The sequence below is a fragment of the Microchirus variegatus genome, assembly GCF_963457635.1.
Source record: "Microchirus variegatus genome assembly, chromosome: 18".
Classification (NCBI taxonomy): Eukaryota; Metazoa; Chordata; class Actinopteri; order Pleuronectiformes; family Soleidae; genus Microchirus; species Microchirus variegatus.
In genome coordinates, this window is record NC_139819.1 from 4091138 (window position 1) to 4362604 (window position 271467).

At 40.7% G+C, this 271467-nt stretch overlaps 11 protein-coding genes across 12 annotated transcripts; 8 read left to right on the plus strand and 3 right to left on the minus strand.

Moving 5' to 3' along the window:
• Positions 1-7334: 7334 nt before the first annotated feature.
• Positions 7335-32350, minus strand: bco2l (beta-carotene 15, 15-dioxygenase 2, like; the record flags this gene model as incomplete). The annotated part of the gene is made up of 12 exons (XM_083904493.1): positions 32315-32350; positions 19596-19773; positions 18339-18550; positions 16253-16368; positions 16068-16170; positions 15843-15986; positions 12183-12343; positions 10574-10744; positions 8949-9086; positions 8536-8718; positions 8276-8386; positions 7335-7451 (listed from the first exon to the last, which is right to left on the minus strand). The coding sequence occupies exons 1-12, from the start codon at positions 32340-32342 to the stop codon at positions 7335-7337; spliced, it is 1662 nt and encodes a 553-aa protein (XP_083760619.1). The 5' UTR covers positions 32343-32350.
• An 8163-nt stretch (positions 32351-40513) lies between these two features.
• On the plus strand, positions 40514-46487 carry ela3l (elastase 3 like; the record flags this gene model as incomplete). The annotated part of the gene is made up of 8 exons (XM_083904829.1): positions 40514-40553; positions 40790-40878; positions 42114-42211; positions 43439-43567; positions 44633-44769; positions 45110-45255; positions 46223-46375; positions 46470-46487. The coding sequence occupies 8 exons, from the start codon at positions 40514-40516 to the stop codon at positions 46485-46487; spliced, it is 810 nt and encodes a 269-aa protein (XP_083760955.1).
• A 23917-nt stretch (positions 46488-70404) lies between these two features.
• LOC310939678 (AP2-associated protein kinase 1-like) lies at positions 70405-86313 on the plus strand (the record flags this gene model as incomplete). The annotated part of the gene is made up of 21 exons (XM_083904489.1): positions 70405-70564; positions 74673-74791; positions 75604-75712; positions 76038-76180; positions 76305-76426; positions 76981-77062; positions 77170-77302; positions 77431-77534; positions 78580-78659; positions 78749-78912; positions 79245-79426; positions 80010-80231; positions 81021-81208; positions 81522-81715; positions 81811-81879; positions 82126-82215; positions 83894-83998; positions 84196-84288; positions 84738-84920; positions 85250-85339; positions 86219-86313. The coding sequence occupies 21 exons, from the start codon at positions 70405-70407 to the stop codon at positions 86311-86313; spliced, it is 2727 nt and encodes a 908-aa protein (XP_083760615.1).
• Positions 86314-87032: 719 nt separating this feature from the next.
• LOC310940181 (uncharacterized protein FLJ45252-like) lies at positions 87033-92305 on the plus strand (the record flags this gene model as incomplete). Its single annotated transcript, XM_083905112.1, has 2 exons — positions 87033-87084; positions 91217-92305. 2 exons carry the CDS (start codon positions 87033-87035, stop codon positions 92044-92046), a joined length of 882 nt encoding a protein of 293 aa, XP_083761238.1. The 3' UTR covers positions 92047-92305.
• Positions 92306-95346: 3041 nt separating this feature from the next.
• Positions 95347-98395, plus strand: med22 (mediator complex subunit 22). The gene is made up of 4 exons (XM_083905470.1): positions 95347-95436; positions 95824-95976; positions 96592-96672; positions 96888-98395. Exons 2-4 carry the CDS (start codon positions 95854-95856, stop codon positions 97104-97106), a joined length of 423 nt encoding a protein of 140 aa, XP_083761596.1. The 5' UTR covers positions 95347-95436; positions 95824-95853; the 3' UTR covers positions 97107-98395.
• Positions 98396-99755: 1360 nt separating this feature from the next.
• cUnh9orf78 (chromosome Un C9orf78 homolog) lies at positions 99756-102420 on the minus strand. The gene is made up of 9 exons (XM_083904934.1): positions 102278-102420; positions 102055-102114; positions 101884-101935; positions 101645-101715; positions 101428-101505; positions 100853-101050; positions 100629-100765; positions 100437-100541; positions 99756-100132 (listed from the first exon to the last, which is right to left on the minus strand). Exons 1-9 carry the CDS (start codon positions 102352-102354, stop codon positions 100035-100037), a joined length of 876 nt encoding a protein of 291 aa, XP_083761060.1. The 5' UTR covers positions 102355-102420; the 3' UTR covers positions 99756-100034.
• A 95-nt stretch (positions 102421-102515) lies between these two features.
• On the plus strand, positions 102516-106103 carry nfu1 (NFU1 iron-sulfur cluster scaffold homolog). The gene is made up of 8 exons (XM_083905416.1): positions 102516-102586; positions 103906-104006; positions 104129-104264; positions 104966-105032; positions 105125-105242; positions 105316-105379; positions 105453-105627; positions 105959-106103. The coding sequence occupies exons 1-8, from the start codon at positions 102528-102530 to the stop codon at positions 105995-105997; spliced, it is 759 nt and encodes a 252-aa protein (XP_083761542.1). The 5' UTR covers positions 102516-102527; the 3' UTR covers positions 105998-106103.
• A 713-nt stretch (positions 106104-106816) lies between these two features.
• Positions 106817-121982, plus strand: gfpt1 (glutamine--fructose-6-phosphate transaminase 1). Its single transcript, XM_083905363.1, has 19 exons — positions 106817-106880; positions 109923-110030; positions 110394-110501; positions 110613-110738; positions 111281-111339; positions 111426-111560; positions 111648-111709; positions 111802-111881; positions 111982-112090; positions 112202-112365; positions 114008-114103; positions 114750-114847; positions 115070-115190; positions 115545-115702; positions 117861-117975; positions 118398-118525; positions 119650-119817; positions 120281-120442; positions 121703-121982. The coding sequence occupies exons 1-19, from the start codon at positions 106874-106876 to the stop codon at positions 121745-121747; spliced, it is 2049 nt and encodes a 682-aa protein (XP_083761489.1). The 5' UTR covers positions 106817-106873; the 3' UTR covers positions 121748-121982.
• An 8587-nt stretch (positions 121983-130569) lies between these two features.
• On the minus strand, positions 130570-165409 carry antxr1a (ANTXR cell adhesion molecule 1a). The gene is made up of 18 exons (XM_083904900.1): positions 165160-165409; positions 160307-160378; positions 160133-160204; positions 156330-156411; positions 156163-156196; positions 154987-155066; positions 154340-154408; positions 153287-153367; positions 152014-152074; positions 150640-150738; positions 148016-148085; positions 147841-147919; positions 146846-146941; positions 143997-144038; positions 142692-142787; positions 142439-142606; positions 140500-140580; positions 130570-131437 (listed from the first exon to the last, which is right to left on the minus strand). The coding sequence occupies exons 1-18, from the start codon at positions 165318-165320 to the stop codon at positions 130991-130993; spliced, it is 1890 nt and encodes a 629-aa protein (XP_083761026.1). The 5' UTR covers positions 165321-165409; the 3' UTR covers positions 130570-130990.
• A 6964-nt stretch (positions 165410-172373) lies between these two features.
• Positions 172374-186476, plus strand: kansl3 (KAT8 regulatory NSL complex subunit 3). 2 transcript variants are annotated; one of them, XM_083905405.1, is made up of 20 exons: positions 172374-172513; positions 173369-173643; positions 174331-174501; positions 174608-174698; positions 175056-175241; positions 175333-175461; positions 175569-175685; positions 175777-175875; positions 176510-176581; positions 176665-176739; positions 177121-177278; positions 177368-177431; positions 178942-179130; positions 180501-180657; positions 180987-181064; positions 181937-182116; positions 182724-182811; positions 183038-183165; positions 184008-184105; positions 185298-186476. In XM_083905405.1, the coding sequence occupies exons 2-20, from the start codon at positions 173432-173434 to the stop codon at positions 185532-185534; spliced, it is 2529 nt and encodes an 842-aa protein (XP_083761531.1). In that variant the 5' UTR covers positions 172374-172513; positions 173369-173431; the 3' UTR covers positions 185535-186476. The 2 variants fall into 2 exon arrangements, with proteins under 2 accessions (XP_083761531.1, XP_083761532.1); XM_083905406.1 differs by lacking the exon at positions 183038-183165 and having other exon boundaries at positions 185298-185432.
• Positions 186477-191637: 5161 nt separating this feature from the next.
• On the plus strand, positions 191638-251881 carry bmp1a (bone morphogenetic protein 1a; the record flags this gene model as incomplete). The annotated part of the gene is made up of 20 exons (XM_083904896.1): positions 191638-191794; positions 207231-207344; positions 214945-215070; positions 218270-218387; positions 221998-222176; positions 223282-223387; positions 232088-232212; positions 238583-238698; positions 238811-238913; positions 239702-239818; positions 241543-241688; positions 242314-242509; positions 242753-242878; positions 244224-244384; positions 244557-244737; positions 245747-245872; positions 245989-246116; positions 246931-247144; positions 247515-247765; positions 251589-251881. The coding sequence occupies 20 exons, from the start codon at positions 191638-191640 to the stop codon at positions 251721-251723; spliced, it is 2925 nt and encodes a 974-aa protein (XP_083761022.1). The 3' UTR covers positions 251724-251881.
• Positions 251882-271467: the final 19586 nt, after the last annotated feature.

Sequence of the window (271467 nt, forward strand, 5' to 3'; positions counted from 1 at the left end):
AATTATGTGCAGAATTCTCTGGCCTGAACTCATCTGAGATGGACTGAAAAGCAGAGGAAAAGTGTTCTGCCAGCAACGGACGTTTAGATTGTACGTGTTCGCCAAAGATGAAACGACATCAAACGAAAGCTGCACGGATCAACATGACCACCTGTGTTGGCTTCCAACCCTTGTTTCCTCACCTTAAGCCCATGTCCACTTAGCACCCACTTAGTACGCGAGCAGTCTGGAAAAGGTAGTAAGTGGACGTGGGCTTGAAGTGAGCAAACACAGATGGGGCAACGATGGACTAACCCACTTAGGACCTATATTGGTAACTTGAATATAAGCCTAATGGGGGCTCGTATGGTTTCTTTTGGCTTCTCCCACTCTAGGGGTCGCCACATATTAGTATTGGATTTGGCACAGTTTCTTTTATTATCACGCCAGATGCTATTCCTGGCACTAGGAGTACAGTGGATGTGTCCCCCATGGCCTGGTGGCCAGTTTAGAGTGTCCAATTAACAATAAGCGATACGGGGATTGGGTACCTTGCCCAGGGGGTATCCCATGCGGCCCTTGACCTGGTGGGGATTTGAAACCGGAAACCCTGCAGATAAAAGCCCAATTAACCTACCACGCAGACATGGTTTTGCCCATGTGAGCCCAACAATGGGGTTTGTACAGAGTCCCAGACATGACATGGGGACATTAGGTAAATTGGGGCCAATACCAACCCTCAATCTTAACCCTCAAGCTCAACCCTTAATCTTAACTGGCCCTCAAAACCAAGTGTTGAGGGTTATGTTGTCACTTAGAAATGGGACACCCCTTAAATGCAGATACGTCTTCAGACTGTAGGGGGCAGAATAACGGGAAAGCTGCGTCCAGTCTGTCAACTCCAAAAAAAGAAGAAGAAGAAGAAGAACACATTTACGTCAGGATTATTTATTACGATCCGTTTGTCAGTCAAGTTAATAGGTTGTCAGTTAGTTATAAGTGGATACAAATACCACAACCACGGACAAAAGATCGTAAAATAAAAAATAAATGTTACGCAAACAATGACGTCAGTAATCCATAATATGGGCCTAAACTAAGATAATACAATGGTTTTCATCATTTTTATATCTCTATTAACAAAGAAAATACTACATTTGTAACGTACTTGTTTCGCTGCCTTCGGCGCCATCTTTGTTATGTCAAAACACGCAATGCATTCTGGGTAGCCCTCGCTCCCAAGGGTGGTCTCGGAAAATCTCAATATTGAGGGCGATACAGCCCTTAAACTTGCCCCTCAACTTAATTTTTCTGAGAATCAGGACAGCACTTGCACTAGAGGGAGCGCACATTTTTGAGATTGAGGGTTAAGCAAGGAATTGGAATTCACCCTTGGACACCCTAAAATGACCCTAAATGATTGTCTCTATGTCGCCCTGTGATGAACTGGTGACCTGTCCAGGGTGTACTACACCTTTCGCCCTATATATCAACTGGAATTGGCACCAGCAACCCTCAGGATCCAATGTCATATCCGTACAAACTCTATCATCTTTTATCATTTTGTGGCCACAAAATTGTCGTTTTTATCCCCTTTTATCTCACGTCTGGAGCTCCGTAGTTTTGTTATATTCTGACACAAGACTGGAACCATTTCTGTCTTTACACCAACTCCCTTCTTTTATTATGGCGGATAACAAAGAAGGCATTAAGCAATTCAAACACTGCTGAAGAGCAGCTGCATAAATTAGATGATTTTTTTTTTTTTTTTCTTTTTTTTTACCACTGCCTGAGCAGTCGTCGTCTCAGGAGGAAGGAGGAGGGAGACGATTGTAATAATACTGAAAATGAAGAAACAGAAGCTTTTAAATACAATTTTTTTTTCTGAACACCACCTCCAACCACAATAATAATAATAATAGTAATGGGATTTGCTTTTTGTCTTCTCGGGCCAGCCTGTGAGGTCCAGGGTGAGAGTTAATTGTTGTTGAAGTAGAAGCGTTTTTCGCCGTCTCCGAGGAGCTTTAATTGCTCGGCTCTGACTTCACACAGCGTTTGCAGTCGTTCTCGCATGAACAATTAGAACGAGCCCACACAGAAACACAGAAACACACACAAACGAACATATACACCTTTGTGCACAAAATGCTGGCAGACACACACTCACACACACACTCAGACACACATATATAATCTGTGGCGTCAGATAACCATCATCGTCGTCGTCATCCTCTCAAGACCGTGAAGATGGGGAATGACAAATCTGGATGTTGTTCCAGCCGCTGAGGGGAAGTGTGTCTAATACGGTGAATATAGATGATAATCTTTATGAATTCATGGGATATGAAATAAAGATATCACAGTCAAAGGAAGTGTAATGACTCACTCTCACGAGTCAAACGAGAGAGAAAAGAGTCACTTTGGAAAACTTTGTCTTTTATGTCACTGTGTCTGGTTTAGTGTGTGTCCTCTTTTATTTTGAAAGTCCTCACTTCCTGCCCTCTCCTGTGTTTTCCCGCCTCTTTGATTAGCTGCACCTGTCCTGATGTGACCCACCTGTTTCTAATCGCCTCACACTATAAAAGTCAGCGTGTTCCTTTGCCTTTCACGGCCGGTTTGTCTCGGTCTCTTGTCAGAATCTTGTTATTGATCGATTTTTAAAGGGGGGTTTTTTTTTGTACATTTTTGAATTTCTCCAGACTTTTATTCAGCTTCAAACTCAAAGACTTTCTGTGGCTCAGGGTGATCGACACAAAGGGGAAATAATAATAAATGGTGTTCTGGAACTTTACTTATGCTCTTGTCTTTCCATTCTCCGTGTTGTGTCTGCATTGCAGTGCACTTATAAATATATATATATATATATATATATATATATATATATATAATTAAATAAAACCGCAAACACATTAAATGAATTAGAAAAATAATAATGTTTAAGTGCACTTAGCAGCGTTTGTTTCCGAGAGAGAGAAAAGAAAAAAAAGTGTGTGAACTTACATGAAAAGCAACAATACAGCAGATCAATGGTTTTGGGGGAAGAGTGAGTCAGCGTTTCTGACGGTTTATTTCCTGTTTACTTTATTAGTTGGCGACGGTGAGTCAGCATTTCCAATTCTCCTGTCCCTCTTTTCTTTATTGATCAGGAATGCTGAATTAGAATTTCTACATATCATTTTCCTGTTTTCTTCAGTTGGGAATGCTGAGTCAGCCTTTGGAACTATAGTTTCCCTTTTTCCTTTAGTTGGGATTTCCGAGTCAGCCTTTCAAACTACTATATCCCAGTTTTCTTTAGTTGGGAATGCAGAGTCAGACTTTCAAACTACTATATCCCAGTTTTCTTTAGTTGGGAATGCCTAGTCAGCCTTTATATCTATAATTTCCCTGTTTTCTTTAGTTGGGAATGCCTAGTCAGCCTTTATATCTATAATTTCCCTGTTTTCTTTAGTTGGGAATGCCGAGTCAGCCTTTCAAACTACCATTTCCCTGTTTTCTTTAGTTGGGAATGCCGAGTCAGCCTTTCAAACTACCATTTCCCTGTTTTCTTTAGTTGGGAATTCCGAGTCAGCCTTTCAAACTACTATATCCCAGTTTTCTTTAGTTGGGAATGCCGAGTCAGCCTTTCCAACTATCATTTCCCTGTTTTCTTTAGTTGGGAATGCCTAGTCAGCCTTTCAAACCACTATATCCCAGTTTTCTTTAGTTGGGAATGCCGAGTCAGCCTTTCAAACCACTATATCCCAGTTTTCTTTAGTTGGGAATTCAAAGTCAGTCTTTCAAACTATCATTTCCCTGTTTTCTTTAGTTGGGAATTCCGAGTCAGACTTTCAAACTACTATATCCCAGTTTTCTTTAGTTGGGAATGCAGAGTCAGCCTTTCAAACTATGATTTCCCTGTTTTCCTTAGTTGGGAATGCCGAGTCAGACTTTCCAACTATAATTCCCCTGTTTTCTTTAGTTGGGAATGCCAAGTCAGACTTTCCAACTATAATTCCCCTGTTTTCTTTAGTTGGGAATTCCGAGTCAGACTTTCAAACTACTATATCCCAGTTTTCTTTAGTTGGGAATGCAGAGTCAGCCTTTCAAACTATGATTTCCCTGTTTTCCTTAGTTGGGAATGCCGAGTCAGCCTTTCCAACTATAATTTCCCTGTTTTCCTTTGTTGTGAATGCCGAGTCAGACTTTCCATCTATCATTTCTGTGATTTCTTTCGCTGGGATTGGTGAGTCAGCCTTTCCATCTATCAAATCCATGTTTTCTTTAGTTGGGAATGCTGAGGTACCATTTCCAACTATTGTTCTCCTGTTTTCTTCATAAAGGGGAATGCTGAGTCAGCATTTCCAACAACTGTTTGAAAATTCACTGTTTTCTTAATGAAAAACATCTTTCCTCCCAGAGCCACAAATGCAACATGAACAGAGTGAACTCACGTTTGTGGAATATTGAAAAAATCTATCCATATCTATCTGATTAAATGTTCTTGTTTTCTTGCTCGTTTGCACCCACAGCCACCAAATTCCATACATTTTATCAAAGGGGGAACTATCTGGTCAAAAACCCCCCCATCCTCTATTTTAATGGCTCATTCCATTGTTCTTTTAAAACGTAAAAAAAAGTGCGTGCGTTGACGCTGATAAGGGTTTGCTCCGCCTCACCGCGCCGTAAACAAAACTTTATCTCGAGAGAGGGCAAAGGTCGCCGTGTCTTTTTTCCGTATCTGTTGGTCATGCCTGTTGGAGAAAGTAATGAAAGTGTCATGAATGCTCACACGCTCATACGTGCACACACACACACACACACACACACACACACACACTGATTAGATCAGGAATTATGAGCTAATTAATGTGTATCTTGGGAGACCTGGGCCGCATGTTTATGAGGAGACGGCGCCAGAAAAACAGGACAAAAAAAACACAAGCGATGTTAATTCCCGGTATCAAATGTATTAAAACATATGCTAGAATAGCTTTATTGCTTCCATTTAATGCGCTTCAGTGTAATAATAAATGGAGCGGTGAACCCTCTGCCTGGATGCGTCGTCATAAATTATAGACAGTCGGGACTCGCTGTTGCAAAATAACTCTCTCCCGCTGTTGAATTTTTGACAAAAATTCAATGTTGAAACGCTGATAAAGGGGAGGGAAATGCATTAAACATGGCATATTTGAAACATCTCAGCTTTTTAACGCAGTCACACGGTTTAATATATTTGACATTAAGAGTGAATTTCTGGCTTCAAGTTGAATTACTTTCACCTCAAATGTGTGTATTCACAGTATAGCACCATGTCTTAGCTGTTTCACACAGGGTTACTGTAATGTTATAGTAGATTGACAGCTGTGGGTGCAAGGTCAAAGTTATGCCATATATTACTGTCATTCGCCAATATTTTCATATGTAAATATAGTATTTTACTGTACTTTACAGCGGTAATGGCATATATTACTGTGATTTAGCAGTATTTTCTTGCATTTGACAGTAACTTCACAATGATAATGCCATATATTATGGTATTTCTGCAGTATTTTCATGTATAAATACAGTTTTTACTGTATTATCATCACAGTGGTAATGCCATATTACTGTGATTTTGCAGTATTCTCTTGTATAAATACTATATTTAACAGTAACCTCACGGTGGTAATGCCATATAATATGGTATTTTTGCAGTATTTTCACATATAAATACTGTTTTTACTGTATTATCACAATGTTAACGCCATTATACTGTGATTTAGCAGTATTTTCATGTATAAATACTGTATTTGACAGTAAATTCACGATGGTAGTGCATATTTTATTGCATTTTTGCAGTATTTCCACATAAATACTGTTTTTACTGTATTATCACAGTGGTAATGCCATATATTATAATATTTCTGCAGTATTTTCATGTATAAATACAGTTTTTACTGTATTATCACAGTCATAATGCAATATTTCTGTGATTTAGCTAGTGTTCTCTTGTATAAATACTGTATTTTACAGTCACTTCACGATGGCAATGCCGTATATTATGGTATTTTTGCAGTATTTCCACGTAGAAATACTGTTTTTACTGTATTATCACAATGCTAATGCCATATATTATAGTATTTCTGCAGTATTTTCATGTTTAAATACAGTTTTTACTGTATTATCACAGTGGTAATGCCATATATGATTGCATTTCTGCAGTATTTTCATGTATAAATACAGTTTTTACTGTATTATCACAGTGGTAATGCCATATATGATGGTATTTCCGCAGATTTATCACATAAATACTGTTTTTACTGTATTATCACAGTGGTAATGCCATATTACTGTGATTAAGTAGTATTTTCTTGTATAAATACTTTGTTTGACACAACGATGATGTGTCAAAGTAATGTGTTAAATACTTTGACCGAGTTTCCTCAAACAGTCACACAGTCTGTCGATTTCACAATAAAACACAAAAAAAGGGATATGACTGTATATTGTGAAATAATAGAGTCGAAGCCTGTGGAATGATAATAAATGTCATTTATTGTGAAATTCACACTTTAAGCCAGTGAAATCCTGGGAATTATTTACAGTGCACAGTTATTATTATTTTGGTCCATGAAAATGACCTTTGTAATAAGCATCTGTCAACGGTTATTTCACACATTCTGCACGAGACCTGTGTGTCACATTCTGCACTTTTCACTTTAACTTACATTTTATTACAGCAAAAGGTCTGAAGTGCCATCGCTGATGAATAACAGTGAAATTAGTTTTCGGTGGTTTTCACCGTATAAAAAAGCACAGACATTCGCGACGGTGACCTCTGCCAGACTTTCTGGTGGCTATTTACCATTTAGCTTCCATTTGTTTTCCAGGCATTACAGACATTGTCCATTTCTATCACATTACTTTGACAGAAATTGAATTTCCTCTGATGCATTTTTATGTATCCTAAGTGCTGTTGCGTCCTCACTGGGAGTATAGCGTTTCCAGTGGCACAAAGATGCTAAAACACCTCAGGTTTTTAACAGTGGGGGCGGGAAAATTGATTTTATTTTTAATGTCTGTATTGATTTCCATGTTCTTTTCTAAATGTTTTCCACATCAAGTGTTGGTCCTTCGTCTGAAGATCGTACACATTGAGGACAAAGTTTTGCTAACAGCCACACTGGGCTCTCTGTCTTGTTAGTGTTAGTGTTGCTGCACACAGTGAGGACACATACACATGTCTCTATCAAGGAGGTACAAATACATAGCATAAATCTGGAGGTTGTTCACAGTTCAGGGCTTTTTTTTTACTCGGACACATATTCTTTTTTTCTGCGAGATAAAGTGGCCGCTAGCAGGTTGGGTTTCAGCAGTTTGCCCCAGAGTTGCGAACCCTAGCCCCTCTCATTAAACACGCCATGGGTCCCGTATGGGATATTGACGGGGACCTCAGCTCTGGCCAGTTCAGTGAAGGTCTTGGCGTCCAGGACAAGTAGGAATGTACTTTTCTCCTAGAAGCAGAAACAGAGAAGTATAAATTAAAGTTATTTGCAGTTAAAACTGTCATATGGAGGTGTTATTATTAGGGCCTGAGCACAAAATTGGAGGTAGTAAATACTGGCGGAAAATGGGGGAAAATTGGTACACTAATCAGAACTGCGGAAATGTGGTAGAAAAAAATGGAAATGTGTAAAAGTGGTGCAAAATGGGTCAGTAGTGCCCCCCAAAGGTGCAACCCGGTAGGACAAATCCAAAACAAAAGTGCGCCAAATGTCACGTAACTTGGTGGAAACGTGTCACAGACCCAAGAAGAACAAAAAAGTCTATGGGGACCATGACCTCAACTCAACAGGAAGTTGGCCATTTTGAATTTGGCGTCCTCTTGGCAACTTTTCTCGGGCATTTCTTTGTCTTTTCAGTCAAACTCCAATTTCTTTGGAGCTGTATATTAGTGACATTTAGTGGATATTGTTTTTATGTCTTTAAATAAATGTGTCTAAAATATGCCGTCTGCTCTGATTAATATTGCACAATTGTGAATATTGCCAACCCCTTCCTCGCAACTCCAATCCTTCAAGTCAAGCTAACTTACTGACGTGGCATTGTGATTAATCAGCTAAATGGTGCTGTTCTTTGAATTAATGGTTCATAGAGAACCGTTTGTTCTCTTCTGATTGAAAGGAGTGGTGTTTGACTCAATTTCATAACCAATCACGTCGGTTCCCCCCCAACAATAGTCGACGTACTAAACCACCGACCTGTGCCCCCAAACTACTGAAGGAGTGAATAATGTTTGCACATTGTTATGAAAGGTCGGTTCTCGTTGCTAACTTACCTTTCTGGGCGTGATGACGACTGACATAACCACGCCGTCATCTTCCTCGGTAGCGTTGGGCGAAGCAACAAAGACAGGCTCAGACGGGAACAAGCCGGGATACCGCCACGCCTACAAAGGGAAGATTAGACAAAAACCTGCTGTCACTCTGTGAGCTCCTAACCCTAACTGCCCCCCGCACTCAACGACAGAGAAGCAGCTTTGATGTGTCGATAACACAATAAGCTAACAAGTCTAATCGTCTTTGATCGATCAGCGACCTTAAGCTCTTTGGTGTGAACATCCATCTTGAGCAGAGAGTCGCTGAAGACGTGTCCAAAGCCGCACGAGTAGAAGTAGCGGTACGGTCGGCCGTTGTGCTGCGCGTAGTTGATCTGCGGGAACTCGAGGCCGCCGTACTGCAGCAGCTCGTCGTCGTGGAGCTCTTCGTGCGTCATGAAAACCTGTAGGGTCACAGGAACGGTTGCTCAGCCACACAGTGAGCTCTCATTTTTACCAGTTGTATCTGCTGAAAGTGGTGAAATTATCATCTTGCACAAAGTATACCTTTAGTTTCTCTTCATGCTGGATAATTACAGTGTGGTTATAAAAGCCTTGATGTGTGCTTGATTCCAAGAATACCACATCGCATTATAATGCGCAGTTTCTTTTATATTTAATCGTTGCTTCCTACCTCTCCTGCTTTGGTCTTCTTCGCTGTGGCTCTGCAGAAGGGCAGCGTGACCAGGTTTTGGTCCGCCGGAGTTTTTTCGTCCACAGTCAGCGGCAGGATGTATCTCCTCGGAAGGTTTCTACACATCGCGTTGTAAAACTGCCAAAAGAAATCAGAGAGGTATGAAAATTTTATAGACTCACAACCTCAGGGCAGGGCAATCAGACAAAACACAGAGTAGCAGCGGCGGCGGCGGCGGGGGCAGTGCTGTTGTGAGGTTGTTTTGGAAAAAGTGTGCTTCGACTAAAGTCAGAGAGAGATTTCAAAAGCTTGTTCCATCAGGAACTAATTCACATGTTCATCTGACAGCGAGGACTGTCTCCAGACTGTCTATAGATGGATGTAAGAACATCTACATCTACAGCACATGGTCAAAGGAGGTCAACACAAGTGGATTAGGGCGTATGGTGAGGTTCAAAAGAGGTTCTATTTAGAATCGGGAACTGTTCATAGGCGTATTTTTGGTGTAACATTAATCAAGCCAATCAGAGTTTCCACTTTGTAACTCCCTTTAAACGCCAGATGGCCCTGTGTCTGAGGCATTTGGAATTTAAATGGTGAATGCAGGAAACCGGTGAAGTAAACAGTTCTCTGCTGAGAAGACGGATCTGGTCCACGGTCCTTGGTCTTTGGTACTCCGTATATGATACCGTATCTATGTTCCCCGGGTCCTATGTTCCCCGCTTTGTATGTGACCGGGGAACATAGGACCCTTTTTTAGAGAAAGGGTCCTATGTTCCCCGCTGTTCACCCAAAGGGTCCTATGTTCAGCCCTTTGTATGAGACCGGGGAACATAGAACCCTTTCTCTAAAAAAGGGTTCTATGTTCCCCGCTGTTCACCCAAAAGGACCCGGGGAACATAGGACCCTACTCCTTACTCTAACCCTAACCCCAACCCCAACCCTTACCCTAACCCTAACCTACCCTACCCTACCCTACCCTAACCCTAACCCCTTTACCCTGGAGCTCCACACCCAGGCTTCCACAAAGTGGGGAACATAGGACCCTTTTTTTGAAAAAAGGTCCGATGCTCCCCGATCGGGGAACATAGGACCCGGGGAACCCGCCAAAACTGCCCCAAAGGCAAGGAGATGATTCTTCTCAGTATCTCTTCTACTCGTCCAGAGTCGGGATTCTTACACATCGTGTTTCTCCTTCTCACTGCTCTGGAACAATCCTTTTTCCACCAAGGAACAATAAAACTATCCTTGAGGGAACGTTATGCATGGAATAGCTGATGCGTCAAAGTCTCAAGATCATTGGAATTGATCAATCATCGGCATTGATCATCTACCGATCCTTTGTACCATCAACAACTGCGTTACACTGCGCAGGACGAGGAACTGCACCGATAATTAACCTGCATTTAACTGATGAGGAAGAGGAGGACGACGCTGAAGCTCTGAGGGTGTCAGAAGCACAGGACACATGTATTTTGAGTCCACCTATGTGTGAATAAGCATCATCACCATATCTGTGCTTTGCAAGATAGGGTCCGTTCACATCGGGCCTTCGAAGGTGCCTGAATCTTTGCTGGTTTTACTATCAAAACAGGAACACGTCAGTGTGTCTTTTGCGTGTTTACCTTGTCCATCTCCTCCCCCGACTCCCTGCGGAGGTTCTCCAGCGTGAAGTCGGCGATGACTTGTCCCTCGTCGCCGCAGCACATGTCCATCACCAAGAAGCCGTTCTCCTCGTACGCGTTGATCTGATGCAGCGTGAACATCGGCGCCGCGGTGTACTTCACTTTGCTCCGCTGTTGGACACAAGTCACACGGAAAAACAGTCAAGATTCAGAACATATTTATTTATGTTAAAAAAAGTATTGTGGTCAGAGAGAGCGTGGAAAATGACACTTGGCGCGGCTGCTTACAGTGTTATACCTTCACACTCTGCCCAGAGTGTGTTATAATGGCTTCTCTGTGTAATGAGGTGAGGAAATTGAGAATAAAAAATGTATCGGGAACACTTTATTATTTTGAGCGTGACTCAGTGTGTGAATAGTTTATCCTGCTGCGTCTTTTCTTTTTTTGTTTCTCTAACAGCTGGACGCGTCTGTTTCAAGACGATGACGACATTTGTGCCAGTAGGTAGATTTGTTTTGCAGTTTTAAATCTAAAGCATCCTTAGGGCGGTAACTTTTCACTGGGCGCGCTACAGCCACGGCACGTTAGTGGCGCGGTCGCCGTTACTGATCGCTTACATTCCCATTAAGGGGTCGTACCTTTGTTCCCCGGGTCCTATGTTCCCCGGGTCCTATGTTCCCCGGGTCCTATGTTCCCCGGGTCCTATGTTCCCCGATCAGGGAGCATCGGACCTTTTTTTAAAAAAAAGTGTCCTATGTTCCCCACTTTGTGGAAGCCTGGGTGTGGAGCTCCAGGGTAAAGGGTTAGGGTTAGGGTTAGGTTTGAGGTTAGGGTTAGGGTTAGGTTTGAGGTCAGGGTTAGGGTAAGGGGTAGGGTCCTATGTTCCCCAGGTCCTTTTGGGTGAACAGCGGGGAACGTAGAAGCCTTTTTTAGAGAAAGGGTCCTATGTTCCCCGGTCTCATACAAAGCGGGGAACGTAGGACCCTTTGGGTGAACAGCGGGGAACATAGGACCCTTTCTCTAAAAAAGGGTCCTATGTTCCCCGGTCACATACAAAGCGGGGAACATAGGACCCACTAGGTAGCAGTTCTGTTTTTGCCGCTGCTGAGTAGCGCCAAGCTCAACAGAGCAGATCGCACCAGCAAGCAAGTCCGACACAGAATCAAAGTAAAACACTTCCGCCCCCCCCCCCCGCCCCCCCCTTTCAAAATAAAACACAATACGCAACTTCACGTCAACATTACGCCGTGAGCGGTGCTACCAGATCAACAGTCAAGTAATCAGACACCAGATCAACGGTTCTTCAACGTTGGAGAATGAAAGAAGCGTTGTGTTGTTGTTGTTGTTGTTGTTTCCTTCATACAAACAGTCTGTCGCGTCCGTTCAGGATTATCGCGTGATCTTCCGTGAACACCGCTGGCTCCCAAGGCACCGATGCGCTGCCGCAACGCGCCTGGTGGGGATTGACGCCGGGCAGAGGACGAAGCAAAAGCCAAATGAATGGCTAATGTGCAGTATTATTTGTTGAAATGTGCAATGGCTGCAGGAACAAAGCTGCTTTTTTATCGCCTAGTTGTTTATGATCCGTGTGTGTGTAGTTGAACGCACCTCGCCCGTGTGTCTGTTGACCAGGTGGAAGATGGTTTGATACTGAGGCTCCCAGGTCATGACTTTGTGAAAACTCTTGCCCTGGATTCTGTACAGCATGAACTTCAGCAGGTCCATCTTGATCGGCTGCTCGACGAACACGATGTAGTTCTCCGACATGACTGCAGAAGAGGAGACAGGGAAAACTTGCGTTGACTCATCACATTCGACGTATTTTGTTTCTCCTCTACCAAAGGGAGGTTATGTTTCTGGCTCTATTCGTCTGCTTGTCTGCAGCATCACTCCGAAAATATAAAGGACGGATTTGGAAGAAAATTCCCCCCCCGGGGATGTAGGTTATTGCCCAGGGAAGGAATTATTACATTTTAGTGATGATTCACGAGTCGTCTCAGTGGATGTTTGCACTCTCTGAGTGCTTTTTTTTTCCTCCCCCCCTTCATCATACATCATTGATCATATTGTAGCTTTGCAGTGTCATGGAAGGTGGGGGGGAGGGGGAGGATACATTTAAATTAGATGAGTGTATAAAGTCATCAGCGCAATTTGCCGATCACATGATGCCTTGTATAGCTGTAAGATGTTGCGTCACTCGTGTAATTCCTCGGTGCCAGGCTGTCTGGATGGTGAACGGTGGTCTGCTGGAAATATTATAGACTGTAGAGTTGTAATCAGGGAACTGGTGCGTTGTGTTTCTAGAGGTCGACCGTTTTGTCGGGGTTTGTCTATGGCCGTTGTTTTTTGAATCGAGAAATAAGTGATTCACAACCTATATAAAGAAATGAAGTGTACTAATATAGTTTACTATTGGGTGAAAGGGCTTTTGTCCATTCTGCACCTTTTGCATGGAATAATATGTTGCAGAAAGACTGGAGTTAATTTCATTGAGCGTGTTCAAATCCAAACTGGGAATTCTTGAGGCTGATGATATGCACATGTTTTTCCATAATGTGCTTGTAAATTTAATCTGGATTCTTTTATTGTTTTGTTCTCTGTTTGTGGAAATGTGTAACTGTCGAGTGTTTTGTATTTGCTCCCTTGAAAAAGAGGTTCTTAAGGTGCCATATGTAAGAATGTGGCCAAAAACGGTTACTACATTCAAATTCAAAATACCGAGGTCTTTTAGTTTTCATTTTCTGACGTAACTGGCAACCCGTGGTTACTCGGCAGCTGAGACTCTACTGACTGCAGTGATTGGTAGACGGCGGTAGGTGGCGCCACATGCCAAAAACATGATTTCAAAACATAAACATGATTTGCAGTCTGCAAAATATTCTCTTTAATGCAAATATTTTGTCTGTACTGTTGTTGTTGGTGAGTTCAGTTTGTTATATGAACATTATTCCTGAGTCTCTGTGACATATTAGGAGGATTTTATGGCCAGTTGATTTAGATTTATTACATAATGCACCTTTAAATAAAACAAACAAGCAAAATTAAGAGTTACTGTATGCAATACTTAATAAATTATACAACCAACAGTTACAGAAAAGCCTATAAAAGTAAGTGACGTTAAATAAGTGTATCAGATTTAATAGACTATACATAATTTAGCATATAAATAATAGTAATGATCCGTCTCTGCACTGCACTGTAATGATATACAGTATTTTCAATCCAAATATTGTATAAATACATGAAATCGGTCATCAAAAACCTATAGCAATATACAGTTTACATATATATGGTAGGTTTTAGAGTGGGACTGTAAAAAAAAAAAAAAAATGAGAAAAGAAGCAATTAACCAACAGGGGTCGACTCCACTGGTTTCAAAAAGAGCTCCATTTTCCATGTGAAAATGACCCGTCAGTAAACATCCTCCAGAGGAGTTAATGGTTTCAATTGCTAGTTGCTCCCTTTTTTCTTCTTCAAAAGAACAAGATGTCAATGTTGTGAATGATTTTTTAATGACGCCTGTTTGCAGGTGACTTCTGTAAATTAGCGGGTTTCGCGGCGCTGGTCAAACTGTGAATACGAGGCTTTAAAAACGCGCGGGGGGGGGGGGGGGGGGGGGTTTATTTGCGACTGCGTGCAAACACGTCCCTGATTGAATAACGTACAGACGAAAGCAAAACATGTTGTTATGACAGCAGAAACACTGTTACACAAGCTCACGCGTACAGTGGCAACAGTGCTCTGACAAAGCAGTGGAAAAAGCACTCGTCTCTGTGTGTGTGTGTGTGTGTGTGTGTGTGTGTGTGTGTGTGTGTGTGTGTGTGTGTGTGTGTGTGTGTGTGAGTCAGAGGCAGATCTGTAGACCGAGAAAGACAGTGAGACAAAGGAGCTGTGATTGACAAAGGGAATCAGCACAAGACTGGAATTCAAATTAGCAATTAATAATGAGATGTTCTCCTTCAGTGAAGTAGACTTGTCCTGACAGTGGAGACAAAGAAAGAAACTCGTTTAAGGAGTTCCTTAATTCCTCTACAGAATATGTCCAGACTATTTAAGTTTTAAAAAAAAGGTCCCAATGCATCTTATTAAGACTGTGGTAACAGAGCCTCAGGTGTTTGTTTGCACTGCCATGTTGGCACGGAGATGTTCTGCAAATTTGAACTCATTACGAACTTTAATCCACAGAGATTGAGCAGTATATCACAAAAACATCCATCCATCCATCCATTATCTACCGCTTTATCCTCCACCAGAGGGTCGCGGGGGGGGCTGTGCCTATCTCAGCTGACATTGCGCGATAGGCGGGGTCACACCCTGGACAGTTCGCCAGTCCATCACAGGGCCACATACAGAGACAAATAACCATTCACACTCACACTCTCACACCTACGATTAATTTAGAGTTCACCTAATTCCCATATCGCATGTTTTTGGACTGTGGGAGGAAGCCGGAGAACCCACGCTTCACACGGGGAGATCATGCAAACTCCTTGCAGAAAGGCCCTTGTTCCCGAAGTTGTCCCGAATGGGGCTAGAACCCGGGAACCCAGGTCTTCTTGCTGCAAAGGCAAGAGTGCTAACCACTACACCAGCCGTGGTCCCCTCACAAAAACTTGACGGACTGAATTCGACCCTTTCAGTTTTCTGACATCTTCAACTTTCTGAGCAAGTTGCCCCTCATCCTTGTTGCGAGAACGCCTCAAAATCACAATGAAAGCATGGAAAATAAACAAGATATTATGTTTTACGAGAGTTGGATTTGGTAAATGTGTACATGTGTAACTGGGTGGTTGGTGTAGTGGTTTGCACTCTTTTGCTTTTGCAGCAAGAAGACGCGGGTGTCCCACAGTGTCCAAAAACATCCAATATGGGCACTAGGCAAATTGGACACTCTAAATTGTCACTATTGTCCCTATATGTGGCCCTGCAATGGACTGGCCAACTGTCCAGGGTGTACCCCGTCAGCACATCACCCTCCGCGACCCTCCTGTGGAGGATAAAGCGGTAGAAAATGGATGGATGGATGGATGGTTGGGTAACCTTCGTCTACATTTGCTTTTCGTTTTTTATGGCAGTGATCCAACTCTACCATCTCCCAAGATCTTTGATGACCCGGTGAAATGTTCTGCTTGCTTGTCCGATCTCTTTTGGTATCCCAGGGTCACAGCAACTATCCACCCCACTTCCCTTTTTATGAATACAGTCCGGCAACGAGCAAGTTGCCCAAAATATAGCGTGGATCTTTGAACGTGGAGGGTTTCCTCTTACCAAAGCTGTGATAGTAGGAGGGTTTCCTGGGTTCGGCTGCAGGGATGGAGCAGACCACTTTGGATCCAGTCAGATCTGCCGAGTCACCAGTTGCTGCCGCGTTGCCGTCAGGAGGCGGCACACGGATGATGGTGTAGAAGAAACCTGTAGGACGCCCAAAAGTAAACATGATATGTGCTGTACATTGAGTGGAAAGCAAGTGAATGAGTAGCAAATGAAAGTTACCGTTTTTGCCGTACGAGTTGCCCATGTTGTACGTGGCCCCTTCGCGGTCGTAATGCGGGTGAGCTGTAGCTGCATTGACCGCCACGAATTTACTCCAGTCCACCTTTAACAGACAGCGCCATTAGCTTCGTTACCTTCATCGGCATCTTTATCATCTTCCTCCTACGGCTGATGGATTCACTGACCTTATCCTTTGTCTCCAGACTCTGCGGATCTATTCGCCGCATGAAGTTGGTCTCCGTGCTGACGTAATAGTCTCCCTTGTACTTGACAAAGTTCACGCTGGCGTTATCCGTGGTCTCTGTTCATACGTGCAGATGCAAGAGAGACACAAGAAATACATAAATAACTTTAGCAAAGCGCCAGAAGTCCAGGTGCAAGCTCTCAGAGGCCCAGACAGTGGTTCCACCAGGAAGAACTGAGATAAACTTACGTCACTGTCCCTCAAAGATGATTTCCTCCATACATTTTCTACAGTGGTACTGACCAGTATTCTGTTAAATGCACTTTGAGAACAAATATTGAGGCTAATATTATGCAAATTTTTGATTTTATGCACTTCGAGGTGAGGTGAATGAACATGGCTGTGGAAAATGTCTGCACCAGCGTAATTTTTTGGTTTTAAAATGTATTTTTTTCCACACAATAATGGACTGATTTGTACTACAGTCAAGCTCCAGCAACCAGCAGAAAAAGGGGGAAAGGAGTTTTTTTTATCCCAAGATAACGCATTAATCTATCTCATCGCAGAAAAAGAGCCTTGTTATGTCATGATAACAGGCTGTTATCCCCCTGATAACAAGATTACTTTTCCATGATCTTGAGATAACACAATGAAAATACATAACAGCGACCTTAGCCCCTCTGGGCTTCCGTACATTACTTCACATTATGTGACGACAGTGACGACAGCTCCTGCCTGTGGGAACTCGTGGATCTCTGGGGTCTTGGCCTCTGAATAACGCCTGCACTATCTTCTGTCTTATCTGTTAACCAATAACCAATTCCCTTTCATTATCTCATATCTCACCCATAATGGAGATTGTAAAAAATAGAAATTAGTTATATTCAATCCAATCCATCCTTTTCCTATGTGTCCAAGATTATTTAGTTGGTACACCGTCTTACAACCTGTGTCACAGCCTGAGCTGATCTGCATCGTCTGTATTGGCACAATGGAACCTCTGGATTCGGGTCAATGCCAGAAAAATAGCTACACAATTCTACTCTCCAGAGTTACACCGGTGGATGTCAGGGCAGAGGCAGTAACAAAAATGAAGAGGGTTATGTTATAGAGTGTTATAAAATATTGGTCAGGCTTTCAGGCGCTTGGTGTTTACTTAACCGAGGGCGACCTGGTCATGTTCCTGTTGGACTAGTGAGTGTAAATTATTTGCTTGCTGTGCTACAGAGGTCACCCCTCGTCCTCTCAAATAAATCAAAAATGAAGTGATTCAAACAGTGACCGATATGAAGCTGGGTTGAAAACGCGAGCTAGGCCGAACTAAAGCACAGTCAATATTTCATGTAAGTAATATTTGAATACAATTCTATAATATATAGCTACTGTACCCTGGGACTGATTAAGAGCCTGTGGGCCCCTGGGTACTGATGGAAAAAGGGTCCTGTCAAGACCCCATTTGGCTGAGGGGCCTCTTTAAGATAAACAATAAACCCCGATGATTGAGGGGGGCCTATAAAGATATATCACATAACATAGCATAGTGTTATGTAGCTTTACCGCCCCATTGAAATGTTGGGATGAATAACATAGTCACGGAAATATCAGGATAGTGGGGGGGGGAGGGGGCCCTTAAAGTCCTGGGCCCCAGTAGGTAATCCATCCTTGACTGCACACTGGTCTGAAGACAGTTGTTTTTACATTAGAAAAGAGTTCAGTTATCGGTGTATATTTTTTTTCAAACAAACGTAATACCGTTTAACAACTGTAGGGGGCCCAGAGAGCAATGTTACTTTAATTAACCAAATAATGCCCAAGTTTAACCTTAACCTAGCCCCAAAAATCAGATCTTAGCCCTACACTGAACCTGTTCCTCATAAATGTGGTCTGCCTCATCAGGACCAGGCTTCGGTCCCCACGAGGACATCTGGTCCTCACAGTAAAGGTCCGAACTGCACACACACACATTATACTGTATGATAATGAAACATCGGCTGTCATTAGACTGCAGACAGCTGCAGCAGCACATAATATACAGTCGGCACAAGAAACAGAATATGTATGGCGCGAGGAGAAGAGCGAAGACGTACTGGGAATCTGAAATCGCGAGAAGAAGCGGGCAAAGATGTTCTTGCAGGGATCGGGCATGGCCAGCGTTCCGAACTCCGACACCACGATGCGATTCTTCTCCGAGTTCTGGACGAACGAGTCGCTGCGCAGGAAGCGGCCGCAGTACGTGACGCTGCCGTCGCAGATGTGGAACCGGTGCATCATGGCCATGCCGTCGAACCAGTGGGTGTACCTGAGAACATTCAAATAAAACACACACACAGGAATTACAACTTTAGGGAATTCTTTGTCAAACATCAGGATTGGGGGGGGTTGAAAAAAATCTTCTTTTTTAATCATCATTTTGAAGAATAATATCATTTGTCATGGCTGAAGGCCTCAAAGGCCCAGTGTGTAACATTTAAATGGTAAAATAATACAATAAAGTGTCAATTCAACACCAAAATAGCGAGAAATTTGAGGACTTTGTCTTTCCAGTCAGTGATCGTGACGATCATTTTCAGACCTGTTTTCGGAATCAGTCGCCATTCTACTGTATTATCTCTCCTCTAAATGTTAAAGGTGACATAGAGTGGTCCTGTTGCACATAAATGTTAGTTATAGAGGTCTACTTACATATATTAACTTGTTTTTATGGTCAAAAACCTCCTAGTTGCTGCAAACTAGCCGATAGAAATCCTCTTTTCTGACAGTGTTTTTCTGCTGCGAGATTTCAGAGTGAACTTTCACCCCCAGAAGACAGAGTCTTGTGATTGGCCAGTACTATCCAGCACATCCGTTCTCAGAAGCGCAGCGCCCCCCTCTGGAACGGCGGATGCACTGCTCCTCATTATCAAAACATTGTTTTAACAGTGTTTAAAAATAGCTTCGTCACGACTCCCCGCCGCAGTCCCTTTGATGACCTTTGACCCGGAGTCAGACCCAGAGTCAGAAGACACTGTTGCTCGTGAAACACCTCCACAACGGACGTTATTCTTCTTCTGCGGTTCAATGTACGTAACCGGATGTGCCCGGAGCAGGACGTTCGGTTGTTCAGGAGAACCGCTGCTTACGTAACTATTACGGGATTTTCAGTGATCTCGTTGAGCCCCGAGATTACAATAAAACACAACGTTCTCAGCAATGGCTGAACTGTTTGTTTCGAACCGTCAGGCTTCATAAACAAGGTAATGACGCAGATACACACCAAAAAAACAGCGATAATAGGAACTTCCGGTCTAGTTCCGCTTTAAAGGATTTCTATAAGAGTATTTTCCTCATCGTTGTTCCTGAAGTACCTGTCGTTCCCAAACTCAAATTTCCCAGGACCGTTTCTCAGGAAGCTCCCGTTGATCCATGTCGGAATGGTTCCCGTGACTGTGGTGGGAATGGGATCGGGGGTTTCTTCTCCGGTGCGCACCAGAGGGGCCACGCTCTCCAGGCCCTTGGCCTGTGGACATCGCTCTCTGCTGGACACTGAGGAGAGAGAAGAGGAGGGTCATGAAAATCTATTCTCGAAACCAGACGTTCATTCTCTTCTAATATCTCGACCACGTGTGTGATGATGATTCTGGAGCCAATGTTATACTATTGACGTCTGGAAAACTTTCTTTCCACTTAGATGTTGCCCAAATAAGGGGACTCTGTGATGGGTCACGTGATCTGCAGTTTTAGCTCAGCTGTAAAACATTATATTTGTCCGGTTGAGCTCAGTTGAACCCGATGGAACGCCGCGGGTGCAGCATGAGTTTGTTCACTCATGAATAAAACCTTCAGTTTCACTTTTGATGCTCGCATTGTAATTTACATTTTAATCAAAGACGGCTGCGAAAAAAGTGCGACGATCATTCTTAGAGAGGAAATCTTCATCGTGTGGTTCCTCGTTCTTAAGCAGTTGCCGAACTTTTGACCCCACAACTCTACACGACTCTCTCCTTTTAAGGACATGCATTAAAAATCAACTAATCACAATTCAAATCTTAGCTCAGGCTCCTCAGAGATACGGTTCTGCTTCTTTAGGAACAGGTTTTGGTCCTTAAGAGGTAACAAATTCAAGCACACACACACACACACACACACACACACACACACACACACACACACACACACACAGACTGGGCGTGTGAGCTAATTTGCATAACATATTGAACTTTGTGCGTGAACGAGCATGTGACATATCTTTATTGTGATGAATCAAACGAATACCGTCTAATTATGAGATATTTGTAATGTAAACAAACGGCTGAATAAACCACACCTTTCACACGGATTCACGCCTGTATGAAACCGTGTGGATGTAGTCGTTCATACACTTTTAGACTGAAATATGCCTTAAAATTAGGAAAAACAGGCCAGGCTAAGTTGTGGCCTACTGGCCCCATGTGGCCCTCCAATTGATTTCATATGGTGCAAGTAATAATGGCGTTATTTTTTTTGCATCATAAATAACTTTTTTATTAATTCCATGTCAACATAGATCCTTTTATTTTGAAATTCTGCAAAACATCTATCATAATAAGAATTTTATTGCAATATCATGTTAGAATTTCAAGCTCATATTGTCCACCCCTGCTGAATAGTTTACTTTTTTTTCACTTGACTGGCCCCCTACTGGCCAGATTAGGTGCTCCATGGCCCCGCAGTCATTTGAGTTTGAGGCCCCTGGCTTCAAGAAGATGATTTTTATTTTTTAGACTAAAACCACTCTTAGAAATAAGGGTTCCAAAAGGGTCCTTCTCAAAGGGATGAGGTTCTACCTGGAACCATTTGCTTCGGAAAAACCCTTTCTTGAAGAAAGGGTTTTTTTCCCAGAAGAAAGGGGCTCTCAAGGGTTCTTGGTGACACTAATGGTTCCAGTAAGAACCATTTTGATCCAGAGAACCCTTTAAAACCCCTTTCCTGAATAAAGGTTTCTTGGTGGAACCTTTATAAAAAGGTTCTACCTGTAGCCAAAAAGGGTTCTCCTATGAGGACAAGCCAAAGAACCTTATATGGTTCTACTTCATTTCGAAGAGTGTACACTCTTAGAAATAAGGGTTCCAAAAGGTTTATTCTACAAGGGCTGAGGTTCTACCTGGAACCATTTGCTTCTGAAAAACCCTTTCCTGAAGAAAGGGGTTTTCAAGGGTTCTTGGTGACACTAATGGTTCCAGTAAGAACCCTTTTGATCCAGAGAACCCTTTAAAACCCCTTTCCTGAATAAAGGTTTTTAAAAGGTTTCTTGGTGGAACCTTTATAAAAAGGTTCTACCTGGAGCCAAAATGGGGTTCTCCTATGAGGACAAGCCGAAGAACCTTATATAGTTCTACTTTATTTCTAAGAGTGTACTCTTAGAAATCAGGGTTCCAAAAGGGTCCTTCTCCAAGGGATGAGGTTCTACCTGGAACCATTTGAAGAATTGGTTTTTCAAGGGTTCTTGGTAACACTAATTGTTCCAGTAAGAACCATTTTTACCCAGAGAACCCTGTAAAACCCCTTTCCTGAATAAAGGTTTATAAAAGGTTTCTTGGTGGAACCTTTATAAAAAGGTTCTACCTGGAGCCAAAAAGGGTTCTCCTATGAGGACAAGCCGAAGAACCTTATATGGTTCTACTTTATTTCTAAGAGTGTACTCTTAGAAATAAGGGATTCAAAAGGGTCCTTCGACAAGGGTTGAGGTTCTACCTGGAACCATTTGCTTCGGAAAAACCCTTTCCCGAAGAAAGGGTTTTTTCCTGGAAGAAAGTTTTTTTTTTCAGAAGAAATGGTTTTTCAAGGGTTCTTGGTAACACTAATGGTTCCAGTAAGAACCATTTTGATCCAGAGAACCCTTTAAAAACCCCTTTCCTGAATAAAGGGTTTAAACAAGCCGAAGAACCTTATATGGTTCTACTGAGCACTTTTGTTTCTAAGAGTGTATGAGGCCTTTTGTTTATTCATATCAATTTTCCACATGCTCAGGAGCAACGCTGCCAAAGGATACATCAGCATACAGACTAGAGGAGCTGAGAATCAAACCCACAACCCCTTCAAGTTGAAAGGGTTAGACTCCGCACTACCGCTGAGCTCCCATTCGTGGCAGAATTACGCTCGATCCAAACGGCCAAATTGTGGAACGCGAGTGACCTAAAATGGCTCTGTTGCGATCGCGTTACGCTCCATTACGTTACAGCTTTAACAACAGCTCCTGCCTGTGTGAACCCGTGCACTATGAATGACACCTGCAGTATCTACTGTCTTATCTGTTATCCAATAACCAATTCCCCTTCATTACCTCGTATCTCACACATAATGGAGGCCGTAAAATATATATGAGCGTTGCGTGATTAGCGAACGCAAATCAATGCGGGTCAATGCGAAGCCGCCGCCGCCGCCGTCGTGCTGAGCCCTGAGTCCCCCCCCCCCCCTCCCCTCCCCCGACTATATGTGAACTGTTATTGCGGCCAATCAGCAGAGGGGCGGAATTTTTTTGTCCATTCGCCGCGACGAGAGCGGCCCGGCGGACAATAAAAAGCAAGAATGTGCAGCGGCGAGATAACCACCGTAGGGGTTTAACTGTCTCGTACGTACGGTGTTGTTGACTTTGTGAGTTTTGATTGTGATTACTACAGCGTCGCCAAATGAAGCTTGAACGTGTGCTGTCATTTTTTTTTAGGTGTGTGTGTGTGTGTGTGTGTGTGTGTGTGTGTGTGTGTGTGTGTGTGTGTGTGTGTGTGTGTGTGTGTGTGTTCTTGTACTTGCGGCATACTGAGGACCAGTGAGGGTTTTTAAACAACAAAGTGAGGTCATTTTTACGGAGTGAGGACATTTTGGCCGGTCCTCACTTTTTTGTCAAATTTTGGACCAAATTTTTTTTTTTCTAAATCTTTTTCAACTTTTGGATGACATAGTATAAATATGAGGTTTTTGTCAAATTTTGGACCAAAAATTTTTGGTAAATTTTTTTTTAAAATGTTGGTCGACATTGTATTGTATGACGTTTTTGTCAAATTTTGGACCAACTTTTTTGGTAAAAAATTTTTTTAAATTTTGGTCAACATTGTATTCTAGGACGTTTTTCTCAAATTTTGGACCAAAAATGTAAAATAAAAAACGGAAAAGTTTTTCAGCCCTTTTTGCTCTGGGGCTCCACCTTCAGACATTTTATGGTACTGCAACCAGTAGTTCTATATAGAGGTCATTCATGAAGTAGATATTTGTAATTGTGTTGATTTATAAAGTGGAAATGCTGGTCCTCACTTTGTCAGCAACTTGGTCCTCAGTTTGCAGCAAGTACAAGAATGTGTGTGTGTGTGTGTGGGATGGGGTTGATTTTGTGTGGTTTCCTTCTGCTGCGTTCAGATTTGAGTCTCTTGATAACAAAGCAGTGATGAGCTCGGAGCTGTTGTGGATAATGGCTTCAGGTATTGCTTTTTTATCTGTCTTTTCTTTTTTTTTTTTCTGCAACAGTAGTATATTTATAGCAACTCGTGCTTTAATGACTTGTTTTCTTGGAGGCACCGACATCATGTCTTTATACGGAGACAGCAAATGACCTTGTTGGAATTAGCCCTTATTTTCCTGCAAGTCTTTTTAAATTCACTGCTCATTTTCTTTTCAATCCGTGAAAAGGAACTGTCAACCAGTATTCTCCTTTTAGTTAGCAGCTGAGAATGACTAAACGCCGCTAATGAGACATTGTGCGTATTCCCTCGCCAGCTCTAATTCAACGCGAGACCTTAAAGCAGTAGGACAATAGGAAAATGCCACCGTGCCTTTTTGTCTGTAACTGCAGCAGCTCTGATTTTCTTTAAATGAAACAAACGCCATTAGGACTAAAACAAGCTCTGTGTGTGTTTGTTTTTTTTCTCTGATTGGTCCATTTTATTTCAAGTACAAATTGACATTATAAGAGGTATTCACAAAAATCATGCCTTTCCTCCAAAATAACTAATAACACACACACACACACACACAAAAAATAAAAGAAGGAAATCCAGAAGTGGTGTCTACTCACTGCTGTGCGTCTGTGGCTCTGTGGTCGTCGTTTCCCACACATTTGATCAGACCAAAGCAGAGGATTTTATACAAGCCCCGAGGAAAACCTTTGAACCCTTGGAGCGACGCCAAGTCGGGGAAGTAATAACACACAGTAAACACATGCGGAAACATTGTTGACGATGAACCAATCCCAGGCGCGGCCCCCACGGCAGCCGCCGCCGCCGCGGTGTCACTCAAACCAAGTTACACTACACTCACAGCTGAGGGCTTTTCTGACACACACACACAGAGAGAGGTGGTTTATAAATAGACCACAAAATCCATTCATCACAAAATGCAGCCCCTGGTTCATTATCTGCAGACGAGGACCACATCAAAACAAAAGGACGGATGCATAAGTGTTCAATCATTCACTCGATTATGAAAAAGCCGATCGGTTGCTGTGACGAAATAACATAACATATTTAAAAGATGCAAAAACGTGGCTGTTTGTACATCAGAAGAGAAACGAGTTCACCGCTATCGGTGTGTATATATAACAACAAATACTGTTCCCTAACTGTAGGGGGAACCAGAGAGCAAAAAGCCTACCTTGTGTTACTTAATTAATCATGACCAATTAATGCGTCACCTTAATCTGAACTTACGCCAAAAATCAAATCTCACCAGTTCTTCAGAAATGTGGTCTGTCAGGTTTTGGTCCTCATGAGGACGACTGGTCCTCACAGAAAAGGTCCAAAAGCGATAACAGAGTTTGTGCCTTTTTGTGCCTTTTCCCTTGAATACTGGATCAACAACCCACGTTGTGATGTGAGCCCAAAATAGACGAGGGGGCGCTAGAGAGCTAGTATGCCGGGTCCGGTCCTGAGTGTACCTGAAACTTAAGGACTTGTTTCAAATCTGTGTGTCCAGTTTTCTGAGAATCTGACTTTCCTAAAGGCCTTAAACACGTGTTCATAAATAGAAGTTATTAGGGGGCGCTATGGTGCTGGATAAATTCAGTATAATAAAACTAAATGTCTGTGTTGCATACATTTAGAGGAAGAATGATTTATGATTTTTGTGCAACCTTTCATACGGTTCTCGGTTTTGTAAATGCCTCAAATATGATTGTAAAAATCCAAAATGGTGCAAAAAGAGATGCAAAAACGGCCAACTTTTTTGCATCACTTCAAACATTTGGAGGTTAGATCTTTGCGTAACCATGACCCTTCTTTTTGGGGGCGCTATAGAGTCGAACACTACGGCACATTTTTCACAACACCTGAGCTCCTTGCCCAGTTTTAACGCCCTCAAAAAAGCATGCAATGGACATGGAAAGACGATATTTTTGATGTTTCTTGAATGCATCTTGAAGCTGCTCCTCATAACTCAACACGATGCAGATTAGAACCTGCAGACGCGATAAAAAATTTTTTTTACCAGGGTCTTTGAATGCATCTCGTTGGCGGCTTCAACATGCTCTCTGAAACTGACATTACTTTCATGGACACTAAAGCAACTGGATTTAAGTGTATTTCAATATTTCAGTCAATAAAACCATTGAATATTTGAATAATACATAATAGTAGAATATTTTTTTGACATAAAACAATTCACTTCCTGCGTGCGTCAGTCATGTGGAACCATGTGCACGGACTTAAACAACGTTGCATGAACAGATTGATTTTTTACCAAACATGTATTAAATACTGAAAATAGATGTATAGATGCAGGTGGACCTTGTTTAAGACACAAGGAGTTATTGAGGGGAGTTTCTTTTTTAATGTTCCCTGCTGGTGAAGGTGCAAATTACTGCACAAATTATGCTACAGGTCATGTAGCTTTCTTTGATAAAAGCATGCTAAGCAGATAAGTCGAAGGCAAAGTCAAGGCCAGGGCAACTCAGCCCGATGTTACATGAAGCTAGGTCAGCTGGAAGGTACAGAGGATAATAAGCCTGTAAAAAAAAAAAAAAAAAAAAAAATGGGGGGCAAAAGTACTTGCACTGCTACATTCATTCCATCCTAATGTTATTATAATTACAAAGAGGAAGAGTTCCTGCAGACAAAAATTACTATTGCAATTTCACATTTGGATCACACAGATTATAATAATTGCACGCAGATATGAATTATTCCCCCGACTCCCGTTTAGAAAAAAGGTGTTTTCAACCACAGTTAGACTTTTAAACACTTCAGTGTCAGTGTGAATGTTTGGAGATGATATCCCGGAATGATTGTTTTATCGAATATAAAAATCATTTGAATCAGCTTTCAGATCGATCACAGACTTGAAACGTGCTAATTTGTACATAAAAGGACACACACAGCAAATTTATAATTATAGCCCCCATGAAAAGCAAGATAAAGAGGCTAATGGGCGCAGACGTGCTAAATGCTGTGGTTCATATGATGCAGGTTATGGGTTGGTTAATGTGCATAGAATGACATTTGTATCACAGTAGTGCAGATTTATTACTGTTGCAAATAAAAATAACAATAAATGTATAGAAGTGGTAAGAAAAAAAAACATACAAGATCATAGTATTTTTCTGATTTTAAATGGTGGTACATTCTTAGAAATAAAAGTGCTAAGTAGAACCATATAAGGTTCTTCGGCTTGTCCTCATAGGAGAACCCTTTTTAAAGCCTTTATTCCAGAAAGGGGTTTTAAAGGGTTCTCTGGATCAAAATGGTTCTTACTGGAACCATTAGTGTTACCAAGAACCCTTTCTTCGGGAAAGGGTTTTTTCCGAAGCAAATGGTTCCAGGTAGAACCTCAGCCCTTGTAGAAGAACCCTTTTGGAATAACATGGAACTCATTGTCATATGACCCTCAAACATGCAAGATCGTAGTATTGTTCTGATTTTAAATGGTGGTACACTCTTAGAAATAAAAGTGCCAAGTAGAACCATATAAGGTTCTTCGGCTTGTCCTTGCAGGAGAACCCTTTTTGGCTCCAGGTAGAACCTTTTTCCACCTGGAACCCTTTTGAAACCCTTTATTCAGGAAAGGGGTTTTAAAGGGTTCTCTGGATCAAAATGGTTCTTACTGGAACCAATAGTGTCACCAAGAACCCTTGAGAGCCCCTTTCTTCTGGGAAAAAGAACCCCTTTCTTCAAGAAGGGGTTTTTCCGAAGCAAACGGTTCCAGGTAGAACCTCATCCCTTGGAGAAGGACCCTTTTGGAACCCTTATTTCTAAGAGTGGTTTTAGTCTAAAAAATAAAAATCATCTGCTTACTGGAACTCTTGAAAAACCCTTTCTTCGGCAAATGGTTCCAGGTAGAACCTCAGCCCTTGTAGAAGGCGGTTTTTGGAACAGTGTCGTAGAACAATTATACAATGATGTTGCTGCAAATGACCTTTAGTTTTACACATCGTCGTGTAGCAGATAGACTGATTTTATCTAATCTCACTCGTTACTGTCTGGCTCCTGCAATTTGTGGGTCACGCCACTCGTCAGTTGGGCTGAATTGTTTTACATAAATTTGAACATTTCTGCAGCTCCTGCAGCTGAAAAATTCACCATCAGGCTCCGTGGGTAATCGATATCTTCAATATTTATAAAAAAAAAAAAAAAAACACATAAAAAGAGGTAATGGTTGTTATTTTTCACGCGTGTTAAATACGATATTCCGTTGAATAATAACGTCAAGTTCTGATGAGCGCGTCGCAATTATTGCCACGTAAGCCTGCGCAGAGAAAACAAGCGGTGCAAATCTGAAACAGATGTGGTGACTCCACAAGCAAAATAAACCCACGTAGACAAGGAGATTTGTGTTTAACTATGACAAATGTTGCCAGAGCAATAGAACAATAGTCAAAGACTGAGAGTAAAAATAGACTCATAAATTTAAAAGTAACAGAGGGGAACAGACAAATGTGGACAAGATGATAATGAAATGCTCGTCTCTGATATTTTATTGAGTTTCATACCTGCCGGGGGGCCAGACCACACACTATTTTGGAGGCAGCCTCCGTTTAATTCCTCACAGAAAAGCGCATAAAACAAACCAAAAACAGCAGTTAGACACATGTGCAGCCCCCAAATAATGAAAATAATATGATTAGGTATGACAAGAAAATATATAATATAATAAAAAAATGAAGGGATGTAAAAAGTCAGGGACCTCTTTCCTGGTGTATCACAACGCTGGAGACACAGGTGCACCCACAAAACCGGACAACGGGGAAAACAAAGGTTCCACATGTCTGTTCTGTTCATTTACATTTGAGATGTTTGTAAGAAATGAATTATATTGATATAAAATGGCATCATGGTCAAGTGAAATACTGGCGATACCGATATATCACTGATGGCGCTGCTAATTATCTGAAATAGTGGACTTTATACTGGACTTAAAAAGCCTCGGTATCCCTCTCAAAAACCTATCAACCAGAGGAGAAAGAGAAACAATGGTCTGCTGTGGAGATGTGTCAAAATATAGTGGTGTGTATTCTTTTCTCCGAGTCAGGTAGATATATAGCAACTACAAAAACTAAATAACTTAAGCTCAACACTATATAGATATCTAAATATATCTGAAGATATCTAGATTTCTTTAAAGTCCACTTTTGCATTGGGTTGCTCTCTGGTGGTGACCACACACCTGCGATGTTTATAGAGTGTCCAATTTACCTGATCCCCAAATCTGCACGTTTTTAAGACTGTGTGAGGAAACCGGAGAACCTGGAGAAAACACCCACACGCGGGGATAAATGATGCCTTATCCTCCGTCTTCTTGCTGCAAAGGGAAGAGCGCTAACCGCTACGGCAACCGTGTGGCCCCGACCTTGAGTCATCTGGTTTTATTTCTCTGGAGTTGCTCACTTTGTGCACATTTGCACATCTGTTGAGTTTTAAAAAAGTTTTAATTCAAGTTCAGTAATTCAGCAATTTCGTTGCCCTCTAAGGTTGCTGCGGCACCGTAAGCTCTGTTAGCCGCGTTAGCTACTTTAGCGCCATTAGCGCACCTAGAGTGGAACTGGAGCAGTCTGTTTATTAAATGAAAAGAGCAGCGCTACAAATAACTACAAGTATGTGAGCCTCTGTTTTTAAAGGTTAGCGTTACTTTAGAGACTAATTTCAACAATCGGGAGTCACGCGCGTCTTTTTCCGGTCAGTCGCCATGGAAACGTGCTAAAACGTAAAAAAACAAGAGTTAAACTGGTTTGGAGTAAATAACACAACTATAATTAAAGTGTTAACAATAGTCGAGTACTGGCTATTTCTAGGTGGTGGGCCCAAAATCAAATTCTGCTCAAGGCCCCATAAAGGCTTGGACCAGCCCTGCAAGAACACCCACAGATAGATGTAAGTTGTTAAAGCAGGAATCACTTTTTAGCACGGCTTCTCTATGTGACGTGACAGGCTGCACTCAGTCCCCACTTATCCCCCGAAAAAAGAAAATGGAAACTTTGACAAGTGCACACAAGACCTGCAGACGAACCAGTCGGGTCATGATCTGCTCACAGGATTTAATTAAAGTCATTATAATTTCCGACCTGGGAGTGTCTTACGGGATGACTGTCGAGAAAGTGGCGGATTGAAGCCGCGCTCTAAGCAGAGACGTCAAAATGAAATAAACATATGCCGTAACAACTGGGAAGCGGCGGCGGCGGCGGCAGGGGGATGTTAACGTCAGCCGGAAAAGGACGAGGATAAAAGCAAATCAAAATCAGGCAGCCAGTGTTTGGATTTACACCAACCTGCAAAACAAAGCAGCACTTTTAAAGGCCAGCAAGCTTAATATTATGGATGTTAGTGGCCGTGAATGTGCGAAATTAGACTTTTGTTGCAAATAATAATAAAAAAAAGAAGCTCACTATAGCAGCACTCCAGCGGTGCAATTCAAAAACCGACACAGCCGACTGCAGCCGTCGGGCTCCAAGGCTGCCACAATAATATTTACACGTTATTGCAAAATCTTTTGCCTTTGCTCCACATGGAGAATAGCAATGACCGGTGCAGTGTTTACTGCCGCAAAGTGATATAAAGCGATGCATAAACTTCACACACGGTGTCACTCAGAGTTCAGCATCTGCTCTGATAGGCAGAGCGAGTTAAAGTGTGTGTGTGTGCATGTGTGTATGTTACCAAACTCCCCGAGGGCTTTCGCTCGTTCTCAGTCTGCCGTGAAACCAGTAAACTTCACTCCCAGAACATAACAGACTGGATCTAAGCGTATGTAAACATATTTATGTGGTGAAAGGGGAGCAGATTTAGGAGAGCAGGGCTTTCAAATAGACTTCTTTTTTTTTTTTGGATTTCTTTCTCTTTTTTCCTCCCCTGTCATTGTTTCCTTCATAGCGAGCCACAATATCACCAATCACATTTAAAAATGAATAAATAAGACTAATGTATTCAACACTCCATGTGTGCAGCTCTGCCATTTCCCACCACTTATAATAGTTTAGCATCTCATAATAATGACATAACATCTCAAAATTACCTCTTTTCTACCTTTATTTATATAGTTAATCCTATTGTGACATGGGGTTTTATTGACTTACTATCTCATGATAATGACTGAGTATCTCATGACTTAGTATCTCATAGAAATGACTTAGTATCTCATAACATTGACTTAGTACCTCATGACTTAGTATCTCATAATGAGTATCTCATAATAATGACTTAGTATCTCAGAATGAGTATCTCATAATAATGACTTAGTATCTCAGAATGAGTATCTCATAATAATGACTAAGTATCTCATAACATTGACTTAGTATCTCATGACTTACTATCTCATAATGAGTATCTCATGATAATGACTTAGTATCTCATAATAATGACTTAGTATCTCATAATATTGATTTAGTATCTCATAATAACTTAGTATCTCAGAATGAGTATCTCATGACAATGACTTAGTATCTCATAATAATGACTTAGTATCTCATGACAGTATCTCATAATAATGACTTAGTATCTCATAATGACTTAGTACCTCATGACAGTATCTCATAATAATGACTTAGTATCTCATGACAGTATCTCATAATAATGACTTAGTATCTCATAATATTGATTTAGTATCTCATAATAATGACTTAGTATCTCATGACCTATTATCTCATAATGAGTATCTCATAATAATGCCTTAGTATCTCATAATATTGACTTAGTATCTCATAATAATGACTTAGTATCTCATAATAATGCCTTAGTATCTCATAATATTGACTTAGTTTCTCATAATAATGACTTAGTATCTCATAATATTGACTTAGTATCTCATAATAATGACTTAGTATCTCATAATGGATATCTCATAATAATGACTTAGTATCTCATAATGAATATCTCATAATAATGACTTAATACCTCATAATAATGACTTAGTATCTCATAATAATGACTTAATATCTCATAATAATGACTTTTCACAACTTCGCAGCTAAGACTGTTTGATTGTATTTTGATTCTTTACAAATCGACACAATATACACAATAACAATGCTAACTGCAAATCACAACCGAAATACATCAACCAAACGAAACAAGTTAATGCTGTAGTTTGTAACTTTTAAAGTCCCTTTAAATTGATAAAAAAAAAAAAAAGTAATAACAAGATTGTCGGGCCTGAGGGTGTGTCACACACACGCTCACATTTGTGTGCTTTTAGTGGGGACCAAGGTCCGTGAATGTGGCTGTCGGTCGGCGTTTGTACGTGACACAAAGAAGGTAAATGCAGCGACATCAAACCTCCTGTTCGACAAACATGTAGAGAAGCCGTTTTTAAGAGACATCTTGTTGCGGAGGAAATAACGGACGATGAAGACAGATGTGAAGGCCCAGCTTTTATTTTTACAAGTCAGAAACCCAGTGTGCACAGAAAAGAAAATCAGCTCCGCTCGACACTCTCTCCGTGTTTCTGGGCAACAGAAAGCGTTGTGTTTGTGTGTCCCCTGACAACATTCCTGTAGCCGCACAGAGAACGGTACGTCTCATGTTTCAGCCGACAGAGCGAAAAGGCGGAAACTACAACTGTACAACACGAGCAAAGCCAGCTTGTTGGAATAAGGACTTTTTTTTAGAGTCAGCCCTTTGAGAAGGTTCTGCATGCTCACCTGTGGAGTCTGACGTCACCGTCTGCATCCTGGTCTGAAAACGCCAGAAAGTGCCCGAGAAAAGGTTCCTCCTGATCCTCCACAGAGTCATGAGTAATGCAGTCAGCGTCGCTCTCACTCTCTCTCACTCTCTCTGTGCCATATAATCTACACCAGGAAACACTGTGTCCGTCCTCCGCCTGTTTATCGCTGCACAAACACTTTTCATGCCTGTGTTTTTTTTGTTTTTTTATTTCCAGCCGCTTGTTTTTTGAGCTTTTAGATTGTGACTGCTGAGCAGATAAGATGAAATAACAACTTCAGAGTCGAGCACGTGTTAAACAAACCGGGTTTCAACCCAATCTGGGTTTCGTGTGGATTTTGAATTTATTCTTTTTTATGACAATGTATTATTTTATTTCATTCAAGTGCTTCAGTGAAAATAAAATGAAATAATCTAACTCCTTTTGAAATCTGGAGCAATAAAAAAAAAAAAATGAGATCAGACTCACCAAACTTTCTGTATTTTACTCCTCTTAATTTATAATTAATCACAACTTCCACATTCTGATTCACTTGCATCAAACTGTATTTATTGACTTTATCTCTTGTGCATATTAATGTCTCTCATTTAATTAGAACATTCCTTTTCAAAGTAACGTCTTTAGATTGTTGTAATGTAAATGTGTGAATAAATAAGACAAACGTATTCAACACATGAGATAAAGAGCTTTATGAAGCCCTTTACCGTCACTTAATAGCTTAACATCTCATAATAATGACTTAGTATCTCATAATAATGACTTAGTATCTCATAATCATGACTTAGTATCTCATAATCATGACTTAGTATCTCATAACAATGACTAAGTATCTCATAATGAATATCTCATAATAATGACTTAATATCTCATAATATTAGCTTTGTATCTCATAATGAATATATCATAATAATGACTTAGTATCTCATAATCATGACTTAGTATCTCATAATCATGACTTAGTATCTCATAATAATGACTTAGTATCTCACAACAATGACTTTGTATCTCATAATAATGACTTAGTATCACATAATAACAAGTTAGTATATCACAATAATGACTTAATATCTCATAATAATGACTAAGTATCTCATAATCATGACTTATCTCATAATAATGACTTAATAGCTCATTATAATGACTTAGTATCTCATAATAATGACTTAGTATCTCAGAATAATGACTTAGTATCTCATAATAATGACTTAGTATCTCAGAATAATGACTTAGTATCTCATAATAATGACTTAATATCACATAATAATGACTTAGTATCTCATAATAATGACTTAGTATCTCATAATAATGACTTAGTTTCTCAGAATAATGACTTAGTATCTCATAATAATGACTTATCTCATAATAATGACTTATCTCATACTAATGACTTAGTATCTCAGAATAACTACTTAGTATCTCAGAATAACGACTTAGTATCTCATAATAATGACTTAGTATCTCATAATAACGACTTAGTATCTCAGAATAATGACTTAGTATCTCATAATAATGACTTATCTCATAATAATGACTTAGAATCTTATAATAATGACTTAGTAACTCATAATAATGACTTGTATCTCACAATAACCACTTAGTATGTTACAATCAGGTTTTATTTGTTCTTTTCAGTTTCTGTTGTTATTATCTTCAAACGACCATGCATTTATATATATTTTCCAAGTGAAACAGTGAAAATAAAATGAAATAATTTAACTCCTTTTGATTTAAAAATATTTTTTGGCCAAGATCAAATACGTGTAATAACCAGTGCTCTCCATATAAGAGACCAAACGTTCTGTATTTTACTCCCTTTATTTATAATCATAACAAATTCACTTGCATCATATTTACTGACTTTATCTCCTGTGCAGCAGGTTCTGTGCATACGTTTATTTTAAATCAACTGCAGTTTTCGTTGTTGTTGTTGTTGTTGATGACTGTAATGTCTCTCGTTTAATTAGAAACATTTCCTTTCATTTTAAATAAATATCTCCTCTCTTTAGATCTTTGTACTACAAATGTGAAGGGTTTGGCGGCATTCAGGTCAGGATAATGTTTTATGCACTTATATCATTTCAGTGTGTGTGTGTGTGTGTGTGTGCTTGAGTTCATCACGTTGGTGTCATCTTCAGCCCACTACAGATTAATGAACACATGGGTTTTTAATCCAAAAACTGGAGAGTGTCTGTTCTGGACACGTGCCTTAACAACATGCCTTGTGCAGATTTCGAGATTTCAGTTTTCAATTATTTGGGAAAAATAATTGAAACACACACATATGCACACACAACGCATCCCTTAAATCCCCTTAACCCTTAACCCTAAAACCCCTTTAAAGTAGCAGGGCACAGACACAATGATAGGTTTGTACATGTTTGGTCCTCACAAATATATGAATACACACACACGCACACACACACACACAATCAGGCTGAACATGTCTCGCTTGTCGTCGTTGTTTTTGTTGCTTTTTCAAGTGTTTTTCATTATTTATTCTGTTTCCGTCGTTTGTTTTTGTGTTTTTGAATCCTATAATTTTCCACCGCGTGAGTCGCTCTCGCCAAACTTTTTATATACGTTTATTCAGCTGTTACAAGTTGTGAAGTACTCCCTCTCTCTCTCATATATATATATATATATATATATATATATATATATATATATATACATATAGATGTCAGACTCTGACTATTATTTTAGATGTCATTGTTTTGTTCCCAGTTCAGACACAGGATTGATTTCCTGAGTGGCTCACTTCACTGAGCGTTGACGCTTGTTTTCCTTTGCATCAAACATAAAAATAAAGCAACAGAATGTGTCTCTATCTCTCTGTCTGTCTCTCTTTTTTTAAAACCAGATCACTTTGGTGTCTGAACAGATAAATTGTCCCATCTAGTGGTGAACTGGGAGATTAATTGATTCATGAGCAGAAAGTCCAGTCTGTCATTTGCCTGATGAAAATGTGATTTATTTATTTTTTTATATATGTCTGAAATATTGCTTTTATTACAACATAATGCTTATTTAAAGATGTCACGGCTCAAGGATGAGGCGATTATTTATGTTTCTTTCATGGAGCTCTTTTCATTCACAAAGACTGTGATTCAGTGTGTGCTGTTACATCAGCACTTAGAAAACAACACAGACTCTAAGAGGATTAAACGTCTGGTGAAGAGCTGAAAGGTGTAGAAATGAATTAAAAAGATGAAATATTTGAACGTGTAAAAGAAGAAGTTGGTGAGTCAGTAAATGAATGTTTGAAAAATGTTATGATAAAAATGATTATGGAAATTATGGAAGAATATTAGAGCCATGTAAACATTATTTTACATAAACATAAAAGTTAACCTAAAAGTAAGAAAAAATAAATACAAATTGTGAGAAAAAAAAGTTAGAATTCTGGGATTAAATTCAGAATTCAGACTTTTTTGTCAGAATTAGAATTAGAATTTTAAAGTCAGACTTTTGGGATTAAAGTTAGAATTCTGAGGGGAAAAAAATCTGAATACTGAGATTAAAATCTGAATTCTGACCCCCCCCCCCCAAAAAAAAAGTCTGAATGCTGGGATTAAAGTCAGAGGTCTGAGAAAAAAAAAATGATGGGATTAAATCCAGAATTCTGAGATTACAGTCAGAATTTTGGGATTAAAGTTAGAATTCTGAGGGGAAAAAAATCTGAATAGTGAGATTAAAATCTGAATTCTGACCAAAAAAAAAAAAGTGAATGCTGGGATTAAATTCAGAGGTCTGAGAAAAAAAATAATTATGGGATTAAATTCAGAATTCTGAGATTAAAATCAGAATTTTGGGATTAAAGTAAGAATTCCGAGTGGAAAAAAAACTGAATACTGAGATTAAAATCTGAATTCTGACCAAAAAAAAAAAGTGAATGCTGGGATTAAATTCAGAGGTCTGAGAAAGAAAATAATTCTGGAATCAAATTCAGAATTCTGAGATTAAAGTCAGAATTTTGGGATTAAAGTTGGAATTCTGTGGGGGGAAAAATCTGAATACTCAGATTAAAATCTGAATTCTGACCAAAAAAAAAAGTCTGAATGCTGGGATTAAAGTCAGAGGTCTGAGGAAAAAATATATTGGATTAAATTCAGAATTCTGAGATTAAACTCAGAATTTTGGGATTAAAGTTAGAATTCCGAGTGGAAAAAAAATCTGAAAACTGAGATTAAAATCTGAATTCTGACCAAAAAAAAAAAAGTGAATGCTGGGATTAAATTCATAGGTCTGAGAGAAAAAATCATTCTGGGATTAAATTCAGAATTCTGAGAAAAAAGTCTAAATTCTGACTTGTGGCCCCAACACTCTTCTGTGGAAAATAAATATTAATGAACTTTTTTTTTTCACTTCTCTCATTAGAGACAATCATGATCAACAAATCCTGACTTTTCCCGCACACACATTTTTTCTATTGACCCGACACGGCTACTGCACCTTTACTGCACCACTGAATGTTACTCAAGCAGCTTTTGGCAGATTTACAGAGCCTGTGTGCTGAGTCACCGCAGGCCTGCACACTCTGACACTTTCATACCTCAGGAGTTGTGTCGGTGTCCTCCAAGTCTCGTAACTTATTAAACATCCGTTCAGTCGAGTTGTTATTGATACATGATTTGGTGTTCTGTACCTGTGGCCTCATGGGAGCGGCGGCGAATACAGCGCACAGAGAAACACCAAGAATGTGCTGTCAGGCAGGGACTATAGGGCAGTGGTGTCCTGACCAGCGTCAGTGTCTGGTCCAGCAGATGATTTAACAAATCTGGTCTTAAATTGTTTGCTTAACTATGTAAAAAATTAATAATAATAAAAAAAAAATATAAAGTTCAGAGCTTTTATTCTATTCAAATAGATTCTGTTGCTGGAATTTGAGTTTAGTTTGAAAAATAAAATAAAAACACTGTTTAATGTTTGTAAAATAACTACTATTATACGTTATTCTCTAGTAATTCTTAAAGGCGCCATATGTAAGAATGTGGCCAAAAACGGTTACTACATTCAAATTCAAAAATACCGAGGTCTTTTAGGTTTCGTTTTCTGACTGTAACTGGCAACCCGTGGTTGCTCGGCAGCTGAGACTCTACTGACTGCAACGATTGGTAGACGGCGGTAGGTGGCGCCACATGCCAAAACCGTGATTTCAAAACATAAACATGATTTGCAGTCTGCAAAATATATTTTTTTTTAATTGCAAATATTTTGTCTGTACTGTTGTTGTTGGTGAGTTCAGTTTGTTATATGAACATTATTCCTGAGTCTCTGTGACATATTAGGAGGATTTTATGGCCAGTTGCTTGAGATTTATTACATAGTGCACCTTTAAAATTGAAATAATAAATATGTTGTTAAAAGCTGCTGATTAAAGACAACGTCCACATTTTTGTTGGTTTAAGGCAGAAAACAAGGGTTTTTGTTTCTGTTTAAGACACTTTGCCTGATAAAGATAAGAAGGTATGGGCCGCAAATATTAAAATACTTAGAAAGAAATTGGCCCTTGACCACATTTGCTAGCTGATCCCTGCTATAGGGGCATCCATAGGTGATGAAAACTCGGCGAAAACTCAAATAGCGTGCGGTGTTCCTCAGGTCTCTATCCTGGGATCCATCAGAAAAGATTTCATCACTACGCCGATGATACGCAACTATACATCTCCTACCGACAAATGACACACAATCTTTTACACATAAATAAAGACAAAATATAGTATTTCATTACAGGTGCAAAAGTCCAGGGAGAGAGAGCGATGGAGCAAGAATCTAAAATCCTTATCGAAATCTTTCTGCACGCATCAATTCGCTCGCTTAAACTGCTTTTTACCATCTAAGAAATATCAAAACTCAACTATTTTTTATTCCAAACAGACACTGAAAGACTTATACATGCTTTCATCACGCTGCTTTTGCCCCGGTAAGGCAATAAATAACCTACAGATTGCACAAAATGCAGCAGCGCAGGTTTTTTGATTGATGGATTGACTGATTGCCTTTTTCTATATGACTCAGCCACTGTGGGGGCCACATCCAGCCAGCGGACTCACGTGATGTCTGGATAAACGGGGGGAGGGCTGTGTCAGGGAGGGCATACGACGTAAAAAAAAATTGCAATATGTGGATCACTGAACTGGGCCAAGACGGAGGGAGATGATGATGTGCTGCGATGCCGCACATGCTGTGACGAACCCCTGAAGGGAGAAGCCGAAAGAAGAAGAGGAAGAAGATTGATCGAGTTACGATATAAACCAAAAGGAACAATAGGGAAAAACTAGAATAGAAATCTGGAATATGAATATATCCTCAAACATCCAGTACAGTACATCCAGTCGACCTTGTACTCTTTTTTTTTTAACTGGCTGTGTCAACAAGTGCATGGGAATTACAGCACAGATGCACACATTGCTACAGCTAATACTCAAATATTTATGGTTTGTTCCATTTACATGGGAGGTCGGGGAGGTGGGAGTGACCTCACCTTTTGAATTGAGTATTGAGTTCCAGTTGAGGAGCCGGAGAGGGGAATAAACATGGACAGAAACATGTCTCACATTAGCCATTGTTAGCCATTGTTAGCCATTGTTAGCCGTACCAGCTTAGCCAACAACTTTATTACGTATGTATTTATCTAAAAAAAAGGGACAATGCACATTCAAGTTGAAGTATTGTTCAAGCATATAATGCAATTATGTAGAAGTGCCGGAGTTAGCAGATTAGCATTTGTGGTCCCTTTGGCAGATGCTAGAAGACAAACAAAACAACAATAACAGCAGTGCAGATGATTACAGTGTTTGTTTGAAGCACGTTTATGAGGTGGATTTTGAAGGTCTATCTATCTATCTATCTATCTATCTATCTATCTATCTATCTATCTATCTATCTATCTATCTATCTATCTATCTATCTATTGCTAGCTAGCTAGCTAACAGATTAGCTTATTAGCTAATTTACACCCACACCTGACAACAGCTGAAGTAATCTATCTATCTAACCCTAACCCTAACCCTAATGTAAAACAAATAAGACATTACTGCAATTAAAAGTAAAATTAGCAGTGTGTGTACATTTGGCAGCCATTTTGGAATCCTATAGCAGGGTTTGAGAGGCTGCTTCGACTTCACCGGTGGGAAATCCAACTCGGAAATTCCCACTTCTGACCGCAACTGGAACGTACCATTATGTGGCCCTGGTGTGTGGCAACTGGTAGCCATCTTGGAATCCTATGTTGGGCGTTTGAGGTTTTTCCAATTTGTCAGACTTTCCAACTTGAGGGGGCGTTCCAGTTGAAACTTTCAACAAGGAGCTCAGAAATTCCGACGCCACTTGAACATCGCCGTTACTCACCTTCATTCAGGAGAGAAACACAAACATAAAGGAATCTATTAACTGCTTTTCAAAAACACAGTTTCTGTCTTGAAATGCCCTTGTAGGCAGATGCATTTGAGTCAGACAAAATGAAATATTCAACTATAAGAGTTGCTGAGCATAAGGCTGCCATTAGAAATCAAAATATGGATTACACCGTCCGCCTGCACCACATAATCAGCAACCCTCACCTCCACCACCACCATAAAATCTTTATATATATCAAAAACTCGCAGCCCAATCTGGTGCGGTCATCATCATCGTACCATCTGCTTCTGCACTGTCCAGTTTATTTATCAGACTAATGTGCCTTTACATTTAGGAGAAAACAGGTCAGTGCCAGTTAGCCCAGATGTTGGCTTCCCATGCCGTTATGCAAGCAGTGAAAACCACTGTGTTTGTTTTCCTCGTGAAAACAGGTAAAGCTTAAAGTTAACATGCACAAAGCCTATATATGATTTGCCCTCTGTGTTCTGCAAACACATACATGTATAATGTGCAAATGTACACCTGAAAGCTGGTGAATTCTAACCCAGTACGTGTCAGCGGAGGCTGCATTGTAGGCGCGACGCGAAGGTCACGGGAAATGTTCCAAGAAACGCACCTGTCGTGCGATCTGTCAACCGCCCGATGATTCCGCTGACCCTCGCTGCCGTCGGTGCACCTCGGTCCCTCAGAGGCAGCGATTGGACCAATGGGATTGTTTTAGCAAACATTAAGAGCGGGGGGTGTTGCCTGGTGGTGGAAAAAGTTTAAAAGCGAGCGTTTGTGTCCTGCCGTCCCTCAGCAGAAGCATCAATCAACAATGTTCCCCATCGTGCTGGCCTCGGTGCTCATTGCTGGCGGTAAGAACATCTGGCATCCTTGCGTACGCGTCTATGTATAATTGTTTCTCCCTGTTTTTTTTTTGAAGTTTTGAAGCGAGAGAGCGAGCTCACATCTCGCCACACGCGGGGAGCTCGCACTCATTTTGGACCAATTTACCAAAAAATGAAAAGAAAAAATGATGGAGTGTAAAGTCAATGTATTTGTTCTCCTTCTCTGGTGTCCATCACACTTACTGTATCTCGTCCGCGTCCAGCCCTCGGGTGCGGCAAACCAGCCATTGAACCCCTGTCTAACCGCGTCGTCAACGGAGTAGATGCCAAACCCCACAGCTGGCCCTGGCAGGTATGCTAATATGCACACATCTGTCAGTGTTTTTTATTTTCTTAATTCACTGGCAGACAAAATTGGTCCAACATCTGGTTATTACATGTAAGACCCAGTGGCGATTGAAATATTCTGTGCTAGAATTGTTTTTTTGAATTAAAGCTGCAGTAAAAGTGTGCAACCGTTTTTTTTGTTATTATTTTTGCCTTTGTTTGGTCTTTATGAACAAGCAATAGTGTCCGACAGGTGAAAATCTGACCTAACCTGTTTGTGCTTTGGACAGCAAAATAATAAAAAACTGTTTATTTCACACATAAATACAGAAAATGGCAAGAAAATTGAATAGTAAAGTAAAGCAGGGGTGTCAAACTCATTTTCACTGAGGGCCACATCAGCATAATGGTTACTCTCAAAGGGCCAGATGTAACTGTATATATAAATATAATGTAAAATAAAGGTACATATTGCTAAATAACTTTCTGTATTTATTACTATTTATTACTTATTTATTACTATTACTTATAATTAAATTTCAGACGTCGCATGATGCATATACCATGATACACTGCGATCTAGTGGCAGGATGCCGTCACTTTGCGGGTCACGCAAATCGCCATGCATTGTGGGAAATGTAGTTTATGGTCAACGCACGCCTTAAAGCAGCATAGACTTCTTTTAACACAGATTTTTAAGACCGATTAATCACTCGCAGGCCACATAAAATGACGTGGCGGGCCACTTCTGGCCCCCCGGGCCTTAAGTTTGACACGTGCTATAGGGGCATTATGACCAGTCAAAATATACAAAAGAATAATAAGGAAATGATTGTTTGAATTAATCAATTTTCCACAGAATCAGAATTTTTACACGCCAGAGCATTTCTTTTGTTCCCCCTAGTTAATGACACCAACAACAACAACAAAAAACATTACATTAAATGCATGTTTTTATGCCACAAGATCACTCATGGAGTAAGTGATCCTGCTGTTGCCTCCGTCTGTCTCCATACGAAACAAATCACCTTCCGTGTGCAGATATGAGATCTAAACGCTCGCAACTCAGAGAGAGAGCGAGAGAGTCATGTGGAGCCGATGGGCTTAAATCAGCATTTTGTGAACTCATTTGGAAGTGACAGATGTTTGTTTACGTTTAAAAGTTACGGCTTTAAATCTGCCCCGTCAAAGCGTCCGTCTTTATATGCATCGACCACTTCACCGTCTTTTTTGCGTTTGTCGTTTCTCGACGCCCTCTAGGTCTCTCTGCAGTACGAGAGGGACGGCGAGTGGAGGCACACTTGTGGAGGATCGCTGATCGCTGCCAACTGGGTCATGACTGCCGCTCACTGCGTCAAGTACGAGAAGTCGAGGGTGGTGGTCGTAAACTCGCGAGCGGGAACAGCCAAGCAGACACGGCCGCAAATCACACACGAGCATATACAGTAGATCTTATCGAGTGTTATCGGCACTTATTCTGGACCCTGAACCCCCCATGCTTATCCAAGAGTAATTAGGACTGGACAGGAAGACCCAAGGTTTAAATGTCGCACTCATATTAGGACAGGGCAGGATAGGGTAGGCCTAGACTTTGAGCAACTGCTTAATCTTCTGGGCACAACCAGCTCCAGATATTACAGAGGAATCATAAAATATCCAGTGAGCGGTAGCTGTTTAAAGCCAGAGGTAATAGGTGACTGGCTAGACTGGTTGGAAATGATAGAAAGGCAATAGTAACTCAGACGACCTCTGAATGAAGATCTCTGAATGCACAACACATTGAATTCACAACTCAGCCGGTGTGATGGAGACGTTTTTCAAGAAATTTCATTCAGTTCTCCTAGTTGCAAGTGTTCGCTGGTGCTATGGCTAGTGCAAGTCAATGGCACCAGCTAGCATGGCATTAGAAACACTCATACCGACTCCACAGTGCACCCAAGGGCAAATCAATTGTAACGGCAGACTATCGATGTACATATCTGTGTTGATAGAATAATATTTGAAACAAAACTAACCTCGCATCGCATTGAATTTTTGAGGGACTACTTTCTCAGCAGCGGCGGAATCAGTCCGCCGCTGCCATAGCCTAACAGGAAGTATGACGCGCTGCTGAGACATAAATCCTTCAAATCGATAGTCTGCCGTTACAATTGATTTGCCTCGGGTGCACTGTGGAGTCGGTATGAGTGTTTTTAATGCGATGCTAGCTTGTACCATTGACTTGCACTAGCCATAGCACCAGCGAACTCGGCATCTAGAAGAACTGAATGAAATTTCTCAAAAACGTCGCCCAGACGTCTGCATCACACCGGCTAAAATAGGTCTTATGTCCAAAATTCCAAACTATCCCTCTAATAAGTGGAATCATCTGCTTGATGGATGTTGTTGATTGAATCTACATTGCTGTCTATATTTTGGACTTTTGGCCGTTGATCTGTCAGGTTCACAAACCATGCAGAGATCCTATAGGACTTAAGCGCTGAAGTGGGAAAGTCTCGCGTGACCTCAACAAATCTTTTACCTCGCAACAAAAGTCTCTCTGTGTAGTTTATCTTCAACGTCAACCGTTCCGCTTTGTCCCATAGCTCCAAGCTCTCCTACAGGGTGTTTGTGGGCAAACACAACCTGGTGGAGGAGGAAGCCAGCGCCCAGGCCATCGTGCCCGAGAAGATGATCGTGCATGAGAAATGGAATCCCATCTTTGTGGCCTTCGGGTAAGACAAGCGCCGGGGGGGCGTGCGAGTACAGAGTACAGAGAGTAGGCCAAGCCTCTTACTGTGACAGTCCATCATAAACGAAAAGGCTCAGGTTCTATTTATTCACCTCCCTCCAGCTTGCGTCTATGACACAGCTTCTCCGTCTTCATTCGTCAACAGAGGTATCGGCAAAAAGTGGCCCCTGTTTCGGACATGCTGTGATGTTGTTTACCCCCAAATAAGCGGCTATATTTTTTTCTCATCAGATAAGACGGGTAAAGGGATTAGCCATTAAAGCAGTAGTTTGTGACTATAAGGCTTAAACAAAATGCATACAAGTACATTTCCTTTGTCGAATGAGTTCAAACAATGACCGTTAAGCCTACGAGCTCCTAATGACTCTCTCTGTGTTTCTTCTTAGTACAGATACGTGTTTATCTCAAGACAGATGTAGGCGTTGATAGTCGGGGTGAACTCGGCCGATTAACGCGATGACGACAGAGAAGCTACGTCTAGCAGCTTTTGTGTTCGCCCAACATTGAAGTTGCAGCAATCTTTCGATTTGACCGTTGCTTCCCCCCAAACAAAAGTCACTAGACGCCATTGCTAGATAGCCAACGCTCCTGGTTAGATTAACCCTAACCCTAACCCTAGGTTAACCCTAACCCTAACCCACAACAAGCACATTTGTGGCCGTGTTTTCCGTCACTCTGATTGGTTGTAGGTCTATCCAATTGTGCACAGAGGCATTTCGATTCTACGTATGTTGGAGGTGGCAAGTGACTACACCCTTTATGACTAAAAACACACAGAAAGGAGTGCCCACGAGAACGTTATACTGCTTAAAAATCTTGTTATTCAGCCGTTCAACCATTCTTACCAATGCTCTCGAGGCTACGTCTGATAGTTTTGCTTGACAGAGGCTTTTTTGTAAGTAGTACGACCAAAGAGCAGCTGAATAATAAGACAAAACGAACGACAAAAGAGATGAACAAAAACGACGCCTTGCCGCTTTCGGGTAGATTGGTCTGTGAGTGCACGTCTGAGACTGTTTCTTCTCTCTGTTTTGTCTTTTTCCTTCAGTAATGACATTGCCATGATCAAGCTGTCAGAGCCTGTGACTTTGAGCAGCCACGTGCAGCTTGCATGTATCCCCCCTGCTGGCACTCTGATGGCCAACCTCAACCCCTGCTACATCACCGGATGGGGAAGGCTGTACAGTAAGTCTCTGTTTGTTATTATATTGTTGTTTTTTTTCAGCATCTCTTGATGAGAGTGTCCTCATGGGTGGTAAAATTGGACGCAAGTGTGATTTTTGAAATTCATAACCAGTCATGTGTGTGTGTGTGTGATCAGAGCTACCCAGAGATGCCTCCCCAAAGTTGGGATGGAAATCGCACGCATGTCACTTTAGCTGAAACTTCCTGCCTGGAGGAGCCGGGGGTGGGGGATTACTTCTAAATTGAAAATACGGGGCTTGTGGGGAAATGCTGTAAAGCAGATTTGACAGACAGCTAGTGTATGAGGATGACGGTAATAGACTCTGCCTGTGTGTTTTAGCTGGAGGCCCCATCGCTGATAAGCTGCAGCAGGCTTTGATGCCTGTGGCTGATCACGCCACCTGCTCCAAGCCCGACTGGTGGGGCATTGCTCTCAGGACTTCCATGGTGTGCGCCGGTGGGGACGGAATCGTGGGCGGATGCAACGTAAGCCGACGCTTAGTGTGCTTTTGTGTGACTGGGAAATTTGAAAAAAACTAAATGAGTCATTCAGACAAACAAAAATCAACAACAAAAGGATTATGAGAATAACATAAATAATGTTATTTATATAGCACTATAGAAACTTGTTCAAAGGGACTAAACAAATTGCTGCAAAACCACTATTCTTTATCAGATTCAGACGAAACTTAGTCTGATGGTAGAGAGTCTGATCCTGCATACACATACCAAGTTTCGTCCAAATTCAATGGGTTTTACAGTTTTATCCATTATAAGAGATAGGGATTTCTTTAAAATGTTGATAGTTCTTTGTGACGTCATCAATGAGAAGATTCTTACCTAAATTTAAAGGTGCATTATGTAATAAATCTAAAGCAACTGGCCATAATATGTCACAGAGACTCAGGAATAATGTTAATATTTTTGCAGACTGCAAATCATGTTTATGTCATGTGGCATGTGGCGCCACCTACCACCGTCTACCAATCGTTGCGGTCAGTAGAGTCTCAGCTGCCGAGCAACCACGGGTTGCCACTTACGTCAAAAAAAACGAAACCTAAAAGACCTCGGTATTTTGAATTTGAATGTAGTAACCGTTTTTGACCACATTCTTACATATGGCGCCTTTAATGGGAACATACTTGGGGCGATCACCTAGCGAGGGTTAGGTTCTTCTGATTGATCGGCCAAAATAGACGAGAAGTTGCTAAAAGGAGGACAAACTTACAGATAAACCCGCGCCAATGAAAACATGGATAACAAGGAATAAAGAATATATAAATGCAGCAAGTGTGTTCTAAAGAAGGCACATCCAAAGAATTTAAGGGATCACTGTCATGTCTTTCGATAGCTGCCAAAAAAGTGTATTACTTGCGTGTCCATTCTACCATCCTGCCAGTCGCTCCCCAATACATCCGTCAAATGACTACTCTATGTCACTTTCTGGCTCCAGGGCGACTCCGGTGGACCTCTGAACTGTAAAAACCCCGAAGGCGCGTGGGAGGTCCACGGCATCGCCAGCTTCGTCTCTGGCCTCGGCTGCAACTTTGTGAAGAAGCCCACCGTCTTCACCCGCGTCTCTGCTTTCAACGGCTGGATCGACCAGGTGAGACCCCCCCAAACGACGTAACACAGCATGGAGCTCTGTTTTTTTGAGTGTTTTGGTTTAAATCACGACTGAATGTTTTTGTCTATCTCAGGTAATGATGAACAACTGAAGAAGGAAGAGGTGTCAATAAAAGAAAAGTCAAGAAACGCAATGTGTCTTGAGTGTTTTAATAACAACTGCAAATTACTGCAACACAACCTCTATTCTTCTCTGGAAATGGAAAACAACAGTGTCACCAAATGCCCAGCAGGTGTCCTCATACACTCATGATCTGGAATTAGCTCTGACAGCTCTCCAAACGACAACACTGATCAGACTGGGTCGTGATTCTGTCTGCAAAGAAAACACCGACTAATACATGTCGCTCATTACAGCCCACACACAGCTGGAAGGTGATTCCATATGTGTGTGTGTGTGTGAGTGTGTGTTCTTGTATATGTGTGTGAGGTCCCAAAAAAAAATGTAAAAACCTACAATACTTATGGGGACATTTTGACCTTGTGGGGACATTTTGTCTGGGGACCACAACTTTGAAGGGCTTTTTCAGGGTTAACACCTGGTTTTAGGGTTAGGGTTAGAATTGGGTTTAGATTACAGGGTTAGGGTTAGTTTGGGTTTGGTACTGAGTTGTGATGGATGATGTGTCCTCACTAAGATATGAAAACATGCAGAGTGGGGAACATTTTTTTTCTGGTCCTTACAACTTTGAAGGGCTTTTGGGGGATTACGACCTGGTTTTATGATTAGGGTTAGAATTAGGGTTAAGGTTTAGGATTATAGGCATTCATTTGTGATGGCTAGGGTTGGGTTAAGCTGCTAAGGAATGCATGTTGTCTCCGAGTGTCCTCAGGGTAAGGGTGTGAACTTATACTTATGGGGACATTTGGACCTTGTGGGGACATTTTGTCTGGGGCCCACAACTTTTTTCAGGGTTAACACCTGGTTTTAGGGTTAGGGTTAGAATTGGGTTAAGATTACAGTTTGGTACTGAGTTGTGATGGGTGATGTGTCCTCACTAAGATATGAAAACATGCAGAGTGGGGACATTTTTTTTTCTGGGCCTTACAACTTTGAAGGGCTTTTGGGGGATTACGACCTGCTTTTATGATTAGGGTTAGAATTAGGGTTAAGGTTTAAGATTATAGGCATTTATTTGTGATGGCTGGGGTTGGGTTAAGCTGCTACGGAATGCATGTCGTCTCCGAGTGTCCTCAGGGTAAGGGTGTGAACTTATACTTATGGGGACATTTGGACCTTGTGGGGACATTTTGTCTGGGGCCCACAACTTTGAAGGACTTTTTCGGGGTTAACACCTGGTTTTAGGGTTAGGGTGAGAATTGGGTATAAATTACAGTTTGGTACTGAGTTGTGATGGGTGATGTGTCCTCACTAAGATATGAAAACATGCAGTGGGGACATTTATTTTCTGGGCCTTACAACTTTGAAGGGCTTTTGGGGGATTACGACCTGCTTTTATGATTAGGGTTAGAATTAGGGTTAAGGTTTAGGATTATAGGCATTCGTTTGTGATGGGTTAGGGTTGGGTTAAGCTGCTACGGAATGCATGTTGTCTCCGAGTGTCCTCGGGGTAAGGGTGTGAACTTATACTTATGGGGACATTTGGACCTTGTGGGGACATTTTGTCTGGGGCCCACAACTTTGAAGGACTTTTTCAGGGTTAACACCTGGTTTTAGGGTTAGGGTTAGAATTGGGTATAGATTACAGTTTGGTACTGAGTTGTGATGGGTGATGTGTCCTCACTAAGATATAAAAACATGCAGTGGGGAAATTTCTTTTCTGGGCCTTACAACTTTGAAGGGCTTTTGGGGGATTACGACCTGGTTTTATGATTAGGGTTAGAATTAGGGTTGAGGTTTAGGATTATAGGCATTCATTTGTGATGGCTAGGGTTGGGTTAAGCTGCTACGGAATGCATGTTGTCACCGACTGTCCTCAGGGTAAGGGTGTGAACTTATACTTATGGGGACATTTGGACCTTGTGGGGACATTTTGTCTGGGGCCCACAACTTTGAAGGACTTTTTCAGGGTTAACACCTGGTTTTAGGGTTAGGGTTAGAATTGGGTATAGATTACAGTTTGTTACTGAGTTGTGACTGGTGATGTGTCCTCACTAAGATATAAAAACATGCAGAGTGGTGTCATTTTTTTTCTGGGCCTTACAATTTAGGATTATAGGCATTTATTTGTGATGGCTAGGGTTGGGTTAAGCTGCTACGGAATGCATGTTGTCTCCGAGTGTCCTCGGGGTAAGGGTGTGAACTTGTATTTGTTCGGACGGTTCCTGGCATAAACACTGACCTTGTCAGGACCAGTAGCCCTCATGGAGACCAAAACCTGGTCCTAATGAGGCAGAACCTCATATTACCTGGCTATGGTTAGTGCTAGGGATTTTTTTGGGATGTCCAAATTAATTGAAGATCATGCAAAGATAAGCTGTTAAGCTGTGAGGACACATTTTTATTCAAACCTATCTTTGTCAGAACATTCACATCTTTCTTGAGGGTTAAGACTTGATTTCAGGGTTAGGGTTAGAGTAGGGGTTTGGTTGTAATGGTTAAGGTTAGGGTAAGGAGCTCGGGAATGGATTATGTTGACTATTGTCCTCACTGAGAATGTCGGACAATTATAGTCTAACATGACCCCCACGATAGCGACACACAGACGAGGGCAAAAGAGGACAGATTCACTCTTCTGTCAGTTTCTGTTCACATTGTGATGAGGAACAGAAAGAAGAGAGTACGTAGAAAAGAAAAAGGAACCAAGAGTGGATTTCAAATACCTCGAACTTTTCTCATTTAAATCTCGTTCTTTCCTCTTTTGTCTGCGTCACATTTGCATTCTGATCGTTTTTGACAGAGTAATGAAGGTGTGCGGTGTCCGTCTCCACTGATCAGACGTGCACGGTATATGTGTGCATGGGTTTCTTCTGCCTGACTACATTTGAGAGCATTGTGTCTCACTTGTGCAGAAGTGTTCTCAGGGAGCCTCAGCCTGTGATACTCTGATAACTATCTCATCTAAAAAAAAAAGAAAAAGGAAGCCCACGAGTCTTATTGGATGTGATGCAGGGATTCATGAGTATTGACCGTCTCCACTGAACTGCTGTATGTAAAAAAAAGAAACCAAAGAGCAGCTCACGTTAACACACTCAGTGAATATTGAACACTCAAACTGTGGTGCGTGTAACACCAGTGGTACGCAAGCTTCATCTAGTGGTACTGTTCTACTGTATATACCAGGGAATTTGGCGCTTTTCCACGACACAGTTCCGATACGGCTCGACTCTTTTTTTTTCGCTTTTCCACGAGTCGCAAGAGAGCTGAGCCGATACTAAAATGTGACGTCGACAGATTGTCGGCCACCGGTTGGTCAGACACGAGACTCAAACCTAAACAATGCTGCAGCTAAAAAAGACTTAAAAACCCTGAAGACGTGCGTTAATCGCTAAACATTAAGCTGGTAAATGCCGAGAAGCGGTGATCGTGAGACCCCTTCCACCGTGTGATTCATTTCAGCGACCGCGTCAGATGGGAAGTTCCTAACGATTCTGTGAATAAATCTTTTTAATTAACCGATTCTAATGATTCGGTAACACCGACAACAACTGCTTTACAAGTCCCTAGTCACTAGTTTCATGCCGCCCGTGCTAAGATGACTCCACTCACGTTGAGGAGGTACTATAGTCATGGAAAAGCATACCAAACATGTGCAAAGTAGAACCATACAGTATAAGGTTCTTTGGCTTGTCCTCATAGGAGAACCCACCTGTAACCCTTTTGGAGGGTTCCACCAAGAACCCTTTTAAAACTCTTTATTCGGGAACGGGGGTTTTAAAGGGTTCTCTGGATCAAAATGGTTCTTACTGGAACCATTAGTGTTACCGAGAACCCTTGAAAAACCCCTTTCTTTTTCAGAAGCAAATGGTTCCAGGCAGGTAGAACCTCAGCCTTCTCCAAGCTTCCCCTCTAGATGTCACTAGAAATTGTACGCTTTAAATTTTAATGTATTTGCACAATACAGGCACTTTTAACTGTAACATAAAGGCCCGAGTTATTCAACTAATTGCATTTTTAGAAAGTTTCCCAACTTGGGTATATGACCTTTTCCGACATGACAGTGACTTGACATCAGTCTTTGAAAGAAATTTGCTGCTCGTCTTATTTACATTTATAAGGTTAGCGCATTGTTTCACTTTATTACAGAGTCGGCCCGCTGCAAATCATGTTAAATCTAAATAATTCAGCGCGTTTATTTGAATAATTCAGTCGGCGAATCTTCATTTATTAAAGCGCTCGCGCTGCCAAACATTTTTTTTGTCCCAAGCCGGCAGCGAGGGTGTGTGAGAGAGAGAGCGAGAGCCTTGAAAGAATGCTTTGTCTCTGCGTGAACTCTGTGGGTCAACGTAAACCCCATCACACACACACACACACACACACAGAGAGAGAGTGAGACAGAGTGAGAGCAGAGACTCACTTGGGGAACACCCCTGCTGTTGCTCTGCATACCAATGAGCAAAAAATAAGTGGCAACAAGTGGGGAAATTTGTGCAGCTGCTTCTCGGCTCCGTGCAACATGTTCTCCTCTTACAGGAGCTAAAGTGTGTGGAATTTCGCTACAACTTGAAGACAAAAATATGTTTAAGGCCGTGCAGCGTTGTTGTTTTTTGCTGCACCTATACTGTTTTTAAAGGTACAATGTGTAGTATTTATGGGTTTATATAACCCAAAATCCACTTTTTTATACATATTATGTGCTCCTGCATGGTCTAGTCGCTGTATAATAGTTTTTGTTTCATTTTCGTTGTGTTTCAAAAAGTCATGTAAAATAACATGGTCGCGGACCGCGGTTGCATAGCCACTGTTAGCAGCGAGACGCCATGTTTCTACCGGAGCCTGTAAGGACAAACGCGAGAGAACAAAACAAGCGTCTCTTTACTTGTAGCAGGAAGTCCCGCCTCCTCTCTCTCCGCTTCGTCTGCTACGGCCGCGGTAGCTCCGCCCTCTCCCTCACCTCACGGACCTCATCTGCTGACACGGAGAAAGACGACGAGGACGACATTTGACCAGCTGAGGATACCGTAGCGCTCAGGGAAGGGAGGGGGTGAGCAGAGCAGCAGGTCTTTGTTGTAAATTTCAGCCTCTCCTCTAGATGGCACTATAAACTACTTATTTCCCCTTTAAGTGAATGAATGTAAGGGACATTGTGGTCAGGGTGAGGCTGATCAACCCTGCAATCTGACCTCGTAATTTCGTTCCTCGCGTGAGAATAAACATCCTTTCCACAGCGGTTTTTTCTATTTCCTGTGACCTGCCAACATATCTGATGGGCAAAGGGCCATTTTGGACTCTTGGAAAATCATACATTGGACCTTCTTATTATCAGAATAAACAATTGTCTCTCAAGTCTTTATGCTGAGGAGCAGCAGGAACCTTTTTTTCCAGTTGGAAGTCAAAATTCCCCAGAGTTTTGCTTTAACAGGAACCGTTGGACACACATTTTACCACGAGTTTGTGGAAAAACCTCAAAAAAATACAGACTTATTTTCTTCTACTTTCACAATAAACTCAGTTCTGAGAAAAGGTGTATCAAAGTCTTTGATATATTCACATTTGCTGGAATCAGAACCCCATATTTATATTTAAAAAACGGGTTATTGTTGTTGACATTTTATGGACAGTGTCAGGGCCGGCCCAAGGCATAAGCGAACTAAGCCGCTGCGTAGGGCCCCGTGACCACTAGAGGGCCCCCAAGAGAAATTAACTCAACAAAAAAAGAGAGAAAAGTTTGGATTTGGATCGTTGTGAGACATCAGATGTGATTATTTAACTTTATAAACCATTTTCATGACCTTGTTCCGGGTGCCTCTGTTGATTTACATTATTATTATTGAAGTATTTGTTTATTTTATTTAATGCTGTGTTTTTTACATATAAAAGTCAAATCCGTCCCCCAAAGATTGTGCACATTTTTGGATTTTCAGACCTTAATATCTCAATATTTTATTTATAAACCGTTTTTATGTATTGATTCTCTGTGTCGCCAGTAGGGGGAGTTGCTGATTTTTGCCAAATATTAATCTGTAATCTGGTGAATCTGTAGATTTGCAAATGTAGTGTCGAACAAAAAGTTTTCACATTCAGAGTAGAATAAGTAGAATACCTTTAGTATAGTAGGTGTGTGAATGATCAATAATCAATATTATTGGCAGGGCCCCAAAATCAAATTTTGCTTAGGGCCCCATAGGGGCTTGGGCCGGCCCTGGACAGTGCAAAATAGCATGATGTGCTTTACACTGAACTGTTCCCAGTTCATTTTTGGGGTTTTATGACTTATTTATATGAATGATTTTAACATCTTCATTATTGTTTGTTTGAAGTGTTGCTGGGTCACTTTGTGCGCAATTTTTCCAAAAGTCCTAACTGTGGATCGTCTTCACAGAGGTGAGAGGGGGGGAAAAGCCTCTGATGGTATGATCCAGAACCAAGAGCGTCTTTGCATAAATAGCTCAGTAGTAATACAATTGGGGACGTAGAGGAAGGAGGGAGAGAGGGTGGAGGGAGGGAGGGAGGGAGGGAGGGAAGGATGAGCAGCCGACACTAATAGCTGCATCTCCGCCTTGTCCTCCTGCGTGCGCCGGTCAGCGGACACTCTGCACCGGCGTGGACTCCTCCTCCTCCTGCTGCTGCCTCTGTCTCCAGCCTCACCGATCAGAGTTTTGTGACCTATTTCGAGGCAAAAAAAAAAAAAGTTCTCCGCGTCTGAAGTTGCTGAGTTGAGAGATTTTTTTTTTATTATTATTATCGGAGGAGGATAAAAAAAAAAAAAAGCTGCAGCTCCGGACGCATGGACACGCACAGAACACCTGGGTAAGACGCTGACTGTGCTGTGAAGGCAGAAAATATATTTATATACAATATAGATTAAAGAATGAAAGGATTTGGGTGTTTATGTGCTTGGATTACAAGTGTGGAAAAAAAAAAAAAAGTCAGCATAAATGTAGGGCAAAGTTCAGGGCCGGTGCTAGACATTTTAGTGCCCCCGCCCCCCCCCCCCCCCCCCTTTGGGTCCAGCCCCAGTTATCTTTATATAAATGCAAAGAAGTGTTAATAATGACACAATTGTCTAAGGATTTGCTCGACGGGCTTGAAATCTGGCGGCTGAGACTTTGACGTTGTTTGGAAAAAGAACTGACAGAGATATTCTGTTTATTTTGTGGAGCTTCACGCCACATAAACGCTAAGAAAAACCCACAAAAACGTATATAAACAGTTGAGAATACAGAAGTGCACTACAGTGCAGATGCAAAATACAGATTATAGAGATGGATTATAAAATGTATATAAAATGCTTTGTTTAACAATGTTTTTAATGTATGTTTACAACATATTAACAGCTATAGTATCTTTATTGGGTCCATATCTCCATTTCCCCCATTTTTACAATCAGATATATGAAATTATTATTATAACTCTATTTTACAGTGAGATAGTAGAGGTCGGGCCGAGATTTCCCCCCCACAAATATAACTTCTGATACAACGTGCTGCGACAACAATCACATACAGAGAGTATAGAGTGCGTCTGCAGTCAGGATTGTGATTCTCCGGCTCGGTGTTTGTGTTCGTGCAGCCAAATGAGCCCGAAAGGAGGAAGCGAGGCAAACGAACAGGCGGAATAAAAGAGGCTGTTGTGATAGTTGTGCACTGCGAGGTGATGCATTATGCACAAGTATTTCGCCTGTTTTCCATGTGGTCAGTGCAGGCTCTGTGTGTGTGAGTGCGTGGCAGTGCCCCCATATGCCTTTCCCCCTTTAAAAGAGGACATTGTTTGGCACAGCCTAAATTTGCATACATTCGCTGTAGCTTATTTGCATGTTTTGTGCACACAAACTTCCCTTTATTGACCGTGTGTGTGTGTGTGTGTGTGTGTGTGTGTGTGTGTGTGTGGGTTCTTGTACTTGCGGCATACTGAGGACCAGTGAAGGTTTTTGACCAACAAAGTGAGGTCATTTTTACAAAGTGAGGACATTTTGGCCGGTCCTCACTTTGTTTTCAATTAATTCACTTCCTGAGGTTGCTGCTATAACATGCTATACTCAATTTGTCAGAAAATTTTGGACGACACAGTATAGTATGACGTTTTTGTCAAATTTTGGACCAACATCTTTTGGTCAAATTTTGGACCAAAAATTTTGGGTAATTTTTTTTTTTCAAATTTTGGACAACATAGTATATTATGACGTTTTTGTCAAATTTTGGCCGAAATATTTTTTTTCAAATTTTGGATGAAAAATTTTGGGTCAAATTTTGGATGAAATATTTTGGGTCAAATTTTTTTATTTATTTTGGAAGACAGTATACTATGACGTTTTTGTCAAATTTTGGACGAAAAATGTTGGGTCAAATTTTGGACGAAAAATGTTGGGTCAAATTTTGGACGAAAAATGTTGGGTCAAATTTTGGATGAAATATTTTGGGTCAAAGTTTTTTTTTCAAATGTTGGATGACATTTTTGTCAATTTTTGGGCCAAAAAGTAGATATTTGTAATTATGTTGTTGATTTATAAAGTAGAAATGCTGGTCCTCACAGCAACCCAGTCCTCAGTATGCAGCAAGTACAAGAATGTGTGTGTGTGTGTGTGTGTGTGTGTGTGTGTGTGTGTGTGTGTGTGTGTGTGTGTGTGTGTGTGCGTTTGTGTGTGCGTTTGTGTGTGTGTGTGTGTGTGTGTGTGTGCGTTTGTGTGTGCGTTTGTGTGTGTGTGTGTGTGTGTGTGTGCGTGAGCCAAAGACAGAAACTCAATCTTCTCGTGCTGCAGTTTCGGACCCTAAGCTGAACTATTTCTCGTGATAGCAACAGAGTTGTTGCGTAACAGAACACACACACAGCAGCTTTCATTGACTGTCAGTCAGTGTGTGTGTGTGTGCGTGTGTTTGCGCAAACATCTGTGTGGTGGTGGTGGGTCAGTCATGTGCTGTTTACGAACCTTTGAACCACTGAATCTTCTAAAAAACACATGATTCAGCCATTGCAACCTATTTGGCAGTGATGCATTGTCAAATTTGCCCCGAATTCAAATGCATAACGGATAATTATCCATATGTAGGGCTGCTTTATATGGCCAAAAACTAGGGGTCAAAAGAGTTGCAATTTTAGCAGATTTTAGCAAAACAAACACAGTTATTGATTGTCCATGAAAAATTGTCCAATTTCACTTAATAAGTCCGACAAAAATATGATTTAGTTACTATCAGCAATGCAGTGACTGGTAGAGTAATATTCTTCCTTGTCAGTAGGTGGCAGTAGAGAGCGTAGTAGTCTATAGCATTGTGTTGCGACATTTTGGTTTGTGGTGTGCCGTGGGATTTGTCTTAGTTTTAAAAATGTGCCTTGCGTAAAAAAACCGGTTGAAAATGTAATTTTTTTTTAGACGAGGTGCATTCAGTGACCCTCAAAAATGTCTGCACATCCGTTAACACACAATCTGGTCACTGACCAAACGTCTGCTGATGATGATGATGATGATGCATTCAAAGAACACTTCTGCGACTACACATGCCGTCCACTGAATACGGTAATCATTAGCGCTATGGCAGTGGTACGCTAGCTTCCGCTAGCTGGTGGTACTTGGAGGAAAATCAGAAATGCTCTTCCTCTGTATGAGATCAGTATTGAAGTGGTAAATGTTTTTTAATGAGCTATTTATTCCATAATCGTTCAGCCCTAATCTAATATAATGTATATTGTTATTGAATTACAGCCCCATGTTTGTACTCGTTTGACCCTCAAACACGCGCGTGAACAGATTCCGGTCGAAAACCTCCGTTCCCGTTTTACGCTCGGCGTGAATTGCGTGGACAGCGTTAGTTTTTCCGGGAAGGAAATGGCTTTGTATTTTTTTTTACGAAACGAGAGCAAATTGCCTTCATGGTTAATAAGACATGAAGCAACATCATCTCATTTGGTTAAGTGTACGTTATGAGAATGTTTTATAATTAGCGATAATGAATAGCTGGTGTGTGTGTGTGTGTGTGTGTGTGTGTGTGTGTGTGTGTGTGTGTGTGTGTGTGTGTGTGTGTGTGTGTGTGTGTGTGTGTGTGTGTGTGTTTCTTGTTATATGCACCACTGATTACGTGAAATCAATATACGCTCGCAAAAAAAAACAGTCTTTTCCAGTACATTGCTCTCACTCATTTGATTTCTGTCACTCCCCAACACACACACACACACACACACACACACACACACACACACACACACACACATTTCGCTGTCATCTAATAGCTGACACATTCTCGCTTGCACTCTAATTGAAATTGTCAACTGGCTACGCTACATTTACCAGTCACCTGACTTCCGCGGCAACGCATAAAAAATGGAAACGGTTGCGGAAATATTCGGCGAAACTGCGCGATCGCTTGTTGTTTTTATTGACAGTAATCCCAGTCAGTGATTATGAGGATAATTTTTTACCACACAGTGATGCCGACAGCATCCTGAGAGGGGACCCATCTGGCGCAGACGGCGACTGCATTAGTCGGAGAGGCAGATGAAATGCATCACTGCCACCGACTCTGACTCGGAGCGATCCATCTTTATTTTTGCTTGGTCATAAAATGCCTATAAAGGGAAAGGATAACTTTTGAAATGAGTTCTCAACTGCAGGTTTGGACTGTTGCAGTGTATAGTGTATCCCTGGGTTGGAGGAGAGGCGAGAGAGAGAGAGAAGGAAATATGTGGTTTCATTAGAAATGCATTAGAGAGGAGGGAGAGCGGTGTGTAGAAGTGAGCTCAAGTTTTTATCTGTTATACTTCGAGTGGGAAATATTCACACTCTGTCTCATGCTTGAGTTGACTGTGTCTCTCTCACACACACACACACAGCAGCAGCAGCAGCAGCATCACACCTCAGTGACCCATTTAGTATCCGCCGCAAAACTGTCAGCCGAAATTCCCACATGTTCCTCCTGAAAAACACATTACCGCTGAAGAAACTCATTCACAATAATTCAGTTAGAAAAAAAAAGTGCTCGCCGGCACCTTCTTTTTATCTGTTTAATAACGTCATCGCTCTCTGCCGGTATATAAGAGACCCAAGATTTTTTTAAATGAGAGGAGCCTTGACTCGTAACCGCAGCCGTAACGCACTTTTTTTTTTTTTTGTCATGTAATACTTTCCTATATCAGCCACAGATTGTTACAGCGAACAAAGTGCAATGAATTCCCCCCTTCTGCGTCTACGACACTGCGTTAGTTTGCAGTGAAATACTGCGGTCGTGCTTTATTGTGTGACTTTATTGGAGAACCTTATAAAGCTCTCCATTTGACACTGGAACAGCACTTTGCTTCGACAAACACAGCCTTGAGAGTAAAACCGACTAATACTGGTGGATTTAATACGCACACAGCAGCGTTTTCCCAAACTTTCAATACGGGGGGGGGCCCATTTGTAAGAAGATGGCAAAAATATATTGTGGCCCAAAATCACAATATCAGTCATATTTGGGAGTCATTTAATCTCATTATGAATTGGCATGTTTGGTAAATTAGATATACATATACACGTAAAACTTAAAGGTGCATTATGTTATAAATCTAAAGCCATAAAATCCTCTTAATATGTCACAGAGACTCAGGAATAATGTTCATATAACAAACTGAACTCACCAACAATAACAGTACAGACAAAATATTAGCATTAAAAAAAAAATTTTGCAGACTGCAAATCATGTTTATGTTTTGAAATCATGTTTCGGCATGTGGCGCCACCTACCGCCGTCTACCAATCACTGCAGTCAGTAGAGTCTCAGCTGCCGAGCAACCACGGGGTTGCCAGTTACGTCAGAAAACGAAACCTAAAAGACCTTGGTATTTTGAATTTGAGTGTAGTAACCGTTTTTGGCCACATTCTTACATATGGCACCTTTAACTCAAAGTTTGGGAAAATTCTGTGGGGAACCAAAAGAAAATCTCCCACAAACCATCTATGGGTCCCGACCCAGTGTTTGGGATTAGGCTATAGTATTAGGCTGTCAATCTCACTGGTGTCCACTCATATGTTCTGTACTTTATTGTTCATTGGCATCTAATTTGTCACATAATTCACAAAGTCAACATTATGTTTCATTGAAGAAGACCCAAAACCAGTGATTGAGACCATCACCAACTTCTCAAATTAATGATTTCTAGTTTTCCCATCGTCTTCCATTCAAATTGTGTTGTTTTTGCAACCAGGAGAGTTGCCCCCTATTGGCTGTTCAAAATATACTTATTTCCTGGTTGGCTTCAGGGGGAAAGCAGAAGGCTATATATGCTGGTCGGAATCCTAGCAAGCTCAGGGGCTGGGTTACCCCTGAGCATCCTTACATCCACTGTACTTCTATTGCTGATAAATGGTAGGGTTGCGTCAAGAAGAGCATCCGACATTAAAAAAAAAAGTATGTCAAATCAAATGTGCGGATCCACTTTGGTGCCCCCTAGGTAGGGAGAAGCTGAGATAAATAAATCAGGTGTTAGAGAAACGGCTGTAAAAGTACAGTTTATATTGTTCGCGATGGTTTGTCATCTTTACAAAGTGGGTTGCCATAACAAAACTTTGGGAAACACTGCACTACACTGTGTTGGTTACTGTACAGCGATGGAGCTGCCTTGGCCCAGTAACTAGCTTGTCACAGGGAAAGTAATCACTGCTGAGCTGACCTCACTTGTAGACTCAGAGGGCCCCCGTGTGATGGGCAGGTTAATCGTTGTCAAGTGTGACAAAGTATATGTGTGTGTGTGTGTGTGTGTGGAAACTCTATGTTCCATTGACACCATTCCATCTCTTTCAGGGATAAAAGGAGGAACCGGAGTGACCAGCGCGGAACCGACGACAGAACCTTTGACCTCCGTTCTGAAGTCTGAGGAGGCAGCAGCTGAGCATGGAGCAGGATCTAAGGACGGGTCTGTCAGTGTGGGCCATCATCGCCATTGTTTGTAACTCTGTGGTGGGCGTCCTCATCCTCGTCCTCTTCGTCATCCTCTACAAGGCCTGTCAGGTGCCCTCACACCCGGACAAAGTGCCAGGTTTCACAGCAGCGGTGCACCGGAGGAAAGAACAGAAGTACCTGCTGACCGCGGCCTAGTCATGACGAGGAAATTCACATTTGTGGATCTGCAGAACGTCAGCCAGAGCTGGACTTGATTCCTCTTCATCATCATCATCATCATCATCATTGTTTTTTTTGGCCCAGTGTCTTCTCCAGACCGTTCACATATCTCCGCCATCGGCAGCGTCTCATCTACTGCGCGGAAGTTAGCGGGGGCTCAGCTGAGGGCGAGATAACCGCGCTAAGAGTTGTGGCGTCGACAACAAGAGGCGAGTCCAATCCTCTTATCTCTGCTGTGCGTCACCGGGACTGTCCATCTGTCAGTCTCTATCCTCTGCTCTGATGCACAGGCGGACCATGATCTCCTCCTCCTCCTCCTCCTCCTCCTCTTCTCTCTTCTCCTTCATCCAAAATAAACACCGCGAAATAAGAGAAAGCACTCGGAGAGCACAAACCGCTGCCTTCAGTTATGCTTTGTGCGTTTTTAACGGTTCAAATCCAGATTTTTTATTCCGATTTAGTCAGGATTACTATATCAAAATCAAATTATTACTTCTTTGGACTAAAACCTACACCCCCAGAGAGTCAAAAGCTGATGTTAAAGGTGCCATATGTAAGAATGTGGCCAAAAACGGTTACTGCGTTCAAATTCAAAATATCAAGGTGTTTTAGGTTACGTTTTTTTGACATAACTGGCAACCCGTGGTTGCTCGGCAGCTGAGACTCTACTGACTGCAATGATTGGTAGGCGGCGGTAGGTGGCGCCACATGCCAAAACATGATTTCAAAACATAAACATGATTTGCAGTCTGCAAAATATTTTTTTTCAATGCAAATATTTTGTCTGTACTGTTGTTGTTGGTGAGTTCAGTTTGTTATATGAACATTATTCCTGAGTCTCTGTGACATATTAGGAGGGTTTTAGGGCCTGTTGATTTAGATTTATTACATAATGCACCTTTAACTTTTTGAGTTATGGTGCTCACCCTAAACCCTTAAAACAAGCGAAAAGTTTAAGGGTTGACAGGAGATAAAAATGTACCGATCATGTAGCAGCAGGAAGAAGTCAGGAAGGAGAGTGATGCTGCTGGAGGAAGTATGTGTGAGTGATAAAGGGCAGGGATGATAAAGTGCAGAGGAAGAGTGGCTTTGATGTGTTGTTTACAGAGAAGGCAGCTCGCGGCTTCTATTTGACAGTCTTCCCATCTGACACACGTCTCTGCCTCCGCCGATCTGACTCCCAGAGGATTAAAAAGTAACCGTATAAATGTTACTCGCGTCCCGGCGTGCCTCTCTTTCATCCTGTGAACTCCACTAAAGACTGAACAAGCACTTTTATTGACAGGAATGACAGACTGACTCAACACTCGCTGTCTAACAAGTGAATATTGTGTTGTTGTTTTTGCCGTGAATGTACAGCAGCAACTAACTGTGACATATCATGATTGTTTTGAGAGCCGCTAATAATAAAAGTCATCTTCAATTATCATTCATCATCGTTAACAGAAGGCTACATATTCTTGTGTCTGGTGTACACGGTTACATTTAAAGGGCTTTAAAAAAAATATTTCTTATTCTGTGATGGAAAAAAATTTAATGTGAAATCTGATCTCAGGTATTTGTTTATAACATTGTTTTTAGCCAAGGAAAATAAGAACATGCCATTTTACATGCAATTACTTTGTGTTCTGCTTCATGTGATGTCTGAGGCAAAAAACAACTACTATAAGAATAATGTAGAGATGATTGATGGATTGATTCAGATGTAAAATATATAAATAAAACCAGTTGATGACCAGTTTACGTCTATCTATCTATTTTGCTAACTTTCTAGGTAGCTTTCCTATCTGTCTAACCAGGGAGCTAGCTACCCTTATTCAAGCTAGCTACCGCCTATATCTTAAGTGTTAGCCAGTTTTGTCTATTTTTTTGTATTTTTACTATTTTAGCACTATAAGCAGCACTGTATAACTTTGTTTGTTTATTGTTGCCACCTACCTGTCTGTCTATCTATCTATTTTGCTAACTTGCTAGGTCGCTTTCCTAGTATCTGTCTAATCAAAGCTCGCTAGCTACCTATCTTTCTTCAATTTTGGTTTGTTTTTGTCCTGTGTGTTTTCCTAGTTTTAACACCTTAAGCAGCACTGTAACCATCCATTGTCTAACCAGTGAGCTAGCTACCCTAATTCAAGCTAGCTACCACCTATATCTTCAGTTTTGTCTAATTTTTTTTGTTTTTTACTATTTTTAACACTATAAGCAACACTGCATATTTGTGTTTGTTTATTGTTGACAATATTTTGGCTACCTACCTGTCTGTCTATCTATCTATTTTTGCTAACCTGCTAGGTAGCTTTCCTAGTATCTGCCTAGTCAAAGCTAGCTAGCTACTTATCTTTCTTCAATTTTGGCTAGTTTTTGTCCTGTGTGTCTTCCTAGTTTTAACACCTTAAGCAGCACTGTATCATTTTCCTTATTTATTTATTGTTGATGATATTTCGGTGGACCTTTTTTATACACACACTCCTTGTGGCTGAATTTTGTCAGTATTTTGTGTTAGTATTACCATAGTAAGATAATATTTCCTCTAAAATGTTGAATTACTGCCTTCTTCTTCTTCTTCTTCTTCTTCTTTTCTGTCTTTCGCCCCGTCTCCTTCACCTCGACCTGAACCCTTACAGTGATTTGGCCGATTTGCTACTAACAGAAGTGTAAGAGCCATGGATTTATCCCAGCTCTTACATGGTGAGATAACACCAAAAAAAAACAGCATGATGCCGTTTGTTTAAAGATAAAGCAGCGTATCTTGTGAGTCTGTGTGACAGTAACTGTACAAACAAACAAACACACGTGCGAATGTGAACAAAACAGTTGTTTATATCACATACAAGGCAGATGGTATGAGCCTTTTGGTCTGATGTCGAGATGAAGCCGCTCGGCTGTCTAGTGTTTATCTGCTTCCCTTCTATTTATGTGCCTGCCAGTTTTCTCGCTCTTCATCTCCTTGGCTTTTCTTCCTCTATCTTTTTTTTTCTTCATTTTTCTTTTGTTTCCCCGATTCCCTCGAGCCAAACCGGTGCCAAAACCCATGCGATGAACAGAAGCAGTCATCGACCGTGCAGTGAGCAGTCTGGATGTGGATGTGAGGGTTTGTACACGCTCTGACACACACTTTATGAACCAACGCAGTGACCCCGAAAAACCCCGGTTATCAAACCTTGATACTCACAATAGTATGTCAATTTGGTAATATTACAAACTATCAAGTTATTTTCAAAAGTAATACACTCACATTACAATGTTTGTGAGTCAAAATTGGTATTTAAGTTCAAATCCATCCGTGTGTTTGTGGGTGTGTCTGCCTGTCTTTGCCCCTGCAGGCCGGCCGGAGAAACCCCTTTGCCTGGTTTTCCCTCCAAATCACCTGGTGAAGATTACACTGATTGCCACCACTAACTCGGTCCTGTTTAAAAGCCTGGACCAGGAGCCTCATTTATAAAGCTTTCCCACATAGGCCAAGTTTTCAGGCGTACAGACGCAGATTGTTTTGTCTTCCTACTGGTACCACTCAGCCTTCATGCTTGCCTTCTCAGCTTTGGAATAGGTTTTGTGCATTTGGGGTTCTGCTAACACCTAGCGGCTGCTTAACACCAGGTATGACCTCCCTGAATACTATAATGTAGTGTTGCCCCCCCCCCCTTTTTTATACTCAAGGAAGCTAAAAGTGTTAATTACTTCACTCATGCTGTGAAACCTCGAGATTTGTAATTTGACCGTGAAATTTATGGACCAATTTGGACGGTAGCAGCTAATGTGCCGTGTTTGTCGTCTATTTTCCTCTAGGTAACATATAAAATTGATATCATGTATAGTTGAAACTAGCTCCTGAGGAAATTGTTTACTGATGTTATCAATCAGGTCAAACATTAGAAGCTCCCCCTGGTGCATAAGTGCAACTTTTGTCCGACTGACTGGCCAAATTTTGATTAACATTAACATTTTGCTGGTGATTTGGTGATCGAATTGTTAATCTTATGAGATATAAAAGTGATTTGATTTGTGTTGGAAACAGTGGCCTTGGCGGAGTTTTTGCACTCTCCGTGTCCTTTCTGTACTGTCTATAATTGATCCAGAGAGAGAGAGCGAGTGAAATGTGGGAAAACAAGCGATAGCAATCATCTGCGCAGTCACACATCTGTTCTCCTGCCCATCAGTCTTCTTTTATTGATCCGCCTCATCTCGGGAATGAGTGTTATGGCTCAGATGCTGTTTACTTTGACTTCATCTGTTGGAGATTAGCCGAGGACGGTGCACTTCAAGCGCCGCCCGTCTCAGCTAATGCATTACACGGCTGCAAAACAATTTCCCCCGGTCGTTCACCGGTAACTGAGATGGAACAGGGGTCGCCGACCTCAATATGCTGTTGTGTAATCATTAGTACAAACATTGCACACATAAAGATTAATAATGGACATATGAAGAGGCAGTAATCTGCGGGCTCCATCTGTACCACTCCGTGTAGGTTGCATAACCCTACTGTACATCAGCCCAGACTGAGTGATGAGGGCTGATGTTGGTGTCTGAATATGCACGTGTTTGCCTTACAGAGGCAGTGGTTCTCAAACTTTTTATAGCAAGTACCACCTGAGAAAATACAGTCAACATGATGTCAACGTTGTAAATTATGTTCCCATTTAGAGGAAAAACAGTGTGTCACATAATGTGCGGACACCAGTGTGGGAGCTGGTATTGTCCAAAAAGTGCCTGGTTGCAGGTGACGTCTGTCAATTTCCATTTGCGTGGTACTGGTCAAAACGCATCTCAAGGATTCTTACAAACTTACGAACTCCTACTCGTTGCCACTTCTTAAAAATTATGAATAATTAGTGACATCTAGAGGTGAGACTGCAGAATGCAAGAAATGCAGGACTCACGCCTCCCTTTGCCATGACAAGACAAGTATGATAAGTCAGTATACGATATTATCACGATATTTAAGTCACGGTACAATATTATCATGATATTTATGTCACGATACGAAATTATCACGAGACTTAAGTCACGCTATACGATATTATCACGATATTTATGTCATGATACGATATTATCACGATATTTATGTCATGATACGATATTATCACAATATTTATGTCATGATACGATATTATCACGATATTTGTTTAAAAATACAATATTATCACGATATTTAAGTCACGGTACAATATTATCACGATATTTATGTCACGATACGAAATTATCACGAGACTTAAGTCACGCTATACGATATTATCACGATATTTATGTCATGATACGATATTATCACGATATTTATGTCATGATACGATATTATCACGATATTTATGTCATGATACGATATTATCACAATATTTATGTCATGATACGATATTATCAAGATATTTATGTCACGATACAATATTATCACGATATTTGTTTAAAAATACAATATTATCACGATATTTATGTCACAATATGATATCACGATATTTAAGTCAGGATACAATATTATCACAATATTTAAGCCACAATACGATATTATCACGATACGATATCATCACGATACGATATCATCACGATATTTAATTAAAGATACAATATTATCAAGATATTTATGTCACGATACGATATCATAATATTTGCGAGATCATATATTGCGATATAATCACACAACACCATCTCGTGAACCGAAACCTCGATTTTTTTTGTATGCCAATCCACAAAAGTTTAATGTTTATTTGTAACGTTAAAAAAAAGTATATGCTGGAAAAAATCAATACTCTGTGTCTCAAAAGCGATATCATATCGCCACGCAAAATATCACGATACTTTAATAAGATGTCGACCTCCGCTAAGCAAGGCCCTTACCTGAGTTTTACACACCGTATAAAAGCCAAGCAATTTTTCATTTTAAAGTGATTACACACATACAAACAAACGTATGGGTCGTATACTCAATGTCTGCCAATAAACTCTCCGTAATGTCACACAATGGACCTTTAATCACATCTTCATAACAAAGAACCCCTACAGAGCCATGAACACTGATCTCAATTACCCACAGAGACGCACACTAATTAAATCGATTTTTACAACAGTGCCGCGACTGCACGTTGAAATCATTATAATCTGGTCAGTGTGAACGCTTATTCTGTCATCGTAAAGCTCTAATTATTGCACGAAACAAGCCTAAATATATAAATAATGGTGGTTATGGGCATACATGAAGATTTCGGTGTTTCTTTCTGTGGAAGAGCAGGTCGTATTCAGGGTTAGGGTTTGATTCCAGGGCCTCGCAGGTCCCACATGACCCCCAGGCGGCTCCACAGGCGAGTGTGAATGGTTATGACAGATGTGAAATTTAAGAAAAAGTGCTGCATAAGCAGTGGATTTGCTGCATAAATGTGTGTTAATGGGTGACTGTAGTGTAAAGCACTTTGAGTGGTCATGAAGAAAAGTGCTATTAAATACAGAACATTACCTTTCTTCCTGTTATGCAGAGACTGTGATTTCTTTACTTATCCTTTAGAGGACACCTTATGTTATGAGGTTGTAAATATACATATATAGAAGCGTTGTAGTTTGACTGCTAATTTGTGTTTATTATAGTAATATGTTACCAATAATTGGTATCCTAATCATATAATCTGACCTGTCCAGGGCGTACCCCACCTTTCGCCCTATGTCAGGTGGGATTAGCACCAGCAACCCTCCTGACCCTGTGACCCTCGTGATGATGATGATGACGATGTAACTTTTTCAAAGAAGTAATATGTGATGATGCAAATGTGTGACCAAATAATAAAATTTTGAGCACTGCTCACAGACCAGTTTCATTCACGCTCCTCCGATCACACTGTGTAGAATTAGACTGCCACCTGCAGGAGAAACGTAAAAGCAGAAACAGTCTCCTGTTGAAACTTCCCAGTGTTGGTCGCAGTGGAAAATCCACCGCTGCCAAAACTCTTCTCTATTATTGTGCAGCAGAGCATGCTATTACTGCTCTCTGCTGTTATTTCCAGGTACGGACAATGTGCAGTCAGACGTATCAGTGACAATAAGACACACGTTTGCGAATGTTCTTCTGGCACTCACATGATTACCCGGGGGGTAATGTTATTTCCTCTTTTCTTATTTTTTAAATGTGTTGACAAATGTACCCCCATTATGCTAATCCGGTGTTTATTTCCACTGTTAATTCTTCTTGCCAAAGTGTATCATCTTTCAACAACAGCTTGAGGCGTTCTCTGCTGTAAATAACAATACAAAGAGGTTTTATTTTGCTTTGTTAATTTAGTGAACTACGGCACATAGATTGCTCAGTTGCTGGGGTGGAAGCCACACACAGGACTGCTGTTTTTAACAATAAAAAAAAATATATATATATACACAGTTGGCACAGATTGGTGCATGTATATAATTTAATATGGCTATTACTGATGCAGCAATGTACAAGAGTTAGAGTGAGGCTATATTTTTTAAAGACTTGTAATTTAAAATCTAAATTTTCCCCAATTAGGGATACAAGTGGAGACTAAACTACTGCTCCCAGTTACCTTTCAGTGCTAGTTCATTTGGATTTTATTGCTGTATAGTTTTATATTGTAATATGCTTCTGTTATATATATATTATGTCATTTTTTTATTTTTTTTTATTATTTTAAACTTTATCTATCTATCTATCTATCTATCTATCTATCTATCTATCTATCTATCTATCTATCTATCTATCTATCTATCTATCTATCTATCTATCTATCTATCTATCTATCTATCTATCATGTATTGCTAGCTAGCTAACAGATTAGCTTACATACATACATTTTCAGGTATAGAATGTAATAAAGTCTATCTATCTATCTATCTATCTATCTATCTATCTATCTATCTATCTATCTATCTATCTATCTATCTATCTATCTATCTATCTATCTATCTCATGTATTGCTAGCTAGCTAACAGATTAGCTTACATACATACATTTTCAGGTATTTAGAATGTAATAAAGTCTATCTATCTATCTATCTATCTATCTATCTATCTATCTATCTATCTATCTATCTATCTATCTATCTATCATGTTTTGCTAGCTAGCTAACAGATTAGCTTACATACATACATCTCAGGTATTTAGAATGTAATAAAGTATGTCTATCTATCTATCTATCTATCTATCTATCTATCTATCTATCTATCTATCTATCTATCTATCTATCTATCTTTCTATCTATCTATCTATCTATCTATCATGTATTGCTAGCTAACAGATTAGCTTATTGTTGTGGTAATAGCTAATTTACACCCACACCTGACACTGAAAATAGCTGAAGTAATACAATACGTGAATCGACCTAAACTACAAATGTACACGTAAACAACACATGATATATGCAGTCAAATAAAACTTCAAAACTTGTAATTTTGCACCGAGTCATTTCAGCATCTTCTAGCTCGTTCGCTAGTTTGCTAGGCAGCTAATCCTTTGCTCTAAGAAACATTGAAATGGTCTCAAAACTCTAAATATGTCAAAGCAAAATACTAAAGTAAATGTACGTATTTCAGTTATTCCATGAGGCTGAACGTTGGCTCTAGTGTTTCTCAATGTCTTTATAGAGATTGATTTGAAATGGGTTGAAATGGTAAAGTCATTCAGCAAACTGAATGTTTTTTTTTTGCTGGAATAGAAGCCCAATATATCCAACCTCATTAATACTCAGTGGAAATTTAGAGTGAAGTCTCCAGATATTGACCATTTCACAGACCACGGGTAACAAATCAGGACCTCTTCATTACACTTTTTCTTCAGACAAAATGTTCCGTTCCTGATCAATTGACAATTTCTTGTACTTTAATTAATTGGTTCAGGGCAGGAGGAACAATTTAATCAGTTTTAATTGAATTTCCATAATGGAGGCGATAGTTAATTGACTTTCAGGGCGATGAGTTGTTGGGTGGGCTGCTTCTGCAATGCTTAACAGACAGGGATTGCCAGATTATGAGAAAAGGCCAGGGTAAAATTGTTATTGGTCTTATTTTCTGTTTAGATTAATGCTTTTCTTACATTTTTAATCCATCACAGTGGAATTTCTATATTCCTTGTAAGTTAAAGTGTATCCTGGGTCGTTTACATTTACAGGGTCACCTGAGATTAAAATGGATTTTCTTTTGGACAGTTCTGTGTGTATTTATTAGGACTCATGCATTGAATGATGTGAGGTGAGATAGTTGTGACTCTCTGCGCTGTGCTATTGCCCTCTGAAGGCAATAAACTAGAATTGCAAGGCATTGAATAATAATTTATATAAAAAAAGAAGGATCATCTCTATGTAATCTCCACCACCCAGACCTCAGTTTAGTTGAAATGTGTTTGCCAATTACAGTTATCTTATAAACTAATTATAACTAATAACTAATTGTATACATCAGTTACCAATATATTAATAATCTTGAGGTTTTACTGCCCTCCAGTGGTCACAACTAGAAACCACAGAAACAGTCTACCCAATCCGCATGCTGCCGCATACGCCGGCCCACTGTAGCGATACGTCAAAACCGCCGCCATATTGGTCCAGGCACAACCAGAACGTAATCAAATAGAAGTTAAACTGTGGGGAGATTGAGTTATTTCCGCTATAAAAACGACAATAATGTTTACATTTCTCTAAGAAACTATCTAAGTTTGTGGGATCTAAGTGAAAATATAGTAAACTACAAATTAAAGGGAGTTATGATGATGAGTATGAAGGTCAGTATGATAGAGTATGATATTTAAAACACATATGAGTACAACACTGTCATAGTGTAAAATGATACTAATTGCTTAATAATGTATAATTGTAAATAATATATACTCGTCGTCTTTTATTATTATTTTAGTGTTTATAATGAGTATTGGCTGCATGCAATATCTGTAAAGTGTATATGCACTGTTAATTTTGAGCGTTATATTATGTGTTATTGTATCTGTGAAGGCATTATTGTCATGTACAATCGAGTTATTATTCTTATTATGAATCATAAGAATTATTATCATTATTATTATAAATTATAAAAATAAGAATAATACATGTGAGTATTATTAGTAGTAGTATTATTATTAATAATTATAATAATAATAAAAATAGTAAAAAAAAATAACAACCGCTTGTTATTGGCTTTATCGCAACTACCCCGTGTACTTCTATATGATACTCTTCTGGATTTGACCGGACCAATATGGCGGCGACGTTGACGTACGATTAGGAGTCAATGCGGTGTCTCCTCGAGAGGAGCCGTACCTACACTATTTGTAGCTACATTAGCTCTCTTTAAGTTAGTTGACCAGCCTGGTGTCGTTACAGCCCGCTGGATGCCGAAACGCAGCGGAGGTCGCTGAACCACAGTCCGGCCGTTGAATTACGTGTCTCCTCTGGCGCATGATAGCAGTGGAGATGCGCTATAAGCTTCCTCAGACCTACCTGGCTGACAGCCTATCAACTGACAGCTGTCACCGCACCTAGCTGCTCAAGCTCAGCTAGCTGACCCAGTGAGCTACCGGCTAACAAGTGTTATTTTTTTCTCCTGGCTAATTTCGCCAGACAACGTTCCGGTCGCCTCGCAGTGCAAAGCGGTGACACGCCGCCTTGTGCTTGGTGATTTTTTTTTTTTTTCAACAATATTTCACTTCGCCTGCTGTCAAAAGCATGAGCTAACCAAGGAGCGTCGTACAGCAGTGTTTGGTCTATTTTGAAGTCCGGCTAGTTAGCTTGCATTAGCTTGAAGCTTAGCTAGCTGCGCCCATTCAATTATTGAATAACTGCTAACGCCAGCACCGGAGTGAACACGGTCTGTGGACACATCCACGGCGAGTGTTTTTTAGGTGACACTTTTTGACTTGGCTTTCCCGTGGACAACATCTGAAAGGAAATGAAGAAATTTTTTGATTCTCGTCGGGAGTTGGTGAGCTCCGGGCCTGGTTCTGGAGCCGGCGGAGGAGGCTCTGGTTCCGGCGGCGGGGGTAGCTTTATCGGACGTGTCTTCACCATTGGAAGATATCAAGTGACCATCGAGGAAATTGTCGCAGAAGGTGAATAGAGATGGCTTTCTGTTGCGTCTATTACACACGTGTTACACAAAATACTTCCATTCATGTCTCCATTAGGTATTCCGACACATTGTTGTGAGGATGGGAAACCAAGTAACTGAAGTTGAATGGGTGGACTGCTGAACAAAGGCCCGTTGTTAGAGTAACAACGTAATAGCACAAAGTATTTTTTCATAACAGGTATTTAATGAGAAAGACTGATGTTTATAACCCGGGGGGCATACGTTTTTCAGTCATTTGTGACAAGCTAGGGCAGCTCTAAGTATTTCCACTTTATTGCCAGGTCTTCTTTAATCCTTGCCTCATTACTTCATAATAAAATATATTTATTTAATTGAATTTAGTTCAGTAGATTCTGAGTAATCCTGCTAACAGCCAGACAGACAGACACCACCTAAAGCTACACTTCTATGACAGGGGTATTGAGATATTTCAAGTAAATACTTGCTCTTGATACAAGCATTGAGGTAGACATTGCTCTTTTTGGATAAACACACTCCTGGATGGAGATGTGACCTGTGGGACATGTTGAACAGTTGTTGTTTTAGTCAGCTTTTACTAGCTTATAACTACAACCAGTTTGGTAAGATAGCAATCCTTTTCTTTAACATAACATAAGGCATTAGTCTATGTACACTCTTAGAAATAAAAGTGCTAAGTAGAACCATATAAGGTTCTTCGGCTTGTCCTCATAGGAGAACCCTTAGTGTTACCAAGAACCCTTTTAAAACCCTTTATTCGGGAAAGGGGTTTTAAAAAAATGGAACCATTAATGTTAGCAAGAACCCTTGAAAAAGAAATGGTTCCAGGTAGAACCTCAGCCTTGGTAGAAGAACACTTTTGGAACCCTTATTTCTAAGAGTGTATATCAGGATTTAACTAATTGCTTCAAATTTTTAATCACATTTTGCAGTAATGGTTTCAGGTGAATTGTTCTGTTTTTGATGGTTCTTTGTTCTACTTTTTAAAAGAAAGCAATTCATATCTTTAAAATACTTATTCATGCATTCCATTTTAAAAGTCATTGTCTCGTGTGGTAATGCTCCATCATGTTTTCAATATGTAACGGTGAATACTGAACGAGAGCTTTAGGTGTTGCAATTAGATATTTACCCCCCAAAAATATGCTTTTTATCTTGCAAATTTGCTTTTCTCAAGACAGTCCTGTGGTCCTGCTTCTGTGTGCGTGTGTTGAGTAGGGGGTATATTAATCTTGCTGATATAAATTTAGGTGAGCGAGTGTTTCTTAAGCTGCTGGTCGTTTGCAATTGTCCTCTCTGTTTACCTCAGGGCTGACGGGAGGAACACGCTGTTGTATTTTCTACAGTGTTGCAAAGGGCCACTGCCAAAGCTGAGTCATCCGTCTTGATATTTACTGAGGGAGTGACAGACCCTTAATGCGAGACGCTTCGGCGAAACAGTTTGTTGTTTGCTACGCGGTGGAAACATTTATCAGGATGTACGGCCCGTGGCCTTGCAGAGATACAAGGCAGCAACTTTTCCGCGTCGCATATTGGTTAGGTCAGTGCCAGGGGAAGACAAACACCCGAGTTCAGCGGTATGGACAGATTTGTTGGAGGTTTTGCTTCAGCTATAAAGACGGTCTTGACCAGAGCAGGAGTAATCAGGATTCATGAAAGGGGCAATAGTTTCCCCCAGGGTCATTTGTCTTTGCAACGAGAGTCTGCCATGCTCTGCTAGCTAAGGAGCACCTGTTACTAAAAAATAGATGAATGAAGACTGATTAATTCATCAGTACTATAGATGTTCCGCCATCTGTTTGGACACACCGTGGCTGTATGAATGGAGTAGATACCTAACCCTTGCCCGGAAACGTCACTGTGAAAGAATTGTCGTTTTCTTATCAGTTTCTCTGGGGGGGGAAAAAAAAAACTTTGGCCTTGATGCAGATGTTGACGACAGAGAGGCTCTATTCCAATTCCAATTGGGCCTCAGGCAGGACTTTTGCAAGGGCAGCACCGATAAATAAATCCGCCCAAGATTGTAAATCTTTCACAGAATACTTGGTGAGGAAAGTTCCTCCTGCCCCAGTGGTGAGTCTATTGAATGCTACGTGATTCTCCCCAGTGACCAGGCCTATTTACTCTGATGGTTTTGGTTGTACTCTGGGCTTTTAGTTGCTCCAGTTCCATTTTGAATTTTACCCGCACTGTTTACTCCTTCTGAGGACCTTTGTGTTGAACTTTATAAGCTATACAGACAACAGCATTCAGAGAGATTTACTGTGCTGCCCTTTGGGCTGAAGATCATATCATTTTTTTATTTGAGACATTTGTGTGTGATTTACATCTTAGCCCTTTTCCAGGACACAGCTTTCTGCCTTTACTGTCAACATTATGTGTTGTCTTTTGTACGTATTGAGTTACTGCTGGTAACATCAGCCCTGCTCAGGAGACTCATGTTATATATGCCGCTTTGTAACAGAGAATGAGATCCCAGTCGTTGCATTTCGATGAAATATAACATGGAGCTTCAGTGTCTTTTTGTAAAATGATACCATTCTGTTTTTGATGCAAAATATTTTAACCTATAACTTGTCGTTGCAGGGTCATGTAATATTCCAGAAAACATGTTTGTAAACAGTAGTATTGTACAGTGTTTGCATTTACTTAAAGTGTGAATGAATGAATGCATTTAAGCAAGAGTGGTGTAATCCTAAAAGTGAGTGACGTCAGGGGTCAGCAGCTATTTGTAGCTGGACTTAGTCGTTTGGTCGACTCTGTCTGCTGAGATTGTAAAACACTGGGAGGGCTGCTAATCCATCTCATTCCTCACCACAAGCGTCTCAGATTAGACCGAGCGAGACAACAGTGTCTGTACTGAGCTGGACGACACACACACACACCCTTTTCTTAATCAGGCTGCTTCTTTGTCTTAATAACAGTCATTACTCAGCCGGTGTGTCACGCCGGTGGGTGAAATGCTGTGCTGCAGATTTCAGTTCTTCATTGAGAAATTTCCAGCGACAAAGTTTATAGCACATGACATCAGTGGAATCGAGGTGTCATTTATTATACGCAGTGAACCAGTTTCACCCCGTCACTGACACTGACAGATCACCATTCTTTGACACAGAAGTGTCAGCAAATAAGTGGGACTTCAAGTTTCATTTGAGAAAGAGGTTATTTACTAGATGTTTTTGTTTCTGCCAGAAACCACTTTTAACACGGGGCGCGATAGTCTCATTTTTGCAATTACTACGACAGCCTTAAAAGATGTATTCACATTTTAGATATTTTTCTTACTTTCAAATACCTAATTTGACACTAATAACCCTCTTTCTAAACATTCAATTAAAAACTTAAATGCTCATTCATACCAGTTCAATGCAGCACACTAGAGTGGCTTCAGCTCAGGCAGCAGAAAGCGGCAACTTCTTCAGAAATTGCCTCCTCTAGTTTGTTTTTAATAATGATGCACTTTTACTGCATTCGCATCACTTTAAATGTCTGTCTGCCTGTTAATCAGATGATGAATAACTGTCCGACCATTCACTTGACAGGCTTCATATTTGGCAGTCGGCATACAAAGGGCGCCAGTGTTTGTGTGAGGCTCTGACTTTGATGTTGTTTACATAAAAAGTGGAAGAGATATTGGTAGAAATATGATACATATACCATAGATAATCCATTCATCTGTCAGTCACAAACACAAAAATACACAAAAAACAGGCACATATTAAATGGGTGCTGTGGTAGTGTTTTTTTCAAAGGTGAGATGATGAATTATCTCACTTCCTATATCCTGCATCACACTCTGTGCACATCTTTCATCCTGCTGCTCATGACTGCTGACTCATATGGCTGACTGTAGCGCGCTCCTCTTACCAGTTCAGTTTCTCATTCACCTCTGCACTGCATATAAACATTGCTGTCTTACTTTATCACAACAACTGTGATAACACGGGCCACCATGAGTCCATCAGTCAGCCTCAGCTGCTTCGGAGACGTCTGAGTGTCACAGCTGACGGGCAGGTGGCTTTCACACTCTTTCAGATGAGACACATTCTCTTATGTTTGTGGGCTAGAAACTCAACTACTCTGTCCTCTTTTTTTTTTTTTATTTGCAGGTGGTTTTGCCATAGTATTTTTGGTGCGGACTCATCAAGGCGTACAATGCGCACTCAAAAGGATGTATGTCAACAACGAACACGACCTGCAGATCTGCAAACTCGAGATACAGATTATGGTGAGTGGGACAGCCCATTAAATTAGTGCTGAGTGCAGCAAACTACTCGTTTTAAACACAAGGTTGTATTCTTTTAAAGAGCAGACTGTCTTAGTGTGCATTAGTGTTGAAATAGTGATGACAAAAACGACAAAACGTTGACATTCAAATATTAGCTAACTAATCTTTTGTTTAAATCTTAGAAACAGGGAATTAGGGATGCATGTTATTGGACTTTAGCAATATGGTGATGTTTAGCGAGTCGATAACGATATATTTTTCCCTGCTTAAATTAACATAATACTTTGCATACTCATATCACAGTAATAGTTATACATTTTCTTCATTGTGCAAAATAAATAATCGTTGGAGAGGGCGCGTGCATGGAAGTCGAGGTGGTAGCAGCTTATTCAGGTTACAGTTTTTGTCATTATTCATATCAGGGAGCATTACATGTTTGCTGATTTCCAATAATACATTTTAAAGCCACTATCAGCCGATGCTGATATCATGCCAGTACACATTTATAAATGGGTTGTCATTTTTTTTCCACAGAAATGTTAAGTTTCTTAATCTAAATTCCTCTGCTCACTAACTGGAATCCTCACTGAAAGTTAAAGTACTCAGTTCCTGTAGCCGCACCCTCGGTGGCCTGGCTATTGACAGATGATTATCATGATGACTTCCTCACTTTTGGCACAGCATTTAAATCTCGACAATTAAAAAAAAAAAAGTAGTTAAAATTCTTAATTGTTGTGTAATTTATCAAACCAAATATTTTCAGACAGTCAAAGCAATGAAAGCTGTTTTTTTGTGTGCGTTTGTTTACACAGAGGGACCTAGCGGGCAACAAAAACATCGTTGGTTTCCTGGACTCCAGCATAACTGCCGTTGGAGCTGGCGACGTGTGGGAAGTCCTCATCTTGATGGATTTCTGTCGAGGTAAATTTGCCCACCACCCCCACACTTGTCTGTCTGTTGAACTCTGAGATCTAATTACCCACGACTTCTCACAGCACCCGCTCTGTTCTGTCCGACAGTAGACATTAATCTGATCACTGTCGTGGTTTGATATAACTCCTGTGTCACTCAATACATAACCGGAGTGTTGTTATTAATAGAGAGTTTAAATATTAACATTACTGTAGATCTTGTAGCCTCAAGTGTCTGTAGATACTCGAGATTGTGATAGCGGTGTCGGTATCGGATGCGATTTTTTTCTGAGACCTTTTAATTGTGTATTTGTTGACCGATGTCTTTTACGTAGGTGGTCAGGTGGTGAACCTGATGAATCAGCGGTTACAGACGGGCTTCACCGAACCGGAGGTGTTGCAGATCTTTTGTGACACGTGCGAGGCAGTCGCTCGTCTCCACCAGTGCAAAACTCCCATTGTCCATCGAGATCTCAAGGCAGGTCTAATCCCTTTTCCCCCAACATGCATGCATGCATATAGCTATAACTATAAAGTTAGGTAACTGAAATAATTTGTTTTACCATATCAGTTCTCATGGGTCTCATGGTTTCCTCACACAGGTAGAAAATATTCTTCTGCACGACCAAGGACACTACGTGCTCTGTGACTTTGGAAGTGCAACCAACCGCTTCCAAAACCCTCAGACGGAGGGAGTCCCAGTCGTGGATGAGGAAATCAAGAAGTGAGTAGCTATCCACAACTGTGTGGTTTGTTTTGGTGAAGTACAATATGATTCACCTCATCTTCCCCTCCTTTATTCCAGTTTTGCCAAATGGATATACACTAACATTCAAACATTTGGTGTCACCTATACAATTTTTTTTTGTGTTCCATTAAAAGTCACACTTTTATTCATCAAAAGAGTTGCAAAATGAATAGAAAACATAGTCAAGACATGGACAAGATTAGAACTAATGATTTTTACTTTAAATAATTTTGTCAAACAACCAGCAAAACTGTTTTCAGCTGTGCTAATTGCACAAGGGTTTTCAAGGGTTTTCTAATCATCCAATAGCCTTCTAACGCGATTAGCAAACACAATGTACCATTAGAACACTGGAGAGGTGGTTACTGGAAATGGGCCTCTATACACCTATGTACATATTCCATTAAAAAGCAGACGTTTGCAGCTGGAATAGTCGTTTACAACATTAATAATGTATAGAGTATATTTCTGATTCTGATTTTGATTATTTATACTACTACATACTGGACCTTTATTTTTCTTAACACCAGGTACACTACTCTGTCATATCGCGCTCCAGAGATGGTCAACCTCTATGGTGGAACGGTCATCACTACAAAAGCAGACATTTGGGTGAGAACACTTGTGTTTGTGACACAACAATGCGATATTTATATAATCAAATGAATTGTCTATGGTAATAACGGGTGATGTTTTTTTTTTCTCGTCTATCTATATAGGCCATGGGTTGTCTACTCTATAAACTGTGCTACTTTATACTTCCTTTTGGGGAGAGTCAAGTGGCTATCTGTGATGGCAGCTTCACCATCCCAGACAACTCCCGCTACACCCAGGAAATGCACTGTCTCATTAGTGAGTTATCTCGTTCACTCCATTATACTTGGTGTCCTACTTACATGCACGTGTGTCCTGTTCGTTACGTCAAAGTTGTTTGTTTTAAAAAAAAATAAATAAATGGTTTTTGTTTGCCGTCTTCTCAGGATACATGCTGGAACCTGACCCAGATAAGAGACCAGACATCTACCAAGCGTCCTACTTTGCTTTTAAACTGGCCCGGCGAGAGTGTCCAGTCACAAATATACACGTAAGTCGACACAAAACCAGACGAGTGAGTGTTATACTGTAGAGGTTATATTTAATACAGGTGAGTCATTCTGAATGACGTCACTTGTTAGCGATGTAGTCGAGACAACAGAACAAGGTGTGGACAAACTTATCCGTGTTTGGAAAATCCACATAATGCTTGTCTATAATAAGACAGTGGTGGTGACATATTGTTATATAGTCATAGTGGATCATCCTCAGTAAATACCAATACTTGTTCTTTTATGCCTTTAGTAATAATGCTTCATTAATAATCTATTTTTGGGTTAAAAAATAACAATTCTCACTTAGTTTGTTGACTTAGCAGACAGGCTGGTTCACTCTCGTCATAACAGCTGTTGCAGTGGACATAAAAACACGTGAGAAACTGTGTGTTGCGTCTGTTACCAAGTAGTCAAAACCTGGGAACTCCTGACATGACTGTAGTTGCTGCAGCCTCACTTATATAATTACTCATTCAGCTCAGAGTAAAAATCAATACAAAGACGATGTTTTATCAGCACTACGGTCTCCTAACCTCACCGTGTTTGGAATATTCCTGTACTATATCATTCCTATAGAAGAGTTTGACCTCACCTTTGGCCTCCAAATCAAAAGACGCACTGAAAACGCTAGCTGCATTCTAATATTTTCGTGGTGAGATGTGGATGTGCATATAAAAAAAAACTGGAATCTGACATGTGTTTCTGCACCGCAGCTATGTATTATGCAGCTGGAACAGCTGATGGAGAAGAAATAGTTTGAATATCTTGGGTGGGTGGGGTTCTGTCACATGCTGGAATTTTTATTTTTCACTATATTTAACGTCACGTACACTGAATACTTTCCGGACGTGTGTAGCTTACATAAACCTATCCATAAGTTCATGGCGTTTTATTGCAGTTGTAAGAGAAATAAATTAATAAATGCTGCATCAGCCCTTGGCTCATTACATTTACTCAGTCGGCACAAACAACATTTACACAAGTCCAAACAGGGAATCTCCATATCGATCCTAAACTGGAATCTTCTCACTATTTTTTTAGAATTCGCCTATTCCTGCTAAGCTCCCTGAGCCCATCAGAGCCAGTGAAGCAGTGGCCAAAAAGAGTCAAACCAAAGCCAGGTGAGCAAAGCTTTTGCCTCTTAACCATTAACCAAGACATCGTCATTGTCATCTTTCCTCATCAGATCTTTGTTTTTTCCTCCCACCAGGCTTACAGACCCCATTCCCACCACAGAAACCTCAATTGCACCTCGACAGCGACCTAAAGCTGGCCAGGCTCAGCCCCAGCCCATATCAGGAATTCTACCCATCCAGCCAGCGCTCACTCCACGCAAGAGACCCAATGTGGCTGCTGCAGTTCCTGCGGCAATAGGTACACGAATCTCTGTGATAGCTGCACAAGATCATTGTTGCTTGCACTTATGGAAACTCTGTAATACATTCTGAAGGGCACGCTGTGTTGGACAGAATGGACCAGATTTTGCATTATTATTATTCCCACTGGTTCAATTAGGTCATGCTTTTAATTTGTTTTTATGAGCTGTCAGTTTGAGGGATCACTGTGACCCAGCTACATGTGCAGAATAGATAACAGCCTGATGTCACAGTAATTAACAGACCTGACTTACTCATTTCCTGGTGATCAAACATGTAAATTACTGAATTAGACATCCTGGTCACTGTTTTTTCCTTCCTTTTATCCAGGTGTTGGTATCGGTGTCCCACCTCCAGCTGCTGCTGCTGCTGCTGTACAACCTACTCAACAGGCCCCTGCCACACAGGTTGCGCCGCAGACGGCCAACATGCAGCCACAGGCTACGCCACAGCATCACCAGCTCCTTATGAAGCAACAACAAGCCTTCTTAAGCCCATTAAACAACCAACAGGTAGGTTTCTGTATGGGTTTAACTCTGTACTTTCAAAGCAAATGTTCAAGGCTTGGGCCACACGGCAGCGTGAATGGTGATGGCCCTGCAATGGACTGGCGATCTGTCCAGGGTGTACCCCTGCCTTTTTAGCCTTGGCACCAGTGATTCATGACCTTTATGTGGAGGATAAAGTGGTTAACAATGTATGAATGGCTGTATATATTCATAGAAATTCAGCTTCATTTAGTTTGATTTTATGGTAAACACTTAAACCCTCACCCACAGTAAATAGAAGAGTGCTGGGAAACCTATTGACTTGTTTAACCGAAATAGGAAGTGTTCTAATGCATACACAAACAAACTAAATAAACACCTGGTGCAGGACAGGGGCTGATAAATTATTAAACAAACAGAAAGTGTCTGCTCCCAACCTTCCTGTATCTGATTCTCTCCCTTTATATCTGTTGGTTGTTCCTTCCTTTTTATTTTCAGGTATTTTTCTCCCCACTAAGGTCAATTGTGCTGTATTTGTTATGGTGCAGAATAATTTGAAGTGGACCAATGTTTTGAACTTGAACGGTTGTTTGGTATTCTTACGTAGCATCACCTGGTACAGAGCCTCCATCACCAGCCGATGCAACAACAAACAGGCTCTCAGGCTTCTGCCCTGCTCCAGTCCAAAGCTAAACCCGTTCCTCCAGTTCTTACCCTGCAATACCAGCAGCAGCAGCAGCCGCAGCAGCATGTAGTCCACGAAACAACCGCTCTACATCTCACACCCATCCCAGAGTCTGCAGTAACTGGTCCTGCCGATGACCCAGAGGTTGTGGTAACATCCTTCTCCTCCTGCTCCTGCTGCCTCCTGCTGCTCTTTGGGTCGAGGGCCGATTATTAGCTCGTCTCTAACGAATCACTAACAAATCACGTCCAAATGAATACTTCTTTTCTTAGCAGGAATCAAAGCGTACATGTGGGTGTTGCTGATGCTGTGTAGCTGTAGATGTTCCATAGCTATGATTTAGCTGGGTTTTTTTTTTTGCTTTTGAGCCTTTTCTGTCAATCTTGGATTAGATGTAGTATTTCCACGCAACTCGAATCATGACATCTCTATCATGTGAATTCTTTCTTAACGTTTCCTTAACTGTTTAATCCGAGTGGTGGTTTTGGAGGTATTCAGTAAATCATCCTCTCCTGATTTTTCTTTACCAGTTGATCTTGCTGGGTCTTTTATTTTGGGTGATTACTTTATGTATATGTGTATATGTATATGTATATGTATATGTATATGTATATGTATTTATGTATATATATATATATATATATATATATATATATATATATATATATATATATATATATACATGTGTTTGTGTGTGTGCATATATATATATATATATATGTGTGTGTGTGTGTGTGTGTGTATGTGCATATATGTGTGTGTGTATATATATATATATATATATATACGTGTGTGCATATATGTGTATGTATGTGTATATATAAACATCAAATCAATGAAAAATAATCATGTTTCCCTGCAGTCTGAACATCGCCATGCATATACTATATCTGTTTCATCAATTTTCACTGATCTCTAATCTTGTCATCGCAGATGCCTGGCAGAGGGATTCACAAAGTAGGCTCTTTGACGCCGCCCTCGTCGCCAAAGATGGCGCCGAAGAGCGGCCACAGGCGCATCCTGAGCGATGTCACGCACAGCGCCGTGTTCGGCGTCCCGGTCAGCAAGTCCACTCAGCTCCTTCAGGCGGCCGCAGCTGAGGCCAGCCTCAACAAGTCCAAGTGAGCAGAATCCAACCCCCACACCCCCCCCCCCCCCGACCCCCTTCAGTGGTCTATGTGGATGAACTGTCCTTTCATAGCACCAAGTGGGCTCAGAGGGCCAATAGACAGCCCATTCATATGAAAGAACCCCCAAAGGAGGATAAATGACTCTCTTACATCCCAGAGAATCCTGCCGAGGAAGAATCACTGTATTCAGTCTTTAAATAACCTCCACTTACTCCTATTTGCATACATCTGTCAGAGCCCACACTCTCAACGTATATGATCGATTGTCACCGTCGCTCATGCATGCAACCTTTGTGCACTTCAGATCGGCCAGCACGACTCCCTCCGGCTCCCCCTGCTCATCCCAGCAGAGCGTGTATCATCCAGGTGACGGTGAAGCGCCGTCTGTCGCCACCGCGCCCGTCACTCAGTCCAGCTGGAATCCCTTTGGGGACGATAACTTCTCCAAGCTAACGGCGGAGGAGCTGCTCAACAAAGACTTTGCAAAGTTAGCCGAGAGTAAGTTCGACTTGAAATTGTACCGGATGCATTGGTATGTAGTTGTGTAAACGAGAAAAAAGAATCACTACTTTGCTGTTTGTGTTTGTGAGCAGCTGATGGACCTGGGGAGAAGATCACAAGCTCCAATGAGAATCTGATTCGAGGCCTCAATGCTTTTCCAGGTAAGGGTTTTTTTTCTCCTTTACATACTACACATACCAAGAGGTTTCCCCCTGTTCAGACCTGGTATTAACATCTATCCTGAGAGTAATGTTAATACCACGGGCCTTGGATCGATATTCTCAATCTCATCTTTGTGTGTGTCAGCCTCTCGATACCAAAGTCCAATCCACTCTTTTCCATTTTTCTGTTCTTACATTGCTTCGTTTGTTCTTTCCCACCTTTTTATTACGCGGTGTGTTGTTAAGCTGAACGATCTGCAGACGTCATGAGCACAGGGTCAGTGTTGCTGACTGTCCCGGATCCTTTTAATACCCTCTCACTCTCTGACACCACAGGTAACAGTTCCAACCATTTCATTTCATTCTGTCACATAAATATTTCCCTATTTACTGAGGTGGATATCACACATCCCAGAGGTCCGTTTATGAGAGCTTGTTTCGTGGTCGTGGATTTGCACGCAGATCTATCTTGTTGACATAGCAAGCGAGCCTCACAGTGGCTCCTTGTCAGCTTCCATGAATAGAGACCATACCTCTGTGCTTTTGCTGTTGCCTGGCAACGTAAAGGATAAATTCTCCTTTGTTAATTGGATTACATTGCAGCTAAATGACCCAGCTTGCCGGCAAAACCAAGACGGAGAGAAAGTTTAGCACACTTATCTTTTTAAAACGACGTTCTCCACAGTTTAGAGGTTCTCAGCTGTGTCAACTTGTTGTGCGGTTGCTGTTTAAGTTATGAAAATATTGAAGCTATTACATAATCGGGGTGGGGTTAATCTTCTCCACACAGCCTAAGCCGTTTCTGACTGTTTGTATGTCACTCGTTCAGATACAGAACGAAAGAGAATAAAGTTCGATAACTGGGACTTTGCAGAACTGTTCCTGTGACATTTAGGTTTTTGTAACAAGCTTTTCATTCAGTGTTGACCTCTTTCCTATAGTGAAGGGAACAAAAGGTCACATCTGCTGTGCCATTTTTTGAATCAACACATTCCTTGTCTCAGTCCTGCACTCCATTTTACCCCCATAGCAGTTTCCTGTAAGTATGAGCGACAGTGATCGAGTCAGTCATTTCACATGCATGGCCTCACTTTCACTAATACCAAAGCACCAATTTAATAAAGTCTTAAATCTTCTCTGTGACAGAAGATGTTTTAAAGACTGTGGTGTCATGTTGACAGAGCATGGTGCAGTGGGACAATCTTTGTCCGTATATTATATTTTAATGTTTGCTATTGACGTTTGTAATTTAAGAGCGTTTGGTTGCATATTGTGGCGAGGCCACCGCTCCGAGGACTGAGTCACACAGGAGAAGAAAGGGGTGGGGAGGAGTGACAGGGGAGGGTGGAATTACATATTGGTGTAAGTGGTTTCACGCCGCTAACACGTCTCGAAGCATGCGTGTGCGCGTGTGTGTGTGTGAGGTGTTTGCACTAACCTCTGAGGCAGTTACTTTTTCACACATTTTGTGGCTTCATTAAACCTGCAAGCTGCTTGGTTTTTAAGTCTTGCAAACATTGGTTTGCTTTTCGTCATGCACTACTTACTTTGAAGGTTTTTTTTTTTATTTCCTAGAATCTGGTGATAGAGCACATATCCTGGTACAAGAGTAAGGATACTAGCTATTGCTGTATTATACTGTGATACTGAAATATACACAGTATAATTGCTCTTTTTTTCCTTTCTAAAATAGTCTATTATAAGTCACTATATTATGGCCAAAAGCCTGGAGGCACAAAAACAACAACACAGAACTACTGTCAAGAATATTTACATATTAATACACATTGCAATATTCTAGTGTATCAATATTTTATTACACCCCAAATTACTGTTTTTGCAACTTGATGCTGCAATACTACAGTTAGTACTGCAGTGTAACAATTCCCATTTATTTTATCGCTTGTCATTTCTAGCTTTAATTTCTCTGCTAAAAATCCTCTCTGGTTGCCTTTTCTTTTTCTCCCTCTCTCTTTTTTTTCCATCTGTCCATTCCCTCTGTCCACCTTCACAGAGAAGCTGATCGAGGGACTAAAATCCCCTGAAACTTCTCTGCTGCTCCCCGACCTCTTAACCCTGGCTGGCCCCTTCAATAACTCTGCTGAGAGCTCCACCAATGGTATCTGCTCTATTCTTGTCCCCAGCCATGCTTAAAAAAAAAAAAAAATGTGTTGTCTGCTCTGTATGCGTCTTCTTGCCTTCCTCCCACTCTTTCACTCAGATGATCATTAGATCAAAAAGGAGATTTTATTTATGGAATCCCTACTGAGGCGCCTACTTTCTCATTACTAATGATTTCTTTGCATCCATGTACAGACGTATGTGTGGATTCACTGATTCCTGGTTTGGAAGCCCCTCAGGCCCAGCGACATTCAACCCAACCTGAGCTCATCCCTACCACTATTCCAGGTTAGCATCCTGGACCACATCATTAGAATTAGAAATGTTAGCATGTACAGCGTTTTCTGCATGTATGCCTTCTGCTGTGCTTGGAAAAACACCACCACAACAGATCATTTTGGCCCCGTGGCTGTTTAGAAATGACTGCAAAACTGACAAGTGCAGTAATGTGAGGTTTAGAGGGTGTAAAGGTGGCTATGTTTTTCATTATCAATGCTAATCCTTGTCCAGATTGCACCTAAAGTGTATATTCTTCTGCAGAGATCAATATTAGCCGTAAAAACATGGAGGCCTTTGGTGCTTGTTGACATTTCAGCATATATGTGTTATTTGCACCTATGCTTTCAGCTATACAACTGTCTTACTAAAAAAAGAAAAGTCTGTGCTTCTTCAGCTAACAGTCTTGTTTTTCCTCTGATCCCTTCTCCTTCTGGCTTTTTTGCGTCGTCCTGCCTCAGACTCTCTCACTGGGGAGGACTCTCTGCTGGGTTGCGATCTGTTATCTCACACTTCTCCTCATGGAAACCAGTCTGTCTCTGCTCTCCCCTCCGCCTCCTCCTCCTGCTGCTCCTCTGCTCCTCCTCTTGCCGCCACCTCTGGATCGGGCCTGGAGGAGCTGCCACCCGCTCAGTCAGCTTCTGGTAAGAACTCATCATCATCATCGCACTCCTCATCCAGCCTTAACTATTGGGGGTTAGAGCCCAGACAACAGCTCGTATTCAAAACAGGAGGTGAGAAAACACAAAGTGAAATACATGAAATACCAGCTTCAACAAACCCTGGACCCCTGACCAAAGAAAAACCACTGAAAATGCATGGCTTTTAACTTCCGTGACTGCCCTTGCTCCATCTATTTTTAATCGACTTGCATCCTCCTTTCTTTTTGGCTGAGTTAACTTCTTTCCTCCCTCCCTCCATCCATCCCCTCCCTCCATCCATTATTCCTTCACATCCTCTTCCTTCACCGCAGACTCTGCTTTCCTCATGTCGTGTGGGGAGAGGGGCAATGACGACGAGTTTGATCCAATTCCTGTGCTCATCTCCAAAAACTCAAATCAAGGTAAGGGTCACGAAAAACCCTCCCGCCGTGAGATGAGCACTCGCACCTACTGAAGCCCAGCAACATAAGAAACAAAGATGAATTACCTTTTTATCGGCTTTTTTAGCCACACGTTTTGGGAGCCGTAAAACAGTATTTTTTGGAAAACACCCTGTATACAATCAATACGCAACTCTAGGAGAATGATGTCATAGCCTCACCCGTCTCGCTCCTGCTCTTGCATTCGCTGCACTCGTCTTTTTCTTCCCGTTTTTGGAAGAAAGCTTTATGTGCATGCCCCATATCTGTGGCAGCATCACAGCGCCACATTACAGGCCTGGCATAATACATACTACAGCGTTTAGGGAAACCTTTTTACGAACAAAAAGAAAAAGATCATTTTTGTGGTAAAGATCCATTTCCATGTGGATAATTGCCCTCAGTCCCAAATTCAGTGTCAGACGATTTGAATGGGCCTTTTTTTTGAGGCCATCAAGCTCTCACATTTTCTTCATTCTTTTCTTTGTTCCTAATGTTACAACAGCCGGTGCTTCTCCGCGTTGCTGCAGGTGTTTGGCTCTTTGTAGTTTCATGTTACAATGGCATTCCCCTACTCTCTCTCCCACTCCTGTAATGATGCAGCTGTATAAGATAATCCCAGCTCACTCTCTGCCTGTTTCTCTCTCTCTCCCCCTCTCTGCCCCCCCTGTTCATGCACCTCTCCACTCTTTCCCCCCCCTCATCCTCCACCAATCCTTGCTTTTTTAAAAATTTCTTTCTTAAACCTCTGTTAACATTACTTATGGTTTTGCTTGTCTTTCACGATCTCCCTCGACTCTTCCATGTCCATCTCTTTCTTTCTCTCTCTCTCTCTCTCTCTCTGTTTCTGGCATGTTTCAGGTGGTCACTCGCGCAGCAACAGTGGCAGTTCAGAGTCCAGCATCCCCAACTTGGCCCGCTCCCTTCTGCTGGTGGATCAGCTCATCGACCTCTAGAGGGGGTGGGAGAGGTCAAAGGGGCAGTGTGCAATCCTTAAAAAAAACAAGGGACAGGGAGGGTTAGGGGATAGAGATTAGAGAGTAGGCAGAGACACTTAATGTAGCACCTTATGAAGTGAAACACACACGCCAGCATTGATCACTTCAGTGAAATAACTTCTCTTTATGTGCCTCCTTGGCCTCAACTCTCATCTCTAGTTGCCTGATAAGCTGGTTTCATTTATCTCTGCTGGCCATAAAAAAAAAACACATTTCCATTAACGCCTGAGCATATCATCTGCTTCTGTCCTGGCTGCACGATGGTTCTCCTCATACTCTCCTCATACTTTCATTAAAGCTCCCATAGAGTGGTCATATGTGAGTTATGGAGGTCTACGTACATACATTAACTTGTTTTTATGGTCAAAAACCTCCGAGTTGGAGCCGATTTGAAATCTCTCCTCACCGAAGCTCTCGTCAGCCGCGCTGTTTCAGACCGAAATCTCACACCCAGAAGACGGACTGTGTTGTGATTGGCCAGGTGACCTGGAAGTGACGTAATTAAAGACACGTCCGCTCTCAGAAGCACTGCTCCCCCCTCTGGAACGGTGGATGCACTGCTGCTCATTATCAAAACATTGTGTTTAAATGTTTAAAAATGGCTTGGTCGTGACTCCCCGCCGCAGTCCCTTTTTTTTTAGACTTTGACCCGGAGTCGGACCCAGAGTCAGAAGACAATGTCGCAAGTAAAACACCTCCACAACGGACATTCTTCTTCTTCTGCAGCAGGTACATCTGCTGTTCAGAAGACGGGATCCTTACGTCACGATTCCAGGCTTTTTTCAGACCCGCTCGCAGAGCCCGAGAATACAATAAAACCCAGCGTTCTCAGCTAGTGGCTGAACTGTTTGTTTTCAAACTTTAGGGCGTCTTAAATGAGGTAATGGAGCAGATACACACCAACAAAACGTTAGCGTTAATTGGGACTTCCGGTCTATGGGAGCTTTAATATCCCGCACAACCCGTGTACAAACCAGAGCGACGTGGTCACAATGAACGTCCCTTGCGATGCGTTGACTTTAAAATTGCACTGATGATAATCTCAATGTTTTTTTAATTCAGTGAGAGGTTTTGCAGTGCGATTTCAGCTCCGGTTGAGAGAAGTTTTTTGGATATGACGTCATGGGGGGGTTACATTAGTCGGAGAATGATTGTATAAACGATGCGAAAACGCGTCGTGCTATTTGTGCCATTCGCAGCGCCCGAACCCTGCCAATTGCGCGTTAAAAAATATTTGCACGGCAGTGTTAGGGAAAGGATGGGGAGTTTTGTTCTATTTTTTTTCCCCCTCCTCACACCCGTGTGAGCTGGGGTGAGAGACACAAAGTGGTGCCAGGTTGGATTTGTTAATTTATTCAGCGAAGCCGCAGCAGCTCATCAGCACCCAGATGTCGGTCGCCTTGGCGACGCGACAGAAGCGCAACCTCGCGAAACTCTTGTTAATAACACTTTCTGGCTTCTTCCGCATGTGAACGGCACCTTGCAAGCAGAAACACAAATATGACTCGGTAACCCTAACCCTAACCCTAACCCTAGAGTTTGTATTTAAGCTAACTTAATGTATTGTATTAAGCTACACAAGCTTCACCGTCACTGTATATCATCATCATCATGTGAATGTTAAACACAGTACATGTGTGAATCCCGATTCTGGTGAGGTCAGTGTTAACGTGGCTGATTTCATTAGGATTCTTTCATCGTCGACACAACAGAAATAAAAGGGAACTACGTTATTCCATGCCAAAGCTAATGTTGTGTTGCTTTGCTCCCAGCATCGGTGAAGGATGAGCATATTTTAAACAGCAGATGACCAACAGTCGTTACTAAGGTTTTATATTATTGCGTAGGTGCTGTTAAACTCCCTCCATCACGTCCTCTCTGTCGTTCATGGCTCTCTCTCAATTCCTACCACATATCTGTAAGTTTTCTTCCTCTTTACTTCTTAAGAGAATGAAAAAAATCCTCCATGTAAATAAAATCACACATTTTATTTTCAAATTTTTGCTCATGTGGAAAAACTTGTAAAAGTAGATTTTTTTTTTGTAGTGAAACAAGTTGAAAGCATTTCATCGATCATCATGTGACTTTTAGTGATCGTGCTTTAGAGTGAATGTATGAACTGGGATCATCATAATATCTGTATAAATTAGGATATAGAGATTAAAACAAAAAGAAAGGATATTTGTGTATGAAGCTGTATTTTAAGAGTGCGACGATGTGTTCCGTCTTCATTCTCCAACACTTCAGCTCGTGCTTTTGTTTGGAACGTCATCATCATCAGGACCTGAAACGAACAGTAATTTTATCATTTGTCAAACGTAGTTGAACAGAGCTGATGACGGACTTTGCTTCCTGATATTTCTGGAGCACCTGATTATGTAAGATGCTTATTTGGCTTCTATAAGTACCTGTGATCACTGGTGTTGTATTTATATACTCAATATCAAAGCCCCATCCTTTTATTTTGGATTTTTATTCCAGCCAAGGGACGTACGTCTATCGCTTTGGTGCAAGTTCCCTTTTAAAGCTGCAGTGCGTAACTTTTGCCAGTTTTTGCTGTTGTTGACATTATTTTTCTGCCTCCGCTTGGTCTTCGTAAGCAGAAAGGATGTAGCGCTACTTTTGAAAACAGGCTCTGTCAAGTAAAACTATCAGACCTGACCGGAATTGACCAGGTTATTGAGCAGTAGAATTAACTTGTGAAAATTTTGTGTACGTTTCTTTAGGGATGTCACTTTTTCTATGTACCATAATTTCGCTTAAGCTGCTCCTAGAACTCATTAACAGTGATGCAGGACTAGAGTAGGATGGAATAAACACTCCTGAAATCAAAGACCAAAGGAGGAAGCTCCAGCAGCTTTTAACTGTTATTTAATTATAGTCATGAGATGGCAGCATACATTTCAAGCATGTAATGACAGACACTCAAAATTTTGAATAAAAAGTGACAGCCCTAACGCTTGTTTGTGTTTTCAGAGAGTGGGTAGCATATGGCTAATATGCTAACTAAGGCTAATGCAGCATTCTTTGAACTCGGTTGACAATGGTGTCAATGTATTTAAAAGTCACGTACTGCAGCTTTAATGTCCATATCAGCATACACACAGTATATATATATATATATATATGTACATACAAAGTGAGGACACTATTTCCCCTGATGTGCCAACATTGTTATTGGTGTATATATAAGTATGTCGTCCTCTGACACTGTAAAGGTTAATCGCAGATATTAACAGTACTTAAAATATCTGGCATAGGTGAATAGAACCACCTTCTTTTCTATTTCTCTCCTCCAATGTTCAGTTTCTCAGCATTTGCATTTGTGTTGCTAATCTATGCAAAACCTACAGTCACGCTTCATGTCCATATCCGACACTACAGCGCTGTATCCTGTATAGATCTCGCCTTGGCCGTAGAGTTTTCCCTTGTGTTGCCGTGTGAAACTCGGTGTACCTCCTGTGCTAGTTGAGCCGAATTGTTTGACGGGCATACTAAATAACGCGACTTAAATTATATCCTAATGTGTGACTTGAAGTGGCGGCGGATGCCAAAGTGGGATCACAATCGAGTGTGTTCTATTTTTATGAATTTGGGCTGAAAAAGAGAGGCACTGAATAAAACTCATTTGTGTGAATGTGAATTAAGACTCCATGGGTCATGTTATTTTATGTTAGTTTTACTCTAAGCTGCGGTTTATTGACACTGTGTAGTAGATATTTCCATTTTATTGTTATATTGGGCCAAAGCATCATATCTAAATCAGCCTACTGTATTTGCTACCAGCTATTAAACTGCTTTTGTCGAAAAAATTAAAAATGATATATTATACTATATTTCCCTTTCGATACTGTTAATAAAAAATGTAGATTTAATTTCACAGCTTTTTTAAGTTGTGTGTAGCGATGATTGAGCAAAAACATTATTAGTGACCAAGACAAAGCATGGCACCATTTAAAATGTAATCCGATTTTTTTTTTTTAAATCAACTCCCAGGCCAAATATTAATGCTGGCGGGCCAGTTTTGGCCCACAGACCAGCAGTTAAAGACCACTCCTTTACAGGATCAAGTGCTCAGTATTTAATTATAGTGTCTTGTTACATTAAAGAACTTAACAGTATGTTTACAGTCTTTAGAACAAGTATCTTGTGTGCTCCTTTCTGAGTCTTTTCTTCTGAGATTTAAAGGGGAAAGAATGTGTTATTTCCTTAAAAAATTAATCACATTATTGTTCACTTAACTAGTGGACAAGTCAAAAATATTGGGAACAGGTGATGGACATGCAAAGGCTACATCACTAAACGCTAAAGCAATACTGATGTTTTCCTTTAATGGCTGCAACTAACCTCCTCCCAAGAGCTGACCTGTTAGCAGTTGCTGTCGACGCTGCTGAGGTAAGACTGACCTGTCTGTGCTCACCTGTCTGTCCCTAACTACTAGTTCATGTTGTCCTTGTTTCCACAGACTCACTGACTCCCTCTGAGCTTCCTTTACCATCTGCCCTCACAAAAAAAAAGCTAACTTTAACCCTCTAACACCAGGCACTGTTTGAGAGTCGAGGATGCAATGTGTGGAAACAAGGTTATATCGATGTTGTAGAGTAGCAGAAGCTGGTAGTCTCGTCTCCCGTCTCCTGTGACTTGTTCAGACTAGAATGTGTTTGTGTCGTTGCGAGTCTTGTGCTTGGTTTTTCACTGTTGGGTGGTTCACATGGATCAGGCTTTCCTGTGGTCGGTCAGATTGGATGGCCTCGTGTTAAACAGGCGGTAGAAGCTCAGATTTGAAAATGTCTTTATTTGCTGAAATTGTTTTCTGTCTTCGTCCGATTTGTAATCCTCAAACGTCTCTGCTCTTTTACAGATGTGGCGCAGGGTGACAGCAATGACTACTCTGTGCTTGGGGAGGAACAGACCGAGCCTCTAGAAGGAGATCCTGAGACGAGCAAGACCTGTGTACACTCCAGTGATGAGGAGGAGGAGGAGGAGGACGACGAGGAGGAGGAGGATGATGATGATGATGACGATGAGGAGGAGGTCCATAGTGAAGAGCAGGAGGACGAGGAGGGAGCCACTGAGAGTCATGTGCCAGTCCATGACTGCAGTGGGTCCAGACCTTTGCTTCTGGACTCTGAGGACGAAGAGGAACACGGACCACAACCGTCCGCTAACTTCCACCCGCCGAGCACCTTTGTCCAGAACCACTCCCAGCACGTACCCGAGCCGGCGAAAGCCACAGATGTCGCCGCAGACGTCTTCTCCAAAGCGCCCTTTCAGATTGTCCAAGAAGACGCGAGCGACGTGTTCGCCAACGCTCCGTTTCCTCGCCCTCCCCTCCCGGCGGCGCCGCAGCAGTTTGACGTGTTCTCTCAGGCTCCCTTTGGAAAAAAAAAAGAGGCTTCGGCGGCCGCGAAGTCGTACCCGCACGCAGCCGGAGTTCAGCCTGGAACTGCTGATCAAGGGGTGTTGGGACAAGTAACCGCTCAACCATTCCGCCCTCAAGCCCTGGCCAAATATTCCCGACACTTTGAGGGACCCGTGCCCCAGCAGCTAACGGCAGCAGCAGCTCACAGAGTCGTGTCTAACGCGTCAGTCTCTGTTGGACCACTTCACTCATGGACGTCAGAAGTGAGCGGTGTAGACCCTTTCGTCTCTGCGCCCTTTCACCTGAAAGCCCCTCAAGAGAAACCCTGAACGCACAATCGGGATTCAGGGCAGTGGGGCGTATCGGCGTCGCTCAGTTATGCAAACTGAAAACAGGTGAATAACTGCATGCTGTCACCAGCGCTGCAGCTGGACTGAAAAGCCTGCATGGATCTCATTCTCAACAGTTAGATCTGATAGTGTAAGGTCATCTTGAATACTCCACGTCCTTCTCATGTGTGTTGCCGTCACATACTTTTTCCATTTTTTTGAATTGTTTTGAATCCAATTTTTTGGTACGTACATCTACAGAGAGAGACGATACGGTGGTCAAGCGTTTGATTGTGTCCTCTGCTACCTCACTTACTTTCTGGAGCGGCGCCTCAAAACATGACATTAATGAGGAAAATTTGTCTTAAAGCAATTTTGTTTGCTGCATATTTTTTTTTTTAGCTTTACTGTGAACTTAACACCTCAGTCCTCGTCTGTGGTGCTTCTCAGAAAGGACAGATTCACGGTGAGAAAGTTTTGAAGGAGGAAAGACGCAAAAAAAGAGCACACGACTGTGAGTCGGTCATCTATCGTTGTCATAAAACTACAACTGTTTCTTCAAGGTTCATAGAGTCAACAGTCTGTTATGAAGCACCTGTGCTGGATACTGATTCACATGCATTGCAACTTCTTTTTTGATATACATGTTTTGTTTGTTTTTCAGTCCAAAAATGTCCCGTATGTTTTTGCTGTGTTATTATGTTTTGTCATCACTGTCCTGTCCTACGTCGCGACAAAGAAACATCGGCGTCTGTTCCGTGGAGAGTATAAACCTTGGGCGTAAATGTTAGGCGTACAACATTTATGATAGTATTTCCCGTGTCATATAAATGTCAAAGATTCTCCTTTCTTTACAAGCTGATACCTCAGAAGCCTTACACTCCCTCCCGACAACAACGTCAGACATCGTCAATCATCAACTGCATCTACGTCGTCGTCGTATTGCACTCGCATTCAGCTCCATTTACTTGTGTGCAGCCGTGTACACCTTCCTTTTTGCTGTTTGCAGTATTTATATGCACCACCTTTCTTTCTTTTTTTTTTTTGAATGTTCAACTGTGTGAATGCATCTCCATCAGTGGAATCTCTGTAAAGTCCAAACGCCTGTGACTCGGGCTGGGTATTGACCAAGTATTTCTCCATATGGCATCAGTACCGATTCCGATAATAACAACAACAACCTTCCTTAAACAGTATTCTGAGTGAGGACACTTGGATATAATACATTCCCTTTCCCCCTTACCATGTCTGTAGTCTAGTGTCGTAGAGTTCCGGGGGTGGTGAACACACAAGAACGCGTTAAATGTGTTCGTTAAAAGCTGTTGGAGCTTCCTCCTGTGGTCAGTGATTTCGGTCAGCGTTCATTCCGTCCTACTCTACCGAGTCCTGCAGCACTCTTAATAAATTTAAGAGTGCGGCTGGACGAGTACATGACAGTAGTCGGAGAATCTCACCGCTGATCGGTTCTCGTGTCATTGTGTGCAGCGAGGTTTTTAGCCAAAGTTGGACATTTTCAATTCGAGCAGATGGAGTGAATCTTGTGGAAACGTGGCCTCCACTCACACCTTGTTGAGTGTGACCTATTCAACCCCTAACCCTACAATCAAGTCTTCTACTGTCTCCCAATAATTTCTGACTTCCACAGTTCAAAGCTCTTCATCACAGTTTTTCTCATCGTCTCAACCTATTCCCATTCTTCTTCATCACATTCCAAAATTCCAAGGTCCACAAAAGCAGCTCAAAGTTCTCCTCCTTCCAACCCCTCTCAACCTTCATTCTCATCCTTATTCTTTCCCACCACAACCCACAACTTTGTGAGGACATTTTGGCTGGTCCTCAACCCACATAAAAAGCCCTCAAAAGTTATGAGGAGCAGCCAAAATGTTCTCGCAAAGAGATTTGAATCAAAATATGTCCTCACAGCGTACAGTAGCACCCTCGTCTTCCTCTGTCAGCAAACCTGAGGTACCAATTTCGACAAATTGACAACACATTTTTGATATTAGTCGATGCAGATAAAAGCTCAATACCAGACCGATGCAACTGAACGTGTTGAAGTTCGATACCCAGCCCTGACTGTGACTCACACTAAAGCAACCAAAGTGAAAATGATCCTCTCTGGACGGTGACTGCAGTCACAACCACGGGGTCTTATAAGTGAGATCTTGAATCGTGCGTGATTGACTGACTGGTGTCATTCTGTTTTAATTTTATTTCATCACCATTTGGAACTATTTTTTATTACTTTGTAAAAATCATGGAACATGTTTTGATTTCCACCAAGGCACTTTTAAAGAAAGGGGATCAGAACCCGTTTCAACCCAAAGTTCAATTAATGTCTAATGTATTTTTTTTTTTTCCTTTTCTCATCCACCTTATATACATGAAGGTTGCACATAGTCACTGACACAGAGTCAGTGTCTCTCTACGAATGTCTTTTCCTTGTGACACAGCTGTAAAGTTTGTTATGACTAGTTTTGCAGCGAGTTCCACAGCTGGTGATACTGTTGGACGAAACAGAGAGAGAGAGAGAAAAAAAAAGCACTCGAAAAACACTTGTTATGCTGCACAGCCTGCCTTTGAAAACCATGTTGTAATTCATATTAAACAGAAATAAATGAATGTAAATCAAAGTGTGCTGTTTTTGCCGTTGTTTATAATCACTGTCAAGTCTTGAATTAATTTGTGTGTATGATTAAGAACCCTGTAAGGCCCGCAAGGGGAAATTCAATTCTGCAGTGAGTTAGTGAACACAGTGAGGTGTAGAACATGTAACCCAGCGCAGTGAGCTGCCATGCAAGTGAGCGGCGCTCGGGGAGCAGTGAGGGGGTTAGGTGCCTTGCTCAACAGCACTTCAGCTGCGGACTGGTCGGGGATTGAACCGGCTACCTTCCGGTCTCGAGCTCGAAGCCCTAACCATTAAGCCACAGGCACTTAATTAGTGACATCTAACGGTGAGACGTATCTGCTTACCTTTCCTTTTATATATACATTTTATATTCTAACTATCCTCTCACCCATAAGTGTGTGTTGAAATAAATGTCTGATTAACATAACAAGTATAATTTTGTTCCATGTGCACTACATGGTAAATAAACAATACTAGTAAAGGAGCGCTGGCTTGTTCCCTTGGAATATTTTACGATATTATCAAGTATTTCGATTAAAAACACTCACAATGTTGTGTAAAATGTACTTTTTTAGTCGTAATAATACCAAAAAAGGCCGGTAAAAGCGTCCTTGCTGGTTTCCAAGCGACGCTAGAGGACTGTAATGAGCGGCGCACACACACCGGAAGTTGTCAGCGTCAATTGAAAACCACGAAGAAGAAGCGGCAACAGTAGAAAAAGAGTTTAACAGAAAATACGTTTGTTAACATCAAACTATGAGGTAAGAAGTCATTGTTTTTTTAATTACTTATGTAGAATGTGTGATATAGTAAACACGTTTGTTTTTTAGCAGCTTTTCAAGTACAATAAACGACTTTTGTCGCGTGTGTGTGACGTCCGTTTCATGCTAGCTCAGTACACTTATGTTAGCATTTTATTGATTTGGAACAATTTACGATATTATCACGTATTTCAATTTTTAATAGTTAATACAAACTGTCAATGTAGTCGTTGATTATGTTAGAGCTTATAGGTCTGTCTGTTTACGCTAATATATTAAAATAAAACGTGTTTTCTGCTTCATTTGCATTCACTGTTTTGTTTGTACGATGTGTTATTATGAACGTCTTAAGCTGATGTTGTGCGTCACGTCTACATGTGTGAACAGGTAGCGTGAGCTGTGTTTTGCTTCTTCACGATGGCGACCCAGAGAGTTCTCCCTCAGAGCAAAGAGACTCTGCTACAGAACTACAACAAGAGATTGAAAGATGACATCAAGTCCATCCTGGACAACTTCACAGAGATTATTAAAACGGCAAAGGTAGACTCTCGGTTCATTTTGACGGAAATCTATGGAAGTAAATCTGTGCCATCTAAGTTTGAATTCGAATTTCTAACACTGAATATTTTTGCATCGAAATTAGACTTTGAATTTTAAAAACCATCACATTTCAAGCACTGTTTTTTTTTGCCATTCATTTTTTTTTCAACGTTGAAATAAATTCAGTTGCAAAAAATTTGATGTCTCAAAAAATTTTGTTGCAAAAAATTCAATGTCTCAAAAAATTCAGTCGCAATAAATTCACTTGCAAAAATTCAGTCGCAAAAAATTCACTTGCAAAAATTCAGTCGCAAAAAAATCACTTGCAAAAATTCAGTCGCAAAAAAATCACTTGCAAAAACATCAGTTAATATCCGGGTCACCAGAGAGAAGCAATCGATCCCTGTCAATGGCAAAAAATCAATGGCAAAAAAAAAACAGTGCTTGAAATTTGATGGTTTTTAAAATTCAAAGTCTAATTTCGGTGCAAAAAAATTCAGTGTTAGAAATTTGAATTCAAACTCAGGTGGCACAGATTTACTTCCATAGAAATCATTCATCAACAAACATCATTGTCCTTTCACATGTTTTTCTCAATCCGTTTCCTTCCTCCAGATAGAAGACGAGACTCAGGTGGCTCGAGCAACTCAAGCAGAACAGGACCATTATGAAATGCACGTCAGAGCGGCCAACATTGTAAGTATCAGCAGAGCAAAACTGTGTTTTAATGAAAGCTATTTCTTTATTATTTTTTTTTAAATGATGCTCAATGTTGTATTTTTAAGGATTTCTTTCTTAAATGGAGCAAAGAAACCAGAACATTTTATGAAGCAGAAAAATCAGCAAGAGAGCTTGTTGTCGCTTAATCGTCGCAAAGACGTGACAATTGATTTCCTGTGTCGTCGTATCAGGTCCGTGCCGGTGAGTCGCTGATGAAGCTGGTGTCGGACCTGAAGCAGTTCCTGATTCTCAACGACTTCCCCTCGGTGAACGACGCCATCAGCCTCCAGAACCAGCATCTGCGCTCGCTGCAGGACGAGTGCGACAAGAAGCTCACGTCGCTCCGGGACGAGATCGCCGTGGACCTGTACGAGCTAGAGGAAGAATATTACTCCTCCAGGTACAAGTAGGCTTATACTTCCCATCCCACCGCCCACCACCCACCCACCCACTCCTTCTTGTCCCATGACCTGCACCATGAACTATATCTCACTTCATACCATTCACCGCTGAAGAGGCCGAGAAAAATGTGTAGTTCCACCATCTTCTGTGTCGGGGGGGGTTTATCGTCATCGACTCATATCATCGCCGAGATTCACTAAGTGACTTATTGATTATTAAGTGCCTTGACTGTTTGACTTATAACGACAAACATCATAGAGCAGAGGAGCAAGTTGAACTGCTCAGTTTTTTTATATTTGGACATTCTGAAGGTTTACATGGATAAAAAGCACTGTAGTGATTTTAGTGCTGTGGTCTGAGAGTTTTTATGGATTTTTGGAAGTGTCATTGTATGACTGTGTCAGTAACAGCAAATTACTGTGAACTTGTCTATAACCTAGACAGATTTTAGACACTTATCGTAAGGCCCACTTTATAAAATCTTCTCCTTCTTAAGTCTCTGACACTTTCAAAACATGTCTGCCACTTTTTTTCATCTAAAAACAACCATTTCAGCATTGAAAACATACGCTTGTAAACGTCTCACTCTGCTGCACCAGTGTCCATAGAGGAAATCTGTGTTTTTAGCTTGAGGAGAAACAGGAGTTACTGTTCCACTGCTGCCTCCTGTGGTGACTTTGTGACATTAGTAAATCCAAACAAAGGATTTTTAAACACTGATGTCACAAAATAAGACATTTGAACTTTTAACTGATGACGACAGAAGTTGATGAACAACTCGTGTTTGCTGTGATGCGAAATTGCTGATTTTCTCAGTGGACTTTGGTGCAGAGGGTAGACTTTAGTTTCCAGCTTAGAAGGGATGTTTAACTGTGGGATTAAGTGTCAAATTCTCAGGTTATTGTAGAATTAAGCAGGTGTAGATTATCTGAGCCTTTTGTTCAGTGGCTAAAATGAGTTCCCACTTTAGCCATTATCATTGATTGACAGCAATCCAGGAAGTACACTTCAACCTCAACTATCCCTTTAACAAAGAATGTTATGTTCTTTCATTTATAACGAGTAGTTTTAGACTGAAATAACAAGTAGCTTAGTTTAGAGAGTGAGCTCAACTTTTTACACATGAAATCAACTCAAACTAAATTATACATTTTATAACATTGTAATTACTTAATTAAAGATTATTTAAAAGATATATTTAAAGCACCACAGTGACATCGCATTCATTTTAAGGATTTTAAGAACTGTTTTGATAGATTTTGACTGATTCCGTGCGGAGGACATGAGCTGTAACCATGACGGCACTTCTCAACCTCACACGCGCTGTGGTTGAACGTGTGCACCAGACCAAATTATTAAGAAATAAACCAGAGACTGAACACTGTAAAAGTTTGTCTTGTTTTCTTTGAGGAAAAAAAAAAGTGCTCAGTAATTTTCTCTCCTGGGTGTGGGTAATTCTTCACTGCATCACTCGCTTTGCTTTCTCCTCCACCAACAACTAATCTAATCCCATTTTTGCAGAACTTTAAGTGGAATTATGTGATTTTTCAACCTGGTCTAGTACTTTGAGGATAAGTCCAGTCGATTGGTTTGAGGTTGAAAAATCCCAGAATACACCTTTTTTTTTTTAAAGGTGACCAGTGACACCTTAAATGTGTTAATCACTTCCTGTGGCTTCTGCTTAACTTTCTCATGCTTCTGTCGTACGTGTGTCTTCATGAGCTTCCTGTCTGTGGATGGATGTGCTTATTCTGACCTGCTGCTCTTCTTCTCTGCTCCTCCTTCTCTGTCTCTTTGCTGCGCTGCCTCTTTGCCTCCTCTCCTCCTCCTCTCTCTCCTCCCCTGTTTTCTGCCCCACAAAGCTACAGTCAGTGGGAGAGCACTGACCTGCCGCTGTGTGAGGTCTACAGGCAGCGGGACGGTTGGGCCTCCCCGGGCAGCAGCTGCAGCTCCGCCCAGGGGGACAAGGAGGACGTGGACGGGCCGTCCTCGCAGGAGACGAACCCCCAGCTCCACGTCAACGGACACGGGACGCCGTCGATAGAGAAACCATGAGGAGGAGGAGGAGGAGGAGGAGAAAGGGCGCTGCACGGATAAACTTGAACAGGTTAACAACTGTTTCCTGTTATGGACCAAACATCAACAGGTTCTGGAATAAAGAATCTGAGGCTGCAACGATTAATAGGTCAACTACTTTTAATCATCTATTAATAATTAGAAAATAAATAAAACAAGTTCTCAGATATTTTCTGATTTCTTTGCTCCGTATATAAAAGAAATGTAATCATATTTTAGTTTAAGTCGGTCCTAAAATAAACTGTACTGCATGGTTTTGTAATGTTCAGATAAACGACTTTGACGACAAAGACCAGAATTAATAAGTTAATTGGACCTAAAATAAGGAATTTGTCAACATAAACATTTGGTTGCTGCCTAAAACCCTAAAGCTAGATTTACAACCTTGACTTAAACCTTAACTTCCCTCAATCATACAGAATTAAAACAGACATTTGTTGTACTTTTGCAGTGTTAACAATACAAATTATTTTTATATTCTTATTTTGCTCTTAGTGTAACATTTTCTGTTTGTAATGTTTTGTTTCTACTCCAAGCACTGAGAAAATTAAAACACTGAAATGTTGGTTTTTCATCATTTTTTTAATCAAATCTTTGTTTCTGGAAGCGACACTACAGGAGGAAAACAACACGCAACGATTCACAGCTGGGATTAAACTCAATCTGACAAATGTCCTCGCTGTATTTTCTGACATTTTTCTTGCGTTCTTCAATATCAACTAAGAATATGAGCAACCACAGAGGTATTTACAGTATTTACATCGCTGTCTCAGGGGTTTGTTTGTTTGTCTGTTTTGGGAAAAGCCATCTACAAAAAAGAAATCATAATTTGTCCCAATTGCTTTAAAAATGTACGTTCCTCAGTATCTTCGGTTCATCTTCTTGAATTTCTCGTAGTGGTAGTCGTCCGTGGCTTTTTCGTTGTTGGGGCGTTTGCGGTAGTTGGGCGGGGAAGGTGCTGTGGGTTTGAAAAAGAAAATCGTAAAAGAAATGAAAATTCAGATTCTCTTTGTGTTCAACAACATGAAAATAGAAAATAAATCCAGACCAGAGACTGTAAATAAAAAGGGACACATCCTTTTGGTTTTAAAAGAAGCCCATGAACGCACCAGTTGCTAAAATAACGAAGTCTATGAGAAAATGGAATCTTCTATTTCTCATTTGATTCATAGCATCAGTTATAACATTTCCCTGACGAGTTAATATAACATGATGTTGATTTTAAGTCTTGAGTTTAATGTGAATTTGTGGTCATCTCTTACCTTCTGGTCCCGGTTTCTCTGTGTCTCCCACGCGCAGTGGTCTTGCCTTGGGCTCTTCTCTGTGCCTGTGATGCCTCTGCGGTGCATTCACGTCCTCGTGGTAGACTGCGGGAGGAATAAAGACGCACAATTAGCGAAGCTTTTCACCTCTCACTGCCTCATTACAGCGTTTTCACAGATCGACAAACTCACAGCGGTTGTGTTGGACGTAGTTGACGGCGATGTTGGTCGGCACGAACGACGTGCCGTTGTCCTTTTTCTTGTTCCTCTGTTCCGCCAGAAGCTTGGCTTTTGCCTCCTCTGTGAAGATGATGTTCTTGATCTTTGCACTGAGGACCGACGTCACAAAAACAGGAGTTTAATACTTACTGCGGTGACTATTTCCTGCTTTCAACTACAGGATCTTTTAAACTCACTCTATGCCGAGGTCCACTTCGGGGATTCCGCTCAGCATCTGATTGGACAACATCTCCTCAGTCTTCTTCGCGGAGTTGACTCGGATGCTCTCGGGCAGCTCGTACAGATGATCCTCTGCGTTCTTCACTTTAACTTTCTGTTCCTCCGCCTCCACCAAGCCCTTCCTCTTCTTCAGCTCTGTCTCGATATATTTCATCCTGCGAAATAACGCACAGTATATGTTAATGCAGCACTTTGAGTTGACATAATTTTGTCCTCAAAGCTGGAGCTTAAAATGTTTGGAAATGAAAGAAATATATTGTTTATAAAAGCCAAAAGCTCTGGGAAGTTTGTTTTATTTTGTGGGATCAACAGGGCAGTGTGGATCAGTCCAAACATCTGCAGTTATTCAGAGTTAATTCAAAAGCATGCGAGACCAGTTCAAGACTCAGCTGCTACAGATGGAGCAGAAAAGAGGAATCATTTTGTTCAGTAGAGCTGAAGAAACTGAGTCCACACCTTTTGAATACCACAGAGGGTGCGTGTTTGTGTGTCTGCATGTTTGTGTCACAGGTTAAAGAGCGGTGCTACGTACATGTCGGCGTCCTCGTCTCTTCTGTTGGTCTCGGCGGAGAAAGAGGTTCCCAGGTTGAGGTCTGTCTCTTCCTCCGTCCTGTACGCGGAGCGGAGGAAATCGAGAGTCAAACCGCAGTCGTGTGTGAAGGCATGAATGTGCACACACACACAGGACGACACAAAATATTAACGACAGTGAAATCAAAGTGGTTAAAAGCAGTTGCAGATTTACTCACATGTCCCTGTTTCTGTCTTTGACCTTCTTCATGTCTACGACACCTCCAGACTTCAGTTTAAATGGGTCATTCTGTGAGAAACGTTTACATTAGTAAATAGTAAACATTAAAATAACTATTCAATTTAAAAAAAAAAAAATCTGTTTCTTAAATGTGAATATTTTCTGGTTTCTTTGCTCAATCATGCTTAATTACACACACACACTATATTGTTAAAACAATTCAATTACATAACTTACATCAATTTCTGCGTCCGGTGGCAGTTTCTCTCCAACTAACAGGGCAGTCACGCTAAACAAAAATGAAACATGAAAACTTAATTTTAATCTCACGTGCCTCGGTAAACACGGAACACTTTCATATTTCGAAACAAAGCGGAACGTAACAAAAAAATCACGTTAAATGTTTACCTGACTCCTTTCTGTCGTCTCCGCAGAGTCTGAAGCTCTTTAGCCTCTTCTACTTTCGATCTAAAGGACCAAACACGTACATATTAAAACATAAAGTAGTCACGATAAATCACAAACACCGTTTAAAAAAAGCGTTTGGTTATCGTATTTAACTTTGACGCACTTAGCTGTTAGCCATGTTAGCATATGAATCTATGTTTTTGTTGACGCTGTTTGACTTTACCTGACTTCTTCGGTGATCTCATCTTCCTCCTCATCTGACGACTCTCGTCTCCTCCTGAAGTTTTTACCACACGACATTGTTTTAATTACAGTTTTATGTTATTTCTTAGCTGCTGCCTAGAAAATGTAGCAGCGTATGCTAATGGCTGGTAAGTAAGGGGAGGAAGATTAAGAGGCACGCACACAATAGTGCGTCACTTCCGTTACGGAGTACCACGACTTCCGATTGTTTTCAGGTCATCAAAACAAACATGGCGACCTACAGGCAGATCGGCAAGTTGTTGGGAATTTCGGCAAGATTGACGCGACCGTAAGTGTCTCCGCTTGTCTTCGGCTGATCTGTCCTTTTATTTGTCTCTTTTAAATGCTTGGGCGAACGCACCGAACACGTCACAGCCAATGTTTAGCGATTAGCAAGCCGCGTCGCGGCTGTCACGCAGTTGCCAGTGTTTACTTGTGTGTTTTCGGTGCTTGTGTTGTCCAACAAATGCTGGACATGCTCCCCTTCCCTCCTGGAGCAGAGTGGAGCTCCAGAGAGGGAAGGGGAGCATAGGCAGACATGTGTCCGTGCAGGGGAGGCCGTAGCCCGGATAGCAGTGGACTGAACCCCCCTAGAGCAGATATAGTATGGCATGTACTGCTTTCCTCCTAGCGTTAAAACATTTAACTATCCAACAGTGTCTGCGGTGTTAGTATAGGTATGTCTGATAACGTTGTGTATTTATGAGATTGGAAACCCTAGTAAGTTAAATGATTTATAGATGTTTTACTTAAAGACAAGAGGACACAGGGTCGGGGACAGGGCAAGATGGAGACAGATAACCCGCTGTGGTGCCCCCTATAGGTAGAAGCCAAACTAATATTAAGGAGAAGAAGGATTAAGTAAATAAATTCATGGTTTTGCAATTATATTGATGGTACTGTAATGCATTATTCCAGCTGCTAAAAAAGTGATCTGTGGCTAAAGGGTTAATATTACTTCGAAATTACCTGGGTTGTATTTTTAAAAATCATACACCGCACAGATGAACAGATACAGATTTTTCAAGAGATTAAATTGGCATCAGTGCATGTTCCCACAGACTAGACCCACTATCTTTCAGACGATACCTTTTCATGCATAAACAACACCCGGCGGTGGTTTGAATTCACATTGTGGTCACATTCCTCAGCATGCACAAATACAATCCATCTTTAGTAGACATTGAAGTTATATTTAGCCAGACATGGTGTTAGCATCTGGTCTGAATACATGTTGACTGTTAAATCACCTGGCAGTAAAATGTGTCCTAGAGGCGTCTCCTGTGACCTTATATGCGTTTGTTCTTTATTTAAATACACATTAACGTCACGTCTGTTGTTGGCATTGTTTGTGTGCATTGGTGTGGTTGTGTGATTGAGAGACTTTTCTCACTGAGCTCCAGATTTAAATACTTGACCACACCCCCTGCACTGCTCCCCTCCCTCCTCTTTCCGACTCTCAGCTCTCAACCCACTTCTATGCATTTTTCCAAATCAGGCAAAAGATGCCGGTTTAGTTACCCTTTACACTATGACAAGAAATCACACATTTCTCCAGCTATGTACAATCGAGAGTAACCTTTTCTTCTCTTTCATGTGTCCTCTCAGTCTTGCTGGTTGTGGACATCAGAGTGCCGGCTTACACTGGCCTTCACACATCACTGCAGTCTCACATAAATGGCCACAAACGCCCCACTGGGTGGTTCCAGGTGTGTATTCCTGCAGAAAACCCCGGGGCTCTCTTCAGTTGGACAAAACACTATGCATGTGTATGTGTATTGTTGGCCGATGTGACACGTTTCTGTTCTTTTGTGTTGCGTCTGTTTCAAAGGCAGGACCATGTTTGTGCAGACGCAGGACACGCCAAACCCAAACAGCCTCAAGTTTCTGCCCGGCCGCGTTGTCCTTGAATCGGGGACAATGGATTTTGCCGGACCCCGGGACGCACATTGCTCACCCTTAGCCAGGTATATGTTACTGTCTGAAAACACAACATGATTGAATTAATGATTAGGAAAAATGTTGTTTGATTTATTGTAACAGGAATGCATAAAGTATATAATAAGCGTCTTAAAAATCAACCCAGAAAAGGCAGATTCTTATCGAGCACAGGATCAGGTACATTTCTGTGTCCCCCAACCAAGTTCTCCTCAAGTTTTAAAGGTCCAATCTGTAACATTTAGGAGGGGTTAAACGTTGAATATATATCACCAAGGGTTTTAATTAGAGCATATGTACATGCATTTTTGACATTTTACCACACAAAGGATGATGATTGGCTTACCCTTACTGTAATTAGTTGTGAATGTTGAGTCGGCATTTCCAACCATTGTTTTCCTCTTTTCTTCATTATTATTGTCAATAATAATAACTTCTATCAAATGTAGTAGGACTTATTCTTAGTGTCGGACACATTAAAATGGCTGTGGGTGTTTTACCTTGTTGTGCTTTTTATAGATTATGTTGTGAAAATGTGCAGATTATGTCATTTTTAAATTGTATTGTGTATATTTGAATAGTTCTTAGAGATAGTACACAGTTCACAGAGATTTTTAATCTCAGTGAATTGTATTCTGGGTTCAAAAAATATATTATATAAGGCATGACTGAGGTATATGCACACTATTGTATATAATTAAACCTCATGATGTTTTTGTGTTGTTTTCAGGCAGCTGTTCAGGATCGATGGAGTCAAGAGTGTCTTCCTTGGCTATGACTTTATCACCATCACAAGGGTAAAGAAAGACTTTGTTTGTTTTACCTCCATGTTACACAACATGCCTGAAAAAAAACATATATTTGTTTCTCTTTCTCCCTCAATGTTTAGTCTAATGCAAGTATGGAATGGAGAGTCATCAAGCCTGATGTGTATGCTGCCATTATGGACTTTTTCACATCTGGACTTCCTGTTGTCAACGAGGACAGCTCCCCAAGCGCGGACACAGGTAGAGGAATCATTAAGCTGCAGGGCAAACAGAAACTGGTAGAGCAGGCGTGAACAAAATCTTTTTCTTATAGCGCCATCGGAAGACGACGATGAAGTCGTCGCTTTGATCAAAGAGCTGCTGGACACTAGAATAAGGTGCGTGTTTTGTGAGGAGGACGCAGACTCTTATCAGTGCCTGTTCCTCATGTCGCTTCCTCTCGCATTCCAGACCGACGGTGCAGGAGGACGGGGGTGATATCGAGTATCGGGGGTTCGAGGACGGCGTCGTCAAGCTGAAGCTGCAGGGCTCCTGCAGCAGTTGTCCCAGTTCCATTGTCACGCTGAAGGGCGGAATCCAAAGCATGCTGCAGTTTTACATCCCCGAGGTGGATTCAGTGGAGCAGGTTTGTCACTCTGCCAGAGAATAGGATGCAAATTTTCTGGCTTTGTTACACGTGTACCAACATCTTGTTTTTTTTCAGCTTTGGCTGATTTATATTTTCTTTAGTTGATGTAGTTCAAAAAATAGGGGACAAAATAGTGATTAAACAACTGTTTATGTTTAAACCTATGACCTTTATTCTAACAGTTTTAGGTTATTAAACCAGCCGTTTCCCCTCATGGATTTGTTAGTTCAAATACGACAACAAACAAGGACACAGGGAAAAACCCACAGAGACACATTTGTGCAGCATGAAAACGCGACTTTTTTTAAACGTGCGTTTTTATCCACAGGTGAAGGACGACGACGAGGAGATGGATGCACAGGTTTGAAAACCGCAGTGAAGCTCATGTTACGCACGTTCCCCGTCTGCCAGGGTCATCTGCTTTAATGCAGACCATAGCTGCAATAATAATAATAATAATAATAATAAAACTAGTTTGTTTAAAGACCTCCATGGTCGTTATTCATGTCACACAGTGACAAACAGTGTTTGCATGTGGTGTTGTTGTTGTGTAAGTTAAGTATCTCACCGAATAAAGGACAGAGCAGATGACTGTAGTTCTCCAATAAGAATTGTAATTATTTAAAATCATTTCATATTCTACTCTCACTCGTAGAACTGCTTTTAGGCTTAAAATACATATACACTTCATTGCTGTATGAATGTAAATAAACTTTATTGAGTTATTTTACAACGTGCGTGTTGTTTATTTTTTTGAATCACACTAGCTGTTATTCATATTTTTACATTTCGAAGTTTAAAGGATAATACAATAATTGCAACCCAATAATTATGCAAATTATAATAATGATTATTATTGTTTTTATTCATGCGATTGCTACAAGCACTATATGTTGTATTATATATTATGTAGGACTTATTCTTTATGTGTAGATATTATATTTTACATACATTACATATATATATCCAAATAACGCTCCTTACATGATGTGTGATGAGTACTGTGTGTGTGTACTTCGCACGGACGTGCATCCTGGTTCCTGCTGCCACGTTAGAAGTACCTGCGTCGACATTCGCTTTGACTGAAAGGCCGCTCGACCAATCACAAGATGCCATGAAATCCGGCGGTTTGCTGATGATTGGCTGAGACGACGAGGGGGCGGGGCTTTTCATTGACAGGCTTTCTGTCTCAGCGGCTTCCAGCAGTGAGTAGTAGCTGTTTAGTGGCAGCGCATCCGAAAACATGTGTGGTGAGTACTGAACCAGTTCTACGTGTATATATATTGTCTGTGGGCGATGTTCGCCACTCTTTAATCACCAGAACAGCGGACTAAACGCGTCTGTAAACACCGCGAACGCCGTTTGGTTGTCAAGTTTGCTGAAATTAGCCAGGGGTGGCTAAAGCTGAGTTAGCGAACACAACTGTATGAGCTGATGTTGCTGATGCTGCCGTTAGCCACGTTAGCAAGCAAACGTTTAATATCCCGGCACAGGTGACGTGTGCTTTGTGATATAAAGTGGTCGAATTCGGGAAATAACCGGGATAAAAACAACGCTGTACTGTTTTGTTGTTTTGTAACACGCTAACCACAGGCAGCTAACGTGGTTTGCGTAGACTTTATTACGCCCTTCACGTAGTTTACATTAAAAGCTGCGACACTGATATGCTCATGTCAAGATACGTTAACTAGCTGTGAGTTGATGTTGTTGTTTTCTAATGGCTGGAGTCTTCCACATGCTTTCTGCCCTTGAATAAAGGTTAAAAAAAAAACGATGCCATATTATATAATATGTATGTTCAAATGTTTCAAAGTCATATAAAATGCTAATATTTTGGCATGAAGGAAACTAGACGCACAACAACTGTTATTTCTAATGAATATTTGCTGTTGGACATCATATAGCTAGATAAATAATACTAATAATAATCACTCCATCTTAAATCTCACTATAAAGAAGAGGAGGATGATGAGAGAGAAAACTATCTCGTTGGGAATGAATCTGCTTCCTGTGTAAAGTCTGTAGTTGGGGATCTCACTATTTTCTCAGGTGGTATTTGGTATAAACATTTCTAGAACCACTGGCTTGGAGCACACAGTCGGTGCTTTATTTCCTTTACAAAATAACTCGCTGACATTAAAACTCTCCTTTGCTACAGTGTGCTGACTCCTGGCTTAGACAGGAAGCCACGCATGAAGGTCTTTGGTGGGACAAGGTGACTTTCTGTTACATAAAATTTGTACATTTTAAAGCATTAAACTAGGCTTTGATGGCCAACACTCCCATCTTCTGACTGAGCTCCTAGAATAGAGGATGCCTTTGGGTCAGGATTAGTTTGTGGATTGTATCTTAACCGATGCATGTCCTGTTGGCATCACAGCGTCACTGTGTCCCCCTTCTTCTCGCCTGTCTCTCGTCGTCTCTCGCTTTACGACTGATAACCGATTTCACTCTGTCCCCCGTCACTTCCCACGCCACAATCTCGTACCAGTGTATTTGATCTGTAACAGGACATGATGCAAGAGGGTGTCTTAGATTGTCAATATTGTCCCGTGTCTGTAATGTCTTTGATAATGTCACTGGATAATCCTCAGTGTACAAAGGTGAAAATAGACTGAATATTATGTTGAAATATTATATATTGCTAAAGAAATAAACTATGTATTATCGTAAATGAAAGGTAATAAGTATTTTAAGATCGTGTAATACAGTTAATAAGCATCTTTTCCACTCATTCCAGGACCTTCTGACTTAAAAATAAATTTATTAAAATGCTTGTTTTTGGAATAATTGTAAACTGCCGCTACAACCTCAGGTCAAATAGATTAGTTGATTATATGATTAGTTGGCAACTGTATTCAATATTTAATGGTAACTAGTAAAACTACTCATTGGTAGACTGATTTTTTTTTTCCCCTTCTTTGGTGCAGCACTATTACTTGAGGAGTTGTCCCTCGTTGCCTCCCTCCCTCCGTCCACTACCGCTTAATGAATGAATGCTCTGTTGGAGCGGACGTTTTTTTCTGGCTCCATATTTGCATTTAGTGAAGTGTGTAGAGCTGTGTTTTATATATGCCTCCTCCTTTAACCATTTATTACTCACGTGCATTCCCCCCTTTCAGCATGGATTCTTCTGAGATTCTTGGCCTGTGGATGTCAAGATGTTTGCAGATTATTGTGTCGCTAAAATGTGAATGTCTTATGAGACATTTATTGTTGTATCAAGGCCTGTTTTATAATCATGCCGCGTCATATGTTAATTGGCTAACACTGGAAAATAAAGATTGCAGCTGAAGGATGGTTTTAAAGTCCAGCGATGTCAACATCATGGACTTATTGACGAGCAAATATCTTAAAGTGTAACCAGACATACTGCACCAGCTCGTCAAACACTGCATTGTCTCTTTAAACAGGTTGTACTGCCATAAATAGAAAAAGGGAATCCCTCCAGTAAGACTGGTTTTTTACCTTACACCTTTTCATCGAGTCCTTAACAAAAGAATCACGTTCCAGTCTTCGTGAACTACCTTGATATATCAATTTTAATGAATATATATTATTAAAAGTCCGGTGTGTTACATTTTTGGAAGGGTTATTGGTAAAATATCAATAGAACAAGACTTTCATATTAATTTAAGGCATGATTCATGCTTATACGTTTGTTGTTATGGACAGTCTTTCCATTTGATCTCACAATTCCTACAGCAGGTGACGAACGGAAAACGTTATCGTCACATCCAGGAGGAAGTGACTACAAGCTCTGTGATAAATGCACACGGATGCACGCAAGCCACACACCCTGTGAGCTATCAGCAGCATTTATGAGTGGAATCAAATTCCAGACCCATCCATTGACGAACGTCGATTCTCATCAGCTCTTGTTAAACTGTCACACCTGATAAGTCCTGGCATAATCCAACCAAGGTGGTTTATTTTTAGTTGTTTATGGAGGTAAAATGATAACATCCACTGTGGGTGGCTTTGATAGCCTGTGTGATGTGTTCACTGACCTTGTCGTATATAGTAAACTCTTGTTTTTACTCATTATATATCTATTCATTAAATGTTCATTCCGAACCCGGACAAAAATCGCTCTTACCCATTGGAAGTTTACATAAATTCAATAAATAAAGTATACCTACTATTATATATAACTGTATGTAGTCCTTATGCGTGTCTTAATACGTCCATACACATTGGTACGGAGTCATGTGTTTGTCACAAACACACCATACATGCCTGCACAAACGGTATCAAATATTTAAAAAGAACATGTTTGTTTTCCATTCCAGGAATCTTTGCCTATCTCAACTACCATGTGCCTAGGACTCGCCGCGAGATCCTTGAGATCCTCCTCAAAGGACTGCAGCGTCTGGAGTACAGAGGCTATGACTCAGCTGGTGAGAGGGGGGAAAAAAAATATGTATTCGATTACAAGCACACTCTCTTGTTTATCAGTGCCCTTTCCTTCTGTCCCCATGGATGTTTGCCGGATAACATAACAAGTCGTAAAAAAGTGTGTCTAAAATGATAGTAGTGCGACATTAGATTCATCCTTTGACGTCACTTAGGAACTTGATGGCACACGATGATGTTATCTGTTAATTATTTAACAGCCATTATTATGTGGTTAGGTTAGACTTGGATTGGTTAATGGAGTCAATCACTGATTCATGTTATGTTGGAGTTGTGCCAACGAGAAGACAAGACACGGTGATGGCATACTTGAGATCCCAATTTTAATGCACTTTTTGTTGTGCCAGGTGTGGGCATTGATGGGGGAAATGGCAAGGACTGGGAGTCAAACGCCAAGTCCATCCAGCTGATCAAGCAACGTGGAAAAGTGAAGGCTCTCGATGAGGAGATCAACAGTAAGTCCCACAGGGATGAATCGCTTCATCAGTTTTTGACAACTGAATTACATCACCCTGTACACATCGGTACTGTTAATAAATGTTTTCTGTGTTTGTTTGAACCCGTAGAGCAGCAGGATATTGACCTGGATGTGGAGTTTGACGTCCATCTTGGCATCGCTCACACACGCTGGGCCACCCACGGTGTTCCAAGCCCGATCAACAGCCATCCGCACAGATCTGACAAGACCAACGGTAGGTGTTAAAGATGAATCCCGTTTGCACCGCTCGAAGGAGGAATGTTTTTTTAATTAGCTTTCACGCCTGGGTTTAAATGACTTTGCTGATTTCAGCGCTATGGCGCACAGTCATCTTCTGGACATTAGTATGCAAATAGCCATTAGCGCTAGTAGAGGGTCTTTTTTTTACTGTGAAGGAAAACATACAAGAAAGTAACGACGTAGACATGGTCAGTAGCTATGTTTACATTTCATTCTGAAAAGATTCGTTCTGATTGGAATTTCCAATTCCATTGTTTACATGGACTCAAAATGAAACCATGTGATTGTGGTGTGTGTACACATGCAGCAAGTGTTCATTTGGAATGGACTGTTTTGTCATGCTAAATTATAAAAACAGCATTTTGGTTTATGGACAAAACAAGACATTTTTCAACATTTTACTGACCATGTACTCAATAAGTCTTATGGAAATAATCGTTGCAGCTAATTTTAGTGCGAAAGAGGCTATAGAAGCTCAAAATCTTCAAAATCGCGATGATCTCTTTGTTTCTACAGAGTTCATCGTCATCCACAATGGCATCATCACCAACTACAAAGACCTGAAGAAATTCCTGGTGAGCAAAACATCTTTCATAAGCTATTCTACGCCACATCATTCAGACTTATCGCCATGAATCACGCTCTCAATCCTGTGTCGCAGGAGAGCAAAGGCTACGAGTTTGAGTCGGAAACCGATACGGAGTCCATCGCCAAGCTGACCAAGTACATGTACGACAACCGGGAGAGCGACGACCTCAGTTTTGCCACGTTGGTGGAGCGGGTGATCCAGCAGTTGGTGGGAACCTTTGCTCGTGCATATTAATAAGTGATCGGCACACGAATGAGTTTGTCTGACGTGTTTTTTTGTTCGTCCACCAAACAGGAAGGAGCGTTTGCCTTGGTCTTCAAGAGCGTCCACTTCCCCGGAGAGGCAATTGGCACAAGGTACAGCCCCGCTGCTGCTGCTGCTGCTGCTGTCAGACTGTTAGTTATTGCAGAATAAAGTATTGTTGGCTCATTAAAATGTTGCTGTGCAGGAGGGGAGGTCCTCTGCTGATTGGAGTGAGGAGTAATCACAAGCTGTCCTCAGATCATATCCCTGTGCTCTACCGCTCCTGTACGTTTGCTATATCTGTTTATAAATGTCTGTCTAATGTTTCGGGGGTAAATGGATGGCATACGTTTAACTGGAGTCCTTCTTTATCTTATCTTCTCAGCTGCTAAAGACAAGAAGAGCTGCGGCGCGATTCCCAGATCAGACCAGGACACTTGTCTGTTCCCTGTGGACGAGAAAGCAGTGGAGTACTACTTTGCGTCAGACGCAAGGTCAGCACATATGCCCGTGTTTTTGTATCCACCTTTTTACACCTTCGAATCTTTGAATACTTGCTCCCCCCCCACGGCGTCTGATAAGGGTTTTTTTTTGTCACACAACAGTGCAGTGATCGAGCACACCAATCGGGTCATCTTCCTGGAGGACGACGATGTGGCCGCTGTGGTGGAAGGCCGCCTCTCCATTCACAGGGTGAAGCGAACAGCTGGAGACTACCCAGCCCGCGCCATCCAGACCTTGCAGATGGAACTGCAGCAGATCATGAAAGGCGAGTCAGGCTTTCAATGTGTTCACATTGCTTTCACCTGTCTTATAATTATGTCCCGTAATTATCTTGTAAGTCTTAATGACTTACTGGCTGCTTAAATTGTTTTATTGGCTGTCCGCATCCAGCCCTGAGGCTATCCTTTATTTATCACCCAGGTATTTACAGCAATTGCTGGATCTGTTGCACAGCAGGAAACCTACGGTCATTTTAGATAATGCCTGCAGGTTTACATACTTCCTTATCGTTCAACTTTATAAACCTATAAAAGGAGTGTGCTTCTCAGATCTTGTTTAAACGGGTGTGTCGCGTCTGATCTATAAGTTGAGCCTCTGCGTGAAATCAATTCGAGAAGTTTTTTATACTCTGTTGCAGAAGCGCTCTCACTCTTGCCCCATGTGTGTGACACTCCCTCCACATGCCTGCAGTCTGGCACTGTACGCCAAGCCAGGGTTTCCCAGTCTTTCTGTTTGGGCACACAATTCAAATCTGCTGATTTAGTTTTGACACAGATAAACATACAATGACATATCAATTAGGGCCCAAAAAATGTGAGAAAATGTAGAAAAAAATTTAAAATTATATTCTTTGAAAAGCAGCAAATAAAAGAAGATGGCATCTATGTTTGTATCGGTGAACACTTCCTGGTTGGTCTTGTAATTTTATCAGTGTGCTAATATTCAACATATCTTTAAGAAATAAACTACCAAATCACTGAGACATTACACACCATTTCCACACAACTTTTTCTTCTAGGGCTGCAACTAAACATTGTTTTCTCAATCTAACAATCTGATGATTTTTTTTCTCTTGATTATCAAGTAGATTTTTGGTCCATAAAACGTTGATCAGTGTTTTCCAAACCTTGAAATTATGTTCTCATTATTCAGAAGATGGAAAACATTCACATTTAATCTGAAGCTGCAAACTCAGAGAGTGATGGTTATGATTAGATTAGTTATGAATTATTCATTGATTAATTGTTGCAGCCCTAATACAGTCTTAAAAACTTTAACAAGAGCAAATGAGCATTGAAATCATACATGTAAGAAACTGGGATCAGCTTTTCAAACAAACAAAATATCATAATGTTTGCTAATTTAAAGTATTTTAAAGCAACTCATTGCATAATTAACTGTTAAACTACAAGCCATGGTAAACACAAAGAAAATGTGTCATTGCCCCAATTATATACGTCTTGTCCTATTCTCCTCTACAACACTTCCTCAATGATCCAGCAGAGGGCAGAAGTGAACTGGAGTTGGCTGCTCTCGACATTCCTTTGTGGGCCCGTCATTACTCAGCCTCTCGCTCTCTGTCTCAGTTTCTGGAGTCTTTATGCTGAATAACCTAAATCACGTTAACCCCAAATTGCTTTCAGAGGCAGGCTGAGAAAAAAACAAAACTCTCTCGTATGTCACTGTCACAGTTTGTGAGTGATGGAAAAACACTATCTCTCTGATTTGTAATGTCAGTTTCTCTTCACGTCGTGCACGAGCCAACGACATTTCCAGGAAAAGCGTGATTGTCCCGAGAACATTACAATCATTTTTCTTTGTTTTTCCTCGAGGCCTAAGTTTGACTTAGTTTTTTTTTTTTCGTTTCTTTGGAAGAGTTCACCTTATTTCTGATCCTCCCACCACAGGCAACTACAGCGCCTTCATGCAGAAGGAGATATTTGAGCAGCCAGAGTCTGTGGTCAATACAATGAGGGGGAGAATCAACTTTGACAACAACACAGGTCAGAGAGGTTTTTTCTCAGAGGAATCACTGATGTAATGGTGCACATGAATGCATTATTCCCCCACCCCCCTTTTTCCCCCATATGCTCATATGACCCAAATTTGCAATTTGTAACGAAGAAAAGACACTTTTCATTTATTTATGTTGTTTACAAAACAATATAGACTACCGTTCAAAACTTTGGGGTCACTTATGTCCTTATTTGGAAGGAAAAGCACTTTTTTTTCAATGAATATAACATTAAATTAATCAAAAATACACTATACATTGTTAATGTGGAAAACGAATATTCTAGCTTCAAACGTTAGAAGGCTATATTGGATGATTAGAAAACCCTTGAAAACCCTGCAATTATGTCAGCCGAAAACTTATTATTTTGATTAAAAATCATTGTTTCTAATCTTGACAATGTCTTCTGTTCATTTTGCAACTCTTTTGATGAATAAAAGTGTGACTTTTAGTGGAAAACACAACAAAAATTGTATAGGTGACCCCAAAAACCAACAGGTTAAATCTACAAAAACACCTTGTCAGTGATTCTCTGCAGTCCTTTGATCGCTTGACAATTTATTTATTTATTTATTTTTTTTAAATGAGTTGGGAAACAATGAAGCAAAGTGATGGATTATGGGTTTGCTTTCTAGTGATACTGGGCGGACTGAAGGACCACATCAAAGAGATCCAGCGGTGTCGGCGACTCATTCTCATTGCCTGTGGCACCAGCTACCACGCAGGAGTAGCAGTGAGTAGCCACTTGGCAAACCGCCGTTCCTTTTTGTTCTCGATGTAAATGCACATCGTGAAAAAGTGTCCGTCTCGTCATCCGTTCCATATTGTGTTCATTAGTCCGGTAGGAAAGTGTAATGTGTAATGTGGACACAGGTGCGTGAGGTTTATATATATGCGAGCACATGTGCCTCACCGTTGACTGACGGCGAACAAACCCCTCTGTCGTTTTCCTCAGACCCGCCAGGTCCTGGAGGAGCTAACCGAGCTGCCTGTCATGGTGGAGCTGGCCAGCGACTTCTTGGACAGGAACACTCCCGTCTTCCGAGACGACGTCTGCTTCTTTATCAGCCAGTCAGGTGAGAGGCCGGTGCAATCTGCGCTAGACCCTGTGTTTATTACTGTGTCACTCTCATCGTTTAATCTCTTCTTATTTCCCTGCTTTAGTTTCAGCAGAGTCAAACATCTGCTGCAGTGTTGAGCGCTCTTTTACCTAAACACTCTGCAGCAGTCTTGAAAATGTGTGATATATTTTTATTTTTTTTGTCTGCGGTTTGCCTTGTGGTTTTTCTGTGAAGCTGTTTCAAATTAGCCTCGTGTGGTGAAAAAGTAATTTCCGAACAAACTAATAAATCAGCGTAATTTTGTTGTCAGAACTGTTGCATTGCATGAACTGTTGTGTTCTTTTTTTTCTACTGGTGCTGATCCTGCAGGAGAGACTGCTGACAGCCTCATGGCCCTGCGCTACTGTAAGGAGAGAGGGGCTCTGACTGTGGGCGTCACCAACACAGTGGGCAGCTCCATCTCCAGGGAGACGGACTGTGGAGTCCACATCAACGCTGGGCCTGAGATTGGAGTAGCTAGCACCAAGGTAAGGCTAACCTCTCATGGGTTTAGTTTCACGCATGTATCACACATGCAGTGCATAACATGTGGGGACTTTTATTGTTGATGTCTTCATGAGAAGAAATGATGTAGCATTATTAGTATGCTGCGTCCTTCATCTGAAAACGGGCTCTGTCAAGCAAAACTATCAGACCTGACTGAGCGTTTGTCAAACTGCTGAATTAATGTTTTTGTGAGTGGTATTTTTGAGAGGGTAAACTCCAGGAGATCCTGGATTTTTTGAGCAGTAAAATTCACTTCTGAATCCTGTTCATGTTTGCAGATGTGTCTCGCTTTGCTAGCACAATGCTGCCTTGGCCTCCGTTTGCAGCGTGCTAATGTCGCTAGGCACCATGAGTACAAAACATTGTTATAGTGAGAGTTGTTTGGAACTGTTAGGCTTACTCAGCTTTGTAAATATTTAAAGGTTACCCTAAGTTTTCCTTTAATTTTTTTATTATCAGCTTAACACCAATTTGTTGCATCATTTCATCAATGAACTCACTCACTCACCACCCACTGACACTGAATGCAACCCATATGAAATCTTCATTGTGAGTCACATATCCCGCCTCTTGCAAGCTGACATTCCCCCCCCCCCCCCACTTTGATACCAGAGGGAATCGAAGAAGCCTGACATTCTCATCTCAACTCGTGTAAAGGCAGGATTTTCAGATTCGTCCTCTCTCTCTAAAAAAACCCCAAAGAGTTTGGCAGTTTGGACTCAGCAGAGCAGAGAGGAGCAGGTCCCCCCCTGGCCCAGCCCTTGGGCTTGGCTCGGCGACTCTAGTGTTGCACCAAAGCCCCCTGTGCACGCCTCAAAGACGCCATCATTAACTGCTTGGCTGGCTGGGCCACACACACCCCCCCCCCACACCCAGCACAGCCAAATTCATCAGATCACTGTAGAACATGTATCGCATCCAGTTTCCAAATAACTCAGATTTCTTTTTTCTTTTTTCTTTCCCTATTTCATGCTAATTTGGATTTTTCTTTTTTTTTCTCAAGTGGAAAATGGAAACATGCAGAAGATTTTTCTTCCAGTTGATCTGGTCATATTCACGATTTATGGTATAATTTGAGACTTGAGACAAAAAAACGCTTTGATGGCTTTCAAAAGGCAAATCCTGCTGCCTCATCAACGGACAGTAAATGCCTTTTTGAATCACATACCAGTGTCCTCTGGGAATTTAAAGGGGTAAAGTTTTGTTTTCTGGTCCACATCTGTTTCGCTCTGACAGCTGTATGTAAGGGTGTTCATCATTGTCGTTTGGGTTACAGATGGCATGCTCTGCATGAAAAATACATTTTACCATGTGGATTAAATATGTTGGCCCGTCAAGAGTTGACAACACTGGATGTCAGCGTTCTGTGCAACTGTGGTTAGGCTGTTTTCAGGGGAAGGAAAAAAAAACTGTGTCAAGGTTTTATAGCTATTTTCTTGGCCCCACACACTGGCTTTTCTGAGTCTAGAGGGTCCCATGAAAGGGACTGGCTTCACTGGAACACTGAAACACTGATTAAATCTTGAAAATGGGCATGGACGGCTGCCAAACATGCTTCAGGATGAAGGAAGAGGGCGGTGATGATGTTGGGCCTTAAGTCTGGGATGTGCATTTCCAGAACGTTGCATTTGTGTGTACTTCCTTTACTGTTTGTTACCAAATCCTGGTCCTAATGAAGCAGGACCTCATTTCTGAGGAACTGGTGAAGTTGCATGGGTGCACATTAAAAATCCGCATCTCTTGGCTTTTTTTTTTTTTTTTTTTTTTCATCTGGTGCAGATTATGAGCTGGACACAAAGTTCACTTTTCAAAACAGGGAGACAACAAGCTCAAGGCTCCTCAAACTCTGCTGAAACGGAGGCCAAAATCAGGAGGGGGATCACGTTGCTGCTCTGTGCTTCCACGGTCGTGCTGCAAAAGAGGAAAGCTGCTTGACCTTCAGCAACTGAGCGACCACGAGCTATATTGCAGTATCTCCGTGTGTGCACACAGGGATGAGCTGATATCTATATAAGTGCTTGGTCAATGTGCACAGATCATTACAGCTGTATCCTTTATGAACTAGCTGAAAAACTACACCTGAAACTGGATATCCCTACCCATAAAACGTATAAAAACATGTTACTTTTCTCTCTGCAGGCCTACACCAGCCAGTTTGTGGCTCTGGTCATGTTTGCGCTCCTGATGTGCGATGACAGGATTTCAATGCAGCCCAGACGCCGAGAGATAATCCAAGGCCTGAGAGTGCTTCCAGGTAATTCACGCCGCTGCAGGTTTCTGCTTCGGTTAGGGGGGCGGGGTCTCGATCACACGCACACTAGATTCAAGCGAAGATCAAGTGCACCCACAGTCTGTTTCAATTTTTGCTGTTTGTTTAAAAAATCCTCTTGGACGAGGAAGCTAACGGGCCAGAGAGGGATCAGAAGAAGAGAGAGCAAAAAAGGGGAGGGAGGGAGGGCGAGATGTTGGCTGTGAGCCCCCTCACATGCCGCTCTTGATCTAAAGCACAAGACGGTCCCCACCTAACATTATGAGCCGGTCCTGTCCTTATATTACCCTGCAGCAGGATGTTTACATCGAGGTTTACTCACAACCTACAGATATAATTGTTTTAGTGTGTTTATAGAGACCTCCTATCTAACCTTCATATCTGTGTTTCTGTTATGCCCGCGTTAGATCTGATCAAGGAAGTCCTCAGTTTGGATGATGAGATCCAGAAGCTGGCGGTGGAGCTGTACCAGCAGAAGAGCGTCCTGATCATGGGCAGAGGCTACCATTACGCTACCTGCCTGGAAGGAGCGCTGGTGAGCGACGTTTTGTTTTCTCTGTGCTAAACACGATCGCTCTATTTTATACACCCAACTGTCTCCAGAGGGATTTTAAAAATGAATACCAGACTGAAAGTGAACACTTTTAACTCCTGCCAAAAGGCTGTGCATTATTTTATAGGCAATTGTCTCTGACTGGCTGTACATTCCTCTTTTGAAATGAACCGAAAACAACCCCACGTTTTGATTGTTATTGATTAAAACTTATCTCTTCAATGTCCCTCGAGCCACATCATCAGTGATGTAATCCATTCGTCTTTGTCCAGAGCCGTCCTCTCAGGGCTTTCTCTTCTGCTTAGGTTAGGTTTGTTTGTGATTACTCACATTTACTCACTTCCCGTGAGATCAAGCCCCTGCAGCCTACCTTGATTAATGGGATAGTTTAGGTATTTGTTTTTAAAGTGTGGTCGAATGAGGTATTGACACATTATAAACACTGACTTTGCTGTGTTACTGACACTCACTTTCACTTAAAACATGGCTGCCACCAGGGACAGAAGGAAAAAAGGGATTTTTCAGTCTTAAGATATCTGAGAAATATGCTTGCCACATTTTCTTGACGTTAGGCAGCCTTTTTTTCAGACGGGAAACATTTGTATAATGCTCACTCATCCACACCAAAGTCCATTGAGAAAACCAGCGCTTTTAGCCTGCAGACACAGAAGCTACTGGTCTAGCGTTTCTTTTCTTGGAAAGTTTTTGTTACTCATAGATCAGAACACATTTTTTTACACAGCAAAGTATGAAGAAGATATGTTAAATCACTGATGGAGGCTTCAGTGGACAAACAAGTCCTGTGTGCAGTGCAGTGATGTAAAATCTAGACTTTTTTGCTGGAAGAGAGTGGTTTACAAACTTGGGTTTCCGGTAAATATGGAAAAAAGCAGTTAAAATATTGTTAAAACATTGTAGGTTGCAGGTTTATATTGTATTAGGTGATCATTTTGTGACTAAAATCAGTGTTTCCCCTTCTGTCCCTGCTGGCAGCGGTGGGGAACAACAGCACGTTCGGCAAAGTCCGTGTCATAAGAACAACATCCCGGCGACCTCCTCCACTAATGACAACATAATGACCTGATTGTTTTTCTTTTTCCGTTCAGAAAATCAAGGAGATCACGTACATGCACTCAGAGGGCATCCTGGCCGGAGAGCTGAAGCACGGCCCGCTCGCCCTGATCGATAAACTCATGCCGGTCATCATGATCATCATGAGGGACCACACCTACGTCAAGTGTCAGAACGCCCTGCAGCAGGTCGTCGCACGCCAGGTGAGCGCCACACGCCGCAGCTTATATTATCATCTTTATTTATTTTACCTTAAAAGTGATTAAAGGTCCATAGTAGGAAAGGTTCCAGAGCCAATTATGAAACCTGAGATAATGGCGTGTTATGCCATCAGTAGAAGTAGGTCAGCTCTTTTGTTTTGATGTTGTTGTGATGTGATCCAGATCACGTTAAGTTCAAACTCAACAGGTTAATGTTCAGTCACTTTTTTTTTGGTGCCACACCTCTGATCCTTCACCTCAGTTAACACGAGGGTGGGGTCGATTCAGCCGCGTGACATCATGGCTGTCGCTAATCTGCAGCAGATGTGAGCTAAAGGAGAGGTGTGGGGGGCGGGGGAGAAAAGTTGTCGTCATAATCTGCTTTCTACAGCTTTTAGGATGATGTCTGCTCTGCATGTGCTTTGCAATACATTTATTGACTTTTTTCTTTCTTTTTTGTCGACAGGGTCGTCCCATAGTGATCTGCGACAAAGACGACTACGAGACCGTCAAGAACTCCAGCCACAACATCAAAGTGCCTCACTGTGTGGACTGTCTGCAGGGAGTCTTGAGCGTCATCCCGCTGCAGCTGCTGTCCTTTCACCTGGCTGTTCTCCGAGGTTTTGACGTGAGTATCGACTCGAGCTCAGCGGGGGACCTCTGGTGATCCAGAGTGTTTTGCTCGTTGGAACTCCCCCCCCTCGACACTCACGACACGGATAATGTGCATAATATGTGTCTTGTTCTGCAGTCTGAAAACCGTTTTTAGTCTCATGAAAGTGTCAAGTCTTTACACATGCAGCAGACAAATAGAAAGAATGTTAATGATGAGCCAAGTGTCAGTATCAGTCCAATATTGGTCAAAATGACTCGATCAGATATTAGAAATGGAAAAGTGAAGTCCAATATTATCATTAAAACAAAGGTCAATCTTTTAGTCAGGCTTGATTTATATCGCTCCTTTCAAACAAATATAAATTGCGGCACAAAGTGCTTTACACAAGACATGGAGCCAACTAAAAAGAGATTGAAAGAGACAAAGTAACAAAACTGTCAGGAAAACCCCATCGTCAAGGAGGAAACATTAAGGTTGAATAAAAGGAATGAAAAATTACAGAACATAAGGTTAAGGAAAGCCAATACTAAAATACCCGCATAGATTCAAATATTAGAGGAAGAGAAGGAGGAGTATAAACAGACTAAAAAGGCAGGGGGCGCTAAAAGATACAATCTAAAATAAGACTGATATCATCGATAAAAAGACATTTAAAAAACGCCAGACTTAAGGCCCATTTATCCTCGATATTTATCTCCGTCACTACCCTACATATGTAGGTTAATGTGTCTTTTGGACTTTTACGCAATAATTCCTCTAGGCAGTGCCGAGTACCAAGTTGCAAACATGGAAACCATTGAAGAGGTTATTTTGTTGTGCTTGATCCAAAGTGGATTAAAAACTTAAGTGGATTTTGCAATCCACTGAATATGAACGTCGCCCCGTTACTGGGCCAATATTACTCGTCGTATGTTAGCGAGTAAAGCCGAGCGACCGATCGCCAATCTACGTTCTCTGGCTTCCGGGATAAATGAACACGCTCTGGCAGCAGGTTTTTTTAAAAGCCGTATTGATTCTTTGTCGTTTTCCTGACTGATTGGACTATTGACTCAACACTGCCCCCCACAGTTTCCGCTGGTATTGCTCCATTTCGTCCGTCGTCGTAACAGCCGGTTATAGCTCGGCGGTAAACGCATCAGCACACACAGGTGTCTCATAAAAAAGAGTGAAAATGGTGTTTAAAAAGAGAGACAAAAAAGATTATTGAGCCAATGAAATGACGACATGTGTGTGATGTTTTATTTATTTATTTATTTATTTATTTTATGACAGGTGGACTGTCCAAGAAACCTCGCCAAGTCTGTGACGGTGGAGTGAAGCGCGGCGTTCATCAGCATCAACAGAAGCCTGGCAGACACGTGGTTAAACATATACAAAGAGGGAGAGAGTGTGTGTGTGTGTATGTATGCCAAAGCCAAGAGAAGACAACATCCCATCTGTGTCTTTGTGTCACTGCCTTATTTTCTTTCTTTCTTTTTTTTTTTTGCATCTTCATTGTCCGTATATTCGCTATATCTCACTGTTTTTGGGGTTTGTTTTTTTTTCCAGAAACCTTTGGCAACACAATCATGTAATGGCAGGGTCTGGGGCTGGCACTGGTGTGGTATTCATCACTGTATTTTCTGTGGGGTGGGTGGGGTTGGGAATCTGTAGAGCTCTGGTAGCTGGAAAAACACCATTTTGGCTTGCAGCCGCACTGTCCATAGACGTAACATATATGTCACTGGCTGTTTTATCGTAAAAGGGGAAGGTGGTGGAGAGATCCAGGACAAGCAATGTCTGGATCTACAAAGATCCTTAAAGACAGTAGAGTTGGATCATGAATTGGTTAATCTGACCTTGTGATTTGTGCAATTTCGGGTATATAATAATGATGATGAAGACCCTTTAAGCTGCGTTTCCATCACGGTACAGTTCGATTGCGAACAGTACAGTTTGGAATGGTAAAGCTTGGGTCAGGCAGTCAACGGTACCTTTACTTGGTAGGCGGGGGCGTGGCCTGTGCTCGACGGCACAACAACAACAACAACAACAATGGATGACATCCAGCAGAATTTTATCACTAATATGGGAGGAGTGACTTGCACTGTTGCCTTACACCAAGAAGGTTCACCCCCCCCTGTGACTGTCATCTGGTGTATAAGGCATTAGACATTGAATGCGTTTGGTCTACATTAGCTTTACTCAAATCATTGACAGCCACGGGGGGGGGGGGGGGGGGGGGGTGTGAGGGTCTGTTCAGCCCTAGTTAACTCTAAATACCTTGTTTGTTTTACACACTTTTATTGTGATGTAGAGGCGATGTCTCTGGAGAAAGATGAGGAGGGGGGGAGAAGTTGAAGATGTCGGAGCACTGCCGGTCTGGATTAATGTCCTCCTCTGAACCATCAGATATATTCACTCTGCGAGAATCGGTGATATAATGCTTGTTCTGTGAACTCTTGAACGGCTGCTCGATATCAGCACTCTGACTCTTTCCTGCCAACGCGACGGGTGAAAACAAAGCGAGTCACGTGACCCGGTCGGTCTCTCTCTCGAGGAGCTGCTCTCAAACTGACAGTAATGTTAGGTATTTAAAGGCTGGATATTCTTTCTTTTCTGCACTGCAATTATTTGTCGTTTATTTGTCTCAGGCAGCTAATCATCCGAGTTGTCTTTCGCTTCGCAGTTGAATCGGTGGATCGTTCCAAAGCCACGAGTCGTTCGTCTTCATAATTGCAGCACACGTTTGCCAGTTCTGACTCTCTCTCTCTCTCGGTCAGTCATCGTAAGTCAAATCACAATATTTAATACACAATGGTGTAGAAATCTTCTCGAGTAGGTTACAAAGGCTTGTGCTTTGTATGAATGAACTGAACCCGCAGTATGAATATTCAGGTTTTGCTCTGCTGAGTCTGGTAAAAAAAAAAGCTTTGTTTTTGCCGAGCTTCTTGCAGCAGCGTGACATTTAGTTGTTGTTGTCGTCGTCGTCGTCACCGTGCACTGTTTTTGTTTACACGATTCTCTCCGAGAAGAGCTTTGATACTGTGAAGCTCTTGTGTGCTCTTCTTCTTCTTCTTCTTCTTCTTCTTCTTCTTCTTCTTTTACCGCTCAATTGCCAATTTCTGCTCGCGTTTGTGATTTTAAAAACTGAAGGAATCAGTGAGATGAAGTTACTAACCCTGTAGAAGTAGAAGTAGCACCCAGCTGCCGCCCTCACACCCTGCCATCACTGCTGCGATTTGGGACCATGTGTTGCTTTATTCTTGTTTTATGTTAGATTATTATTTTATTACTTTGATTTGAAATGTGAATGTTACTGTCGAACCAAAAACTGATACAACAATGGCTTTGGCAACTGTAGACCAAACTCTATACCATTTCTTTCTTTCTTCTAATGTATAACCCAACGACACTAGGCAAACATATACACACTTATATAGCAGCACTGTAGTTGTGTATTCCCTAGACAGTCCTATGAGTCTGTGATCCCATTTTTAGTAGCCAGGAAAAAGATGTCTATCTTGCATTTGCAATCAAGCCTTACATTTATGTCCTTCAACATTGAGCTGATTTGAAAAGGGCGGACAATGTTGCTGGTACTTTACTCATACATGCAGAATTAGTTTTGCTAACTGGAGACATTAGCAATAGGGAATTCTTCACTGAATCCTCTCAACGTCTGTTGGTTCACTTAGGGAGTCGGCGACTATTTATTAGTGGAACCGATGCAATAAAGTGTCAAATTCGTCTCGTTTTTAAGAGTCTGGACTGATTTGATTTGAAGACGGGTCGAAGAAATCAGGAAATGCTGTGTTTTATTAGAGCAGGCAGCAAATATTATATCTTAATATTGGCTAAAACGATCAGATTTGATGCAAATACAGTTGAATATCAATTTTTTTCCAGTGGCCACTCATGGTACTGCAACAAATAAAAAGTTTTTTTTTTTTTTTCCCAAACGCTTCACAGGAGACTTGGACATAACCATTTGTAGATTATTTCTATATTTGTATTTAGCTTCCTGAAGGCCACGAAAAGCACAGAAAAATTGCTTTTACTCCAAGTGTTGTCACGGCTGTGTACGAGCTATAGTTGCTTTAAATTATCCCAAAATTTTCAGTTCATTCTAATGCAAATGTTCCTTTTTGGAATGTTTTCAAACTTCCAGGATGATAAGAGAGCAAAGTATCTTATTGGGAAGAAATCTACCTGCTGTGAAAAGTCTGTATCTGACTTTGCTCGACCTATTATTTACATCACTGTATTTTAACGTACGTGATGGTGATCTTCAAGAGCTCGGTATTTTCTTAGCTGGTACTTCTTGTATATAAAAAGTCTGGTGAGAACCACTGGATTAGAGTGATCCCAGATTCCGAAATGATGCTAAGTGAGGTGTCGGGAGTATCCAGTCGGTCTGATCTGATGAATCCACATAAAAGTCACTCCAATGGTGGAGTCAGTGAGTCTGAAGTTGCTGCACAGAGCTGTCGGGACCAGTCGTGCCACATGGACGAACGCCGAGGTGCTCATGAAAACAGGGGCTTAACATTTTGCAGAGTCCTGACACGACATGAAACACAGACTGGACAGATCTCCTCCTCCTCCTCCTCAGGGTGGAAAGCAGCTGCTCGGTGATGAAGGCCAGGTGGAGCAGCTGAAGCTTCTGTGTCGGTCCAACTCCTCTCATGAGAAGAACATACCTGCCAGTGTTGGTCGACCTGAGGAATGTTCAGCCTTTACGTGGTTGACGGGTAAAAAAAAAAAAATTACTGGTGAAATGGGGTCACCACAACAAAAGGAACCGCTAAAGTAGCTATGGCGTATTCCGTAAACATTGTAAGTTGGAACTAGGAGTTCACAAAACAAACTGCGTTCAGTTGAAATTTCCAACTAGAAACTCGAAAAACGATGATTTCCACCATCCTACATGGACACAAACATGTCTCGGGCTAGCCATGGCTAGCAATACCGTTAGCTAACAATGTTTTACATGATGTTTTGCACACGTAGTCACTGTATCAACATGTGATATAGATAGAAAATTGGACAGTACTATGTTTATCGCTGACTTGATGTAAAACTACTAAGAAATTCAATTAACAGTAAAAGTAGCAGTGTTTTTATTTTGACTGGTGCGGCAGCCATCTTGGAATCTCATATAGGTTTTTGTGAGTTTTAAATCCTTTGAGTGTTTTTCTTTCTGACTTCTGACGTCTGGATTCGATCAGTGAAGGTGTCCTTGTGTGATTCTTGACCATGGGCAGGTGCTGTGAGTGACCTTGAACGACGCAGCTGCTTCACTGGCTCTTATTAGCGCAGCAGCCATCTCGACATGTGTTTGCAGGTAAAGTACACGTGTTACCGATCACACACGGCACCGTTTTTCTTCCTATAAGTCAGGACGGTATGACGGTGAACTGACGTGCACCCTGACACTGAGGCCTGTAGATGTCTTCACTTTGAAAACATAGCTTTTTCTGCGTGTCTTTGTCTCTCATGCGCGCATTAACTTGAGGTTCAGCGCTCTGAAAATGTGCATTTTCACAAACTCCTGCCAGGGTTAAGACTTTCACAATCTCCATTCACACTGTGAATGTGTGAAAACAGGTTGAATTTTTTATTTATTTTTTTGCCTAATGTTGCACTTTAGCGTCAAACCTAGCCAAACTTATGCTAGCATCGCTAACTAGACTTTCAACACAGTTTCTGGTTTATTTTTTGATAGTATTTCACGGTGGCTTTGGTGAATTGTCTTTGGTTTGTGGCGTTTCTGGTCAGAAAACCACGGGTGCGACCGCTAACGCTAACAATAGCAGCATTTAAAGGACCAGTGCGTAAGATTTTTGTGGCATGTGGTGTAAAATCTGAATACGTTTTTGTGTCACAAAACAGAAACAACAGTGGACGGAGTGGAGGATCAGCTCCCGGTCAACATCGAGACCTCATTCAAAGGTAACGGAAACACAACAGATCTTAGTTTTAATGTCTTTTAAGGTGTCATTTTAAAGTACCATTACAGGCTACAACTTAAACCCTTTAAGGTACACACCAAGAAAAAAATCAAAGGAAAAAGTATTTCTTTGCGTTTTGTATTATTTTATTTTATTTACTTATGATAACAACAACAAAAATCAATATTGTTTTTTTTTTTTTTTACTAGATTATTTCAGATACAGGCCTCTACCAAACGGTTGAGACGTCTCTTCATAATAAACCTGGTTTGCATTATTCATAAAGTACCACATTCAGAACAAGTAACATTAATTTAGTGTTAGTGAGTTCAGCATTGATGCATTTTTCATTGAGATATAATGACTTAAAGTGTGGTCATAGTACCTTAAAGGGTTAAGTAGGACCCCCACTGGGTACTGCAACAACTAAATGGAACACAGCCCAAGTAAAATAAACAAACTGTAACGATGCATCTAATATGAACAGACGTACTGTTGTTGGTAAACACAGTATTTAAGACGCATCACTGTCAGTGAGCGATATACAACAGAATTATGTTATTGAAGAGGACTTCTTTATTTAGATTCGTCACATTATGTCACAGACGATTATCACCAGCGTGTCCCGCAGCCTGTTCGCGTCGCCCGGGTCTAATATTTTCCGAGATAGCTCAGCTCACTGCGTTCGTGGATGTGACATAATTCGACAAACTGTAGGAACATCTGGAGCCATTTAGCCATGCTCTGGATTTCCTTGTCTCTCTTCTTTCTTGTTTTTTTTTTTTTCCTCCATCACAGAGGAGAGTGAGTGAGTGAGTGAGGTGGTGCTGTGTGCAGCTGCTCCTCTCTCTACACTGTGTGAACCCAGTGAACCTGTTGATTTGTCAAACGACAGAAGAAAGCATTGCACGTTTAATTTGAATTATGTTAATGTCTTTGTGTGCTGTAGGATAAGGCCCACTTTATACTCCTGCGTAAAGGGCTCTGCGTAGCCTGCGTAAAGGGCTCTGCGTAGGCTACGCAGAGTCCTCTGCGTCGACGCAGAACCTGTCAAAGAGCCTCTGCGTCGTCTCCGGGTGCACGGAATATTTTTTAAGTGTCCGTCACTCTGTCAGGGGACAACGGAGACGGCAAGAGCTGCGATTGTTCCTCAGGACAGGCCGAGCTAAGCTGCTCTGTGCCGGCTCACAGTGAGCAGCGAGCGTCCACAGAGGGCGGAGCTGAACACCGCCGACTTCGTCGCTGCCGAACTATAAATACGTCATATCTTAACACACACAGCACATGTTTAGACTCTAAATGGCCAATTTCTCGCCTCAAATTATCTTAAAACTGCGTTCCGGGACACAGAAAAGTGACAAACGGCCGCTGTTTCAACAACAACAGTCTTTCTCCCTCCGACGCCATTGCTCACTGTAGCCAAAAGCACAACAACCTTGCGCAGCGACCCCTACTGATCGGGCGGGAAATTGCAGCGCCTATCCGTCACCACGACGCAGAAGTATAAAGGCTCGAGTGGTCTACGTGGTGATGCAGACGGATAACGCATTACGCAGTCGGAGAAGTATAATGTGGCCTTAAGGCCCACTTTACATTACATCTTTAGACACTGCCCGGGAATCTGGCAGGACACCCGCGGCGCTTACAACTTGCATTTTTACGTAGGCCATCTTGTTCCTGGATGACTCCACCTTCTTCTGGGATCTCGTCCTCCGACCGGATACTGATCAGGCACTTGGTTTCGGAGAGGTGCTCCACGTACAACGTCCAGCGCCCTCCTTCACCCCCCTGCCATCTTTTTTTTGGAACAAAAGTCCTGCGGTATATGCTAATTAGCGCGCGCTATATGCTAATCGCCTAAACCCTGACCTCCCGCTGTCGCGAGCCCGACGCGGGGAATTCTCTTTACACGGGTCGCAAAAAGCGTAACGTAAAGTGGGCCTTAGTTGCATGTGGGAGAGTAAGAAAAATGGAGTTTAAAGAAAGATTAGTACAGTGGTTCTCATAATGTTTACACCAAGCTCACCTTCGTCAAATTATGTTCCGTGTTGTATTTCAATGCTAAACGTGCGCTAGAACACGATTAGAGCGCGTCACTCGTTCGTTCAGAATCAGCTGTTGTCGTCACGGATGACGGATCGTTCTACGTGGTTTTCGTATTCCCGTAGCGGCCTCCGCATTAAAACCACTTGGAGCTCACTTCCATGGAAGCTCAGCTTCTCTGGGAGTCAGTGGAGCAGTGGGGGCGGGCGCTGAAGCTGGGCTTCTGCGTGTTGATTGGAGGAACTGTCTGAAAGGCGGAGCCAGTTTTTTGATTGACAGCGTTGCGAGAGAAGGCTGTAGACATATAGCTGGTCTTTTGTGTTATTTGCTCTGCGATATAGAGACCATTTTCATGATTGAACATGATTACAGCATTTCAGTGTTACATAATTATCGCGTTTCTTTGTTCTAGTTGTTTGTTTGAAGAATAAATCTATAAATAACTGAGCCTGAAATGAGTTTCCCCTGGCGTTTACAGTAGAACTATATGTACCACCAGAGGAAGCTCACGTAACACTGGTGGTACACGCACCGCAGTTTGAGAACCATGGGATTAGATCAAACCTATGGTTTTTGATGAAAGATTTGAGAAAATACACGTTACGGTTAACAAGTATTTGAAGAAAAAAAGATGGAGAAAACAATTATTTTATTTCTACACTTAAATTTACTTTCATTGTCAGTGAAAACAGACACAGACCGTAGTGTAGTGAACGCTGCATGCTGTCATTCTGAGTGCATTCTGCTTCCTTTCTACTCCAACTCCAATGTGTTCACCATCAAATAACAGTTTCATATTAGCCCTCTGCTTGTTAGAAAATAAAAAACACACACACTATAATATCAAAAAGATTGTTTTACACACAATAATGGATGGGCAAGACGAAGGCTTTTCCCTGATTCAGACAGATTTTTGTCCACATTGCGATCGACAGTTGGTTACACCTACGATCACAGCCATCTTGGTCTCGGGGCCCCCCGGGGCCCGAGGACTCTGGGGCCCTGAAGCCCAAGCCTCTGCGCTACTCTCCCGATATCTTTGCTTATCTTTGATGTCTTGATGGGGCCCAAGTCAACTAGCAAAGGTAATGCGATACGTCTATTAAGACCTCACATGGGCCCCTCATTTGCACAACCTTTGTACCATTTGATTGATTTGTGCAGGAATGGCGTGTGCGAGGGGGGGCCCTTTTCCAGCCTGTGCCCAGGGGCCCCTCTGGCTCATAATCCGTCCCAGATCTTGGTGACAGAAATAGGCCCAGATTTGTGTCTAAATCCTAATCTGTTGTTGACATTAGCCTGGTTTCATACGCGGCATGAAAGCCAAATGTCGCTGCTGTCTCGGCACTGTACAGGTGTTAAAGCTACAGTGCGTGACTTTTGTTGTTGTTTGTGCAGCACAGTGGTGGGCGGGGACAAGAATTGACCCCGTCAACCTGCTGAATGACTGGGTTTTTTGGCAAAAAAAACAAACAATTCACTTCTGAAACCATTCGTGGACGCTCCTTTTTGTTTTCAGTCGTCTCGCTTTACTAGTGCAATGTCGCTGTTGCCTCCATCTGTTGTGTCATAAAACGTTGCTATGCTGAGAAATACAAAAAGAGAGTCGCGCGGAGCTGCAATACGTGGCCTCGCGTGACAACGGTTTGATCGTAACAGACGTTTGTTGATATTGAAAAGGTGTGCGCTGCAGCTTTAAACACCAACGAGTGTTTATTTCTGACTTAAAAACAGTGAAATTCAAAAATTGTGAAAAGAAACGTGGTGTAAGTTGTATAAAACAAGCTTTTTAAAGGAACAAACTGTTGCATGCGGTTGCTCAACATTCACGGGCAGAAAGAAAGAGCCGTTTCTGATTCCTCTTATCAGGAAAGATAGAAGTAGTGCATATTTTAGCAGTCAAGATCATTTTTTGAACACGACTGTGCATCATATCGTCGGAGTGCGTTCTGATTCGTCCAAACATCGGCGACAGCAGGGCCTGAGGCAGCTCACGCGACCGGAGAGGCCAATGTTTTTGAGCCCGACCTACATGACCTCATTTATGGGGAACGTCTGTGAAATTCAAGCATCACAGCAATTGCACTGTTGGGCTAGATGTGTACAAAAGTCCCTGTAGACAAATAGCTGTATAAAAAAAAAAAAAAAAGGGCAGAAAGTGTCCACAGCCCACTGAGTGAGGCTCAAACACTCGAATGTCCGTGTGCTGATCACTGCTGGGACTCGGTGTCTTCTTCCACAGCCATAGACTGTATATAAAAAGTGGGCGGAGTCTTCCGGTTGCAAAAGGAAACTCCAATTTTGAAGCGTTAACGATTTGCGACTGGTGTCCACTCGTGTGCCACGTCTATTGTCCTCTAAATGGGAACATAATCTACCAAATTGACATTACGTTCTATTAAAGAAGAGCTGAAACTAGTGCTAAATCAAGTAATAAGTCGAAGCTCATTTTCCCTTGGACTTCCCTTCAAATTGAGTCGCCCCCTTGTGGCCAACTGGTACTTTCATTCTACCTCCGACAGGCTTCTCTTTCCAAACCGGGAAGGCTATGTCCATTTCTTACATGTGGTCTATGGGTAGAGGTTTACAGGCCAGGGCGAGGCGGTGGACGCAAAGGGGGCGGAGCTCTACCAGGAGGAGGCGCTTGTGGAGGAGGAGGAGGAGGCGCCGGCGGCAGGCAGCTAGTTGGGGAGGCGGAGGGCGGAGGTGAAGGCGGGACCGCCGGCGAGGCAGGTATGCAGAGATTGGTCGGGGGAAGAGCTCGGGTGGGAGGCGGCGTGTAAGGGGGAGGAGTGATCGGAGGCGACGGGGTGCGGTCGTGGGGAGGAGGCGTCGGCGGCGGCATCGTGTCGGAGGAGAAGGACGGGGACGGCGACGGCGACGACGTCGAGCGGCTGGGGGTCGGCGGGAGGTTGCTCTGTGGCGGCGGCGGGTTCATGCTGGGGGGGTTGTAGATGGGAGACGAGTGGGGGTCGTAGTGAGGGTAGCGAGGAGGCGGAGAGTTGATGCGGGTGAAGTTGATGCATCGGCCCTGAAATTCACAAGCACAGTGGATTTTAAAGGAACATTCAGTAGTCGCATGAAGAACAAATAATTACAATGTGTAAGAATGATACCCCGTTACCACTTCCTACCCAAAAAAAACAGTTTTAATTTTTTGCGGCAATTGTCAAATGAACTTATTTAGCAGGTTTTATTAGCTTTGGCTCCGAATATCATCTGTGAAAACCATAGCTTCTTCTTTATTATATTAAAGGTGCATTATGTAATAAATCTAAAGCAACTGGCCATAAAAATCCTCCTAATATGTCACAGAGACTCAGGAATAATGTTCATATAACAAACTGAACTCACCAACAACAACAGTACAGACAAAATATTTGCATTAAAAAAAAATCTTTTGCAGACTGCAAATCATGTTTATGTTTTGAAGTCATGTTTTGGCATGTGGCGCCACCTACCGCCGTCTACCAATCATTGCAGTCAGTAGAGTCTCAGCTGCCGAGCAACCACGGGTTGCCAGTTACGTTAGAAAACAAAACCTAAAAGACCTCGGTAATTTGAATATAGTGACCGTTTTTGGCCACATGCTTACATATGGCACCTTTAATATTTGGCAGCGGTGCAAATCCAGGTGTCACTTCTGGCACAACGCTAAGATGTGGATTCATTTTCGGGCTACTAGCGTAGCTGTTAGCGAACAAATGTTTTTAGCATTAACTGTACTTTTTAAATGCCCCTTTTTTGGTTAGCCCACGTTCAAAAATCCCGCTCATACCTGCTAATTTTAGTATGACAGGGGGTTCCCGTGTTGATACGTTTATGTGGGCAGTGGTTTATCCCTTCAGGCTTTAACCTATTATACAAACTATTATACACATACAAACATACTCATGTTTAGTATTTGTAATCTTTGCTGATAAACCCTCCAAAACGTACACTACACTGTCATCATGATACCATAGTGCAGCCACGAGAAACACTACTTTATTCTCGTCGGAATGACAATAGAACAAATCTAGAATCCTGCAACATGAAGTCTTCTTGACGGATTCATGATCCAATTTTCCATTTGCGTCATCGCGACTCCATGCGATACATATAATTTGCTTTAAATTGCGGTGTTTGTTTTTTCATAATGCACTTCGTCTTTGACGAAACACCTCCTCTCGCGGCTCCGACAGCTGCGCTTGTCAAACACATAAAAACGTCCCCCTCTTACAGATGTGATGGATTCATGACTAAAGCAGATGTTACTTGTTTTTTTTTTTTCTTTCCTGACTGTACTTTAACTGTCAACAAAGCTCAACCTACATTTGCCGTACTCTCAGCTTTATGAGCGCGCCGTTCTCGGTCAAACGAGTTAACCTGCCATCACTCTTCTCTCTCTCTCGCTCTCTAAGTGAGGTCATACATTTAGAGGGCGATCGTATTCCAGAAACGAGCTACGCCCCGTGTACGACTGCACTGAGGGGAGGACCAGAGAGTCGAGCTGCACCGATAAGGACAGACAGCTCTGCTCCCATGAGGCATCAGGGCAAAATGACCTCATGGACGTTAAAGATGCAGTCGGTCACTTTATTTTTTATTATTCTGCCTCTGTTTGGTCAGAACAATGCTCGTAAAAAAAACTCGCGAAAACTCTGTCAGGCAATACTATCAGACCTGACGGAGAGAGCACTTGTGTGTAATCAGCAGCGTTTCTTTGCATTTTTTAGCCAAACGCTAACCTGTTAGCATCAGTCGTCTCGGTTTTTGTTTACGCTTTACGTGTTTTTACGTACTCACTTTACGTACTTCCATACACTAAGGCAGATTCAAGGTGTCCGTACAAGAGTATTTAAACAAAAACAAAAAAGACGGAATTGTAAGGAATCAATAAAAAAGTTCCCGTAATCCCGTAAAGCAAATTGTTAAAAATAGCGTAAAAGGATTAAAAGTGCGAAAAGATTTATTAAAATCTTAAAAGAATATCTAAAATATTAGTATAGATGGTTTAAAATATACAAATACAATGAATTAGAATCTAAAAATTGTAAAAAGCTATATATTTAAAATACAATAAAACGTTAAAAAGGTGAATAGTTAAAAGCACGAGAAACTTAAAACTTGAAGTATTTGGTCTTGTTTTAACTATTAATGGATCAGCCGACTGGTTCCAGTGCAAAGTGGCTAAAAGCTGCTTTATTTCTTCCCCTTTTTTTACATGGGTTTTAAAATGAATCACTTCCTGTGTGCGGCGCCAGAAAGTCACCGGGCGACGCGACATCTACACAGAGTCGTGTGAAGCTAATAGCGCAGATTTAAAGGGGAAATAAGTAGTTTATAGTGCCATCTAGAGGAGAGGCTGAAATTTACAACAAAGAACTGCTCCTCTGCTCACCCCCTCCCTTCCCTGAGCGCTACGGTGTCCTCAGCTGGTCAAATGTCGTCCTCGTTGTCTTTCTCCGTGTCAGCAGATGAGGTTCGTGAAGCGAGGGAGAGGGCGAGCTACCACGGCCGTAGCAGACGAAGCGGAGAGAGAGGAGGCGGGACTTCCGCTACAAATAAAGAGACGCTTGATTTGTTCTCTCGCGTTTGTCCTTACAGGCTCCGGTAGAAACATGGCGTCTCGCTGCTAACAGTGGCTATGCAACCACGGCCCGCGACCATGTTATTTTACATGACTTTTTGAAACACTACGAAAATGAAACAAAAACTATTATACAGCGACTAGACAATGCAGGAGCACATAATATGTATAAAAAAGTGGATTTTGGGTTATTTAAACCTATAAATACTACACATTGTACCTTTAAGGAGCTGCAGCTTTAAAATAAGAATGGAAACAGAACCGTGACCTGTGTATTGTTTTTTCGAGTTACCGATTTCAGACTCCAGTGCTGCTGTATCACAGTCGCACGAGTCAACATTATGCATTATCACCACTCGGTGCCGCTAATGACGTTAAAGAGAGGGGATGAGGTTCTGCTAACTAGACCGAGACGGGGACACTGGGGATTAGCCAGCGATCTGAAAATGATGAGAAAACACCCAGACGGCCTGTGCCAGCGTGGACATCCAGAGACAATTTAACACGCTTTTATTTTCATTTTCAACATCGGCGGTTGTTTATCGAAACTGTCCGACCTCGTTCTTTTATGTCGTTCCATAAAATCAACAACGAGAAGAATCCTCACCTACCACAAAGAAACACAAAAGACGGTTTGTTTGTGTGACAGGATAGTGTGTGTTTTTTTGTTTTTTTTTTAATCTGCCGACTCGCCGTTTGTGTCCTGCGTTCGCTCGTCTTTCGCTAATGACTCGACAACAACAACAACGTCGTTCGTGTTCCCAGGAAAATAAATGAGAAGGAACGGGGAACCTGACGCTGAGCCAGTGGGATCGACGTGGCCTCTTCCCTCCCACTGCTCCACTCGTTTGGAGGAAGTAAATAAAAGCAAAGGCTTTGACAAGAGACTCTTAATTACAACCAGAGACGGGGCCTGTTTACTGGAAATGATCAAGGTCACTCGACGCTCAAGACTTCTTTTTTTCTTTTCCAGTGGCAACTAATGAAGAGCTTTACAATGAGGTCGTCTAATTCACACGTCTAATTACAGAGTCATTCGTTCCCTATACTGTATATTTACTACACTGAAGGGGGGGAAAAAAAGCCTTAATGTTATTGTAATAAAACATTATTACAGGGACAGTGCTTCTGTTGTCCCCTGGGCAGGTATAGAACAATAATAGAGACGATGCAGAACACTTAGTAAGCAGGAATAATTATTATTTATGCATGAATTCAGACAATCAGCAACGTTAATTTGGACACATTTGTCCTGATTTTGACCAGAATTTAAATTTTAAATGAAGTCGAACTTCTTGATTTGCTTGAATCGTGAAGCTTTACGATCAGTTCATCAGTTCTGCGGCTTGTCCTCATAGGAGAACCCTTTTTGGCTCCAGGAGGCACCTCTATAACCCTTTTGGAGGGTTCCACCAAGAACCCTTTTAAACCCCTTTATTCAGGAAGGGGTTTTAAAGGGTTCTCTGGATCAATATGGTTCTTACTGGAACCATTAGTGTTACCAAGAACCCTTCTTGCTTCGGAAAAACCCTTTCCTGAAAATGGTCCGAGGTAGAACCTCGGCCCTTGTAGAAGGACCCTTTTGGAACCCTTATTTCTAAGTGTGCACTCTTAGAAATAAAACTGCTAAGTAGAACCATATAAGGTTCTTTGGCTTGTACTCGTAGGAGAACCCTTTTTGGCTCCCGGTAGAACCTTTCAATAATTGTTCCACCAAGAACCCTTTGAAACCCTGGATCAAAATGGTTCTTTCTGGAACCATTAGTGTGACCAAGAACCCTTGAAATCCCCTTTCTTCGGGGAAAGGGTTTTTCAGAAGAAAATGGTTCCAGGTAGAACCTCAGCCCTTGTAGAAGGACCCTTTTGGAACCCTTATTTCTAAGTGCGCACTCTTAGAAATAAAACTGCTAAGTAGAACGATATAAGGTTCTTTGGCTTGTACTCATAGGAGAACCCTTTTTGGCTCCCGGTAGAACCTTTTCAATAAAGGTTCCACCAAGAACCCTTTGAAACCCTGGATCAAAATGGTTCTTACTGGAACCATTAGTGTGACCAAGAACCCTTGAAATCCCCTTTCTTCTGGAAAGGGTTTTTCAGAAGAAAATGGTTCCACGTAGAACCTCAGCCCTTGAAGAAGGACCCTTTTGGAACCCTTATTTCTAAGTGTGCACTCTTAGAAATAAAACTGCTAAGTAGAACCATATAAGGTTCTTTGGCTTGTACTCATAGGAGAACCCTTTTTGGCTCCAGGTAGAACCTTTTCAATAAAGGTTCCACCAAGAACCCTTTGAAACCCTGGATCAAAATGGTTCTTACTGGAACCATTAGTGTGACCAAGAACCCTTGAAATCCCCTTTCTTTGGGAAAGGGTTTTTCAGCAGAAAATGGTTCCAGGTAGAACCTCAGCCCTTGAAGAAGGACCCTTTTGGAACCCTTATTTCTAAGTGTGCACTCTTAGAAATAAAACTGCTAAGTAGAACCATATAAGGTTCTTTGGCTTGTACTCATAGGAGAACCCTTTTTGGCTCCCGGTAGAACCTTTTCAATAAAGGTTCCACCAAGAACCCTTTGAAACCCTGGATCAAAATGGTCCTTACTGGAACCATTAGTGTGACCAAGAACCCTTGAAATCCCCTTTCTTCGGGGAAAGGGTTTTTCAGAAGAAAATGGTTCCAGGTAGAACCTCAGCCCTTGTAGAAGGACCCTTTTGGAACCCTTATTTCTAAGTGTGCCCTCTTAGAAATAAAACTGCTAAGTAGAACCATATAAGGTTCTTTGGCTTGTACTCATAGGAGAACCCTTTTTGGCTCCCGGTAGAACCTTTTCAATAAAGGTTCCACCAAGAACCCTTTGAAACCCTGGATCAAAATGGTTCTTACTGGAACCATTAGTGTGACCAAGAACCCTTGAAATCCCCTTTCTTCGGGGAAAGGGTTTTTCAGAAGAAAATGGTTCCAGGTAGAACCTCAGCCCTTGTAGAAGGACCCTTTTGGAACCCTTATTTCTAAGTGCGCACTCTTAGAAATAAAACTGCTAAGTAGAACGATATAAGGTTCTTTGGCTTGTACTCATAGGAGAACCCTTTTTGGCTCCCGGTAGAACCTTTTCAATAAAGGTTCCACCAAGAACCCTTTGAAACCCTGGATCAAAATGGTTCTTACTGGAACCATTAGTGTGACCAAGAACCCTTGAAATCCCCTTTCTTCGGGGAAAGGGTTTTTCAGAAGAAAATGGTTCCAGGTAGAACCTCAGCCCTTGAAGAAGGACCCTTTTAGAACCCTTATTTCTAAGAGTGTAGGCTCCATTTTTAGTTTTCTCTCACTGACTGATTCATTCGAGCAATTCATAAACAAACAAAAGCCTGTGTCACGTTTACTTCACCTCCCTGAAAGTCTTCAGAAAGTCTTAGTTTGCCTCGTCCACGGTGCTTTTATTGTTCATCCCCCCCGTGAACCTCATCTCTCTTATTTTCTTTGAGAGAAACTGTCTTGACTTTCTACCTCTTTTCCCGTCAGTGTCTTTATTGTCTTCTGCATAGTTGGGCTTCGTCCTCGCAACTGAAGCTTGACATTTTTCTTTCTCCCACTTGTTCCAAGTGAGTCTCTGCATTTTTTATTTTCACAGTCACTGAACTGTGTTTGCAGGATCTCGGCGTCTCTGCAGAGTCTTTTCTTCTCTCTCTCTTTCGCTCTAGTTCTGTAGGAAATCTTGTGTGTGTCGCATTGAGCTTCTCATTATTTATATAGTTGTTTCTGTGGAAACAAACCAAGGCACCGTCGAAAACAACCAACTACATGTGGACCGGGTCCATGTCTGTGACATTTAAACGGTGTCTGTTGTTGACATAAACCAGGGCCGGCCCAAGCCTTTATGGGGCCCCTAAGCTGCCCCCCCCCCCCCCTCCCACCACCTTGGAGTGGCCGGTGCTTGACTATTATTGATACAAATGTAAGACTATAAATTGTACTGATTCTAATTGTTATTTACTTGTTTTGTTTTTCAACCATAGAGGGCAGTAATATCACACACACACACACAAAAAAAGTCTGAATTTGCATTTTCATAGTCAGAGTGATGACTTTGGTTTTCAAAACTTAGAGCAGATGTGCAAATGTGCACTGAATGAGCAAATATTCAACTCAAAATAAAACCAAACAACTTGAGCTCAACACTTTTATATATATATATAAACATATCTACTGGTTTCTAGATCTCTTTGATATGTTAAAATGTTTTTGTCCTCCACATTTTGGCCACATCCAGACGTAAACAGCACGTGAAACTCAAAAAGTTGTCCCCGTAAACACGGCGTAGATGAAACGATGAGTTAATTTGAAATGACTCAAAATGCTATAGTACATATATTACAGGGCTGTAAGTTACACCAAGACATTTTACACATTACTATTTTTTAATAACAGTAGTTAAAGGGGAAGTAAGTAGTTTATAGTGACATCTAGAGGAGAGGCTGAAATTTACAACAAAGACCTGCTGCTCTGCTCACCCCCTCCCTTCCCTGAGCGATACGGTATCCGCAGCCGGTCAAATGTCGTCCTCGTCGTCTTTCTCCGTGTCAGCAGATGAGGTTCGTGAGGCGAGGGAGAGGGCGGAGCTACCGCGGCCGTAGCAGACGAAGCGGAGAGAGAGGAGGCGGGACTTCCTGCTACAAGTAAAGCGACGCTTGATTTGTTCTCTCGCGTTTGTCCTTACAGGCTCCGGTAGAAACATGGCGTCTCGCTGCTAACAGTGGCTATGCAACCGCGGCCCGCGACCATGTTATTTTAAATGACTTTTTGAAACACTACGAAAATGAAACAACAACTATTATACAGCGACTAGACAATGCAGGAGCACATAATATGTATAAAAAAGTGGATTTTGGGTTATATAAACCCATAAATACTACATATTGTCCCTTTAAAAGGTAAAACTGTCAAATAATCTCCAAACGCAAGACAACGAATGACTGCGAACATGACGTCATCGTTTTCCTAAAGTTGAATATTCTGTCTACACGGATACGCAAGGCTGGCGTTTTGAGATTTTTCCCACTTCTGTGTGGACGGAACACCTCTACAACAAAAAAAAAACAAAATACCCCATTTCCGTGTTGACGGCCCCTAAGGGGGGGCCCCAAGCCATGCACTTAGTCCACTTACACCTTGGGCTGACTCTGTGACCTACAGTATACTCATATAAAACAAAAGAGAACATAAGCATGAGAGCTTTTCCAGTTGTTCTCTGTCTGTTGTTCAAAATAATAAAAATAATAATAAAAAAGTGGCATTACTGTGGAAAGTCAGCAGGAAATTGCATTTATTTAACCGTCAATCTAATAGAATCCAAAGACGACGATCACGTGCGTGAAAACTCTGTTTCGTGTCGTGTTTGAATTGTTTAGTAAATCCGGAAAATTTGCCATCACCACTCATTCTGGCTGCTCACACGCTGCTAACCCCCCCCCCCCTCCCCACTCCCCCGCACCACAAGCCTGCTCTTTGAAGAATTATATTCACCCCTTTCATAATGGTCTCACCCAGACGTCTTTACATTGCACAGAGCTGAAGCCAGACACTCGCAGTCCCCCCCCGAGTCTCTCTGTTCACACTTCATTGTTCACATCTGGTCCAGTTTTGTGACATACAAACATATTTGCATGTTTTGTTTTTTTGCCAAATGACAGGGCCTTATTATTAATCAAAGGCTCATATTATATTTTTTTAATACTATTCTTTGTTAACTGGAACACAGCCTCATTATTTCTCGATAGTGTTGACATTATCGTCCTTCTATATTTTTGTTGATGTATAGTCGGGCTGCAACAGTTTACAATCAATCCGTTATTAATAGTCAAAGTTCTCTGTTCTCTGATTCGTCAGCTTGTTAAATATGAATATCTTCTGCTTTCTTTGCTCCACGAAACAAAGAAATCATTAAAAAACGGAATCGTTTCGGTTTGTGGACAAAACAAGGCGTTCCAGAACATCATCGATTTCCACATTTGAGAAACACTGATCCGACATTTTATGGAACCAAAACGAGTACTTGATTAATAGAGGAAAATAATCAATTTGATTTATTAAGCGTTACACGATACCTAAACTATAACTCGGTTTGTTTACAGTAGGGTTCGATGTGTTTGGTGAAGGATGAGAGCGAATCAATCCTTACACCCGGATATTCGAAAGAGTTCGCCGAGACCTGCACTAGTCCCAAAAAATCACGCTACAACTATTTATTTTTAATCGTAATTCATTGAATGACAGCCACGACTGAAGAGAGCCAAACTCACTCAATCGCTTTATTTATTTATTTATAGATTACTGCGTCATCAGCATATACTGTAAATGCACTTGAAGTGGGCCTAGACAGGAGCCTTGTGGTGCTCCTTTCTCAACAATCAGGTAGTCTGACTAGTTTTTGACTGTTTTGCAGATATGAGTTAAATCCACAGTTGTGCATTTGTGCAACATACCAATATGGTCAATATTGGGGTCTAAAAAAAAGGAGCGTTTCCTTACCTTGTCACCTGGGTGAGGCCTCATTACGGACACGCGGTCGTAGCCTTTCTTTAAAAGAACCCACAGCGCGTCCAGTTTGCTCTACGGAAACAAAGAAGAAGTCCAAACATCGCAGTTTGCAGTGAGAACAGCTGTTCATATCTACTGACACACACACACACAAAAAAAGGAAAACGTGATCAGGTCCACTGATAACACCAGCTGTGTTTAAAATTACAAAATGACACCCCATTATCCCGCTCCGCCACAGTCGTTTCACAGAGTCGTCTCGGGCTCCTTGTGAATCTACTCTTCGTAGCTTTAAACACAGCTAATAGTTTGAGAATCAGGGCAGAGAATGCAGCTGTTTTTCCTCACAAAACAAAAGTGCTGGCCGTGCAGCGCTGCTCCCCAGAGGTCAGTCCAACAGGAGTCTGGTTTCTATTATCAAACCCCCGCTGAATGGGGAAACGCTTCAGAATGACTCCTTTAAAGCCTCGCGCTGGCACTCGGAGGACGGGACTGTGAGCCAGTCGTCAACCCGAGCACGATCACCTGATCACACCTCACGCTTTATACGTTTACTACTACGACGTTTTTTAAAAAATGCCATTACTTACATACACTCTGGCGGATTAACACGGAGAGATTTGTAACAGATGTGCTTTGCACAGTAGGCTTTCACATGCAAACAAACTTTTGTCACAGCTGTTAAAGGGAAGGTAAGAAATGTATTACATTAAGTGTATTACATAAAATAACCGTGACATCTCATCAGAGAATCCCCAGGAAAAAAAAAAAGTTAAATTGTCGGTATTTACACAACATAAGTCATAAGCCGCAAACGACTCTTTTATGTTTTGGTTTATCAGAATCAGAATTCTTTATTAATCCACGCAGGGGACTTGGGCGTGTTACATTTGCTCTTTCGAGAATTAAATTTCGGTCTGTTTATTCGTCCAAATCACAGTCAGCTACAGCTATTGCGGAACGGAACAAACCTAAAAAGCCCTAACAGGGGTAACCCCTCTCAAAAACGTCTCAACCAGAGGAAAGGTAAAACAAGGGTTTGTAGTGGCGATGTTGAAATATAGACGATTGAACGCATAGGGGAAGTTGAAATGGGTCCTAAATCTCTTGTGTAGACAACCAATATGCTACTTTTGTGAAAAAGATGATGTCATAATCCATCCTCCATAATCCTTTTGTCGTGTTTTTTGGTCTGTTCGCTTGAGAATAAGTTTTATTTTATTTCCTTATCCTGTCTCTGTTTCTGTGACGGTAAACATTGTAATTTTTACTTAAAAACACAACGCACATGCCATATTATACGCATGTGCAACGTCATCTTCTCCAGTTACAGTGTCACATACAGGCCTGGCATATGTACTGCAGTTTTTAGAGTCATTTTGGGTGGTTTTGTGTGGATGAAAGACATTTCCTGAGACGGTGTCACGTTTTACGGAAAACTTTTTTAAAACAACAAAGGAAAAGATTGTTTTACGTTTTTTGTTCCGTTTACTCATGCATAGGGCCTTAACCAGGGTTAGCTCGGGGGATATTTAACGTATATAGCGTCGTTACAGTCTGATAATTATGCTATCACTTTCAATCTCCGCCTGTCGCCGACACACAGACGATTAACCAAATTGGTTCAATGTTTAGAAAAATGAAACAGACCCTGGGACAGTTACGTATGTGCATGTTTTGAATTTGGAGTGTACTTAAGGTTGCTCTTGCACATAATTTACATATATACCCTTTCCACGAATGCTTTTGTAAATGAAATGTAAGCTGAGCTATATTTACAAACATCTTGAACCAATGTCTTCGCAAATCCTCTTTCATTTGTTCTCATGCCACACAGATGAAACTCATAATCCATAATATGTCGTGCCATTTTTGAGCCATTTTAGACATGAAAGAGCCTGTGCAGACCAGTCCAGACACTTTGTGGTACCTTTATTGGCGAGTACCACTTGCGTGGCCCGTGGGGTTTCTGCATGCCGTTGTTAAGAACCCGCGCGGGGGGCAGCTCATACTCCTGCTCGGGCATTTTCACTTTGGCATTTTTGGCCTTTTCCAGCTTTGCGCCTTCCTCTGTGGAGCCTTTCTCCCCCCAGCGTACCTTAGTGTTGGAGAACACGGGGGGGGTATAAGATATTGTCTTACTTTTAAGACGTACTCTTACCAATGAACATCACAGATCTCACCTCCATCCTTTTGATTCCCCCAACTCCTCTTCCTCCATAGTAAGAGGCGTCCACAGTCGGCCATTTCTTCTTCGGGGTTTCAAAGTCCTCATCGTCCTGTGATCGAGAGACAAGAAGCAGGTTCTCGTGTGACGTATCGTACTATTCTCATCGTGTTCAGACCATGAGATATTTCTCCGTCTGCCATCCCATCTCTGATCCCAGTCTTAATGTCTCTCCCCTCAGAGCCAGTTGTCATATTAACGGGAATTATGAAGCCCGCTGGCCAAATATGTGATGCTTCTGCTCTGTAATGTACCCGGGAGAATTCATAAGCCGACGCCAAACAAACGAAACCAAAAAGGAGTCTGCAAAATGTCTGACTGGCTACAGTTGCCATGAAGGATCTGTTTGTGAAAAAAAAATCCACCAGTTAAAGGTGCCATATGTAAGAATGTGGCCAAAAAACGGTTACTACATTCAAATTCAAAATACCGAGGTCTTTTAGGTTTCGTTTTCTGACGTAACTGGCAACCCGTGGTTGCTCGGCAGCTGAGACTCTACTGACTGCAATGATTGGTAGACGGCGGTAGGTGGCGCCACATGCCAAAACATGATTTCAAAACATAAACATGATTTGCAGTCTGCAAAATGTTTATTTTAATGCAAATATTTTGTCTGTACTGTTGTTGTTGGTGAGTTCAGTTTGTTATATGAACATTATTCCTGAGTCTCTGTGACATATTGGGAGGATTTTATGGCCAGTTGCTTTAGATTTATTACATAATGCACCTTTAAACCTTAAATTTTCTTTTTAATTGGTGCAGATAAATGCCGCATGACGTTGCATGCTAGCTCGTTGTTACTGCAGGATGTGCCTGCCCTGCACAGTCGAATTTTATCTGAACAGCTTGAATTCACGTCAACTAATAGTCAATTAAATACAGCTTCAATGGAATAAATTTGAAAAACATGAGTCCAGTTAAAAACAGGAGGGGGGGGGTTGGGGGGGGACACAACAAAACATTGGTGTTTCGCTGTTATTCTAAGAGGGCGTTAACTCACATCGCATACGATGAATCACACGATGAGTGAAATCGGTGTTTTGTGCCAGAGAGTGACGGAATGATGCCGCGTCGAAGCTTCGCAAAAAAAACAGCTATATTACTTTCACAACAATAGATACCATACTGTGGACTAGTTACTGCGGTTTTTAACCTGAGCGTTTGCAGCTGTCTAAATATTAAAAAAAGAACCGATTCTGATTGAAAAGCTTTTCGTTGAGTCATAAAAACAAAGGAAAGCTGTGACGTCGCAGGCTCTTACCGAACTCTCCTCCTCGACCGGCGGCGGGGGTTCGTGGATGATCTGCAAAAACACACACACACGCGACAAAAAAAGAAGTCACAAATTTCGCGTATCTTGTGCATGTTTGAAACTAATGTGTTTTCTGTGTGCAACACGTTACTCAGCAACACATGGCTGGGGAATATTTTTCTCCCCTGCAAGAGCAGTGAACTGACCTAGAAATCTGCTGTCCAGATTCTTTTGGCCTGAGGTTGTTGATTAAGAGAAAAGGAGTAACAGTCGCATGATTTCGGTGTAGATTTTCTCGTATTTATAATCATCAATCTTCAACTTTCCAGAATATTGTCTTCGTCCCTTGTGTGTGTATATATACAAACATGTCCCTGGTATCTATATATCAGCGTTCAACATTAAATGCACTTGACAATTTAAGCAATTCTGATTTTCTTGTTTGTAATTTTCCACCGTGCTTTTCCAAAGCCTGGAACACAACTCAGTAATTTCCCCGCAGTAACCTAGCATCACTTTTCCTAAACAGACTCCAGTGCACAGACCTGAATTTGCAACCAAATGCACATAAACAGACAAAACAAAAAAAAAAAGGGTTATGGGAGGGACGTCCATGTTGTAAAGGCTGACATCTCTTTCTGGCGTTTCTCAGCTTTCCCTTTTCCAGCTCTGGAAACATTAGACTGAGGAGAAACTCCTCTTTTAATGTGAAAGGAGAAATACAGATTTTGACAGAGGGCAGCTAGTAACAAGATCGTTTTTTGTGCGATATTGCCAATTTGACCTCAGAAACAACAATATCTTCTGAATGCAGAGGACACGACAATTACTTTAAAACAGCTGTCTTGATTTAAAAAAAACTCATTTTTGTTATGTGGTCAAAACTCAAAAAGCAATTATCGATATATGCCAAGTCTTAGCAAGCTAAATAGCGAGCTAGGTGACTGGCTAAATAGATACTATGTCAGCTACCTAGCAAGGTAGCATAGTAGAAGATAGATTATAAAGCTACCTAGCAAGTTAACAAAATGGAAGATAGATTATAAAGCTACCTAGCAAGTTAATAAGATAGATAAATGATGAGTCAGCAACCAAGCAAATTAGCTAATTAGATAAATAATTAGTCAGCTACCTAGCAAGTTATCATAATAGAAGATAGATTATAAAGCTACCTAGCAAGTTAATAAAATAGATAAATAATGGGTCAGCAACCAAGCAATTTAGCAAAGTACAAAAATAATAAATCAGCTACCTAGCAAGGTAGCATAGTAGAAGATACTGTAGATTATAAAGCTACCTAGCAAGTTATCATAATAGAAGATGGATTATAAAGCTACCTAGCAAGTTAATAAAATAGATAAATAATGGGTCAGCAACCAAGCAATTTAGCAAAGTACAAAAATAATAAGTCAGCTACCTAGCAAGCTAGCAAAATAGATAAATATTGTTGTTGCTGATATTGTCCGTAATGTTTAGTATGTGTTTTATTGTCTTTTAACTCCCTGCTCAGGACCCACAGATGGAAATTAGCTATTTAGCTAACGTACAGACCCGGTTCTATACATGTCAACTAAACGAATGAACTAAACTAAACTTAACTAATAGATGACAGATTATGGCGCTACCTAGCAAGTTAGCTAGAAAATAACTAGCTAATAATTGATGTTAACAACACGATAAAACAACGTATTATTAAAACATGCATGATTGTATGAGTTAAAAAAAAGGTGTGATATGTAGCAGTAATAACCGTGCTGAGACTTGGAGATCACCTGCCGTGAGGCAAACTGATTCAGCAGCAGCGTAGTTACTTAAACACATGTTCACTCCGTGGCCTTGACCTCCACAAAATTCAGCTGCAGGGATTTTTAACGGCGCCAAATGCCCTTGTTGACTCACATCTAACCCCTCTCACCGTGAATAACAATGCCTTAAGGGAGTGTTAGCCAGACAAGACAGACCTGGAAAAGACATTTAATCTCACGCTGTGCTGTCCACAAGCAACGCCACTGCCTTCCAAAAGTGGTTCAACCATAATGCTGATGATAAGCAGAAATATTACTGCTAAAAAACCCCGACACTTCTTGTCCCTGCACTGCTGCTGTATACACACAAACGCTCCCACTTTCAGGTCTGTTAGTATTGCTTGACAGAGCCCAAGATGGACGCAGCATGTAAATAATGTGACACTAATTATGTTAAAGGGGAAATAAGTAGTTTATAGTGCCATCTAGAGGAGAGGCTGAAATTTACAACAAAGACCTGCTGCTCTGCTCACCCCCTCCCTTCCCTGAGCGCTACGGTATCCTCAGCTGGTCAAATGTCGTCCTCGTCGTCTTCCTCCGTGTCAGCAGATGAGGTTCGTGAGGCGAGGGAGAGGGCGGAGCTACTGCGGCCGTAGCAGACGAAGCGGAAAGAGAGGGGAGGCGGGACTTCAGCTACAAGTAAAGCGACGCTTGATTTGTTCTCTCGCGTTTGTCCTTACAGGCTCCGGTAGAAACATGGCGTCTCGCTGCTAACAGTGGCTATGCAACCGCGGCCCGCGACCATGTTATTTAACATGACTTTTTGAAACACTACGAAAATGAAACAAAAACTATTATACAGCGACTAGACAATGCAGGAGCACATAATATGTATAAAAAAGTGGATTTTGGGTTATATAAACCCATAAATACTACATATTGTACCTTTAATGAAGACCAAACTGAGGCAGAAGAATAAAACACCACCGACAGGAAAAATCACCAAAGGTTTTATCAACTGTAGTGTTTTTAAGAAGCTATTTAGACCAGTGACTAACTGTAAAGCAGCACATGTGCACGTTATTACCAGAATGGGGGTTTGGGGAAACTCACCACAGTGCAGCACAGAGGCCAGAACCACCAGAGAAGAGCCAAGACCAGGAGCAGCATCAGGATGAGCAGAGCTATGGCCAGGATGGTCCCATCAGACTGTAACAGAGACAGACACATCAACACAGACGGCCTGAAGAAGTAGAGCACTAAATCCATGTCGACCACTTCAACTGGCTTCAATGCCTCATGTCGGAAAAGTGGCTTCTTTGGTGTTTTTTTTTTATTGTAGACAATGACTGTTTGTGCTTTCATAATTAATTTGCATCCATCATTTGGACGAGTTGGCATTAACTTTGCATTTCACCGTTTGAGTCGGTTTTACTGGTTTGTCGCGCTATTGACATCAAAATGTCAACGCTAAAAGCTGCACATTATCATTATTATTACATGTACAGTAGGATGTGTGTGTGTGTCGATACATATACTTAAAAGGAGCATGTGTGTGAAATGTGCAGCGACAACAATGGTGCAGACTGTTCACTATTCACAATGACATTTTTAATGGTGAGCCACAAACTATTTTTTGAATGTTTTTTGATGTTATAACACAGCGAGTAGCATTTGGACCCCCAGGCTGCCAACGGTTACTTGAAAATGGCAGCTTTGTGTTGGAAATACTGAACTTTACCAATCCTAAAAAGTCTCAGTACCCCTCTGAAAAACGTCTCGACCACAGGAGCAGCGAAATTAGAGTCTGCTAAGAAGTTTTCTGAATGAAATTGTAGTTAAAAGCTTGTTGTTATTGCGTGATGTGTCCGGGAAGTCGGCTTTTTATTTTAATAAAATTAATTAATGTCAAATAACGGCCAAATAAATACAGCACCAGTGGAATAAATGTGAAAAAACACATCATTGTGACCTTATCGCTATAAAGCTCACATTCAATCCCAGCCTGTTTCAGACGCAGAAAAATTGATGTATCTTTAATTGTATAGCTTTATCCATCTATCTATTGTAAATAATAATAATAATAATAGTGATTGCATTGTACTCACACATCCCACAGTGGTTATGGTGACCGAACTGGAGATGAAACTGAGACCTTCATTCATACTGACATAAAGGTTTGCTGCCCTGGAAAAAAAAAATGCGCCATGTGTCATCGAAAAAGCAATTTAAAAGGAGTCAAATAAAAACCGCACGTTCACTTTAATCAGCCGTACGACTTACATGCCCTCATCTTGAAGCACTGGTGCAGGGCAGAGGAGATATGTGTCTTCCACAACCAAAGGCTTCACCACTGAAGAAGACAGAGAGAAAGGGACCATTTTATTTTTGCCCCTTATATCCTAATCCATTGTGGCAGACAATCAGATAATCCATATGCATGTGCACAGAAGTCACGTCTTTCACTCAAATAACAAACCGTCTCTTCAAAAAAATCTGCGCTTTGTTACACTACCACTACAAATGATTCTACCACGTCTTTTGTTTTTCTGGCAGAATCTTCTTCTTCTTCCTTTTCTTCTTGTACAGCTGTTTGTTTTAAGGAGCGAGGCTCAAACCGAGCATTGTCGCCCAACTCTGTCTGCTTATCCTGGCAGAGGGAGAACATACCCCAGGAGTGAGGAAGTCGATGCAAGTAATCACACAATAAATGACCGCTTCCCCCCCCCCCCCCTACTAACACCATATGTAGAGCGGAGTGTGTGTGAAAGTGGGGGCGACCACTTTGGTGGGAACTGATTCTTTACAGAAGATTTAAGCTTCTGATGCCAATCCCAGTTGAGATTTGGATCCTGGAATCTCTTAGATTGTCCAAATTATAAGACGCGTGGGAAGAAACCGGATTAAAAAAAAGACCAGTATGGGAACCTTTTTTACTGCGAGGCAACCGTGTTTGCCTCGTGCTCCACTGTGTGGCCCGTCAAAAAGCTAATTGAAGATAATAAAACGTGCCGTGTGCGCTCTGTTTTTGTACGTAATTGCACTGGTGGTCTGGCAACCGGTGCCGCTCTGAGTGACGGGGGGCTGGGCTTATTATACTTTAGCGCACGCTAATGCATGACAGATATATAGAAGTGTAGAATTCTCCTTTATACATACAGTATATTAACACGCTGTAGTTTTAATCTGTCACCGAAAACGGACGACGGCCTCGAGGACGGTGCGGTGGGTTAGGGAACCTGCCAAATCCCCGAGCGCCTGACTGTATCTTCTGCTACTTTTTTCCTGGCGACGCAAACTCAAACATTAATTTCGTTCATCTGCTCGGCACATGTTAGTTACACAGATATACAGATACCAACGCCTTGGAACCATTTACAAAGTAAACTGATGACTGAACGCGAGCGAGTCCATGGAGGACATAGACATAGCCTCGAGCTAGTATATTATATATTATATAAACTATAGTTTTCCTATAGTACATCAATCTCCAGGTGGGCTGACTATTATCTAAATATTTTTAATATAAAAGTTTCCCCCCTGATTTGAAGTGAACAGGTTCCAGAGAATTTGTGAATGTGACTTGTCTGAAATTGTGCGACGCAGAAATTGGTTCATCGTTGATACTTCTTATGTTGTTGTTGGAAGATTTTAGACGTCTGTGTCGTTGGTGATGGAATCACTAAAGTATTTTTTTTTAAGTATTTTTTTTAACCACGTTTTGGGTGTGTACGATTTGTGTTGTGTGCAGTATTACTTCCGTCTTTGTTGTGATTCGATTCAGCCAGTGTTGTTTAAGGTTAATTGGTTCATTTACCAATTAACCGGGTTACTTCCGTCTTTGTTGTGATTCAATTCAGCCAGTGTTGTTTAAGGTTAATTGGTTCATTTACCAATTAACCGGGTTACTTCCGTTCTAGTTGTGATTCGATTCAGCCAGTGTTGTTTAGGGTTAATTGGTTCTTTTACCAATTAACCGGGTTAAGGATTATTTAGTCTGTATGTCTGTATTATATTGTGTTGTACCACCACAACTTATCATACAGTGCCATTCTGTATCATATATCGTACAATACTATATCGTGTCACACCACTATTACTATAACGTACAGTCGTATCTTACTCGGACTGCAGTTTTCACCGGTTATTAATCGTTGACATATTTAATCGGCAACTATTTTGATAACCGATTATTCGGTTTTAGAACTCTAAATCTTTCAAATAAATCATTACGACTGAAAAAATGTTGATAGTTAACTTTTTCATGTTGAGGTTTTAGAAGCCCTGATCAACATTTTCGGACATTTTATTGACCTAACAAGTCCTCTTGTACATTAATCGAGAAAATAAACAACCGATTATTTAATCGATTATGAAAAAACCCTGTTAATGAATCAAGGTTAAAAGAAACAACGTAAACGACAGTTGACAGAAGCAATAAACTGCGGATAAATGTTGGTCAATGAGGTCAAATCATTAGTTCCAGACTCGGTTCTCTTGAGAATCGAGTGGCTCACGTCTGTTGATGACGTCTCTATTAAGCGGAGCAGACGGTGAGTTAGTGCCTCGACTCTGGTTGGACGTCGTGCTTTGTAATTGAAGCAGCACCTCACGAGAGCTTCTGTGGTGAACATGAGAGGAAGTGGTTGTTTATAAACTATTACAGTCACAGACACTTGGGTGAAGATCGTGGAGGGGAAGCGGCTCGTAAAACCTGAGGCCTTTTCCTTGCATCTGCCTCGTGTGTGGTTCTGTTTCTGGCTGTTTTCCAGACGGGGGAAATTACACAGCGTGTGTCGCCCGAAGCAAAGTTACGCCACTGCTATCTTTAGTTTGTTCCAGTTGTTTTTATGGTAAACTTACAGTGTCATCAGCTTCGATCACTAAGATTACATTAAGTCACTCACTTTTAGTCAGGGTGTCGTTTATTCGGAAGCTGCACAGGACTTTATCCACGTTTCGAGCATGGAGGAATCCATTGCCCCTCACCACCACCTGGAAGGACTCTGAGTGAGGACAAGAAAACGACAAAAAAAATAACTGACATATTAAGAAAATGGTTGACAAACTTTGAGAAAAATCACTTTGAAGTTCATCCATACTAAATTTACCCAGTTATTTGAAGACAACATGCTTACTTTTGATGTAAATTAATAAAATCCTCCTAATATGTCACAGAGACTCAGGAATAATGTTCATATAACAAACTGAACTCACCAACAACAACAGTACAGACAAAATATTTGCATTGAAAAAAATATTTTGCAGACTGCAAATCATGTTTATGTTTTGAAATCATGTTTTGGCATGTGGCGCCACCTACCGCCGTCTACCATTCAATGCAGTCAGTAGAGTCTCAGCTGCCGAAAGACCCTGGGTTGCCAGTTACGTAAAAAAACGAAGCCTTAAAGACCTTTTACCATACATTTGAATGTAGTAACCGTTTTTGGCCACATTCTTACATATGGCACCTTTAACTTAATTTATTTAGGTACAATATCAATGTTCTTAATCTTAAACTTATCTTTAAGGCCCATTTAAACTCCATTTTCGTCTGTTTTACGTCCATCATTATCTCCGTCACTACCCTACATACCTTGGTATGAGTCTTCTGCATTTGTACGGACATTACACAATACTTCCTCTAGAGGGCAGAGCATCAACAAACAAATGGCGACCATTGAAGAGGTAATTTTATTGGGTGCATCAGCCTTAGCAAGGAAGCTCAGACTGGCCTCTCCCAAGCCACTTATGCCCACACCTCCTGGGGGGGATCCCAAGGCGTTCCCAGGCCAGACGAGAGATATAATCCCTCCAGCGTGTCCTGGGTCGGCCAGAGGTCTACTCCCAGAAGGACGTGTCCAAAACCTCCCCCAGGGAGGTGTCCAGGAGGCATCCTGACCAGATGCCCGAACCACCTCAACTGGCTCCTCTTGACGTCAAGGACCAGTTCTACTCTGGGCCCCTCCCAGATGTCCGAGCTCCTCATCCTATCTCCAGTAGTTTGATGAAGCCACATCATCCACTGGTCTCTAAAATATGTTATGACTGAGTAGCTTTGAAAGGCGAGGATTACAATCTGTGTCAAAATGCCTAAATTGATGCTGATATATTACAGTTTTGGTTAAATCCTTTTTACGCAGAGAAATATCTATTGTTTATGGTCGTAGATCCGTGTGTTTGGAGCTGACGAGAAGCTATTTTATCTTTCCAGTCAAGAGTTGCGGATGATTTCATTTCTTAAGCATTAAGGAGGATGAACAGGGGAGAACATTTCTTACCTCCTGCACAGATACTTGACGGCTCCGCTGCCAGAATCTCGATACACGACTTCTTCAGAATCTGTGGAGATGAGGGGGTCAACACAAGGCTTATTAAATCAACCGTTTCTATGGTATTTCCTCAAACACGTGAAGGAGAAGAAATTTACTGATAATATTATCTAGCTGTACACAACGCTTTCTAGGAACATAAACCGTCCCCAAGGTGGTGACTAATCTGTGCACGTTCACGTGACCAAGATGCAAGAGTTTGCCGGTAATTTGCTGCAGGTCTGGGGTTTGATTCTTCTCGACAAACGTCATATCCTAATCGCGACTGCTCCTCCGTCGCAAGCTGTTTTTCATTTCTCGAGCTCACGGTTACAAAAGTGAAGTCGACCGCATTAAGGCCCGGGTCTTAAGAGATACAGCCCACGTTTGGCCTGACGTGAGTCGCGCTGATCAAAAGCTTTGTACCAGGGCCTGGCTCTGTGCATGGAATAACTTGTGACGCTTTTAACCCTATTACGTTTTCCTGTGTACTAATCAGTGCACTGAGGTGTTGTCGTACTGTTTGGAATGGTACAGCCCCTGGGTCCGGCTTGTGTTTTCATCTGAGAAAAAGTACGGACTGTGCCCCCGATCGCCGCGTCGGTGGATATACGTAAGGGTGACGTCGTATCGGTGCGACAACAGCAAACAAGACAGCAATGGCTGGCTGCTGTTTGCTGGCATCTTCTACTTCTTCTTATTTTTAGTGGTAGATAGAGTGCTATTTAAAATAGCATTGACTTCTTGCTAGGTGATGCAAGGAAGTTACTGTTGTGGGTGGAGCTCCACCCTCCAAGGGCAGGGTGCCAAAAAATGGAACTGTAGGGTGTGTTTGTTTGGTACTATTCCTAACGAGAACGCAAAAGAATACGTACCGTACTGTACCAAACTGAACCGTTCCACTTCATGGCTTTAGAGGATTTGGGAATCCCAAAATCACAGCCTTGAGTATTTACAACTGCCAATATCAGTCTGATAGTCATTTTACATTTATTTACACTTGTCTTTTTGCTTTTGCTGATATCTGATTCAGTGACTTTCGATTTTGAATATCACATTAACTCACCCTTATTAGTCAAAACCACAACTGATATATATTAGTACGAATCTGTGTCTTGATTGGATGGATGGAAATCCTCAGAGTCTACCAATAGCATAAGTAGTAGAGATATTATATGACCTTGATACTGTGGTCATGGTGCTATTTGAATGCATTTGTGGACAGAAGTGGGGGAAAACTCACCGAATCGATGACCCCTTGCAGAGCCTCAAATCCGTCATTTACAGGGAAAACGTGATCCTTGCTGTCAGCGATCTTTGCCAGCTGGAGAGGAAAAACACACGATTACCGACCACGTTTTTATTTGTCCAGGACTTCTTCTTTCTTCGTCACTCTGTAGTCGCTCAAATTGGGGATTTATAATTCTGTTGTTTGCAGATGATATTGTAATCTTTAGTGATAGTAGCGGGGCAGGTGGTTGGAAGCCTGAAGAGGTGGAGGTATGAGGGATGCATTGCAGAGAAGAGGAATGAAGGTCAGTGGGACAGGTGGTACGGTGAAGATGCAAGGAGAAGAGAAAGTGGATGACTTTGAATACTTAGGTCAACCATCTAAGTGACAGGACGCAGAGCTGGAGGTGGCAGAGCTGAAGATGCTGAGATTTCCGTTGGGAGAGACCAGGATGGACAAGATTAGAAAGGAGCATAGAGGGACAGCAGGAAATCAAGTAAGAGAGTCAAGGTTGAGATGGTTTGGTCAACACGGGAGCTGCCGGGCAGGAGGAAAAAAAGGGGAAGACCACGGAGAAGGTCCATGGATGTTGTGAAGGAGGACGTGAGGACAGTTGGTGCAACAGAAGAGGACACAGGGGAGAGGACGGAGAAGATGGAGGCAGTGGTGACTCCTAAAGGGAAGAAGCAAGAGGAACTATAACTTTTTTCTGAAACACTTGATTAAAATGTAGGCCAGAACACATGGAAATAATAAGCAGAGTTGGCGAAATCATAGTTCTATAGAAGCACATTTCACAGGAAAATAGTCCTGGATAAATGCTTTGTAAAAAATAAACAACTCATTGATATTTAATGTGTCCTTGTCGAGGCTCACAAGAATGAGAACAGGCTTGGCAGAGGGTGTCGATATTGAGATGTAAAGCAGATCGGTGTCAATGTTTTCATAACACTGTGGATTTACAAAGCTTCGAACATGCCGTCTGGGTTATTATATGATTTACCCAGATGTCATCAGACATTAAGAAGGAAAGAAAAACACACACACACACACACACACACACACCTGTGTCTCATTGAAGTCCTTCACCCCCACGCAGTAAACCGAAGCTCCCAGACTCCGCGAACGATTGGCCTTTCAGGTTTAAAACACAGAATCACAGCAAAAACAAGGGTGGGGGGGGGGGTGGTAAAGATCAACACCTGGGTTCAATCACATGCACCTTTGCATTTCACAACACGGTCTGACCAAAAATGAGCCGGTCTGACCTTTTTCGAGGGGGATTTTCACAGGAAGAGAAGCAACAACACCGTGTTCCCGTCTGAATAACGTTAGTCACGTTTTAAATGGAAATGTCACGCAGATGCCGCGATAACACAACACAACACACACGCTTTGTTTCCAAAGAACTTCCACGGCTACCAAGTGGCGGCACTTTAAGCTACCGTGAATGTCAGCCACACTTCCTCCCCGTCATCGTGTGTCAGGGATTTCAAATACCTTCACCTGTTAGTGCCTGGAACCGAACAGATACCAGTGCAGATGTTTTCAACCTGACCAGATGCTTTGACTCTAAAGGATCAAAGTAGTCTTCTTCTTCTTCTTCAAATAAGTTCTGACAGGCTGGTGTTTGATGTGGTCCATCAGGTCCACACTTAGGTATATATAACACGTACTGCATGACCCATTTAAAGCCTCTTTAGCTCGCTCACCTCTCTCTCGGCGTAGTAGAAGAGATCCTCGTGCAGCTCTCCATCCGTCAGAGCGATGATGACGCTGGCGGTGCGATAACCTGCGGCGCAGACAAACGAACGTTGGTCACCGCTTTCCAAAAATAACCTGCCTCGATCGCTTATCTGAGAGATCACAGTTCGAATTTATTGTAATATTTATCACCCAAACTTTTGATTACTTCCTAGAGGAATGCAGCGGACCTGCCAATCATTAATAATAAGCACGCCACTTCACTTTCGCCTCGACTTCACTTTTATTGGCCCAGATGGGAAAACTGGCGCTCAGTCAGGAGCGAGAGGAAAAACGCAAACACTCCAACAAAGTAAACACAAAAAGACACTTCAATTACATAGAAAACATCATAAAATAATGTAGAAATGTAGGACGTCATTTTTAAATACAAACAAATGTCCGTTACGTTCAAACCATCGTAACGGGAGTTCACACAGCGCTGATTAATATCACCCTCCACGTGACTCTCGCTCGCTGTTTCTCAGTGCAACAGTGGCTTAGAGCCCACGCTGCACACAGGAAGTGACTAGTTAAGTGTGACGGACACAAACGGGTCGGAGTCAAAGTGAAAACATAAACGAAGGAAGTGCACGGAAAGTGAAACCCCAATCATTTCAGCATTTTAATGGAATAATAAAAGATTCTTGTGGCCTGATAGTATTGCTTGACATATTGTGTTTTCAGATGAAACACACAACATTAAAAGTAAACAACATTATTGCATCTGAAGATATCAAATACAGAATTAAAAGTTGTTGTTGTTTTTTTAAAGTGAGGAGTTAGCATTTAGCCATGGTAGCTAAGTGGTAGCGGTAGTGTCTTTGAACTAGAAGTTTGTGGGTTCAATTTCCCATGTTTCCCATGCTCTATGTAAATACAGACCATTACCAACTCTTCTTCTTCTTTTAATTTTATTTTGTATTAACGAGTAACAAAGATAGTCGAGGAAATGTGGTGGAGTAAAAGTAAAGTACAGATACGTGAATCTTGTACTTAAGTACAGTAACATTACAGCACAGGTATTTAAATGCCCTTTTTACCCTAAATTAGTACGGACCAACTGTTTGGAAGTGTTGTGTTTATCTTCTCTAACTAATTATATGTCCAATAATTTTGTGCAGTGTAAAGAAAAAAACAGTTACCTTCAGTGTTTCCATAATATATCTGCTCACTGGCCTGTGAAAAAGAAAAAAAAAACTGGATTATTACAGTGGCCTTTTTTACAGTCAATGAAACAGAGAAGTCATTTAATGATCTGGACACAGTGGTGTTTTGATGCCAGACGCTGGGAGTTGGACGCGCTGCTCACCCTCAGAATGCCCTCGTGCATGAAGGTGTCTCCTCCTGGAAGAACCCTCTGCAGCTCCTCCAGACCTTTACGTATGCGTTCCCTGCGCAGACACACACACACACACACACACACACACACACACACACACACACAGAAGGTGATCGTGTGATCTAAAGCAAAAATATTTGTTTTGTCAGGTTTTTTCCCCCTTTTTTTTTTTTTTTATTGGCTCGAAATAAATCCAGGCCTCTGGCTGGAAGGCGTGGCAGCAGAATAACAGTTTCCATAAGGGCAACATTTGCAGGAAATAGCGGCAATGTGTAACAGATGAATAAATCGAAACGGCGTTTTTGTGCGCGTTGGCTCGAGACGGTGTCGTGCAGATCGACGGGAAACGGGTCCTTGTGTACGAACGGGACGCGGAGGAAGCAGCGAAAGATTCTGCGGGGGCCGCGCTGACACGGCGACATAATCGCTGCCCGCAAAGTGTCGAAAACCACATGGTGGACAGTGACGGACATTATCTGTCTGGAATCTCTCTGTCATAAAAACACAGAGGACTCAAGGATTCAATTCAGTTGAATTCACTTTTATTTCTATTTGTAGAGCTTTATATTTCTAGCAACTTTTAAAGGTGCTATATGTAAGAATGTGGCCAAAAACGGTTACTACATTCAAATTCAAAATACCGAGGTCTTTTAAGGTTTCGTTTTCTGACGTAACTGGCAACCCGTGGTTGCTCGGCAGCTGAGACTCTACTGACTGCAACGATTGGTAGACGGCGGTAGGTGGCGCCACATGCCAAAACATGATTACAAAACATAAACGTGATTTGCAGTCTGCAAAAAAAAAATTTTTAATGCAAATATTTTGGCTGCACTGTTATAATATTAGTAGCAATGCAGCAGATGTCGCTAAGCTAAGATAGCCACTTCCGCGCCATCTTTTGCACAGCGCCCCCTATCAAACTTCCTTCTGTCCTTTGATGACTTTAAACAAAGAAGCATATGCACAATTTCGACTGCCATGAAATTGATCAGTGCGATGAACAATAAGGAAAAGGTCGCTTCGATGTCATGGCAACAGTTAGCATCTCTTTGATGCGCCAGAAACGCTTGGTTCCTTTAGTGGCTCCTTAAGCCCGCCCCGAGAGGATAATTGGTCAGATTTTGGTCCCCGATCTGGTCCTTCCGACCTTCGTTGGTGCCTTCTGATTTTGGGCTCTAATAACCAATTTTTGTTAAGAACCATAACTTGTACAAGTCCAATTGATTCTGTCTTCTCGGCCTTGACTTCATCCACAGTTTCCCCAGCACAAAACATCGCACACACACAACAGCTATTAACCGACAGTCCGTGTCTGTTTATATTCTGAAGTCGCGTTAAATCACGCAAGTTTCTGTGAGATCCCAAATCCCTGGAATCTCCCCGCTTAAATTGTTTAAAAACGTTTAAACGCCAAGTGTGTGGTCCTGCGTCTTGACATCTTGACTGGATCGTCCAGTCCAGTCTGTGCTCTGTCAGGATTAAAACATTGAAAATTACGGTTACAAATTTCGTTAAAATCAAGTCAGATTTGATAATCCTCTCCAATTGTTCACTTGACACGCTTCAAACTTGGCAGTGTGGTAGAAATGTGACAGATATACACTCCTGCATGTTTAACCACAGTCGTGCCAGTAGCGAGAGGATATGCAAGGCAGTGTGCGATGCACGAGATGCTGAGTCAGTTGAGAGCCAATATGTGTGGTCCTGCCCTTGTCACTTTTCCATTTGGTTTAACCCACTGTACTGAAACTACATGTTCAACTTGCCCTGTTCCTATAGAGCATTGGTTCTCAAAGTGTGGCCCGCGGGCCAATGGCAGCCCGCAGAAACATTTCTGGCGGCCCGCAATGAATTACAGTTGATAGTTTTAATCCAGGAGCTACTTAGCTTGTTAAATGTTTATTGGACATTACTGGATACAGACCAGAAGTGTAAACTGTACAACTGTATTTACTGTCATCAAATTTTGGATGACATAGTGAGAAAGTATAGTGTGACGTTTTTTGTCAAATTTTGGCATTTAAATTTTTTCCCAAAAATTTGGGATGGCATATATGTCATTTTTGTCAAATTTTGGACCGAAAATTTTTATTTGAAAAAAGATTTAAAATTTGGGATGACATAGTATTGTACAACGTTTTTGTCATATTTTGGACCGAAATTTTTTTTGAAAAAAAATTGTCAAATTTGGGACGATATAGTATTGTACAACGTTTTTGTCAAATTTTGGACCGAAATTTTTTTTGAAAAAAAAATGTCAAATTTGGGACGATATAGTATTGTACAACGTTTTTGTCAAATTTTGGACCGAATATTTTTTTTTTTTAAATTTGTCAAATTTGGGACGATATAGTATTGTACGTTTTTGTCAAATTTTAGACCGAAATTTTTTTTGAAAAAAATTGTCAAATTTGGGACGATATAGTATTGTAAGTTTTTGTCAAATTTTAGACCGAAATTTTTTTTGAAAAAAATTGTCAAATTTGGGACGATATAGTATTGTACAACGTTTTTGTCAAATTTTGGACCGAAATTTTTTTTGAAAAAAAATTGTCAAATTTGGGACGATATAGTATTGTACGTTTTTGTCAAATTTTGGACCGAAATTTTGTTTGAAAAAAAATTGTCAAATTTGGGACGATATAGTATTGTACAACGTTTTTGTCAAATTTTGGACCGAAATTTTTTTTGAAAAAAAATTGTCAAATTTGGGACGATATAGTATTGTACAACGTTTTTGTCAAATTTTGGACCGAAATTTTGTTTGAAAAAAAATTGTCAAATTTGGGACGATATAGTATTGTACAACGTTTTTGTCAAATTTTGGACCGAAATTTTTTTTGAAAAAAAATTGTCAAATTTGGGACGATATAGTATTGTACAACGTTTTTGTCAAATTCTGGACCGAAATTTTTTTTGAAAAAAAATTGTCAAATTTGGGACGATATAGTATTGTACAACGTTTTTGTCAAATTTTGGACCGAAATTTTTTTTGAAAAAAAATTGTCAAATTTGGGACGATATAGTATTGTACAACGTTTTTGTCAAATTTTGGACCGAAATTGTTTTTTGAAAAAAAATTGTCAAATTTGGGACGATATAGTATTGTACAACGTTTTTGTCAAATTTTGGACCAAAATTTTTTTTTTGAAAAAAATTTGTCACATTTGGGACGATATAGTATTGTACAACGTTTTTGTCAAATTTTGGACCGAATATTTTTTTTTAAAAAAATTGTCAAATTTGGGACGATATAGTATTGTACGTTTTTGTCAAATTTTAGACCGAAATTTTTTTTGAAAAAAATTGTCAAATTTGGGACGATACAGTATTGTACAAAGTTTTTGTCAAATTTTGGACCAAAAACTGTTTTCCCCCCAAAATTTTAAAATTTTGAACGACATAGTATAGTATGACGTTTTTGTCAAATTTTGGACCAAAAAAAAAAAAAAAAAAAAAGTCACATTTTGGACGACGTAGTATAGTATGTCGGTTTTGTCAAATTTTGGACGCCATAGTTATTACAAATGGGATTTCTTTTTTTTCCCTTTCGCGGCCCTCAGTCCAATGTTGGGTTCCTAGATTGGCCCTCAGGTATCAAAACTTTGAGAACCCCTGCTATAGTGTTTACAGTCTTTCCTTCTACATAGTGAACATTTTAAATCTCAGAGTTTGGGCCCATTTCAGTTTCACGTGAAAATATGGCAAGTTTCTCATCATCGCGACAGAAAAGTGAAAAATAAATAGCGTTTTTAAAAGATGTGTGCACCCACCTGTCTTCTGTCAGGCTCATTAATATCTTTCCCTCGGTGGAAAAAACAATGAAGGACATCCGCAGCTGTGGACTGTTGCAAGAGAAAAAAAAAGAGAAAAAAACAAAGTAAATCCTGCGTTAGATCAGTAATCGGTCGATGTTTCATGTTTTCTCACACGTTTTTTTGATTTACCTGATGAATTTATGAGCTAGATGTTCAACAAAGTGGTAGATTTCGGTCCAGTGGTGCTGCACACTCCCAGATCTGTGAGAGAAGAGAGACGGCACATTTAGGTTTTCAAATTTGATGTTATTATTGATCCTTTTTACACATAAACCAACGTTGCTGTGCATCTAAAGCTGTGTTTCCAAACATACTGCTAAAGAAATCTAAGGAAACTCAGTGTAATTTTGAAAAAAGTGGTTTTATCCGTTCTATTTGTAGTGGGAGCTCAAAGTTTCCGAGGTCATGAACTCACGTATCCCACATTTGGATTAATGCCACCATACAAACACTGCTTCTTTTATCACTACAAACATTTTTGTTGTATTTGTTTCATGGTAAATGAGTCGTACACATAGTCTTTTTGAATTTTTTTTTTTAGAGAGTTCTTATCCACTAGGATTACTAACAATGACTAACTTCGAGATATGTTTACGACTTCTGAACTCAGGGGCGTGACATCACTCCCAGTTTTCGAGCTACGATGCGTAAATGTAACGCAGCAACCGTCTTCTGGTTTCCTTCTGAAGCCAACCAGGAAAGAAGAATACACTGAACGGCCATCAGGGGGCGATAAAAATCAATTTGTTTGAATGGAAGTCGGTGGATAAATGAGCCTAAAGTCTTAAGGTTTATGACATTTATGAGAAAACTTGAGGCGTAAAGCTTGATCCTTGGCAGCTTAGCGGGAGGGGGGGGGGTGAGTTGTCTTTCAACTGGATGGTTGTGGGTTCAATTCCTGGCTCTGCTGAGCAAGACCCTTAACCCCTTAGTGTAAAGCAGCTCAAGACTCAAAAAGCTCTATATAAATACAGACCATAACACCAACTACTGTTCTTCAAGTTGCGAAAAATACAAATAACAAAGTAAAGTACAGGCACGTGAATTTTTGTACTGTATCGGCATCTAGCGGAGCTTTGATGCGCTCCAGCTAGCAAGTGAAGCTAATTTTCTACACTATATATACCGTATTTTCCGCACTATAAGGCGCACCGGATTATAAGGCGCACCTTCAATGAATGTCCTATTTTAGAACTGTTTTCATATATAGGGCACACCGGATTATAAGTCGCATAGAATAGAAGATATTGCAGTCAAACGTTTGACTGGGGTTGCGTTATGCATCCACTAGATGGAGCTGTGCTAAAGGGAATGTCAACAAAACAGATAAAGTCAAACTTTACCAATTGATCCATATATAAGGCGCACTGTCGTTTTTTGAGAAAATGAAAGGCTTTTAAGTGCGCCTTATAGTGCGGAAAATACGGTATATATCTTAATAAAGACCAAGATTGGAGTTCTTGAGCTTGTACTGCTGCTTTTTTTCCAATAAAACTGTGGTTATATAAGCGCACACCTCCCCGAGACATTTCTTATAACACTTTTTTTTATTTTTCCATCGGTTACCACGACTCGAGTCCAAGCGAGAAACGGTCCAGCTGACGGACTGAGAGACATCTGGAGATGATGGAGTGACGAGAGGTCAGGAGAAGCAGAAAGTGAGGGCAGGTAGAGGACAACGTTAGGACAGTGTTACCGGAAAAAGATAATCCTAAAACAGGTAAATGCTGTCAGGTCACCGGTGCAACATAAATCAGTTACAATTTTCCTTATTATTTCCTCTCAAAAATCCATCTCCATCATTGAGAAAGACTCTCGTCAAAGTGAAATACACCAACTCGTTTTGTCCTTCAGATAAGATGAACTATGTGTTGCAACTTGGACGGTAAATTCACTCTTGACCTAGTTGGAAACCCCTGTGGTTTAAAAGAGAATTCAAAGTGATAAAAGTGTTTTTAAAAGCAGGTTTTTTGCGAGAGAAGATGTAATAAAGTAACTATTCTGTTTTGATCCAAAGGCAACAGGGAGAGAACAGCTGTGAGTATAAAGTGTTGTTTTTTTTCGTCAGGAAAAGTCAGATAAACATTTGCCATTTTGGGAAATGCTGCACTGTTTTCACTCTGCTGAGATTGTCCTCTTCCTGTCTTGCAGGGAAAGTTTTCTTGCTGACTCGTGCAAAATCAACGTGCAACAAATAACTGGGGGAGAGAGAGAGAGAGAGAAAAAATATCATATGATCCCCGTTTCATCAACAATCTTATTAATTCAAGACTTTCAGAATGAAGATAGAAGCACTTTATTGCCGGCATATTGTTCACAGTGCAGCACAATTGCTTTTGTAACAACTGCTCCAGAGGTGCATGGCATTCATTAAAAATCCCAGAGCATAATTTAAAACCTCGAGGCACGAAAGAACAAAAGCAGACGAGAGAGATCTTTTTTAAAAAAAAAAAAAAAAAAAAAGCAGAGTAACTCAAGTAACTCACAGTGCTCACAAAATCAGAAACGAAACGTTATCGTGAACGTGTAGCACCATACGGGCGAGTAACCAGCACATTAAAGCGTGATGGAATACCATTTATTTTCTTATTGAAGATCCTTTACGACATAACACTTGTTATCATTTACAGAAACTCAGTGAAGAGCAGCGTAGGCAGGGCTTTTATTTTCTTTAAAGGAAGTGATAGTATAGTACTGGCCTAATGGGAGGAGCTTAAAGGGACACTATGTAGTATTTATGGGTTTATATGACCCAAAATCCACTTTTTTATACATATTATGTGCTCATGCATTGTTTAGTCGATGTATAATAGTTTTTGTTTCATTTTCGTAGTGTTTCAAAAAGTCATGTAAAATAACATGGTCGCGGGCCGTGGTGGCATAGCCACTGTTAGCAGCGAGACGCCATGTTTCTACCGGAGCCTGTAAGGACAAACGCGAGAGAACAAATCAAGCGTCTCTTTACTTTTAGCTTCGTCTGCTACGGCCGCGGTAGCTCCGCCCTCTCCCTTTCCTCACGAACCTCATCTGCTGACACGGAGAAAGACGACGAGGACGACATTTGACCTGCTGAGGATACCGTAGCGCTCAGGGAAGGGAGGGGGTGAGCAGAGCAGCAGGTCTTTGTTGTAAATTTCAGCCTCTCCTCTATATGGCACTATAAACTACTTACTTCACCTTTAAACTTGTCCCGTGTTTCCACCGCCTCCACTCGCCTCGGCACGACGCGGTTAAGTTGCGTTTCCACTAGCATATTACCTGGTACCAGGTGCTTTTTTTCAGTGCGAGGTTCCAAGCTAGCAGAGTAGGTACTATATGCCTGACGTCGCCAGTGCCGTCACCGGAATCAAGCCGAACAATGCCGAAACTGTAGATCAGTTAAAACTACTTAATAATCCTAAAAACGTTGGTTAATGTCCAACAGTTACCAGGGGAAATGTTGAAAATCGCAATATTTAAAGGTGCACTATGTAATAAATCTAAAGGAACCGGCCATAAAATCCTCCTTATATGTCACAGAGACTCAGGGATAATGTTCATATAACAAACTGAACTCACCAACAACAGTACAGACAAAATATTTGCATTAAAAAAAAATATTTTGCAGACTGCAAATCATGTTTATGTTTTGAAAACACGTTTTGGCATGTGGCGCCACCTACCGCCGTCTACCAATCATTGCAGTCAGTAGAGTCTCAGCTGCCGAGCAACCAGGGGTTGCCAGTTACGTCAGAAAACGAAACCTAAAAGACCTCGGTATTTTTTAATTTGAATGTAGTAACCGTTTTTGGCCACATTCTTACATATGGCGCCTTTAACAGAGGATTTCTGGTGTATTTTTCGTAACCAGCGACAGAGTCCGTGCTTGGAGATAGATTTAATAAACTGATTCTAGTGATTCAGTTAAACTGAAAACAACTGCTTTACAAGTCACTAATCACTCGTTTGTTTGAGCGTGTCGTAAAGTCGCGGCCCCAGTTTCATGCAGCGGTGCAGTGATGACTCCGCCCACATCGAGCAGGTACTATTTTTGTAGTAGAAAACAACCTAAACTGTGCCGCGCCGTGCCGTGCTGTGCCGTGCCGTGCCGAGGCGAGCTGAGTTGGAAAAGGGGACTATGAAGTCCAGGATAAGTCATGTCTGATGTGTTATTGATCTGGTGCCCATGTTATAATAAAGCTGACAGGGGAAAAAACAGGTTAGGTAAACATGGAAACTCTTCAAACATCCTGTGCCCTACTTAACATGCACTGACTATGTAGAAAGAAAAAAGGGAAAAACTGACTCAGAAAACGTGTGTGCCCCCTAGTGGCCACTGAATAAAAAACCCACCCACATAGTATATCTGAGCAGACCAAACACAGCACAGTGTTTACAGGGCCTGCAGCAAACACCTCACGCTCATCGGTGCCATCTGTGGACGTGCATCACACTCACATCGAGGCTGAAACTGCGTATTTGATATTGATAATTGTTGGTCAATGTTGCAGAGAACTGCAGGTTGACTGAAACCAGATAGTTTTGTTGTTGTTTTTGGACAGGAAACGACGAACAACCGGACATGTTTGATGTACGAGTTGTTGAAATTGGCTGCACAAATATGTAGGAGGAGGTAGAAATGAACAACAACAGCAATAGTAAAGAAAAACACAATTTTTTTTTTTGAAAATGCTGACTTAATGATGTGTTTTGTCTCTAAATGGGTCTCAAAATACAGCATATTTAATTTTTTTCGTGTTTATATTGAGGGAAAACTGCACTGCAGTTGATTTTGTGACATAATAATTGACCCTAGTTTGACTTTTGACATAACACGATTCATTTCTGCTGCATTCCATTACGTTTTGACGTTGTTTTTAAGAGCAAATTGAAGTGGAGATGAATAATACTTTCTAAAAAATTGCATTTTACTTCTTCAACCCTGCCACTTGTCATCACCCCCCCCCCCCCCTCTCTCTCTCACCAGTGTCATGCCAACTCACTTGTCCAAAACAAAGTAGAGATCAAATCCCCCGAAGCACGAGGACCCTGCCGCCTGCCTCCTGTCCTGGTTTGGTTCAGCACTTCCAGCAGTGAGAACAACCAGAGCTGCACCAAATATCACCGGGAACCAGGGGTGGTTTCCAGCCTGGCACGAAGGCATTATTCCAGCAGAAGATGGAAAAAAAATCCTTCATGCACTCGTGAATTTTGTCATTTAAAAAGCTTTAAAAGAAAGAGATGTAAATCCTTCCTTCAGTTCTTCTTCTTCTTCTTCTTCTTCTTCTCAGGCGTCTTCAGCAATGGTAGAAAAAAAAAAAAGAGAAGGTGCAATAATCCAGGGGAGTGCAACTCAGAGGTCGACGTGGAGGAGAGAGAGGAAGCATGAGAGTGTTGTGGTGGTTCTCATCACTGGCTCCAGCACACACACACACACACACACACATGAGCAGAGATCTACAACTTCCCACTCATGCTGTTCTGTGTTAATGATAAAGCCATGCAGCAGCAGCAGCAGCAGCAGCAGCAGCAGCAGCAGTAGAGAGGTTCCCACAGATGTCCGGATATCTGACCCTATAAAGAGTCTTAAGTGTCTTTGCACAAGTATCTCCCTCTCTCTCTTTCTCCTTTTCCCCCCTCTCTATCAGGCTTGTGAGGGAAAAGGTGGATGATGACAAGGCAGTGGAAACGCAACAATCCACAGGTTCTGTGCTGCCATCTAGTGGCAAAAACATCCAAACAAACTCACATAAACTCCGCTTTTGCTCAACAAAGCCTGTTGTAAAGCAACTACAGGCCAAAAAGTGGAACTGCAATTAAAAAATTTAAACAGGGACAATATTAAACTGATAAGCATCAAGTGGGCGTGTTTTCCCAAGGGGGCGTGGTTTCCTATGTGGCTGTGGCTGCAGGGAACTGCTCAGTTGAGTCCAACTGTAACAAAATACAAATACTTTGTTGTACTTAAAACTCCTGTATCTGTATTTTCTAGCAACTTTTACTTTTACTTAAGAATTGGCACTTATAGACTAGCAGACCCAGGAATTGAACCTACAACCCAACAATCCAGTTGAAAGGCAGAAAGAAAATGACTTTTGATACTTAAGTACAGTGAATGTCAAATACTATAAGTAATTTACTTAAGTAATATTATTTTTTAAATAGCCTCCTGGTGATATTGTTATGTAAATTGGTGTCTCGTCTGCGTAGCTATGGTAACGTATTCTGTTGCTTTTCGTGATCTGAGCCAGTGGGAGCATATAGAGGTTAAACAGAAGAGGCCCCTTATTAATAATAATAATCGCAGTTATACTTAGTGATTAGTAGCTTATTTTCTGTGTTAATCCCTCTTGTTGTTATTGTTCAGACCTCTTTCAAAAACAAGGTTAGACATAAGAAATAAAGTTACAAAGAGCTGTGCGACTTCTTTAATATGTTTTTATTCGTACATACGGTGCGTTCCAGAGCCCATACAAACCAGCTGGACATGGGACTTATCTCAGCTCCAACTGCAAAAAGTGCACTGGAATGCCGGTCGAAGTGGGAGTTGGAGAATAACGGCGGCTACGGTAAAAGTATGCTCATGATGTTACATATTAATATGTATCACTTTTCGATTTCCCTGGAACGCTTTGAAATAGGAGCGAGTACAATTCAGGTAGAATAAGTCCCACGTCCCATTTGTTTTGATGGGCTCTGGAACACAACATAACTATTGCAATTTTATTGTGTCAGGCAGCTTTCAGTTTTGGGTATGAACCCCCTCCTCTGATCCTCCCTCCCCTCCCCAGGGCCTCCAACAACAGTTTAAAAAAAAGGCAAAAGACTTTGCTCCTTAAACTCACTCAGAGTTTACTAACTGCATCACTTCCCCACAGCGCCGAAAATTGGGCATTCTACGGCCGGGTTGTTCTTCTTGTGCACTCTGTAAACACACGCCTTTGAGTCAAACACCGACTCGCAGTCGTGGGGGAACTGCCTGGGGATGGAGTAGCTGCAAAATAATATCACAATAAACTGCGGTTAACAGACAGCGACGCTTCTATTCGAACGCATGTATGTTGTCACGCTTACCTCGAACAACATTGAGCGCAAGTGCAGTCCATGCAGTCACTGTTTCTCCATGAAGATCCCACTTCATGCCACGTATTGTCTGTATCGTCCTGACAACGTGTCGCACCTGTGAACCCTAACCCTTTTTTCCCCCAACAGAGAGCAGCATTTTTACTTGACCTTTACTATTTCTGTACTATATATCATGCCTGAATATTTTAATTTTAAATGAGGAAATGCTGCTGTTTTGCTGCGGCAAACAACGATGGGCCTGTAATGGTAAATTAAATTTCTTTGTCTCAGAGCGACAGCTGCCCAACACCCTTTTCCTAACACAAGATATCAGATCCTTTTGTCTGCCCCGATTCCTGCCGTAGACGAAGGGGTGTGAATGCACGGCCTGGAGGGGCAGACCCCTTCCCAGACAAAGAGATCTGAAAGCGATTTTCCCCAGGTATAAATGTTTCGGGCTCACTATGCTCTGGGTCTTTCTCGAGCTACGACCACCCGCGTGTAGATTGACCTTTTCTTTGCAAAGAAAATAAAACCTTGGCGGCCGACGGAAGTCTCTATTTCCGAAGAGAATTTCCGTAACAGGCCAAACTGAATATAATACTGAGATTAAATATGTAATAAAAGTCTTAATGTTAGGAGAATAAAGTCATAGTATTATGAGAGTTATGAGAGTATTAAAGTTGCAAAATTGAAAGAAAGTCCTAGTATGAGAAATAGCAGAATATTAATACAAAAAATGTTTATGAGGAAAAAAGGGCGTAATATTATGTAAAAAAAAAGATTATTTTTATCATTTTTGAAGAGAGGCAACAGAAACCTCCACAAACAAAGTGATTTCCTCACGCTCATGATGACAAAAGATGAAGTATTTGCATATTTGTGAATCCCAAACCAAACGTTCCTTGTCTTGACGCAGATCAAAGCTGATATCGTCATCTGAGACATATATAATTATGACTTCATTCTCCAAAGATTAAAACTTCAGTTTGGCCCTAACGCTCCTTCGTAGCTCACAAAGTTTCAAAGTATTTTTTTTTTTTTACATTGCACTGACAATAGAACTTCTCTTTTACCTAGTTTGGCTGCCTTCCCATAGCAGAAAGCACTACACAGAGGCGGGAGGCTGCACAGCAGCACGGCCAGACGCAAGTAGTTCTGTACAAAAGAACAGAAACAAATATTATAGTTTAACATTTGATCCAGGCATATGAAACCATGTTATTAACATGTGGCAAAAAAAAAAAAATATGTGTGGAGATTGTTGAACAGTGTTGAAACAGATTATTTTTTTATTAGTTATCCAGTCATTTGAAGTACAAAAAAAGATCAAACTCACCATTGTGGCAGCTGATGTTCAGACGTTCACGACGGAAGCTTGGATTGTATTAAAAACAATGCATTTTTGACGGACTTTTATACCCTGTGTCAGTAAAGGGACCTTTGGAGTTAAATAAAGAGAGGGAGAAAGAGGTCAGTTTACTCAAAGAGGTCATGACCTCTTGCACAAGCGGTTCCGGAAAAAAAAAACAACAGCAAAAATGAGAATATACCGTACGTGAGAAGACGACTTTTACAATGGTTTCAAACCACGGGGACTATATTAAAATGATACTATATAAGCGTCAAGTGGGCGTGTTTTCCCAAGGGGCGTGTCTTTACATGGGGCGTGGCTTCCTGTGTGGCTGTGGCTGCAGGGAACGTTGCTCAGGCCATGCTGAGTCCAACTGTAACAAAGTACAAATACTTTGTTGGTGTACTTAAGTACAACATTCACTTATCTGTACTTTACATTGCTATTTGTATTTCTAGCAACTTTTACTTTTATTCCGTGACATTTCCTCTAACTATCTTTGTTACTTGTTACTACCAAATAAAATCAGAAGAAGAGTTGGTATTATGGTCTGTATTTATATAGAGCTTTTCTAGTCTTGATGAATTGCTTTACACTAGAGTTTTCACCCATTCACACACTTCAACATGGGGGTTAAGGGTGCATTATGTAATAAATCTAAATCAACTGGCCATAAAATCCTCCTAAAATGTCACAGAGACTCAGGAATAATGTTCATATAACAAACTGATCTCACCAACAACAACAGTACAGACAAAATATTTGCATTAAAACAAATCTTTTGCAGACTGCAAATCATGTTTATGTTTTGAAATCATGTTTTGGCGCCACCTACCGCCGTCTACCAATCATTGCAGTCAGTAGAGTCTCAGCTGCCGAGCAACCACGGGTTGCCAGTTACGTCAGAAAACGAAACCTAAAAGACCTCAGTATTTTGAATTTGAATGTAGTAACTGTTTTTGGCCACATTCTTACATATGGCACCTTTAAGTGTCTTGCTCAAGGACACATATAGACTACCAGAGCCAGGAATTGAGCCCACAACCTTCCAGTTGAAAAACAACTCACCCTACCACTGAGCTACCATGGCTCAATCCTTACACCTCACTTTTTAAAATACTTTTACTTCTAAAAAAAAAACTAGTAAATGTCATATTCTTTGAGACTTCAGGCTCATTTATTTATCCACTGACTTCCATTCAAACAAATTGCTTTTATCGCCCCCTGATGGCTGTTCAGTGTATTCTTCTTTCCTGGTTGTCTTCAGAAGGAAACCACGAGACGGATGCTGCGTTCCATTTACATCGTAGCTCGAAACTTACTCTTGATGCATGAGTACAGTAAATGTCATAAACTCTAAGTCTTTTAATTAAGTAATTGTTTTTTGTTTTTTTTAAATATAACTTTTAGGTACTTTATACAAGACTGGTCCCAGTAGTTTGACTCCCAATAGCGTTGTTAATAATAATAATTGCAGTTATACTTAGTGAATAGTAAGTTGATTTTCTGTGTCAATCCCTCTTGTGTTATTGTTACAAATGAATATCTTAGAAACGAGGTTAGACGTGAGAAATAAAGTTACAAAGAGCTGTGAAACTTCTTTAATATGTTTTTATTTGTACAAGTATTGCAATTTTATTGAGTCAGTTCCTCCCTCCCCTTCCCCCCGGGGCCTCCAACAACAATTAAAAAACAGCAAAAGACTTTGCTCCTTGAACTCACTCAGAGTTTACTAACTGCATCACTTCCCCACAGCACCAAAGCTCCTGCATGTTTCGGCCGGGTTGTTCTTCTTGTGCACTCTGTAAACACACGCCTGTTTGTCCAACACCGACTCGCAGCCGTCGGGGACCTGCGTGGGGACGGAGTAGCTGCAAAAATAAAATCACAATAAACCGCGTTAACACTCAGACACGACAGCGACGCTTCTATTTGAACGCGTGCATGTTGTCGCACTTACCTCGAACAACATTCACCACAAGTGCAGTCCATGCACTCACTGTTTCTCCACGAAGATCCCAATTCATGCCACGTCTTATCCGTATCGTCCTGACAATGTGTCGCACCTGTGAAGTTTTTTTTTCCCAGCAGTATTTTTACTTGACTTTTACCATGTTATGTACAATATATTATGCCTAAATATTTCCTTTTTTTAATTCTGCTGTTTTTGTGCTGCAAACGACGACGGGCCAAACTGAAGATTAAATAGGTATTAAAAGTCTTAATGTTAGGAGAATAAAGTGATAGTATTATGAGAATAAAGTTGCAATATTGAAAAAAAAAATAAAGTCATAGTATTTGGAGAAGAAAGTCCTATTATCAGAAAAAGCAGAATATTAATACAAAAAAGTCAGAATATTATGAGAATAAAGTTGTAGTGTTGAAAGTCATAATATTATGAGAATAAAGATGTGATATTACTACAAAGTGAAAGCAGAATATTACAAGAAATAGTGGTAATATTATGAGGGAAAAAGTCATATTACCACAAAAAGTCGTAATATTATGAAAATAAAGTCATAGTTTTATGAGGAAAAATGGCGTAATATCATGTTTGTTATTATTAAATGGCAAGAGAATGCAGCCATTTAATAACGTGTGTGTGATTCTTTCTTGCACAATCTTTTCAAAGTCCTCATGCTCATGATAATGGGACAAAAGATGAAGTATTTGCTTATTTGCGAAGCCCAAACCAAAATATAACTTTGTATATCAAATATAACAAAAAATATAATACAATATAACCAAAATGCTAACTGTCTTCTTGACGCAGGTCGCAGCTGATATCGTCATCTGAGACTTTGCTTGAATAATAATTAGGACTTTATTCTCCAAAGATTAAAACCTTAACGCTCCATCGTGGCTCACAAAGTTTCAAAGTTTTTTGGTTTTTTTACATGCACAGACAATAGAACTAATCTTTTACCTAGTTTGGCTGCCTTCTGATAGCAGAAAGCATTACACAGAGGCAGGAGGCTGCACAGCAGCACGGCCAGACGCAAGTAGTTCTGTACAAAAGAACAGAAACAAATATTATAGTTTAACATTTGATCCAGGCATATGAAACCATGTTATTAACATGTGGCAAAAAAATAAAAATGTGTGTGGAGATTGTACAAAAAAGATCAAACTCACCATTGTGGCAGCTGATGTTCAGACGTTCACGACAGAGGTTTGGATTGTATTTAAAACAATGCAATTTTTGAAGGACTTTTATACCCTGTGTCAGTAAAGGGACCTTTGGAGTTAAATAAAGAGAGGGAGAAGAGGTCAGTTTACTGGAAGAGGACATGACCTCTTGCACAAGTGGTTCCAGAAAACTTTCTTATGTATTCTTATAAATGTTTTATGATAGCTAAAAATCATTCGCAAAATAAAAACAATCAAAGAACAACATTTTAAAATTACTATGATCATTGTACTGTGATTATGACAAATTATTTTTGTTCGTTATTAAATGGAATGCCCTGGTTTCCTCAGAATTATGTTTTGTTTGCGTATTTAATTATTAAACATTTGCAACAATCTAATTTATTGAGATATCTCTGATATTTTTCATAATAAAATCGTCAAACCTCTGTATCGTCATATAATCGAATCTTTGTAATATTACCATGGGAAGTATGGCGAGTAAACGACCCCAATCCTCAAAAGTCCAGTCCTAGTTTTGCGTCAGTCACTAACGCGCCACAAACGAGGTTGCCAGTTTGGCTCTTCACAGTCACATTTGTTTTCAGCGAACGGAAAACGGTGGATACGCAGCACAACCTGGCAACGCCTCCACAGTAACAAAAGGAAACCAGGCTGACGCACAGCAGATGTATCCGCTGTTATAATTCACCAATTTACTGAGAATTGCGACCCACTTTGTCTATTTTTTCCTCCATATAATATTTGTTTAAGCTCCCACAGCGAAGATGGATTAATAGAGCGAGAAGGTGAGCAAACGAACACGGAAACGGCGCCTTTCGGTTAGCCTTTAGCGTGCTATGCTAACGTTAGCGTGGTAGGCCAGCCCACAGGCGATTAGTCACTTTCATGGACACAGTGTAAACAAAAACAGCGTAGCATTAACCTTAAATGTCGCGTAATTTACCTTAATAGTGGCTTGGAGTTATATGCAACTTAAAAATACATTATAATTATGTCATGTACGCTAACGTCCTGTAGTATATGTTAGTAGTGGGTGATGCGCTGGATAAAGCACCTGTACAGTCCAGTTGTTTTAGTAAACAAATATGTTACAGGGATAACAAAGGTTTATTTAAAATAAAATGGTGTTAATGTACCTGTACAGACTGTAAATTAACTGAAATGCAGGATTCCCATTCCAGTTACGTGGTAAATAAACCACTTATATTTTCTCTAAACCCCCGATATCTGTTTCTCTAAACAAATAAAAATAAATTGACCGGCGTTGTTACAATACATATGTTATGATACACGAGTTACATTTTAAATAAACGTCCCTAATTGCTATTATCTGACCTTTTATATTCAACATTTTCTCAGAGGAATGGGGTTTAATCAGATTAAATCGTGTTAGTCAGCCAAATTTGGAGAATGTGGTATGTTCTTGGTATGGATGAGCAGATGATACTGGTAAAAAAATACATCTCTTGTATTAACAGATTTAACCAGTCTTTAAGCAACAACACCACATTTTTGCTGTTTTACAGTTTCTTAAAGTAGAGAATTTGCGATTTTTGAACTCAGACAGGCAAATGACTACTTCCAAATATCACTTTACCATGTCTAATATGTTTTAAATTGCATTTCCTCTTCCCCTCCAGTTGGGCCTGATTCCATACAAGTTGTCAAGGTCTTCTCATGGCCCTTTGGGGCCCAGGAAGAGGATGCATCGTGGCGGGGATAAAGATTTTCAGTCATCGGCTCGAAAGATGGGCACATCTTTGCTTTTCCAGCTGTCGGCTCATGAAAGAGAGCTGGACTTAGTGTTTCTGGACCACAGCTATGCCAAGCCATGGAATGCCCATCCAGATGCCAGCAGCGCCCGGCCCACCAGGACGCTGTTTGTTACCCCTCGTCGTCAGCCTGAAGCCTTGACGTGAGTCCAAACACTTCTCGAGCTGAACATATCTCAGTACAGGGGTGGCAATACAATTTGTCAGGATACTATACTAAGTATGGATATAAAAAGTATTTTTAAGGAAAAAAATATTTTATACACATATTAAACTAGTGTTATATGCATAACCATACAGTTAGTTATCTTTGTCTAGTGAGAAGAGTGCAAGGAGGGGTAGTGAGTCAAATGAGTGTATGGGCTGTATATTATATATATTGATATATCTCAATTCGAAACATGAGACAAGATATCGTCTTAGGGATTTTGCGATAAGGTATCTGTGATGACTTCCTAAATATTGTATATTGGTAAAAGAATCGACAAAATGTATTTTAAAGTCACCCAGTAATACTTTCATTTAAGCCCATTTGTGTTATAGAGCAATTTGACCATATTTATGGTCAATTTCACGTGTTAATATCCTTAATTTAACATTAAATTGTACCACAAGGGCAACTAATATTGCCCATGAACACACAGATACACACAAGCCGCCATTAACATCAGTGTGTCTTTATTAACTCATGTTAAACTGTAACTGCTGGTAACTGTTTACATAATCCAGCCGTTGTGGATTATTTTGAGTTGTTGTGGAGGAAAAGAACAACATCCTCCGAGGATGGCCTTTGTGTTGCGTTCTAATTGTAAATTTGTATGCACTTACAGGGACTCTGATTCTTTAATTGATGTGGAAACTGTCACGCCAACACCCGTGCCTCTGTATGACAACCATAAAGCGCTCAGCGTGATGAAGGAGTGCGAGCGACACGTCCTGTTCGCTCGCACTGTCGCAGAGAGTCCTCCGCCGCCCGACGACTGGGAGGAACATTTAAACAAGTAAAACAATATTTCAAGCGTTCTACTTGTGTTATAGTAAAGTCGTCACGGGTGAAAGTATCACTGTTATTTTGCTTTGTTTGAACCAAGTGTTACTCTGTTTCAGGACTGGATGGACAGTGGCCCAGAACAAACTGTTCAATAAAGTCGTTAAAGCTCTTCATGCTGAACGACTTGCTCGCCTGGCAAATGAAAATGTAAGTGGTTTTCATTTTATTCATTTTAAGAGCTCAAATATACGGTACGGTCCATTTGTTGGAGCTCGATTGAAACATTCTTTGCTCTCTGACGTTATACGTTAATCAGTAATTAATCTGAAATTTCCACGCGTGAATGCTGGCTCAGATTCGTTTTAATTGAATTACTGAGTCAATTCAAACTGAATTAATATTATTTGTATTGAAATAATTTGGGTCATTAAATTGTCTTTGGATATTTCACAGTAGATTCTTCCTCTTAGCCATCTGTCGAGATAATAAAATTTATAATTTTTCGAACAATTCAATTCAAAATCATTGAAATATCACTGGGTTTCTTTTGTGTGATTTCCTCAGGCGTCCAATGAGCCGATTTTGCGGCGGGTGGCCGTGGACAAGTGCGCCAGGAAGGTGCGTCACGCGCTAGCCAGTGTGAACTGGGACACCAAACTGACCCAGTGGTTACACACCACCATGATCGAGTCCTTAAGTCTGGCCATGCTCGCTGCTTATCTGGACGTGCTGCAGACTCTCAAAAGCAAGGTATCGCACCGCAATCAAACATGTTTCCTCAGTGTCCGTCAAACACCTGGGACTCTTTGATTTATTCTGACGTCTTCCTGTGTCGGAACAGTTGCCCTCGCTGATCGACAGGATGCTGATGCCGACGTCAAAGACTGGCACTCCGAGTGCTGAGGCTCTGTCGCTGCTGCTGAAACGGCCTTGGGACCCGGCTGTTGGAGTTCTATCGCAAAACAAACCGGTAAATAAAGCCTTGTTTATACAACATTTTCACTTCCCTTTGTTCTTTAATTAAGTCTATAAGTGAATCGAATGAAGTCAATGACCAGGAACTGCCTCATGTTTCAGAGCAAGCTTCCTGGATCCCCTCTCATCCTCATCGCACCGTCCAGTCCAAACTATCCCACCCTCTCTACCTCGCGGCGAATGAGATTCTGGCAATCGCAGCTCTCCTGTTTAGGAAAGGTGGGAATTATCAGTCTTGTTCATTTAAGAATGTCGTATTTTATTTCATTTCTGTCAGAGAATTGCCCTGTAACAGCCGTCTCTATTTCAGGTCATACCCGTGCACACGCATGTCAACAGCAGCGCCAATATTGGTATCACCCAGTGTCTGGAACACATGTTGGGTACAGTCAGAGCCAAGGTCATGGAGGTAGGGAGTTCTGGTTTTATTTGAAATTGTATGTCCTTCAACTGAAGTACTGGTCTATTAATTATTTGTCTTGATTCATTGATTAGTTGTTTGGTTCATAAAATCAGTCACTTTCCCAAACCTCAAAATGTCTTGTTTTGTGTGAATCAAACCAAAATGATTCAGTTAATGATTTTTCGTTTTTTGTTCTTAGTTCTCATATAACAACCTCTTAAAACAACAGTCTACTAGCGTTTATTTTATAATATCCATTATTTAAATCGTGAGGTTGGGACCCACAGTGGGGTCACTAGAGATATTGTTGGGTCCCGCACAAATTTGTTGAATTGTACCAATTTACCTTTTAATTCAGATGTTTTAAATAACAGGCATGAAATTAAGTTAACCTGGAATAGCTTTGGTTACCAATGCAAAAATGAGTAAAGATACGGATATAAATTAGTCGTCACATGATACACAAATCAGATCTTGCCACGAGTGATGTTGTGATCTGGGTCTCGATAGTTTGTCATCTTTAAATAGTGAATATGTCTTGAGCAGAATACGTGTTCTTGACCGTTTTTATTTTTTTGTCCATGTACAGTATTTGTGCAGCTTCATTGATTATGTGTTTATTATAAATGTAAACCACCAGGTTCACAGTCACTTCCCCCACAAACCCATCATCCTGGTTGGCTGGAGCGCCGGTGCTCTCATCGCCTGTCACGTAAGACTTCTTCATAACACTAATATGGAATGTAAAACATCTTGGCAAGTTTATTCATTTTAATATCTTTGAATGAATTACAGGTATCCTTGATGGAGTATCTGACTGCTGTGGTGTGTCTCGGCTTCCCCCTACTCACAGTCAATGGGCCACGAGGGGTAAGTTTTCAGGTTGTTTGTCCTTTGTCTATTTGTCCATTCGTTTGAATGTGATCGCTCAAAAAAGCCTCGAGGGAATTGTCTAATTTTGGCACATTCATGTGTATTTTAAGATGAAGTGGTTACATTTTAATAAACAAAAATCATTGAAAAAAATATTTAGTTCTGCAACTAACAATTATTTTCACAACAGATTTGATTTCTTTAATGAAACAAGAAAATATATAGAGACATACAAGAAGCTTAAAAAGAAGCATGTTTTAATTATAAAAAAAAAACTAAAAAAACCCCATTAATAGAATAATTGGTGCAGCCCTACAAACATCCATGAGCAAAAACAGGTATTATTTGATAGATTGTTGTTGTGTTGCTGTTTTGCAGGATGTGGATGACCCCCTGCTGGACATGAAGACCCCGGTGTTGTTTGTTGTCGGCCAGAACGGTTTACAGTGTAGTATAGAAGGTATGGAGGAGTTCAGGGAGAAGCTGAGGGCCGACAACAGCATGGTGGTGGTGGGAGCAGCGGACGACAACCTCAGGTCAGTAAACTCATGTTGTTTCTGAGTGGGAGTTGATTTTTTTTTTTTTGAGCACTGAACCATAACATAAATATTTGGTTCTTTCACAGAATAAATTCAGCAAAGATGAAAACAGAAGGGCTGACTCAGACCATGGTGGACCGCTGCATTCAGGTCAGACACGGTGATTAATGGAGTAATTGTAACTGTTCTAAAGTTAGGGGTGACCTATACAGTTTTTTGGTGTTTTCCGTTAAAAGTCACACTTTTATTCATCAAAAGAGTTGCAAAATGAATAGAAAATATAGTCAACATTCTTGACATTGACAAGACTGTGCTAACATAACTGCACAAGGGTTTTCTAATCATCCAATAGCCTTCTAACGCAATTAGCAAACACAATGTACCATTAGAACACTGTAAATGGGCCTCTATACACCCATGTACATATTCCATTAAAAACCATACGTTTGCAGCTAGAATAGTCGTTTAACACATTAACAATGTATAGAGTGTATTTCTGATTAATTTAATGTTATATTCATTATATATATATTCATATATTCATTTTCCTTCAAAAATAAGGACATTTCTAAGTGACCCTAAACCTTTGAATGGTAGTGTAAATGACATAGTTTTAGTGTTTAGAGAGCAGGGCAGCAATGATGACCATAACAGGAAATAACCGTGTTTATATAAACACGCAACAACTAGAAAAGCACTCGGAGAGCGCAGACATCCTCCAAGGCAGCTCAGTGCCGACAAAATAGTGATTGCGTCTACGGATCACGCCCAAAATTGAATCACTTGTTCCTGGTCCCATTGCAGACGTTTCTTGAAAATTTCATCCAAATCCGTCAATGACTTTTTCGAGTTATGTTGCCAACAGTCAGACGAAAACATATACCTCCTTGACGGAGGTCAAAAAAGGACAAAAACAGTAAACATGAAGGAGAGTCACATCGTGCTGCTGTAAAGAGACGAGCTCTAGTAAGCAGTGAAGGAAAAACACAGACACTGCTGCAGTTTAATGTGAGGAGATTTCATGAGCTCTTGTGGTGATTGACTGGCTGAAATAAAACCTGGAGCATAAAGAAAAATATCTGTCATTTAGTTCTTTTAGTTCCTGCAGTGGAAACTTGACATATTTCCTTTTAAAGTCTATAGTTTGTGGCTCCAGTTTTTGCAGGTGTCAGGTTAAAATAAGTCAGTTTATAAGACACAATAATATACGTCAACATGAAATTGCTGGGGTAAAATAGACCGAGATTTATATTGGTTTGTTGAAATGGATCTACACCAATAATGCCTTATGTCAAATCTGATCAATGTTTTACGATGTTTTACGGTGAGGCCTGGTGGGGAAGCCATACATCGTGTAAACTCGTTAAGCTGAATGAAGGCTTGCTGCCGTTATAGTTCCCAACCAACCTGAACCACATTGATTCTGATAAACAGTGTGTGTAGTTTTTTGAATCAAGCGATGCTCCATCCAAATACTGCCCCACAGCACCGACAGACGACTCCCCTCGTCTCACTAAGACGGCCTGCAGATGTGTCTGCAAACATGTTTGTTTTGACTCGAGCATTAGTCAATACAGATTATCCCGCGATGCACGAAATGGGCCATATTAACCGTTCTTATCCTCTTATTTTATTATTAATATGTTTTCTTTCCACACAGGATGAGATCTCTGACTTCCTGTCGGGCGTTCTCACGAGGGCAGAGGGCCACGGTCACAGTTCGGGGGAGATGAGGGACCTGGACACGGAGAAGAAGAAAAGGCCTCGACGGGAGCTTCCCTTTGACATGGAGAGAGGGCGACCTTCATCGCCTGCACTCAGAGTTCCCATCTCACCGTCAGGTTCAGAGGTCAGTTCAGTGTTTGCCAATGTTTTATTTAGCTGGTAAATAAACCTTCAGCAATTCCGTGGCCTCCTAAAAATACAAGGCTGAATATTCACCTGTTACAAGGTCCTGCAGTGAAAGCTCAAAGATGTGTAATTGGAAAGTATTAATGGTATTTGTATGGTATAATTTGTGACATCTACTGGTGTTCATAAAGCAAGGCCCTTTTATTTATCTATTTATCTTAAATTTAAAAGCTACAAACACCAAAGGATTTTTATTTTAAAGAGTTTATATACATATACAAATAGTTATGGGTAGAATAGGAAATTTTTGACCTGAAACCCTCCTAAATGATATAAGACTGATTTTGAACTCTTAAAGAATCTTTTCACTGCAAATGTCTTGAAAATACATGATAATCTTGTTGTGCAAATTGATCTCTTCACCTTGATGCAGATATGTCTGTCTTTGGTTTGTATTTATATTTCATTAAAAATTAAGATTTATAGACTATATATACATCAAGAATTTGTGCTGGGCACTAGGTTAACGCTTGACACGCTTCCATGACGACTGACCGGGAAAAAGACACACGTGACGTCATGTTTATGTGCCGCGACACCGAAGTCCAGGCACAGTTTACCAGTTAGTTCCATTAGCTGCATCAGCTCATTTAGCGCCGTTAGCGCGCCTACAGTTTAACTGGAGCAGTTTTTTTATTAAACGAAAAGAGCAGCGCTACAAGTTACCAGCGTTCCTGTGTACTGCGTACGTGTGCCTGTCTTTAAAGTTTAGTGTTACTTTAGAGCAGGGGTCACCAACGTGGTGCCCGCGGGCACCTGGTAGCCCGCAGGCAGCCAATACGGTGCCCGCGGGCTCACTTTACTTCACCTCACTTGCATGTCTCCGTATGATCGCTCAGTAAAATATGTTTGATATTGTTTATAAAAACTGATAATCGTTAGGAGTAAGCACTGGAATGAATGTGTATGCAGTTGAATGCATAATATTAATCATTTAAATGGTAAACAAACAAAAAAATATTATATGGTAGCCCTCCATATTATTTTTTACCCTTAAGGTAGCTCTCTGTCTCAAAAAGGTTGGTGACCCCTGCTTTAGAGACTCGTTTTAACAATCCGTAGTCACGTAAACATGACGTCACGCGAAACATGAAAAGATTCTTAACAATCAGTAAATATGAAAAATAGAGAAATAATAATAATGACAAAGCTATAGGCAGAAATAAAAAAATTTTTTAAAACGTGTGTATATACACGCACATACACCTGCAGCATTAGCTATTTATAATATTGTTGTAATGATGATTACACCTATGCAAATGCACTATATCTCTTGACTAATAGAGCGTCGTTCAAACGCGTCCTCAGGATCTGTCTAGTGTCTGCAGCAGTCCCACTTCAAGTCCCAAACCCAAGACATCTGGTCTGTCTCCGGCACAGAAGTCCAGCCTGATCACAGCCACTCAGCTCCTGAAGACACACATGCAGCGCTCTGGCACAGTCCTCACCCACAAGCAGGCTCAAGGTTAGTTCACCTCCACCACCACCATCATGTGAGCACTTCAAACAAACCGAGCCTTTCACGTTGACTTACACGTGCAGTCTCTGCCTACGTTTGCCCGACTTGATTATGTAAACCTGATGAAATCAATCATTCACTTGAAATTCTGCTGAATTTTTGTGAAGGCACCCTGGGGCAGTATTTGTCAGACATGTTTGTAAATACACTTTCTTAAAGAGATTATCACGTCACGACATCTGATGGAAGGGCAAGATGGAACGTGACTGAAATTCTCTCTCCTCGTCTTCTTTGTCTTTTCTCTTCCTACGGCTTTCCTTTCTGATTCATTCCAGCTCAGTTTGCTGCTTTTATGAAACAAAACATGTCTGGGAGGAAAAATCTTCCTCCTGGCACTCCTCCTTGTATCTTTGGTAAGTGTCTATCCCTCTTTCCTTTCCCGTTCCCTTTCCTTTGTCTCTTCACGCCTTTCCTTGTTTCCATTCCTGTCTGTTTTCTCATAATTGCTGCTTGGGATTGGCACCATATTACTTTCTTTTTAAACTGCGAAGGTGTCAAAACATTTGTGGTATTCATTTCAAGCAACTTAAAAGACAAAATTCTCCATCTGTGTGAAACATATTCTGCTCCTGTAAAGAAGAAATGAATCGCCCATCGTCACTTTTACAGTCAATATACTGTGTAAATTATGATAGTATAATATTTTTATCTGATATCCGATCCAGTGACTTATGATCAGATCTAGAGATGTAACTAATGATTATTTTCAAAACGTTGAAAAATGTCAATCTGTGTTTTTCAAACCTCTAAATGATGATGATGTTCTCAAATGTCTGAAATGATTCAGTTTTAATGATTTCTTTGTCTTATGGAGCAAATAAAAGAAAATGTCACATATAAGAGGCTGAAAAATCTGAAAACTAGTAGAAGTTATAAACTAGAAAAGCACTCGGAGAGCGCAGACCTCCGCCAAGGCAGCTCAGCGCCTACAAAATGCACCCTGCCGGTGCACGGCGTGTACAGATCACGCCCAAAATACTCGCTTGTTCGTCGTCCCATTGCGGATATTTCCTGAAAATTTCATCCAAATCTTTCTGCGACTTATGTTGCTAAAAGACAGACAAACAAACTCATACCTCCGAAAACATATACATCGTGGCGGAAGTGAATGACTGCAGGTTTACATTATAGATAAAGGAAGTTGTTCATATATAGCGATGGAGCGCTCCATGTCACCTCAGCAGTCCGTTGAGAAGCCTTGTTTCTGTGTGTTTGTGTGGCGCAGTGCCGGTGACCAGTGATCAGATGGACGGCCTCGACAGAGACGAACTGCGGCCCCACGGCAAGCGGCGGCAGACGCCCAGTCCCACGCCGAGCAAAGCGTCCAAGAGAGCCAAGATCAAGGTGACCATTGTTTCCCAAAGCGAGTCAGCAGGGGGCGCCATCAGCCCTGCTGCACAGGAAGGTACAAATACTGACAATCTTTACATGTCATGAGTAGACCTACATATGAGAATCAAATGAGAGAACATTGAACTGATCGTCCTTTAATGATCTTTTTGACTGATAAGATCAGTCGTTTTTAGACGGCAGACATTTTGATGTTGCTGACCTTCATACATGTTTAAAAGGATGTCGTCTGTTTCTGTCTGAACCAGTCTTGATCGTGTGCGATAGTGCGGTATATTATCTTCCTCTGTAATAGTCTTGCGGTATTTTGTTTTTGTTATTAACGCGACAGCCCTATGACCATGATCGAACGCTACCGTCCATCAGGATCTTTGGCGATCTGGTAAAACATTCTCCCGTTTGCCCGACGCATTGCCTGATATACTGTATATGCTGAGTGTCGGTTGTCTTATGAAGGTGGAAGGAGTCGATATTCTTGGAGCTGTCGACTCCACACTGTGATGTTTTTCCTTGAAATTGTCCATGACTTGTGGAAATGGCTGTTGTGAAAAAAAGTCTAATAGCCATGTTCCACTCCAGTAATTGAAGTATTGAAGTATCTCCTCTCTCCTAAGAGAAATAATTGACTCTTCACATCTTCTTCTTCTTCTCTTTCCATGCAGCTGGTGTCTCTGGGAAGCCCTTGACGGCAACAATGGGACAGACTGTAGCTGGAGCCAAGGAGCTCTCTGGACTTCTCACAGGCCACCGGTAAGAAAGCCAGCCTTGCCCCCACTCGGGCACATTCACTGTAGAGCATTCAAAGCTGTACCCAAGCCTACACCTCCCATCCTATTGGACAAAAGTGTGTGTGTGTGTGTGGTGCAGAGGGATTGATGAGTCGCGTACTCGGAGGTTGGGAGCTGAGTGATTGGCCGTACAGCGTCTTGCTGGCGTCAGCTCCTGAGCAGACTGGTGGTTATGTGTGTCACTGCAGGTCTGGTAGTCTCTCAGAGGTGTCTGGTGCCCTGTCCCCAGGCTCCAGCTCATTCAGCAGCGTGCAGCCTTGCATGGTGTCAGGTTCCTCCACACCAGTCCAGGCACAAGCTCCGGCTAATGCCCAAGGTACCTCTGTCCTGCCCTGCACGCCTGTTTGCACCTTAGACTTGTGTGTAAAAATTGGACGTAGTCTTCCAGATTGAAAAGTGAAAACCAGGAAGTAGCAGTTGGCCACCAGGGGGGCGTCTGCTGCCTGCATAATTTAACATAATGTCAGTGGAAGTCGTTGATAATAAATTAGCCTTCTTAGTCCAAGAGGATGAAAGCATAAAACATAAGTTGAGAACATTTTAATTTAATGTGACTTTTCCTCCTGTGAGACTGAGCCTCTTTCTCACCTCATTTTTAAAGTCGAAACGAAAAACATTTTGAGGCGTTAATCACTAGTTTCTCTTATTCAAAGGAGCGTGGTCTAAATTGTGTAAATTATATTCTCATTTAGAGGAAAATGGATGAGAAAGGCATATATGAGAGGTTAGAAAACAAACTGTCATGACGCCGCGAGTCTTGAAGTGTGAGTTTGCTTTGCAAATGGAAGACTACGTCCATTGTTGTGCACAGTCTATTGTTTGCACTCTCAGCTGTGCGGCCGTAGCCTCAACACACAGTGCAGCTTAAGCCGCTTTCTAAACTTATAGTTTCAAGTTTTAAACATTTAGAAAGCAAACATCATTGATCACCTCTTGCACCATTGCTGTCTGTCGCTGTCCCAACCCTTGCCCTTTGGACATGACTTCATATGTTTTGTATGTGTGCATTTGTCCATCCATTCTAGACCTGTGTTGGGATATGGCTGGAGAGCTGGTAAAAAATAGGACAAAAATGTGGATAATTCCTCCCAAGTTTGACTGATTTCATCCAAACTTAGACTTCTTCCACTGATTGATTGCCTCTGTGTTTGTTTGCAGGGCCTTCCGCCAGCAGTCTGCTCCAAGGTCTAAGTTTCAGTCTTCAGGAGATTATCACCAAAGCTCCTAGTTTGCCTTCCACAGCAGGCAGCACACAGGTATGCCGTAATTACACGGTTTCATTAGCCAAGTCTTGCTTGTTTTAGGTGTCTCTCATTTTGAATTGACTAATATCCGTATTAAGTTGATTTTGAATCAGTGTTCACTCCCAGGTCAAAATGACTCTGTTGTGCTCACAGGTTTGCGTCAGCTTCGGCAGGTCTGATCAAGATTAGTTGGAGCTAGAGTGCAGCTCAGCACACGTTTTGACAAATACCTGATGCAGGTGGAGTGAGCTAAAGTCAACTTTTGCCAAAGTTAATACGGGTAATAAAATGTCAGCTTCACTATTAACAACCATTAGTTCTTCTTAATGAGCTCTTGTTAAACACCACTGATAACTATTTTCATCATTCAACCACAGTGGGTTAACAGTTGAGTTGTTTTGACGGAAAACTGTTGCATCCACTTGGCTTCAATGGCCTGTGTGATGTATTCAATGTCCCTCACAAAAGGCCAGTCTGATGTTTACTTTCCCTCACTTCCTCTGACAAAGGTTTTCTCTACTTTCAACGTCTAAAATAACGCTTTTGCTGTCTTGGTCGTATCGCCAGCACATGGTTTTATTGCCATAAAGCAATCTGTGTTTCTCCCAACACTTTACGAGACCTCCCATTCTGAGAGATCTGAGTCGTCAGCCGTGATATAACCAAAAGCTGTTAAATGAGGGTAAAAACCCTGCATAATTATTCCTTAAATTCAACTTATCTTACTCAACGTGTCACTAAAAGAACTTGAAATTACCATTTCAGTTGAAGTTGACCGAACCCAGCATAAGCCCCGACAGTCATTCTGGATTTTTGTCCAAATCCTGATATTAGTAGTAACACTTTCACAATTTTTATTTCATCATTTGGATCAGCTGAAAGAGGGCCCAAAGTAAAAGATAGAGATTATGAACTACCATAGCATTGTCACTGAGCCTCACAGTGTTATTTCCTCCGGTTTTTCATTCCACCCAAAGACACCACACGACAGACCAAACCTCTGGTAGTGGGAATGCTTTCACTCGCCTTTTTTTAGCAGCTTCACAAACCCTCGGTATACTTGCTAATTTTAGTGTGATCGTGGCTTTAGTGTACATAGTAAAATGGCAACTGAATCTGAAGTTGTATATATCCGAGAGGGAAATGTGGTGACCCGGAGTTTTTAAAGAAAAAACTCACCAATAGACTTTCTGTTTGTCTTCAGGCAACTTGTGGGAAGCCCCAGGCTCAGGTCCTGAGCTCTGTGGCCAACAGCGGCAGTGCTCTGTTACGGGCGGTGCCTGTGGTCACCACGGGAGGAGTGGCGAAAACCACCGCCATCCACCAGCTGCTCACCAACGGCGGACTGGCCAAACTTGCCAGCAGCTTGCCCGGCCTGGCTCACATCACCAACCAGACCGCTGGTATGTCTCGAGCTGCCAAAACACGACGGCCACGTTGAAACGCTCCCAGAGTTCATTCATGCTTTTGCTCTGGAGGCGGTAGATGAGAGCGCCTGTAGGCCAGAGAGAGGACTGACACAGTGAAGGAGGGCATGGAGGACGAGTGTGTAGATGGTTGTCCTGACTGCAGTGATCAGTGAGAGCAGATCAGCAGTTCACGTGTAGAAAGAACATTACGTTAAATGCATGGACTGTATGTAAAAGAGTGGATGTAGTCTTCTGGTTTGCTGGATGAGGCCAATCTGGAAGTTAAAATATATAGAGTAACCACCAGGGTTGCAAAAAGATCAGTTTGAATGAACCTTCCCGTGCTATTTTCAGCGCTTCGATCGAATAGAATGTACATTTTGTAATTTATGATTACATTTAGAAGAATATGGATATTTGAGTGGACACCAATATGATTGACAGCTGTTATCGTCCAATAGGAGGAAGTATCCGACTTTCTGGGCGCAAACACTGTCATTTTAACAATTTCTTAATTTATTGATGAGTCGATTGGTCCCCAAAATGTTAGGAAAACCCCAAATAAATCAGTTTTAATGATTTCTTTGTTAAAATGAAGCAAAAGAAAACGGAAATTATTCGACTGGAAAGCTACGTCCACTTTTATATACAGTCTGTGGTACAACGTGAGGTCAGACATTTGTGTTTTCCAGTTTGTTTGACGCGATGTTCATGTAGAAAAAGATGCAAATGTATATAATATTAATGTGTGGAACTGGTTTGGTTCCAACATTTTGTAAATAATGTAAAACCAATGTAGGCAAGTTTGACCAAACTGCTTTTGTATATCAGATTTGTTTGTCATTTCATGTTTTTTTGTTTGCCTCCTCATGTAGTAACCATCAAACCACCTGCTTATAAATATCCATACATACGGGTGCTGAACTCTTGCAGAGCTAGAAAGCGACAACGGTGTGTGTGTGTGTGTCATTATTACCTGAGCTCAGTCAGTGTTGCTACAATAAAACGTGTAAATCAAAGTCATGTTTTCATTTTTTGTATTTTTTTCTTTTTCAATTGCATTTGGCTCCAAAACTAAACCTTTTTTAAAAATGTACTTTTATTTCTCATTGTATTCATTTTTCCAACAAGCTGCTGCTGCTGTTGTATTAATTTGCTATAATTTAACCACAAAGCTTTAGAAATCATCGTGTTGTCACGTTCATTACAAATGACTGTATTTGTGGCTGTGAAAAGTGTGTTTTGAGGAATTAGCCTGTCTCATCGTTAGCGCTGAGCTGTTATGTTTTTCTTTCCGTGTGTGTGTTTGTTTGTGTGTGTATGTGTGTTGGTAGTAGGGCAGAAAGCCCCCACTTCTATAACGGTGACACTGCGAGGAGGAGCACAGGCGGGCAGAGCGGGACCCCTGGGCCACGGTGGTGAGTCTGTGACACCGCCTCCTCCTCCTGCCCACGAGCCCAAGGTGTGTTTCATTAAACCTAAGTCTAAGTGACACCTATATATTCATTTTATACGAGAGGGCGCTTAGCATAGGAGTGGAGAGGAAGACGCAGCTCATTCGACTCGCTGTTATAGTCATCAGTCAGGTTTAGGGCTATTGTATTGCTGTTTTTGCTGATATACAATGACACATTTTAATACCAATATTCTGCATTGTAAAAACACAATTTCATATATTTTTTAAAATGTACCACCACCCGATTGTAAGCATATTTAATTTGGATTTTTACACAGTTATTTATTTATTTAATTAATTAATTAATTAATTAATTAATTAATTAATGAATGAATTATTTAATTCCCACTAAGCAATTCAGATAATACATGGACTAATAGCTCGATATTTGCCGATCTTAATGTTACACAGTTATTTATTTATCCATTCACTTAATTAATTAATTAATCGCCTATAATATGATTATAATTATCAAGGAACCCTTTAAAAATGAGGTGCTTGTTGTGGCTGCTGCCACCTTGAGATTGATTGATTGATTTAATTTTATTATATATATATATAAATAAATAAAATCAATGTTTCCATGGATATTTTTTATTCATGCCTACCTTTTTTTTAATATTGTTACAAATAGTCGCATTAACTGATGGACATTATGGGCTATATGAATATACATTTATGTATGGGTGTATATATCAAAAAAAAAAATCTAATAAATAAAAGATACTTACGTTTGTGAATATCAATGCAATAATCCCAAGGTTTTTTTTTCCCCCATATATAAATAAATCTTCCATTTTCTGTACCGTTAATTAATTCCACTGTGCCCTGTTTACAGCAGTGAGGATCTCAGCCGCTGGGTGACACACCTGATGTAGCGCCGGTGCTGCGCCAGAAGCGTCTGCTGATGAGCTCACACCCTCCCTGTAATGATGTAAACAACCACCGCCACCCCCACAATGTGAAAGAGAGCACACCTGCATCCTCGCATCCTCCAGAGGGGGAGGAGGGCTCCCCTGACGAGATGGTCGGGGAAAAGGCCAGATGGTCACAGTTGGTTAAAAATAAGCTGCTGCTGCTTCTGCTGCTGCTGCACAGACGGGTAACACGGACTCTGGTTGACGAACACTCTGTTCTTTCACCTTTTTTTGATTTTAGTCAATACATTAAGACGTCTACTTATATATATATATATATATATATGTATACATTATGAGGACGTTATGTTGTCGTCTGTGGAAAGAAAGGATCTTGTGAGGATTGACCGCAACCTCCCAGAACTGTGAGAGTAACGCTGTTAAAGGACAGATGTGGAATCACTGGTCCAGAACAAAACTCAATATCAGTCCAATACTGGCTGAAAACGCTGGATCGGATGTTGGAGAATGAAAGAAAATATGAAGAAAATGCTCCATTAAACACAGCCAATATGCTGTAAAGAGAGAATAATGACGTGTAACAGAGGTGGAAAAACTGAACTTCCGTTTTCGAAGCCTCCTGAATCGCCAATTTGTGCGAAGGCATCACGGACATCATCTGCAACCGGGCTTCTATTGGATGATACCAACTGTCATACTCAAATTAATCTGGGGGGGCACTTGTGCACAACACAAGTGAAATAACGTCAGTAGGGGTGGGTGATGATGTATCATGATATATGCAATAACAGTATTTGTGATGATGTTAAACCATTTCAAAAGACGTTTAAGTAAAGGACCTGGAAAATGTTTTACAAATCTCCTGTGACTCATCTGTCGGCCCTGAACCACACTTTGGGAACGAGTGGCTGAAACTACTTTATGAGACAATATTTCCCAATTTGTGGCGCATCATCAGCTGACTGTATGTGGACCATTTGTGTTTGGAAGTCCTTCAGTAAAGAAAACACTTTTCTGGGGGCCGGCAGACCGTCAGCTGTGATTCACGTCGCCTCTGTAAATATTTGGTTCTGCGCTCGAGCCGCCGAACGATGCTTGTGAAACTCTTTATTCTAAATATAATGACGGAGATTGGTCTTGTTCACGGCGGTAGTTGTACTGCGGCTTGTTTACAGCAGCAGCGTAAATACAACCCACTCATCCCGGCAGACATCCTGTCTTAAATTCCATACACAAGCAGAATTTAGATAAGAAAGTGGGGAGTGTGTTGCTTTCCTCGTATTACAACAAGTAAAGCTCTGTTTGTAAAAAGGCAGAGAAGAAAACACCCGAGCGGCCGACACGGACTCTAATCACCAGTGGGAAACGTCAAGAACTCATTTTTCTCACTTTAATTTTATGTCGTGTCCCTGTTAAATAATTACCTATAAGCATTGCTCCAGCTGAATAATGTATACAAACTGGTGCCCAGCCAAAGCTAATGTGTAGTCTTTGTTCCTAGAAAGGCCTTTAAGGAATAAGTCAAGACAGTTTTATTTATGGAGCACTTTTCATACACAAACGCAGATTCCAGGTGCTGTACAGGTACATTAACATTTCAAACGATGAGTAATTGTATGAAAAATAGCGTACACAGATATTTAGTTTTTAGGTAGCTTTCTTATCTTACTAATTATTGTTTGCTAACTTTTAGGTAGCTAAGCGAATTCTTTTTGCTAACTTATTGATAGCTTAGCTAATCATTTTCTTAACTTTTAGGTAGCTTAGCTAAATCTGTTGCTAACTTTTGGGTAGCGTAGCTACTCGTTTTTGCTGTAGCTTTATCTATCTTATCTTGCTAGCTAATCATGTTTGCTCACCTTTAGGTATCTTTATTATCTATCTTATCTTGCTAGCTAATTATTTTTGCTAACGTTTAGGTAGCTTAGCTAATAATTTTCTTAACTTTAGGTAGCGTAGCTAGTTATTTTGCTAACTTTTAGGTAGCTTAGTTAATTATTTTTGCTATCCCTCCATCCCCTCAGACATATTTGCTATGCATGTTGTGACACAATTAATAATTCAAAATTATACATAAATTCAGTGTATATCAGATGGAGAATAAATGTGTTTCTAATTCAGTACATATATATAATTAATGTGTTATTCATTACATAACCTGAGACTGTCATCACATTTCCTCCCCGTGTGTTTGTTCACTTCAGATTTACACAAGCTCTGCGTGTAGTACCCGACACACTGCCGAGAGGTGGCGCTGTAGTCACTTGAAGCCTGCCTGAAGCCCTGTACGTGAGGAAGACATCAAGAGAGAAAAGGTTAAGCACAGTACGTGAACACACGCACGTGAATGAAGTGAATTTTTTATAATGTGAACAAATGTAATGAAATAAAAAGCATTTAGAAGTTAATTTAAAAAAGGGGGGAAAAGAATAAGAGAAAAATAAGTTATGTTAATATAATATAATAATAAAAAAAATTACACATGTAAATTTTACATTAAAGGCACAGTGTGTCGTACAAGATTGTCCATTCTGGGCTACTGTAAAAACATGGTGGTACAAAATGGCCGCCTCTGTAGCGCGGACCCCGTAATAAACAAACTCCAAAACTATGTTTAAAATGTTATTTCCTCTTCAAATTCTCCTCCTCAAACTTAAGGACAGTCTCCAACTCAGTTCCACAAAACTAAATAGACTAATAAACACACAAACATAAACAAAAGGCATGTCCTCTAGGCTAAATTGTTATTATTATATATATATTTTTTTAAACTTTTTCTTGGTTAAATAAAGTTTAAATATATTTTTTAAAGTAGGACCTTTTCTTGGTTAAGTGAAGGTTAAATAGATGGAAAATGTGACTTTTCTGCGTTAAATTGATTGAAATAACGTACTTTTCTTTTCTTTCTTTTGTTTGTTTTACTCTTTCTGGGTCAAGAAAGAGAAAGAAAAAAAATACTTTTTAATTAAATGAAAAATGCAAAATGTTACTAAATATATATATATATATATATATATACATGTATATGGTCACTTTTATCCCCAAAAATTGGGATAAAATAAAAAATTGAAAAAATATATGTTAAACAATTTGCCTATTTTTATTACTAATATATGTATATAGACACCCATATATATGTGTGTGTGTGTGTGTGTGTGGGGGGGGGGTGTATGAAGATTTTTTTGTTTGTTTTGTTTATACTACTGTTTATATATATATATATATATATATATATATATATATATATATATATATATATGTATATATATATATATTATTTCTTTTCTTAACACACGTGACCATGTCTTTTTTTGTTTGTTTTGTGTGTGTGTGGGGGGGGGGGGGGGGGGGGGTGTATGAAGATTTTTTTGTTTGTTTTGTTTTTACTACTGTTTTTTTTTTTTTTCATTATTAGTATTTCTTTTCTTAACACACGTGACCATGTCTTTTTTTGTTTGTTTTGTGTGTGTGTGTTTTTTTTTTTTTCTTTCTTTTTCTATCCCAGCATTTTCCCAGTGGCTCCAGCTGAGACAGAGAATGACTAAAGTTTGACCCACAGCCCGGAGCAAATCACTGCCCCCCAGAGCAGAGGAGACACCGGAGAGAGGCTGGATTTAAACCCGCCCTCCCTCCGGAGGAATCTCATTTCCCCCAAAAACCTCCCATTTTCTCTCTCTCTCTCTCTCTCTCTTCTTCACTCTCTTCCTCTCTCTCTCTCTCTCTCTCCCCCTCTCTCTCTCTGGTCCCTCTCTCTTCCTTTACCTTTATCCCTCGCTCCTCGCCGTCTCCCCCAACACAATCATGGATCTCGCGGCGAGATGTTTGTTTCTCCTTCTTCTTCTTCTCGCGCGCGTCGGCGCGATATTGGCGATCGATTTGGAGGCGATTGATCCGGGCTACTACGTGGAGCCCGCTGCCACATCGGAGACGATCGACTACAAGGATCCATGCAAAGCTGGTGAGATTTGTTGTTTTTTTCTTCTTCTTCTTCTTCTTCTTCTTCTTCTTCTAGTCCACGCTGTGTGTGTGTGTGTGTGTGTGTGTGTGTGTGTGTGATAAACCATATATTTACATGGAGGTACAAACATGCCACGACTCCTGTTTTCTTCCTCTTCTTCTTCTTCTTCTTCTTCTTTTTTTGCTCTGTGCACAGATTGTGACGCTGTGGCAGAGATGACAGCAGTGCGTGTAGTTTTAAAAAGCACCAAACAACTACAGTGTGCATCTTTGTGCTGAGTGACAGTTTAAAGCTTGTGATTGTGGCTGCAGGAGGTTTTTATGTGTGTGTGTGTGTGATTGAAAGTCTCTTGAAAAGTTTGGCTTTCAAGTGTTGTGTTGAAAAGTTTTATTTTTTTTATTCCTGCAGTGACTGCTGTGTAGTTTTTTTTTTTTTTAAGAATATTCAATAACTGAGCTGATTTCTTTCTTGCTTGCTTTTTTTCCTGTCATAGTCCCTTTTTCTTTTCTCACCGGCTGTTTCACAAGCCACTAAAATAAAGTGGAGGAGGGGAAAGAGGAGAGAGTACAGTGGAGCTTAGACATTATACACACACACACACACACACACACACTTAAGTATAAATATGTCTACCGAGCTCAGACCTGGCCACAGCATTATCTGACCTGTCTTTTAAAATTAATTTTCTTTCGTCTATGCCAAATCCCCCCCCCCCCCCTCCTTTTTTTTTCTTCTTCTTTTTGTTGTGTTGACGTGGAGTTTAAACAGATTGCGTTTTCCATCTGGTGAAAGTACTCGGGTTCACGTGACCTTAAAGTCTCCCCCGGACCGATTGCGTCTGACACTTTTTGGTTTTTCTCCATCTTTCGCGGCGTGAACGTGAACTCGACAAAGGTCAGGCTGCACGTGAGCTGTGTGTGTGTGTGTGTGTGTGTGTGTGTGTGTGTGTGTGTGTGTGTGTGTGTGTGTGTGTGTGTGTGTGTGTGTGTGTGTGTGTGTGTGTGTGTGTGTGTGTGTGTGTGTGTGTGTGTGTGTGTGTGTGTGTGTGTGTGTGTGTGTGTGTGTGTGTGTGTGTGTGTGTGTGTGTGTGTGTGTGTGTGTGTGTGTGTGTGTGTGTGTGTGTGTGTGTCAAGATGCTGCTTCCTGTTTACACCGTGTGCTTTATAGCGTTTATAAAGACTTTTACCCAGCCCGGCTCGATCTCTGCGAGGACGTCGCGGTTAATAGTCGTCGTCTTTTGAGCGTCTTCGGAGCGCCGGTTTTGTTATTTTGGCGGTTTCCGTCCGGCGCTCGTCTGCAGACGGTCGAAAGTACCAACTCCCACTCTCTGAAGTTTCTCTCCAGCTCTTCCAACGCACCCACCTGCTTTCCTACTAAGCGACTATCTCCGCATTTGATAAACCGCTATATTCAAACTCCACATATCTGCGTCTGCAACAACAACCTCCACAGCTGACGTTTCAGGAATTATTGATTTTTTTTTTTCAGTTCCATCACTGCACTGAGTCTATCTGATCACTTTCTGCGGTTTGCGGAGGTCAGCGTTTTTTTCCGCTCAGGGGAAACGCTCGCAGTGAGTCGTGTGAAGTTTCTAATGCAGTCGAGAGAGAGAGAGAGAGAGTTTCATGTTTGTCCTCTGTCGCTTTGCCCTTTACTTTGATTTCCCGGGGGGGGGGTTTTACCACTTGGTGAGAAAAAGTTAAACATAAAGACTTGTATTCAGGTTGAAAATAAGTCAAACTGAAGACTTTTTTTAAAAAACGCGCTTCTCCATTTCTTACCAGCTACCACTCATGAGCGCCACTTAGCTCCAAATTGGTGAAGAAAACCAGGCAAGGCACTCCGGCTTAGTCCACTCTTAAGTGGATATTTTTAAAAAACTGAGGTTTTCCTCCTCTGGTTTTTTAAAAATAACCCCGTCAACAGGTGGTAAAATAACCCCCGCTTTAAAGCCCGTTTGGCCGAGCGGAAAAGAAAAAGACAAACTGTTCTAACAGACAAAGAACATGTTTGCGGGTTAAAATTAGTCCCATTAGCAATGCTAACACGAATGGCGCTTTTCCGCTGCACAGTTCTAGCACGACTCAGCTTGTTTTTGCACCTGTTGCCTGGTGCTGTTTAAGTGCCTGCTCTGTTAAGTGCTGTCGGAATGTGTCAAGTCAATAGGTGGCGATATATATGATATGTTTTGGTGTGCTAACACGTACACAGATTATCTTGGTTTTTGTTCCAAGTAGCAACGCTAAAACTAGCTTAATTCTGGCTACGTCAGCCACCATTACACAACTCTCATGTAAACAAACGTGATGACGTTACAAGCGGAAAACTCTTTATATAGATATAAACATACATATATCTGTGTGTATTGTGTATGTATATATCAATAGGTGGCGATTTATATGTTTTGGTATGCTAACAAGTATACAGTTTATCTTGGTTTTTGTTCCAAGTAGCAACGCTAAAACTAGCTTAATTTTGGCTAGGTCAGCCACCGTTACACAACTCTCATGTAAACAAACGTGATGGCGTTACAAGCGGAAAACTCTTTATATAGATATAAACATACATATATGTGTGTGTGTGTGTGTGTGTGTATTGTGTATGTATATATATCAATAGGTGGCGGTTTATGTGTTTTGGTATGCTAACAAGTATACGGTTTATCTTGGTTTTTGTTCCAAGTATCAACGCTAAAACTAGCTTAATTTTGGCTACGTCAGCCACCATTACACAACTCTCATGTAAACAAACGTGATGGCGTTACAAGCGGAAAACTCTTTATATAGATATAAACATACATATATATGTGTGTGTGTGTGTATTGTGTATGTATGTATCTCAATAGGGGGCGATTTATATGTTTTGGTATGCTAACAAGTATACGGTTTATCTTGGTTTTTGTTCCAAGTATCAACGCTAAAACTAGCTTAATTTTGGCTACGTCAGCCATCGTTACACAACTCCCATGTAAACAAACGTGATGGCGTTACAAGCGGAAAACTCTTTATATAGATATAAACATACATATATGTGTGTGTGTGTGTATTGTGTATGTATGTATCTCAATAGGGGGCGATTTATATGTTTTGGTATGCTAACAAGTATACGGTTTATCTTGGTTTTTGTTCCAAGTATCAACGCTAAAACTAGCTTAATTTTGGCTAGGTCAGCCACCGTTACACAACTCTCATGTAAACAAACGTGATGGCGTTACAAGCGGAAAACTCTTTATATAGATATAAACATACATATATATGTGTGTGTGTGTGTATTGTGTATGTATGTATCTCAATAGGGGGCGATTTATATGTTTTGGTATGCTAACAAGTATACGGTTTATCTTGGTTTTTGTTCCAAGTATCAACGCTAAAACTAGCTTAATTTTGGCTACGTCAGCCATCGTTACACAACTCCCATGTAAACAAACGTGATGGCGTTACAAGCGGAAAACTCTTTATATAGATATAAACATACATATATGTGTGTGTGTGTGTGTATTGTGTATGTATATATATCAATAGGTGGCGATTTATGTGTTTTGGTATGCTAACAAGTATACGGTTTATCTTGGTTTTTGTTCCAAGTAGCAACGCTAAAACTAGCTTAATTTTGGCTACGTCAGCCATCGTTACACAACTCTCATGTAAACAAACGTGATGGCGTTACAAGCGGAAAACTCTTTATATAGATATAAACATACATATGTGCGTGTGTGTATATATATATATGTGTGTATGTATATATCAATAGGTGGCGGTTTATGTGTTTTGGTATGCTAACAAGTATACGGTTTATCTTGGTTTTTGTTCCAAGTATCAACGCTAAAACTAGCTTAATTTTGGCTACGTCAGCCATCGTTACACAACTCCCATGTAAACAAACGTGATGACGTTACAAGCAGAAAACTCTTCATATAGATATAAACATATATGTGTGTATATATATGTATATATATTGTGAAAAATCAACCTTTTAATAATGTGTGTATGAAAAACAAGTACACGCCTGTGTGTGTGTGTACTAGAACGCAAACCAGTGTCGATGCTATCCTCTATTTGCTAACCTCTATTAGTTCAATAGAAAATGAGAAATTTCTCCTTTTAAATCATAAACCATCCCCAGGAAAACTGTTCAAAATATATTTTTTCTACTTCTTAAGTTGTGCTGCCAGAATTCAGACGATCAGAGAGACAAACGTGACCGAAAACATAACGGAGGGGGGGAAAAAATAAAAATCATCCCGTCAACAAAAACTCATCGCTTCGTGATAGAAGTGTCCATTGATTGGAGCGAGCGGTGCAATAACATTGAAGTAATGCCATGTATTTAGGAAGTTAACCAGTGGAAAATTCCTGAGTCTGCACAACTCCAAACCTGGCAGCTTCCCAGGAAGTCATTTAAGACTTCCAACGCTGAGATTAAACCCACTCGTTTTTTTTCAAAATGAAAAATGGATGTGAACCAGTCACGCTCATTGTCCTCACTGCTTAAATCCTAAATCGTGAAAGAAGTCGCTGGTATGTTGTGTACGTTTGTATTAACTCTTGAAGCAGACATCTTAATCTCCGAGACAGTTGTGTGTGTGTGTGTGTGTGTGTGTTTGTGTGTGTGTGCAGGCTGTCGAGGGCGACCTGAACACACCTTCACAACCTCACCCGTCCTCTCTTATAAAAGTCGTGTTCTCGTCTCGCTGTGTGCCCCCTTCGCTCTCCGTTTGCTGGGCTCCGGCACTTCACCCAGACTGTAGGGTCATTCACGTCATGCCAAGGGAAAGCACGGTTGTGTGGCGGTGGCAGTGACTCTCTGTGCCACAAAGGCCCCTCGGTGAGGTGAGTGCAGGCCATTGACGCCGGGGTTTGGCAGGTTGTCCCGCCCGGCCGCTCGCTGCCTCTGAAGAATTTGATGCTGTCAGCAGAGACTTCTGGTGCTTCCTCTCACCCTCTTAGCGTTGAGCATTCATTTGTTTTCAAAGAAACAAGTGGATTATTTTTTTGGACAACAGTCGGTTAATAAGGTTGCAGCTCGACTACGCCATTTTATTAGACGTCTGTCGTCGTCCCATATAAGCACTAGCACGGAAATAATTATACGCATCGAGCATGATTTCTATCGCTACCGCTAAAATACAAGCGGGGGCCCCATATCCTGCGGGCAGTTGTCGCTAACGGGAAACTTTCGACGGTAAAGTTAGCTTACTGGAAATAGTCGCCTCGCTTACTGAAAACCACGCCAAACCATCATGCAAATAGTCAAATGATTAATTGAACACACTGATATGCCCCCTTCGAACTAGTTAGAAATTTTGCGCTTGATCTATTCCTGACCAAAATAACTTTAGCTAGCAGCTAGTCGATACCCGAGCGCCATTTTGTGTCTTTCTACCGTCCATTAACTTAAAAATATTGACTTATTCAAGCTGACAGAGTATAAATGTGGTCTCCTCTTCAATCCATAACAACTTTTGCTAGCGGCTAGTTGGTGCTCAGGCCATTTTGTGTAACTTTCTACCGTCCATTAACTTCAAAAATGTTTACTTATTCAAGCTGACAGATTATAAATGTGGTCTCCTCTTCAATCCATAACAACATTTGCTAGCGGCTAGTTGGTACCCAGTCGCCATTTTGTGACTTTCTACCGTCCATTAACTTCAAAATATGTACTACTTTATGCTGACGGAGTATAAATTTGGTCTCCTCTTCAGTCCAAAAAAGCACCAGTCTGAATTTCACCGTGTTTCAGGTCGCTCTATCGCGTCACAGAACAAAAAATAACTTTAGCTAGCAGCTAGTCGGTGTCTGAGTGCCATTTCGTGTCTTTCTACCATCCAATGACTTCAAAATGTTGAATTCTTTTTGCTGACACAGTATACATTTGGTCAGGTCTGTCTGGGTCCAGTTGAACGTATACATGCAAGAGTAAATTCATTTGTCCAACTTGTTGACATGTATTTCCAAAATTCAGTCTAAGTCGGGCGTACACAATAATTAGATTTCTATTTTCTGTTTTTGAAAATATAAATATCTTGTTTTTTAAAGTTCTACCTTCCATCAACATCGTTCCTGAGAGGAGGATCGTTTGGGGTGAAGCGATTTCAAAATGTCACGATAGCACCGCAGTAAATCATGTCTTCATGGGGACGTGAGGTTGTAAACGCTTCCTTTTGAAAGAGTCTTTTGGCCTGGCTAGACCTTTTCTTTTCTTTTTTCCCCCTCTCAGGGTGACGATTTGCCAAGTGGGTTCTCATGTTACTCATATTCTCTGAAGTGTAGGTCACTGCAGTCTGGCAGTGTCTGCATATTGTGTTTCATTTGTCCCTTACCTTTTCCTCCTTTTTTTAAACATTTTCGGACACGGGGGAAACCAAACTGCTTCACTTGCAGGTTTAAAAAGCCGCTTTGAAATTCAATGTTTCAGAATCGTCGAAAAGTCACATTGTATCTGGACTCTTTTGGTCTTGCGATATTGGGAAATTATGTGAGATTATGTTAAATTCCCTTAAAACAATCTTTTGTCAAAAGGCGTCAGTAAATCCTCTTTCGCGCTAAAATTAGAAGCTATATCTGGGATTTGTGAACCCGCTACAAAAACGTGATTAACATCATTCTCAATGCCAGTGAGCGTTTTTTCACCTGAGCAGAAGTTTTGACTTCACGGAACGCAGAAGAAAACAACAGCAACACTTTTGACTTTTGACTGATGGTATCAATATTGATCGCTGTCTCAAGTTGTAAAAAGTAGAGTGCACAATAAACATTCATGGCTAATGGCTATCTATGCTAATGGCTGGAGGATGATGATGCTGCTGTTTCCGTTTGTTGTCAGAACTTCAATAAGAACGTCCCGCAACTGTCGTATTTGTTTCATAGTAAATCAGTCGGAGAATCGAGCCAAGGCCGTAGTCAGACTAAGACAGCCAATCGGACAACTTGCAGAGTTCATGCGGGGGAGAAATGTTTTGGCCGTGTACGTCTGACTCCGCCTCAGTAGGTGGCGCTGTATCTCTCTATTAGCTAGTGCGTTTTGAATCAGTTTCCTGTTGACCTTTAAGTCACAGAACGGCAAACGGTGAACTTGTTGTGGTTCTGTATGTTTCATACCTGCTGTAGATGTTAATCCGGATACAAAGAGCATGGCTCTTGGTGTTTGAGTCGTTGTCCGAAGAAATATGTTGACGCCGCTGTATGATTTCTAGCAACAATGCGACTAATGCGGTTTACACGTAGACTCCTACTTCCGGGTCAAAGACCGGAAGAAGTCCGACTCCAGTCTGACTAAGCGTATACATGCAGAAGTAATGAGGTGTGTTAGTCTGACTAAGACGAGCTTGGATTTTAGTTGGACTAACGTGTTTAATTGACATTAAGCAGAGGTGGAAAAAGTACTAATATATTGTACTCAAGTAAAAGTACCAATACTTTGATGAAATATTACTCGAGTAGAAGTAAAAGTACTCATCTGAAATGTACTTTAAGTAAAAGTTACTTAAAATCCTACTGTAAAATACAAAAAGCTGATTTTAAGTTGTACTTCAAAAATACAAAATACACAAAAAAAAGTATTCAATACAGTAACTTGAGTAAATGTATTTTCGTTACTTTCCATCTCTGACATTAAGAAAACGAATGACTGCCTTAGTCTGACTAAAATTGGACTTTTATGCATGCAAATGACCTACGGGAATAGGGTATAAGCTTGTGTTGACTGGTTTTTTTTAAATTTAGTTTATTTCTCTGCGATACGCTGTGCATATATTTGTAAAGTTTTGTGTCTCGCTGTGAGCACAGCATAAAAAAAAAACTCAAAGCTCAGCTCAAAGCGGATGACGCTCGTTATCCAGCTCTGTCCTTCAGTCCTGCTCCAGCATCGTGATGGGCCTGTTGAACTCCGCGATTGGGCCTTCAAGCAACACTTAAGCAGACTCTTTTGTTTTTTCCATGGAATGCAAACTGCATAAGTGAGCCCACACTGGGTGTTTTTTTTCCAGGACAGGACCCCTGCCACTTCTCTCTCTGCAGGGCTCAGGTGATTAGGGAGCCAATCTATTGGCGAGATCTCGGTGCATTAGCCAGAACAATATGTTTGTCGTCGAAAGCTAAGTAATAACTAATCTCGCGTTACATCAACAACGCCGAGTCTCGGTACGAAGCCTGAGTTAACAACAAATGTGTTGGGTAAAAAGCTCATTTGAATGGCTCAAAAAAAAATGCCCAATAAGCCCACACTAATGAGCAGCTTATGCTTCCCTTCTTCATTATTCACTGTGCTTGTTGTTGTTGTTGTTGTTGTTTTTTTTACTACATAATTAACCGGTGCTGCGGCGCTGTTTCTCAGGAAGAGTGCCCTTCCACCTGTAGTGAATAACTAAGGTGTTTTCTCAGCTATTATTTATGGAAAGTGTGCAGGTTTGAAGATATCCTCCAGATTGAGTTAATCCACGAACCCATTTAAAGTTTGCTCTGGACATCTGCTCGGAAACCAACGCGCTCTTTCTTCACGCCAGCCTGTGTGTTCGTCTGCTGTCTAAACCAAAAGTATCACGCCCGGTCAGTCAAAATAAGTTTTGTCGAAGGTGAAAATCCCTGCAGTGTGGCAATCAATTATTCATCCGTGTCAGGGAGCTCAACTCTGTCTATCGCTGACATTTAAAAAAGACAAATGGCTGGGCGAGTTGATGAGTCATTAGAGTGGGGTTCGACGGGGAGTGGGGTATATCGGTAATCAGCGGCGGGGATGAGCTGGGAAATCCAATCTGCTAATGGGCTTGATGGAGTGTGAAATGTTAAAAGGGTGGCAGTCCCTTGCTGTGTGCCCTTTTGCAGCTGAAGGAGTTGTGCTCGTCTCCTCGGCGAGATTGAAGCCGTAGCGCGGTGACAGTAACTCAAGTCTTGACCAGCTGTGGCCGATGAGACTTTTGAGGCGTTTATCGAAAAATAATTGCTTAAATCATGGAAAACAATAGACTCGGCCAGAGGCACACTTCAAATAACACCTTAGTTACCTTTTCGCAAACGACCTGACTTTGTTTTCTCTCCCTCGTCTGCCTTCAGCTGCAATTGCTGTGTGGGGAAATGTCACGGTAAGCATTTGCAGAAGAAACAGATGGTGTCAGACTGTTCCATATTTACATTATTGCCTTTTTACAGTTTTTTTTATCTTAATCTTCTTATAACCAATTCCCACTGTGAAAAAAACACTATAAAACACGTGTGGAAACAGTTTTTTACCACTGAGAATGTGTTTAATCAGCATTCATCATTATCCACTTAGCGTTTCAGCGCTAGTGTCAATGCGAGACCCATGTGAACGAGTTAATTCCCTCTTCATCTGCTTGATTTTGACAGTGATGCAAAATTCCTGTGTCATTGTTTGGTGTAATGCTATGGCACACAGCCCATTTCTGGCCATTAGCTTAGCATGAAGCCTAGCAGTTAGCCATTAATGTTTGAAGCCAACCCTACTTTTTTTTACATATTGGAGCAACACAATTTGAGCACATAAAACATTGTTGTGCTATTCCCCTTATTTTCTGGCCATTAGCTTAGCCTTTAGCCTAGCAGTTAGTCATGAATATGTGTATCCAACCTTACTTTTTACATATTGGAACAACAAAATTTGAGCCATTAAAAAAAACAATTGTTGTGTCATTTGCAGTGTAAATGCTATGACACATTCATTTTCTGGCCAGTAGTTTAGCCTTTAGCCTAGCAGTTAGCCATGAATGTTTGAAACCAACCCTACAATTTTTTTTACATATTAGAACAACACAGTTTTTGTTGCGTCATTTGTAGTGAAATGCTATGACACACATTTTACTTTCTGGCCATTAGCCTAGCATTTAGCCATGAATGTTTGTCGCTAACCTTACTTTTTTTAGGACTTGGAACAGCGGGACCAAATTAAAAGATGCAAAATGGTAACTACCGTTATATTTTCACTGAGTTCTATGGTATTTTTTATACCCTTCCGATTTCCCTTGCGCTAGGTTTAGCTACTTTTTATACAAACAAACAGTGAGCGATGGGGACAATGGCCACCATTTGTCAAAAAAAAAAAGGAGCTTCCACAGAGTGAAACCTGAAAAGTGATACTTGCTCTGTCATTAGATTGTAATCACCTCAAACTCAATGTACAATTGGCCTCCATTGGAATTCAAATGTGGCGTTTGTTACCAAACACAGGCTGTGAAAGGTGGTGCCAGGGTATTGTGATGCGGTCCAGGTTTACATATTGGCCGGCCTGCCTCGTCCCTCATCACTGGGTCTTGTATGTTTGAAAGACTGTGTGAACGTCCCTCTGCAGTGGAGCTGGTCTGCTAAATATAGCCGCCGTTAGCGTCTATGCCGGCTTAGTATTGATGTTTGTGCATGTTTCAGTGGCAGATGTCGTGCTCTGGTATTCGCAGAAGAAGATTTATGGCTGTAACAGTCCTGGAGTATTTGACACCGCCGAGGTTGAGGCTGGGGCACGAATCAATGGGATTAATTTGATTGAGATCTCACGTGTAATCTGGCTGGATCCACTGATTGACCGGGGGGGGAACAGTCTGAGATGAGACGGATTATGATGGATTAGTTTCATAAAAAAAAAAAAAAAAAGAAAGAAGAGTCTATGAGAGAGGAGAGGTTGCATTTTCTTTTCTTTTTTTGTCTTGTTTTAGCGATAAACTGAAATTAATTTGTCTGTTTATTTACACAATTTCAGACGTTAATTCGAAAAACCGCAGCAAATAAATCCGTACTAAAATGTCCATATATGATATTATTGCATATCGCAATAAACACGTGAGTGAGTTAATAATGTTGTCCAGGTGGCTAGCATACAGTCCTAGTTATTTATTTGGTGCCACAAGGGGGAGCCTTAATCGTTTTTGCTCTTTCAGGACCTTGTGAGTTCAAATTATTTAAAGGTGCCATATGTAAGAATGTGGCCAAAAACGGTTACTACACTCAAATTCAAAATACCGAGGTCTTTTAGGCCTTTTCGTTTTCTGACGTAACTGGCACCCGTGGTTGCTCGGCAGCGGAGACTCTACTGACTGCAGTGGTTGGTAGTTGGCGGTAGGTGGCGCCACATGCCAAAACCTGATTTGCAGTCTGCAACAGATTTTTTTTAATGCAAATATTTTGTCTGCACTGTTGTTGTTGGTGAGTTCAGTTTGTTTGGATTTTATGGCCAGTTGCTTTAGATTTATTACATAATGCACCTTTAATTTAATTGGTTTTCAGAGGTCCTCAAACTTCTTCTAGTATTATCACAAACGCTAAAATACAGTGGCCTAAATTATTCCCAATAACATAATTTCCTCTCTCATCATCCTCCTCTTCCTCACATGTCATTCACACACTGGTATAGTGAGATTAGATTAAGACGGAGCGAGAGATGTTATTCATTTAATTTAATCAGCGACATCCATTTGTCGCTGGATTTGTCATTTTTACCCAACCCTCTTTGATTAAGTATTAGACAGAATTCTCCTGTTTCCATTTAACAATCGTGAGTCGTAATTATTTTGTGCCAGGACAATCATGACTGCAGATATTCATAATGTCCCATCCCAATTAATTCTGCATAGATATTAGTATTATTCCTGCAGCTGTTCTCATTTAGGTAATGAATAGTGTTTGGAAAAGGGGACGGCGCACCGGGCTCTGTGGTGATCACTTACCATCTGCCACATTCCCTGAGCTTTAATCTACAGAACAACACGCTCTCCTTGTGCCCAATATCATTACTCATGGCTCTCCGTTTTTTTCTCGACGAGTTTATCACCTTTCTCCGTAACCTGTCCTCAATCCCAGGACGGAGTCGGTGTACAAAAGATCCCTAAAACCGCGTCCGCGTCTGTGGATAATTACGGCCAGGAGACGGTGGGGGGGGGGGGTGGGGGATTAATTCTCAATCCCCGCGAGTCTCCGCGTAAACCTGCGACTGCGTCTCCAGGACGACCTCTGTGCCCCGGGGGGGAAATGATGTCCTAATGTCACCGGGGCCTGAGCAATTTGCTCACTTCAATCTCCGCTGCCGTCGTCTGAGAACAATGACACTGCGGATTAAACGCCGCGGCCTGTCTCTCTGGATGACTTGCGAACTCGGCCGTAGGCGGCGAGCTCATCCCTCTGTGAACCTCGAGAGTGGAAAAGTCTGCGCTCGGTTATTCAGCCGTGGCCCTGCAGGACGTTTACACAACTCCGCTAATACTCCGTTTGCAAATTGACTCGACATGTGAAAGGAAACATCCTCCAATTGTTGTTGGACGTAAAAAAAAAAAAAAAAAAAGAGAAAAGACTTTGGGAGGAATGTGTTGAAAGCGCTTTCTTTCTATCACGGCAACTTGGAATTAATTGTTCAAGTACTGCGTGTTCTTGTCGGCACTCGGTTCCAGTTCTGGGAATCTAGTAAAAAAAAATGTGGTCATTAAAGAAAGTCAGCGTATCCGTCTCGTACTTCACTACATCTGCTGGTTTCACCTAATCACCGATGCTCTCGCCAGTGACTCTCAGCATTAAGGCTGAGTGTGAATCTGTTTTCTCTGTCATAGATTTGGACGCCGGTGAATTAGTGTTTCTTTTTTCTTTTTGCTGGAACAAATTAGAAGATCCCTTTGACCTCTGGAATTTAACCCTATCCTCTGTGCATGCCCTGTCCTGCCAGCCGTGATCTACACCTTTTCCTTATTGCTGCCATTAGCCTCTAAGCTCACAAACACAGTCATTCCGCCTCATATCCTCCATGACCTCCGGGGGTGAAAGACTGGCCTGCGTCCACCGCATCCAACTCCAGATTGTTTCAATGATAGTCCTCTGGTGGAAAGGGATGTGAACCAAGTGTCTTTCAATATATCTTCTGCCTCTGCTCTGCTTTTCATTCTTTCCCCCCCCCCCCTCTTGTTTCAGTCTTCTGTGCAGGAGATTAATAACTCCCTCAAAACAAACTTTGCAAGATAAATTTTCTTTGTTATTTCAAACTGGGAGATGTTAGGGGAAAAAAATGACTCCGCTCGCCTGACAAAAACTGGACTTTTAGGCCTTAATCACACATGGAGAGATAACTTATACACTGCCGTTCAAAAGTTTGGGGTCATCTATACATTTTTTTTGTTGTGTTTTCCATGAAAACTCACACTTTTATTCGTCATAAGTGTTGCAAAAACTGTTTTGTCAGCTGTGCTAACATCATTGCACAAGGGTTTTCTAAGCATCCAATAGCATTCCAGTGCAATTAGCAAACACAATGTACTATTAGAACAATGGAGAGATGGTTGCTGGAAATGTGCCTCTATACACCTATGTACATATTCCAATAAAAACCAGACGTTTGCAGCTAGAATAGTCGTTTACCACATTAACAATGTATAGAGTGTTTTTCTGATTCATTTAAAGCGGAACTAGACCGGAAGTTCCAATTAACGCCGTTTTTTTAGTGCGTATCTGTGTCATTACCTTGTTTATGAAGCCCTGAAGGTTCTAAACAAACAGTTCAGCCACTGCTGAGAACGTTGTGTTTTATTGTAATCTCGGGCTCAGTGAGATCTCTGAAAAAAACCTGGTCCGGTTACGTAAACACCGGTTCTCCTGAACAGCAGATCGTCCTGCTCCGGGCACTAGTCCGGGCACATCCGGTTGCGTACATTGAACCGCAGAAGAAGAATAACGTCCGTTGTGGAGGTGTTTCACGAGCGACAGTGTCTTCTGACTCTGGGTCTGACTCCGGTTTAAAGTCATAAAGGGACTGCGGCGGAGAGTCGTGACAAAACTATCTTTAAACATTGTTAAAACAATGTTTTGATAATAAGTAGCAGTGCATCCACCGTTCCAGAGGGGCGAGCTGCGCTTCTGAGAGCGGATGTGCTGAATAGTACTGGCCAATCACAAGACTCTGTCTTCTGGGGGTGAAAGTTCACTCTGAAATATCGTGACTCAGGAACAGCTTCAGAAAATAGGATTTCAATCGGCTCGTTTACAGCAACTAGGAGGTTTTTGACCATGAAAACAAGTTAATGTATGTAAGTAGACCTCCATAACTAACATATATGTGCAACAGGACCACTCTAGGTCCGCTTTAACGTTCTATTCATTGCAAAAAAAGAGCCTTTCCTTCAAAAAATAGGACTTTTCTGTGACCCGCAACAGTAGTTTAATTTTCCATTCTTAAAAACCTTCCCGTAAACAGGGTGTTAGTACTCAGCACTGCCCTCTAGAGGAAGTATTGCATAAAATCCATACCAACACGAAAGCGGGTGTGTAGCGTAGCGACGGAGACGTAAACCGGACACAAATGGAATATAAATGGGCGTTAATACTAAAAAAAAAAAAAAGAGGGCATATCGCCACCTTGCATTGCATAAAAGCTTGGTGGCCCCCACAGTCGTCCATTTAAATGGCATGGACTTAATTGTGCCTCGAAAACGTACTCACTGATGACTCACAGGTTTAAAGTTTACTACTGCTGCTACTGTAAATTGCTGGCATTTTAAATTTACTTGGTTGTTCCTTTTAATCGTTCAGGACCGTTCTGGTTTCCCGACCGAGCTAACCTGTAAATACACAACCAGAAGGCTGTCATTTTCTTTTCTGACCTCCGTCATCAGAAACGAGTTGTGGGAAGAACTCTTATTCTCGCTGTCATCTGCTGTTCAGACGTAGGTCACAGTGCCACCAATTTACTTTTTTATTACCCCCCCCCCCCGCCCGCCACCGCTGACAGTTTCCCCCCAGCTCATGTACACAAGCCAGGTCGTAAATTGCAGAAACATGCTGGTGTTTAAATCTTGTAAACCTGCGCACCCTGTCTTTGCGGGGAGGACTCCCACCTTATCCTCTGAAGAAATGGGCCATTTTGTAGAGAATTCCATAAAGCTCATTCCTCGTAAAAAGGGGGGGACTGTTTGGTTATTTTTCCCTCTCCTTGGCCTCATTAAAGTGCCGTTACTTGTTCAAGGTGCCCCACATTACTCCCACCGAGGCACCGTCAATGTCTCGCTGTATCATATTTGATATCGCTCGTATAAAAACCTGTCACGCGAGGAACAAAGCGCGAGATTTGTTGTTTGGTCACATCTGGCTCGGTTTATGACGCGAACAATGTCAGGTTTCTGAGTTCATAGTGACGGAGCATCGTGGGCCACATGCACTAGCAACTGCTTATGTTTGTCTGTATGCTGCAAAATTTGGAGACGAGTCGAAATGGCCTGTTATGCAAACAAAGACACTGCTGTTTCACAACTCTGTTTCTATTTCATTGCGTGGCACGGGTAAACCGGACCGAGCCAAAATGGGGAAAAACAGCATGTTCTGTTATGTTTATTTTGTTATGTACGTTCCAGGCTGCCGTTATGCTTTGTCTGAGTGGTAGGAACAGCTCAAGGCTACGGTGTAAAGCTAAGTGGAACTCTGTCTCGTGGCTGTCCTCTGACATGTGTCATCTCTGTTTGTTTCAGTTGCCTTTCTGGGAGACATCGCTCTGGACGAGGAGGACCTGCGGTCGTTTAAAGTGGACAGAATAATAGATTTGGCGCAGAGAACTGTCCAGATTATCAATCACACAGACACAGGTAAAGACAAAAAAAAAAAAAACCCCAACAGAAACCACTTCTTCAAACATGACGAGTTACGGAGAAAATGCGTGAAAAAGCAGTGTCCTGATTCTTGTTGTATGAGCGAAAAAAACAAACTTATTTATTGCCACATTTCAGAGGGTCATGATGTCCCAGATTAACTAAATCCAAGTGATCTATTACTCTCATTACAGCTAACAATGGTTAGCGTGTTGTGTAGCGACACTAACCACAACAAACTTGTTAGCAGTGTCTTTTACGTACCATAAACTGGTCCACTATGTAGTTTTCACCACAGCTTTTATGATTCAATTCACATATTCCTCTTTTTTTTTTTTTTATCACACATGAAGTAAATGTGTTCATTTTAATTCATCTACACAACATGCTAACATTAGTTAACATGTTGTTTAGCAATGCTAACCACAACAAACTTGTTAGCAGTGTCTTTTACATACCATAAACTGTTCCACTGTGTAGTTTTCACCAGAGTAGTTATGATTCAATTAATATATTCATTTTTCTATCACACGTGAGGTTAATGTGTTCATTTAAATTTAGCTACACAACATGCTAACATTGTTTAACATGTTGTTTAGCTACGCTAACCACAACAAACTTGTTAGCAGTGTCTTTTACGTACTATAAACTGGTCCACTATGTAGTTTTCACCACAGCTTTTATGATTCAATTCACATATTCCTCTTTTTTATCACACATGAAGTAAATGTGTTCATTTTAATTCATCTACACAACATGCTAACATTAGTTAACATGTTGTTTAGCAATGCTAACCACAACAAACTTGTTAGCAGTGTCTTTTACGTACCATAAACTGGTCCACTATGTAGTTTTCACCACAGGCGTTATGATTCAATTAATATATTCCCTTTTCTATCACATATGAGGTTAATGTGTTCATTTAAATTTAGCTACACAACATGCTAACATTGTTTAACATGTTGTTTAGCTTCACTAACCACAACAAACTTGTTAGCAGTGTCTTTTACGTACTATAAACTGGTCCACTATGTAGCTTTCACCACAGTGTTTATGATTAAATGAATATATTCCTTTTTCTATCACATATGAGGTTAATGTGTTCATTTTAATTTAGCTACACAACATGCTAACATTGTTTAACATGTTGTTTAGCTACACTAACCACAACAAACCTGTTAGCAGTGCCTTACATACTATAAACTGGTCCACTATGTAGTTTTCACCACAGGAGTTATGATTCAATTAATATATTAATTTTTCTATCACACATGAGGTTAAAGTGTTCATTTAAATTTAGCTACACAACATGCTAACATTGTTTAACATGTTGTTTAGCTACGCTAACCACAACAAACTTGTTAGCAGTGTCGTTTACATACTATAAACTGGTCCACTATGTAGTTTTCACCACAGTGTTTATGATTAAATGAATATATTCCTTTTTCTATCACACATGAGGTTAATGTGTTCATTTAAATTTAGCTACACAACATGCTAACATTAGTTAACATGTTGTTTAGCTACGCTAACCACAACAAACTTGTTAGCAGTGTCTTTTACATACTATAAACTGGTCCACTGTGTAGTTTTCACCACAGCGTTTATGATTCAATGAATATATTCCTTTTTCTATCACATATGAGGTTAATGTGTTCATTTTAATTTAGCTACACAACAAGCTAACATTGTTTAACAGCTACACTAACCACAGCAAACCTGTTAGCAGTGTCTTTTTTTTTGCGTAGCACACACTGTATTTATCAGTATCGCCAGGTGTTTCCAGACATTTCTTGACACGTCTCCACGATGGCATGTTGAATTTCTGTCAAAACGTGTTACGTGATGATGTATCACATTTAAAGGCGTGTCACATTTCGTACGACTAGATTTTAACCACAAACAATTGTAACTCTGGGGTAAAAAATTAGAGATGTTATTTGGCCAAAAAGTTCCCTTTCCCCCCCAGAAAATAGTAAATACCCAGGTTTTGTGGACATGAGTGACCCATTTTGTGTCTATTACTTCAGTCCTATTTTTCAACTGATCCGAATGATGAAGTAAAAAGTCTCAACAAAAACATTCGTGGCTTCTTACATGAAAGATGAAAGCACGTCGTAGGAATTTGTACTGCTACCAAAAAATGAGGAAGATGAAGAAGAAAATAAGCATGTTCATCTGGTTCACTAAAGAAGCCAAATGTGAAAAACTCCTCCTTAAAACATTCCCACTGGTCAAAAACCCATTTTTTTTACGCAGCAAAAAAATATTTTTTTGATTTAAGAGAAAACAAAAATCTGCCAATGGGGTAAACAAACGACCAGGTGGTACATCTCGCCACTTTCAGACTGTAATGTGACTTGAAACTAGACAAAAACAGGCCAAAACGAGACAAAACTGGCCAAAAATTTAAATTCTTAAGCACAAATTAGGGATGGCTAGAATACAGCGTTTTAAAATGACATCCTTGAAACACAGTGTAGAAATAGAAAATAGTGCTTCTACCACACATAAAAGGGCATATAGATCACACTCCAAACAGAAGATGTGCACTTAATCTTAAAAGTAAGAAGAGAAAACCTTGTTCCTCGGTTAAGGATTTCATGCAAACTGGAAAGTTAATGCTTAAACTAACCTGCGATATCTTATTCAAATGAGATCATTATTCTAGTGCAAAACTTGGCTGCAAGGATTATTTTTCTTTTCAGGCAGAAACATAAGAACAATTCTTTTTTTTCTTTTTTTTTTGCACTGTGCCTGTGGGAATGCGGTTTCATTATAAAAAAAACTGAAAATAACAAGGCGACTACAACTCTTATTCCTCATTTGAGAATAATTATATACAAGGACGCCGCGGCTACCTGACATTACAACAGAACCAAAACCACTGGGGATCCTCCCCCGGCTCTCGGAAAGCACCTGTCTGATTTCAGCTTTGCGTTTTTTTCACGAGCTCCTTTTAAAACATTCACGCGCAGCCGCTGCCCTATTATCTCGGCTCCATCGCTGCGCTTGTATCTCCGTGTTCTACAGTAATTGCCGGGCTTTGTCGGCCCTAAACGTTGTTTTTAAACGGAGGGGGGAAAAAAAAGGCTGTATTTAAACAACAGCTGTGAGTCAGCGGGGACGGATAGGCTTTGCAATCCCGTAAAACTACAGGTGAGCATGAACCGGCAAGTGTGTGCTTGTCGCCGTCTGCGCCCGAACGCTGTTTTTTTCTTCCCCTCCATGAGTAAACGAAGACGTTGGGAAAAGGAAACGTTTCCCAGGATTAAAGAAAAAGATTTCAGCTGCTCTTAAAAGTCGGGGATTGATTGTTGAGTTTGAGTATTGACATCCGAGGGAGCGAAGTGGAGCCGTGGCTGCAGGATTTTATACCCGCTAACGCTTTGTTCCAGTGTTCCGTTCACTTTATCTAATAATAGTCATTTTATTTATATTGCTGTTTTCAGGCACAAACAGAAAGTGGCTTTGAGATTAAATCAAAACAAGGAGGAAAAAAAAAAAAATGCCCCTTCTACTACTACTATTACTGCTACTGATAATTTGCATAACTTCTCCAATATTCATAGTTTGGACCATAAAATGTCAGAAATTGTGTTTAAAAAAGTGTTTTCCCAAACCTTGAAATGATAATATTCTCACGGATGTTTCATTTTGTCCATTCACCAAAATGATTTATTGTCAAATGGAGCAAAGAAACTAGAAAATATAGACATTTAAAGGCGCCATATGTAAGAATGTGGCCAAAAACAGTTACTACATTCAAATTAAAAAAACTGAGGTCTTTTAGGTTTCGTTTTCTGACGTAACTGGCAACCCGTGGTTGCTCGGCAGCTGAGACTCTACTGACTGCAATGATTGGTAGACGGCGGTAGGTGGCGCCACATGTCAAAACATGATTTCAAAACATAATGACATAATTTGCAGTCTGCAAAATATATTTTTTAATGCAAATATTTTGTCTGTACTGTTGTTGTTGGTGAGTTCAGTTTGTTATATGAACATTATTCCTGAGTCTCTGTGACATATTAGGAGGATTTTATGGCCAGTTGCTTTAGATTTATTACATAATGCACCTTTAATTTAATTGGTAAACAGATATTCAGTCCAGGGCTCTAACTACTGATCATTTGCATAACTTATCTAATAAAGTATTCATCGTTTGGACCAAAAAATGTTGAAATATGTTTTCCCAAACCTTGAAGTGATAATATTCTCACGGATGTTTCATTTTGTCCATTCACCAAAATGATTTCTTTGCCAGATGGAGCGAATAAACTAGAAAATATAGACATTTAACACATTTATGCAGCTGAAAACAATTCAAAATCAATTATCGGCATAGTGTGTAATTACTCGTTGTTGATCATTGAATTATCATATAAAGTAATATATTACGGTTGCAGCTATTTCAATAACCGGTAAATTGGTTGGTGGTTGAATGTTTTTTTCAATAATTAGAAGAATCTAATTATTCAGCTTCTTAGATTAGAATATTTTTCTTCTTTTTTTTGCTCCGTATGACAAAAATAAATCATTTTGGTTATTGGACACTTGAGAATATCATGATTTTGAGATTTTGGGAAACAGCAAAAACATTTTTCAATAGTTTCTGACACTTTATAGAAAAAAAAATCTACTACAACCTCAGTACTACTGCTATTTTAAAAAGTTTCAGAACTAATTCAGAATACTTGAATGTCCGAAGTACACACAAATGTGCATGTAAATCAATTTATTATGGATCTCAAACAAAATCAGGGCAGATTTAAAACGATGCTGATAATCCGGTGTTGTCCACTTTCTGCTCTGTTTATGATTAATCCCCAGGTGCAGATTAAGGTTGCTCTTATTTCCGGGAAATCGACTCGGAACAACACGTTCAGTCGCCGCCAGTTTGTTCAGTCGCCGTGACCTCACGTCCAACGTCAACACATCGAGCAAAGACCAGGGTCGCGTGGTTCAATGAATAACACGATCCACAGATTTAAAAAAAAAAAAATCGCCGCTGTGTTACTACAAAAATGACAAAAGACTGTGGATTTAATCCCGTATTATTGTACTAATCTTCCACGTTTTTGTGTCTCCTTTATCAGTCGACTGAGCAGATATTTGGCTCTTTATCAGGCGTTTGTCTTTGCCCGACACATGTACGAGCGTAACGTGCTAATTGATCTCTCCCCGGCTGCTGAGATTTACTCCCGCAGACTGAAATTTCGACAGAACACTGTGTCTGTGCATGTTGATCACATTTTAATGAGGCGGAGACGAGGACGAGCAGATTTTTCCGGAGGATCGTTATACGAGCAGCAGACGCGGCGCGGCGTAGAGCGGCGGACGGTGTGAAAGCAGATGCAAAATTATTTTTTTGTGGTTTTTTTTGTTAGTTTAATTCTGAGGTCAATCCAGGCGGCGTTTCACAGTAGTCTTCTTTTTCTTAATTGCTGCTCGAGTTTTTCCTTTTGGAATAAATACCAAGTTGTCAGTGCACGGCTGGGATTCTGCAGAATTTCATTAAAAGCAAGAACAAGAAAATAAGTTACAGCACAGTGGTGCTCAAACTTTTTTTTTTTTACACCACCTGAAAAAAATAATGAACACTTCCGTCGCCATCGTTAAAATACAGTGGTGTAAATCGACCATAGCTACAGGATTGTATACTTTTGTTTTTTTTTGTTTTTTTTTAGTCCAACACTGATCAACTGACATTCATTTGTTCAGTTTTTATTCAGACTGAAATCCACCCCACACTAGAGAATAATTGGCCAGATTTTGGTCCCAGTCGGGCCCTTCCAATAATCGGAGGTGCCCTTGGATTATAGCGTGATTTGAACAAACAATCATGTAGCGTGAGGGATTAACGGACGCGAGTTTAACATCATTTGATATTTGGGAATGAACAGGGATTGGTGGGCGTGAGCAGAACCCAAAAAAGAACCTTTGCTAGCGCGCCGAACAGGAAACGGAACGTTGCTTACTTTTGTTTAGAACGGTAACGTGTTCGAGCCGAGTTGATTCCGTCAACTCAACCGCGATGTTTTGTGCCGAGGAAAACGTCGCGGTTGAGTTGACGGAATCAACACGGACCAGCTGTTGACTATTGTGTCTGTATTCTGAAGTCACGTGAAATCACGCGAGACTCTGTGAAATCACGCGAGACTCTGTGTGATCCCAAATCACCTGAAATCTCCTCCCTGAAAGTATTTACCATACGGGATCGTCTGGTCCGTGCTTTCTCGGGATTAAAACGTGGGAAAAATCGGTTACAAAGTTTGTTGTTCGAAATCGAATCAAGCCGCGACGCTAGCTCAGGATTTATTAGCGCACTTAACCCCACGTCGCTACATAAATACAAACCATACAAACGCCACATTTAACCAGAAACAGCAACGGAAAAAAAAACCCACTAAAATAACCTTAACAGGGGTTGACACAATATACGATATTATTGCACATCACAATAAAAGCATTCCCAATAAATCGGCACAACCGCGAATGAAGAAAACTGTCAAAATGTCACATAATTGACTTAGCTAATGTAGTTTAGCTCGTTGCAGCAAACTTGGTGCCTTAAAATGATTTGATTTAATATTGGTTTTCAGTGTTTCTCAAACTCTTTTATACCACCTGAGAAAACACTGAGCTCTTGAAGTGACACCATTCTGATTTTCTACCAAGTACCACCAGAGAAAGCCCGCGTACCACTAATGGTACACATACCACAGTTTGAGAACCACTGACCTGGAAAAGGAACAAAACTGCGTTTTTTTCTACATTATATTAGAAGTTAGAAGTACCCAAAAAAGTATGTAAATAAATGGTCCATAAGGAAAAACACGTGTCCTTTTTGCGTCGTCAGTTCTCAGAACTTCTCTGGATGTGATTTAAAAATGACGAGAAATCCCATATGTTTCTGTAAAATAAAGGACGCACTGAAGCGTGACATTATTTCCAGATGTAGAGCGCTCCCATAATTAGATAATATATACTATTCAAATGTTTCCACATTAAGCTCAATTTTAGATAGCGAAAAACTGGTTTAATTTGAAAGTTTTGTCAGTTAAATGAACTCTTTCAGCGATGCACCATAAGAGGCTTTAATGTGACATTTTTCTCCGACTTATTGACAGTTTGGAAAGTTTCTCTTAAAATGTCATGAGTTCAAACCAGGTGCAGTTTTTCAGTGTGTTCTGCAGCATATGGATGTGCAGTTGTGAGGATTATTGCGCCGTGTGTGTGTGTGTGTGTGTGTGTGTGTGTGTGTGTGTGTGTGTGTGTGACACGCACGGGTGTCTCCTGTTATAATCACCAGGTTTAGGTGGGAGCTTAGTCGCCATGGTTACTCGCCATTTATTTGCGTTGAGTGACATTTATGGGCGAAATTAATTTGCGGAGAAGAAAAAGGATTCGGCTTCAATAAAACCCCTTCGTGCAAAACAAGAGAGAACAAATGATAATTGGATTTTTTTTCTTCTTCTTCTTCTTCTTCTTTTTTTAAATAGCATCGCACTTTTGCGATCATGTCCTCTTCGCGTTTTTCTTCCGTTGTACGATATGAATAATCCAACCTGTTGTGTTGATCTCAACTTCTCAGGATTGGCCAATCGGAACGGCCGTAACAGGCAAGGCTCGCGGCGCAGGAAAAGAGCCGCCACTTCCAGACCGGAGCGCGTTTGGCCTGAAGGCGTGATTCCTTATGTCATCAGTGGAAACTTCAGTGGTAAGATTCTCTTTAATCAAAATGTGTACATGATCTCATGTGGAATAATGACCTTTTCGTGGCTGCGCATTGTAAAAAAAGCATTATTCTCTCATGCGCTGATGTCATTGAAGACACAGCAGGACTTTTGTTGCACCAAACAGGAACTAACGTTGTAGGAACTCGCCGCCAGATGCTCCCTTCAAACCTTTGAATTCACGCCATCCATTACTTCATAGCACCTCCTCCTCAACGTCGGCGGGGTCATCATAGCAACACGCTAACAACTAGCCGCCAGCTGTTATAGGTCAACCAGGATACGAATACATATCGCCACCTAGGGTAGTGGAGGTGGATAAACTTCATTTAGTATATATCGATTGAGTGTTTGTAGCGTCCGTATACCGGGAAAAAGACCGTTTGCTATCTTTTACATCAGTTCAAACTCAATAGCTAGTGAGCAATATTTAGTTGCTAATAAGGTAAAATAAAGTAAGATTAAACGAAAAAAACTTTTTTATAACTGTTTGTAAGTTATAAAAAATAAAGGTTAGCTTCAAAACATTGTTAGCTAAAGGCTATGCTAATGTCCGTAAGATGAGTGTGAGCGCTGGAAATGACTCATAATTTTCATGGCTGACAAAATTAACTGAAACTTAAAAATTAGCATGATGTCATTGAAAACACAGCAGGACTTGTTGCACCAAACGGGAACTAACGTTGTAGGAACTCGCCGCCAGATGCTCCCTTCAAACCTTTGAATTCACGCCATCCATTACTTCATAGCACCTCCTCCTCAACGTTGGCGGGGTCATCATAGCAACATGCTAACAACTAGCCGCCAGCTGTTATAGGTCAACCAGGATACGAATACATATCGCCACCCAGGGTAGTGGAGGTGGATAAACTTCATTTAGTATATATCGATTGAGTGTTTGTAGCGTCCGTATACCGGGAAAAAGACCGTTTGCTATCTTTTACATCAGTTCAAACTCAATAGCTAGTGAGCAATATTTAGTTGCTAATAAGGTAAAATAAAGTAAGATTAAATGAAAAAAAACTTGGAGTACTATTTGTAAGTTATAAAAAATAAAGGTTAGCTTCAAAACATTGTTAGCTAAAGGCTATGCTAATGTCCGTAAGATGAGTGTGAGCGCTGGAAATGACTCATAATTTTCATGGCTGACAAAATTAACTGAAACTTAAAAATTAGCATGATGTCATTGAAGACACAGCAGGACTTGTTGCACCAAACGGGAACTTACGTTGTAGGAACTTGCCGCCAGATGCTCCCTTCAAACCTTTGAATTCACGCCATCCATTACTTCATAGCACCTCCTCCTCAACGTCGGCGGGGTCATCATAGCAACATGCTAACAACTAGCCGCCAGCTGTTATAGGTCAACCAGGATACGAATACAATATCGCCACCTAGGGTAGTGGACGTGGATAAACTTCATTTAGTATATATCGATTGAGTGTTTGTAGCGTCCGTATACCGGGAAAAAGACCGTTTGCTATCTTTTACATCAGTTCAAACTCAATAGCTATTGAGCAATATTTAGTTGCTAATAAGGTAAAATAAGGTAAGATTAAACGAAAAAAAACTTGGAGTACTGTTTGTAAGTTATAAAAAAATAAAGGTTAGCTTCAAAAAATTGTTAGCTAAAGGCTATGCTAATGTCCGTAAGATGAGTGTGAGCGCTGGAAATGACTCATAATTTTCATGGCTGACAAAATTAACTGAAACTTAAAAATTAGCATGATGTCATTGAAAACACAGCAGGACTTGTTGCACCAAACGGGAACTAACGTTGTAGGAACTCGCCGCCAGATGCTCCCTTCAAACCTTTGAATTCACGCCATCCATTACTTCATAGTACCTCCTCCTCAACATTGGCGGGGTCATCATAGCAACATGCTAACAACTAGCCGCCAACTGTTATAGGTCAACCAGGATACGATATCGCCACCTAGGGTAGTGGAGGTGGATAAACTTAATTTAGTATATATCGATTGAGTGTTTGTAGCGTCCATATACCGGGAAAAAGACCGTTTGCTATCTTCTGGAAAGCTTGGAGTACTGTTTGTAAGTTATAAAAAAATAAAGGTTAGCTTCAAAACATTGTTAGCTAAAGGCTATGCTAATGTCCGTAAGATGAGTGTGAGCGCTGGAAATGACTCATAATTTTCATCGCTGACAAAATGAACTGAAACTTAGAAATTAGCATGATTTCCATTTCGTCCAGTTTTGATATTTTTCCCATCTAATGCAAGTTACTGTAAGAGAAAAACATTATTCGGCCTTCTCTAAAGTTATCAGCTCCCACTCTAAGCACAAGCCTAAACAATTCAGGCGGCGGCGCCTGCAGAAACTGTTGTTGTCACATCGAGGAACAACAACAATGAACTCCAGGAAACTCCATCTTTGGTCGACTCACTTAATAATCAAATCTCCGCAACGGTTACGTGACCCGTAGCTGCAAATCACTAAAAATTTACATTTTCATGCTTTTCACTGGAAGTAAGAGGAAAAGGATTGTTTTATATATAGATTTTGTTTTCTATAGTGTGTCTGTTCCTGTATTTGAGGCGTTGTGAGGACCCAAAAAAACATATAAACCATACGGAGTGAGGACATTTTGGCTGATCCTCACATCTTCAAATGCTTTCTGGGGGTTAAAACCTGGGTTTAGGGTTATGGTTAGAATTAGGCCTATCCCCTAGGGTTAGGGTTAGGTTAAAGGTTACTGTTAGGCACTTGTATTTATATCGTTTGGGACTTTGCAACAGGTTTTAGGGGTGGGGTTAGGGTCAGGCACTTGGTTGCGATGGTTAAGGTAAGGGTTATGAACTAGGGATTGCACTATATCTAAACAAGTTTTGTGTGTGTACTTGTGTTTGTTACCTCTTCAGGACCATTTTCATGTCATAAACACTGACCTCGTCAGGACCAGTAGTCCTCATGGAGACTAAAACCTGGTCCTAATGAGGCAGAACCTCATTTCTGAGGAGCCGGTTAAGTTTAGGAGTGAGATTTAAAATCGCGGTGAGGTTAAGGGTTAGGGTTCAACTGTTTATGGATGGAACGCTTTGTTTAGGCTGTCCAGATGAATGAAAGTCTGTGTGTGTGTCTGTGTGTGTGTGTGTGTGTCTGTGTGTGTGTGTGTGTGTGTGTTTTGGCTCCACTGATCGCTCTGTCTCTGTTCGTTCTATTCAGGCAGCCAGCGGGCTATATTCCGCCAAGCCATGCGGCACTGGGAGAAGCACACCTGTGTGACCTTTATCGAGAGGACGCAGGAGGAGAGCTATATTGTCTTCACCTACAGACCATGTGGGTGAGTCAGTGGGGTTTTTAGCTCCCACGCGGAAGGAACCGAACTACGGTCACCCTCTGCCGAGCCTTCGTTATCGACGGCTAATTATTTAGCTCCTTAGTGAGTTCCCTTCCCTGCCTTTTCTCGGCAGCCTTTCCCCCCTTTTGTTCTTGTGTCTGTGTGAGCTGTTGTTTCAGCCGCAGACCGGTCGTGTACGAGTCAGACGCTCAGTGTTTCAATGTTTCCTGTGCCTCATCATCATCATCATCATCATCACCATCACTCACTGGTTTGTGTCATACATGGTGCACAGCAGTACTGCACCCAAGAGACAGACGTACACACAACTCCTCGGTTTACCGCACTGAAGCGATTCTCAGTCTGTCAGTACGTTTTTAAATTTTTTAGACTATATTGTCGTGCAGATTATTGGCACGATTAATCGATTAATCTGTTGATTATTTCCTCGATTAATCGAGTACTTGTTTGGTCCATAAAATGTCGCTGTTTTAATGATTTCTTTGTTACGTGGAGCATAAAATGTAGAAAATATTCACATTTTAAGAAGATGAAAAGTCAAAGAAACTGATGATCAAAATAGTTAATAATCGATTAATCAAACTATTGTCTTGGTCCGGCTCAAACAGGACTTTTAAAATAAACGCAGGCATGCTAGTACGACTGAAATTCGACTAAATTTGCACTAACACACCTAGATAATGTGGTTGGGCGTGAAATCACTATAGTAAGAATGGGGTCGTACCTATGTTCCCCGGGTCCTATGTTCCCCGTTTTCCCAAAAAAGGTCCTATGTTCCCCACTTTGTATGTGACAGGGGAACATGGGACCCTTTTTTTTTGAAAAAGGGTAGGTTTGAGGTTAGGGTTAGGGTTAGAGAAAGGGTCCTATGTTCCCCGGTCACATACAAAGCGGGGAACATAGGACCCGGGGAACATAGATACGGTCCCGTAAGAATATGTTAAATTGGACCCAACCTGTCCTAAGTGTCCTGTACCTGTTCCACAGTTCCCATACAGGGATGGCGCTCAACATGCTAACAACTAGCCAACCAGGATACGAATACATATCGCCACCTAGGGTAGTGGAGGTGGATAAACTTCATTTAGTAAATCGATTGAGTGTTTGCATTGTATTTCGTATAAACTGGGAAAAAGGCAGTATTCCAATTAGGTGGCGTCATGGAGGTGTAATTTTTGTTTGCTAGCTGCTATCAGTTCAAACTCAACTGCCAGTGAACAATTTTAAGTTGCTAATAAAATAAAATTTTGCAAGATTAAACAAAAAAATTAGAGTACTGTTACACTGTAAGTTGTACAAAATAATGGTAAGCTACAAAACATCGCTGGCTAACAGCTATGCTAATGTCCGTAAAATGAGCGTGTGTGTGCATTTGCGTAGAAATTAGCATGCTAACCCAAACCCCCATGCACTGCAGTAATATCACCCTGGAGTGAAAGCTGATTAAATTCCCAGTCATCAAGATCCGATTTAGAGTCAGGACAGTTTTTTGTGTGTGTGTAAATTTAGTGTCTGGTCATTCAGTTTTTCCTGTGTCTCGTCATCACTGACTCGTCTGTGGCATAGATGGCGTCCAGCTGAACTGCACTCGTGGGACAGACATCCACACAAATCTCCCCCCCCCCCCCTGTTTACTGCACTGGAGTTATTCTCAGTGTCCACTCAGCACTTCTGCTGTGCTGTTTGTGGCTCTCGTAGTTGCTAAGCAACGACCGACAACCTGTTTGAACGTGTGCAGGACTCTTATTTAATAATGGATGAAATATTTTTTTTTTTTTTTTTTTAAATTAAAACCCTTCGCTGCCACAGTGGGAACACAAAACCAGCACAACCTATTAATTTGGGATGTTGAGAAAACGGGGGCAGGGATGTTAGCGGAGGTATTAGAGAGGCTCCCGGGGGTCTCGCAAACCTAAAATGCCCCCATGAGTTCCCATGTTTTAACGTCGCCCAGATTTAGACCGCAAACTGGAGGCATTGAGTCATTACTCACGATGCACTTCTCCCACTGATACGTATCATTTAGGGAAAACGGCTTTCACAGAAAGCGGATGCAGCTCATGAAACGCGGAGTTGTTGCCGCTAAAAAGGCCGGCAGCCATTTTTAGCCCCGGTAGCTGCCCTCTGGAGCAACAGGGACGACATTATCCACGCGGGCGGCAGTGGTTAGAAGTGGGAACGCTCAACTCCGCTGCATATTCAAGCCACCCCCCCCCCCCCCCCCTCGTCTGTCCTGTGCAAGGTTCAAGGCGTGTCTCGGGAGAGCTCTGACTGGGCCGGCGGTAATTAGAGAGCGGCCGTCTGGGCCACAGGGCCCGCGATGTGTGGTGTGTGCGCCCGTCCTGCAGACTCCCACACTGAGCCTTTTAATGTCACGCTCTGCCGTGGAAGCGCTGCCGTCGGGCCCCCGCCGGCTCCCACCGCCGTCGCTCCGCGGCATTTGCATTGGCAGATGGATGAATGAATGTTACTGCTGTAAGTGTGGATGACGGGTCAGCTCAAAAAACAGAGCTGAGGTTGTTGAAATGATGTCATTCCCATCACAGGCTTCTTCTTTATAGACTGTATAAAGACACACACAAAGAGTACGTTTCAATGTATGGAGCGGTTTTTCCCCTCAAACGTTTAAACACCAAGTAGCACCTGAGAAAATACCGAGCTCTTGAAGTAACAGCATTATCTGCAGCGTTAGAACACAGTGGTGTTAATAGACCGAACAAAGTCGGCTACAGACTTTTCACAGGAGGCAGATTTATTCCCAATCAGATTATTTGATCTCTCCTCCTTTTGCTCACAGGTTGTAAATGTTGGTGAAAATGGACGACAATTAGCACACAAATTGAAAATGGCGGAAAAAAAACAACGTACCACAAACGACGTAAAAGTGCAAAATGGCTCAGTAGCGCCCCTAAAGGTGAAACTAAGTTGCACCAAATTTCACGAAACTTGGTGGAAACATGTAGCAGCCCAAGGAGAACAAAAAAGTCTATTGGGACCATGGCCTCAACACAACAGGAAGTCGGCCATTTTGAATTTGGCGTCCAACTTGGCACGATTTGCACTTTTCGTAAACAAACAAACTCGTCAGATTGCGATAATTGTACCAACATTTAAAAAAAAAAGCCCACATCAATTCATACGTGACACAAGAGACTCGGCCAAAAAAAACATCAGCACATGAAAACCAAGTCAAGGGCATAGCGCCACCTGCTGGCAGCATAGTGGCTGCGAGGGCCTGCGCGGTGCTGCTCGCGGCTTTAATTCATTCATTGTTTTGTTGTGTTTGCCGGTCAAAATTCCCTCAGCTCCACTCCGACGACATACCCTGTTACATACAGTATTTCTAATTTCCATCCAAGTACCACCAGAGGAAGCTTGCGTACCATTGGAGGCACCCATACCACAGTTTGAGAACCATAAGTATAGGAGACATATTCTTCCTCACTTGAAAACATGGCTTTCTGTGTCTCCCTCTGCAGTTTCCACTAGAGTCTTTTTTTTTTTTTTTTTTTAAATGTATGAAAACATGAAGTGTAGTCCCCACGTGCTGGCCTCAGTAACACTGCCTCTCTCTGTCTGCGTGTCCTCACAGGTGCTGCTCCTATGTGGGTCGCCGTGGAGGGGGCCCGCAGGCCATATCCATCGGGAAGAACTGCGACAAGTTTGGCATCGTGGTGCACGAGTTGGGTCACGTGATCGGCTTCTGGCACGAGCACACGCGGCCCGACCGAGACGAACACGTCAGCATCATCAGGGACAACATTCAGCCAGGTACGAGAACACGCAGTAAAAACAAGCAATAATGTTGCAGAGAGACAAAAGTGGAAGGAAATGTCACGTCTGTACACACACACACACACACAGAGAGAGAGAGAGCAGGCGATGATTGTAATAACACAAAAAGACACCAGTGGGGTAAACACTCGTGATCTTCTACCAACAGATTCAAGAATCGTGACAAGTGAAAATTGAATTTCGGCAGATCATGCCATGAACTAACACAGGTGGTTCATTTTTTTTTTATCAGTTTGTGAAGTGAAGTTTAAAAGTTTGTCCTAAACATTCACACCATCACAACCCTACATACCTCCATACAATACTTCCTCTAGAGGGCAGTGACGAGTGCAGACATCAACAAACACAAAAAGAAGAGGTTATCTTATTGCGCTTGATCCAAAACGGACAGAAACGGATTCCGCGTCGGTAAAATGTTAGACTAGTACTGAATTTGAGTCGTCGCATTACCATCACGTAGACGATTGTGGTTTTGACGCTCTTCGAAACCGATCAAATCCAATCAAACTTTATTCGTAAAGCACTTTAAAACAACCGGGGTGGTCCAAAGTGCTGTACAGAATAATAAATAAAAGACCTAACAGCTCACAAAATACAACTAAAACAACTTAAAAGACATACAATATGGGTAACAGTAACAATTAAACATGAATAAATAAATAAATTATGCATAAACACTATATCAATATAGAAAGGAGCCACAATTTTCTTCAGTGCCGATATAACAAAGTTTTTTCTTTTCATAACGAAGCTTAAAAATACAATTAACTGGTTTCGTTATCTTTTTATATAATTGTTGATATTGAGTTATTGCCCGGCCCGCCTGACACACATTTTGGCTTCAATTAATTTTGAAAATCGCAATAAGCCGTGTTGCTAAAGGCCCAATGAAGACATTCTTAGACTTTGTTGGTGATTTGGACCCAGATTCAGGATTAAAAGTAAGCTCGTATTAACCTTGTGAGGTATGGGAGTGTGCACTGATGGAGGTTTGGTCGTGTTTTTAAGGCGCTGACGTACGCGCATAACGGTTCACAGTGTGACTCGGCTTCATATCTCGGCTTTTTTCCCCCTTTCACAGGACAGGAGTATAACTTCTTGAAGATGGAACCGGGGGAGGTGGACTCTCTGGGAGAAGTCTACGACTTTGACAGTATCATGCACTATGCCAGGAATACATTCTCCAGGTAGGAGCCAAAACCGCGTTCCACACCCAGACACACGAAAACTGGCCGTAGATCAAGGTCGGGGGGGCCGAGCTGCTCTCTCGCTCCGCCGTAACCTTTTCACCCATCCTCTTGTTTTCCATCTTTGCAGTTGATAGTGTTTTACGACCGTATAGATCCTGCAGCGCACCAGGTGTCCATGATATGCTGCTGAGTAAAGCTATCCCTGATTGCCAGACCTTTAAGGAGGGAGGGGGGAGGGGGGGGGGGGGAATGAAAAGTTAATTCTCCTGAATAATAAATCACTTGAAAACAAACATGTAGCCCGAGGACAAGACCTCAGTGTTACTTCGATGTCTGTCTTTGGCTCAGACGGGTTTTCTTTATAGTTGCGTTTTAAAGAAAGAAAAACTGGTGTCTTGGGATGAAGTGGGTGTTTATTAGGTCCCACAAAAGCTCATTTATCTAACCGTCAGAGGGGCCCGAAGGCTTCAGGGAGGTGGAAACGAGCAATAACGTATGGTATGTACGATGTTAATTGTAAGATTAAATAGCCTATACGGTTACTGGATGATAACGAGGCCCGAACCAATCGGGGACAATAGATGTTTATGGTCTTCGCGACCAAATTTCAGTTCAATATTAACTCTATGATAATAGATATAAAATGTAATGAAGCTTTAACGCCTGTCAATATCAAAACATTGACTGCTCTCTATGCTATTGCAAGGATTTTCAAACTTAAATTAGATGTTTTTTTAATTGGTATAGAAGCTAAAACAGACGAACAAACTGCAGACTTTGCTATTTTTCATATATCCACTGTTTCAGCGAATAATTGGACCCTGATCGGAACGTCAGGGGGTCAATAATAATCCATTTAGTGCATGTGGCAACTAAAGTCTGACACGTTTCGTTCCATTAAGCTCCGTCCTAAAGGATCTGGAGTGTATCAGTGTAAATCTATCTTCTTCTTCGTGTCAAGCTCAAAGTTATTGCTTCATACTGTAGCTTTTATCTGCTCTGGCATGTAAAACGCTATTCTTTCAGCATTGTACATTTTTTAATCTTGTTGTGGTTTTTGCTCTTAGCTTAAAAAACGAGATTATTCAATATTTATTTTTTTTCTTTCTTCTTCTTTCGAATGAATGCCAAGCCTTTGTAGCCATAGTGAAAGTGTTTGTCTGGAGAATGCCAGCTCCTTCCCACAGCCTGTTCAAATTAAGGCTCCTCTCCTCGAGTCCTGCTGGGTATTTCTTTTTTGCAGCAGCAGCAGCAGCAGCAGCAGCAGCAGCAGCAGCAGCAGCAGCAGCAGCAGCAGCAGCAGCAGCAGCAGCAGCAGCAGCAGCAGCAGCAGCAGCAGCAGCAGCAGCAGCAGCAGCAGCAGCCGCGCTCCATCGCGACAACATTTCTCTGCATTACTTCCGAGGCTTTGTGAAGCTTCTTGTAAAAGTTGTACTTTCAGACCGTGAACCAGCTCATTATGCTGCTAAAGGCTCTTTGAAGAGGCTTTGATTACTGCAGGGACTCGCTTGATTAATTCCTGCGGTGTGTGCGCTCCAAAGCTTTTTATCACCTTCACAGCAGCCAGGTGTTTTAAAGAAAATGTCTTCTCTACTTCAGGCACAATTCAGGTCGGCCCCTAACTAATCACCTGCATATGGTCAGAAATCCAGCACCCTGTATATATATATGTATATATGTATATATATGTGTGTATATGTATATGTTTATGTATATGTATATATATATATATATATGTGTATATATATATATATATATATGTATATGTGTATATATATATATATGTGTATATATATATATATATATGTATATGTGTATATATATGTATGTATATGTGTATATATATATATGTATATGTGTATATATATATATGTGTGTATATATATATGTATATGTGTATATCTATATACATATATATATATATATGTGTGTATATATATATGTATATGTGTATATATATATGTGTGTATATATATATGTATATGTGTATATATATATGTGTATATATATGTATATATATGTATATGTATATATATATATATATATATGTATATGTGTATATATATATGTGTATATATATATGTATATGTATATATATATATATATATATGTGTATATGTATATGTGTATATATATATGTATGTGTATATATATATATGTATATGTGTATATATATATGTATATGTGTATATATATATGTATATATGTATATATATATGTGTATATATGTATATGTATATATATATATGTGTATATATATATATGTATATGTGTATATATATATATGTATACGTATATATATGTATATGTATGTGTATATATATATGTATGTATATATATGTATGTATATATATATATGTATATTTATATGTATAAGTATATGTAACCCGGCCTTTAGCACAGCTTAGACCATATCCGCCAATTGACTCAAGCTGTGCATGCGCTAATTTCCACCCCTGGCTAATATCAGGAAACGATAGAAGAAGCCTGTACACAGGAGAATATGTCAACCATGACAAACACATGGTGAAGTTTTGTACCGACCGGGAGACAGAACTTATGCTCTGTGTTAGCTTAAAGAGTTTGATATTTTTAAGCTAGTGGACGGTAGGAACATGCTAGCTAACTTGGGAATTCGCTCTTCCAGTCGGTGGCGCGCCCTTGTTCGGGCTAAAAGAGACAAGGAAGAAGACGGTAACCGTGGATGTTCACTTGAGATAATACAAGGCGTTCTTCTGGTATCTAAACGTTTAAAAACTAAAAATGATAGCATGTTCCTCATTAGATATCGCAGCTACTAGCATGAAATATGAGATTGAGTATGTGAGACTGACATGGAAACGTGTAAATGCAAAAGTGGTACGGTTCAGTTTGGTACAGTACGCAGTACAGTATGTATTTTTTTGCGTTTCCATTAGGAATAGTACCAAAATAACCAGCCCCAACTGTTCCATTGTTTGTCACCCTTCCCTTAGAGTACCAGAGTAAAATGGTACGGTATGGTCAGGTCGGGCACAGCCCACGCTCCACCTGCCAAGTAAAGATACTGTTTTCTGACTCAGGGCTTTACCATTCCAACTGTACCACGATGGAAAACACAGCATTTGACTCAGTCCTTATGACGTTTGCACAATCCTGTGAAATGTCTAAACTCTCTGGAGGCCCTTTGGAAACCAAACGAAGTGTATAATTGAGCGTGCATAATGCTGGGAATATGTGCGTCCCACGGACGGACACCTGTTTGTCGAAAAAAGCACAACTGCAGATGTGTCACGCTGAAAATGACTCTCACGTTTTTGTCACCGGCTGACCTCATTCTTTCCCTTCGCCGTTTGGACGCTACAGGAAGCTCTGCCAGATGTTTTGCTGTCATTCAGCGGCGCACGGGAGTTTTTTGTGGCACCAGAGGAGAAGAAGAAGAAGAAGAAAAAAAAGACTTACTAGAAAAAGGCCACGGACAATTAAACACCAATCTGTCTGGGCTCATACTCCAGACGTCTTAGGAAGTTGTTAATTAGAGAGTTATTTAGCAGCTGGGGAACTGCAGAACCAGAATAGATCTCTTGGGGGAAGTGGATTCGGATTCAGCTTCTGAGTCACTGCATCCCTCGACGCAAAGTGGCCTCTCGACGGCCTCTCCCGTAAGTTACGCCGTAAGCCGTGACATCTAAACACTTGGACTCGTGTAAATGTTATTGTTACCACCTACTGACGTGGACGGGATATGACCTCAGGCGTGTGTATGAATTTTTGTTCTTGCGTCTGCTTTACGTAGATAAACAACAGAGGTTGTAATCTCCCGGACAGCTGCGGGAACAGTCACTCCCAGCTACGCGTTGTTGGGAGTTGTACCCGTACAGTAAAGTCCGAGTGGCTGTAATGTGATCTCGAGGCGCACGTAAGTAAGAGCAAAATAAAACAAGCGAGTCCAGACTCTCGTCATTACAGCCTCAGTCCTGATATGAGAACCAGCTGCTTCCATGTTCTTTTGTTCTTAGCCATCTATGCCAGCTGTATATAGATTTTCTTCTTCTTCTTTTTTTTTAAATCCAGAGCACCAGCTCTACTGTGTGCTCTGTCTCTCTCTCTCTCAGTGTATGGGCCTCTTCCATGCAGCAAAACAGATTCTGGGAAGCAGAGAGGGAATCTTTGTCTGAGAGGAGGCTGTGGCTGGGTGGAGGCCAGCGCTCAGAAATGCCTCTGTGACTGCATCCAAGCTTTAGGTCAGGGGAAACGCTGCACACACACACGAGTGGAGCAGGAACGGTGTACGTTTATTGGTAGAATTTGAGACCGGGTCTGAACCCAGCGAAGCGAGCGGGGGGGACTTTATTTTATACGCTTAACCTATATTTTAGTCGTAAGTCACAGAGAGTAGAATCTCGCGAATGTACATCTATATGTATATGTTTCGCAAAGGTCTGGTCCACTTATTCAGCATAATAAAATAAGTGTTATAGACGGGCAGCCCGTGGCCAAGTGGAGAGGGAACTTGGCTTGTGGCTGCCGGAGGGTTTGCCGCCTTGAGTCCCCACCAGGTCGAGGGCTAGCGTATCCCCGAGCAATCCTCATTGCTCATTGTTAAGTGGACACTCTAGCCATGGGGGCTACATGCAGTCTACACCTAGTGCCCAGTGCCCAGTCCCCAATCCTGGGTATATGGTTGGGTTGTGTCAGGAAGGGTGTCCGGCGTAAAAATCTCTGCCAAATCAAGTTAAGGGGCAACCTCAGACAAAAAAACTAGGTGTGAAATTCCAGTAAAATCAAACTCTGATCGTTTTCATGATTCATTGGGCACCCATTTAAAAACTTTGATAAACACTGTTTCAGACGATTGCTTTATTATCTCATCTTGTACCACTGCAGTACATTCACTCCAGGTGTTCTCACACCGTGGGGTCACCGTCCATCACAGGGCCTTAAAAGTCCACTGTGTAAGAATTAGTGACCTCTAATGGTAACTTAGTTGGTTTACGCATCATGTCTATCGTCGTAGGCTTCTCTACACTCTTAGAAATAAAAGTGCTAAGTAGAACCATTTGAGGTTCTTCGGCTTGTCCTCACAAGAGAACCCTTTTTGGCTCGAACCCTTTTGGAGGGTTCCACCAAGAACCCTTTTAAAACCCTTTATTCAGGAAAGGGGCTTTAAAGGGTTCTCTGGATCAAAATGGTTCTTACTGGAACCATTAGTGTTACCAAGAACACTAGCAAATGGTTCCAGGTAGAACCTCAGCCCTTGTGGAAGAACCCTTTTGGAACCCTTATTTCTAAGAGTGTATACAAGCTGCTGTAGAAACATGGTGGTACAAGAGTGACGGCCTCCGTAAAGCATGACCCTTACCCAGAGTACATATTAAAGGCCTATTCTAGTTTTTGACATCCCCAAATATTCTTAATTCTTAACAAAAACACCTACATCTCACATAGCCAGACGCACTTTACTACTACAATGGACTCCCTCTTCATCCCGGCGGCTTAAAGAAGTCGTGTTTTTCTTAAGCCCGAGGAACTAAAATATACACTTAGAGGCTCAAGGGAGACATTTCCCCCAATTTGGCAACCCTTCATAGCCCATTTTAGTCTTTTTTTGCGCCTTCTGACTAATTCCATTATGTGCCCGTCACTTGTGTTTATTATCTCTCCTCTTAGTCTTGAGCTGTATTGGCTGTATTTGTGATCTTTGTTTGGTCCCATTCAGCAATTCAATAGATTTCTATAAAGGTGCTACGGAGCTATTTCTAATTTAGTTTATAGTGAATGTTATTTGCCGTAATTACTATCTCACTTAACTACACTCGCATCAAAAATGCATCTTCTCAGGGCTATAAAAACCAATCCCATTTTATTTTAGAGGGTCTATTCACTTATGCAAACACATTAATGAGGGATAAATTCAATTTCTCTTAATGAGCCTTTAAATATTACACATTTAGGGGCCCTTTAAAGACACCGTTTTTAAAGATTTGAACTTATGCCGAAGTTTCTCCTGAATGTGTCGTATTCATTACAGCGCGTTGCACAACCCCGAAGCTTGTTTATGTCACTTTTTATTCACTCCGGTCTCTGTTTTCACTCCAAGTTCCGCTTCGTGGAACCGCGTCGATCAATAAGACCGTTTTGGACACGAGCGAGTAAATGGCTGCCTCCGCTGGGGAATGTTTCGCGGAGCTGTACGAGCAGACAAGAGGCTCCAGTGTTAGCCTTTTCACAAGTCATCCCCAAACACTTGTCTTTCTTCTGATTGGCCGCTTCACCTGTGCCAGTGTCCGCCTTTGTTATCCCACTCTGAGGCCGTGCGTTTGCTGGATGTTTTACAGTAAATCACCGTGGGAAGCCGCGGCCTTTGGAGCGGGGTGTTGTTCGGAAGATTTCATGGCCTTGTCTTGATGTTTTGCCGTGTCTCCTGGGGGGGTGGAAAGAGCAGTGCTGATCCCCCCGGCGCTTTTTTTGTCCCGTGGTGTGTTATCCGTCCCACCGCTCGGGCCTGCACCCCTTCACTGTTGGAGATATTTTTCTCCAGGACGGGTGCATGGAGCAGTGCCAACTCAAATAGAGACCTGCCAGTGAGGCCCTTTTGTCTGTTGTGACACCAAGTGGCGTTTTCTCACTGGACAGCCACAGCATACGGGCTCCGGGACGCTCGGACAGACAGACAGACAGACAGACCGGCAGAGTCTACACTGTAAGCTCAGGCTGCTCTGTTTGCACATGCCTGCCGTTGACGGCCGCGTCACCATGGGAACGACCGCGGAGCCGGGCCGGGGGCCGTTGCCCCCGCCGGCGCTTAGAGGAAAAAAGACGGAGACGATAAACTAGCCGAAAGTGTCAAGTGAGGCAGCTGTGTGAGGAAAAATAAAAACAAAAAAAAGAGAGAGAGTTTCTCTGGACTAACTGTTCGGTTGTGCCTTTTGTTTTTAATTTAAAAAGTCTGTGGAGGATTCACCTGATCGGTAATTAAAGCGTTCGCTTTGAAATGCAAAAACTACATGTTGCTTTAGTTCACATTCCTACACAGATTATGCAATTGACTTAGTTTTGGGTCCATCTGTAAAGCAGACGTGAGTGTTTGTACTTGTATTTTCTACCTCTTTAGGACCTTTTCTGGTATAAACATTGATCTTGTTTGCTCCGGTCGTCTTCACGGAGACCAAAACCTGGCCCTTGTGAGACAGAACCTCCTTTCCTGAGGAGCTGGTTAAGTTTAGGGCTAAGACTTAAATTGTGGTTGTGGTTAAGGTCGGAGATTAGGCTTTGTTTAGTCTGTCCAAAATGAATGGAAATCAATGCGGTGTCCTGAGAAGCATAGCGGCGCAGACCTGTGTGTGTGTGTGTGTGTGTGTGTTTATGGGAAGAATGACGGCAGTGTTAACCTCAGAAATGGACCGTTTGACCCCCCCAACATCATAGGAACAGAGCGATAAGTGACTGCAACTGTCCATCTGTTGCAGTTTAGCAGGAAAGTGGATCTCAAAGAGGTCAAAGAGGTCAAAGAGGTCAGTGTTAAGTCAAAGCAGAGAACTCGCAATATCTCTGCTATATGGAGGAAGGAAAACTATCATCTCTGACGTTACGTCTTGACGTTAGCCCAGTTTTTTTTTTTGTTTCACCATCTAATTTGGGAACCATTTACCTGAGCATAGTCGTTTAAGAAGTTCTCTTTTCCACTCTTGTTTGTTTTGATTCAGTATCAGACCCAGTTCACATGTTAAATCCGATGCTCAAAAATCCTGTGTATCGCATGCTTCCCTGTAAAACTGCTGAGTCATCTCGTGGGCTGTTTATTTCTCCTTTATGGGAGAAGAATATTAATATTAACACAGTTGCAGAACTGTGTCTTTGAAATGGCCCAAATGTCATAGATTAGAAGATATCGCTATCGGACACGAAAGAGTGGTATCGCTGTTTGAAACCAAAACTTTCTTGGACACTTTTATCACGAAAGGCGTATTTTTATTTAAACTTTTTTCCCTCATATATCTGTATATCTGTTTATATGATGTAGTCTATACTCACTTTTGATGAATGGTTTGATTTTGTCAACCGCATCTTGATCAGTTGAAGAATAAGACTGTTATCCAGATCTCTGTTATTCAGAGATACGGTGTTTTTGCGATTCTGACCTAATGACCCAACATTTTTTACGACGGAACTTCTTCTTTTTTTAACGATCGTAGTCGTGCGTCTGCGCGGAGGTGCGAGCTCACGCGGAGGTCGACAGCAGGTACAAGGCCTCATATGGTCCCGTTAAACCGGGCGCCAGGACTTTTTTTTTTTTTTTTTTTACGAGCGGTCTCTTTATGTCTTCATTACCTTATTTAGCTAGAAGAAATACCGACGGCATTTATGAGATGTTGATTTAGCAGAGAGTCTTGTGTGTGTGTGTGTGTGTATACACAGATGTATATAGTACATCAGAGTTCTGCAAAGCTGTGTGTGTGTGTGTTTACGTTGTTAAAATGCTGATCCCGGCAGAATATGAGCTCCCCTGGCAGATGTGTGTGTGTGTGTGTGTGTGTTTTCTACATTGTGTTTAGAAGACTATGGTTGTACTCATTCTACAAAGGACAGTTCTTGGTCCTTTTAAACTGTTAATTATAATGTCGACAGTGATCCGCCGGTATGTCGCTAATCCTCCAGTCTTGCTCTGCGAGGATTTCATGCTACATTAAAAACAGCCTCTCTCCTCTATATTCACAGAGGCATCTTCCTGGACACCATCCTGCCACGCTACGATGTGAACGGAGTGCGGCCGCCCATCGGTCAGAGGACCAGGCTGAGCAAAGGGGATATCGCACAGGCACGCAAACTCTACAAATGCTCCAGTAAGACCAAATGACAGATCTACCGTCTGCTGTTGGGTTTTGTCCCCCGACTATTTTCTGCATGTGTGCGCAACGCAGCCAAGGAAAGAGAGATTTTTAACTCTTTATGTGCACAAATCCATTTGTTTTGTCACCGACTTGAATATGTAGACATTTTAAAGTATAGATGGATAGAAATAATCAACAAAAACATCATCTTTAAACCTCTCTTTTACACACACACACGCTTGTTTCCATGATTTTCAGAGGTGATTCCATCGTCTTACATTCTTTTCCTGGAGACTTAAGCCCAATTTATACTCCTGCGTAAAGTGCTCTGCATAGGCTACGCAGAGTCCATTGCGTCGACGCAGAACCTGTCTAAGAGCCTCTGCGTCGTCTCCGGGTGCACGGAATATTTTTTAAGTGTCCGTCACTCCGTCAAGGGACAACGGAGACGGCAAGAGCTGCGATTGGTCCTCAGGACAGGCCGAGCTAAGCTGCTCTGTGCCGGCTCACAGTGAGCACCGAGCGTCCACAGAGGGCGGAGCTGATCCCCGCCGACTTCGTCGCTGCCGAACTATAAATACGTCATATCTTAACACACACAACACATGTTTAGACTCTAAATGGCCAATTTATCGCCTCAAATGATCTTAAAACTGCGTTCCGGGACACAGAAAAGTGACAAACGGCCACTGTTTCAACAACAACAGTCTTTCTCCCTCGGACACCATTGCTCACTGTAGCCAAAAGCACAACAACCTTGCGCAGCGACCCCTACTGATCAGGCGGGAAATTGCAGCGCCTATCCGTCACCACGACGCAGATGTATAAAGGCTCGAGTGGTCTACGTGGTGACGCAGACGGATAACGCATTACGCAGTCGGAGAAGTATAATGTGGCCTTTAGGGACCGTCCACATGGACACCGGTTTAGGTGAATACGCATGAATTTGCTTTTGTCGAAGAGGTGTTCCGTCCACACTAGGGGACCTGAAACGGTATTTTTTAAAAACGCATCCCTGAAAATCTCAAAACACCGGCCTTGCGTGTCCGCGTAGACGGCGAATACGCTACTCTAGGATAAGGATGCCGCCATCTCCACCGGCTCTTGTTGTCTCGTGTTTGGAGATTGTTGGACAGTTTCGTTGGACCGACCGCTGTCAATGAAAAGTCACTAAAGTCGGTTCATTCATCGGTAATTTCCGTTATGGGGACTCGATTTTTTTTGGTCCCCATAATGTGACATGAGGAATAACAGGTACGACAATCACACACACACAGATGGATGGATGGGGATGGGGCCATTTGAATTTGACAAAGACAAAGAGAGAAAGACAAAGAAACAGAGAAAGAGTGAGACAGACAGACAGACAGACAGACAGACAGAGTGAGACAGAGGCAGAGTGAATGGTCCGTGGCTCCTCCCGTCCTTTTTTCCCAGATGCAGCTCTCTGTGTAGAAATAGCTCAGCATCTACAGTCGGTGTGTGGTTTGCTTCCTTGGCTACGGCGTCCGAGGCTCCTAAACTGGAGAGGAGTATAAACACTGGCCCGGGTCAGGAAGTGTGTGTCATCGCTCTTTCCCAGATAGACCCCAGAGAACAGCTGTTCTCGAGCTGGGTATGACTAAAAAGATATTTTTTGTGGGGGGGGGGGGAGCGATTTACGCTCGTGTCCAAAAAACAACGTGACATATACAGTATACACGAAGGAGGGTCATGTAATCCGGGAAACTTTTCCGAACTTTGTCTTCGACAGAGAGAATTTGGTCCAATTCCAATTCCTATCTTAACCCTCAAGCTTAACCCTCAAGCTCAGCCCTTAATCTTAACTGGCCCTCAAAACCAAGTGTTGAGGGTTATTTTGTCACTTAGAAATGGGACACCCCTTAAATGCAGATACGTCTTCAGACTGTGGGGGGCAGAATAACGCGAAAGCTGCGTCCAGTCTGTCAACGTCCAAAAAAGAAGAAGAAGAATTTCTTCGGCATTTACGTCACGATTATTTATTACGATCCGTTTGTCAGTCAAGTTATTAGGTTGTCAGTTAGTTATAAGATGATACTCATACAAATACCACAACCGCGGACATATTCAGCTGACAGTTACCACACACCACGACTTATTGAAAAGTAAACCATAGCAAACGATCGCTTGTCCGCACCGGCCGACTATTGACAAAAGATCGTAAAAAATAAAAATAAATGTTACGCAACAATGACGTCAGTAATCCATAATATGGGCCTAAACTAAGATAATACAATGGTTTTCATCATTTTTATATCTCTATTAACAAAGAAAATACTTCATTTGTAGCGTACTCGTTTCGCTGCTTTCGGCGCCATCTTTGTTTTGTCAAAAGACGCAATGCATTCTGGGTAGCCCTCGCTCCCAAGGGTGGTCTCGGAAAATCTCAATATTGAGGGCGATACAGCCCTTAAACTTGCCCCTTCAACTTAATTTTTCTGAGAATCGGGACAGCACTTGCACTAGAGGGAGCGCACATTTTTGAGATTGAGGGTTAAGCAAGGAATTGGAATTCACCCCAAGATTCTGCTGAAATGAAGAGAAGTCACGTCGTTAACAGACGTTTGCTTAGAGAACAGCCGTCTGCTCGGTGGATCTGATGAGTGTGTGAACGTCGACGCGTTGATGTGTCAGATTGTATCTGCTGCCTAATTTACATCTGTTGTCCTCGGTCAGGTTGATGGAACTAAATTACAAACAAGAAAATACACAGACAGTTCCTGCCAAATCCTGTTGGCATGCATACGTCTCATTACCGTAACTCCTAGACCGTTTGTAGCCCTCAGGACTTCCACGGAACGACCGTCCAATCACAGACGAGATTCAACCGCGCGTTGCACGTCTGTGACGTCAGCTTCAAAACTGAACGGTTGAATAATATACAATATTATCGTATATTATAGGCCAGATATCGAAAGTGAAAGTTGTATTGGAAAAAGAGGCAGAAGAACTCACCCATTGAACATTTTTTGACAATTCTGCAGCCATAAAATCTAAATAATCCAATCCAATGTTTTTAGTTAATGAAGGCAGACGTTATATTGCACTCAAATTTGTAAGGAAATTGAGTAACTTGCACGTTGCCCTTTTGTATGAAGTTTTAGAACTCACTTTTCTAATGTAAACATACAGCGACCTTTATCTTTTAAAACAGTTGCAGCATTACATAACAGTGGAGGACATGGTTGCCGAAGTTTTCCGAAACACTGCAAAAACACAACGAAAAGTTGCCACTGTGTGTTTTATTTAACCTTGACTATCTTATCTTAAGAAAGTAACAATATGCCAAGAGTGCTACTGTAGTTTGTAAATAATCAACTCATTTTCTTGTGCTCTGGTTGAGACATTTTAGAGAGGGGCACTGAGGCTTTTTAAGGTTCAGTGTTGTTGAGGATTCCCGACCGTTGGCTTTTTCCCTCGCTGTATTCGACTAAATCTTTCGGTCAAACTGGTTATTGAAGCGATCTGACGTGCGTTATCGGGTGGTTGGCGCACACAGTAACAGACCAAAACGCCAGAACACGTTTAATCAAACCCCCCCCCCCCCTCCCAATTTCCGATGACACGTCATGAGTGATGACTCCAGTCGCAGTAGCACTGGCGCTTTTATGAGTGAAAGTACGATGTCGAGGACCATTTTTGTCCATTCAGTCCTCTCACTCTGTCCTCGACTTTGAATAAGCGGTCGCCAGTTTTTATGTTAGGGATGAACGAGGGGGTCGGCCAGAAGAGGACACTACTTGACTAAAGAGGGAAATTTGAACGCAAGCCAAAGACGCATATTTTTAACACGATGTGCTTAATTCAAAACACTTACACTTACACTACATTGTCAAGATAAGGACCTGGATCAGTAGGCAACATCACTAGATTCCCATACATCTTGTTTTCCACCTGAAAATGTGGTTAAGTTGAACTTTAATGACTCTCCAAACGGGTATCCAACCTTCAGAGGCTGAATTTTTGTGTTGGATGATTGCTGAAACGTCTTCAACTTAACTCAAGCCAGACGTAGCCAGTCGTCAGTTAATCGCAGGTCAGGCCAGAGTAGTTGAGCCATCAGCGTCGCATTAAAGCTCGACGAATAAACACGGTGTGGTTTTAGAGCAGAACTGGACATTTTGAACTTAAACGGAGCGTGTACGTGTCTGTTGAAGTGTTCTGTCTTCTGCAATTGGAAGCCTGGATGATGTGGCGCACACATTGCGGGGGATGAGGTATTAAGTCTCTCCACGTGTTCTTGGGAGGGAAAAAAAAAAAAAAAGATTCTTATTCTTAAAGAGCCACGAATCTCCCATTTATGTTGCATTCCTGGGAGTGTTTGTCACCCCCAGTGTGTGCCTGAATGCTTGTTAATGGTTTAGTATTGGCAGACCTTTGCAAAGGCCTTATTACACACACACGCACACACACACACACAAGCCGTAGCTTAGGGCTCCTCATTTTATTGCTTACACACAAACCCCGAGGGAAGCAATAAACGCAAACAGTCGGGGGGGGGAGTTGTTTTCCTTACTCCTGCAAAACGCAGCCCAAAGTAAAGATAACACCGAGGTAATAATGAATGCAGACTCAGTTCCCAAGATGGACCTTTGTCGTTTCCTCTTAGTCTTAATTAAACACATCTTTCCCCCCCCCCCCCCCCACTTGGCTGCAGACTCTCGCAGTTGTTCCACAAGCCTGCGTTTTGTGTCGGAATCAATCTTCGCACACTTAGGTTTTTTTTGTCACTGCCAGTGGCATCACGTACATAATGCATCACATCCTCCGGGAGGAGCGGCGGGTTTATTTATAGTAGGTCAGGTTCTATTTTCAGAAGATGCTCCGAGAAAGTGTCGCTCACTCTCTTGTTTTTTTTGTTTGTGCGATCATCATCTGGAGTAGGAGCGAGGACGGGTGGACGGTGGGTGTGGGGGTTGCAGGGGTTGTGTGTGTGAATATTATCAGCAGATGTGCCTTTGAACACAAACGAGTTGCCCTTTACTTCACATCCACTTTAACAATTCCATCATGAAGCGTCTGCCTCTGCGGGCGAGTTTTCAGTGGATTGACTTCACAGCTAACATCTCTACACTCTTAGAAATAAAAGTGCTAAGTAAGTAGAACCGTATAAGGTTCTTCAGCTTGTCCTCATAGGAGATCCCCTTTTGGCTCCAGGTAGAACCATTATATAGGTTATAAAAACCCTTTTAAAACCCTTTATTGAGGAAAGGGCTTTTAAAGGGTTCTCTGGATCAAAATGGTTCTTACTGGAACCATTAGTGTTACCAAGAACCCTTGAAAAACCCTTTCTTCAGGAAAGGTTTTTCAGAAGCAAATGGTTCCAGGTAGAACCTCAGCCCTTGTAGAATAAACCTTTTGGAACCTTTATTTCTACACTCTTCGAAATGAAGTAGAACCATATAAGGTTCTTCGGCTTGTCCTCATAGGAGAACCCTTTTTGGCTCCAGGTAGAACCTTTTTTCTTTTTATAAAGGTTCCACCAAGAAACCCTTTTAAACCCTTTATCCAGGAAAGGGGTTTTAAAGGGTTCTCTGGATCAAAATGGTTCTTACTGGAACCATTAGTGTTACCAAGAACCCTTGAAAAACCCTTTCTTCAGGAAAGGTTTTTCAGAAGCAAATGGTTCCAGGTAGAACCTCAGCCCTTGTAGAATAAACCTTTTGGAACCTTTATTTCTACACTCTTCGAAATGAAGTAGAACCATATAAGGTTCTTCGGCTTGTCCTCATAGGAGAACCCTTTTTGGCTCCAGGTAGAACCTTTTTTCTTTTTATAAAGGTTCCACCAAGAAACCCTTTTAAACCCTTTATCCAGGAAAGGGGTTTTAAAGGGTTCTCTGGATCAAAATGGTTCTTACTGGAACCATTAGTGTTACCAAGAACCCTTGAAAAACCCTTTCTTCAGGAAAGGTTTTTCAGAAGCAAATGGTTCCAGGTAGAACCTCAGCCCTTGTGGAAGGACCCTTTTGGAACCCTTATTTCTAAGAGTGTATAGTCTGAATTTAGTGCTTGTTCTTTGGTGTTTTACTGCGGTTGGCATTCACACTGTTACATTTAAGGCTCTATACGACTTTTTTTTGTGCCCAGCGGTCATATCATCTACTAATATATTGATACATTCACGGGAGCAGCATAACTGGAAAAGTAGATATAAAATTCACACTGACGATTGTCCAACCTTAAGGGACGGTCCATAAAATATGAATGGCACAACAAAACAAAGGCAGTCCAGGCACTTTAGTAGAAAAAAAAAGAATACATGGTTTGATTTTGCTGATCGGCAAGTTTGGGATTTTGACCAATATCGGACCGATACCGATACTGAACACTGAGATTGTGTTTGTGGTGTGTGTGCACAGGATGTGGGGACAGTCTACAGGACAGCAGCGGCAACTTCTCCTCTCCCGGCTTCCCCAACGGATACTCGGCCTACATGCACTGCATCTGGAGAATATCGGTCACACCAGGGGAGAAGGTACGAGAATCTGGAAAGTTCCACCTCAGTTTTGGGGACGCTTTCAAAGACGAGTATTGCTTCTGGCTACTGGCTGCATATACTGAGATGTTTCTGCTGCTTTTTTTTTTAGATCATTCTGAACTTCACCTCCATGGATCTGTACAGGAGTCACCTGTGCTGGTACGACCACGTGGAAATCCGGGATGGATACTGGAGGAAGGCGCCGCTCAAAGGTCAGCATGAACTAGACAGTCCTGTCCACAGTGTTTTTGATTTGTCGAAACAAACAGTCTGCAAGTTAAATATTTTCCTGTAATAAAATAATTCAATTTTTTGTTGTTTTTTAAAACTTTCTCCTCCAAGGATTTTGGATCAGCTTAGACTCTATTGATCCCGTGCCAAAATAGAAATTAAATGAAGAATGATTTTGGTTTTTTGGCTGCATTTGTCTGCTTTTAGCAGCTTTATTCAAACAGTACATGACAATGGGGATCTACATTATGAGCCAATGAATAAAGTATGATCCATATATCTGATATATGTGGAGTTTCATCCATATTCAGGATACAAAAAAAGAAACGTGAGACTTGAAGTGAAAAAAAATATTGATATACTGAAATATTGCAATATTTAATGGAGTGGAGGTTGGTTTTTCTGTTATTTCCTGTTGTATTGAAGTTTCCAACCACTAGTTTTAGGCTTTAGGCCATTTCTGCTCCTCTGGCAAGACAAAAAGAAACACACTGTATGGTTTATGTATATAGCACTGTTTAAAAAAACCTTGCTTACTATATAATAATATATAAAACTGCATATCTTGCCAATTTACAGTCCTAGTGACAAACAGTATGTGAATTTCTTTTCCTTTTTAACTTGGTCTCATTCTTTCACTGTTTTCAGTTTTCCCCTGAAACACTGTGCACTGTGGTGTGGAATGTCAGGACTATGCCACATGTCAGAATAATCAACCTGTTCTCCTTCCCCCCCCCCCCCCCCATGTGCGTCTTCACCTGTGATCCAGGTCGTTTCTGCGGCGATAAGCTGCCAGAGCCCATCATCTCCACCGACAGCCGCCTGTGGATTGAGTTCCGCAGCAGCAGCAACTGGGTGGGGAAAGGTTTCTCCGCCGTTTACGAGGGTAAGCGCTCGCGCCCGGAGACCTTCCACCGCTCTCTTTGTTCCAGCGTGTCGCTCGGCTGACTGAAGGAGGCACGGGCAGACGCGCGTCCAACAATGTGCTTAGTAGCTGCATTAATATCCCCAGGTTTTTGGCTCGCGCGCTGCTGATGTGTCGAGCACTTTAACACTGCATTAATCAGACTTTGGCCGACCCTCGCACTCGGCTCCATTGTTTCCAGACTGTGCAAAAGCTCTGTGTGTAAGCGAGGTCCAGGAAACATGCAAACCTATCTTTGTGAGGACTTTTTGTCTGGTCCCCACAACTTTTAAGGGTTTTTATCAGGTTTTAGGGTTAGAGTTAGGGTTGGAATTAGATTTATGTCCGGGTTAGGGTTAGGCACTAAGTTGTGATGGTCAGGTTAAGTGTTAGGGTTAGGCACTAGGTTGGGTTAGGGTTAGGCACCAAGTTGTGATGGATAGGTTAAGGGTTAGGATTAGGCACCAAGTTGGGTTAGGGTTGGGCAGTAAACTGTGATGGTTAGGTTAAGGGTTGGGATTAGGGTTAGGCACTAAATTGGGTTAGGGTTAGGCACTAAATTTTGATGGTTAAGTTAAGGGTTAGGATTAGGCACTAAGTTGGGTTAGGCAGTAAATTGTGATAGTTAGGTTAAGGGTTAGGATTAGGCACTAGGTTGGGTTAGGGTTAGGCACCAAGTTGTGATGGTTAGGTTAAGGGTTAGGATTAGGCACCAAATTGGGTTAGGGTTAGGCAGTAAATTGTGATGGTTAGGTTAAGGGTTGGGATTAGGGTAAGGCACTAAATTGGTTTAGGGTTAGGCACTAAGTTTTGATGGTTAGGTTAAGGGTTAGGATTAGGCACTAAATTGGGTTAGGGTTAGGCAGTAAATTGTGATGGTGAGGTTAAGGGTTGGGATTAGGGTTAGGCACTAAATTGGGTTAGGGTTAGGCACTAAGTTTTGATGGTTAGGTTAAGGGTTAGGCACTAAGTTAGGTTAGGGTTAGGCACTATGTAGTGATGGTTAAGGTTAGGGTAAGGGGCTAGGGGTACATTGTGTTTGGTCCCCTGAACTTTAAAGAACATTTATCAGGTTTAAGACCTGGTTTTAGGGTTCATGTTAGAGTTAAGGTTAGGCACTAAGTTGTGATGGTTAAGTTAAGGCTAAGGGGCTAGGGAATGCATTAAATCTACAATGTGTCCTCACTGAGTTGTAAAAATAAGTTTCCACATATATTTATACCTTTGTGAGGTCCAAAAAATTTACAAGCCTCTTTGTGGGTGACATTGTGTCTGGTCCCCATCATTTTAAAGGCCTTGTATCAGGCTTAAGACCAGGTTTTAGGGTTAGGGTTTATGTTAGAATTAAGGTTAGGCACTAAATTGTGATGGTAAAGGGTTAGGGTTAGGGGCGAGAGACAAGGTTGTGAGGTGCTTACTTGTATTTGTTATCTCATGGCCTTGTCAGGACCAGTACCTGGACTCTAATGAGTCAGAACCTCATTTCTGAGGAGCCGGTGTCCTGAGAAGAACAGCTGAGCAAACCTGCATGTGTGTGAGTGTGTTTGAGAGATAGAGCGAACTGGTGGAGGAGTCATCACAGTTTATCCACATTGCGTAAATCAGCACAAGTAGTCCCCCCCCCCCCCCCCCCTGTAATTAATAGCTGATGAAATTGCTATCAAGGGAGCTCAGTGGTGTTTTATTGTTTTTACTGTCACATGCAGCCATCTGTGGTGGGGAGGTGAAGAAGGACAACGGCCAGATCCAGTCCCCCAACTACCCCGATGACTACAGGCCGAACAAAGTCTGTGTGTGGAAGATCTCTGTAGCTCAGGGCTACCATGTGGGCCTCACCTTCCAGTCTTTTGAGGTAAGAAGACATAAAAATCCATGGTTATTTATTCATTCAAAGCTAAAACCTTTGGTGATTCTTGTTCTTGGTTATGTTAGGATTCTGCCTCTGTTTGGTCTTCCCGAACAGAAATGATCTAACTAAATTATTTGTTTTCGGTTATACACGACTGTAGACGGTATATAAAGGTGGACAAAAAAGTCTGTGGGAAAAGAAGTCTACATCTGACTTGATTTATGACGGCAGTGAGCATTTTCTTCACGATGTTAATGGTCTCAATTACAAGTTTCAGCTCTTCTACGGTAGAACATGATGTCAATTTTCTTAATAATGTTCCCATTTATAAGGAAAATAGACGACAAATCACAGCACATGTAAGTCCAATATGGGGAGCAGCGGCCAAATTACCAATCTTGAGGCTTCAAAACATGTGTCCAGATTGTTATGGATGACGTCCCAACCTGTTGAAAAAAATAACTTATCGTATATGAATAACATGAGATCTAAACACTGAGAGTCATGTTGGGCTGATATGGTTGATCATTTGATGGATTTTACACTTTTCATTTGCAGATATTGATCCAAGTTACAGAGTTTTTGCTAATTTTATGGCTTGTTTTTAATACCTCTACTTTTCCCTCAGATTGAGAGACATGACAGTTGTGCCTATGATTATCTGGAAGTGCGCGATGGGAACTCTGAAAGCAGCCCACTGCTGGGCCGCTTCTGTGGCTACGACAAACCAGATGACATTAAAACCAGCTCCAACCACCTGTGGATGAAATTTGTCTCGGATGGCTCGGTCAACAAGGCCGGCTTCGCTGCCAACTTCTTTAAAGGTGAAGGGTCGAGGGTCGTAAACTTTGAGGAGGGAACAAACGTTCCGGGCTAAATCTCTCATGCGTGTCACTATCTTTTCTTCAATTTTCTTTTTCCAATACTTACCTTGTACATGCACATTCAGGGCTCTATGGCAGCCTCTTTGCCTGCCTCTGCTGTTGTTATTGAGGGGGTTTTCTTGTAAGCTGTCAGGCCAGGGGGGGGCCAACTAAAAGGGTCCCAATGCATCTTTGTGTTTTCAGAGATGGATGAGTGCTCCAAACCGGACAACGGTCGCTGTGAGCAACGCTGTGTCAACACACTAGGCAGCTACAAGTGTGCCTGTGACCCGGGCTATGAGCTGGCTGCTGACAAGCGCAGCTGTGAGGGTAAGTACAGGGACAAAGAATTACCAGCCCTGCTCACCATGCAATTTACATCCAGCGAGGACTAAACACATTTAGCCACCCAAGCGCAATAAGTACAGCAATTCCAGAAAGCCAGAGAGGATGCAAACAATGATGCATGTGCCGAGTGTGCTGTCATTTAAAGATCTGAGCCACGACAATATTAACTATTATATTTATCTTGAATTATATGTTGTTGTTTATGAACTTACTATGTTTGTACAAGCTGCGCAAAAACGTGTTGACCACTGTTCGCCACCCAGAGGAAATCCACAAGTATATATATATATGTGTGTATATATATATATAAGTGATATATTTTAGAGATTAAATGTTGCATAAACAGTATTAAAGAGAGTCTTAGTACCTGGATTGCAAGATTATCTGCTTTTAGTTGTCAGAATTAAGAATTTCTGAGGTTGCTTGGATTTCCAACTCGGAGTAATCTCAACTTCTCTCTGGATGCGAAGCTCCGACTTCCGAGATGTAAATGGAATGTAGCGTTATACAAGAATACGCTTTAAAGAAAGTAAAAAAAATAAATAAATAAATACTGCGCTTTAAAACTGTGTGCGGTGTGCAGATGCTAACCACAGTCCACGTCTGTAAAAGCCAATTGTTAGCTAGCACACTAACTACATGCTTGCTTGAAAAAAACAACAACGACAAAAAACACATGAAGCTAACTACAATCAACATACTTAATGCTAAACAGTAGTTAGCATACTAACTAAAAACAAACAAACAGTAAAACAACACGCTGTGTACAGATAGGTAACCAGTAGTTAGCATACTAACATAAAAGGCATTAAACAACACGCTGTGTACTGTAATGCTAACTGTTAGCAAATTAACCACAACATTCATTTTTGGGATTTAAAATAAAGTTTTTTTTTTAAAATATTTAGATAACTTTTTTAATTAGTTACAGTTTTAGCATCCAACATTAAATAATATTAAACTCCCCAGTGTAGTAATAAAGATTGCACATTAATTTAAGCTAGCAGGTTTGAGGGAAATGCTCTCCTGCGGTTGCTGTCACCAGTTTTTTGTGTAACTGATCCAAAGTTTACCTCAGTCCTTTCCGTCAGGTCAGGCTGTAATCAGGTTAAATCAGGACACAGAAAGGATTTCAGAGAGCTTTCATTTCACCCGTATGATTTGCGACGCACTGTTTGGAACGTGTCCCAGCGGAGAGACACGTGGTGAAGTAGTTTATTATTATTTCCTGTCAGCACATGTGCATCTGTATTAAGCTAACTGTTTGTTCTTGTCTCTTGTCACGTGTTGTGTGTGTGTGTGTGTGTGTGTGTTTTTTTCTGCACAGCTGCATGCGGAGGCTTCATCACTAAGCTGAACGGCTCGATCACGAGTCCAGGTTGGCCCAGAGAGTATCCGCCCAACAAGAACTGCATCTGGCAGCTGGTTGCCCCCACGCAGTACCGCATCACTCTGCTCTTTGACGTCTTTGAGACTGAGGGCAATGACGTGAGCACTGGGGTTATTTTGAATCGGCACGGGGTGGGTTTGTTCTGTGTCCTCTCTCTCTCAACTCGCCACTTTCAAAGCAAAATAAACCTTTCCTTCTTAATGCTGCACGTTCCAAACATAAAAAAATGAAAGCTCCCCGTCTCATCGCGTGCTCCGTTTCTCCACTCAGGTTTGTAAGTACGATTACGTGGAAGTGCGGAGCGGCCTTTCGGCGGATTCAAGGCTACACGGGAAGTTCTGCGGCGCAGAGAAGCCGGAAGCTATTACCTCTCAGTACAACAACATGAGAATCGAGTTCAAGTCTGACAACACGGTGTCCAAAAAGGGCTTCAAAGCGCAGTTCTTCTCAGGTGAGTCCAAACGTCAAATTCAAAACAACATTAAAGGTGCATTATGTGATAAATCTAAAGCAACTGGCCATAAAATCCTCCTAATATGTCACAGAGACTCATATAACAAACTTAACTCACCAACAACAAAAGTACAGCCAAAATATTTGCATTAAAAAAAATATTTTGCAGACTGCAAATCATGTTTATGTTTTGAAATCATGTTTTGGCATGTGGCGCCACCTACCGCCGTCTACCAATCATTGCAGTCAGTAGAGTCTCAGGTGCCGAGCAACCACGGGTTGCCAGTTACGTCAGAAAACGAAACCTTAAAGACCTCTGTATTTTGAATTTGAGTGTAGTAACCGTTTTTGGCCACTTTCTTACATATGGCACCTTTAAGTAACTAATGCTATTCATTTGAAGATATTCAGCTATTTCACGCAAACAAAGTAGTTATTAGTAATTATTCTCATTCAATAAAATACATGTTTTTGTTATCTTTGGTTTAGTTAACATTTACGTTTTACCGTATTAGAACAATAGCAATGGAACAATTTTGGTTACGGACCGGGTAGCGACAGCTAGCAGCTAAGCTACCGTGTTATTAAACCGTGGCGTCTGTAAACCGTAGATTCAATAAAGTTACAAGTCCAGTTGCGACTGTTTTAATCACTTTTGGACACACGCTGTGACTGGTTCCGTTTTGTTCAGGCTGCTTGTAGTAACATGGCAGCGCAAGATAATGGATGTAATTTATGCAAGGCTCTTACGTATAGTACAAAAAAAACGCTTTACTCCAAGGCTACGAAACCGACCATCATTTTTATTTAAATGCGATTGTACCTCATTAAAAACATACTCCTAGTTGTCATAGTTTGACATTAAAAACCCTCCCAATTGTGACTCACTGGACAATAAAGACCAAGAGAGTGCAGTAATAATGCCATCCATTTGCCGGGTTAGTCACCGCCGTGTCTCAGACTTTAAAGGAAAAAAGTCATCCGTGTCGCCTGCGCTTCCTCCTCAGATAAGGACGAGTGCTCAAAGGAGAACGGCGGCTGTCAGCACGAGTGTGTCAACACCTTTGGGAGCTACAGCTGTCAGTGCAGGAGTGGCTTTGTGCTGCACGAGAATAAGCACGACTGTAAAGAAGGTATTTTCGCGCCTCAATGTGGGGATTTCTTTCTAATCCCCGTTCTTCATTTATCCGTGTGTCACAGAGGTTCGTGTTGACGCGGTGATGTTTTGTTTTTTTTGTCTTTCTTGCAGCTGGCTGTGATCACACTGTGAACAGCGTGAGTGGTATCATCACCAGCCCCAATTGGCCGGATAAATACCCCAGTAAGAAGGCGTGCACCTGGGCTCTCACCACCACTCCAGGCCACCGCATTAAAATCGTACGTTCCCGCTTCCTCCGTGTAATTTCTCTTGTCGGTCGTGAATTTTTATTTGTGCGATCGAAGTGCTGCGTCCATTTAGGGACATCTGTGTTTACTGGGCAGAATTTCCGAAACACAATTATGCCACGACCAACAATGATGTGTGGTTCCTCTTGTCTTCTGTTATTATTATTATGCATCTTTCTTTCGTATATTTGATCCCAAAACTTTTTTTAAAATCTGGTGTGCACGTGTGCTTACTATCAAGATTTGAAGAAAGTATAAATCAAGTTAAGAATAATAAACTAAAATCAGGAAATATTACAGGTGCATTATGTAATAAATCTAAATCAACTGGCCATAAAATCCTCCTAATATGTAACAGAGACTCAGGAATAATGTTCATATAACAAACTGAACTCACCAACAACAACAGTACAGACAAAATATTTGCATTACAAAAAATATTTTGCAGACTGCAAATCATGTTTATGTTTTGAAATCATGTTTTGGCATGTGGCGCCACCTACCGCCGTCTACCGCCGTCTACCAATCATTGCAGTCAGTCGAGTCTCAGCTGCAGAGCAACCACGGGTTGCCAGTTACGTCAGAAAACGAAACCTAAAAGACCTCGGTATTTTGAATTTGAATGTAGTAACCGTTTTTGGCCACATTCTTACATATGGCACCTTTAAGCATTTCTAGTCTAAAGTCTAAACTAGACTTCTGTATCAAAAAGGAGTAGAAAACCTTAGGTTTCAGGTAATTCACTTGTTTCTATGTCATCAATCATAATAATAAATGTATAAACACTGTTATTTTGTTGTCGCAGGCCTTCAATGAGATTGATCTGGAAGCCCACTTGGAGTGTACTTACGATCACATCGAGATTTACGACGGCCGCGACGGAAAAGCGCCAAGTCTCGGTCGCTTCTGTGGCACAAAGAAGCCCCAGCCCATCGTATCCAACGGCAACAAGCTGTTCATTCGCTTTTTCTCGGACAACTCGGTGCAGAAGAAAGGCTTCGAGGCCTCGCACACTGCAGGTGAGGGCAGACGACGACGATGTAAAATCTCAAGAAATCGAGCGTTTACATCAGTTTCCTGCAATCTGCAGTCTCGCCATTAGATGTCGCTAATTCTTACACACTGGAACGTTTGCATTTAGGTTGCAACACACCGACGCGTGTTGTGTTGTTCAGAAGTTTTCTTGGATGTAATGCACGCAAGATTAATCACCACCCAGTCTGAGAATGATTATGAGTCATAGTGAAAACAGAGCGTGTGCGGAAAATCCTTTGTGTTCGTTCAGATGACTGTAAAACAAAACAAATGAGCCACAGCATGTAACGAGCAAATCACTTCTTCTTCTTCTTCTTACTAACAAAACACCCAACTGGACTTTACTCTCCGCAGAGTGTGGAGGTCATCTGAAGGCTGAAGTCAAGACCAAGGACTTGTTCTCCCACGCCCAGTTTGGGGACAACAACTACCCCGGAGCTTCCGACTGCGAGTGGGTGATCTCGGCGGAGAAGGGCTACGGCGTGGAGCTCATCTTCCAGACCTTTGAGATCGAGGAGGAGGCGGACTGTGGCTACGACTACATGGAGCTCTTTGACGGAGATGACACCAAGTCTCCACGGCTGGGGCGCTACTGTGGCTCAGGGGTAAGAACGTGTTCACACACACACACAGCTATTGTTGCGTCTTTCACACTAGATTTTTTTAAGGTTTACCCAGGATTTTTAACCCATGTAATCCTGCTAAAAAAGGCGATTCTCCTTCAGCTACAAATTAATGATTTTAAGGCGCTAATAAAATCAAAATAAGTTGTAAAGAGGAAGTGTTGCTAAAAACAATTCACGCTAGACGGCTATGCTAACTGAAGATAAAAGTGCGTCATTAGCATTGCACTGGAAATGACTTTTCATTACAATGCATCTACCATTAGCATAGCTGTTAGCTATGGATGTGTAGTTTTTTATAAAGTAAGTATTTTTGTAAGTGACTAAAATCTGCCTGTCTTAAGCTAGCTCTTGACACAGAAGCTGTGATAGCCTAGTCAGCGCTAACAACGATATGTCAGTAGGCTACAACCATCCATTGCTGTCGGAAAATGAAGCTAGCGGAGGAGGAAATTAGCGCGTTAGGCTCAGTCTTGCTAAATTACTAAACTACTACATGCTAAACTACTAAAACGCAACTAAACACATTTCTACCAGTAAAGAAAACTGCTAAAAGCTAGCATTAAATAGTTTTTTTTGTGTGTGAGAATAGCATATGTGTGGCTTTTCTATGAAGTTTCATTCGCTTTGGGTATAGCTGAGATTTTTAAACCTGGATGAACCTGTAAAATCTGTAGATTTATTCTTTTCACCCCAGTGTCACCTGTGTCACATACAAGTCAGAAACAAAATAAGTTGGAAGAAGCTAAGAAAACAACACGATGGTTCTTAAATCCCATTAAGCATAAGTATTATGCTATATAGAGATATTTGACCCAGTAATGTGAACTCCTCTCTGGTCATTTTAAGTTGGGATTAAAGAGGTTTATGACCACTGGGAGTGGGTTATCAGTGGCTTTTAGCTCCAACTGGACAGTTTTTCTGTCTGTTTTACAGTATAACAGCAGGAAAACTGACGCCATTGTTGTGGAATTAGCGTTTGCTGTTGAGTAACCTTCATCCGCAGTTTTGACTTTGAACCACCCCGGGGATTTTTGATTCCAGTGCACACTTTAATCGCTTTGTTAAAGTTAATGTGATGCTGCTGTGGGAGGCAGTTGTGCAGTCCGACACAAGCCGTCACTCCCTCGGTGCCCATGGCTTATTACCGTCCCTGGCATTGAGTTGTAAAAGCAAATTAATAAGCCAAATGCTGTGGCTGCACCCGGAGTCGAGGACAATGTGGGTCAGCGGGGAATAGAAACACAAAAGTTTCCTCGGGTCAGAGAACAGCTTGATTTCATTTATACACTTCAGTAATAAGCCGTGTGGCCTTTTACTCACACTTGTTCCTATGAATCATTCGCTGGAGGGGACATAACACCCTCGGAACCCTGGGGAACGACTCCTCAATCAAGTTTCCTTTAATAAAACGGGTCGAAATAAACTGACACAATTCAGTCCAAAGTAGGGTGAAAACTCATTAGAGTGTGGTTGAGATTTCACGTTCAGCCCAAGGGCTTCTCTCGGTTTTTATAGTTGACAACATTACGCCGGCTCGACAATAACATGCATTTGCTTTTCTTTTTTTGTCTTCGAAATCCCATTTCCCAACAAACCAGGACTTATAGTTCTATTGTAAATACGTTATTTGTGTTCTGAATGGCAGCTTTAATCAGCAGTGTGGTTTGTTTACGGTTGTTTACACGAGCGCGGGCTGCTTTGACATCGCCGAAGCTGCAGGGCGGCTGCCGGAGAGCGCCTCAACCAAATAATTATGTTTCACTGTGATGTTCTGAATTGTTATTCATGCGATGGCGGCTATTCGCACAAAAAGCCAGGTTAAGTGCCGCATATTTCTTTCCGTCAATGCAGTTAAATTCAGATTTTGCTTGACTGGAAACATAAACTCGGTAGAAAATGTACAGTTTTATTGCCCCGGCTGGGAAAGAAAAATCACACACTCAGGACTGCATTTTGAGTTTGACAATGACACGTTCATCGTGGCATTGCTTCGATAAGCTTAGACAACGGTTCACCACTTACCCTCCAGGTTTGGGCTGATACGGCAAAGAGTTTTAAGAGTTTTAGAAAATCCACCCGTTGTTTTTACGTAAAGACAGATGCAGGAAACGGCAACGTTGTGCTCGTAAAAAGTGAGACGGCTGCAAACGGGTTTGGCGTTTTGAATGAAAACAAAAAGCAGCTGTATATTATGTGCAGTCAGGTGTGAAGAGCGGTTCAGTCACGCGGTTGTTTTGCCTTTTCCATTGTCAAACCTCGAGAAACGCACCACAAAAGCTTGTCTTCTTCTTGTGATAAACAGCCTCGTGACAAAAGGAACGGACATGGAATTCCAAGTGTTGGAATTTATTGGTGGGCTACACTGCGACACGCCGCTGGTATGATGTTTACGCTGTTTGCGTAGCTGAGTAAATAGCTCCGTAATTTACGCATCCGACCCAACGCGCCCTGTGGTTGACACGCGAGCCGGATCAGGGTGTTCTGTTCCAAACTGCACAGTGGTCAGCCCAACTGCACATGAACGGCGGTATCGTTTATTTTTAGCTGAAATTGTATCACATTTGTGATTTCTTTCTATTATTCTTGTTTCATGGAGACCGAACAGATGCATTAGGTATCGTAGCTCTACAACATAATTGCGCTTTTCCACTACACAGTCCCAGCACGCCTCGCCTCGACTTTACACGGTTTGGTTCGTTTTCCATTTCATGACTACTGACTTGTAAAGCATTTATTTTTGGGCGAACTGAACCATTTAATGAGTCGGTTCATTAAAAAGATTTGTTCACAGAATAGTTCAGTACTTCCTGCATGTACTCCGTCAGATTTTTAGACATATCCTTGCTAAATGCTGGAGATTACCGCAAGTTTTCAGGATTTTTAAGTCTTTTTTACTGATCTGCAGTTTTGTAATTGTTCGGTTTGATTCTAGTCTCGGACGTAGCACTCGCGACTCTCAGACGGTAGTCTGGAAACTCATTTGAGCAGGTACTAAAAAAAAGAACCAGGTACTAGCGCTAATAATGGAAAAGCAATAAAAAATATTGTGACTCTCTAGTGGAAAAGTGAGCATAAGTTGCCAGTCGAAACATATTAATCACTGCAGCATTTACTCAATGGACGGATCTTATCGATTAGCTTAGTTAAATCCAGGTTTTTGAGGCAGGTCGGTGTATTTATGGTTTTTGTTCGTTGGATCAACGTACATTTTCAGGGTTTTGAAGCTGATCTACAGTTTGGAATTGTTCGGTTTGATTCTTTGCCTCGGACGTAGCACTCGGTGAATCAGTGGCCAGCCGTCTGTAAACGTCACACATAGTTTTGTCTCAGATTGCTTGGAAACTCGTCGGAGCAGGTACTAAAAAAAAGCCCCAGGTGCTATCGCTAATCATGGAAAAGCAAAAAAAAAAACGCGACTGTGAAGTGGAAAAGCTCCATAAATTGCCAGATTAGCTTAGTTAAATCCAGGTTTTTGAGCCAGGTTAGTGTATAAAATATGGTTTTTGTTCGTCGGAGAAACGAGCTCACCGCAGCGATCGTCAGTGTATTTTATCGTCCGTGCAAAAGCAGCCAAAGCCTGAACCATAATCAAGTCCCGGGTCCTGGACCCCTCGCATGGCCCCTAACTGTTACCTCTGAAGTGAAAAGCCATTCATCATCGTCACTGCTTTGACTTTGGCTCCGGCATGTGAAAAGTCTTTAACTTTTAATTGAAGTGCAGTCAAAGGAGCAGAAAGTGACAGCATCAAATGAACCTGTTGTCGTCTACCACCCTCCCCCTCCCCCCCCCCCCCCCCCACAGCCTCCAGAGGAGATCTACTCAGCCGGCGACTCCATTGTGATCAAGTTCCGCTCCGACGACACCATCAACAAGAAGGGATTCCACGTCCGCTACACCAGCACCAAGTTCCAGGACACACTGCACTCACGCAAGTGACCAGCGGGGGCCGGAAGGAGCCGCGCAGGGCAAAGGGGCAAGCGGAGGGGCCCCCAGGGAAGGCGCCAGCCTGACGCTCGGAAACCTTCGGCCACCAAGATGAATCAGACACGACAGAACAGCCGCAAGACCACCAACCGCACCTCAGCTCCCAGGGGCTCTAGCTCCCCCCGCAGACAGTGAGGAGTAAAGCCATTCTGCAGTACACCTTGTTTTTACCTTTTTATGGTTAGGATGGGGGGCGGGAGGGAGGGAGGGGGTGAACGTCCACTTTAGGTGGACGAGTAGGGGAGAATTTATTGACCCAGTCCCCTCCATTTAATTTTTTTTATTTTTTTTTATCATTTGTTTCCTCTTTTTTTTTTTCTTTTTTTGAATAAAACATGCCTCGTAACGCGAGGCGCAAAGGAAAAAACCGTGGATTCTCAGGACCTGCAGGAAGGCAGGCATCAGCTGGACGACCTCTGCTTTTGTCGGGCCGGCCCACCACATCCAGGCGGGGGGGGAGGAGAGGAACGAGGACCCCTTCTTCCCTTTGGTTCAAGGATTCCTTATCCGTGAGAGGGTTTAGAAGGACTTGACTTGAGATGTTTTGATACTGTATGTCGGTCAATTGCATGTAAATTACATGGAGCGAAGGAAAAAAATAGTGGCAGCGACAACACCAGCATTTGTAATTGGCATTGTCCTGGCAACCATTAACAAGGAAAACTAAGGAAGCAGTTATCTTATTAAAGGACTAATAAATGAAATGTGGTCCATGTCTTCTGGTTGGTAATCGCTCGCGTGACGACTGGCTTTTACTGAACCTCCATGTATAAAGTAATGTGTATAATCTTTCAAAGGGAACGTGTGCTTTTCTCAGCTCGAACCAGTTAGCACTTTACAGTGAATTGTTCCAAAATCATGAGCTTATGAATTTTTGTGAAATGCAATGCCAGTTCACTTATTTTTAAATGCATTTTATCTCTCTCTCTCTTATTCTTAATTGTTTTTTTTTTTATTATTATTATTATTATTATTATTTGTTTTTTTTCGGTTGTTTTTCTTTGTTTTATTTTTAAGTGCTCCATTTAGTTCCTCAGGCATACTTGAACATTGCGTGTGCCCTGTAACGTGGGGGGTAATAAAAATATGACTTAATGTTTCAGTGTTGATTTACAGATCTGATGTAAAATAATTTCTCTGCAGAGGAAGAAAAAAAAAAAAAAAAAAGCCTTTTCAATGAAGTATTTCTCAAGAACCAAATGAGCCTGGGTATTTATTGTTATAGTAATTACATCATGTATAATGTAAAGGTTGGAAAAGGTACTGTTGAAACTAGCCCTATATTTGCCTTCTAATGTATAGCTATTGGTCTATGTTGAATATAATATGTTGCTCACTCACTCATTCCCTTTTCTCCTTTTTATTTCTTATTCAAATCTGTGACTTTGCAGCGCGTTTGATTTCAGGAGATTTCTTTTCAGAGTAAAAAGCAGCGTCTGTGTCTGTGAAATCAGGTGCAGAGGAGTTTTCTGACGCCCACGAAGAACAACAAACATCCATCATTCATTTTTATCCGTGTCTCCACTATTTATAGAGCAAGTGTGTCACATCAGATACTCGCTCGGACCACGTCTTCCCACCCCCCCCCCCCCCGTTTTTTTTTTCTTTTGTCCCTCAATAATTATTCCATCACTCCTCTTGTTGTGCTCTTCCACGACGGCGAGCCGATCGGTATCGTTGTGTCGAAAACCTGCCAGCGTGGCACTGATTTATGCCTGAAAACTGAGGCTTGTCGTTCTGTGAAACCAGAAACAGAAGGTGCTGCCAAAAAAAATGTGCAGATGTGACAGGACTGAACACGTCCTTCACTTTCGATTTTTCTTGTTTTTGTTGCTTTTGTGTAATCAAACCTTTACTGTTATTATTATTATTATTATCATTATTATTATAACCAGGAATAAAAACCTCTTTTGCAAGAGTGTCCTGGTCAAGGCACAGATGCAACCGCTCAGCATTTCCTGCCACGTATTTAAACAAGAACGAGCCTTGGAAGTGACAAGTGAAGACGGTAACCGCGTGTACTTTTCTGATAAATGTAAGCCTGAAGATATGAAGATAGATTTATACATTATAGATATGCCAGTGTTTGGATCAGACACCATCCAACACTATCACAGCAGAAAGCTCCATGATAAACTACACTACACTGAAATGTGTGGGGGAAAAAAACAATAACACAAATAAAACCATTCATCATGTAGAGGTTGTGAAGAAGGAAGTGTCTCCTCCCGTAAGGACAAACTGGACTTCTCTTTATCTCTATTTGAGAATGCATTTTTACACCAGCTGCACATTCTTGCTATTTGCAAGAAAATATTATGTCTTTTTCTCTCTGTGTGTGTGTGTATGTGTGAAAAAATCACTTTCAACTGTGAAGGGACAACTCGTGAGACTGAAGGTGCACGGACAATTGGCAACGCAGTTTTCCTTTTTTCCTCCCCCACTCCAACAGAACATTTAGTGATGCTGCTTCAGTAAAAACATGATAAAAAAAATGATAAAAGTTTAGTATGTCTTCCAAAATGTCACTAAAAAGTCATAATTTAGAAATTAATTTGTTAAATTTTGAACGAAATACTAAACCATGAATTTTTTGTAAAAGTGTTTTGACAAAAAAATGTTTCCCAAAATAATTTTGGTCCAAAATGTGACAAAAATGCCATACTATACTATGTCGTCCAAAATCGGACAATCTTTCAGAAACATTTTTTTTTATCCCAAAATGTGACCAAAACGTCATACTATACTATGTCGTCGACCTCCATGTCATTATACACTATTTTGTCCAAAATCTGACCATTTTTAAAAAAAATAATTTTGGTCCAAAATGTGACAAAAATGCCATACTATACTATGTCGTCCAAAATCGGACAATCTTTCAGAAACATTTTTTTTTATCCCAAAATGTGACCAAAACCTCATACTATACTATGTCGTCGACCTCCATGTCATTATACACTATTTCTTCCAAAATCTGACCATTTTTTTGAAAAAATAATTTTAGTCCAAAATTTGACAAAAACGACATACTATACTATGTAGTATGACGTACTACATAGTATATTATAACGTTTTCGTAATGTTTTGGACAAAAAAAACGTTTTTCAAAAAATGGTCCGATTTTGGACGACAGTATATAGTATGTCGTATTTGTCAAATTTTGGACCAATTTTTTTCTTCAAAAAATGGTCACATTATGGACGACATAGTATAGTAGGACGTACTACATAGTATAGTATGACGTTTTTGTCATGTTTTGGACCAAAAAAAGTTTTTCAAAAAAATGGTCCGATTTTGGACGACATAGTTTTGTATGTCGTTTTTGTCAAATTTTGGACCAATTTTTTTTTTCCAAAAATGGTCACATTATGGACGACATAGTATAGTAGGATGTACTACATAGTATAGTATGACGTTTTTGTCATGTTTTGGACCAAAAAAACCTTTTTAAAAAAAAGGCCAGATTTTGGACGACATAGTATAGTATGTCGTTTTTGTCAAATTTTGGACCAATTTTTTTTTTCCAAAAATGGTCACATTATGGACGACATAGTATAGTAGGACGTACTACATAGTATAGTATGACGTTTTTGTCAAATTTTGGACCAATTTTTTTTTCCCAAAAAATGTCATTTTATGGACGACATAGTACAGTAGGACATACTACATAGCATAGTATGACGTTTTTGTCATGTTTTGGACCAAAAAAACGTTTTTTTTTAAATATGGTCAGATTTTGGACGACATAGTATAGTATGTCGTTTTTGTCAAATTTTGGACCAATTTTTTTTTTCCAAAAATGGTCACATTATGGACGACATAGTATAGTAGAACGTACTACATGGTATATTATGACGTTTTTGTCATGTTTTGGACCAAAAAAACGTTTTTCAAAAATATGGTCAGATTTTGGACGACATAGTATAGTATGTCGTTTTTGTCAAATTTTGGACCAATTTTTTTTCCCAAAAATTGTCATATTATGGACGACATAGTACAGTAGGACATACTACATAGTATAGTATGACGTTTTTGTCATGTTTTGGAACAAAAAAACGTTTTTAAAAAATATGGTCAGATTTTGGACGACATAGTATAGTATGTCGTTTTTGTCAAATTTTGGACCAATTTTTTTTTTCCAAAAATGGTCACATTATGGACGACATAGTATAGTAGGATGTACTACATAGTATAGTATGACGTTTTTGTCATGTTTTGGACCAAAAAAACCTTTTTAAAAAAAAGGCCAGATTTTGGACGACATAGTATAGTATGTCGTTTTTGTCAAATTTTGGACCAATTTTTTTTTTCCAAAAATGGTCACATTATGGACGACATAGTATAGTAGAACGTACTACATAGTATAGTATGTCGTTTTTGTCAAATTTTGGACCAATTCTTTTTCTTCCAAAAATGGTCACATTATGGACGACATAGTACAGTAGGACATACTACATAGTATAGTATGACGTTTTTGTCATGTTTTGGACCAAAAAAACGTTTTTAAAAAATATGGTCAGATTTCAGACGACATAGTATAGTATGGACGACATAGTATAGTAGAACGTACTACATAGTACAGTATGACGTTTTTGTCATGTTTTGGACCAAAAAAAAGTTTTTCAAAAATATGGTCAGATTTTGGACGACATAGTATAGTATGTCGTTTTTGTCAAATTTTGGACCAATTTTTTTTTTCCAAAAATGGTCACATTATGGACCACATAGTATAGTAGAACGTACTACATAGTACAGTATGACGTTTTTGTCATGTTTTGGACCAAAAAAAAGTTTTTCAAAAATATGGTCAGATTTTGGACGACATAGTATAGTATGTTGTTTTTGTCAAATTTGGACCAATTTTTTTTCTTCCAAAAATGGTCACATTATGGACGACATAGTATAGTAGAACGTACTACATAGTATAGTATGATGTTTTTGTCATGTTTTGGACCAAAAAAAGTTTTTCAAAAATATGGTCAGATTTTGGACGACATAGTATAGTATGTCGTTTTTGTCAAATTTTGGACCAATTTTCTTTTTTCCAAAAATGGTCACATTATGGACGACATAGTATAGTAGGACTTACTACATAGTATAGTATGACGTTTTTTGTCATGTTTTGGACCAAAAAAAAGTTTTTCAAAAATATGGTCAGAATTTGGACGACATAGAATATCGATTTTGTCAAATTTTGCAGGTATAGGCAGGGGGTTCAAATCCTTGCTTGGTCAAAGCTTTTCATGTTGATTATAGAAGCATATTATGGCTTTTCTTTTTTTAACATCACACATAGAATTGACAAGGCAGGGAATTGAACCCACAACCTTAGGGTTTGAATGCAACATTTTGCCAATTGAGCCACTATGACTCTTTAACATCAGTGGTGTTGTCTATTTGTTTCATTGTGGACGACATACTATAGTATGTCGTTTTTGTCAAATTTTGGACCCATTTCTTTTTTTCCAAAAATGGTCACATTATGGACGACATAGTATAGTAGAACGTACTACATAGTATAGTATGACGTTTTTGTCAAATTTTGGACCAATTTTTTTTCTTCCAAAAATGGTCACATTATGGACGACATAGTACAGTAGGACATACTACATAGTATAGTATGTCGTTTTTGTCAAATTTTGGACCAATTTTTTTTTCCAAAAATGGTCACATTATGGACGACATAGTATAGTAGAACGTACTACATAGTATAGTATGACGTTTTTGTCAAGTTTAGGACCAAAAACAGTTTTTCAAAAAATGGCCAGATTTTGGACGGCATAGTATAGTATGTCGTTTTTGTCAAATTTTGGACCAATTTTTTTTTTCCAAAAATGGTCACATTATGGACGACATAGTATAGTAGGACGTACTACATAGTATAGTATGACGTTTTTGTCATGTTTTGGACCAAAAAAACGTTTTTCAAAAAATTGGTCAGATTTTGGACGACATAGTATAGTATGTCGTTTTTGTCAAATTTTGGACCAATTTTCTTTTTTCCAAAAATGGTCACATTATGGACGACATAGTATAGTAGGACGTACTACATAGTATAGTATGACGTTTTTTGTCATGTTTTGGACCAAAAAAAAGTTTTTCAAAAATATGGTCAGAATTTGGACGACATAGAATATCGATTTTGTCAAATTTTGCAGGTATAGGCAGGGGGTTCAAATCCTTGCTTGGTCAAAGCTTTTCATGTTGATTATAGAAGCATATTATGGCTTTTTTTTTTAACATCACACATAGAATTGACAAGGCGGGGAATTGAACCCACAACCTTAGGGTTTGAATGCAACATTTTGCCAATTGAGCCACTATGACTCTTTAACATCAGTGGTGTTGTCTATTTTTTACATTGTGGACGACATAGTATAGTATGTCGTTTTTGTCAAATTTTGGACCAATTTTTTTTTTCAAAAAATGGTCCCAGTATGGACGACATAGTATAGTAGAACGTACTACATAGTATAGTATGACGTTTTTGTCATGGTTTGGACCAAAAAAACTTTTTCAAAAATATGGTCAGATTTTGGACGACATAGTATAGTATGTCGTTTTTGTCAAATTTTGGACCAATTTTTTTTTTCCCAAAAATTGTCATATTATGGACGACATAGTATAGTAGGACATACTACATAGTATATTATTACGTTTTTGTCATGTTTTGGACCAAAAAAAGTTTTTCAAAAATATGGTCAGATTTTGGACGACATAGTATAGTATGTCGTTTTTGTCAAATTTTGGACCAATTCTTTTTTTTCCAAAAATGGTCACATTATGGACGACATAGTATAGTAGGACGTACTACATAGTATAGTATGACGTTTTTGTCATGTTTTGGACCAAAAAAAAGTTTTTCAAAATTATGGTCAGATTTTGGACGACATAGTATAGTAAGTCGTTTTTGTCAAATTTTGGACCAATTTCTTTTTTTCCAAAAATGGTCACATTATGGACGACATAGTATAGTAGAACGTACTACATAGTATAGTATGACGTTTTTGTCATGTTTTGGACCAAAAAAACGTTTTTCAAAAATATGGTCAGATTTTGGACGACATAGTATAGTATGTTGTTTTTGTCAAATTTTGGACCAATTTTTTTTCTTCCAAAAATGGTCACATTATGGACGACATAGTATAGTAGAACGTACTACATAGTATAGTATGACGTTTTTGTCATGTTTTGGACGAAAAAAAAGTTTTTAAAAATTATGGTCAGATTTTGGACGACATAGTATAGTATGTTGTTTTTGTCAAATTTTGGACCAATTTTTTTTCTTCCAAAAATGGTCACATTATGGACGACATAGTATAGTAGAACGTACTACATAGTATAGTATGACGTTTTTGTCATGTTTTGGACGAAAAAAAAGTTTTTAAAAATTATGGTCAGATTTTGGACGACATAGTATAGTATGTCGTTTTTGTCAAATTTTGGACCAATTTTTTTTTTCCAAAAATTGTCACATTATGGACGACATAGTATAGTAGAACGTACTACATAGTATATTATGACGTTTTTGTCATGTTTTGGACCAAAAAAACGTTTTTAAAAAATATGGTCAGATTTTGGACGACATAGTATAGTATGTCGTTTTTGTCAAATTTTGGACCAATTTTTTTTCTTCCAAAAATGGTCACATTATGGACGACATAGTATAGTAGAACGTACTACATAGTATAGTATGACGTTTTTGTCATGTTTTGGACCAAAAAAAAGTTTTTCAAAAATATGCTCAGATTTTGGACGACATAGTATAGTATGTCGTTTTTGTCAAATTTTGGACCAATTTTTTTTCTTCCAAAAATGGTCACATTATGGACGACATAGTATAGTAGGACGTACTACATAGTATAGTATGACGTTTTTGTCATGTTTTGGACCAAAAAAAAGTTTTTCAAAATTATGGTCAGATTTTGGACGACATAGTATAGTATGTCGTTTTTGTCAAATTTTGGACCAATTTTTTTTCTTCCAAAAATGGTCACATTATGGACGACATAGTATAGTAGAACGTACTACATAGTATAGTATGACGTTTTTGTCATGTTTTGGACCAAAAAAAAGTTTTTCAAAAATATGGTCAGATTTTGGACGACATTGTTATAGTATGTCGTTTTTGTCAAATTTTGGACCAATTTTTTTTCTTCCAAAAATGGTCACATTATGGACGACATAGTATAGTAGGACGTACTACATAGTATAGTATGACGTTTTTGTCATGTTTTGGACCAAAAAAAAGTTTTTCAAAATTATGGTCAGATTTTGGGCGACATAGTATAGTATGTTGTTTTTGTCAAATTTTGGACCAATTTTTTTTCTTCCAAAAATGGTCACATTATGGACGACATAGTATAGTAGAACGTACTAAATAGTATAGTATGACGTTTTTGTCATGTTTTGGACCAAAAAAAAGTTTTTCAAAAATATGGTCAGATTTTGGACGACATAGTATAGTATGTCGTTTTTTTGTCAAATTTTGGACCGATTTTTTTTCTTCCAACAATGGTCACATTATGGACTAGTATAGTAGAACGTACTACATAGTATAGTATGACGTTTTTGTCATGTTTTGGACCAAAAAAAAGTTTTTCAAAAATATGGTCAGATTTTGGACGACATAGTATAGTATGTCGTTTTTGTCAAATTTTGGACCAATTTTTTTTCTTCCAAAAATGGTCACATTATGGACGACATAGTATAGTAGAGCGTACTACATAGTATAGTATGACGTTTTTGTCATGTTTTGGACCAAAAAAAAGTTTTTCAAAAATATGGTCAGATTTTGGACGACATAGTATAGTATGTCGTTTTTGTCAAATTTTGGACCAATTTTTTTTCTTCCAAAAATGGTCACATTATGGACGACATAGTATAGCAGAACATACTACATAGTATAGGATGACGTTTTTGTCATGTTTTGGACGAAAAAAAAGTTTTTCAAAATTATGGTCAGATTTTGGACGACATAGTATAGTATGTTGTTTTTGTCAAATTTTGGACCAATTCTTTTTCTTCCAAAAATGGTCACATTATGGACGACATAGTACAGTAGGACATACTACATAGTATAGTATGACGTTTTTGTCATGTTTTGGACCAAAAAAACGTTTTTAAAAAATATGGTCAGATTTTGGACGACATAGTATATATAGTATGTCGTTTTTGTCAAATTTTGGACCAATTTTTTTTCTTCCAAAAATGGTCACATTATGGACGACATAGTATAGCAGAACATACTACATAGTATAGGATGACGTTTTTGTCATGTTTTGGACGAAAAAAAAGTTTTTCAAAATTATGGTCAGATTTTGGACGACATAGTATAGTATGTCGTTTTTGTCAAATTTTGGACCAATTTTTTTTCTTCCAAAAATGGTCACATTATGGACGACATAGTATAGCAGAACATACTACATAGTATAGGATGACGTTTTTGTCATGTTTTGGACGAAAAAAAAGTTTTTCAAAATTATGGTCAGATTTTGGACGACATAGTATAGTATGTTGTTTTTGTCAAATTTTGGACCAATTCTTTTTCTTCCAAAAATGGTCACATTATGGACGACATAGTACAGTAGGACATACTACATAGTATAGTATGACGTTTTTGTCATGTTTTGGACCAAAAAAACGTTTTTAAAAAATATGGTCAGATTTTGGACGACATAGTATAGTATGTCGTTTTTGTCAAATTTTGGACCAATTTTTTTTCTTCCAAAAATGGTCACATTATGGACGACATAGTATAGTTAGAACGTACTACATAGTATAGTATGACGTTTTTGTCATGTTTTGGACCAAAAAAAAGTTTTTCAAAATTATGGTCAGATTTTGGACGACATAGTATAGTATGTTGTTTTTGTCAAATATTGGACCAATTTTTTTTCTTCCAAAAATGGTCACATTATGGACGACATAGTATAGTAGAACGTACTAAATAGTATAGTATGACGTTTTTGTCATGTTTTGGACCAAAAAAAAGTTTTTCAAAAATATGGTCAGATTTTGGACGACATAGTATAGTATGTCGTTTTTGTCAAATTTTGGACCGATTTTTTTTCTTCCAAAAATGGTCACATTATGGACGACATAGTATAGTAGAACGTACTACATAGTATAGTATGACGTTTTTGTCATGTTTTGGACCAAAAAAAAGTTTTTCAAAAATATGGTCAGATTTTGGACGACAGTATAGTATGTCGTTTTTGTCAAATTTTGGACCAATTTTTTTTCTTCCAAAAATGGTCACATTATGGACGGCATAGTATAGTAGAACGTACTACATAGTATATTATGACGTTTTTGTCATGTTTTGGACCAAAAAAACGTTTTTCAAAAATATGGTCAGATTTTGGACGACATAGTATAGTATGTCATTTTTGTCAAATTTTGGACCAATTTTTTTTCTTCCAACAATGGTCACATTATGGACGACATAGTATAGTAGAACGTACTACATAGTATAGTATGACGTTTTTGTCATGATTTGGACCAAAAAAAAGTTTTTCAAAAATATGGTCAGATTTTGGACGACATAGTATAGTATGTCGTTTTTGTCAAATTTTGGACCAATTTTTTTTCTTCCAAAAATGGTCACATTATGGACGACATAGTATAGTAGAACGTACTACATAGTATAGTATGACGTTTTTGTCATGTTTTGGACCAAAAAAACGTTTTTCAAAAATATGGTCAGATTTTGGACGACATAGTATATATAGTATGTCGTTTTTGTCAAACTTTGAACCAATTTTTTTTCTTCCAAAAATGGTCACATTATGGACGACATAGTATAGTAGAACGTACTACATAGTATAGTATGACGTTTTTGTCATGTTTTGGACCAAAAAAAAGTTTTTCAAAAATATGGTCAGATTTTGGACGACATAGTATAGTATGTCGTTTTTGTCAAATTTTGGACCAATTTTTTTTCTTCCAAAAATGGTCACATTATGGACGACATAGTATAGTAGAACGTACTAAATAGTATAGTATGACGTTTTTGTCATGTTTTGGACCAAAAAAAAGTTTTTCAAAAATATGGTCAGATTTTGGACGACATAGTATAGTATGTCGTTTTTGTCAAATTTTGGACCAATTCTTTTTCTTCCAAAAATGGTCACATTATGGACGACATAGTACAGTAGGACATACTACATAGTATAGTATGACGTTTTTGTCATGTTTTGGACCAAAAAAAAGTTTTTCAAAATTATGGTCAGATTTTGGACGACATAGTATAGTATGTCGTTTTTGTCAAATTTTGGACCAATTTTTTTTCTTCCAAAAATGGTCACATTATGGACGACATAGTATAGCAGAACATACTACATAGTATAGGATGACGTTTTTGTCATGTTTTGGACGAAAAAAAAGTTTTTCAAAATTATGGTCACATTATGGACGACATAGTATAGTAGAACGTACTACATAGTATAGTATGACGTTTTTGTCATGTTTTCGACCAAAAAAAAGTTTTTCAAAATTATGGTCAGATTTTGGACGACATAGTATAGTATGTTGTTTTTGTCAAATTTTGGACCAATTTTTTTTCTTCCAAAAATGGTCACATTATGGACGACATAGTGTAGTAGAACGTACTAAATAGTATAGTATGACGTTTTTGTCATGTTTTGGACCAAAAAAAAGTTTTTCAAAAATATGGTCAGATTTTGGACGACATAGTATAGTATGTCGTTTTTGTCAAATTTTGGACCAATTTTTTTTCTTCCAAAAATGGTCACATTATGGACGACATAGTATAGTAGAACGTACTACATAGTATAGTATGACGTTTTTGTCATGTTTTGGACCAAAAAAAAGTTTTTCAAAAATATGGTCAGATTTTGGACGACAGTATAGTATGTCGTTTTTGTCAAATTTTGGACCAATTTTTTTTCTTCCAAAAATGGTCACATTATGGACGGCATAGTATAGTAGAACGTACTACATAGTATATTATGACGTTTTTGTCATGTTTTGGACCAAAAAAACGTTTTTCAAAAATATGGTCAGATTTTGGACGACATAGTATAGTATGTCATTTTTGTCAAATTTTGGACCAATTTTTTTTCTTCCAACAATGGTCACATTATGGACGACATAGTATAGTAGAACGTACTACATAGTATAGTATGACGTTTTTGTCATGATTTGGACCAAAAAAAAGTTTTTCAAAAATATGGTCAGATTTTGGACGACATAGTATAGTATGTCGTTTTTGTCAAATTTTGGACCAATTTCTTTTTTTCCAAAAATGGTCACATTATGGACGACATAGTATAGTAGGACGTACTACATAGTATAGTATGACGTTTTTGTCATGTTTTGGACCAAAAAAAAGTTTTTCAAAAATATGGTCAGATTTTGGACGACATAGTATAGTATGTCGTTTTTGTCAAATTTTGGACCAATTCTTTTTCTTCCAAAAATGGTCACATTATGGACGACATAGTACAGTAGGACATACTACATAGTATAGTATGACGTTTTTGTCATGTTTTGGACCAAAAAAAAGTTTTTCAAAATTATGGTCAGATTTTGGACGACATAGTATAGTATGTAGTTTTTGTCAAATTTTGAACCAATTTTTTTTCTTCCAAAAATGGTCGCATTATGGACGACATAGTATAGTAGAACGTACTACATAGTATAGTATGACGTTTTTGTCATGTTTTGGACCAAAAAAAAGTTTTTCAAAAATATGGTCAGATTTTGGACGACATAGTATAGTATGTCGTTTTTGTCAAATTTTGGACCAATTTTTTTTCTTCCAAAAATGGTCACATTATGGACGACATAGTATAGTAGAACGTACTACATAGTATAGTATGACGTTTTTGTCATGTTTTGGACCAAAAAAAAGTTTTTAAAAATATGGTCAGATTTTGGACGACATAGTATAGTATGTCGTTTTTGTCAAATTTTGGACCAATTTCTTTTTTTCCAAAAATGGTCACATTATGGATGACATAGTATAGTAGAACGTACTACATAGTATATTATGACGTTTTTGTCATGTTTTGGACCAAAAAAACGTTTTTCAAAATTATGGTCAGATTTTGGACGACATAGTATAGTATGTCGTTTTTGTCAAATTTTGGACCAATTTTTTTTCTTCCAAAAATGGTCACATTATGGACGACATAGTATAGTAGAACGTACTACATAGTATAGTATGACGTTTTTGTCATGTTTTGGACCAAAAAAACGTTTTTAAAAAATATGGTCAGATTTTGGACGACATAGTATAGTATGTCGTTTTTGTCAAATTTTGGACCAATTTTTTTTCTTCCAAAAATGGTCACATTATGGACGACATAGTATAGTAGAACGTACTACATAGTATAGTATGACGTTTTTGTCATGTTTTGGACCAAAAAAAAGTTTTTCAAAATTATGGTCAGATTTTGGACGACATAGTATAGTATGTCGTTTTTGTCAAATTTTGGACCAATTTTTTTTCTTCCAAAAATGGTCACATTATGGATGACATAGTATAGTAGAACGTACTACATAGTAAAGTATGACGTTTTTGTCATGTTTTGGACCAAAAAAAAGTTTTTCAAAAATATGGTCAGATTTTGGACGACATAGTATAGTATGTAGTTTTTGTCAAATTTTGGACCAATTTTTTTTCTTCCAAAAATGGTCACATTATGGACGACATAGTATAGTAGAACGTACTACATAGTATAGTATGACGTTTTTGTCATGTTTTGGACCAAAAAAAAGTTTTTCAAAAATATGGTCAGATTTTGGACGACATAGTATAGTATGTCGTTTTTGTCAAACTTTGGACCAATTTTTTTTTTTCCAAAAATGGTCACATTATGGACGACATAGTATAGTAGAACGTACTACATAGTATATTATGACGTTTTTGTCATGTTTTGGACCAAAAAAAACGTTTTTAAAAAATATGGTCAGATTTTGGACGACATAGTATAGTATGTCGTTTTTGTCAAACTTTGGACCAATTTTTTTTCTTCCAAAAATGGTCACATTATGGACGACATAGTATAGTAGAACGTACTACATAGTATAGTATGACGTTTTTGTCATGTTTTGGACCAAAAAAAAGTTTTTCAAAATTATGGTCAGATTTTGGACGACATAGTATATAGTATGTCGTTTTTGTCAAATTTTGGACCAATTTTTTTTCTTCCAAAAATGGTCACATTATGGACGACATAGTATAGTAGAACGTACTACATAGTATAGTATGACGTTTTTGTCATGTTTTGGACCAAAAAAAAGTTTTTCAAAATTATGGTCAGATTTTGGACGACATAGTATAGTATGTCGTTTTTGTCAAATTTTGGACCAATTTTTTTTCTTCCAAAAATGGTCACATTATGGACGACATAGTATAGTAGAACGTACTACATAGTATAGTATGACGTTTTTGTCATGTTTTGGACCAAAAAAACGTTTTTAAAAAATATGGTCAGATTTTGGACGACATAGTATAGTATGTCGTTTTTGTCAAATTTTGGACCAATTTTTTTTCTTCCAAAAATGGTCACATTATGGACGACATAGTATAGTAGAACGTACTACATAGTATAGTATGACGTTTTTGTCATGTTTTGGACCAAAAAAAAGTTTTTCAAAAATATGGTCAGATTTTGGACGACATAGTATAGTATGTCGTTTTTGTCAAATTTTGGACCAATTTTTTTTCTTCCAAAAATGGTCACATTATGGATGACATAGTATAGTAGAACGTACTACATAGTATAGTATGACGTTTTTGTCATGTTTTGGACCAAAAAAAAGTTTTTCAAAAATATGGTCAGATTTTGGACGACATAGTATAGTATGTCGTTTTTGTCAAATTTTGGACCAATTTTTTTTCTTCCAAAAATGGTCACATTATGGACGACATAGTATAGTAGAACGTACTACATAGTATAGTATGACGTTTTTGTCATGTTTTGGACCAAAAAAACGTTTTTAAAAAATATGGTCAGATTTTGGACGACATAGTATAGTATGTCGTTTTTGTCAAATTTTGGACCAATTTTTTTTCTTCCAAAAATGGTCACATTATGGACGACATAGTATAGTAGAACGTACTACATAGTATAGTATGACGTTTTTGTCATGTTTTGGACCAAAAAAAAGTTTTTCAAAATTATGGTCAGATTTTGGACGACATAGTATAGTATGTCGTTTTTGTCAAATTTTGGACCAATTTTTTTTCTTCCAAAAATGGTCAGATTATGGACGACATAGTATAGTAGAACGTACTACATAGTATAGTATGACGTTTTTGTCATGTTTTGGACCAAAAAAAAGTTTTTCAAAAATATGGTCAGATTTTGGACGACATAGTATAGTATGTCGTTTTTGTCAAATTTTGGACCAATTTTTTTTCTTCCAAAAATGGTCACATTATGGACGACATAGTATAGTAGGACGTTTTTGTCAAACTTTGGACCAATTTTTTTTCTTCCAAAAATGGTCACATTATGGACGACATAGTATAGTAGAACGTACTACATAGTATAGTATGACGTTTTTGTCATGTTTTGGACCAAAAAAAAGTTTTTCAAAATTATGGTCAGATTTTGGACGACATAGTATAGTATGTCGTTTTTGTCAAATTTTGGACCAATTTTTTTTCTTCCAAAAATGGTCACATTATGGACGACATAGTATAGTAGAACGTACTACATAGTAAAGTATGACGTTTTTGTCATGTTTTGGACCAAAAAAAAGTTTTTCAAAATTATGGTCAGATTTTGGACGACATAGTATAGTATGTCGTTTTTGTCAAATTTTGGACCAATTTTTTTTCTTCCAAAAATGGTCACATTATGGACGACATAGTATAGCAGAACATACTACATAGTATAGTATGACGTTTTTGTCATGTTTTGGACCAAAAAAAAGTTTTTCAAAAATATGGTCAGATTTTGGACGACATAGTATAGTATGTCGTTTTTGTCAAATTTTGGACCAATTTTTTTTCTTCCAAAAATGGTCACATTATGGACGACATAGTATAGTAGAACGTACTACATAGTATAGTATGACGTTTTTGTCATGTTTTGGACCAAAAAAAAGTTTTTCAAAATTATGGTCAGATTTTGGACGACATAGTATAGTATGTCGTTTTTGTCAAATTTTGGACCAATTTTTTTTCTTCCAAAAATGGTCACATTATGGATGACATAGTATAGTAGAACGTACTACATAGTATAGTATGACGTTTTTGTCATGTTTTGGACCAAAAAAAAGTTTTTCAAAAATATGGTCAGATTTTGGACGACATAGTATAGTATGTCGTTTTTGTCAAATTTTGGACCAATTTTTTTTCTTCCAAAATGGTCACATTATGGACGACATAGTATAGTAGAACGTACTACATAGTATAGTATGACGTTTTTGTCATGTTTTGGACCAAAAAAAAGTTTTTCAAAATTATGGTCAGATTTTGGACGACATAGTATAGTATGTCGTTTTTGTCAAATTTTGGATCAATTTTTTTTCTTCCAAAAATGGTCACATTATGGACGACATAGTATAGTAGGACGTACTACATAGTATAGTATGACGTTTTTGTCATGTTTTGGACCAAAAAAAAGTTTTTCAAAATTATGGTCAGATTTTGGACGACATAGTATAGTATGTCGTTTTTGTCAAATTTTGGACAAATGTTTTTTTCTTCCAAAAATGGTCACATTATGGACGACATAGTATAGTAGAACGTACTACATAGTATAGTATAACGTTTTTGTCATGTTTTGGACCAAAAAAACGTTTTTCAAAAAATTGGTCAGATTTTGGACGACATAGTATAGTATGTCGTTTTTGTCAAATTTTGGACCAATTTTTTTTTCCCAAAAATTGTCATATTATGGACGACATAGTACAGTAGGACATACTACATAGTATAGTATGACGTTTTTGTCATGGTTTGGACCAAAAAAACGTTTTTCAAAAATATGGTCAGATTTTGGACGACATAGTATAGTATGTCGTTTTTGTCAAATTTTGGACCAATTTTTTTTTTCCCAAAAATTGTCATATTATGGACGACATAGTATAGTAGGGCATACTGCATAGTATATTATTACGTTTTTGTCATGTTTTGGACCAAAAAAAGTTTTTCAAAAATATGGTCAGATTTTGGACGACATAGTATAGTATGTCGTTTTTGTCAAATTTTGGACCAATTTTTTTTCTTCCAAAAATGGTCACATTATGGACGACATAGTATAGTAGAACGTACTACATAGTATAGTATGACGTTTTTGTCATGTTTTGGACCAAAAAAAAGTTTTTCAAAATTATGGTCAGATTTTGGACGACATAGTATAGTATGTCGTTTTTGTCAAATTTTGGACCAATTTTTTTTCTTCCAAAAATGGTCACATTATGGACGACATAGTATAGTAGGACGTACTACATAGTATAGTATGACGTTTTTGTCATGTTTTGGACCAAAAAAAAGTTTTTCAAAATTATGGTCAGATTTTGGACGACATAGTATAGTATGTCGTTTTTGTCAAATTTTGGACCAATTTTTTTTCTTCCAAAAATGGTCACATTATGGATGACATAGTATAGTAGAACGTACTACATAGTAAAGTATGACGTTTTTGTCATGTTTTGGACCAAAAAAAAGTTTTTCAAAATTATGGTCAGATTTTGGACGACATAGTATAGTATGTCGTTTTTGTCAAATTTTGGACAAATGTTTTTTTCTTCCAAAAATGGTCACATTATGGACGACATAGTATAGTAGAACGTACTACATAGTATAGTATAACGTTTTTGTCATGTTTTGGACCAAAAAAACGTTTTTCAAAAAATTGGTCAGATTTTGGACGACATAGTATAGTATGTCGTTTTTGTCAAATTTTGGACCAATTTTTTTTTCCCAAAAATTGTCATATTATGGACGACATAGTACAGTAGGACATACTACATAGTATAGTATGACGTTTTTGTCATGGTTTGGACCAAAAAAACGTTTTTCAAAAATATGGTCAGATTTTGGACGACATAGTATAGTATGTCGTTTTTGTCAAATTTTGGACCAATTTTTTTTTTCCCAAAAATTGTCATATTATGGACGACATAGTATAGTAGGGCATACTGCATAGTATATTATTACGTTTTTGTCATGTTTTGGACCAAAAAAAGTTTTTCAAAAATATGGTCAGATTTTGGACGACATAGTATAGTATGTCGTTTTTGTCAAATTTTGGACCAATTTTTTTTCTTCCAAAAATGGTCACATTATGGACGACATAGTATAGTAGAACGTACTACATAGTATAGTATGACGTTTTTGTCATGTTTTGGACCAAAAAAAAGTTTTTCAAAATTATGGTCAGATTTTGGACGACATAGTATAGTATGTCGTTTTTGTCAAATTTTGGACCAATTTTTTTTCTTCCAAAAATGGTCACATTATGGACGACATAGTATAGTAGGACGTACTACATAGTATAGTATGACGTTTTTGTCATGTTTTGGACCAAAAAAAAGTTTTTCAAAATTATGGTCAGATTTTGGACGACATAGTATAGTATGTCGTTTTTGTCAAATTTTGGACCAATTTTTTTTCTTCCAAAAATGGTCACATTATGGATGACATAGTATAGTAGAACGTACTACATAGTAAAGTATGACGTTTTTGTCATGTTTTGGACCAAAAAAAAGTTTTTCAAAATTATGGTCAGATTTTGGACGACATAGTATAGTATGTCGTTTTTGTCAAACTTTGGACCAATTTTTTTTCTTCCAAAAATGGTCACATTATGGACGACATAGTATAGTAGAACATACTACATAGTATAGTATGACGTTTTTGTCATGTTTTGGACCAAAAAAAAGTTTTTCAAAATTATGGTCAGATTTTGGACGACATAGTATAGTATGTCGTTTTTGTCAAATTTTGGACCAATTTTTTTTCTTCCAAAAATGGTCACATTATGGACGGCATAGTATAGTAGAACGTACTACATAGTATAGTATGACGTTTTTGTCATGTTTTGGACCAAAAAAAAGTTTTTCAAAAATATGGTCAGATTTTGGACGACATAGTATAGTATGTCGTTTTTGTCAAATTTTGGACCAATTTTTTTTCTTCCAAAAATGGGTCACATTATGGACGACATAGTATAGTAGGACGTTTTTGTCAAACTTTGGACCAATTTTTTTTCTTCCAAAAATGGTCACATTATGGACGACATAGTATAGTAGAACGTACTACATAGTATAGTATGACGTTTTTGTCATGTTTTGGACCAAAAAAAAGTTTTTCAAAATTATGGTCAGATTTTGGACGACATAGTATAGTATGTCGTTTTTGTCAAATTTTGGACCAATTTTTTTTCTTCCAAAAATGGTCACATTATGGACGACATAGTATAGTAGAACGTACTACATAGTAAAGTATGACGTTTTTGTCATGTTTTGGACCAAAAAAAAGTTTTTCAAAATTATGGTCAGATTTTGGACGACATAGTATAGTAGAACGTACTACATAGTATAGTATGACGTTTTTGTCATGTTTTGGACCAAAAAAAACGTTTTTCAAAATATGGTCAGATTTTGGACGACATAGTATAGTATGTCGTTTTTGTCAAATTTTGGACCAATTTTTTTTCTTCCAAAAATGGTCACATTATGGACGACATAGTATAGTAGAACGTACTAAATA

Excerpts from the sequence above, each read along its gene's own strand:
- kansl3 (XM_083905405.1), top strand. The coding sequence starts at position 173,432 with ATGCATCGTGGCGGGGATAAAGATTTTCAGTCATCGGCTCGAAAGATG. Across the intron at positions 180,658-180,986 it reads CACCCACAAGCAGGCTCAAG|CTCAGTTTGCTGCTTTTATG; the intron begins GTTAGTTCACCT and ends GATTCATTCCAG. Across the intron at positions 183,166-184,007 it reads AGCTCCGGCTAATGCCCAAG|GGCCTTCCGCCAGCAGTCTG; the intron begins GTACCTCTGTCC and ends GTTTGTTTGCAG.
- nfu1 (XM_083905416.1), top strand. The coding sequence starts at position 102,528 with ATGGCGACCTACAGGCAGATCGGCAAGTTGTTGGGAATTTCGGCAAGA. Across the intron at positions 105,033-105,124 it reads ACTTTATCACCATCACAAGG|TCTAATGCAAGTATGGAATG; the intron begins GTAAAGAAAGAC and ends CTCAATGTTTAG. Across the intron at positions 105,243-105,315 it reads CTCCCCAAGCGCGGACACAG|CGCCATCGGAAGACGACGAT; the intron begins GTAGAGGAATCA and ends TTTTTCTTATAG.
- med22 (XM_083905470.1), top strand. The coding sequence starts at position 95,854 with ATGGCGACCCAGAGAGTTCTCCCTCAGAGCAAAGAGACTCTGCTACAG. Across the intron at positions 95,977-96,591 it reads AGATTATTAAAACGGCAAAG|ATAGAAGACGAGACTCAGGT; the intron begins GTAGACTCTCGG and ends TCCTTCCTCCAG. Across the intron at positions 96,673-96,887 it reads ACGTCAGAGCGGCCAACATT|GTCCGTGCCGGTGAGTCGCT; the intron begins GTAAGTATCAGC and ends TCGTCGTATCAG.
- antxr1a (XM_083904900.1), bottom strand. The coding sequence starts at position 165,320 with ATGCCTTCGTGCCAGGCTGGAAACCACCCCTGGTTCCCGGTGATATTT. Across the intron at positions 154,409-154,986 it reads TCTACTACGCCGAGAGAGAG|GCCAATCGTTCGCGGAGTCT; the intron begins GTGAGCGAGCTA and ends TAAACCTGAAAG. Across the intron at positions 146,942-147,840 it reads CCATAACCACTGTGGGATGT|TCTGATGGGACCATCCTGGC; the intron begins GTGAGTACAATG and ends TCTCTGTTACAG.
- cUnh9orf78 (XM_083904934.1), bottom strand. The coding sequence starts at position 102,354 with ATGTCGTGTGGTAAAAACTTCAGGAGGAGACGAGAGTCGTCAGATGAG. Across the intron at positions 100,766-100,852 it reads GAAGTGGACCTCGGCATAGA|TGCAAAGATCAAGAACATCA; the intron begins GTGAGTTTAAAA and ends GTCGGTCCTCAG. Across the intron at positions 100,133-100,436 it reads AGAGAAACCGGGACCAGAAG|CACCTTCCCCGCCCAACTAC; the intron begins GTAAGAGATGAC and ends TCAAACCCACAG.
- gfpt1 (XM_083905363.1), top strand. Across the intron at positions 114,848-115,069 it reads GCTACCACGCAGGAGTAGCA|ACCCGCCAGGTCCTGGAGGA; the intron begins GTGAGTAGCCAC and ends CGTTTTCCTCAG. Across the intron at positions 120,443-121,702 it reads CTGTTCTCCGAGGTTTTGAC|GTGGACTGTCCAAGAAACCT; the intron begins GTGAGTATCGAC and ends ATTTTATGACAG.